The 288,358-nt window shown below is 35.4% G+C and overlaps 2 protein-coding genes across 7 annotated transcripts; one reads left to right on the top strand and one right to left on the bottom strand.

Moving 5' to 3' along the window:
- The first annotated feature begins 166,074 nt into the window (after positions 1-166,074).
- On the top strand, positions 166,075-282,678 carry Mef2 (myocyte enhancer factor 2). Of its 6 annotated transcripts, none has more exons than XM_089650657.1 (9): positions 166,075-166,685; positions 248,329-248,469; positions 253,140-253,277; positions 254,365-254,430; positions 266,266-266,536; positions 270,182-270,432; positions 271,968-272,092; positions 273,481-273,719; positions 276,450-282,678. In XM_089650657.1, the coding sequence occupies exons 2-9, from the start codon at positions 248,416-248,418 to the stop codon at positions 276,563-276,565; spliced, it is 1,260 nt and encodes a 419-aa protein (XP_089506783.1). In that variant the 5' UTR covers positions 166,075-166,685; positions 248,329-248,415; the 3' UTR covers positions 276,566-282,678. The 6 variants fall into 6 exon arrangements, with proteins under 6 accessions (XP_089506783.1, XP_089506780.1, XP_089506784.1 ...); XM_089650654.1 differs by having other exon boundaries at positions 270,164-270,432; XM_089650658.1 differs by having other exon boundaries at positions 266,254-266,536; positions 273,493-273,719.
- Positions 282,679-282,688: 10 nt separating this feature from the next.
- Positions 282,689-287,572, bottom strand: Ir21a (Ionotropic receptor 21a). Its single transcript, XM_089650781.1, has 9 exons — positions 286,868-287,572; positions 286,593-286,792; positions 286,384-286,512; positions 286,137-286,298; positions 285,799-286,040; positions 285,566-285,706; positions 284,847-285,039; positions 283,972-284,173; positions 282,689-283,522 (listed from the first exon to the last, which is right to left on the bottom strand). The coding sequence occupies exons 1-9, from the start codon at positions 287,570-287,572 to the stop codon at positions 282,689-282,691; spliced, it is 2,808 nt and encodes a 935-aa protein (XP_089506907.1).
- Positions 287,573-288,358: the final 786 nt, after the last annotated feature.

The raw sequence follows: 288,358 nt of genomic DNA, 5'->3' as shown, positions 1-288,358 counted from the left end.
GAAGAAGATATTCTGATTGGTCTCTGTTAACAAAATAACGCTTTGTAACATGTAGTTTGTTTAAATCGAATGGTAATGTCTTCATTTTTTCTGTCCCTCCAATTTATTATAAAAAGTGTAATATCTAAATGAAAATATGAAAAAAGACAAACACAGAAAATGAAAAAAGGTAACGGTCGCAATTTTCGTATAATTTTTTTCTGTGTCCGTTTCATATTTTGATTGAGAGTTTTTGATATCATCTTCATAAATGATTACATTTTATTTTCTTTTACAACATTTCATGAGGGGTGCTATAATTGCAACTTGTGAGTAATTAGGGATATTCCTGTTAGGTTAGGTGATAGCTAAATGAGAGTATGATATGGAGGGCCAACTTCGTCAAAATCCTGAAAACTATAAATGTCAAAAACTGAATGTCTCATTTTCCAAATGGCTATCTTCCCGAAAATCGAAACCTTCATCGGATAAAATCGTTTTGGTGCCTATTTTTTAACCACTAACTGAAGTCCCCGGCATTGCCCGGGTTTTACGCAGAGTTTTTAGAAAACATGCACATTATAATTTTCCTTTTGTTTTGAAAATCAATTGTACAAAATGTTTTCAAGAAGTACCTATCAAATTTCTTGTGGTTTTTCGAAATCTTATGTAGACAGTGACCTCTTGTTTTAAAAGTCAAGTGTGCGACATTTCATCTATCTCTTAATAAAACTTTAGATTAGTATATAAAACACCACGCCGCCCGAGATACTCTTCTCTATGTATGTGAAAAATCACGGTATATACTAAATGTAGGATTTGTGAAACTGATAGTATTTATTAAATATTTGCCTCAGGATTATTACATTTCACACACTAATACATAGGTATTATCAATTTTCTTTACATAATTGATTATAATTTTTTGGATGACAAATTAGAGAGACGTAAGAAATTTACATTACGATGAACACCGATAGTAGGTAAACTTGAAAAATCGTCTATCAAAAATTTAAACAAACGAAATAATATTTCTTATAAAGAATTTTCAATGGATTCATTAAAATAATTTTGGTACCTACTCTATCGCTTGTCCGAATTGTTCCCAAAACCAGATAAAATTTGGAAAATTAAAAGCTCATTGAACGTGTATAATTTCACTGAGGAAAATTTCACATCACGAACAAACAAAATTAGTATATTTGATAAATAGAACATAGACAGATAGATCGATAGAAATTAACTGAGTTCATTTTGTTCACATACTGTTTCTTTTTCCTCTTAACCGACTTTTAGAATTTTTCATTTCTACCCAAGTGGAAATTACGGTAATGCGTATTGCCAATGGCGATATTTAAAGTTTTATGTTCGGTCTGTGATCTTTCAGGATGTTCTTTGGCTTCAGAAAGATTCCAAATGGCGTTTATTCAATCTCCCCTAACTCAGGTTTACGAATGAAACAAAGCAGGAACTCTCCTATACCTTGACCTACGAACTGGATCTTTGTGTACACAATATTGTGTTCAGCGTTCACCATTAGCAAGGTCATAAATTTAGTTTGTGACTCCAAAGTTAATGAAAAACTGGGGATTTATGTCTTCCTATTACCTTGTACATGTTGTAGTTTATTACATAAATTATATTAAAGTGTTTGTCACGACCAAAGGGGTAGTTTTGCTCCTTAATAACCCAAGGAACTGTTTTAGAATGCGAATTTCAGTACAATTGCTGTTTCATATTAATATTAAATGGGGTCGCTGGAAGTAAGGTTGCTTACGTCATTATCTTCTGGGCATTACGAGAGTTAATTTAAGTAACAAGAGTAACTCTGAAGGGATCATATAAGTAAAATATATTGTATTTTATAAGAAGGGCCCCTTCTCTTATATCAGTAATTTATAAATCTTAGTAAATCAGGGTTAATGGCTAAGTAGGTTATTTGTTCATGAAAAAACCCGTAGAACACGTATACTGTTACCTCAGTCTAAATAGGTTCGGAGTATTTCACAGCTTTTTCCAAAGTAAAAAGCTTATAACTGGCATTTTTAGAGATAATTTAAAAACATAAAGTTTGAATTGATAAATTTGAACTGAAGAAAGTAGTTTCTTTCATAAATTATTAACTATGAGCTTTTTTTTATCTTCTTCAAGAAAAAAACTTCCTTGCTTATAAAAAATATTAACCGGTATACTCGTATTTTCGTACTGGTAAAAATCGTGGTAACTAAAAAGAGAAGTCATCCCGCGCCACTGCTAAATATCGTGTTTTTAATCTGAGTTGTATAAAATGAAATACATACATCGAGATATTATACTGATAATACACTGGTATACCATAAAATTCTCGAATCTTTGTGATAGAGATTTTATAATTCTTTAGTCTCCCACCTGTTTTAGAGAAACAAAACGATTGTGAATAGAATATAATAGAATTACACAGTCAGACATAGGTTTTTTGGTTAAATCCAAATATTTAACGGTATTTAGAATTTCGCGCGAAGTTAAAAACTCAAGATTAGTTTCTAATTTTCACGTAAATTATTCGATTTGCCTTTGAAAAAGTATAGTTAAACGTATAAAGCAATTTTGTTTAGCTTTAATTAAATAGTATTAAATAAAGTCACCATCCGCGTCTGTATGTTTGTGCGCTTAGTTCTTCTAAACAACGCAACGGATTTTGGTATGGATTTCACTATCATTTAGAGAATTTCTTCCGGAAGGTTTATATATATAATATATGCATGTTATAATTTTAGAATGTAGAGAAAATTTGATGTTTTGTAATCAGTTATAAAAATATTTTTTGGCGCTTATGTTGCTAACGCTGGCTAAACCTAATGAGATACATCAAAATAATGTATTACGGAATTGTATATCTTAAAAACTCCTAAGAATAACCCCCAGCAACGCCAGGAACGCGTCAGCTGGTTAAAAATATTGTTGTGTAAGTTCATACTGAAACAAAAAGTCCTAAATTTTAAAGCATGGGTGCCTTTTTTCGAAATGAATTGTTTTAGGACGGGTTGTTGCGTGACGGAGACAACGTTACGTGTTGTTAGTTTCGACGCTATCGCAAATAGTAAATATTATTGAAGTATATGAATTGTTTATTTCCAGGGCTTTTCAACTATAATATTGTATTCCCATCGTGCGGGTGGAGAAAGGGTGTGAGCGTGTGGGCGGGAGGAAGTGGGTGGGTGGCGGGGGTGGAAGGGGGTAGAGTTGCCTGGCAACCAGCTTCTGTGCTGGACGCATCGCCCGGGGAGAACAGGAAGAAGACGAGGTGGGGGCACCACGTGTGCTGTTATTATATTATTATTTTGAAGATGTTAGCTCAGACTCTTCGCAGAACAGAGACGTGACAGCCCTTGAGGGATGTATCCTAGATAGGCGGGAAGGTGATGTTTACCGACTTTTATGCAAAAATACCGCTGTTATAAAAATGGGTTATGATATCAGAACCAATTTTAGATTCAATCCGGTAATGAGTTATCATTTATTCAGTTTGATTTTTGTTGGAATTATTTATTATATTTTAGAGGTATTGCTGAAAACCTGCTGCATTCCAGATCTGGAATGTACAGCAGAGCAGTGAGTTACCTTTTAATAATTATTATCAAACCAGATGTGTTTTATTATTATCATTATTTCGCGATACTGCCATGACATGGTTCTAATTTAAACAAAGTTGTTCTTAAACCAAAAAACAACTATCATAATAATTTACCTCTAATATTATGTATGGAATGTCATATCAACATGACAAAATAATATGATTCGTTCGTGAAACCTACTCTGCAAAATTCAAATTTTATTTTTCAATTTCAAATAAGGATTTTTAATAGAGCCCACTTTGGTATATCTGAAAAACCGAAACCCCTACCTCTGAATAACAACGAGTAAATCTTCTGCGCATGTCATGGGATGTGAATTTCTTATCTGTTTTCTTCATGGGAAAGATGAACTTGAGACGAAGCAACAAGTTTTAGACGCTTTGCAATCTTATTATCCAGAAGTTTCGTTTAGTTTCCATTGGAAAATAGCATCTATATTCGCAAAACTTAAAATTTTCAACTAGATTTAAATAAAGGTATATTTTCCTATTTAATTTTAACACGAGGCTTTGACCTCTGCCAAGAGAGCGTTCGGGGGGTGAAGGTCGAACAGATAGGTAAGGTCAAAGTTTATAATAATTGACAATACCTGCCAGCTGCCAGCTCTTATTGTTGACGTGGACGGTCTTGATTTGGAAAAAACATTTAATTCAATAAAAGGTATTCAATTCTAAAGTACCTACCCATATAATTTTTAATAATGTTATATCGATTATTAATACTTTATACAGTAACTTTTTGTAAAACTCATATCAAGGGCACTTTGGAATCTCAAGTCGATTAAGTAAGTAATTAAGAACTATTGTTTTTCTACGGTTTTTGTCATAGAACTAACTAACCAATCATCACACCGTGACCCCGTAGGGGTAGGCAGAGAGGATGGATCGCCATACAACACTAACTTAGTACACACTACTTGGTTCATTCTCATTCATAACATTACCCAATTAAAGTGTTTGGTTCATTTGATCGGGACATGGCTTCCCCGGGTGTCCCTGACTTGTTCTACCATTCATAATCGCTTCATATATTTTCCTTACACTCCTTTCTTCGTTCATTCGCTCTACATGTCCAAATCATCTAAGCATCTCTTTCTTAATCTTATTCATTACGCTCACATAATCCTTACATCTTTACGAGTTTAGTTATTAAGAACTTATTTTACTGTATATTGTTGTTGTAGTTTATTTAATTTTTTCACCACTTTTTATTTAATTTTTCTTTTCAATTTAAATTTACACTGTACTTTTTTAGTTGTGTTTAGAATTATTTAAAGCTTTTTTGTCATGTATAATATTATCGAGACTTCTGAATTATAAAATTTTGTCATTTTTGCTTTATCTGTTTTTAAATTACAATATTATTATGTCTAATTTTCTTTAAAAGGTACCTGTTGTCCTTTATGTAAGAATTCACTTTCAAATTTACTATTTAATTCACTTTTCGAATTTACATGACCTAACAAATTTATTTGAAGATTCTTGGTATGGCGTCGAACTCAGTTGAACCTGTAAAATTGTGAACTTTCGATGTGGTCTTCAATATTGTCACTCTCTGTTATGTACGTTTCGGCAATTCTCTTCAGCTTTACAAGTACTTTACGTTGCAGGATAAACAAACTGTGTTTCCTCCATCCTACAACGTGGGTCTCTTTAAGGATCCGTAGTAAGCGTTCAAAAGAAGAAGAAGATGGTTTGAAAGGGAGATATGTAAATACGCATGTTAGAGGGAGCGATTCTATATAAAATACGATAGTAATTAAGCGAAAATAGTGACACGTTTAACACAGAGCAAAAATCTCTCGACAAACGCTTAACTTGCATTTAAAGATACACTATGATTTTTTTCATGCCTATAACATATTAAGTAACAAATCAAAATGTGTGTTTTAATATTTGTCGGAGCTTACTTTGCGATTTTTTTTTGTCCAGGGAATTTCGTAGAATTACCGTTTCGACTTTACAAATGTAAAAATAATTGAAAAACATGTTTTCTTTTATGAACAACCTAATCTGTTGGAAAAACATGCTTTTCTTGAAAAAAAAGCGCCATTTATTGGACATAAGAGCAACTCGCGCTATTGTTTTTCTATCTGCACAGACAGACTGAGCCACAGCAATACTTAGCTTATGCTAGTAAAAAATAAATCTTTATATTTTTTTAAATAAAATAATTATTTTATCATTATTAAAAAAATACACAAATAAATATACATCAAATTAAAAAGTTATTACTTAAAATAAATAGATCCATTGCCAATTTTAGTGAGAATGGAACCAAATATACGGCACAGAGTTTTGGCGGCCGGACAGAAAGAGCCGACCAGTCTGGCCGAATGAAGTTTTGTTTCGTGCCTGAGCGTCGTCCCGTCTTGCCACGCTTGCTATGTAAGAGTCGGATTTACCTCCATATACCATATTTTTTAGGAACTTAAACTTGTGTTTTAGAGAAATATGTTTTAAATCGATAGAAATTCTGAATGCAGGGGCTTAAAATCTTACTCCTTCCTTTCCTCACAAAGACCCTTCACACAGAATCCTCAAACATGACATTGGCCCTGACGGAAATTATTTTATTCAGAGCTTCCTATGTGGAGTTAATGTAATTTTTTTCCAACCTTCCTTCCAGGATCGCAATTAACAGCAAGTGGCATGTCTGATTCCGGCGATAGACGTGTAACAATAATTCAGTAAATGAGAAAGTGCGAATGAACCACCGCACGTGTTTCAGATGAAAACACCTAACGGGGAGGCTGGGAAATGTCTCGGATCTGTTACGTCAATGCTCGTCGCCATAACTTCCTTCTGAATGTAATATTTTAAAATCGAATTTCCAATTCACCGTATTATAATGTAACTGGGTAGTGCGTGCGGATTTGAGGAAGAATCGAATCAATTGAATAAAGTTTCGTGGTATTATGTATTGAGGCTCCGTAGTAAGCATTCAAAGACGGTTTGAAAGGGAGATATGTAAGTACGATTGTTAGAGGGAGCGCGCTAATATTAAAAAAAACGATAATAGTTGTAGTAATAATGCGAAAATGGAGAAAATATTTAATAAAACACGAATCGTTTGAAATAGTGCAAAAATCTTTCGACAAATGCTTTAGTTGCATTTAAAGATACACTCTGAATTCATGCCTGTAACATATTAATTAACAGAACAAAACGTGTTTTAAACCGGTGACCGGATAAATTTTTGTTTTTGGTGACCGGATAAATCATCACAATGATAATTCATCACATCTTTAAAAAGATATATAAAGTCATGGAAAGTGATGAAACAAGACTTTATAAACTGGGTTATGTAGTTTAGGTTAGGTTAGGTTGGATTAAAATTTTATTTTTTTTCATCGTTTCTAATCACTTTTTAAAAGTGTGTTGAATTGTCACTGTGTTGAGTTATCATGGAACCAAAATATTACTTAGAATAGATGCATTGCCAATTTTAGTGAGAATGAAACCGAATATACCGCACATAGTTTTGGCGGCCGGACGGGAAGAGCCGACGAGTCACGAGGCAGGCCGAATGAAGTTTCGTTTCGTGCCTGAGCGTCGGATTAGAGAGAGGATTAGGAAGAGCCGATTTGCCTCCCTCGGTGTGCCAAAAGATGTTTCACATAAAAAATTCCATCGTCCGGTAAAACATAATATACATGTATGTCACAAGTGTTTATATTATTTAAACTTATGTACAAACACATTTGGCAGTAATTCAAATAATTTAGTACTCTTTTTTTGAAATTTCTATTTTTTTGGCTTTTATAACTGGTCTTTCCATTATTTGTTCCCTAAACGTGAACTCATTTTTACCAACATAACTTTACATTGTTAACTTTTAACTAGAACTTTACATTGAATTTGTTTTGAATGTATATTTAATAAACATACCTTCTTTCAAAATCGAATTTTCACCACTCTCAAACAACAAATGTGAACCAGATAAGACAGAAAAAGATTCCGTCACATTAGGAATTTGCTTGCCGGGGTGGTAATCTGACCAATGAGCTACTTCAACCATATCAACTTCCGTCATTTTTAACTGTATATTAAATGTATATAACTGTACGCTTATTTTTTGGCAATTTGTATTGCGCACTAAAATAAATTGTCTGATTGTAACTAAATTGTTGTTTTTTTTTTTTCAGGTAAGTCGTAATCTAAAATCAAGAAGCTGCCCATTCTCAGTAAGTGGTATTTTGATTTCAAAAGGTTCTTCATAATCAGTATGTACGTACGTATCTCTCGTGAATTGAACGGAATAAATTGATAAAAGTTGCTACGCACCCAATATCTGTGGGCATTTGCAGGGTAAGAGGAGACTGCGGTCCGGTATTCCAAACGAGTTAAAAAACCTTTTTTGAAATTTGTAATACTATCGTTATGTCAAAAATACATTCAAACGTGTCCTCTTTAAAATAATTTGACTGTACCTGTGTATTTCTGAATCAGTCTGCTTTAATGGTCAATCTAGAACCAGAATATAATTGGGGTTCTAATGAAGTCACATAATTACCAACTAATCGAAACATCTAATAATAACCAGAGACTAGTTTCGATTCCAATAACATTCCGCAAAGATGATGGATGTTTATTACATAATGTCTTATATTATATATTTTTTGTTGTTTTTATACTGGGTTCTTACAAAAGTTCTCATTTACCTGAAAACAACCCAGTTTTAAAAGCTCTTTCTAATACACAAATAAGGTACATAAAATGACATAAATACACTCAGTCAAAGGATACATAATATCTATCTATTTTCATAAAATTATAAAATTATATGAAAACTCATCAAAACGACAAACAACACAAATAGAGACAAGAGACACAAAATCCCTTTTCTTCTATCTAAGGATTAAATGAATACACAACGGATGTTTTTTTAACAAAATGTTAGGTGGGTTAGATCCAAAACAAATAACGTGATATTCTAATCAACAATTACGACGCAGTATTATGCTTCACTGAAACTTTATATTGAAAAAAGTTAGGAATAACTTAAAAAAAAACTTTTTTTTAAGGTTATAACCATCAATGTAAGATATAATACTAATAAATCTAAACGAAACATGAAACAGTACAAGTAACAGAAAAATAAAAAGATAACCGGAATCGAACCCAGGATCTATTGTCTTACCGGGACAGGCGTTACACAACACGACCATTGAGACCTTCATACATCCGAATTCATCAATATTCAGTAATGAATTGTTTAAAGTATTACATAAAATTATAGTCCTACATGTTTCATGTTTATACAATGCCATTGAATTTGACTACAGATGCCCCCATGGTCGAGGAGTAAGGGTTCTCGACTAGCAATACGAAGATCGCGGTTCAAATCCTGGTGTGCGCAATTAAATTGTATTCGATGAATTTGTGTTATTTCACAACTTATTAATTCAAAATAATATATAGAATACTTGTGGCACGTTTCAGAGTGGAAGATACTATGAGTATAGCCCTGGTGTAAGGTACCACAATTCGGTATTGAAACGTTGCTTGAAATGGCTTTAGCCGTGTTTGGTGACCAGATCTGAATAGACAGGTACTTTCCCACCTTCCTCTTTCCCAACTCCCCCCCCCCCACCATCCTCAGCCTCCAAACACACCCTAATTAGGGATGCCATAGTCTCACTGGCTCCAGACGGCTGGGAGCGGTCGGTAAGCTTGTTCGGTTTCACATAAACAAGAATTGGTTATTTTAAGTAGTTGTGTTTGTACCAAGTTATTATTGAAGGTTACTAAAACATATTACACGTGGAGAATAGTAGAAATAACGTAGAAATTTTGTAATTTTCTTTATTTTTTTTTCTAATTCTGTATTTTATACTATCAATTAATGTCCCCGGCGTTGCCCGGGTTTTACGCAGACAAATAATTTTAAAAAAATGGATTTTTTACATCTCTTTATTATTTTTAAACATTTAATATATTGCATTACAATTTATTTGTATTCTCTCGATCACCATACTGTACTCTTGCCGTACCATGGTAGTCGTATATAGGTTATATTATAATGTAATGTAATAAAATTTTAAAACATACAAACCAGAAGAAAAATAAAAATTAAACTGAATGTTTAATACAAATAAATATTTTAAAGAAAATTAAAACAATATAAAAAATAATAATACTTATAATGTGTGATTAAAATAATGCAAAAGTATACCTATTATAAGACTTCCCTTTCGAAAGAAATCAAAATTACAGAACTCATTACTGCATATAGCTGTGAAGAGTTTCCAAGAAATTTAAACGAAGAGGAAAAGGTATTAAGGTTAAACGCAACGCTCGTTGTATTCTACGTGTTCACAGATGGCGTTAATTAATTAATTTTGTTTAAATACGCTTTTGCAAGGTATTGCTTTACAATATTAAGACAAATCATTTGTTTGCGCCCGTATATACGCAATATGAATATGAATCAATAGTTTTGTTCGTTTAAAGACTTAATTCTTTCTAGAAAGGCACACAAATACAATATTTTACCGATGATTCAATCCAATATTGTATTTGTATGCCTTTCTCGATAGAATTGAGTTTTTATATGGACAAAACTATTTATTCATATTCATATTGCGTATATGAGGGCGCAAACAAATAATTTGTCTTAATACTGTAAAGCAATACCTTGCAAAAGCGTATTTAAACAAAATTAATTAATTGACGCCATCTGTGAACACGTAGAATACAACGAGCGTTGCGTTTAACCTTAAATATTTAAGGTAGGTAAATTTCTAATGTCGACAGACGGTTAAAATGAACTTTTTATTTTACTGAACGTATTATTTTACTTTATATCGGTGCACTGACTTTGTATATATTTAAAAAATAAATAAAAAAAGCATTTATTGTACAAGTATACTACAGAAAGTACAAATATAACTTATAGGTACATCCGAAATCTTACAGCTAACCCATTTTAGGAGCGATGAACTAGAATTGTCGTTGATCGAATGTGGTTCTGGTTTTAACATCTCTACCTAGTGATAGCTAAACCATAAACTATGCATCATGTGAACATTTTTAACTGAATTGTTAATACCTACGCACTTTGCAATGCTGATTTAATAAATCTAATCATGTTAACTACTTCATCAAATGTGCCAAAATCTAAACTATAAAATAAATGTTAAAAGCTAGAAGTGAGAAGTATTTTTCTAAAATTTGTACTACGCCTATGATGCCTAAAATATGCCATTACCTCTACATTAAAAAACTTTTAAAATTACTTTAATTTCTATTTAACTTCAACTTTAACTGTTTTTAATAAATTCGCAGAAACTCCAGTAAAATCACATTCATCTATCTATAGGTACTATATTTTTTCTTTTATTTAACCACCACTGTTTTGTATACATAATTTATAATGCCCACGCACAGGCTTCGCCATTATCGTATTTTTTTGCTACTGTCTTATATTTTGTAAAATTATATATGTATCAAAAAATTACGCAATAAATTAAAAAAAAAATAATACATTAAGTAAATAAATAAATTAACCAGCAGGGAGGAGTGTTGGGAAGTTTGGTAGAATAGTGTGACGATAAAACAGCAGCTTTGGACACAAGGTACTTGAGGGAAACAGCAGCAGCTTATGCTGTAGGACGTATTCGGTCCCCTGACAACTTTTTTATAATATTAACCCTCATTTTTTCACTAAATCTTAGTTGTAGGCGTATATTTTAACCCTTTAGGCCTTTGGTATATTGGCTGTTATATTTCTTAAAGATGTTGTCAGAAAGTCGGAGAAATTGTGTGTATTTCCGCTTAATAATAAAATCCTAATAAGTGCGATATTTCTGAACTTATTCGAAAACTAACAATTTTTTTTTAATTTTATCGTTAAATTTCTGTATTTGAATATAAAGCTTTTGTGTTTTCTCTTTCTAACACCGTTTAGTTGATATTCCTAACCATGACGGTAAGGGAGGTACAACGAATTCAACATATGCGCTGTTTCGAACAGCGAACAAATTGTTTCTACGGGTAATAGCTGTTTGTTTCCAAAACTGAACAAATTAGCACGAGGAGTTAAACATAACGTTTCTTCAATAGTTTACTCACGCTTTACGCAGACGCAAATTTTTGATATTTATTGTTTTTGTGTTTAATTCGCAGAACTCCATTTTTTTTTTTTTTTTTAAATTTAATTAAAATCAAATTTAATAATATAATTATTAAGTTCTGCAAGTATTTTTTGGTTTTTGTTATTGTTACAGCTGTTTCGGCTTTAAGGGCATTTTCAAACTGTGGTTTAGCCACGTTTAGACGACTTATTAATATGATTCTATTTTACCGGTTAAACCAATTACTATTTTTTTGAGTTAGGTGTTAACCATTTCCTATGACTATAAATAACAAAACATAGGTTAAGGAAATTCAATGCGAAGTAATGAAAAATCATATTGTTTAAAACTCTTTCATTTAGAAATACTATAGACGGTTTAATTAAATACATACTGCAGGTCGAAGACATCTTGGCCTTTGCATTAATCGAGTATTTTGTAAGCCTAAAAATATCGGTCCTATAAAAAATGCCTTGAAGTGCGAAATTTCCTAATTATCAATCCCTTTTAGGAAAATATGGTTTTATTGTATAATGTGGCAAATTAAGTTCTTTAGATTATCAATTTTAACCTTATGTGCACAAGGAGTGTATGATTTCGGCCTATCCCGAATGTTAAGGTGGACCGCCTTTAACACTTTTCTTAATATAACTTCGTATTAAACGAAGCATTCGGATAGAAAGATAAGTAACAACGGAGCTCTCAGCGGCAGTAACATACGTGTTTTGGAATATCATCTTCACACGGTCACACATGTTGTTTATACTACTCCATCATCATGGCACGTGTCATCCTCCGCAGGGTAGGGTCATCCTCTCTGTCAGGCAGTCATCCGTCGGGTTGACGGGGGGCGGTGGGTGAGTGTGGGGGCCATCGCCATGGCATCGCCCCCCTGCCACACAGCCCTCCGCCCGCGGGAAATCGATACTCCGCCCCCGCCCGCCGATGGCCAGGGCAGACTCGTGTGATGAACAATTGTTGGATGTTTTTATTTTCTTCTTGGAAAACCCTGGTCGGATCTAAAATAATACTCGACAGATTTAAAACGTGAGAGCGATAGTATTATTTTTATAATAAAGATCTGAACTTGTTTAGAGTTTGTAAATGGTAAAGCCTTATGCCTTCAATATTATTGGCATGCTATCTACCTAAAATCGGTTTCTTATTCTTGCATAAAAGCAAATAAAAATTTACTTCTTAATAAGTCTATTAAATATTCCCTAATACACCGCTGCAGCGCTGGTAAAGCTATACCGTGAAGAGGGCTGTACACTCTTCGGGTTAAATTATATATTCATAATAATATTCATGCAAGATTAACCTCAAAAACTCGGTCATTTTCCCATATCGCGTTTAGTTGCTAACTTCACGTGTCTGCAGATAACATTTTCGATGAAATTGACATCGAAATTGATGGTAATACAGCTTTTTTATATTTTCATTGCGAGACCGATAGATTTTTGTCAAATCAACCAGAATGTTACTAAAGTCCGCGATATCCGTCTTAATACGACAGTGATACGTTCCTGATCCTGGGGTCACCCACTAATACTGCGGTATATCGGCTGGTATACGCAGTACGCCTGCGCGTGATTATGAGTAACGTTTTCTACTAACCTGTTCTTATCCCTCCGTATTATCTATTATGAGTAAGAGGGCTAGAGTACTATACTTTCCTTAATATTATATCGAAAGATAACTTAGTGCATGATTTTAAATGGATATTAATTATTTCGAGGTATTTAATGTTTCTGTTTACAATATGATGTATAATATTTTATAGCTAATTGCCATCATTATTTATAATTTTCCCGTGCCCCCCATTTTACAATTTGATGTGGCAAATTATGTTTGTAAATAAAATGGACTTTATTTAAATTACGTTAATTAAAGTAATTTAAATGAAATAATGTAAGGTAATACAAATAAAATAATTAAGCCAGTTATAAACACTAAGCAATATTTATGTAATTATTGTATCGGTTGTGTGTAATATGTAGGTATATTGTTTATTCTTTTAAGACAACTTTATTTAGTAATATAGACTTTTCTTGATCTTTGATCTATATCTAAATTTTTTATTTTGTAATTTTTTTGTGTCGAGTGTAAGGTTATTGAATGCTTTTATTGCCTGGTATTTGTGGTGTCTTTGTCCAAAGCTTTCAAAGTTTATCGACGGAGTTTTACTCGTCTAACTAATCTATTAATCTTAGTTTGTGTTTGTTGAAATATTAACAAAGATAAAATCGTCTTCTCATTTTTTATGTGTTTAATTGAATCATTTATTGAAATATACAGGGTGTTAAGGGACGTACTTGACTTATTTCAGCCAGTAATTCCTGACATTATTAAGTAAAAAATATAATGAAATTTTGGCCTCCAGTGACTTCTCCAGTTCCCCAATTTCTAATGATTTTCTATGTTTTTTTAGAAAAAAACATCAAAAAAGCCACCGGAGACCAAAATTTCAGTTACGTTTTTTACTCCAAATCATGTAAGGAATCAGTTAAGTACGTCCACCATGTATAACTCCTTTCATCTATAATGTTGTTTAGTATTTTACAATGGCTAGGCGGACTCTTCCTCGTCGTTGTTTATAATCACTGAAAGGTCTTCGTTACACCCGCCCATGGCTTCCCCGTACTTCGCCGGTTCCCTTTCCTGTCGAGTGGGTGGATGGGCTCAACTTTACTTCGCAGATGCTCAAAATCAATTTGATTGAGCACCTACCTACCCCTACCGCTTCCCGGTCGGGCATGCAGAGCGGCGGGGAGGGAATGGGGGGAGGGGGAGGCCCAACGGGAAAAGAGTTAGGCCTTCAAAATTCGTTTACCCACCCAACCACTTACCGTGTACCTAGCTGGCTACTAGCTACTCGTACTGGTGCGTCTAGCTACGCGTTGTCGCGTTCAACTTCCGAATTTCCATGCCGCGCCGTCTGAAAACAGCTCGATTGACAATTATTATGTCGTCACTAGAGTGGACCCGTGAAAAATCACGGGATGTTATGATTGTAGGATTTGTGAAGCTGAAATATTTATAAAATGTTTGCCTCAGAATCATTGCCATAAAAAAAATGTATTGTCCATTTTCTGTCCAACATAATAATATTTTTTGTTGACAAATATTTCGAATGAAAACACCGTTAGTAAACTTTACAAGTCATCAGTGATTCAGATTTACATGTGTCAATTTTTCGCACTGTGAAACATTTAAACAAAACAAAAACATTATTAATTAATAAAATAAGCATGGTACCTACTTTACTGCTTGTCTGATATGAATTCAATTTTGAAAATTAAACGTTCATTGAAATTGAATAATGTTACGCATTACCTAGGAATACAATTTGAAATCACGCATGCACCCATGCACCGACAGTCGAAATATGTTTAGTGATTATTTCTCACAACTTACTTAATTCTTATTATTATTTTCGTTTGTACTATTAATATGTCTCGAATTCTTGCGATATGATTTTTTTCCGACCGTTTTGTTGTCAATTTATAGGATAATGCAAAGCCACTTATCATGTCCATCCTCGGGAGTAAATTTAATATTTTAATTAATTATTTAACGTCGTAGGTTCAATTATATAATATTGAATGTTATATACAATTTGAAAAATTTTGTAAGTTAAGACGTTCGGTGAAATTTTGATATGATTTATAAATGTGTAGATTATGACGGGATGTAAAGTCATACGACAATAAATAAGTATATGGTGTAATTATTGCTTTCCGGATGAGATGATATATTTTAATGCAGACCTGCGTTCACCCATATACCGGTTGCGTTTAAATAACACGGCATGTTACATCTGGGATATCCAACTCTGAAATATTTCCAATTGCCAAGAATATTTAATGTAATGCTCGCTTTAATTGGTTCACACAACATGATTGAAATAGCCATCTAATTTTACTCGGTACATCGCGCATCGCTGCGGTTCTTATCACCGTTGGTATGTTTTCAAATTTAGGATATTAAATGTTTTGGTCAGGTTTGTGAACATTGTACATTGAGTAGTTTGGTTTGTTGGGTGGCAATGACCGCTCCTTTCTGTGTTGCCAAGGGCGAGCTGCATCCCTTCGCCTTCTCCCCGCCTCACCCGCTGCGCGCGTACAATACTCTATACTTAGAGTATTATTCTCGTCTTCTGTTTATGTCTAAACTTAACATTTAAAAAATCTTTGGGCACCGTTCGACTCCGGCTAGATTTAGACGGTCAGAAATACTTAAAAAGCACCGGCGTTCGTTCTGTGGGGCGTTCGGTCTCAGTCCGATGTCTGGCCCGTGTTGGGCTGGTGTCTGGTGGCTGGTGGCTGGTGCCTGATGCCCGGTGCTAGGTGTGGGTTCACAGGCTATTCACAGCCCCCGGGGCACAAGTTCGCGCTCAGAACAAGACCCGTCCGCGCCCTCGGAAACAGTACACAGGAATGTGACATGTATCAACCCTTTGACCTGGGATGATCTGAACGCTTTAGTTTCTTCAAATTCCATAATCAAATCAAAGGACATGAGTTCATATGAAGAATATCAAGATTAAGGGTGTGTTCCAGCACTGGTGTGCCGCAGCATTGTTTTGATTGGTCGCTTGACCTACCGCAACAAACAACATTTCTCGAGATACTCCATTCAGTCTCTCGTTCGTTCGTAAGTGACTCACGTAATCCCAGTGATTGTTATAGTTGTATAAAGTTCAAAGCTTTTCGTGTTTTTTTAATAAACACCAAACTTCTGATTGGAGCTGGTCAGTGACAAGTTTGAAAGTTAACTCTGTGCTTGGAGACATGGCGCGTATTATATGCTGTTACGACGCAGATGCTGGGATGCTGCGATGCACCGAGGCGGGGGTTCCTGACTACGGGGGGAGGGAAGGGAGGGTGGAGTACTCGTGACGCCAGAAGGAGAGGCGTCACCTGCCTCAACCCCCTCCCTCCCCTTAGTATAAACTTACTGTGAGTGCTTAAAGTTTTGCTGTTTAGTTTGTCTCATATAATGTTCCCACCCTCGAACAATGACGTCGGATAGTGCGAATTCTGTAGACGCTTCTCCATTTAGTAAGTTATTGAGGAATAATGTGGTTTAATTAAGGTGAGAAAATTTCAATTTCAAATGTATTTTCTTGGAGAATGAGAAACGTCAAAGATTATTATTTATTTTCAAATCTTGCGTCAAACACTTTTTTTGAAGACAATATCAATGACTATTTTTATTTATTTTTGAAATAACTTAACAGTAAAACCTCAAATTGTAATATTTAATATTAACTACTCCCAAACGCAAAATTTAAAACATAAAAACTGAAAAAGTTTCGCATCAAGGTTCGCAAAAGTCGCATCAAAGAATTGAACACAGGACCTCTTCCTATTATTTTTTTTTGTTGTTTATATAAAATATGTAAACAAAACAATGAAAGTGTAAACGATATTTTTCGTATTCGTATAAAGGTATTAATAAAACTAGAAGTTTATCTAATCTACCAAAAATTATAAATTTATTTGGTTCATTCCGTTCTATTTATTCTATTAGTGTTCAATTGGATTGATGAATTTTTACATAAATATTAACGGTTAGCCTGCCCTAAAATATCAGTACCAATGTAAAAATTAGAGACATATTTTAAAATAAATTAACATTTTACTACAAAAATATACCGTTCATAAAATGGATGCTGGTTGCTACCTTAAATAAAATTTACAATATATTTTTTTAATAAAAATATAATTTTTTTTCCACCAGCGAAACGTTTCGTTTCTGCCCATTTTATTTTTTTCCTTTCCTAATCTCTTTCCCACGTTTATTCATTACATACTGATTATTACAAGTGATTTGATTTATTTTATTATTTTATTTTTTTAGAGTTGGTACCTAACCTATTTTAACAGATTTATTTATTGACATTTTTAACATTAGATCCACGCAGGAGGTGTCTTGAGAAAAATAATTTCTTTCACCGTCTGTTATCTTTGGGGATGCTGTGTGGAGGGTCTTTTTTAAGGAGATGAAGTCCTATGAAGGAAAACGGTATGAGAGGGGTGGGTAGGAATCTGGGGGTCTGTGTGTCCAGGAGTATGAATACATCCCTTCAACTGCGGTGTTATGCAATAGGTTGAAAGAGTCCAGCTGGAGAGGTCAAAGGTTTCCCTCAACCAGCCTCTCCTGATGAGAACCGCCATTCAGATGGTGGGCAGACATATCTTAGCTCAAACCTCACCGCCATGAACCTGGGCATTCCTGCTAATTCACTAAATGCAGCGAACCACATAGGGTTATGTATGGCTGAGTTTTTGGTTACCCAGTGAATGGTTCCAGAGACACTTACCGCACCGTACCCATACTCAAATCCCTAAATGGCATGCTGAAAATGTCACGTAATTTTTTGAGAATTTTGTTTGTTGAAAGAAATTGCTGGCAATAAGCTCATCTTTTCTGCTGAGTAATAAAAAGGAAATTGGAAATTCATGATAAATGACACTAGACTTAACATTCAAGTGATCTGTCCATGATCTAAAAAAGATCACATCTAGTGTTGCAAAAATTATATCATACAACGTTGCGTTCTGTCGATTGTGCATCTGTGATCAATAGTTGGCAGCATCTATTGGTCCACTGGGATCTTTACGATCTCACTGATGAGTTCCCTACCTTTACTAACAGCTTCACCTACAAGGGTACAAGTAATGCTATACATTGAATAATGGTAATTGTGAAAAGTGCGATAGGTAATATGGGTTATATTTAAACTTTTTCAATTTGGGAGGTGGGTATGGATACCGCCGTCCCGGGAACCATTGGATAACAAACATCTCTGCTATAGGTCACCCCAAGTGGTTTTCTACGTTTGGTGACATAGCAGGGGTGCTCGGGTTTATGGGTTGACGTTTGTCTGGGTCCTGGCGATGGTTGCGCCTGCCCATCTACTGCGTGGCGAGCCGGATCGGGAGAGATTAGTTGACGAAGACCCTTTGTTCTCTCCAGCAGGACTCTCTCGGAACATCGCCTTGCACTGCAGTGGAAGGGATGGATATATACATTCGTAACTCCTAGATAAATTGACCCCCAAATTCCTACCCACCCCTCATACCTTTTTCCTTCCCGGAACCTCCTCTTCTTCCTTTCCTAAAAATACCTACTTCACAGCATCCCCAAAGATGACATAGGCCCTGTGGGGATTTATTTTCCCCAGGGCCTACTGTGTGGGGCTAATGTAAAAGAATCTTTTCTATTAAATGCTTACACACAAAGATGGCCGCCGATGATTAAGCCAAGATCTTTTTTAAAAATGATTAATTTCGAGGTGCAGCAAACAAGTTTCAAATTAGTCGATACAGACCCACCGCTGAAAGCTCCTTTATAACCTCTTACATTTTCTCATAAACTTCCCACGTAACAGAAAGAGAGATTACATCGGAGCTCTCAGATCATAATATTTATATTAAATTGATCTATACAACTTTTACACAATAAAATATTTATTAACATCAGGTTTCATCTCTGTTCGTGGAAATGTTTTTCGTATCTACCATCTAAAAGCGGTGAATTAAATCAAAAATTGCTGCTGGAATGAAAATACAAATGAAATGAAGGAATTTTTTCGTATTTCTTCTTTATGCTCTGGCAGGTTTTTCTATAAGGACATCTGCCTTTAAAGTCCTGCCAATCGACTAATCGTGTTGTGGTTAACTGTTGGTGAAGTTTCGGTAAAAGCTTTCCTTTGACTCGTCAGAATTCGTGCTCTTTGAATAACAAGGTCAATCTGACTCGGAAATGTTATGCGATGATGGACTCTAAAGTAGTGCTCTCTAGAGCTCATTATATATCAGATGGAACCTTGTTGTCCTTTAGACTCGTCAGATGTCAGCCGTCATATTCGTGGTTCGTGAGCTTATTCCGCAGATTCGTCAAAACGGAAATCACTGAATGTAAACTCGACATTTAGGTTTTTTTTCACAACCACAATCGGAATTTCTGTTGGGTTTATTTTTGGGGTGTTTTATGACAATGAATTATCCCTTATGCCATTTGAAAGAATTATTTTCAGATTTTTTTTCTTTTTTAATGGACACCTCACAAGAGCGCCCCTGTACGTACAGTGTAAATGTCGCCACCCGGTTGGGCAGCGTTGTAATGGTAATTATTTAAGAGTAAGCTACAAGCCAAAAATGTGTATATTCTTCGTATACCATATATTGTAGGTAATAGGCCGAAACGTTCGATTTCAAGCACAAAACTGGTTTTTATTTATTTTGTAAATAATTTTATAGGAAAGCAAAAAAGTTAATCAAGTGCAACTGTCACAAATAATCTAAGTTATAATACTGTAATTTTTAAAAGTTGTTTCCTTTACGCGTTCATACATTTCTATTGAAAAAAAAATTGTTTTAGTATTTTACATTTATATTTTTTATTGTGTAATTTATTATTTTATATGTATTCTACTAAGCGAAATGATAGAAAAGCCTCAAATTTATCTAAAGCATATTTTTTGGTATTCATAATGTACACCAATTCGTTATAAAGATTAATCAAAATAGTGATTTAGCATTAATCTTCGCCTTAACTACGGAATTTATTCATGTAGTTCTCGATGTGCCTGGATTATAAGGACGTAAACCAGATGCCCGTAGCTCGTTCCACACTCGAGTCGACTTAAACAAAAACGAGTTAAAGAAAAGACCCGTTCTCATGAAGTCAACTTCAACTGTGCTTCACGCGCGTGCACCGGTGCACTGGGGATCAATCCTTAGAGCAGACTCTGTTAAAATACCCGCATAACACACTCAGCATGCCTACATTGCGTCTGTGCATGAGAAATGGCTATCGGTCTGTTAACAACGGATTGTCAATCAGACGGATTGCCCTATAAGCAAAGGTGAGCCTTTGAAATAATAAATTAAACGATATTATACAGTTTTTACAGGGGTTAAAAAACTTTTGGAGATGGGCTACGGTTAGAAATATGTATTTTAAAAGACATTAAACAACTGGTATTAACAACCAGAGACGTGCATTCTATACAGGCACAAAGGCACTATCCACAGTGCCTACCCCAACCATACTCACATAAAACATTTTTGCAAGAAATCAATCTGCACTATCAAAAATACGCGCGATGTTCCAGCCACGAATCGCCGCGCTGTGCGCGCCTCGTTTACCGCCCTACTATAACGTGTCAAAAGCAGAAACTAAGCCCGCAAAATGACGCATATATGTCCTATTAAAATTTGGACTGTATTGTATAAATAAAATATGAATGTGTGCGTAATCCGCATTCAAGGGATGGCTCGTTTGTGTCAGCATCGAAAAATACCGTGGTTTTTTTATTGGTAGTTTTTTTTAAAGTCAATTAATTCTCTGTCTTTCCTACTGCCTACCCCGATTAAAAACTCTGTGCACGCCACTGTTAACAACCCCATAGCGACAGATTTTTTAAATCATATTTGACCTAAAATGTTCCAACTTCGGACTCGATTTCATACGCTACTTCGGCGGCCTCCGTCTGTGGTAGGCCTGACTCCTCGTACAGTTTGTGAAGTTGCTTCTCTGAACATCGTCTGGGTCGGCCCATTGAACCCAGCCCCCCTGGAATCACTATTTTCTGTGAAAGGCATTATTAGTACATAACCAGTCCAACCGTCTCAATTAGGAACTTGAGTGAAGAATATTATGGCTTGAAAAAATATATTCTTAGAAACACTAGAAGTGCCTACCAAACAAATTTTTGCTTATATGAAAACCAATTTTACACTTAGCCCAACAATTAGCCCCTAAATACCTGAAAAAAACCCTTGACTCTGTGCAAAAACGGTCCGTCAAAAAATGTCCGTTTGATAGATTCCCCAATCTTAACAGACGGACTGCAATCTTTCGAGCACAGGCGTCAGGTAGGTATGCTGTCCTTGTTCTATCGGTATTACAATGGAAGATGCTCTGAGGAACTAGCGTCATTGATCCCTTCGGCACCGGTGCGTAGTCGGGATACACGCCAAACGCGCGCCCAACATTTGTACACGGTTGACATTTGTCACATGAGAACGGGTCGCTTCTACGATTCGTTCTTAAGTTCAACAGCTCTGCAACGAACTGCCGGCCTCTGTGTTTCCTCCCTCCTACAACATGGGACTCTTCAAGACCCATGTTCACTCCTTCCTCTCCACAAAAAGACCCTCCACACAGCATCCCCAAAGATGACATAGGCCCTGAGGGAAATTATTTTCTTCAGGGGCTCCTGTGTGGAGTTAATATAAAAAATAAAATTAAAAAAAAACAGTCCAGCGCTCACTTACGCTCGTCTGACATCACATTTGAATTTCGTAAATACAGTTTTGTATTGAAAATTTAACCCTCGATTAAGTTAATATTTGGGTTATGAAACACGCCCACAATGCACTTCTTGTATTTTTCTTTATTCTGTGATATAGATCAACAAACGCTATACTGAATGCATAAGTTTTAATATTAAAAATTGGTAAATTGTCATTTAGCGCCATGCAGTTGGTTACGGGTTCTAACAGAAGACCGCTCCCTCACGGATCGGTTGGCCGCGTGCATTGGGACCCTCACATAAATATAAATAACTTACGTACGTATCCCTTGTACGTGATCCCTCTAAAAACATTTGAGATTTTAGTAATATGTTCATCAGAAATAATTCAAATAAACCCTACGGAAAGATCGATTTTCTAGGTTTGCTAGGGCAAAGTCGACCTTAGGTTCGTTCGTTACGCCGGGCTGCGCGCTGTAATGTTTTTACACAACTTAATTTTACTTTAAAGATTTGATAGGGAAAATTCAACCGCAGATCCGTTCAATACACCCGTGTCGCGCGTCGCGTATTTTTGTGCACGGCTGCTTCACTTACGTCGTTAAGATTCTGGCTTTATTTTAGGGTATTATTTTGTCTTAAAAAGGCGATAAATTTATCACGCTGAGTGAACTCGCATTGTTTCACCACTGCGGTAGACAAATTATTGCTTATTATTTATTTTGGAATTTGTTCATTTCATACCGACCGTGTGAGAATGACCTTAATTTTAACCGACAAAACCGAGGCTCGTCTGACGTCACGCGTATCCCACCAGATTTCGATCGTTTTCACGGGTTTTGAAAAATTCCAAATTGAAAAATATTTTAAATACGACGTTTATAACAAAATTCTGGTATTTGTTGGAATAAAATAAAAAAATAAATTTAAAAGGTGGAATATTCATAAAAAATAAATAAAAATTTCACGGAATTCTTAATTGGTCCATTCTATAAAGCGTAGCTAAGCTTATCTCCGATCTTTGAGTAATGTATAATAAAATTAAATATTTTTTCTAGTTAAGTTAGTTCGTTAATTCAGTTTATAAGAGCTTAATTTGTAATCTAAAAGGTTTTGCTGCTCTATTATTCGAGGAACCATGCTTCCCTTAATTATTGTAATCTCTCTCAGGTTGTTGCTTTCTCAGAAACCATCACGAGGATTAATAAATAACCGAATAAATCTTTTATAAGTAGGTCTGCTAATTATTAAGTAAACAAGTTCTACTTTATACAGGGTGTTTTATGAACTGCTTTGACCAGCGTATTGGGAGTAAAAAAGAAGAAAATAAACTTATTAATAACACAAACAAACAAAACGATATTTCAAAAAGGACCTTACTACATAACTATTAAAATAGATATATAACAAGATAAGATAACATCTATGTAACATCAAACAAGCGCAATATATGGTACAGACACAATATATAGACCGGTCAGTGGTTGAGTGGGCATAGCGCTTGGGTCTCACCCGAGCGTCGCGTGTTCGATTCCTCGGCTGGCTAAGTCCTCCATCACAACACAAGCAACATTTTCGGCTTTCTGTGGTGGCAGTAGGAGATTTTCAAACATTGTTGGGTTATTCGTAACCCGGGAATGTTTGTCTTTCTTTTAAGAAAAAATAAAAAAAAATAAAAAAATATATCTAATACCTATTTTTGTTATTTGTTTTTGGGGTATTATGCCATAATAACACATCTGCCCTGAAGATGGACACTGCAATGCTGTCCGAAACGTTGGCTAAAGAAGGAGTTAGCGCAACACGGCATAATACCCCAAAAACAAATAACAAAAATACTTTTGGCCGTGAAAATCTTAAATCATATCTAATACCTACTCCAATTTAAATGGTCAGCAAAAATATTCCCTTTGCAGGTAGAAAAATGATCCTGTTAAAAAAATGAGAGCGTGCCAATTTCTTGATAAAATATTAGTCATTCAGAATATATCGAGAACACGTGTTCTTTTCCTAGTAAATATCATAATGGAATGGTACAATATCGTTATGTCAATATCAATATTGGTATGAACACGTGTTCCGCCGTCCTCATAAAACATTCGCTTTGTTAGGAACTCTGTAAATTCATTCGTTAAAGACCTGCAGTCCCGAAAACTTATAATTTGACCAGATTTTCAATAAATGAATAGTATTTTATGTGAGTATGTTTTCTCCGTGTGTAACGCCCATTTATTTATGTGTGGCCAGCTATGGGGCGCAATTAGTAGCCTAACATGGCAATGGCAACAATACTTCCCACTATCCATCGAGGAAGAAAACATGTACCCGAACTGCTAGTTACGTCAACTTGTGTTTGAAACATCAATGAGCAGTTTTTTTTACAGATGTACAAACTATTATTTGACATTCTCCTGCATACCCAAGATGACTATAGTTACACTTTTAAACACATACCTTAAACGAATACTTCCATCAATTAAATACCTTTGTTTATATTATTTTCCCAATGAATTCTTGTGAATAGGGTTAGATGTAAGAAATAGGATGTGCCTCTAAGCTATACCCTTTGTACTTTATGAATACTTGTACTTGTACTCGAACAAAAATGTTTTTTGAATATGAATTTCAAAAAAAATGTAGACGTCATTTTACGGTCGGCAATTTATTCAATTAAAAACAAAAAATACATTTTTCTACTAAACGTCGCCACTGGTCACCGTGCCACACGTCGCAACGGACCTCGTGATACGCGCTCTGTCTCATCTACGGTGTTATCTACGATATAGAGTGCGTCTAGGTTGTGCCAAGTGCCAACTTGAGTTGAATTTTTTTGTATTAAAAAAAAATGCGATCACACAGAAAAATTACATCTACATTTTTTACCAATAATATGCTCAGAAATCACTGTTTAAAGTCTTTTAGATACGTGCTGAAACACCCTGTATATAGTATTATCTTTGAGTTCATATTTAAATCTCGAAATATAGCTTAAATTTAATTATTAGTAGAGTTTGTTTAAAAATCAAACACTTTCATTCAAGAATGTGTACGATTTTATTATTAAAAAAGAGATATTGTTTGGAAATTACACTGAGAAGGTAAAACTGATCGCCAATTTTTTCTTAGTCCCTACACAAACCAATGAAATTAATTATGTTTCAAATAAATAATAAAGATTTTGAAAATATTTAGTAAATTCCACTAGCGGAAAGAATTTATATTTCTTTCTTCGGGAATTTGAACACACCATTCTTTTTGACATTCATTCTTTTTGAAAACCACCAGTTATTATATTTTACAATGTAAAGAAAATATGTTTAATTATTCAACCCAAAGAAGGTTTCACTGATATATCTTTATTTTGTGAATATAAAATAGAAAAGAGTTACATTAGTCTATCGGAATGGTGGGAGTAATACTGTGTTGAGTAATGTGCATTGTTTTCAGCGTTGTATATTGATTTTAGGTTTGAAAATGTAAGGTGCTGTGTTAAATAAGTCGAATTCACTGTACGCAGTGTTAAAAAAGTATGAAGCCCGGTTAATGAATATGTAGAGACACCCATTCATAGCTTTAATTTTTAAGAAATGTAGCATTAATTATTGAAAAAATAGCTTTTATAGCTTTAATTTTGCGTTTTCATAGCGTTTATAGCTAAACAGGATAACGTCAAGGAATGGGAGTCAGCAAGAGGGGAAAAACAATTAAAATAGCAAAATAACTTGAAACATGTTTATTGAATTATTGATTGAAACTCAACATAGCACATGTTTCTACAGTAGAGTGTGTCATGTTCATTCTACGTCTGTCAATACAAAATTATGGCGACTATAAATTCTTTGTATTTATCAAAGATATTAGAAGAACGAGATATGCTATGTTGGCCGCCGGACCGTAGGCGGAGTACTACCTAATTAGGGTACTTTGGATACTATCGGGACGTGTACGCACAGAAATCTGTTCTATGTATTAGTGCGGATACCTTAGCGTAAGCGAAGGTGTGCAGTAGTATTGGTGAACAAAACCGGCGACACTGGGAAAAACAATTCCACACAGTATGAACTGCTCATAGCACATCTCGTTCTTCTAATATCTTTGGTATTTATCGCTAAATAAAAACACCATTTATCGCTTTAATTCGCGAAAATATCGTTAGTGCTACGAATGGATATGAATATTTTTTGTTTAAAGGGATGTTTAGTGTGCGGTTGATCTAAAACACACGCATTGTTATAAATTGTCGGGTCTGAACTACCTCGCCCGAAGTTCGCGGGAGAAAGGCGTCGCCGACGAGTTTACAAAATGTCGGCAACGTGTCTCTCAGTACGAACCTCCGTGCAAATATGATTTATTAATTTTTATGCGTCTACCGCAAAAGACTTCCAACTGCTCCAACCATCTGGAGCCAATGAGACTATGGCATCTCTAATCAGGGCATGTTGTGAAGCTGAAAGTAGTGGGGACAGGGGGAGGAGTACCTGGCTATTCAGATCTGGTCACCAAACACGGCTTAAGACATTTCAAGCAAAGTTCCAATTCTGAATGGTGGTCGTACACCGGGGCGATACTCGAAATATCTTCCTCCCTGGAACGTGTCGCAAATATACAATACATTATTTTAGTAAATGGTGAAATAACACAAATTAATCAAATAAAATATACTTCCGCACGCCGGAATCTGAACCCGCGACCTCCAGTTTGCTAGACGAGAGCCTTATCCCTCGACCACGTTGGCATTCTATTGCTGTAGTCGCCAATAGTCGTCGAGTATCGGATTTGAGCGTATCCTTGTGGAAGAAAGGCCTACTACACAAGAATCCACTTTTTCGGAAACTAAACACACGAGCACACAACGCGCCGGTACACTACATTTCTCCTCGGAACTTAATAAAGGCATCAGGGAGCATTCTCATGTGAGAGATTGACAAATAATAATTTAATAAAGAGCTTTCAATCAAAAGTGTTTGAAAAAAGTGAAATTAATACGGGAAAATTCATTTACTATATTGTCTAACATGAGAATCCTTCTGGAAGGTAGGCTTCTTTTTGCCGCTCGAAGCTTTTTTGCAGAGCTTTGAGTTTCCGCTGAAAACAAGGTAGCTTAATTTCTTTATGAAACCTTAAAGGTTGAGTTCACGTGTGTGTATCTTCACATCAAACAGGTCGATGAAAGCTTTCCGAGAAGCACGTATTGCGGGTGCTTTGAGGTTTGCAATAAATTATTTATACACGTATGTCTCTCCGTATAAGAGCGATAAAAAATTACGAAAGAGCCATCGAGAAAAAAACCGAAAATATAAATAATATTTTTTATCGACGGAGGTTTTAAATCCCAGTGTTTTTACACCATTTACTCATTAAAAATAATGTTTAGTATATAAACATACTCATTTGCGGCACCTTGCAGAGTGGAAGATACTTCGAGTATCGCCCTGGTGTACGACCACCATTCAGAATTGAAACGTTGCTTAAAATGGCTTTGGCAGTGTTTGGTGACCAGATCTAAATAGCCAGGAACTTCCCCACCTTCCTCTTTCCCATCTCCTTCCTTCCCTGCTGCCTTCAGCCTCACAACATACTCCGATAAAGGATGCCATAGTCTCACTGGCTCCAGACGGCTGGTAGCAGTTGGGACTCTGGTGCGATTAAACATAAAAAATAACATTCTCCACCAATTTCGCCCGAGTTGCAACATTCTTTTTCGTATGAATTTGTGATTTTAAAAGCATTAATATAAATTCATATGGTTGACATAATTTTTTTTATTTTTTTTTATTTTTTTATTTATTGTTTTGGTGTTTAATTCGTAGAACTCCATTTAATTTTTTTAAATAAATTTAAAATAATTCAAATTTAATAATGTTATAATAATTATTAAGTTCTGCAAGTATTTCTGTTATTTTTACAGTTTTTAATGTGACAGCTGTTTCGGCTTTTGAGGCCGTTTGATAATGGCCTTTTGAGACAGTTTGATAATGGCCTCAAAAGCCGAAAGAGCTGTCACATTAAAAACTGTAAAAATAACAGAAATACTTGGCTGACATAAAATTATTCGTAAACATGTGTATTCTTTTAATAATTAAATAATTATATTCGTTGACACTGACCAGAAAAGAGTTGATTACTTCACCAAGATGGTTTAATTTTAAATACATCTGTTTGAATTTCACTTTTATTTTCGATAACGAATGAATGCAAATCTTGGAAATAGAAATTGACCCACTTGTCGAAATCTGATCGAGCCGAAACTCAGCAGATGGACTCGTTGCAGCCTACAATACATTCTCTGAAATCAAAATATTTCTCTGAAATCGGATGACATTACAGCAGTTAAAATACGAAATAAATGACGGTCTTATCCGCTTGGCATCTGGCAAGGTCGGTAGCGCGGTTGACTTAAGGAAGGTTCAATCTTAAGCCAAACCGATTTTTTTGTATTGTTTTAGTAATACATTTTAAAATACAAGGTGTCCCATAAAAATGTTTACACACTTTTCGTGATTATAAAGCAGTATATGTTTAAATATATTACAGATTTAAAGGTAAAATTAAAGAAGACAGATGTAGAATTTTTTTAGTCTGCGCAAATGTTCAAATTAATGCCAATTTTTATCCAAACATTTCTGATAACGCGAAACAATGGAATTGCAAAAGTGGGGAATTATTTCATTTTGAACTTTGTTATATTCTCTATTAATTTTCAATTGATCAGACTGATGCCAGTTTTCGACAGATAAACCTTATCTTTGATGAGTCCAAACAAAAAAAATCCAGAAGCGTGTGGTCTGGGGAGCCTGCGATTCGATGGCACCTCTTCGCCCAATCCATCTGTTAGGCAGATTTTCATGGAGATAAGCTTTCACACGGCGGCAGGTGCTCCATCTTGCTGAAAATTAAATGGGTTGTACCTGAAAAAATGAGGTTTTAAAGTTTATATGTATTTTTTGGGACATGCGATACAAGTTGATTTTTTTTTTTTTGTTATTTGTTTTTGGGGTATTATGCCGTGTTGCGCTAACTCCTTCTTTAGCCAACGTTTCGGACAGCATTGCAGTGTCCATCATCAGGGCAGATGTCTTATTTGAGGTTGTGTTAAAATGTGAGCTTAAGTATGAGGTTGTGATACCGTGTTGCCAGCTCCAACCCTCTGAGCTAACATTAACGTATCATTTTTTTATTTAAAGTGGTTTTCTTCGTTTAGCTCTGGTGTATCCGTCAATTACCGGATACCAAGAACTATTAAGCTTAGCTCCATCGTCTCTATTAATGTTTACGGGATTTTTATGAATTTCAATGGCCTCCGTAATCAGCCGTGCTCTATAAGTTTTCGGTCTCCCCAGGATTTCAGGAACAAATCCAAAGTAATGCCCGGTGTCAATCAAATGCTCGGCAATTGCCGATTTGTCAGGGTGGCCGAGTTTACAAGCTCTGAAGTGTTCCGAAATTCTTTTGGAGATAGTCCGCTCTGTCTGGCCTACATAGACCTTGTCACATCCGGAACAGCTGAGTTTATACACTCCATCTGTTTCCAGAGGAAACTTAGTCTTTGCAGACCTCAGTAAGTCCTGTATCTTTGTTGTTGTTCCGAAGACAGTCTTGATATTTTCCTTTCTCAAAAGCCTGGCAATTTTGTCTGTCACATTGTGCACATAAGGCAGGAAGGCACAGCCTTTCGACTCTTGTTCAACTCTGTCTTCGTTTGGTGCAGATTTGGCTCTTATGATTTGCCTTGTCTGATTTGCTGGGTAGCCGTTACGCTCCAGTGCATCGGTCAGCTTCGTAAGTTCCGCTCCGATTTTATGTTCTTCGCATATTCTGGTCGCTCGGGTCACCAATGTATGGATAAGTCCTCTCTTCTGCGCTGGGTGGTGGTGCGAATCAGCGTGTAAGTACCGATTTGTATGGGTTGGTTTCCTATATACAGTATGCCCTAGGCTACCATCGTGTTTCCGCATCACCTCCACATCTAGAAAGGGCAGGATTTTATCTTCGTTTTCCAGTTCCATTGTGAATTTAATTTTGCTGTGGAGAGAATTAAGATGGTCCAGGAATTCGTTTAGTTTCTCCGTTCCATGAGGCCAAATGGCGAAGACATCGTCGACGTAGCGCCACCATACTTTAGGGACAGCCGAAGCTGTGTCGAGTGCCACTTCTTCAAACTTCTCCATAAAAAAGTTGGCTAGTACTGGCGATAACGGACTGCCCATCGCAACTCCCTCCAATTGCTCAAATAGTTCACCCTGAAATGCAAAGTATCCCGTTTTGAGGCAGTGTTCAAAAAGTTTGCAAATGTCTTCCTCATATATCTCCCTGAGCATTGTCATGGAGTCTTCTAGAGGCACATTTGTGAAAAGTGACACGACGTCAAAGCTGACCAAAATATCTCCTTCCTCAGTCTTAACTTTCTTGAGCTTACTTATCAGATCTGTTGAATCCTTAATCCACGATTCAGTTTTACCAGTTTGCATCTGCAGTAATCTTGAGAGGTATTGGGAAAGTTTGTATGTAGGAGCGCCAATAGCGCTGACAATCGGTCTCATTGGGATTTCCTTTTTATGTATTGATATAAGTTGATTTTTTATTCTTTTTCGTGACTTTCTAGTATTATTTTTACCTAGTGTGGTATTTCTGAGAAATTACTGTACAAAGAATTTTCCAATAGAAATGAAATATTTTTCCAGGACGAAAAGTAGCCACTTAGTATGTCCTTCCCAGTCCTCCAACTATCCCTATGCAAAGGATCACGTCGATCTATTTCCCGTTGCGACGTGAAAAAGCATAAACAAACAAACAAGTAATTACACTTTCGCATATATAATATTAGTTATGATGTGGAACAACACCTACTGCTCCTACATTATATATTTCGCAATAATACATTGAGCTTAAATACAAGTTTTCAATACAAAAATTCATCTAAGAAAATTTTGCCAAATCTGTGAACAAGATTTCATTACAAATTTGTAAAGGTTGCCGACATGTTTAATTAAAACACTCTCGTAACATTCGCAATTCTAGCGAATACAAATATTTCAGTTGAAAGACTAACTTGAGAATTGTATTACAGCTTTGTTTGCCGAAATTTAACGATTAAACTTATTATTTCACTGGGAACATCGGCATAAAAGCCGATGATTGTTTCTTTCCTTCTGGAATACTAAAGAATATTCTAAAGAACATTCTGAAGTGATGTACAGATATAATAAAGATCAATGATCCTTTCTGAGGATTCTGAAAGGTTTCGAGAGCTTTTCGCCTATTTTCGTAAGGAATAAAGTGAAATACTAAACACGTGTTATAACACGCTTGGCTTCACGGAAATTGGGAGATCCTGAAGGTGAGATAAGGGTAGGAGAAGAAATGGCCTGAGGAGCTTTTACCAAGAAGTCCTTTATATTTGATAAGTCTTCCTGCAAGCATCAACACAAAGAAACGATGTGGGAGCTTTAGAAATGTGGCTGTTCCTGACATTGCCTTGCCATTGCTACATTGCCACAAGAAACCTTGAATTTTGGAACTTGGAAATAGAGAATGATTAAGTGAATTCAATAAGAAGAGCAAACTTGATACGTGATACGGAGCAAAAGTATAGCAGAAAATACATTTCCATCGTCCCTGACGAAACGCACTCTCAAACAACCTAAAAACTGTGACGATTTGTTTAAAACTGTTTGAAATTTTTAACGTGCAATGAACTGAAATTTGCTTTGAATTTAAGTGTGTTTTCAAAATTAGAACTGACTGTTTAAAGAATAATTCAGACAAGCCACAAAGTAGGTAACTATCTTTATCCAGAAAATTATTTTATTAAAATAATTCTTTATTTGAAATTTCCCTTTCATTTGTTTAAATTTTTAACAGATTTAATAACTAAGTTACTAACGGTGTTCAGCGAAAGATAAATTTCTGATAGTCTCTTAAATTGAAAATACACATTATTTGTTTTTGTAAGGCCAGTATCCTGGGGAAAATATTTTATAAATCGTATAATTATAATATCCCGTGATTTTACACTAGTCTGAGCTAGTATTATTATAACTAAGAATATGCGCCATTTTCCAAGATATTTTCTACCTATTTTCAATCCGTACGTTTCCCAAATTAAAATTATGCAATAATACGAAAATAATTGGTCAGGAAAGGAGGGAGTGAAAGGACGAATTTGTGTAGGGCGTTGAACATAACACTCCACTCTGCACTTGATGAGTAAATTGTTATATTTCGTCACTTTCTAAAATAACAATACAAAATTACAATTATTATTGTAATTTTGTCCATCTAATAATAATTATCCAATAGAAACTAGAAACACGTGAATTCCCATAGAAGTCCCAAAATAACTCTGTTGGCAGGTGTATTTATAAATACTCGTCTATTTCCTTCGACCTGTAAATATTTGACAGCTTTTTTAGCCGTTCCAAAAGAAGCTGACTGAATGGGTTGAGTAAGGTCGTAACGCGTGTTACCATTATATATATGCAAATTTGTGTTGTTTAATGAAACCCATTTACGCTAAGTGGAGGTCCCTCGGTGGCTAGTCATAACCAAATAACTCAAAACCTGTTTCCTGGTACCGATGTGATCAGCGATAGCAGATTTCCTGATGTTCGCCGACGGTCCACAGTAAACGAAGAGACAGAGATTATAACGGGACGTTTGAATATTGGATGAGTGAGTTTTTTTCCAATCTCTCAGTAATCAAATTATTAGATTATATTGGACTCTTTCTTGATTCTTAGCACACCTGCCAATGGACTGGAATGCAGCAACAGTTGGATGGAGGGTGTGTGAGTGTTTTTTTAGCAACGCCACATTCAATGATCATTGCAGATTGATGTCTCTATATCTATAACGTCAGTTGTCTGGACGATTATAAAGATCTCCGTATTTATATTACTATATACACAGAGATAACCCTAGAGGTTTAGTAGTTAGCTCCACAACAAGATCCTTGAGTTTCACCTCCGAGGGTTTTCACTGAATTCATCTCGACTCAAAACAGATTTTCGTCTTCTAGAAGCGTTTCTTAAAAAATCAATATCACTCTCCATATACCAATAAAAAACCCTTAACCTTTTAACGTCTTATGTCGAGGTTTTGTCTGTATTATAACATCCACTGTAGTGGCAACATTGTGGAAATAATTTGCGGTAGCCTTTACTTTACGAAATTTCTCGAAATTTTTGTATTCACTTAACTTCACTTGAACCAAACAATATTGTTTTTGTTGTTGTTGTTGCTGCTTTACGGTAAGTATTATTGTTTTGTTCTTAGCATAATTGGACGGTTGTTATTGATTATTTTTTAAATTATTTATGGTTAACCCTCTAATAATGGCCCATCTGCCTTGTTTCTGATATCCATGAGGGAAATCTTAACTTATATTCTTATGAACTAGTATTTGGAAGGTTCACTGTAATACCGTAGAATGGCAAATACATTAAAATACCTTTCGATAACTAAGTTTGCAGAGTAACTTTGTACATTTGTAAAATATTCAATATAGCTCACAGTGCCGAGATAAATGATCTTAACAAAAAGCTATACACGGCTGGAATGATGAGTGTCACAGATGAATGAGTGACAATTATCGTGTTTGAATAGTAACAAGGACAATCACCGTTCTTGAATGTTCGTCAATGTGGACAATGATCTTTCTTGAATAGTAAAATGGACGAACATAGTATTGCAATTGAAACTTTGGAGTTGCATGACAATATTTTTTTTCATTCTAACATTTATATGTTTTTTATTGGTAACAGTACTTATTTATAAAAAAATAATATTTCATTTATTCTCAACACCCGTGTGTTTGACCTGAAAGATCTTTTGGCGCGCCTAGGGGGGTAAAACCGACTATTGCGTAGCAAACGTGTCAAGACGGGAAAACAGTCTCGTGACTTCGGCTCCTTCCGCCCGGCCTCCAAAACTCTGTGCGGTATATTTTCTTCTATTCGCACTAAAAATGGCAATGGATCTATTTGATGATGAATTTTTAATTTGTAATACGTTTCTTTGTGCTTATTTTAAACATATCAAAAAATAGTTTTCTATAAAACAAATAAAGACTTATGAGTTTATTTATTACAATGTTATACGTAGTGGAATTATATAGTATTAAAATAGAAAATAAAACATTTTAAACTTATTTCCACTTGTTTATTTTACCAGTACCAGTACCGGTTTCGTCCTATTATGGACATATGTAACTACCTTGACATTGTGTACCTAATTTTGTATAAATTCTGTAACAAAAGAATTTCAATTGCCAGCCTGAAGATGTCCATAATAGGACGAAACCGGTACTGGTACTGGTAAAATAAACAAGTGGAAATAAGTTAAAAAATGTTTTATTTTCTATTTTAAATAAAGACTTGTTTACTTGCATTTTAACTTCCTTCAATAAAAATAAATTTCGATGTTTCACTTGTCCCAGGCGTTCTACAATTTAAAAACTTAAAATACAGAAATCTCGAAATTACTTTCCACGGACATTCAACGTTCTTGCAGTTCTTATATTTGTTCAGTTATTCAGTTATTTATATCAGTTCTTATATATGTGCCAAATGAACTTTTAATAGTCCTAGTAACATTCTATTTGGGCACTGAATTTGTACAGAATTAATAAAATGTAAAAAAGTCTGTTTTTTCTTCTAATGTACCCGGCACGTGACGCTGAGCCGAGAGGTGGAAATATAAAAGTTCCCTGGAATTACACTCAGTATTCCGAATCCAGACATACATATTATACCCCGAGGCAGTTCAAGTAAATAACATAGTGGCTTTGCTCAGAAAACAATATACTCACCCTCTTACTAATAAACGTGTTTTTAATTTACAAAACTGATAAATAACCATTTTTCCCACATTAATGGTTCTTTATCATTTGCGTAAAATTTAAAACACTTTTATTAGTAAGGTTTTTAGTAGGTACTTGGTTCTAATGCCAGATTATTTGAACAGTGGTCCCATCTCTCGATTCGTGGTATTCCAGATTCCAGAGGATTGCTAAATATGTGTTTTCGCAATATTGTAACACAGATAGAATGTACATTATTATATTGAGCAATGTACCTCAATTCAAATGCGTAGTCATTATTATATATATAACACGTTTGTAAAATCCCAAATGGGGAGGGTAGAAACTGGGTATTCAGATCTGATAACTAAACACGTCCAAAGCACCTTTGGGATGCACACAATAAATCTGCAAATAATTTTACTATATGGCTTTTGTCACGACCCACTTTGCTCCCGTAATACATTGTACTGAGAAAGTTAAAGTAATTTTGAAAGGAATTAGTGTAATTCCAAAATTTATTAATATTTGTTAAAATAGAATTTTAAATTTTAAAATACAATATAATCATCGTACGTTCTATTTATTTTATAACGTTTATTGACATATTTTTTTACCATAAGTTAGATTAATTATTTATTGTTTTTGTGTTTAATTCGTAGAAGTCCATTTAATTTTTTTTAAATTTAATTATATAATTATTAAGATCTGCAAGTATTTTTGGGTTTTTGTTATTGTTACAGCTGTTTCGGCTTACAAGGCCATTTTCAAACTAGTTTTAGCCACGTTTAGGCGACTTATTTATATTATTCTATTTTACCCCCTCCCAATTTAAAATGATTTATTACCGGTTAAACCGATTTACTGATGAAATAATTGTGATAATAGATTTCACATTCTGTGGGGGTATTTTGAAGTCTGTTTTCCCCACATTCATGTTATCTTAATTTTATAATAATGATGTAGCAGTTATTAATTATATTGTTTAGGTTTTGTGAACATGCTTAGAAACGGGGAATAAATACTTTTTCTTACTTCATTAATTATTATAAGATAATTAGAATTAAGATTTTTGTAGGGTACAAAGCTACCGATTGCTTGCTAAATTATATTGTAAAAGTATTCGTGGCCTCATTTAAACTCATGATTTTACAAGTGAGATCATAAGCCCATTTTATGTTAACAGATAAAAATATCAAATCTTTGTGTAATCTGCTTTGTCAAAATTAAGCAGCACAATTGTAGGGTCAATTCCCTTAACACCTAAAGCATTGATGTTATTGATTATTGGGGGGCGGAGGCGAAAATAAAATATATATTAACTCTAGAAGAATTTGAAAAAAAAACAATCTTCTTCCCCTCCCACTCCCTCCAGGCCACACAAAACACCCCAATAGGAGATGCCCTATGGCACTGGCTGCGGGTCAATCTTGTGCGGTATTCACGTTATAAAATACATTATTCATGTCATATGTCATGGTCCATATAAATCAATTAACAATATTTAAAGTTCACTGGTTATAATTGTATTTTTTCTCGAGGTCCTCTGTTACGTTTCCTTGAGCGTCTCGACGCTATTGTTAATATAACCGACGGTGTTCGGAAACTAGTGAAACAAGCGGGAAGCTGGTGAATCCCACTCTCATAGAAATCACAAAAAAAATGTTTTTTCGATCTCAGTATTTCCATTTTACTTTATTTTCCTTTTTTTCCGGTTACTAAAGGCTTTTTATAAAGCTTGATGTAGTCTTCGACACATTTTAAGAGACTAAACAGGCCTTTTCTAAAGCTTGATGTAGTCTTCGACACATTTTAAGACACTAAACAGGCCTTTTCAAAGCTTGATGTAGTCTTCAACACATTTTAAGACACTAAACAGGCCTTTTCTAAAGCTTGATGTAGTCTTCGACACATTTTAAGACAGTAAACAGGCTTTTTATAAAGCTTGATGCAGTCTTCGACACATTTTAAGACAGTAAACAGGCTTTTTCTATAGCTTGATGTAGTCTTCGACACATTTTAAGACAGTAAACAGGCTTTTTATAAAGCTTGATGCAGTCTTCGACACATTTTAAGACAGTAAACAGGCTTTTTCTATAGCTTGATGTAGTCTTCGACACATTTTAAGACAGCTGACAGAAAAGCTACCGTTTTTTCTAATTTGATATAAATAACTCGAATAAGATTTACTCAAATGAGATATCAAATCGAAAGTAGTAAAACCATAAAACTAGATTCATTAGTTTCCCGCTTGTACCACTATTTTCCGAACACAGTGTTCAATATATGCAATAGAAACTACCGTAAAGGAGACATTGCATTTTACGAATATAACCCGTCGACCTCCACGGCAAAGCTCTTAGCTTCTTGGTTCTGGTCCCAGAGGTCGCGGGTTCAAATTACTTTCAATGTTATTATTTTCACTTAGCTCCTGTGAGAACCATACGTTCAGAATAATTATCATGCAGAATCTACAGAGAGAAAAATGATCCTGTTAAAAAAGTGATGAAAGCATGCCAACTTCCTTATAAAATATTAGTCATTTAGAATATATCGAGAACACGTGCTCTTTTCATAGTAAATATCTTGACGGAATTCGACAATATCGATATGTCTATATCAATATCAGTATTTATATGAACCCGTGTTCCGCCTTCCGCATAAAACATTCACTTTTGACTGATACTTGTTAGGAAATCTTTCAATATATTCTTTATAGGCCTGCAGTTTTTCAATTTTTAACAGGAAAACGAATAAATTGACCAGATCTGTCTTCAACATCACAATATATCCCAAAAGGTGATGCCATAGTCTAACTGACTCCAGACAGAAAAATCAAACAAATTAATTTAGGTTTTCTGTGCTGTGCTTGCTGCCTTAGAAATCCAGTTCATTGATCTCCAATTTTCTTTAAATGTAAGTGTCATTTTCAAAATTTAACCGTTTGTGTGAAGAATTCAGACACAGTACCTACCTATAATAATATAATATTTTCTTCAAAAAATGGAACTGATTTGACAAGAATTCCCGTGATATTTCAAACGTCTGTGCTAGTGAATACAATAAAAGCATCGCATGTAAAAATCATTACACGACATTTGCAAACCAGTTCAAATATTCTGCTTTCAAGTGTTGGGAACGAGTTATTGCATATGCCAACAGCTTCTGAAGATCTCAGCAGTTGAGCCAGTGTCACGGTCAGAGGTTGCTAAATGTCAACACTGCTTCTTCTTCTTGTTAAAGACACACTCTAACACTATCAACAACGTATAAAACGAACACCGACCAATGACGCATGACCGGGCGGTTCCATGATAACTCAACACAGTGACAATTCAACACACTTTTAAAAAGTATATAAAGTCATTAGAAACGATGATTTTTTTTTATTAACCTAACCTAACCTACTTAACCTAGTCAATAAAGTTTTTGTTTCATCAGTTACCATGACTTTATACAACTTTTTAAAGTCGTGATGAATTATCATTGTGATGATTTATCCGGTCACCTGATCGGGCATGTCGGATGTCGGATCGGTTTTGTTATGTCGTTCAAGTCTATTCCTTAAGGCCGATTTACACTTTGATTAGTAGCAAGTGATTAGTGTTAAAAAAACTAGGAGAGACGGGACCTAGTAATCGAAGAGTGTGAAAAATAAAAGGAATGTGTGGCGGCTCTCCTACTTTTACTCCAATACTACTAATCTTATTTTGTTTTACACCCAGCCGGGCTTTTACTTGGATTTTAAGAACAGAATATACCTAGTGAGCTATCGAAAATTATACAATAAATTTAAAGCATGATATAACGGTAAACTGAAATTGAAACAATATTAGTAAAACATGTAAAAGTAACTTAAAATAATAAAGAAACTAGAACAATACTACATATAAGACAAATCACTTGCTACTAACCAAACTATAATATCGACCTTTAGCTATTTTACTTATCTACGTTACCACACATACAACAGAATGATAATGTACGTTACACTGCATACCGAAGAATTCTTTTTAATAATTGTCGTTATCAAATTAAATACTGGTTTTACAGAGTAATTCTTAATTAAATTGGAATTGTTCTCTTCAGTAAGCAATGATGTGGGCTATTCTACGCAAGTAGTCAATTTTCTCATCGTCTTGAAGATCTTGACGAAATTAACGATCAAATATCGGAAATAAAAAAAATGAACTAGAACAAAAAAACATAGAATTCAAAAGTATTGTACTAAAAACATCAGAGATGGAACAGGCAACACTGGAAAATTATCTAGAATTATCAGGTATCCAAGATCATAATCCTAAAATGACAACAAAAATTATACAAGAAATAACTGCTGAGTGCGGAGTTCAAACTGAAGACACAGAAATTTCGCATGTAAATGGCATTCGAGATCGCCGACCAAACAACCCACCAAAAATAACATTTAAAATAAATGACAAAAAACCAACCCGGAAAATACACGCCAATTATACGTTAAAACACTACTAAACTACATTTTAGACAAAAAAAAACGAATTTCAACATACACAAAATATCACTAACAGACCAGTTAGACAAGCGTACAAAAAACATAAAAACTCTGACAGGAAATACAAGCTTTGGACAAAGACACTACCAATACCATGCCATAAAAGCATTCAATAGTGTAACACTTGAAATTAAAATTGAGGTAAACAAAAATAAATTCAGACACAAAATTACAAATTGGATTAAAGAACAAAAAATACAATATTACCAAAATTTCACAGCATAAAATGAAAAAAACCTACACGTAACACACAAAACAAATATAAAACACACATCACTCACAAACACACAAGATTATATTTTAAATGTATTATTTTCTCTTTAAATGTATTGTGTAGATTATATTTTTATATCACAAAATGAAGGCCTCAGCACGGGTAAGCCACCCAGTGAGGCCAATATTACTGGAAAACTCTGAAATGTATAAAATATTGTACCAAAATAAAAAATTACGATTTTTTACATACGATTTTTTTTGCTTACGAACTTTTTGCTTACGATCTTTTGATTACGATCAAAACGCCGGTTACCGTAATTTCGTTATGTAACCGTTTTACCGTGCATTCGTCGCAGGAACATTATTTCTACAGCATTCTGTATACTAACTTTCTAACTATACTGTATACTAACCTTTCACTGCCAATCGGGTAAATACATTTTCATATCTTATTTTTTTTTATTTTTCACATCCTAGCTACACCAAAACATCCCCCTGTTACAACAAATACTGAATTACCTTTTTTACTAATAAATGATTTCAATTCGTTTCAATTACGCGTTTTTAACAATCTCTTTTTTGCTACAGAGGTAACTAATAACCTTTTAGTTGTTAGTCTTTTTAGAGATCTACACAAATAATAACCAAAAGAAACACTCAAGCAGAACACTTGCTCCCTCAAGTGGTCTTGTACTTGAAACGTCTTGAGCTTATTAAATTAAGGCAGGCACTACAATTTAATAAACAGAATTATTTCTCCACAAGGTACGGAACTTTTGAAGTTGCTGTTTCAAATGGCCCTCGTAGTTATCGATGCACTTTACCAAGTCGGGAGGTCGCAGGCTCGATTTCCGGGGCAGCGCAAGTATTTGTTACATAAAACTTAAGTTTATACGGAATTCAATACTTCGTTTGTGTGATTTGGATGTTTTGATTATTTCTTTACCAAAACGTATTTAAATTGTTCTTCTTATTTCGTATGGTCGGGAGGTCAAAGGGGAACATCAGGGAGCCAGTCTAGGGCCTCAGGACATCTTCAATCCCGCCTCGAAATGCAGCTGGCATTCTTTAACTAAATGTTCGGTTGTCTGCACCGCACCGCATTCACACATCTCCGACTCTTTAAAGTATGTGCATCATGTGGGCACAGCGGCTGTAAGAGCACCTTATCCTATTATTGATGGCGGACTAGAGTTGAGGAGGCAGTGAGCATCCAGGATGTCTTTCAGTGGGGTCGTGCAGGCATTTCAAGTTTACTCTGGAGTGAGATGTAATCGGAGTGTAATGTAACCCCTATCTGTACAGTGTAAAGGCAGGGGAGCTATGGCGCCACCCGGTTGGGCAGCGTTTTGAGAAGGGTTAAGGTAGGGGCTGTAGGAAGGGCTTTACTAACGCGGGTCTTGAAAAGGCCTGGATTATATGAAGGAGGAAAAATAGATACCGGTAGCTCGTTCTAAATACGAGCCGTCTTACACAAAAATGAGTCGAAGAAGCGGCCCGTTCTCTCGTCGAGTTTCACGCACGTGCACCGGTGCAACAGGGATCAATCCTGCCAGCTCCTTAGAGCAGGCTCCATTAAAATACCCGTAAAACAGATTCAGCATGCCCACACCGCGTATGTGCATTAGATATGGAAGTCGGTCTGTTAACAATGGATTGTCAATCAGACGGACCGCCCTCCTTTGCACAGGATCAAGTAGGTATATCAAGTATTGTGAAGATCCAGCCCAGAGGTGGCTCCCATATTCAATTTTTGGGCGTACTTGAGATTTGTATAGGGTTAGCAGCTGGTTAATATTGAAGAATCTGTTAGACCTATATAAGACGCCCAGTTTCTTGGAAGCCAGATTTTCTCCGGTCGGATATACTTACTCCAGGCATTTCAATGGAGTCTATTGGGGAGGGTGCTTCCATCAAATTGCACCAGGCAGTCGAAGTATATGTATGCAAATATGCACTATCATTAGAAACATATTCATTGCTCAGTACAGGGGATTTTAAAATATTTTTATATCTTACCACTGACACCCCGTGGAGAAACCATAAAAAATTGTATTTGTAAACGAAAATAATATTTTTTATAAGCAATTATTATTAGCCTGAAACACTCATCCACATTGAAAAATATCCTGATAAAAGATACATGACGCCAACGGGACTTTGGCGACTTTTTTAGATTTTTCAATCTTTTATCTTTTATCAGGAGATTTTTCAATGTCGATGAGTGTTTCAGGCTAATAATTATTGCTTATAAAAATAATTGTTACCCTTTGTGCTATGCATAAAAAAATCTTGTCTTAAACATTAGTTTACCAAAAAAATAATGAAAATAATAATAATATTTGGATAATTTATGTAGCGCCGTTTTCGTGAAAAATCACCTCAAGGGCGCTGAATCACCCCAAGTGCAAATATTAGTGTTAAATCTCTAGTTTAAGCCGTAGTTTTAAGTTATATTTTAGTGGTATTGTGTAAATACCCACTCGCTCATAGAAAAAGTGTGTATAGTTTGAAGTCACTAGTTAAAAGTCTTAGTTGTAAATCACTTGACATTAATCTTAGTTATAAGCCACTAGTTATAAGTCACTACCTAACAAAATTAGTTATAAGCTACTAGTAATAAGTTATAAGTTTAGTCTAAGTGATAGGCATATATTAAATGCATAAATTAAGTTGCTAAGCGCCCTGAAGGTGATTTTCTCACGTAAACAAAAAATATTTGACAAGTTCAAGTATTTCACCTAAAAATGTAGACAATTTGTCTCAACGCCATCTAGTGAGAGAGTTAGCACTTACAATGCCTTTCTCATATAAAATAAAGTTGGTTGTTCTCAGGTGAAAAAAATGTAACAAGCAGTAATTGTTGAATGAAACACTAGCATATATTGAATAATTTCGCGGGTAAGAGATAAGCCTCCATAGCTCAGTGTTCAGAGCTTTCGACCGGAAATCGAATGGACACGGGTTCGAGTCCCGTTGGCGTCGTGTGTTTTTTATCAGGAGATTTTTTCAATGTGGATTAGTGTTTCAGTCGAACAATTATTGCTTATAAAAATAATATTTTTTTTACTTTGTTAAAATTACATTTTATATCTAGTATTAACCTATTCTTGTAATGATAAACTAATGTTTATAAGAAAAGTTTTTTATGCATAGCACAAAGGATAATAAGTTATTATAAGCAATAATTAGTATCTGACCGGACATCAGAAAGCGTGGGTTCAATTCCCGTTGGGGGCATTTCTTTTTACTCGGGAGATATTTTCAATTTGTTTTGATAATACAGGCGACTAATTATTGCTTATAATAATTTAGTATAAACCTTTTAACAACTTATTTATATGACATTGAGGTCACTATACAATACATTTATAGTATTTAGGTATAACCGACGAAAAGCAGCAAGGCTTTTAGCTTCATTAACATTTGTCAGTAGTTCATTGAAATCTTAAATCATTTAAAATAGAGATTATTTTGGGTCCTTCACAAATTTGTTTTAGGAATTTTACCTCCACAGTTTCTCGTGGGGTAGGGTTTTGGTTGGGGTTTTGAAAAATTAAAATTTACATTATTAAACATGTATTTTGGGAGCATCTTATTTTGTATCTTAAATATCAATATTAAGGTATTGTAAATTATTCGCTTTCTCACATTTAACATTCCTAGTTTTTTATGCATAATAATTATCTTAGAATAGCTACTACAATTCAATACTGCTCGCATGCCTCTATTGTTAATTATTTTCAATTTATTCATCTGTGTATGATTGCACAAGAAATGGAAACCTAATTTAAGCTAATTTACTTGTATTTACATGTAATTTATTCCTTATTCTTTAAAAAAATACCCTTTTGTCATTTTCTTTGCTAATATTTCAAAGTTAGTGTTAAATTTGAGTCTATTGTCTATTATAATGACCAAGTATTTGATTTCATCTACTTCCTCTATTTCTTCGTTGTTTGGGTGACCGAGTTTTATTTCAGATTTTTGATATGAATAATAAATAACCTTATGAGCATTGCTCATTGCTCCTTGGATCCTTGCATCATTATAACCAACTGTCTCCTGTTTATCTGCCAATCTCCTTCTTAGTAGCTTACACACTGAGCGCACGTTCCACAATTGGAGTGCTCTATGTGCATTTTTATACTTATCTTATTTTGGCAAACTTAGAACGATTTTCTTAATTTTTTCATACCACGCAAGAGTTCGACCTGTCCGAAGCCAGTGTATCTACGGCATCCACAATCGGGGTATGTTTCGAAGCTGATGACAGTGGAAAAAGGAAAAGGTGTGGTTGAGGAAAGTTTGGAAGTATCTGTCTAGTTAGATCTGGTCACCAAACTCGGCTAAAGCCATTCCAAATCGCCGTTCCTATAACGAATGGTGGTTTTTCACCAAGAGATACTGAGGGTATTTAGCGCACCGAACCATAAACATAGTACAAATTATTTAAATGTGAAATAACACGGTCATATTTTGAAAACTTGTACAATTTTCGCGGTTGAACTTCTTTACACAAATTAATATTCAATACGCCACTTGTATACAGCATAATGTATAGCAATATGCCAACCGGTTACGGTACAACTGTGTCGTAAAAAATGTTGCATGTATAAAAAAATGTTACTTGTTAATTTCATGCCTTATAAATTCGAACTCCTTGTTAAAATGTAAAATATGTATATGGTAGAATAGTTGATGGTTGAATTGATTTCAATAAATTTAATAGGCAACTTTACATTAAATTTATTTACTTTACAATTTTATGAATAAAAGCTTTACTAACCTAATTTACTTTATAGTAGCTGTACCCCGCAACGCGCTGCTGCGGTTCAGTCTGTCAATGCAGTTAAATTATTAATAGCGCCTGTTGCTTTACGTCCAACAGATGGCGCTGTTTGTCCACCAGATTTTGCTGATGTGATGTGTGTTAATAAAAACACACGCGTATTCGAATGCAAAGTTGTGTCAAATTTTCAAAGCAATCGGTGAAGTACTTTCGGAGATTTAAGATTTTGAACAAACACTACATTTTTATTTATATAAAGATAGATTGTTCATGAAATTTCATGAACAGTTAGTATGTATCTACCTACATGAAGTCAAAAATTTCATGAACAGTTAGTATGTATCTACCTACATGAAGTCAAAAATTTCATGAACAGTTAGTATGTATCTACCTACATGAAGTCAAAAATTTCATGAACAGTTAGTATGTATCTACCTACATGAAGTCGTTTAGGTAGATAGGTCCCGTTTAGAATCGAAGCTTTGGTCGTATTTTGTTATCAGATCTGAATAGAAAGGTTTTTCTCACTTCCTTCCTCTCAAAACTTTTCCCGGCTTGTGGATGTCATAGTCCCAGATGATCCGAGCGGTTCGGTTTAACCAAAGATATTAGAAGAACGAGATGTGCTATGAGCAGTTCATACTGTGTGGAATTGTTTTGCCCAGTGTCGCCGGTTTTGTTCACCAATACTACTGCACACCTTCGCTTACGCTAAGGTATCCGCACTAATACATAGAACAGATTTCTGTGCGTACACGTCCCGATACCGTTCAAAGTACCCTAATTAGGTAGTACTCCGGCTACGGTCCGGCGGCCAACATAGCATATCTCGTTCTTCTAATATCTTTGGGTTTAACTTACGCTTATCAAATAAAAAATGAAGAAACACAAAATCTATTTAGTCTAAACCAAAAGTCACCCTTTTGTTCTGGTGTTGTTTGGAGGAGTAATGAATGTTTACGTGCATTACACGTGGTTTCTCGTTGGCAGATGCCGAGATGATGGGAGGTACCCTGACCCCTGCTGTAGATGAGTCCCGCGACACATTCCACATCCGCTTCCGGTTTCGCAACCCTCCCCCTTCCCGAGAGATTGCAACATGAGGAGACGACAGTCGGGTTATCTCACATCTTCACCAATTAAAACATTCAATGTACTCTTAGGTATAATACACATTTCACAAAAACGGCGCTATACAAGTTATCAATTTATTATTATTATTAATACTACCCATTGACCCGTGAAAAATCACAGGATATTTTGAATTATTGACAAATCAATTTTGAAATAATTTATCGCTTGTCTGAATTCTTTACGCATCAGTTCTTATTTTGAAAATGACACTAAAATTCAAAACAAATTTGAAATCATTGAACCGGAGCACAGAAAACTGAAATTAAGAGTTTTTATAATATTCTTATGAAAATTCTTATATCTATATATTATAGAAGATCGCTTCTTCAAACAAAGCAAACTTGTGGCATTGTTTTCACTGAATATAAACAAATTAAAAAAATATATATACACCTAGTTTTATATATCTAGATTTGTAAATCATGTATTAAAGTAATTTTGACAAGCCGTAATTTTGATTTTAATGATCGTATAGAGATTTTACACTGTAATAATATTTATCAGATAAAAACCTGTTGCCGCGGTTTGAAAACTTCCGCGGTTCTCTTTAAATAAAACAGAGGGCGCCACCTCCGTTTGCAACAATCCTAAACCATACAGTCGTTAAATAACAATATTATCCGATGGTATCCATTTAGACAAACAGGAAATTTTAGATATTAGAAACAGTGTAAAGAAGAATTTAAATAAAATCCTTCCGCCTTCCCCTTATCCTGCTCCCACTACAACTTTTTAAGTCTATATTTAAAATTTAGTTTTAAGTAAACTCTGAAGAAGTGAGAATCTGTTGAGTGTTTATTTTTTATTAAATATTGTTCAAAAACGAGAGAAATATCGAATTATGATTATGCTAAACAATTTATAATATGTAATAAAATCACCGGTTTCACTGCGCATAACACGCCGATTTTATAATTTTACACACAGAAAAATGAGTATTGCTAATATCTTCAAATTATTGATAATCCGGTTAAAAACGGGACTGCTGGCCGTTTCCTGATAAACTTTTAGTAAATTCATAATATATCGGAACACGTGTTCATGCAGATGCATTTACCTTGATAATATATAATTGACGAAATGCTTAAATATTAAGATTTTTATGAACACGTGTTCCAACATCGTGGTAATATATTCGTATTTTTCCAAAAGTTTAACAGAAACAATTAATTTATTCATTAATTTTTCGAGATTCTAAATAAAATAGCAATACTTATTTTTCTCCATGTATTATGTACTCGGCTACTTTTGATTTGGAACATTGGACAGTGTTAAATACTCTCAGTATCGCCCTTGTGATAGACCAATATTCAGAATGGATTCGTTTCTCGAAATGTCTTTAGCCGTCTTTGGTGACCAAATCTGAACCACCAGGTATTTCCCATTCTTCTTCTTACCAATCTCCCGCTCTTCCCCACTCTAGTCTTACAATATACTCCGATTGGTCACCTCATAGTCCCACTGGCTTCAGACAGTTGTGAGCAGTTGAGGTTGGTATTCACATAACAGCGCCCTGTATATAGTGTATATTTATTTTTTAATGATGCTTGATTTTTAAAAGTGGACACCAGAACCATCCAAGGTCAAACTATGTACTCGTATTCTCTATGAATCTCATTATGACGTAATCATATGCCTCTTATAACGCATCGAAAAAATAAATTCTCGCTTACGGTAATTTCATTTGTTGGTTGCAATTTTGGCAGCGGGATTCCAAAAACCCATGGCCATAACCTGCCGACTATTTTATTTTGGTTTTCTGTTTACGATTGTGTAATAATCGCTTATTTACTATCACAGTCGCACAAATGGGATCTAAATGACTCTAAGAACGGGTTGTGTCATAGAAATTCAAATGTAACATTGCAATCAAATGACTATTCAGCGCCATTTAGTTGTTTTAGTCCCCGTTAAACGCCGATTCTTCAGCATTATATCCAATAGTAATAAGCTGACAAGCTTAACAACATGATAGTCATCCTCTTATACTGATCACAATTTGTTAAAAAGCTGCAATTAACTTAGAATCGGCATTTAACTGATACCTTTAAAGTGTAAAAAACCGAATTGACGCTGAATGGCTATTGTCACACGTTGATTTTTGCGAAACAACTGGGCCTGTATTGTGTGAATGTGGACAATTGAAATACAAACAATGAAACACATTGTAGATCAATGCACCACTTTCTTGGAGACATATGTGCTGCATCAGATGACTCCCTATGTCATCGGCTGGCTGAAGAACTCCATCCCACCATGACCTTAACTAACGCTCCCCCACCATACGAAGTTGAAATTATTAAAAATAATTTTTATTCATTTATTTCCCATCACCTTTCTTCGGAAAACCCTGACACCTTTTGCTGAATGCATTCATAATAAAGTGCAAAAAGAGTTGTGCTTTTCACGTCCGATGATTTCGTTGAAGAAGTCCAACGTCATTTTGTTAGCCAAATGCTACACATTTTAACTGGCGATACAACCACTGTGAAAGTAATTAATAATTTATTAATGACAAATGACATTACGAATGCGTGTCGGAAGTTTTAGTTGGAAGAGCCAAAACTAGTTTGTTCATCGTAATATTTCTTCCCGCATTCAAATCATAGAAATCCAATGAATTGTTTATTATTATTTTTTAACGATAAACTAATGTTTATAAGACAAGATTGTATGCATAGCATAAAGGATAACAAATAATTATGAGCAATAATTAGTCGCCCGAAATATTAATACAAATTGAAAATATCTCCCGATTAAATATTTTTATTATTTTTTATTATTATTTATTATTTTATTAAGAATTGTTTATTATTTTCGAATCGTAAGTTTACCCCGATGTTGATTCTGGCAACGAACTCTGGGCTGGAGCTCCCATTAGGTAGCTAAAAAATACCAAACTATTTGTTTTTAACTTTAAGGTCATTAAAATTTTTACATGCCAATACCATATTTTTCACTATAATTCCGATTAAACGATGAGAACGTCCTCTAATCGCATCAAAGTTCTAACTGCCCAGAGCCAGTAGGACTATGAAATATATAATAATTTTGCTGGTTGAGTGGTTACCATCCTTGGGTCGGAATCCGGAGGTCACAGGTTCAAATCCTGGCATGCACGTAGTAAAATGAGTATTGCTGATTTATTATAATCCTGTTTAAAACGGGATAGCATGACGTGTCCTAATAAACTTTTAGTACATTCATGATGTATCGGAACACGTGTTCTAGCATCTGGGTGTCCTGATACGAGTAGTACACAATGACGAAATGCGAAAATATTATAATATTTATGAACAGGTGTTCTGATATCGCCATAATACATTCGTGTTATACTGACAGGAAACTTATTAATTCATTCGTTAAAGGCCTGCAGTCCCGTTTTTCACAGGAATACGAATAATTTTAAGAGATTTTTAATAAATTAACAATATTCTATATCCGTAAATTTCCTCCGTGCGCGCTTGTAAATTAATTAAAAATAATGCATAGTATATTTGCGGCCCATTCCAGAGTGGTAAATACTTTCTTTCACCAGAAAAGAAAAACTAATAAGCAGAATCTAAACGTGCTCGAAATAGCTTTGGTCGTTTTTGGTGAAAATATCTACTCCAAACAAGAAAAGTAACTACACATAAGTAGTCACTTAACGTGTGAAGTGATCTAGTGCTGATGAAGGCTTGTATGAATGCTGATCTGAATTGGGTCTTACCAGAGTGATGCTGAGAGTACCTTACGCTTTGAAACGAGGTGCAAATATTCTTCCAGTAGAAATAACATCAAATTTCGTTTGCTACCATCGGGTTTCGAACCTGCAACTAAGTGGCACTTGCCAATGTACCACGAATGCCGCCCGGAAAGGCTGTTAGTGTTGTACCAGTAGAGAGAGAGGTAGTGTCGTATTTCCCCCATATAAAGAAGTGGGCGCACCGCGAGCTGAAGGTTGGGTTACACGGAGCCATGCGATACTACTGCAGTGCTGCCAGGCAGCTTTATTATTAATCAATTAGATTTTTTTTAAAAATATTACTGTCTATTGATTCTATTATACAATTTACTGCTCATTTATAGGAAGCGGGTGTTTGATGTTACGTGCATTAAAAAAATAATGTTTTGTTGTTTAATGCTCCAGGTTCAGATTCATCAGTCTCAACAATTCTTGCACAGTCTGTTTTTCAAATACCATGACTGGACTTACCTAAATTCATCATCAAATCATTCTGCCAACATCTTCATTCGTCATAGACATGAAATGAAGTAGATCTTCGATACTGTTATACCATCAACTTAATACAATAGGAAACGTTCTCAGCGATTGTTCATTTCCGCGCCTAGGTACATCCTTCAATTCTTGCATAAAATTATCAAAATTCATTACACAGCAGAACTTTTTTTACAAATAAACTTTTTTTTTTGTAAATTGAATATTCATATTATTGAGTAAATAAAACAAAAACTTAATATGAAAATTGAGTTCTACAAGTTAAACTTGATAACAATAAATAAAGTTGGTACAAATTATATAACCACGAACAATACACAGTCTAAAAAGTAGTATATTATAAAATTCTCATTATACCAAGAGTTATGTGAATAGTATTATACTTGGCTTCCTAAAAGCATGATTCTAATTTTCTCTTATTTAATTAACCGAAAATAAAATTTCCTGAGAAATCATAAGATTTGTATCTAGGTGCCTTAATACCTATCTATTTAATAATAAACCATATATTTCATGTAACATTTAAAAAAAATTCAAACAAGGAGTTATACAATTTGTCCAAAGAAACATCATTACCTCAACGACAATTCTTTTTTCAAACATTCGTTAGGCAGTAAGATACCATAATTTGCGAATAAAAAAATCCAAATATTAAATATTATTATAAATCCACACTCGAAAAAATATTTTTTACTGATCCTTTAAAATGTCCACCATCTCGAATCGGTAATGGAATGTACAAATAAATTCACCATAATATATACATCCAAAATAATTAATCAAAAACATATTTTATTTTGATCCCTGGCATCACTGTCGCGCAGTTGGCCGACTCTCGCGCGCAGTCCATTTATGGAGCGATCTGTTTCCCCTCCCGACGCTCCTCCGCCGCTCGCCGAAAGCTCCCCGGCTTACGGCGTCCCGGCGCGGCGTGTCGACCGTCGGCGTCGCGCCCGCTTGCTTCTCCTACTTCTCTCTTCTCTCTCTCCCCCTCCCGCTTCTCTCCGTTCTCCCGCCTCACGCTTCTCCCGCGTGGAAAACATGCCGGCGCGGCGAACTGCTTCAGATTTGATTATGTTGTTTTCCATTTTGATTATATTATTTTGCCAATTATATGTAGCATATTTTTCAGTTGTTGAAAGTGTGTTTGTATTTTTATGTCATCTGGATAGCTTTTGACTTATAGGGTAAATAAAACAGAGAAACGAACTTCCAAAATATTGCAAAAATTCATTCACTGCTGTAGCCATACATTTGTATTGAGCATTTTAAAAATAATCCAAAACATGAATACTTACTAAATAACTTGGAGCCAGTTGTTTCACAGAATTTCAACAATTCATCAACTTCAATTTTTAAGTTCTGTTATTATTTCATTGTGAGCCAGTTATTTTACAGTACTGAAATAATAACAGAACATGAATATAAATTTGACAGAACTTGAAAATTTTAGGAATTGCTCAAATTCTGTGGTACAATTGGCTCTTGGACTTCATCTTCCAGCTGTTTAAATTAATCAAATTGGAATACTTTTATTTGAGCTCTATCTGTGTAAAAGCAGAAGTTGAAACGTGTCAAAACATTTGATCGAACATGGTCCATCTTGTATTTTTCTTAGATGTTTGTTTCCAGCTATTTCCGGCGCAGCAGTTATATCCTACACTTTAATTTCATTCATAATTGAGACAAGGAAATTCCATATGGGTCATGTTTTTTTTTCTTAACGTTTCCAGCATACTTCATTGACCTCGTGTATGTTATTCTCTGGTTTATAACCCATCTAGGTTACGGTAGACAAAAATGTGACAGGCCAATGTCCTGGACGCCAGAAAGCTGATGAAAGGGAAGACAAACAGTAGTTACTAGTTATTACCTGGCTTTGCACGAGTATAACAATAGTTGTTATTTTCTTCGATTTTTAGAAATTCTCATCTCGGAAGGCACGAGTTTACCCTCAGAGCCTTTTGTATGGATGTCATAAATCAACTCAGTTTTGTGATAATAAAGTCATTAAATGTGGTGAAAAAATAGCGTTTAAACCTAACTTAACTTAACCTTTTTTTTCATAAATTTAATGACTTTATACCACTTTTAAAAAGTTAATTGATTTGTCACTGTCCTGAGTTGTCCGGTTAACTTTGGTCGTGCTGTGTCTAATTTTGTATGAAGGAAGGATTCATAAAAGCAGGAAAATTATTCCACAGTCGAGCTTTTGGGCACAAAAAAGAGTAAGCTTAGTAAAAATCGAAAAAAAAAGTACTAAACAATGTGGCGTTTAGTCTTTTTTTACAGTTAAACTGACATTTAAAAACTTGATCAATGTTGTTGTTCGCAAAAAAATTTGCATTGCCCTAGAAATTCTGGCGAGTTTTTGCCGTTTCATACATTCAAGATTCAGTCAATATTTTCGACGCATCATCTTTTTTAATCTTCCGTATTTATCACCCCTGACTTAAATAATAAAGTAATTGCTGTTATTCTCTGCGTCTTTAAATGAGATAAAACATTTTATTTAATTGCTTGGTCCACAACAAATATTTGTGTAATAATAGTGTGTTTAATTTTCTAACAATAACATCTGCTTTGTACGTGCGCCTTTCCACACATTCTCCCTTATTTTCATAATTTTCAGTGTTGTTTACACCAACCAATTCGCTTTCTAAACTCGTTGCTAATGTGCTGCTTAGCCGGGCGTTTAATTTCCAACGATCACACCTCGTGGAAATAAACGTTTCTGCTTCTACGACGGATTAATTTTGGATGACTCGATCCTTGTACAAAACAAATGTTATTTGGCGATAACCTTCTGTTGTTAGGGTTTACACAACTTGATAGTGCTATAATGTAGGCGTACATCATTTTCGTTTCATCACTGGCGTCTTCGAAGAGAGATCAAAAAATTCGGTGTCTTTGACGGTTTTCCGAATATTTGGACAAACTATTTTTTATAATATTTTAGCCTTGCCTATTATTGCCTCCTCCAAGTGTTTCGAATATGTCAGATTGTCTGTAACCGACATGATTCTAGTCATAAAGTTTAGAATGACCCAAGACCGACAGAACTTTAGTCAGAAACCTAGAATGTCTGAAAACCGAAATGCAGCACAGGCCCAACTGTCCACCATAGCCCACTGGATAAACGCCGATCCGGGATGCAGGATAAACAGGGATTGTGACTCCAACCAAAAAATTCAGACTGCTAGAAAACCGACAAGATTCTTTTCATGAAAAATGCCCAATGCAATAGAGTGCCATGTTTTAACCCTCTTCCGCTGGATAAATGCCGACCCACTTGCTCTCTCAAACAGCTCGGAACTTCGAAACCTAAGACTGCTCAAAGACCGGCTTTCAGCAAAAGGCAAGGTTTCAACCCTTTTCCGAAGAATAACTTCTGACCCATTTTTTCTCACCCTCCTTCGACTGCAGATCTACAAACCTAGATGTCAAATGGCTAATTACCGGCATGCCGCAGGGTCCGAGTTTCAGTCCTCCTTTAATTGACAAGACTTGGTTGAGGCGAGTGCTGGACACGCGTCTCCTGCTGATTCGCAGCTTAGACTACCTGTAGACCGGTACGATTCTAGTCACAAATCTTAGACTGCCTAAAAACCGGCATTCAGCCTACTAGACAAGTGCACGCTAGGGGCACAGAGCGGCGTGCACTTAGCGCGGGCAGCTCCGCGCACGTCCCCTGCCTGGCTGGCTTGCTTGCGGGCGGACGCTGATGGCTGGCTGCGGGCTGACGCACGCGCACCCTGGCGCCGTGCCAGCCGCCGCCTTGGCCCGCTGCCAGCTCGAAGCGCTGCGGCCGACATGGCGGTGCGCGCGCATGACTAACAGCACTATTTATAGCCGCAACAAGCACCAAGCTGGAACTGCAAGAGAAAACTCCGACACACACACGTGTTTTGGAAACATGGCTCTATCATTATTATACTCCAAATTATTGCATATTAATTTAATTTTTACAGAAAGCAAACACACGGTGTGACGTTATTAAAGCGGAAACATTGTTTAACCCAATGATTTTTTTATGCCATCTTACAAAAGCTTCTCTGTATGGTACACAGTTCTCTGGGAACTATTCGTGATTTTGTAAGGGGAATGCGAAATCTGTTTGACCGTCCGTAACCTAACGACTGATTGGCTTCGTACATACGTAGGTACCTATGTGCAGATGCGAAATGCGTGTGCGCACGCTGATATTGTAAAGCTACGAGCACAATACAAGATTACGACAAAATGTTTGAATTTATTTTAGAAAGTAGAATAATAATTATTGCTTGGTTTGATAAATTCATTAGGATTTTTTTTAGAATATTGTGCTTATCTCTTGATCATATAGCTAGGTGTAATATTGGATTCAAAACAAACTTTCACGGCAAATTTTGAATATATGCTAAAGAAGGTATATAAAAAAAAGGAAAAACTATAGTTGCTCCACATTTAGATTACTGCTAACGATATTATATTAGCCGATGGAAGAAACTTGAACTAAGTAGAAATTATTCAAAACAGTGCTGAGGGAAACCCGAATTAGATTACAATAAAAAAAAGAAACTGCTGTATAAAATGTGTTAATTTTTGTATATATAACTATGAAAAACCAAATTTCAAAATTCTATTCTTATATATAATTAAATGTAACCTTGTATATATTAGTTTATAGACGTTTATAATATAAACTAAATCAATTAATAATAAAAATTACAAAAAAAAACATTTCACGGTATCCGTCCTAAAACACGGTATTTACACAAATTATTATTTTTTTATTTAGCAGTATGTTTATGAAATAGTTGATTTATTCAAAGGCCTTCGTGATATGGGGCTTTTTCAAACTTTTCTGACCTGCTGTAATAATTGATTAATAATGATTCCTAATAATACTTATTTTTATTTATTATTTATTACCCATCGCTTAGAGGGTTCCCATTGCTTATATTTTTCTTATTTTGTGCGTAAAAAAACGAACGGAAGTCGATTTTCTGTTCGGGCGAATCAAAGTGGTGTTGACAACTGAAATTTACTTAATTAGGTATTTTATTTTTAAATTTCATTTCTTGATTTAATGAATGATTCCATAAATGTGTATTATGTTATGGAAGATTACATTTACTAGAAAGAATTCTATTTTTAAATTTTATTTCTCGATTTAGTTAATGATTCCATAGATGTAGATGATGTTGTGCCAGATTAAATTTACTACAAAGAATTCTATTTTTAAACTGAATATCTAGACGTATTGAAGGATTCCATAGATGTAGATGATGTTGTGCAAGATTAAATTTCCTGAAAAGAATTCTATTTTTTAATCCTGGTTTTACCCTTAGCATAAATAAATTAATTTTATTTTGATTTTGAACTGTGAACTTTCTAAATTATATTTAACTACGCCGAAATTCTTGAACCATAACTTGTGGCGGCATAAATTGTGTACGTCTTCACTATCTTGCATTTTTAGGTTAATGCTTATTTATATAATGCTATACATCAGTTCTCAGCGTCGTTTTCTTCATGTTTTCAAATTTTCAAACAGGCGAAACCGGGCCGTAAAATTAGTAAAATATTAATATTTTTTTAAATGTGGAGATTTCAGTTTGCGTATAGTGATTGACCCAAACAACAAACATAGTAGGAATTTAAGTACAAGGCTAGAAACGCGGAAGACACCTATACAGAGGCCACCATCAAGCTGTGAATCGAGTTTGGCTTATCGTAAATCTAAATCATTCGGTGCGACTATAAAGGTTACATAAAACTGATATTCATGCAATATAGGCAATGATTGCCCGCTTAAGGAAACTTTGATTTTGAATGGGTGTAGGTTTGGTCCTACCCACCATATTACAAAACAATAAATAGTTCCATAATATTTTATTAATTACCTCTCAAATCTTTCTTACTATATTACACTATAAATAAAATACAATTTTTTTAAGCGTACAGAAAAATATAGCTATATTTACAGTAATTGCCCACTTCTTCATAGTGATTCCCACAATAATGGCAGTAAGTGGTCACTTGTTCATAGTGTGATTCCCACAATATTGACAGTGATTGCCCACTTCTTCATATTTATTCATACAATAATGGCAGTAATTGCCCACTTCTTCATAGTGATTCCCACAATAATGGCAGTAATCGCCCACTTGTTCATTATGTGATTCCCACAATGATGGCAGTGGTTGCCCACTTGTTCATAGTGATTCCCACAGTAATGGCAGTAATTGCCCACTTGTTCACAGTGATTCCCACAACAATTGCAGTAATTGCCCACTTGTCAGTAGTAATTCCCACAATAATGGCAGTAATTGCCCACTTCTTCATAGTGATTCCCAGAATAATGGAAGTAATCGCCCACTTGTTCATTATGTGATTCCGAAAATGATGGCAGTGGTTGCCCACTGATTCCCACAATAATAGCAGTAACTGCCCACTTGTTCTTAATGTGATTCCCACAATAATGGATTGCCCACAACAGACCAGAAAATTTGTCAAATAAGCAGTAACAACAATTCCTCGTTCTTCAGGCACGTGTATCGCTCCATTGCTTGTTGTCAACTAATTCTTTATCTGTCTACAACATAAATATCAAAGCACAATGACATTTGACACCATTCTTGCCCACCGTGTATTAAGATTTCGATGAAATATTTACATGCGTGATGAAAGGACAATCAAAGTGAGAATGGGTAATCACTAGTTGCGGGCAATCATAGTCTAGTTTACCCTACATTATTAAACTCTTCTTCCTATTACCTCGCTTTTACGATTTATCTATTTTTAATAATAATTTTATTAGTAAAGCGTTACCCCGCTACGCATTGCTGTGGCTCAGAATGTCAGTGCAGATAAAGAAACAATAGCATGGTTGCTTTTACGTACAAAGTTTTTCAAAAAAGCATGTATGTCCAACAGATCACGCTGTTTTTCAATAAAAGCCTTTTTTACCTGTGGCATCTTTATAAAATAATATATAAAAACACACGCGTATTCGAATGCAATGTTGTGTCAAAATTTCAAAGCAATCGGTGAAAAAATTTCGGAGATTTGAGATTTTGAACAAATGAACATTTACAATTATATTTATATATAAGATGTTGTACGTTGTCTTCTTCATTCGACCCTGGTAGTCATTGCGTGTAGCTAATTTTCTTTCTTGTCTTGAAGTGTTATTCGGGAAGCATTTGCTAGTTCCAGCCTTTCCTAGCGAGACGCCCTCTTGAGATTGGATCTGGAACCCGAGGAGCATTCCAGACGGGGCGGAAGGGAAATGCGTGCACCCAACACAACACGACACCAATACACACAACACTCCAATACAATATCCGCATAACGCCGACACAATACCGATACAACGTCAACACAATACCTACAGAACACACCCATACCTTCGTGGACGAGAATTGCCGAGTTCGAATCCCGGCATGCGCAAGTAAATTTAATTTATTGAAAATGCATGTTATTTCACACACAAAACAATATTCGTATAGTATCGGTATACGGAGAAAAATATTTTTGCCCTGCCAATTCATTAACAGGCCTTATTAATAAAACATCGTTTTATTAACAGGCCTTATTATTAAAACATCATTTTATTAACAGGCCTTATTATTAAAACATCATTTTATTAACAGGCCTTATTATTAAAACATCAATTAAAGATTTTTTATCGATTTGCTTTGATAATGAATATATAATGACGATACAAAGAATTTTCGTTGTAATGCATAAAATATTCGGATTTATTGATATTCTGACATCATGATAATATATTCGTAATTTACTAAAAGTTTATCAGGAAACCTGTTCATTCATTCGTAAGGCCTGCAATCCCGTTTGTAACCGGAATTAGCAACAATTTTAAGAGATTCTTAATATATTAGCAATACTGTGCAGAAAAATTTCTGATGCATTATTCTTACACAAAATTGTGAACTGCCTTGTTGATTCATCATATCTGTTAGAAAGGATTGCATTTCGTTGCCCCAAGCAAAACACCAGATCGAACGATTTATTTAGAATACCACATTGTAAATCCAAATACGCGCAAAACTCTGTAATAGTACGTATCTGTGAAACTCTCAATGCCTTACGAGATGTAGACATTATCAACCATAACTTGATATCATATAAAATTCAGCTTAATAAATTAATAAATTAAAATACTTTTAATTTATTCGATTTTTTTTATTTTTGTGAAAATTACTTTATTATCACCCGTAGTGAATAGTATAGCTATGCGAAAAGTTGTATTTTTTCTATTTGTTTTTAATTTTATGTATTTCTTTATTATGTTTATTTTTTTGCCATTTAATATGTTGTGTAGGTAAAAAATACTAAATCAACATTTAACTCAATGGAACTCAATTGGTCTAGAACATATTAATGTTTATTGTTATAATTTTTTACTGTACGACTGTTTGCTTCCTAAATAAAAAGAAATAAAATAAAATACTAATTTTTAATTCGTGTAGGTACTTGTAGCACGTCCCATAATGGTAGATACTCCCAGTATCGCCCTGGTGAAAGATCGTCATTTAACCGTGTTTGGTCAACAGATGCGTCTCCATTTTCCTCTTCCTTATCTCCTTCCCAACCGCTTTCCTTGAGCTTTCAACATACCCCAATTTCGGGATCCCACAGTCCCACTAGTTACGGTTTCAGTTTTCCGGGAGCAGTTGAGATCCTTGTGTAGTATTTACACAAAAGACACACACAAGATGTACAGTTTGACATTATCGCTACATCCCACATTTCGCGTTGGAATTTGTCTTCCTCGTTCAGAATCGAAACATTTGAAATGACTTCCGCAATTTTAGGTGATCTAAATAGCCAACCTAACCCAACCTTCCCCCCCCCCCCCTCCTCATTACAGCCACATAACATACCACAATATTGGGGATGCCGTTTTCAAATAAAAAAATATGTCTGTACCTTAAAGTAACGTATGAATTTACAAAAAACGATTTACCTGGATAAATAATTAACTTACTTATTGACAGCTTACATTTTTTTTGCAGTGAGAATGAATTATTTTCACCAGTAAATTGATTCGTAATATACATGATTTCTTTCATAAAAAAATTACATATTTATTTAAAATTTTGTCTTCTAAGCCATCATTCAAATTTTGATTCGAAATTGTTTTGTTATTTGGCATTTATTAGTCACAAAGCAACGAAATCAAATACAAAAAATATGATAACTCATGAGTCATGAGTCATCAGTTATCATATTTTTTCTCTTTCAGGAGTCATGCTCATCGCGATTTGACTCCGTTTTCGAGTTTATGACGTCTGATTTAAAAAGCGAGCTCCGAGTGTTAGCAACACGTTCCGGAAATTCCTAGTGGATTGATTGCAATATGGGCATACTGTTTTACTGTGGCTATTTCTAGTATATACTCATAATTTATATTTTAAATTTTATTTTTATCGAGTACCGACAAGAGTACCAACTGCTCCCGACCAGTGAGACTATGGCATCCACAAATCGGGGTATGTTATAAGGTTGAATGTATTGGGTATGGAAAGGAGATGGGGAGATGTAGGTGGGGGCTATTGCCATTTAGAAAAAACTTTCGATTCTGACTGGTAATCTTTTGCCAGGGTGATTCCGAAAATATCCACTACTCCTCTAGAACGTGCCGCAAATGTACAATTCATTTGTTATTTTTAATAAATCAAATAAAATTTACTTGCGCACGCAGGATCAGAACCCGCGACCTCTGGATTCGTAGCCGGGGATCGTAACCATTCAACCGTGGAGATCATTTTGCTTAAGGCGATGCACTACGTCGTGTAATATTTTGAATCGAGCCGCCATCAATAACACTCCTTAAGTAGATGGCGATAAGGCTTAAATTCCCGCTTAACACCATCCAGCTGTTTTGATTTAGGCAAGAAAAAAACATGGCCAAAAAGTGCCTTTTATTTTATTTTGTGGATGTTCAGGCATAAATATTTAAATGTTTTCCGATTATTTTATAAATAACTTAATTTGCCACATTATACAATAAAACCATAACCGAAAATGGGTTCGTAAGTAGGAAATTTTGAACTTTATAACAGTTTTCATAGGCCTTATAAATCATTATTTTCTGGGCTTATAAAAAGACTTATGTAAAAAATACTCGATCGTTTTAAAGGCCAAGATGTATTATACTCGCGGTATTTATTTAAAGCATCTAAAACATTTTTAGGCGACCAAATTTTCAAACCAAAAACACATGATTTTGCCTTACTACGTAGTGCATCGCCTTAATGAACAAAGATATATTTTTTAACACATTAATATGTACATATCAAAACTTGACAAGTTGAAATTACGATTACGATTCTAACAATGGGAGATAATCACAAAATACAGACTGAGACCGAAACCAATCAAATGCACTAAAACACCATGTAATATATTTATAATTACTTAATATATCCATAAAACATTTTTTTTAATGTAAATTATCTCTATTTGTTACAACAAAGGAAGATACTAAAACACATATATACAGGATGTATCGGCACGTACCCGACAAACTTTAACCAGCTATTCCTTGGCATATTTGGAGTAAAAAATCTTATGTGCACTTTGCTGTCCGGTAACGTTTTTTTTTAATAAAAAATTTATTATTCATATTTTCACCACATGTCACCACTGTTTTGTCCTTTGTCAAAGTTTGAAAACCCATCTGGCAATATTTTATTCGAATTCCGTTGAATAATGCACGTGTGTACCTATATTGGCGCGCTTTTACAATCACAACGAAATGGCACGGCACCATTCGTCTCATTTTTAACTATTATTATTTAGTGTGTGCGAAAGAGCGAAGACGCTCTTCGACATACTTGCTTATAACAGCTGTTGAACACGAAAAGCAATGCCAATGACAGTGATGTAGTGTGGAAATTTAAAATTTTTTTGTTTTTAATTGAAAAAAAAAATGCTACCGGACAGCAAAGTGCCCATAACATTTTTTACTCCAAATGTGCTAAGGAATAGCTGGTTAAAGTTTGTCGGGTACGTGCCGATACACCCTGTATATAAATATAATATTAATTTATAAATGAATGTTTCTTTGTTTGTCCCCTGTAGACTCAAAACTACTGGACCGATTTCGCTGAAAGTTTGTTCTTATTAGCGTCAGGAGTGTTTAGAGATGTTGTTTAGAATGATATGAATGGAAGAAGAAGTCGGGGATACCCGAGGGAGACGTAACGCATTATTAATGTGATATGGATTCGAATAGAAGCCGATATTATGTTTTTTTTAATGGTAAAAATTTGGTATATAGTAGTGAATGGTGGAAGTTAGGGACGCCAGAGGAAGCATGGCACAATCAAGTGAAACTAAAAATTATTTAGAAAAATATTATTTCCACCTTGATAAATAGACTCAAGTACACTAGAATTCCAAACCTCAAAACTTCACTCCAAACCGCTCATAACCCCGAGCTACGTCGGGTACATATAGGGTTGCCAGACGTCCTTTATTTTAAAGGACGTCCTCTATTTCAGACCCAAAAATTGATTTTGTCCTCTAATTTAAAATCTTCAATAGAGGACAATACTTTGTCGTTTAATTTAGAAAAAAATAAATGAATCAGCGTGATTTTGCGCGATGTGATTTCACATAAAATAGTAATTTCCATTGTTTGCAGCCGCTGACACTGACGAAAGAAATTAAGTTCCAGGATTTGTGAATCATGGTATCAAAACTACAGATACCTAATATTAACCTTGATGCATTGTATGAAGAGTTCTGTATATTAAAGTCTCTCCTGACGAAAATTATAGACGATAAGAAGTGTGAAAATGTTCTTAAAATTTGGATTCAGATTCTCAAATCTACGGATGAAAACAAGAATCTGCTAAAAATAATACAGTACGTATTTTCCATCCCCGTTTCTAATGCCCAAGCCGAAAGGATTATTTCCTTGTGTACGAATACGTGGACCAAATACCGAAAAAAGTTAAATATTGATTCTGTAAAAGCAGAACTACAAATAAAGTCGAACTTCAACATGAAATGCAAACAATTTTACAATTTCATTATAGAAAACGAAGAAGCTCTTAGAGCAGCCAAAAGTAATACCAAGTATTAACTTTATTTATTACTTTAAATGCAAAATGACTAATTAAGGTCGTACTACTTACTTGGCTTCGATTAACATTGTTTTTTTATTAATAAATGTAACTACTGATACCATAACAGCATTTTATAAAAAAAATATTGATGTCCTTTATTTTCATCATAGGTCCTTTATTTAATCGTATCAAATCCTCTAATTCATAAAACGGGAGCTGGCAACCCTAGGTACACATGAGCTAGTTTGTAATAAGAATAAGAATAAAAGTGCACGAAGTTGAGGTAGTGACCAATGTGACTATTTTGAGACTTCTCCTACGCATTTGTCCAACTGCCTTGCTTGTATGCTCTCGCCTGTCAGTGTAATGAACATGGAATGGGATTATAAATTGCTGCTAACATGCCGCGGATAACTCTGTAAGATTTAGTAAGCAAACAGTGGTTAATTCTAACAAGCTCACTATCTGAGGCAGCTTCTCTATGTAATAAACACAGCTAAAGCCATTTCAATCTACGTTTGCATGTCTGTTTGTATCTCACTAGGACGGGGTTGTACATATCTCCCACATTGAAAAATATGCATATTAGTTTATATATAAAAAGGCCAATGTTAGTTTTTCACATTTTTATTCAAAAGTTAAAATTTTAAGAAAGCAATTTTTAGTGGAACGTTTGCCCCCCGAAAATGGAAAAATCCGTTCTCAAATTTTAAAGATTATTTTAGAATTCGGAATATAACCCAATTTTGAGGCGAAATAATGAGTACAAAAAGTATCTAAAAACTGACAATAGCCCTTTTAGAAGCAAGCCATATTATTTTATCTACATATCGTGTTAAGTGGTTTGAATCGTAGAAGACTTTACACGTTATCTCTGCAAGGGAATGATATACGGAGTCGAATTAACGTGGATATAATGTAGTTTTTCAATAGTAACAATGTGGTACATGGTAGAAAAAGTCGGGGACGCCTGAAGAAGACACGGATCAAATAATTATTTTGTGGTAAAATGCGATAAAACTTTTTTATATACTTTTTAAATGAATTGCGGTGTTCACGCTTGTAACTCAGCTCGCCGTAAATGTTACAAATTTAATTCTGTTCTTTTGATCCGTAGGCTTCTTCTGGCCCTTCGGCCAACAGGCAGAGGTGTGATCTTGACAGGGCCGAACCTGAAAGTTTTGCGCTCGGAATATAAGATTTATATGGCGCCTTCATAAATATTGAAACCCTATTTTTTGTAATTAAAACAGTCTATACCTAATCAACTCACTGAATATGAGATCAATCCTACCCCCTACACATCATCTCCAAAGATGACAGATGCCATGACGGATATTATATTCCTTAGGTTGTGGAGTAAATATTAAAAAAAACATATTTTAATTTAAATTGGGATAATCAAAAGTTAAGCGTTCTCGCATAAGATATTTAATTGTACTGCTGCAATCTTTGTACTATACGACCCTTCTTTACCAAAGATTCACAGATGAGTTAAATTCATTAAAATAAAATAAAATAAAATTTCCTTTGATACAAATTGAAGTATTGTTTAAAAATTACCCCTGTTAATTATCGTTAACTTGTTCCTCTCCTCAAAAAGACCCCTCACGCTGAATCCCCAAAGAAGACTCGGTCCCTGATGGAAATTATTTTCCTTAGGGCCCCTTGTGTGGAATGTAATGTAAAAAAAATGTACTTAATTTATCATACATGCATTAGCACGCTTCCTCGTCCAGTAAAGGGTTTATTTGTAAAGTAAAAAACAGGTGATTCATGTTTTGACTATTTTTAATCATGATGTGCTAAGGATCCTGGTGGTAACACGTTTAATTGCACTTATATTAAGTCCTGCGCTGACTCCAGAAGCAGATAAATATTATGCGGAATTGGTCGGAGGTTGGCGACATCCTCATTGTAACGCGTTCCATTGCACCTATGTTGAATCCGGCGCTAGTTTCAGAAGTAAATACATACTATAGTGGAGTTGGTCGGAGGTTTGCGATGTCCTCATGGTAACATATTCCATTGCACCTATGTTGAATCCGGCGCTAGTTTCTGTAGCAGATACATACTATAGCGGAGTTGGTCGGAGGTTGACGATGCTATCTTGGTAACACATCCATTGCACCTATGTTGAATCCGGTGCTGGTTTCAGAAGCAGATAAATACTATAGCGGAGTTAGTCGGAGGTTGACGATGTTCTCTTGGTAACACATCCATTGCACCTATGTTGAATCCGGCGCTGGTTTCAGAAGCAGATAAATACTATAGCGGAGTTGGTCGGAGGTTGGCGCTGTTAAAAGCTTCTCATTAGGATGAAAATTCATTTGAGAATTTCCCAGAATTCGATTCAGCACTCTCGCGTAAGCGGCTTAAATGTAAGCAGTCTGTTTTCTTTGTGGAATTCGCGACTAAGCGAGCAAATGTTTTTTCACCGAGCGTTTTGTAATCCATTATTTGGGCGGAATTATTTCGGTATTTTATTTTGTAATAAGGGACTAAATCGTTGGCGGTAAGACGTCAGACTAAAAGCAAAATGAAAAATGTACGAAGTCGTTTTTATTATGCTTTGTTTGATAATCGTTTCCGCAAGTATTTTTAATGTAGGTTTTTTGTTTTTCGTGGTCGGTTTATCTGCGGTAACGAATGAGAGAAACGGCATCCATACCTGTCCGAGTTCCCCAAATCTCCTTGAATAACTTTGGCCGTCTCTCGGCGCACATTTACCTACAATCTTTTCTTTCATAATAAATTGAGAAAGACCATATTTTTACTTTCTGTAATCTCAGAAGGATGTGGTCAAGATAAGGGTACAATTTTTTTCTTTTCGATTCTGTGGTGAAGTTCCCGCTCACGCTGCGTAAGCACTAAGATACTAAAAAGCTAGGCTAAAAAGTTGACAATTATTTTCAAATTTTGTCAATAATTTTTCTAAGCTTCATTTTAATCCTAAAATAGTGATTTCAGGAAAATGCAAAAAGGGAAACGCTCTCTCCGCTCTGCCTGAAATTTAATAAGTTCGTGGAATTCAATCCTGGTGCCTGTTTTGTGTACGTGTTAAAACAAACATTGGCCACGTGTTTCTGGACTAGTTGGTTGGTAGGGCGAGTCCACGTGTCCGATTGCAGCCGCCTCGGCGCGTGCGCAGCTGCCCTGTTTATTTGCTATAAGTGCTAAACCGCTAACGAAGAAATCGGATTTGAATCCGACGCGGAACGGCTTTTATGGGAGCTATTGTAATCGTTCACCGCTGTAAAAGGCAATCAATAATATATTATAAGATATAAACTGGCCACATTAAAAAATACCCCTTTTATCCCTTTAGATTACAAAGAATCTCTCCACGGTTTCCCTGTTGGCCCTTGTTACGTGAACACATTCTTATATTTCCCGGTCTCGACACGCAAGGAAAATTGTGTTTTTTTCTGTTTAGCCAAAAAAACTGTGAAATATAGAACAGTGTATAAAAAACGTAAGCCAAATCCATTTTCAATATTAGGAAAACACAGCTATTCTTCATAAATTGACCACTAATTGGTTTCATCAATTAGGTATAAAGGAGAGTGAACTTTTACTACACAAAAAATGAAATCAAACACAAACCAAAAACAACAACAAAAACTCAACCCAAGCAGCAGTTAATCTTAAGTTTAATTGGATATTTTATTTCATTATATTTCTTCTCTTTGTTATTCATATTTATAAAAAAAATGTTAGTAGGCTAAGGCACCAGTTAAAAGTACATATACCTATTATTTCATTATTATTTTAATATTATACTTATCAAACAACTTATCAAAATGTTAATACTCACCCTAATTTGACTGTCCTTAAACGGGAATCCTCCTAGTTGGGCAGTCAAAACATTTCTTAAACAATGTATATAAATGTATAATCTTTTACTAAATAAAAAAAAAAAAAAAATATATATATATTTATTTATTTAAACGCCCTGATGGGCTTTTACATTATACGTATTTTACATAATTTACTGTATAATACAGTGACAATAGAAGGTTTTTATTTTTAAAACATCAACACAAAAATAACATTTTTTTTAAGTTCACATCATATCTACAAGAAAACAACAAATGTACATATATTAAATATGAAATGTCATTCAGGTATCTCTTGAACACAGGCAAATTTATATTAAATATGTCGATATTTGAGGTGAATTTGTTTCTAAGTGTGTGAAAGCGAGAAATAGGTGCATGTATGTGATAGTTGGTACTAAAGTTGTTATTGCAGAATAATACATTTTGCCTAGTTGCTCGAATAGGTACTCTGAAATCTATGAATTTGCAGTAGTTCACAACAGTCTAGTTTGGAGTTAATAATCTTAAATAAAAAAAGTTAAGTCATTTATTTTTCTTCTGTTTTCTAGGGAACGTATTTTAAGTGTATTTAGTAAGAATGTATGGTTTATGTGTTGAATAGGTACGTGTAATTTGATTAATAAATCGTAAAAATTTCAGCTGCACTCGTTCAATATTTTTTATATGAATATGGTAGTATGGGGACCACACTATCGAATTGTATTCTAACAAGAATATGCTATAATAATATGCCTTTAGCCTGGTCTAGTCCAAGCAACCTTCTGACCCTCGTCGACTCGAAGAAAACCCAAACCTTTTCGAAATTGAGCAGTTTTTATTTTGTTTTCGTAGATCATAAATTCCGGTACAAAAGCGATAACGGAACCCTATTGTGTATTCAATATGAATCAATCCTAGTTATTGTTGTTGATTTCAGCAAACAGTTCTGGGTTGTTCGAAGCGTGGGCGATGCGAGAGATAAATAACATCGATAGAATTAATAAATGTATCATTGTCAAGTATATGTTTACTTGCGGCTTCAGAATTGTTTTTGTTCGCGTTTCTCGGAGGGTACCTCGGGGTGAGTGATGGAAATTCATTTGCCAAAAGTTTCGCCAGTTTACGTGTAAAAGCTCACGATGGTCGATGGTTAGACAAATAGAAATTTTATCTCGTATTTATTTTTTTACTGAATTATAGTCAAACAACTTTGTTTACATCACTTTGTACGAAAACGAAATAAACCTGTTTCGAAAACAATGTTCTTTTCATCAGACCCAAATAGGCAAAATTTGCATAATTGATGAAGGAGTGGAAGACGTAAAAATATATGTAAAGATTTGTGAAAAATGGTTCAGACTACATTGCTTATTATTTTTCAAAATTAAGGAATAATTCCCGGTACAATATTATCTTTAAAATTTCACAGAATTCATTATGCATGAAGCCCCAAAGTATATAGCAAACGTAGATATGAATTTCAATAACCAAAGATTATGTAAATGTAAGATTAGTTTAAAATAAATAAGTTGAAGCCTTTTTATGTAACGTTTGATATCGTCAAACTGAAAGCTTCGTGATGTTATTATTCCTGGTATTAACTACAGTATAAATCTGGAGAAACTGTTACAGAAAATTTTACGTTTGAGGTAAATTGTTCGCAAAGCCGCTTTGTGAAAATAAATATTTTAGATTAAACTTTCAAAAGATTTCAAAAAATTCTTTTCTGCTATCCACTTATTGATTTTCCTTACACGTTTTAATATATACATAAAGAAAGACAAAAATTCCCGGGTTACGAATAAATTTGCTTGTGTTGTGATGGAGGACTTAACCAGCCGAGGAATTGAACATACTACGCCTGGGTGTGACCCAAACGCGATGTCAACTCAGCCACCGACCGTTAACAAATCAAAAACAAAAATGTTTAACAAATGTTACTGAATTATATTGAAACTGCTACTCTTAGGTTACTTATTCTTACTCTTTTACACATTACGCAATACGCATCATGGCTTAGAATATTACAGCATATCGCTCGCCAAATGCTGAAATAGGCCAAGCCACGAGAATATAGCGTGGTCTGTCACAGGCTTCAATCAAACTTTGCAGAACTGTTCCAAAATCGTAGTATTTTCAAATGGAAACTACAAGAAGGAAAAAAGTATTGTTTTGTTCAATAAAAATAAATTATTAAGCATTTTTTTAGTAGATGCCATGTTATCTTTCTGTTACAATCTAATCGCATAGTTATTGTCACATTGAAACAAAAACATGGAATCACAAATCGTTCGGTCTCTCTCTTTTTTCGCGTCACACCTGTGCCACCAAAAACGTTAAGAATTTTTTATAGATTAAACTACTATGAAATATTATTATTATACCATGTGAAATTGCGGATTCACTAAGATGAAGTTTATTGAAAAAAGGAAAAAAAAAACTTATTTCCAGATTGTGTTGGGTGTATTATGGACTAGATGGCAACCGTATTACGTGAGCTAAAGCTTACGGCTTAATAGTATAAATCCCCCATCTCACTTTAGTGCTGACGAGTTTTGTCCTCCGTTGAATTTCAATATTGTGTCATAGAATCTTGTCTAAACTCCATCGCCCTCTGTCGAACTCGATCGCTTCGTCAGCGATCTTGAGAAATTCCTCCATCTAGGTGAGATAGGCAGCCGCCGGTTGACACCAAGTAAATTTTATAAGTCAGCAATTTGGTGGCACTGAATTCATGAGTCTGATGAATTCGGTACATCTCCTTATAAATATAGCCATAATGCCTGCGCACCGATACTCTGTTATTGACCTACTCACATATATACCTACTCGTACATGCATCTTTTTAATATAGTAAGTTCGGCGCTCGACTATCTTGAGTCTATTCAATATAAGAGTACCAACTCAAGACACTTGACATAAGATCCTCTTTCAATGGCACCGTTCACAAACAAACAAAAATATGTAGTAAACCCGTCAATTTTTACTACATATTTTTATTAATAATTTTTTACACAATATTTTATCAATAAAAATATGTAGTAAACCCGTCAATTTTTACTACATATTTTTATTGATAAATTTTTACACAATATTTTGTCTCATGCATATGTAGTAAACCCGTCAATTTTTCGCCTACATAGTTTAGCAATCGAATATACAAATTATATCGACATTTTTAACATAACAAATTCGATGATTAAGACACACCCAAACGATTTTTTTCATGTGAAAATATTATTTCTGATAAATATTATTTTTTTAAATTTATCTAATTGTAAACCATTGTTTATTGATAAAATGTTGTGTAAAAATTGTAACCATTTAATTTACCCAACATTAAAGCCTCGATGGGCGTATAAAATAGTAAATAAATTAAAATGAAAATAAAAAATTCTCAAATATTTTTCTGAAAGCTCTGAAAACTGCAAGCAAACGAAATCAAGTCTCACATTTTTGAGTCATCAAGAAGTATAGTTCATCACTCTAGCGGCCACCTCCGAGCAGCTGCACCCTCCCCCCCACTTTCTCCTCCTGGCTCCTCCCAATACTGTACCCCCCGGTACAAGCCGAGCGACTAACCGAAGCCAAGACACGTGCTCCGTCTATTTCGGGCGTACCTCCTCCGTTCCTTGCTTCCCTGGCTGCTGGCTGTTGGTTGATGGCTGCTCCTTACAGCTAGCTTCTGGAGAGTAAACATGCACTCAGACTCATTACGTTCATCTGTATGTTAAGAGGTGTGATATATCAACTGTTTGGCCCCTGTGGAATGTGGGTAATGGAATATGACTTAGCGTTGGAAAAACAAAAGTATTTCTTAACAAGGAGAAAAATAAGCGGTATAAATATTATTCTGTGTGTTAAATTGATTCTAAGGAAGTACTGTTGAAGTAATTTCGAACATGACCCCCGAAAATGGTTACAAAATCATAATTATTTTAGGTTAGGTCATTTAGCGTAAAGCACGCTTCGTTTGAACTCAAAACTAAATTCTAATTTATTAAATTCAAATTAATTAGTTAAATCGTTTTAAATAGATTTGTGTAATGGTGTACTGGATGGATAAAACATAACTTAAATTAATAACTTTTTTTTCGTTAAGTTGGGTCTCCAATGTTTTCAAAACATCGGAAAAAAAAACCTGCCCCAATGCTTCATAATATTCTCGTTGGAAGCCCGGGTTTAGGAAGCTGAAGAAAGAAACAACAAAATATAAAAGAATATTTTATAATTGAATCGCGAGTCTAAATTTAATCGGAAATAATTACTTTTTGCATTTGCGTGGTAAGAGGGGACTACGGGAGGGTGTTTCAAACGAGTTCGAAAAACTTTTTAGAAAATTTGAGGAAGATTTGGCACGATCATAAGAATCAAGTACCTGGAGTCGGGTCATGTTTAGCGTTTGGAAAACAGAAGAGAATGTATGAATGTAAATGAAGCAGTGCGCGTTAATACGAAGTAAGTGTGTGGCGGTTCGTCTTCTCTGCATATCTTTGCGGAGAAATGCTTGGTATATCACGAGGGACGAGTGAATAGCTGAGAGCGCGGTGGACTCCCGTTGGCAATCCGTGGGGTAAACGTTAAACAACGCGGCGGGAGTAACCCGCTTGCGCTGGTCGCCCGCGACTATTTGTTTCACCTCACATACGAGATACATCTTGAACCAAGTAACTATCAAATATTTAATATTTTAACAGGAACTTTCAACTATCTGCGTTAAGCATTTATTATTTATTTTTTACACGTGTTTTATAGAGGTACGTGTATACACGTCGGTTGTGAAGTTTTAATACGACAGTACGTCTATACACGTTTAATTATTAAATTTATATTTTGAAAAACGTCTATGCCCGCATTTTTAAATATAGCTGTATGTACGTCGCACTGAACATACATTATACGCGGAGAAAAATGAGTATTGCTGATTTATTAAAATCCCAATAAAAAAGGGATAGTAGGGTGTTTCCTAGTAAAATTTTAGTACGTTCCGAACATATCCTGCGTTTGCCCTATTAATAATATATATAATGACAAAATGGGAAAATATATTGATTTTTATGTGTTCCTACGTCGCGTTAATACATTCCTTTTTTACTAAAAGTTGAAACATGAAACCTATCAATTCACTCGTTTAGGATCTGCAGTCCCGTTTTTGACAGGATTACGAATATTTTTTAATAAATTTGCAATATTTTATATTGTTAGTTTGCTCTGTGTACACCTTGACTCAAATTGAAGATTTGAATTCATGTTATTTCTGCGGTAAAAATCATTTTCAATGTACATTATTTGATATACGTCTATACATGTAAGATTTAAAAAAAAATCTTCAAATACATATTCGCAGTACGTTGTGCGAAGTTTATGAGTAAAAGCAGTTTGGAGAGGTTTTCATCCAATAACTAGTTGTTACCCGTTAAAACCCGTGTAACCTGACTTGCCAAGATGAAAATTGACAAATTTGTATCTACGGTGAATAATAAATAAAAAATTAAAAAAATAAAAAAATATGACACATTTTAAATATAGAATAAAAATAATCATCTTGTAAAATTTATTGAAATTTATTACACTTTATCGAATGTCTGGATTTAAAAGTTTTTTTTTAAATTCGATTATTTTTAACTAACAACACATACATCTATTTCACTCTTACGGACGAGGAAATAGGGAAGTTGAGTTCATTTTTTTATTATCTTTTAACAATGTTTATATTCATAATTAAATACCAGTTGTTTTTTTAGAGTTCGTCATCATATTTAATTCTCCAAATTTGAATTTTTTAAAACCCGCCATAAGGACCGGAATAAGAGCGGTAAGAGGTGGGGGTGTGCGTGACGTTCGATAAGGAATTTCAGAACACCTTTTTAACAATGTAAATTTTTTTTTTTTTTAACCGTCTTACTAAATCAAGGGTATTTTTAGAAATTAACGTTAAGTCCCCGAGAAACGCCGGGTACACGTCAGCTAATGTTATATAAACACCGATAATTCATCAAGTCAGTAAAATTGGTTTTCAATAAAACTATACGCCTACAAATGCTTTTTAAATTTCCTGTTGTTGCCTAAACTGTTGTTTTAACGTCGATAAATATACTAAATTTAATTGTAAAATAATGGCTTCTGTGTTCGATTGAACGTTTTTTGATGGAGAAAATCGTAAAGCTTTTCCCCAAAGTATGGTTCTAACTTTTAAGTCTTCGTAACAATTTAAACTTTTCCTGTATATTCAAGACAGTGAAATTTAGAAATTATACAGGGTGTCTGGGGGTAATGTGCGCTAACTTCGGGGGTCATTAAATTATACATGTAGCGTAGGGAGTGTGGCGAACCCATCGCTCAGGGAGTGGAAACACGACCTGCAATAGCCATCCCAAGCTAAGGTGTGGGATACCGTGCCCAGAGCTGAATGATACTGGGGAACAGTGTCACGAACGGTTCCTCCGAGACACAAGGTCGCATCTCGGAGTATACAGACCTTACCCCGGCATTCGGGGCTCTGCTGGGGTGGACCTTTTATTTCCCTAGATACTCGTGGGACCAAATATGGACTGCAAAAACAAAGACAACACTGACGAGGGACCTTTAAGGAACCTAGGGGGAGTGGAAGGAGGAGTTGAGGCCGCCTCGGTGGACTCATCCCTCTTGGGGCCTTTGAGGAACCAAGAGGAAGTGGAGAGGAGAGATGGGACCACCCTGGTGGACTCTTCCCTTGAGGGGCCCTCTGGGAACCGTAAAGAAGGACCTCCGACGGACGCAACGCGGCGGGATCCCCCAGGGGATCCAGACGTGGAAATGCAGGGACCATCAGGGGACCTGGAAAATAGCGCATGTCGGGATAAGGAAGGCCACTTTCACGGTGCGCCCTCCTAACACCGAGGAGCGTAAATAGGAGGAATGACCTAAGGATTAGGCAGTAATGGCTAAAAACTTACAGTTCATTCAAATAAACTTGCACCGCAGTCCGGCAGCGACTGCAGTGCTTAGCAGTAGAGTCACCCGGGACAGTGTGGACGTCGCGCTGATCCAAGAACCCTGGACTTATAGGGGGAAGGTCAGAGGACTAAACATGAACCAAGGTCTACTCTATTATAACGAGTCGGGGGACAGACCCAGGGCCTGTATTCTCATCAGAGGGATACCTGGCACACTGCTACCCGAACACTGCAGTAGGGACTTAGTGGCTGTGAAGCTACAGGTCACGCTGGACCAAAGAAGCAGGGAAGTAGTTGTGGCATCAGCATACATGCCCTATGACTCTGTGGAACCACCACCCTCAAGGGAAATAACGAGACTCGTCCAGGACTGCAGGGAGAAGGGTAGGGAACTGATACTCGGAGCAGATGCTAACTCGCACCACACTGTGTGGGGGAGTACGGACATCAACAAACGAGGACAGGACCTCCTGGAATACCTGATGACAGTGAACCTTGAGATTCTTAATAGAGGTAGGGAACCCACCTTCGTTATAAGTAACAGACAGGAGGTGATAGACCTGACCCTAGGAACATTGAGAGTCTCAGGATGGAGAGTATCGGACGAACCATCCCTGTCGGACCACCGACACATAGAATTTAAACTAGAGGGAGAAACAAGCAAAACGGGGACCGATACATATAGGAACCCAAAAGCAACTGACTGGACTAGATACTCGGAGGAACTAAATATAGGAATGACAAGATTCCCAGCTAAATACGGCTGCCCCGAAGAAATTGAGGACGCAGTAGAAGTACTGAGGGACTCAATGATAAGTGCATACGAAAATAGCTGCCCTCTGAAGACAAGTACCAGGGACAAAACACCGTGGTGGAGCAGAAGACTGCAGGAGCTACGGAAAATAGTAAGGCAAGCTTTCAACAAGGCCAAAAAGTCAGGAAACTGGGATGCCCACAAGCAATACCAGAAAGAGTACAAGGTGGCAATCCAGAAAGCCAAAACATGCTCCTGGGAGAAATACTGTGGGGAGGTGGAAACCATCCCACAGACTGCAAGAATCCAAAAAATTCTTGCAAAAGACCCAGGGGCAGCAAAAGGCCCATTCAAAAAATCTGATGGAGGATTTACCAACAGTTGGGAGGAGGAGTTGGAGGTACTGCTGGGGAAACATTTTCCCGGCTACAAAAAGTTAGAAGCAGATGACACCGGTCCACCACCAGCCCGAGTTACACGGGAAGGTAAGGACTGGGACACTGCGGCTAAAATAGTTACTCCCTCCAGAGTTAAATGGGCAATCAGAGGGTTTGACCCTTTTAAAAGCGCAGGAGAGGATGGAATCTTTCCGGCACTTCTACAGAGGGGCCTAGATACAATCCTACTTCCGGTGACGAAGATCCTGAGGGCATGCTGTGCCCTCGGATACATCCCCATACCATGGCGGAAGACAAGGGTAGTGTTCATACCCAAACCGGGGAGAGCTGACTACGACCAACCAGGTGCATTCCGCCCAATTAGCCTCACCTCATTTCTTTTGAAGACAATGGAGAGGCTAATGGACAGGCACATAAGGGACGGGGCACTGAAAGAAAAGCCCCTCCACGAGTTACAATTTGCTTACCAAGCAGGTAAGTCAGTCGACGCGGCACTGCACAGGTTGGTGTACAAACTGGAGCAGGCACAAGCGACTGGGGAACTGGCGGTAGGGCTATTCCTGGATATAGAGGGAGCATTTAACTGCACCACTATTAAATCCATTGATGAAGCGGCAGAAAGACATGGACTCGACAAAACCACCAGAAGGTGGCTGAGGAACATGCTCTCAGGCCGGATACTTACGGTGACAAGGGGTGAGGTAAGCATCAAAGTGCTGGTGACACGAGGGTGTCCACAGGGAGGGGTCTTATCACCCTTGCTGTGGAGCCTGGTGGTGGACAACCTCATCCGGAAACTCAACAACAGGGGCCTATATACGCAAGGGTATGCGGATGACATTGCAACCATAATAAGGTGTTGGGATGCAGACACAACCCGAGGCCTTATACAGTCAACACTGGCAACAGTGGAAGAATGGTGTGAAGAAACAGGACTGTCAGTCAACCCAGACAAGACAGAACTAGTAATCTTTACGCGTAAAAGGAAACTAGAAGGATGGAGCAATCCAACCTTCTATGGAAAGGAATTAGAACCCTCTGACACGGTTAAGTACCTCGGAGTCATCATAGATGCCAAACTGAGCTGGAAAAACCAGGTGGAAACTGTAGGCAGAAAGGCCTGTGCTCTGATGTGGGCAACTAGGCGAATCTGCGGCAGAACGTGGGGTCTCAAACCTAAAATGATGCAATGGCTTTACACAGCCGTTGTAAAACCAAGGATCATGCACGCAGCCCTGGTCTGGTGGAGGAGAACAACACTGAAAACAGTGATGGTCACACTCAATCACATACAGGGACTTGCATGCAGAAGCATCACAGGAGCCATGAGAACCACTCCAATACTAGCCATGGGAGTGCTGCTGAACCTACCCCCACTAAACATAGAAATAGAGGGGGCGGCGATGGCGGCAGCCTACAGGTTACATTGCAATGGCCAATGGAGAGGAGAGTTGCCCAGAAACAGTCACACGGAGATAGGAATAAGACTGAGGGCAATTAGTCCGACGGCTGGGATGAAGCAGGACGGCAAGCAAGCCGAATACTTCTTCGGACAGCTGTTTAAAGTGACGTACCCCACAAGGGAGGAATGGGACACGGTCCCAGGTCCAAACTCCAAACAGGAACTAATCTGGTTCACAGACGGGTCCAAGATGGAGGAAGGAACAGGGGCCGGGGTCTGTCTACAGGGATCTAAGAGGGAACTCAGTATACCTCTAGGAATGCACTGCACTGTGTTTCAAGCTGAGATGAAAGCCATCTTAGCCTGCGCACAGGAGAATATGAGTATCGGGTACAGAAATAAGAACATAAATATATGTTCAGATAGCCAGGCGGCCTTAATGGCACTGGAAAGTAACCGATGCGACTCCAGACTGGTGATGGAATGCAGGACTATCCTTATAGAACTGGCGACCATCAATAAAGTAACCCTGCTCTGGGTACCAGGACATAAAGGTATTGAGGGCAACGAGCGGGCTGACGAACTAGCAAGGAAAGGGGCGAAAGCACCACTTGCGGGATCCGAGCCGGCCGTAGGAGTAGCAGCTTGCCACACCAAACTACATATCAAGAGGTGGGTCAAATCCCAACACTGGAAGGAATGGAAGAAGGCACCCGGAATGAGGCAATCTAAAGTACTCATAAACGGACCGGACCCTAACCGAACCAGGCAACTACTCGATATGGACAGAAACTCACTGAGGGAACTGGTAGGACTATTAACGGGACACTGCCATCTCAGGAGACACATGCAACTGTTGGGAGTGGAAAACACCAACATCTGTAGGAAATGTGAAGAGGAGGAAGAGACTCCAATTCACCTATGGTGCCAATGTCCCGCTCTGCTGGGAATAAGGCTCAGATACCTGGGAAGACACAGTGTGGAACCAGAAGACATCGCCACATATCCAATGACAGCCCTGGTGAACTTCATTAAAGGGACCGGGTTACTGGCAAGGGAATGAGGTAAAATGGGAGATAGTACAATGGGCCTATGGCCTAAGTGCTCGCGGGGAACGTAAGTAAACCGCCTCCGACTTAAAAAAAAAAAAAAAAAAAAAAAAAAAAAAATTATACATGATTTTAGAAGTAAAAAAAGTAACATCATTTTTTTCAAAATTCCAATGTTTTAAGGTAGTTTTTATCTAAAAAAGTTTGGAGATCTGGTGAGGAGGCACGGAATGAAAGATGTTGTTGTGAAGGTCAGGTAGCCGTGATGAAATGACGTTGGACAGATGTAGTATTCTCCGGATGCAGGCGGTGATGGCAGGTCAAGCGCGGGTCTGTGAGTCGACGCCGGGCGCTGGTGACCGGACTCGTTGTATGTCAGGCACTGGCGATCTTGGCAATCAGTACTCCAGTGCTGACGAGAAGGCTGAAGGTGCAGTGGACCTTGTAGGCGGTTGAAGGGGGAGCTGGTAGACCAGTGAGGATGCAGCGTGTCCTCGTGGTGGTCATGGAGCGTGGATGAAGCGCTGGTCAGAGACGCTGGAACCAGGGCGCTGTAATCCATGTAGCGTTGGCCAGGGACGGCGATCTGGGCCAAAACGCTATGATGATATCCCTATGGAGTCCATGATGAGAGCCGGGAAGAATGTCCTTCGCGCAAGTGAGGTGCGCGGATTATCACTCGTTGAGCACCTTGTTAACTGATGGCAGATTGATGACTGACTGACTTCTTCATGCTGTCGATTTTAAAAGGTGAAGAAGCACTACAAAGTTAAATTGTTTGTATGAAAAAAACAAAATTCTTCTATGAAAAAAATAGAATTTCGAAAAAATTTATTTATCTTGTATAAACACCTCCCGAAGTTAGCGCACTTTACCCCAGGAAAACCTGCATCTTACGGGTTTTTTAAATATATTTAAAACTACATAAAAGTTTTGATGACAAATCAGTTATTAAGTCAGGCCATAACAATTGAGTAATAGGCGTTTTACACGCTTTTTTTATACCGATCCCCATACGGACACTACATTTGACCTACATGCTTTTTTTATATCGATCCCCATACGGACACTATATTTGACCTACATGCTTTTTTTTATACCGATCCCCATATGGACACTGTATTTGACCTACATGCTTTTTTTTTACCGATCCCCATACGGACACTATATTTGACCTACATGCTTTTTTTATACCGATCCCCATACGGACACTATATTTGACCTACATGCTTTTTTTATACCGATCCCCATACGGACACTATATTTTACCTACATGCTTTTTTTATACCGATCCCAATACGGACACTATATTTGACCTACATGCTTTTTCTATACCGATCCCCATACGGACACTATATTTGACCTACATGCCTTTTTTATACCGATCCCCATACGGACACTATATTTGACCTACATGCTTTTTTTTACCGATCCCCATACGGACACTATATTTGACCTACATGCTTTTTTCATACCGATCCCCATACGGACACTATATTTGACCTATATGCTTTTTTTATACCGATCCCCATACGGACACTATATCTGACCTATATGCTTTTTTTATACCGATCCCCATACGGACACTATATCTGACCTATATGCTTTTTTTATACCGATTCCCACACGGAAACTATATCTTAACCTGCATGAAAAAGTTTCTTTACACGATCTGTTTTTTCATACACATAGTTGCCATTAGAAAAGAAATATTAACGGTAATGAATCTTTACAAAATGTCAACACATTTAACATAATCGTAGATACATGAAAGCATCTTTCATTTAGCTTTGCCATTGCCGACAAATATACGTGAAATTCACAATACCGAACAGTTATTACGAGTTCACCATCAGTAATAAACACAATATTGTGTTACATTTTTATTTGTATCAAAATTTAACTAATAAATAATATAGTTAACGTAAAACAATGACAGACAATAGATGTCAAAGAATGTGCGCCATCTTACTGTACAAACATCGGTACCAAAACAAAATATTTTTATCAAGAATCCACATGAAAAGATGACCCATGTGGAAACGGGACTAAAAATTGTATCCCTCTACTACAATTTTATGTCCGCACATAATTTGCCTATTCCTCTTAATATGAGCTCATTTTCGAAAAGTCTTTTTTTTATAGTTAAATGACAAAACATACTTTGTAATACACCACTTTTTTATGAATTAATAAATGACAGCCAACCAGGTTTCGCATATCTCAAGCTTCATCAGGGCTTATTACACTAACTAATTTTAATTACATACACATATTATATACTTACGAAAATACAAATGATACAAATAGAGAAGAAGACATCTTATTGGTGACAGAAAAAGATACAAATAGAAAAGAGGGAGACAAAATATTATAGGAGGGGTAGGTAAGGGGAGGGAAAACTGTTTCAGTTTCAGCGGAGGTTAACGAAACAAATAAATGGGACTATCAGTTAAATTTATTTGATTGCTAACTGAAGTGTAACCGGCGTTGCTGGGGTTTATCCTCAGGAGATATTATTAATTCATTAATCATCTCTCGATAGCGCAATCCATTCACCGTAACTGTTGCTCCAGCCTCATTTTCGAAAAAGTAAGGTCCAATGACTCCGCCGGACCATAAACAGCACCAAACAGTCACACGTTGAGGATAGAGATGCTTTTCAACAATAACTCTTGGGTTTTCCGCGCCCCAGATGCGACAATTTTACTTGTTGATGAAGCCACCGAGGTGGAAATGGGCCTCATCACTCAAGATGATTTGCATTTGATTCACTCAAGTGAATTTTAATAATTTCAATGCGTTGTTGAAGCGTGTATCGTTCCATTTTTATTAATGGCGTAGTTTCTACTTGTCAAATGTCAAAAAATGACAGCTTCAAAAGTAACATTTACCGAAATAGCGGGCTTTTCAAAATAACACCTCTTATTGGAAAACCCTATACCATAGACGAATTTTTCTGTAGGCCTTTTTAAGATATACAATTCCGTAGTACATTATTTTGATGTATCTCATAAGGTTTAGCCAGCGTTAACAATGTAAGCGCCCGAAAATATATTTTTACGACTTGATTACGAAACATTGACTTTTCTCTACTTGTCTAAATGTAATATGCATGTATTGTATATATAAACCTTCATCATACAAAAAAAAGGCTGTGTGTATTTCACCATGCCAGAGCTCACCGTTTGCTTTATCGTTAAGCTGCATAATGTATACCTACTACATATTAAAGGACGCGAAGATTCGAAAAATTAAGTTGTTCACCAATATTTCTATTTAGATATTTAAAATCATTTTGTGAGTATTCTAGAAATAACATTAATTCTTACGTAAACACTTTTTCTAGTTTCAAATAAATATCATTGATAATTTATACGATTCATATCAATTACATTTTTCCAACTTAATACATTTTATCTCTGCATACTTTTGGCTTCGAATCAAAAAAAGATTGTACGAAAAGAGACTATCAAATTTAATATAAATTAGACGAAAAAATTATAATTACGCGATTTGCTTTAAATTTTAACAGAAACATCAAAACTGGGGTGTTGAAGCCCTAAAAGTCGTACGTTCGAAAACGATATTATTTTCCCTCATAAAGATATGTATGTATTTAAACGGTGTCGGGAAACTAGTGGTACAAATCGATTATTTATGCAGTGTTGCGCTTCCCCTTTATTTAGCCAAATTATCGGACAGCGTTACAGTATCCATCATCAGGGCAGGTGTGTATATTGTGCTTAAGTGTTTGTTTATGTATACACGAATGATGTAGTTTTGCAGGCGTTAATCGTCTTATGGCCGGTATTTCAGTAAAATAATTGCTGAAATTAATGTAGTTTTCGGCGTTTAGTTTTGGTGTAACCGTCAATTGCCGATTCAAATTTTATTTTTATTTATTTGTGATAAAATATTTACAAAATAATAACAAAAATATTTACAACACATTATTCCCAATGAGTTTAATAAAACTCATTTCGTGAAAGATAACATTTTACAATTAAAATTAACTTAATATTATTATTATTTAGCCCCCGTCGTCTCAATTAATATTAACGGGGGTTTTGTGGATTCCAATTGCCTTCGTAATGAGGTGTGCTCGATGCGTTTTGGGCCTTCCCAGCACTTTAGGCATAAATTCAAAGTAATTTTTCAATTAAGTGCTCGGCAAATGCTGATTTGTCAGGATGGCCGAGTTTCTAAACGACGCGAAAATTTTCTGAGATCCTTTTGGAGGTGGTTCGTTCGTTTGAATTCCACTTTTGTTTTCGGTAATGAATGAATGCAAATCTTGGAAACGGATTTTAACCCACTTCCCGATATCCGAACGAGCTGAAACTCGAAAGATAGACTCGTTGTTAATGACAATGCATTTGGTGGCAATCACGTATACATGCACGGACATATATGCATTTGCATTGCAGCTGTTAATGTACGAAATAAATGTCGCTCCTACCCGATCGGAATTTGGCGAGGTTAGTAGAGTTGTTGACTCCAGCACCTGGATGGAAAGGTTCGACCCTCACTCAAACATTTAAGAATATCTATATTTCAAATGAATTACAGTAATTTTATAACGTAAAAGAATAAAACATAAATATGATGTCATTACAACACACATCATTATGAAAAACTGTATCTCATAGAAGGTACTATAATTACCATTTTTTAATTAAAAATTAATAAAATACTTCGTTTTAACCACTTTTATTGTTTATTACCAACATGTTTCATGAGCAACGCTCACTTCTTCAGGGTTTTTAATAAAACCATTACCATTTTTTGTTCATTATCGCCCTTATTTTTGTATTTTATTTCGTATTATCTTTTTATTGAATACATTGTAAACTGAGGGCCTCAGCACAGGTAAAACACCCAGTGAGGCCCACATTATCAAAAAAAAATTTAAAATATGTAATTTTATTTATATCAATTTTTTTTAAATATTTAAAAAAGCTTTGTAGCTGATTAACCGGTAGATTTTTTTAATAATTAGAAAGTGATTTTACTATGTAAGGTAAGCATAAGTGCGAGGGAAACAGGAGGTAAGGGCAAATGAAGATTTTCCGAAGGGTTTTAAAGATTACCATATAAAACTACGAAGCAATTATTGGATATCAATGATTTCACCTTTATTATTACAGCCCTAGCCTGTGATTTTATTGTAAAAGATCGATGTGGCGGCTCGTTACTTTTGGGTGTACTAGAGTGCTAATATTACAAAAATGGCATTATTGATGTTGTTGTAGCCGAAATATTTTTATTTTTTATGAAAATTTTCAGGAAATCTGTGCCGCGCACGGCCAAACTGTAATTTCCTGAAAATCTTCATACAAAAAATGGACTAAACAACATCAATAATATCGAATAATTTTTCAAACTTTGCACTCTATCACACTCAAGAGTCACGAGCCGCCACTGAAAGATCGTCTGGATGTTTGGTGGTTTCGTTTCAGGAAAACATATTTTTTATATATGTACATTTTTATTTCATAAAAAATAGATTACCTTCTTCTTCCAAGCATATTTGAATAAAGCCCAGCCTCATTTTGGTCTCAATCTGCTGCCTTATTTCAGTAGCATTTTTCAATTTTCCCAGTTTCCCTGGCACACATCTGCTCGCTGCCAATTGCAACAAGCGCTTTGCCATTATCTCCTTTTCTCCAAGTCAATCATTATAATGTGATCCGACCCTTTTTCCATGAGCATTTTTTTCAGTTTGTTTACTCCATATAATATTTGAATTGCTACTTTCCCACTTATTTATGTTAATATTATTGCATTTAAGTCATTCACACTTAATTATCAAGAAAAAAACATAGTTTAAAGAGATTTTTTGCTACCTCAAAAATAGAATATTTTTTTAAACAATAATCGCGTTTATTACACATCTGCCCTGATGATGGATAATGTAATGCTGTCCGAAACGCTGGCTAAAGAAGGAGGTAGTGCAACACGGCATAGTACTTCAAAAAGTAACTGCGTTTTTCAGATGTAAAATATAATCGTGAGGTTTTTTACAAAGAAGAAAAGTTGTTTGTACGAAGCGACAAAAATGCATTTTCAAATTTTCCGAGGATTTAAAAAAAAAAAATCGCAAGTTGCGCCACAATACGAAGTATGTCAAAAAAGTACAAATAAATAGTAGTATATCTGTTTGTCATTATATCTCGTATAATGGAAAACCTTATGATTCCAGAGATAGCCTCATTTTTAATGTCGGTGCCATATAAATTTTCCTTAAAAAAATGATATACGAAATTTTATAGCATAGTAATGATCAGCAGAATCCATTTCTAGCCAAATAAAAGACCCTTGAAAATTCAAGTCTCTATGTCTATGAAAGGCGATTTTCAACCCACTGTGCGCCTGTACAGCTAACCACTTTACAGAGCAATGGTTTGTTGCAGAAGTTCGCGCCACTCCGTCTGCCGCCCTTGCTTGCTGCTAATCTGGTAGCACTATTGGCGGGCGGGCAGCGCCGTCAAAACGTCTCAAATATACCCATCCACCCTATTAATATACCTGTTTAAATAATACAGGCGCTGTTCGGAATCTACCGCTGTATAGCCGCCGCTTTCCGCTATCTGTGGATCTTTCCAACGAAGAAGACTTGCTTGGAACCGTGAAAATCTCATGTGTCCGAAAACTAGGGTAGGTAAAATAAGCTGAACTTACATCACATTTAGATTCGATTTTGTGGTAGGTTTAACTTTTCTTCGATTTGAGCTTTCATCGATATAAAGCGAGTCAGAAGTCGCTACAGGGTTACTATGAGCTGGTTATTGACTTTTAAAATGCTTTCCATCCTAGACCTGGCTACAAAAGTTTTTTTTAACCCTCTAGTTCGTGAAGGAAAATAGGTTTAAAAATAATCGCAATGTTCAGAAGGAATTTTTTTTGTAACGTAGATTCGTCACAGTTTCCCGCTTGAATCGCCGGTTTTTGGACACCGTGTTTTGAATAGTTTAACATGTTTAACTAACAGAAAACTAAAAATTTAAAAATACGTAATACGTAATTCAACATTGGTATGGGAAATATACAAGGAGAAGAAATGTTTTGTAACGTAGATTCATAACTTTCCCCCTCGAATCACCAGTTTCTGGACACCGTGCGTTGAATAGTTTAGCATATTAAAGTTAACATGTTTAACTAACAGAAAACGAAAAATTTAAAAATACGTAATACGCAATTCATACTTGGTATGGGAAATATACAAGGAAAAGGAATATGAATGTATGGCGAATGCTGTAACAGTGGTTTACCGATGTATTTTTTTATGGACTGCTTAAGAGCCATTGTGGCATATCACAATTATTGTCCAATAATGTCCTGTCAGGTGTCTGCAACGAAACTATCTTTTTTAAAATAGGACAAATAACTAGTTAGTGAATCACGTGATAAATATAATTAGCAACTAACTATGGCTTAAACAGTTTGAGTTCACATTTAGGATCAGGGTTCATTATTTAGTTTTTTTATAGCGTAGTGTTTTTTTGCCTCTGTATTCATATTGACCTAACACTTCAGTCAATTTGATTTTCGCTTGGCCGTAAGCAAAAAAAATATTTATTTGATTGATTTCTGAATTTCATCAACACTTCAATCAATCCATCAATAATATACCTATTAGCAATTTATTTATTTGTGTCGTTAACTTTTAACCTTTTGACTTTTACATAATATAACTTATAGTATAAGACACGAATTATAATGTGAGAAATTAGAATTGCGTAAGCAACAATGAGCCCTTATGAGCTTGGAAAACAGCAAAGGATAGTAAACAGAAATTAAGAACATGTGTAAATAACAAAGCCAAATGGGATCATATTTAAGTAATACAATATTGGAATATGGTACTAAAAAATACATGTACGTAACTTAAGACGAATATGAGGTACACAGTCAATGTCTATGGGTAGGTATACAATTAGTAAAGTATATTTCAAGTTTCAAACGAAGTCTAAATGAGAATTGTGTAAGTAATTAGGATTTTACAATATGTGGGAATTCATCAATATTTCCGACATTCCATCAATATTAAAGAGCGATCACGCTAATTGGTTAATTAACAATAATAAAAAAATTATTGATAGTGTGCGAGCGGCAATAGTTTTGTTGGACTGCCTCAACATCTGACAGAGAAATTCCGACAGAATATATACCGTCAGTTAATGTTTGAACCACACCAATGCGTGTTTTTCCTAATATTAGTCCGTCCCGCACCAAGATAGAAGTTGTTCCCACCGGATCGGCGTGAATCCATCGGATTTAGACAATTATTTTAGGTTTTACGCGCGCATATTTATAGAGAGTTGTTGCAGATATCGCGGTAATTTGGGAAGATGGCGGTCGACGGCGCCGGTGCCCGACTTTCCCGCGCTATTTGCACGCCACTTCCGGCATCCGCGCGCCAAAATCTGCCTCTGCGTTTTTGATTCAATAAACTCTTGCCAAACAAATACTTAACTGTTAAGTATGCGGGAATATGTACTTTCTATAAATACAAGGTCTGGTGATAAGGTGCACTATCTACGGGAGATGATTCTACATGATTGTACAAGTAAAAAAGATAAAAAAAAAATTCCCAGATTCCAACATTTTAAGGAATTTTAATTATATCATATCGAAAAAAATATTTATGTACGGAAAAAAAGCAATGGAATTTCGAAAAAGTCACACTTCTTTTTCTTTCTATCTTCATGTAGAATCTCCTCTCGAAGTTAGTGGACTCTATTCGGATAGTTTAAAATTTATTTTACGTATGTAATTTTTAAAATTTTAAAATGTTTTTAAAGGTTGGAATTCGGTACTTTTCTAGAACAAACCATTTTCGATCAGTAGGTACTTATATAGCCGAAAAGATTTATTTTCAATCTCTAACTTTTCACTATAGTAAGTAGCTCTTTCAGTAATTATTATCATTATTTAATGATCTGGCATTATTAACTAATTGAGTTATTTAAAATTTCAGATATTTTTTTGACACAAAGTTGGATCGAGTTCTTTTCGGATGTAAACGTATAGATTTTACAAATATATAATATTTGTAATACCAAATATAGATAGAGAAAAGTCGCTGCTCATAACTGGCACTGGATTGAGAGGCAAGGTTAAAGAGTACCTACTATAATCTGTACTTTTGTAGATTATTGGTAGAGACTCTGTCAAATCGTCTCTTTTCTACACAAATTGAAAACAAGTTTGTCGTAAACAAGTCTATTAAATAATACGATTTCTTGCCAAAAAATTTTAAGATTTCATAACCTCTTCTTCTTATCTTATTTCTAGTTACATTTTTCTCGGGGTTGCGTATATTTCTTTCGAAGTGATTTCATGTATGTATGCTATTTGTGTTTTTTTTTTTTTTTTTTTTTTTTTTTTTTTTTTTTTTTTTTTTTTTTTTTTTTTTTTTTTTAATAAATTTAATTTAGATTAAATTTGATAATATTATTATTAAGTTCTGCAAGTGTTAATACTAATAATACTTAATAATAATATTATCAAATTTAATCTAAATTAAATTTATAAAAAAATTAAATGGAGTTCTACGAATTAAACACAAAAACAATAAATATGCTATTTGTGTTTTGATTTATTGTTATCTTAGTGGGAGATGCTGCGCAGAACTAGATTCATTGATCCCTTCGGCGCAGGTGCAGAGTAAACGCGTAATAAATCTGATTTTTCACAAAACGTTAAGAGAGTTCCACTACACGGAGAAAAATGAGTGTTGGTAATTTTTTAAGAATCTCTTCAAAGTATTTGAAATCACGTTAAAAACACCCGATTTTAGGCCTTTACGAGTGAATTAATAGGTTTCCTGTTAAACCTTAAGTAAAATACAAATATATATTATCACGATGTAAATCCTATTATTACATATTATTATTGTTCTATAGTATTGTATTATATATATTAGGTATTTCCTAAAAGTTTATCAGATAATAGCCTACAATCCCGTTTTTAACCGGTTATCATTAACTTCTAACTACGAGAGCGGACGTGTTTTAACCGCTCCGGTTTGTTTAATCCTTTCAGAAGGTTTCCCTTGTTAAGAGATCGCTGAAAAATGTTCAGCATCCGTGTTTTATATAGTGCTTACCTTCTTATTTCACGAAATGCGCGTAACTTCTACCGTTTAGCCGGAATTTGCAATTATTATAGCATTTTAAACCGATTAAATTTTGAAAGTGAACCTAGAACAAAGATTCTCAATGCAGTCGAAGATTTTATACCTGACTCAAGTGTCAAGTGGTGTCGGGATTTACGGGACCTTTTCAACCGAGGATGTCTGCCTGGAGGACAGATAAGCCATATTTTGTTTAAAGTTTTTGTCTTTGTTTTTTTTTTCTGTTTTTGTTTATGTATTTTGTTACAGATGACACACATAAACTTCACTTTGACTTTGGTTCAAGATTTTGCTTATGATAGCCTGCGATAAGCGAGCCCTAAGGGTCTGAGACAGAGGTGTGAAATCGTCGGATCACGACAATAGAAAGAATTTTTTTTTTTTTTCTTTTGCTGGATTTTATTTAGGTATTGGAGCCAGGAAGGAGTCTGAAAGGGTCGAGAGGATGCACTAGGTGGCATGAAAGGCTGGGAGGTGACTGGAGAGACTAAGGTAGACTAGGATGAGGTGATTTTGCACAGCGGTGCTGCCAAGGTCTGTTATCTATGTGAGGATGTTGTGTCGGCGCTCTTTATTGGCAGCAGACACATGTCAGCGCTATATTAGCGGCGGACACATGCCTGAACGGATGACGAGCCTCGTGCTGGCACAGTTGGTGGACGGGGTAGTTTCTCTCCCTGCAGCAGCTGGTACAGTTCCTTCGCTACCTAGGACTCTTGCAGCAGAGTCTCCATCTTCTGTCTTTGTCGAGCGTCACAGCGGTGCTGCCAAGGTTTGTTGTCTATGTGAGGATGTTGTGTCGGCGCTCTTTATTAGCAGCAGACACATGTCAGCGCTATATTGGCGGCAGACACATGCCTGAACGAATGACGAACCTCGTGCTGGCACAGTTGGTCTAAATAACAAATGTAGATCCTAAGAAATAAATTGTACAGCGCCCTTGAGGTGATTTTTCACAAAAACGGCGCTCTACAAATTATCCAATTATTATTATTATTATTGAAGACATTCTTAATAAATAAGTAATACTCATTTTCCTCGGTGTACGGCATCCCTAATTATTGAGGTATGTCGTGAGGCTGAAGGGAGAAGGCATGGGAAGGAGATTGGAAAAGAATAAGGTTGTTACCAAACACAGCTACAGCCATTTCAAGCAATTTTGCGGTTCTTTGCTGAGCGTATCTTCCACTGTGGACCGTGCCTCAAAAGAAGGTACTAGTAATATTTTATTTTATATAAAACTTGCTGAAGTCCTTATCGTTGTCCGGGTTTACGCAGAGTTTTTCGAAATCTAATTTAGACAGTAACCTTCCTCTTGTTTCGAAGGTCAAGTGTGCAAAATTTCATCAACCTCGGAATAGAACTATAGATTTGTATATAAATCAAATCATGATAAATGTAAGTTAACACTTTTTTTGTTTATTGCGCACTCCGGGATTTGAAACCTCTGGCTTCGTAGTCGAGGATTTTACCCGCTCAACATGTCGTCAAATTATAAAAATCAATTAAAGCAAATTAATATGCTATGTATTTCAACAAAAAATCAGGTTAATTATAGATTGCCTGAAACTCCTTCAAAACTTTCTATTACAAGTTTACAAGGGACAAACGAGGTCAAACTAAACTTTAAGCCTCCCTCGATGCAACACGATTTCTAAACAAAATTCCTTCATCTCTCGCGCATCACACGTGTTTAACACATGCTACTGTCTGTTTGACCTATTCAACTCTGTACCTCGCTCTTTTAAATATTATCGGCAAACTCTCGATTCTCCGTAATTTTATTTTTCTTGTTTCACCCGAATTAACTTTTTACAGTACCTATTCAGTTTTATCAAAATTAAAACATTTCACATATTCCCTATAAATACATACCGTCTCATCGTCTGTCAGATTTATTCCCTTCCCTATATCCCATTCTCCCTTCAACTATTAATCATATCCCAACATCTTTCCTTGTACAGTATTTTATTTAAAAAATAGTTAAGAGGAAGCTACAAGCCAAAAATGTTCTTGGTATACCTTTATATTGTAGGTAATAGGCATTAAAATCGCTTGACAAACGGAGTCTAAAAACGTTCGACTTCAAGCACAAAACTGGTTTTTATTTATTTTGTAAATAATTTTATAAGAAAGCAAAAAAGTTAATCAAGTGAAACTGTCACAGATAATCTTAGCTATAATACTATATATTTTTTAAAGTTGTTACCTTTACGTGTTCATACATTTCTATTGAAAAAAAAATTGTTCGTAGTTTACATTTATATTTTTTATTGAGTAATTTATTATTTTATTTGTATTCTACTGAAACGAAACGATAGGAAATCCTTCAATTTATCTAAAGCATATTTTTTGGTATTCATAATATACACCAATTCGTTATAAAGATTAATCAAAATAGTGATTTAGAATTAAGCTTCGCCTTAAGTAGTCCTCTATTGTTATGAGGAAATCCAATAAAAGGTATTATGATTTTTTTAAATGCTGTTATGTATCGTTTCTCAATACATAAATGTTATCGAATATTTTAGCTATTTTTAGTTTATTAATCGATAAAAAAGGAAATCTGAACGCTCCGGCTCGGTTTTTATCCGGGAACGCCATTGCGGTCAAGATTGATAAAGTACGTGACGTCATCTGATCAAATTTCTCGCTTTGAAAAATACCTACCTTAAAAATCTCTTTATTATGAAAACGCGCATTACAAAAAATTGCATGGTTGTCCTCATTTTTTTGTTACTGTTTATCGCGAAAATCAAGGGGTGATATTTATGAAAAAATTCTACTTAGTGCCCTAATACAAAAAAAATTATTACGAATTACTTGTTTTTGTGCGGTTTGCAAAGTGTTAGTATAAATACACCTTTATAATTATTATTTCTCTGCGCTCGGTCAGTTGTTCTATTGTTTTTTTGAAAATAAATTATATTGATTTTGAATTTACACTATTTTTATTTGTTTATCTTTTCAACGATAAATTGGAACATGTTATCAAATAAATAACGACTGTTGCTAGGCGCTAATACTACCTAACGAGCCGAACTGCCGAGTTGAACCTCAAATTATGAGAAAGGAATGAAGCAACTGCAAATGGTGCGAAGTGCCGCTTGCAGTTGCTTCGTTTCTTTCCCGTATTTCTTGGCTCAGCTCGCGTTGCGGTTCGTAAATGTTTACGTACCATTAGATGTTATCCGAACACGTGCATTACGACTCGCAAAAGTAAAGCTAAACGATTACACTAGACAATATCTACCGTATTATTGTGACAACTCCAACACGGAATCACAATTGTATACTCCCGTTCAGCGCATACAGAATATGAGTAGGGTAGGGCGGGGCTAGTTGAACACGATTTTGCTAATTTGACCCCAGACTCGAAACTCTTATAGATATGTTTGTTTATTCAATTTATTAAGATAGCTTCATTATCTGGCTTTATAATTTTATTCATGAAATGATATAATACGTTGACCTTATGCAAGATATTTTAATTTTCACGCAGAAGGAGAAATGGTTCAACTTGCCTCATAGGTGGGGTTAGTTGAACCACCCCACGGGGCTTGTTGAACAATATTGTGTCATTTATGTATTATCATTCACAGTCATGGTTTAATAAAACAAATTAAGTTATTTAAGTAAATTTATTGAAATAATGAAAAATTACAGTAGAACGGTAATGGAACGATTATTTTATCTAAAAAAAACGAGTATACTAAAACAGGTTAGTTTTTTTAGAATTATTTAATCGATAAAATCGGCAAATAAACGTTGGAATAGTTCCGGATGTGCACTTTTGGTGTGCCCACTTTAGACAGGCGTGACAACGAACCCACTCTTTTCCTGGAAAGCTCTCTGAATAAATGTTATCACAAATTAGTCAAGCATATTTTTCACAATTGTCGGATGATGAGTCTGACAATGTGAAGACTTTTTTCTTAATTGCTTTATTTTTTGCCTTATGTGTTCCTGTTTTTTGCTTCTTAGATTGCTCTTGTGCAAGAGAATCCTTTCAGGGGTGTCTGTTAAAATAGCTGCTCTTCTTTTCTTCCTCGCTGTTTGCAGCTGTTTTCTATGCCCTACCTTTGGAAATAGTCTAACGGTCTCGGGTGAAAAGTAAACGCCACTTCTAGATGTAGATGCTACACTTTTGTTGTTGATATCGGGAGAAACATTATTTTTTCCTGTTGTCGGTATACCGTGTACGCATCTAGAAAGTTTATAAAAAACGGTGTTATTGATGTGTTGATGAGTGAAATAAATGCACTACGTATAAAATTACAGTAAGGAATCTGAATGGGGCAAGTTAAACCAAGTGGTTCAATTAGCCCCACCCATGTTTTATTACACATTTCATCGGAGAACTCATATACCACTAAATGTATTACAATTTACAAGATAAAGTTAAGTAAACACCAATTTCAAATTGACTCAAATTCAAAAAAACAGTCGATCGTCTTTTTTTACTTTTGGAGCAAAAATCAAACAAAATCCCCGTACACACGCTACGGATGCCATGTGTCTACTGAACGCTTGGTGGCGCGGTCCCCACACTTCTAGCTTGCTAGAACATGTTCAGCATTCTTCGTAAGTCTTTCGGCTCAGAAGATATTAGCGTGGTCCAACAAGCCCCTTGGTTCAACTAGCCCCGCCCAACCCTAATAATTATAAAGATGTTGCTGACATATTGAAATCATCAATCACTAAATATAAACAAGTTTTATTAGATCGGTAAGCAGATCGACATGCAAACTATCTAGCTCTGCTTCGACTCATTTAATTAATTTATTGTACTATTCCTAATGTACTATTTTTCCTTCTTGCATTGTAGAGTATTTTGTTTTGGTGATGTCACTCTCATTTACAAATAAACATGTACAAGCTCACATGAAATTCAAAATAAATAAATAAATTTTATTAAGTTTCGCGGTATGAGCGTGGAGAACGGCGTATTATATAATTTAATCAGAAATATTAGACTGTGGCATTATTTGACTTCAATTTATTTAGTGGGTTGGTCTGGTATGACGCCAGCCATCGCCGGGTAGCAGAAGCCGGAGGAGGTCTGTGAGTAGAATCTATAAAGTGTATAGAGGTGTCCTATATTACACTGGAGCCATTTGGGTAATCTATTTGATCCACTTTGAACTTTGACACGTATACCTTTTCCAATATTCAGTACAATAGATCGAAGTTGCTCGGTGATATTATACTCCGTTCCAACAATCGTTGCTTGCCTCTTTTTATTGCTTTTTTTTTAGATAAAAATATTTGATGTTTAATTTGTTTGCATTTATAATATGGCACTCCTTTCCAACATTTGGCCATAGCTTTTTACTGTTCCAATTACTTTTAAGTTGCTACCCTATTTCGACAATGTTTGAAGAATATTTTTTTTTGCTGAATAATTGCACAAACAAGGAATAGACAACGCATTCACTGCATTTTTTTACCTTTAAATGCTACACAGTAAAGTTGTGTATATTTTATAACACCAACGTTCTCCATTCGAGGATTTTCTGCTTTATATTAAGGTTAAGAGTTTTTTTAAATAGCAATTTTATCACGATAAATTGGTATTAATTAACTGGTTGTAGCAAAGTAATGTTTTAACTTGACCGTTTATTATTTCGGTCTGTCTCTGAATTTGTTTACGTGTTCCGTTTCAAGTTCAACTTGAATACAAAATGTTTATCCCGTTCGCATTATTAGCATGATCGTGATCCTACTCGAGCTGTCAAATTGGAATAATCAATATTATGTCTGAAAAAAGATTGAAAAAAGAATTATTATTGAGAAAGAAAATATAATTTTCAAAGGAAAATTGATGTATTAAAGAAGAAAATTAGAAACATATTTTTTGTACGCAAGGTCTACTGTTCACAGAACTACTAGTTGATATCAGATTAGTCTAATTTGTTTAAATTTTTACTCGAATGCTCGCCGTCCGATAGTTTTTTTTCAAAATTATGTTAAGTTTTTTTTTTTAAATTAATGATATATGTTCTCCTTGTACAGCGAACCGACTGTAAAAAGTCGGTCCGGTCGATCTTCTGAATAATTTCTGTGCAGCCTTACACTATCATCGGTTGGTTGCGGGAGGGAGGTAACAACCGGGCGCGGGCGGTGGGAGGCGGTCGAAGGGGGAGGGGGCGGCCGACGGAAGGGTAGAGCTCCAATTGTGTCAATTTTAATTATTTTATCGTCTGCCGGCTGGAAATAAGGGCAGATATATCACTTACCGTTCGTATTATCCGGGAAAGAGATGTACATTTTTGAACCGTGTTCGGGTTACGTGAAATAGTTATGAACGGAGTAGACAGCCGACCGGCGGCGGCTCATAATCATTTGTGGACCGTGATATTTAATCTACCAGGAAAAGCTTTTATCTTGTTCTATAATTTGTACCTGCCATTTTATGGGTTTGTGTTTGAGCTCGCTGCAGTGTCAATTATTAATTGAAACATCTCAGTTGAAACACGCTTATATTCGAAAAGAATGCAAGAAATGTCATAAGTACGAAAAATGGATCAACTTAGGCCCAACAAAAGCACATAACAGATTTACGGATAGAACTTGCAAATCAAACATATTGTTGAAGTACGTAAATTCGTCAACAAAAATAATCAAAATCCATCCAAAAAACGGTATAGGTAGATATGTATATTTCTGAGAACGTTTTCAAACTATTGGTAAACGGACTAAATTCGGGATTGCAGGCCTTAATGAACAAATCAACAGGTTTCCTGATAATCGTTCAGTAAATTAAGTAATATATTATCACGATGTCGGATTATGTATGTTCATGAATCAAATAATTATTTGTGGTAAAATTAAGTGTAAGTGACGAACGATGAATGAGTGTATGGAGAATGTACGTCTTGGAATGCGGGTACGGGTACCGTTTCCCCGGGAACCATTTATTGGATAACCAACACCTCTGCCATAGGTCACCCCAAGTGGTTCACTACGTTCGGTGACTTAGCAGGGATGCCCAGGGTCACGGGGTGAGGTTTGTCCAGGTCTTGGCAACAAATGCGTCTGCCCACCAACTGCGTGGAAAGCTGGATCGGGAAGTTGGATGGTTGAGGAAGACCTTATGACCTTTCCAGCAAGACTCTCAGAACATCACCGCAGTGGGAGGGATGGATGAATTCATACACCCGTCACTGCTGGACACACTTACCCCCAGATTCTTACCAAACCTCATACTTTGTTCTTTTCCAGAACTTCATCCTCTTCCTTTCCTAAAAAGACCTTCCACACAGCATCCCCAAAGATGACATAGGCCCTCAGCGAAAATATTTTCCTCAGAGCTTCCTGTGTGCAGCTTATGTAGAAACATTAGAAGAATATTATTACCACTTTCAAAATGCACCCAGTTGTCAGGTACTGAAGAATTCACAACCTCAAAACTTTACCCCGAACCGTTTATAAGTCCACGAGAAACTCCGGGTACACGTCAGCTGGTGTTAAATTAATTATATGAAAATAAAATAAAATTATATATTTTTTTAAGTAGCTTGTGAATGTGAATGAAACGCTGTGTGCCTGCCGGAAAAAGGCGTGTTGGTACCTAGTTCGGTTAAGAATTTGAATAATTTCAGGAATTTAAAAAAATTTAAATTAATCTTTTTCCATACAGGAAAAACTTGAAAAGGAAAATGGTTTTATTGATTGAATAACTTTGATCCAAAACTAACCACATTTTCCTCATTAGTCCTACTAGAATTTAAGGCGTAAAATTACTAATCTACAGGAATATAGTTCTACTTATTAATTTTCAGATATGACCACAATGAAATAATGAAATAATATATATGCGCATTTAATTACCGATTCACTACATTCATCAATAAAAACTGAGCGAACGCTTTAAAGAAAAATTATCCGTTTTGTTCGGACGCACAAATTATTGCATAATCCACCCCATTAATTTTCCAATAAGACTTGAAGAAACCTTCCTACAAAGGCAGCAAAACTACTTACGTAGTCTCACGTCTCGATTACTGCAACGGAATTTATGCTAGCCTTCCAAAATACCAAACCGACAAACTTCAATCAGTGTTTAATTCAGCAGCACGGCTCATAACCGGGGTCTATAAATATTCGCATATTTCAGAACACCTTCGTAACCTGCACTGGCTCAAGTGCCCTGAATGAATCCTGTACAAATTGTGCTGGATGGTGTTTAAATCCATCAATGAAATAGCCCCATCTACATCTCTGAACTATGCGTCCCGGAAAACACTGGTCTGAGGCAGTCAACTCTTAGATCAGCAATATCATCAGTTATCGGCAGACTGATGGAACCTAAACGCAAGCCAAATACTAAGTTTGGTGATCGCGCTTTCGTAGCATCTGGTCCGAAGGCTTGGAATAAACTCCCTGTGGAACTAGATGCATAACAAGTCCACAGAATTCAGGTTTAAACTAACAACTCAACTTTTTAATCTCTCATACCCTTAAATAAAATATAACTGCCTGCGAGTAGCATTCTTGTACTGCCTACAATACATCCTAATAACAATTTTCTTATTAGATTTATATTATTCGAAATCTGTCTTATACGAAACAATGGATCACATTTAGGAAGATGAATTCTGATCAAAACCGTGTACTTTGGTACCGCCAAGCATACCTTTTATTTAATTTTTCATACCGCCTAGCTTTTCCTTTCGTGACACGCTCATTAAAGAACATAAATGTATATATTATTAAAATAAATTCCAAAAAGTCCAATTATGTCCAATTTTCTAATTATGTCCTCTGCCTTCGAACCGTATCTAAATTTCTCTAATAAACAATAAACAGTGTTTATCTCAAGTGAGCTACCAGGTAAATATGGTACTGTATATTATCTGCCCGTATAAAACGTTAACACATAATAATAACATATTAGGTACATTCTAGCATCACTCAAATCATCAATCAAATGCATTGTACATATGACTTTGTATTGGTGGTCGACAAACCGGTGGATGCAATCTGTTAGCCATAAATTGATAATAGTAATCTATAGTTAGTAATAAGATAGATAATTGTAAAAATGTATCATATATTTGTAAAGCGCCCTTGAGGTGATTTTGCACAAAAACGGCACTATGCAAATCATCCAATTATTATAATATACCTATATTATTTTTTATTATAGCGACTATTTAAACATTGTACATACAAAATACGAGTATTATGTTATATATATGTATAGTAAATTGTATTTCTTAGTCCTCTTCACTAGGGTGACCTGTGCTGAGGGGGACTAAAGTAATTCTTTTCTGTTTTATTAGTTTTATATATTATATATGTAACCACAACGAGCATTTCGAACAGTTAAAACACCCTTAAAATATGATTTGAAAGCTGAGGTTTGAAATACATTTTATTTCGTCCCGCTGTTCGCTTTCTTTCATCTCGAGAAAGCACACAAAAAAAAGTTTTGTAAATCTCATTTGAATATTGTTTTAATATACTATAATATATATTTGTGTACATATTGTACAATGTTCGTCCCTAATGGACCAATTGAAAGATCACGGTCTCTTGAACATTCGCGCTCCTTTGTAAAAGATACGCGACACGCCTAATTATCTGTAACGCGTATTGTGAATTGTGACCGAGCTGTACCAACCACTGAAGAATAAACCGGTGGAAGTGCGTCACGGACATAGATAATAGATACAATGGAGATATGGCATGGATGCTTGCCGACTGTTGCCGAACAGCGACCAAACTGCACAAAGCGGCAGAGCCAATGAAAGCTATGCGTTTGGTGTGTAGGTAAAAATACGCGATTTGAAGTAGTATTTACAATAGTAGTACACACTTTTGTGTGGGCGGTTTCATAACATTAATTGCTCACGTTTCATGGCCCATCTCCCCTATTTCTATTATCCTATGATTGTGGCGTTTAGTATACAGTGCCAGAACGCAGAGGTGCGTACTAATCGCTTCTACATTCAAATCTAAATTCCTCGTCGCAGTATATTAAAGTATACTTCGTTATTACGTAGTAATCGTGTATATTTTCTACAGTGAGCGGATAAATCATCAAAATGATAATTCATCACATCTTTAAAAAGTTATATAAAGTCATGGAAAGTGATAAAACAAAAACTTTATTAACTGGGTTAAGTAGGTTAGGTTAGGTTAGGTTTAATTTTTTTTTCATAGATTTTATATCACTTTTTAAAGGTGTGTTAAATAGTCACTGTGTTGAGTTATCATGGAACCATTTTCTACAAACATACGCCTAGAGGTTTTCCCGGAGAAAAATGAGTACGGCTGATTTATTGAAATCCTGTTAAAAATGTGATGGCGATTTATCTCTAAATAGTATAAAATAGAGTCACTATCCGCGTTTGTCTGTTTGTGTGCTTAGTTCTTCTAAACTTCTCAACGTATTTTGATAGGGTTTTTACTATCATTAGAGAATTTCTTCCGGAAGGTTTACATAAATAATACATGGGTATAATATTCATAGAAATTATAGAAAACTCGAGCAACGCGCGCCGGGTAGACTTCGGCATACCCCAGATCATACTTCTAGGGATTTTATTCAGTATTAGATATCAAACAACGAAATTTATTATAATATGCCGACTCTGTAGATTTCTCCAGAGTACCTACTCCAGACGCAAATTCTTGAAATTCATATTAAGCAAAGGTTCTCAAAATGGGTGCTCCTACCCCGACATCTCCTCAGGGGGGCAATATGTAAGGGCAGGAAGGGGGCGGTGAGGGCAATAATAAGACACTGGAATAGATTGATCACACGACAAAAATTGTTCATTTGACTTATTACAGTATTTTAGTGCCCATTGCATCGTCGCAAAAATCGTGCACACGTACCGTTCACGTACACTCTACAACACGCTTTTCGCGCGTTTTCTATGGAGTAAAATATAACAAAGCTTACCTATTACAACCGATCAATTTTCAAGATAACAGGTCGTTATGAAAAATATTGTTTTTATTACAAAAAATATATAAAAATGAAAAGATAATTTAAGAAAAAACATTTTCTTTCAAAAATTATTTTCCTTGAGAACTTAACGGTATATTTTTTATTTATTTATTTCACGCCTATTAAGGTTTTTACATATATAAAAAATATTTACGAAATTATACACGAAAATAGTGCAGGAAACGACCATTTAAAACAATTGCAGAAAAATAAATATAAAGTTAAATATCGCTGAACTTGATCTACACAGCATGCAAGCACAAAACATAAAAAAATCCAAAATATATATTTCTGTTTCAGTTGACAAAATTATTATGTGTTAGTCAAATTAAATACCTTTATTAAAATATTAGACTACTGGATGATAAAAACTTCAATAGGGTATGCAAAGTTGGTGTGCAAAACTCATGTGTTTTTTTTTTTTAAATTGATCGCTTAGAAATTTTATAGACGCTTTGAGGTTACATACCACCTAGGTGCTCCGAAAAGTAGTTTAATATAAAAAAATTATTTTGATAAATTTTTATTTTACACAAATACATTGTAGTTTTATGAGTAATTTGAAATAAAAACCAATAAAAAAAATAATAACGGAGATATTAGCCATCAAGTAGGACCGTCTTTTGAAAAACCTTGCTGTTGGTGTTCTTATTTTCTCTGTCAAGCATCGTCAGAAAAATTTAGTTTCAAATAAAATTCAAAAGAAAAAAACAGTACGTCGTCAGCGTCTTAAAACCAATTTTTTTTTCTAAATTATCTTCTGCGACTCCTGGACCGTACGCGAGGTCTTCCATTGTTGCCACTATATCCTCAGACTTCTTCTGAGCAGCTCTTTTCAATTTTCCTCATTAGTCTCCTGTTGGACTCTCATGTTGGCTATACAGGATGGAGCAAAAGTAATCACCCTATTGGAAAACGCTATAACTTTTGCAAATGGCGCCAAATATCAATTCGGTTTTGACATTTGTGAAGTAAAGGAAGACATGAATGGGTTTACTCCGCAAGAACGCGAAATAACAAGCAGTACCAAAGTTTATCATAAAAAAAATTACAGCAAAAGAACATCGGGTGATTACTTTTGCCCCACATGTAGATATTCGTCCGATCGCTACATGAATTTTGGGCCGACTCTGCCACGCTCACTTCTATTTCCTATAACTTTAGAAATAGTCTTAATTTTGAAATATTCAAAATATTTCAAAATATTCTTAATATACTTTTTATCAATTTATATAGCAAAAAAAAGTTTTTTTGTTAAATCTCGAAGTAGTGTAATTAAATACTGTGAGTAGAACATAACTTGACCTAATAGGGTATAACATCAAAATTGAATCAATACGTATCAGCCCTATAAAAAATGCTTCGAAATGTCTCTCAAAAAATGTCTTATTCACAAGACTTTTTTCGGATATAATTTTGATGTATAATGTGACAAATTAAGTTCTTTACATTATGATCGGATTAAATATGTGTGCCTGAGCTTCACACAATAAAACAAAACATGTATTTCGGACATATTTTTTTTACTTAAATCAAAACATGCACGGAGAAAAATGAGTATTGCAAATTTAGAATCTCTTCAAATTATTGGTAATCCTGTTAAAACGGGATTGCAGGCCTTACGAATGAATCAAAAGCTTTCCTGATAAATTTTAATAAATTACAAATATGTTGTCCGTATTGTCAGAGATTCTTAATAAATTAACAATGCTAATTTTTCTCCGTATGATGATCGAGGTGGATCAACGATGAAAGATAACGATTTGAAGCAGTGCAAAAGCAATACGTTCCTACTTAACTTTACTATTAGTAAGAATAAAAGATTTTGGATATCTAATGAAGTTAGGGAAACTCTGATACAATGTATAAGAAAATGCTTAACCAAGATATCGATGACGAAAGTAATGATTGTGCAAAGTAATAAATGTAATGTACCGTATATTTTTCAAAGCTTTTTGCTTTGTATCATGTCTATTTGTATCTTATGTGATCACCCTTCTGTAAACGAAATTATTACCAATTCCAACACTTTGTTTTGTAAATGATGTCTTCAATAACTAAATGTAAATAGTAATATATCATATTAAACTTAAAAGGAAGCAGAAGTACAATGGAGAAATGTGTGATTATAAATAATTGGTGAATTCATACTGATAACAAAATGAGTTCGACCTTTGATTTTTCCCGTTCGTTAGAATAATGATTATCATAAATAACTTTAGATTCACTAACCCTTTGGAAGGCTGGGAAGAATAGCCACCACATATTTTCATCATTTGCATATGTGCTGAAGCAGTAATCCTTACCGCATAATATCACAATGTGGACCATGGATGTTATCAACAGTCAAAAAGTGTAGGTTTTGTTAAAAAAAATTAGACTGACAACTGTCAATATTACACTGTATCAGTTGCACCCTTAGAGTTTTGCAAGTTTGTCAAGTTTTGACCAAAGTTTATAAAAAAATATTTGGTATTAAACGTGCATGTTAAAACATAATATATCTAGTAAGCTCTCGAAAATTAAAAAAAAACTGATGAATATGAAATAATATTAGTAAAACATGTAACAGTAACATAAAATATTATAGAAACTAGAACAATACTACATATAAGACAAATCACTAAACCTACATTACCAACGCTACTCTAATTTGTAGTATTCAGCAAAGTGCTGGTATAGATTAAGCTTAATTCTATAAATTAATTCAATAAATAAATCCATAATACCCCTATACTTGTTGCCCAGATCATGCATCCTGTTGGTCAGTGAGTGTGTCTGATAGTTGGTTGTGTATGTATTGAAGAAGAATGTTATATTTTGTCTTGTATTCCTAGTCGGCACATGGAATTTAATAGTGGCAACGATGGCAGGACTGTCAATTGAGTTGTCAATGACTCTGTGTAACACAACCAGGTCTGACACAGTTTTGTCTAGATTGTCTACAAAAATCCGGTAAATACTTTTTATTCAGTAATTTGAATAGTTTTAAGTTTATCTACTAATGTATGTTTTGTTTTATAGTAAATCTTAAAAGCACCTTATCTTTTTTTCAATAATTTAATCTTCTTATGATATGTAAAAACGTACAGGACCTATCTGGAGATTATTAACCACATTATTTTCCGAAAAGTGTATTCAAAATATGTAGATAATAATTACAGCCTCTATTAAGCCTTGCAAAGGGTTAATAATAAGAAAAAATTACGAAGCATATAAAACAGGGGCGTCAAAGTCAGGGGCGCTCTTGTGAGGTATCACATAATTTTTTTTTTAAACATGTCATGCGATGTCATTTGGGATTTCTTAGTGTGAAAAAAGAATTGTCACTGACATAGTGAAGTTTTTTTGGACAAATTGTGTGATTCCTTATTTGAAATATATATTTTTTTTTACTTAGGCAGGTATTTAATTATTACAAATCTATCAAATTAATGTCTATCCTACAAGAAGCTGCAGAGATTTTAGGCTTCCTAAAACAAATTTATCGGGAACACAAAACAAAATGTATTAGTCCATTTGTATCCGTAAAAAATAATGTTAATATTAAAAAAAATTCTTATGGTAGAAAAGTTAATAAAAAATGTGAAATCAACAATTTTGTATTTTATCACCATGTAACCTTTATGATAATTTTTCAAATTTACTTGGTTTTCAGTGCGCGCAGGAGTATGTGAACTCGTAAAACTTAAAAGTCAGTTTTTCTTGGGTTATGTCTCAATGTTGTGGAGTAGAAATTTTAGTACGGAGGTAATAGAATATTATTATATTAGTTTTGGAATAGATGCATATTAGATATAAAATATCTAAAAATTATAGCTAAATTAAAAAAATACTAATTTAGAGAAGAAATTTAGGTTTTGATCAAATAAGAGAAAATTAGAAATATATTCTTTTGACCCGATGTCTTCTGTTCAGAGAACTACTTGTATCAGTCATTGTTTGTTTTGATCTTTATTAGCTACCTATATTAGAACACATAATGGAGTTACTTTAATTATGATTCATAAAAATATTGATTTTTAAGATATTCTTCACCTGAAGCAACACCGGACGCATTCATAACCGCCATTCAAGTTTTGAAGCCATAAACTGAGGCATCTCTTGCCTCATATTAAAACAATCTTCCCCTCAAATATCAGTCGGGTCACCTTGTATCTGCTGCCCCCCAAGAAGTAGAGTCACGTGGGGTAACCGTGCGCAATTTTTACATTAGGATTTTTGTATTAAAAAGCTTTAGGTATTTTACTCAATTTTTTTGTTTATTAAAATGATCGATTATTAAGGCACCTCAAACAACCATAAAAACCTCATATGGTCCATAAATGAAACTATTATATAAAAAAGTTTACATGCATGTCGATTGCGTACACTTACCCCGTGTGCGGGGTAAGTATACGCATACCATAGGGTAAGTGTTCGCACCGCGAAGAGTTACCCTCTATTGCAATTATCACACTTAAATTGCCCCTTATCGTAGTCTGTGCAGTTCTCATGCCACCATGCTTTACACACAATACATTGTATCCAATCTTCTGTTGGTGGATCTCGATATTACTCCTTGCATTGTGAGCAAAAATAGTCCTTAGAAGCCTGTTTTTGTGCTCTCTTTAAACAGTTATGCACGCTGGAATCTCCCGCCTTACGCTTTGTGGTGCGACTTTCTTGAAAAGAGGTGATCGTCCGATTTCCATGGTTTTAATTATTGTTTTTCGGACCATTTTTGCATCTGCATCTCTCTGCTTCTGATGAAGTTTCTTTTTATAGAGACTTGAGGTAATTATTTCAGACTTGCAAGCATTTTTTCGTCGTTTTTGTTTATGTGTTGCTTTTGGTAGAGGTCTTACAACAAATATTGGGACGTTAAGGACTGATGTTGCATCTTGTGGTAGAGAGCTGGCCTGAACTTTAATTGCATTTTCAATCGGATCGTAAGAAGCTGACGAATAATATTTTTATTAGGTCTGAGAGACGTTTGTGGGTTGCTTGGTGCCGCATGTATTTTGGCATAGCAAGAGATCTGATTGTTCAGAATATCTGTGCTAATTATTGATCATATGTCACTTTGCTCTTGATTAGCTAACGGAGAGATAATGGATACGTCAGGTTGGGGCTCGAACATATCAGTAACAGAAACAGCTGCAAAATCAGCTTCGGTGAAGAGTTCACTGTCTAAAGGATGTATTCCGCTTACTTTAAAACCTGATACCGCATTCCCCACAGTTGCAACTTTCTTGAAGGCTTTATCGAAAATCGAGACAACTTGGTATTGGTTGATCTTGTTGATTTCAGCATACTCGTAAACAAAATTTTCTCATTGTCTGCATAGTCAGGCCATGGAACATTTCGTCAGTTTTTTTAATCATCGATTTCGGCCTGAAAATAAATGAATAATTATTATTTAGTGCGGCGTTTACGCAGAGTGGCTTCACTGATCCCAACAATATCTGAAGCAGCCCGCTGACTCTTCCCCTCTTTCATAAGCCTTTTTGCAGTTTCAATCTGCTCTTGAGTGCAAACTGATCTCTCCGGGTGCTTTCTCACGTACACACGCGGCATATTTCACTGTAAAAAAATAACTAGAGTTGAAATATTATGCTTTAAAGTCAATTTTATCTATCGGGGTAAGTGTTCGCAATCGTCCAACTGCGAACGCTTACCCCAGCACACTTACTCCATCACACCAAAATTCAATAAAATTTAAAAATCAGATTAGTGGTTATCTTTATTAGAATTATCACTTTGCACCCGTCTAACTAACAATATTTCACCAAAAATTATCATAGACTACGTCGCTCTCACACAGCTGGTTACACAATAGCAAACATCCGTAACGAAGATGAAAAATTTAAGAAAAGCATGAAAAAAAATAATTTACCTACCATTTTTTTATTGACAAATCAGCATGAACTGTACACATGTCCCGCTTCGGCGCGATCCAGAACGCTACTGAATTAAGGAACGCGCGGGCGCTTAACAGGCACAATCTTGTCGGAAACATCACTGCGAACACTTACACTCCGCGTACGGTTACCCCACGTGACTCTATATATCAACTTTCCTGAAAGCAATGAACAACTTAAGTGTTTTAAACATTCCAGAACAAGCAAGCGCCAGAACATCTGAAGAAAACAGAGATAAAACAATAAAAAACTTTCGTTATTGCTTTATGGAGAAGTTGGGCGATGTGATCCCTTTGAATTTCCAATAAGCACCTTGAATATTGATTGAGAATTACGGGCACGCGTGACAAGAACACGTGTTACATTATTTGTGCTGAACTTTTCCGTTGATTCGCTTCCAGACTCGTTGGAACATAGTCCTATTGATCTTCCGGAGGCTCGCGCGGTAAGAGCTGCCTTTTAGGTCGTGTTAATTGAGGGGTGTATTCGCCTCCTCCACCACCTCCCTCCATCAGAAAGCGTTTGATTTTGACCCTCCCGTCCGTCCCCCAAAGCGACGCCGTTCAAGCATACAGTTCTTCGGAGTGGATTCATCTACGTTTAATTGTTCATACGAAAGGTGGATACTCGGGTGTCCGACTTATTCAACCCTGTCTTTAGGGATGATTAATCTTAAGGACCGGTGTTCATCGGCTCATCGTCAATTATTATAAGATGTTATGATTTTTTCAACTCAATTTTTTTTTGTCCAACATTTTCGTATTTACACAGTGAAAATAAAAATGAAATTTTATACAACGCACATTTTTTTCAGTTGGCTAGGATGTTTCAGTAACAACTTACCTACTGAAATTAAAATATTTACAACTTTTTTTGTTTGTACGCCACGTAGTTTTCTTATAGAAATTGATTAAAAAATTACGTAGAAAAAATTGACTAAACGTTGGTGATGCTTATTCTTCTAAGAAAAGCCTGAATTCATCCATATTCACACATAGTAATGATATAAAATTTGTTGTTCTTCAGACTCGTCCCTAAAAATCCTGTGCAAACCTACCGACAAGAACAAAATACCAGAAGCACAGAAATATAATTGGGTTCCCGTTTGGTTAGTATTAGAAACATTTATTGCTCAGTGACAATAGTTGTTAAAATCACAGAACTAGGAAACCAGTCATATTTAAGTGTAATTTTCAAAATTGGAACTTAATGTGTGAAAAATTCAGACAAGCGGTAAAGTAGGTAAACCAGTTATATATATTTTTTTAATTTTCCATGTTTTTTGACGGATATTAATGAAAATAAAAATAATATTTGATTCACTACTCATGTACTGACCGTGCCGTGTTTTCCAACGTAGTTTTTATTCCTTCCATTTGCCGTCACATATTCTCGATACACTTATTTGTCAGTCTACCCGCTTCGCATAGAGATATCTAGAAACAAACTATCATCATTACAAGATCATTACGAGTCATTTTTAAATCGAGACCCTATGCTTAATGCTAGAATATAATGTTACGGACCCCACGAGGCATATTATGTTCTTTCAGGAAAGTGAGTTAATTTGCATCCAAAAAGCCCTCCCGCATTGTTTGCTCATCCACATTTTCACCTAATACCTAATACCCACCTGCCCGATTAATTCTACCCCGCGTGTGTAGGTTGTGTTGGTTGGTTGGTTGGTTGGCTGGCAAAGGGTTGAGGACTTGGAGTCCACCCCGCCTGCGAGGGATGCTGCCCAGCGGGCGGAAGTAATCCCATTAACACTGGCGGCCAATGGAAGAAAACGAGGTAATTCTGTGGAAAACTGCGAATAAAGAAAGGCGTTCATCTGCGGTGAAACGGGGAACAGGTGAACAAATTTCAGGTTTAATCACGTTAAACTTTCATTCGGGGCACACGCACGAGTGTCATAATATAACCCCACCTACTCGTTCCACCCACTGGGGCTTATCATAAAGGGATTGATATTTATCAGTTTAATTTCATGCGTAGGCTGAACACTGAATTCTTCGCCTACTACCTACTGCCGAAGTATGCAGCCTATTCCTTACATACATACATTACCTAGCCCCTAGTTCGTTTCTACATTGCACCAAATATTACTTGACAGAAAATCTAAAATAAACAGTCCTCATCGGAATTCGAACTTCATAATATTTCAACTTTAAAGCTGAGTTCTTTCTTATATCTATCAATATCTATATATAAATAAAAATGTAAATGTTCGTTGGTTCAAAATCTTAAATCTTCTTCATAGTTCTTCACCGATTGCTTTGAAATTATGACACAACGTTTCATTCGAATATGCGTATGTTTTTATATACCTATATTATATTGATGTCACCTGCGCCATATGTTGGACAAACATGCTTTTTTTATAAACAACACTAACTATTGGACGTAAAACAACACGCTCTATTGTTTCTCTATCTACACAGACAGACTGAGCCATAGCAAATAGCATAGCCTTGAGTGACGGGGTACAGCTAGTATGAATATATAAAATGAGTCTTTATTTGTTTGTGCCCTATCGACTAAAAAACAATTGCACCGAATTCGCTGAAAATTTCAAAGTTTGTTCTTGTTAGTGACAGGCGCATTTAGATAGTGCTTTGAATGGTAGAATAAGTCTGGGACGTCTGAGGGAAGACTTAACGTATTAATTCGACGTAAGTTTTTTTAACAATAACTATGTCTATTCCATGATACTGCCAATGGTAATTATATATAAAATTCAAAATTCAAAAAATATTTATTGAACAAAAAGAGTACAAAGGGTATAGCTTATAGGTTACATCCTATATCTTCCAGCTAACCCAACAAATACACAAAATATTACATAACCCAACAATTACATGTTAACAAATGCATGTAAATAAAAAATAAAAAAACAGAGGTATTTAATTTATGTAACATTTGTTTAAAAGAAATTTTTCTAGTGTTGATTTAAATTTAGGTATGTCAGTTATTTGTTTGATTCTACGTGGAAGGTTGTTATATACTTTAATGGCCATGTAGTGTGGTCCATTTTGAAAAATAGTTTTGTTTGCTTTAGGGATTAATAAATTTTCTGTGAACCTTGTGGCGTGTTTATGTGTTGAGTTTTTTTGTGGGAACTTTTCTGGAGATGATCGTACTAACAGGCATAACTCCATTATATATATATATATATATATATATATATATATATATATATATATACTAATGTTAATTATACTAATGTTAATTATATTTATGTTAATTATACTAAAGTTAATTAATGTTGTCTTTCCCGAAATGGTTTTTTTATTATTGTTATTATTTTGTAATATGTTATCACTAAATAAATTAAAAATACATTAATTGAAAGGTATAAAAAGTCTCTGACGCCCGAAGAAAACATGAATCACATATTTATATCTATCATTGTATATTATATAAAAGCTGTTTGTTTCTTACAAAATAAACAAATAAATAATTTTTTGTTGCAAATGAGACGTAGGTAATGAAAGAAGAAAGGTGTGTAGGGAGAATGTATAACATGGAAGCGTATGTTTGAAGAAGTGGAGGAATTGGCTCAATCAAGAGAAACAAATATTTACTATATTTATAAGTCCCCGAGTAACAACGGGTACAAGTCAGCTAGTTCACTAATAATTTTTGATCTTTAATTTGCTGTCTGTGCAGGGTTTCTGTGTTATTATTTGTTTGATGTGTTATTACTGTGTTGATTTTTTTTGCTTCATGGGAGTCGAACCCCCCAACCTTACAAAAACAAGTGCGTAGTCCAGGAGATTTCTTTTAAATACTGAAGAACACGATTCTAAGGAACATTTTATTTCGCCATAGCTTTCGTTAGAATAAAAGTAACTTTTCTCTCATTAATTATTCTGTGTAGTTATTGGCCCGTCTTCTCTTGTTAGTTCTACTGAATTAGTAAACAATTCTGCTCACTTCATAATTTATAAAAAGCAAACGAATATAAACACAAAAATTGCCTTCTTGCATTTTTAATAATGTAATTCTCCCTTGTACATTTATTTTTAATAATGAAACTCTCCATTAGTGCATATATTTTCAAAAATATAACTTTTCAATAGTATTTATTTTTGTAATTTAACTCTCCATTAGTAAATATATTTTTAATAATGTAATTCTCCATTAGTAAATATATTTAAATAATTTAATTCTCCATTAGTACATATTATATATTTTTCGTAATGTAACTCTCCATTAGTACATATATTTTTCGTAATGTAACTCGCCATTAGTACATATATTTTTCAATTTTGGCTGCTGAAATCCGTGAATATATTATGTAAGTAGAATAAAACTTGTACAATAAATAGTTGTTAATAAGGGATGGACGGTAAAATGAATTTTAGCCAATAATGAGCACTTGAAAATACAAATCATTATTTTATTGTTTACTAGATGTACCCTGCCACGCGTTGCTATGGCTAGTCTGTCTGTGCAGATAGAGAAACAATAGTGCGTTTTTCTTTTACCTCCAACAAATGGCTTTGTTTAAAAAAAAAACATGTTTTTACCTGTCACAGATGACATCTATAAAATACATAAACACACGCCTATTCGAATGCAAAGTTGTGTCAAAATTTCAACGCAATCAGTGAAGATCTTTCGGAGATTTAAGATTTTGAACAAACGAACATTAATATTTTAATTTATATAGATAGATTGACTAGAAAACTAGAAAACTTCAGATAGAAAACTTTCTCCGGAATATTTTTATCACTATCTATCTATGTCACAATCGAGTGAACAACTCGAACTTGTGAACTAAAATCGTCTACGGGTACATAAAATAGATTATGTTTTCACAAATATATCTCAAAGTTTTATTTAAAATAGGTATTAAAAATAATACCGTTAAAAAGAACATTTTTTTTACTAATAGTCAACAAAGAAAGTTTATTTAAAAATTAATATACGTAAATAAAATAGTTCTTTTACCAATGTATAGCGAAGGTTTATTTCAAAATTAAGTAGCAAAAAATATAAAGCTACATAAAAAGGCATACATAGCTTTTAGCTTCCGGATTCCACAAAGTAATACTAAAAGTCATGATTTATTTTAGTGGAGAAATTCTGGGACTAACTACCGTATGTATTCCTCTTTGCCCAGAATACTAATGTAGGGAAACAATTATACCAATTCAGTGGACATCTTCAATTTATCTTTAAACAAATATAAAATGTTCTTAATTAAGAAATTCAATTATGTTCAATAAATAATGTATATTTCTTAATTTTTATATGTAAAAGCCTCGAAAAAGGTAATTAATTAATAAATCAATAAATAAGTATATAATTTTCTATAACATCCACAACAAAATCACGTCCTCTTGAAGACGTCATACCTCGAAGGAATCTTTCCTCCGTGCGCCATACTGTCAGACTCGATGTCTGAATTCATACGGATTTTGATTCGGGTATTGCATTCACGCGGCAGAGCCGGCAAGCCATTGGCTCGGGGATTTGCCACGTACGGCCGAGCCGAGCTACGGCCTTTTGGCTCAGCTCGGTGGTTTTTGGACCCACACACGATGCATTTTTGGCTCGGCGCGGGGCTTTTGGCTCTGCCGTGTGTGTCCAGCTTTATATTGGTAAGTAGACCCAAGTATTGACACCGATTTTATTGTTTTGTAAACAAGTTTGTTTTGCCAAACACACGGTTAATTGAATTTGGACAGTAAATATCATTAAATTCTTTCGAAGTAAAATTTTACCATGCGTATTTTTTTTCCTTTGAGTGTTTTCTCTTCTGAAAATTTGAACCTTTATAATTACAGGATGTCAATGTTTATTTGTTCTGGAATGTTCATTGAGACAAAGGACACAGTAGTTAACTTTCAGGCGTTAATTAAGTCAGCCCTAATGTGATATCGCCTTTGTCGAGGGTAAAGCCAGAGAGTGTCGCAGGGCGTAAAGAATTACAGGGAAGCCGAGTGTAAGGGACCTGAGAAGGGATAAGAGGAAGCGGGAAGGTGTGCGAGAAGCGGGTTGGGGATGTAAGATGGAGGGAGGTTGGACAGACCAAGGTGACAAGGGAAGGTAACACGCCTTGTTTGTTCAATGTTCAATGCTTTGGCTATAATTAACAGGACACCCCAATCTATCATGCGTGCGTTTTGTTTTGACACTTTTCTTAAATTCTTCTTCATTGATACACACATTTAATTTTCAAAGGAAACAATTAAAACAGGTACTTTTGGTCGATAACCTACCCTACCTTTAAAAAATCTCGTTTATCATTCAATTTATGTATTCGGTAGCCACATGTGTTTGTTTTTTTACATCAACTCCACACAGGAGTCGTAAGTCGTCTCTGGGGATGCGGTGTGGAGGGTCTTTTCTCAGGCGTCATGAACACACTCACAATGCATTCGTTTCACTGTTCGGCCTCCTTTGGCGATGCAGCGCCTCGCAGAGTGAAGGGTGCATGGATTCCCTGCTTTGATGCACCACAGACTAGCCGAAACGAATCAGCGCTGTCAGAAATCGGAAAACACTCTCGCTCAGACCAGCCGTCGACTAGTGGCCGGGTGCGCCTATACACCATAGATGGAGAATTTCCAATTAATTATTATGGATTAAAAAATTCAACTAGTAGGTAAATCACGTTCATAAAAAACATATATAAAATAAAACAAAAATCCGATCCGATCTTACCTGTAAAAACTAAATATCTGTCTTCCTCCAACAAGCGTTACAGGGATCAAGAAACATTCGTAGCGCCGACCATTTGGTTCCAACTGTTGGTTAAAAAACAAAAAAAAGTTACAATAAGGAAATGGCAGATGAGTGGAGATGAAGGCAATGACCTGACTTGTCCCATTCTCATCAACATTCTCGTATTTAGCGAGACTGACGAATACCATTCTTGCAAAAACACTTATTTCTTGCTGCAGATTTGTTATCGTTTTTAGGTCCCAATAAAAAAGTGCCAACTTCAACCTTCTATTACCGTAGTTTCAATCGTTCTCTATCAAGTTGCATTATGCAGTTTGACCCATACATTCGTGCCCCATTTATTTTGTAGGTAAGTTTTCGAAGCGAGGCCACAGAATTAGATGGGGAGTTCTGTTATGAAATTACTCATTGGTGGGCTGAATTATTCGGATAAATTTGTATAACACGCCATATCTAGTACGTATTATATCGATGTTACTTATGGCCTCTTTAGTTGAAGGGTAAATCTCATGACCACGAATCCTAAAAGTTGCGTGTTCAAATCTGGGCACGCGAAAGTAAATTTAATTTAATTAATTTGCGTTGTTTCACGTATTCATCGATTAAGAATAATAAATTGTATATTTGAGACCCTTCCCGCCGTGGAATATAGTCTCAGTGTCTCCATGGTGAAAATACCATTATTCTGTAGGGAAACGTTGCTTGAAATAGCTTTAGCCATATTTGATGACCAAATCTAAATAGCTAGGTACTTTCCACATCTTTTTTACCTCCCCGGTGTCTTCAGCCTTACAACATACTCCGATTGAGGATGCCAAACACTCCAAATGGCTCCAAACGGTTGAGAGCAGTTGGGACTGTGCGGTATTCACATGAAAAATCTTACAATTAAATGAAAATTTACGTTCTGTAAAAATGTGTATTTATTAAACTGTTTGATTTCGCCTCTAAACCGAGTTATGGTGATAAAACTGTGTAATGTGGTTTCTATTTTAGTATTAGCTTAGTTCTAAATAAGCACTGAAGTTAACGTAAATCACTTTACTTAAGTACTTAAATGAACTTAATCACTTAAATTTAAGCACTTGTGAGAAGTTGATCATTTAACTTAAGTTAACTTAATCTATTAACTTAATGATAATAATGCTTGGTTAATTTTTGTAGCGCCATTATTGTGGTAAGTCATCTCAAGGTGCTCTGTAGAAAATAATAAAAATATATTTTTTTAAATATAACCCAATAGAATACTGAAATCTAGATATTTACAGGTGTAAGCTGTAAGGGTTCAGATTTATGAAAACCAAGTGCCACGAGGAACAAATATGAATGATTATATGGAATTTCGCTTTAACATTTTATCTCTAAAAAAAACATTGCTACTTTATACTTTATTAATGGATATGATTTTCTGAAGGGAGGAGCTTAACTTTATTGAATAATTTAACTTATTTTTATTTCGTTTGTTTACAGACTTATCCAATAAAAACAATCCATAGCATTATAACACGCCCAGAGAAATAGTAGAAATGAAAGACGAGAATGGTAGGTACCTACAAACTAACAACACCTGAATACAGAAATGATAAATTGAGGGGCGTTTTCACAAAGAGAAATATCTACCCAAAACTTTTTTTTTAAATTTTTATTCTCTCCATGAAAGAGTAGGTGCATAGAAATGGCTAATTCCGATTTTCACAAATCAATATATTTACCTACTTCATGTGTAATGGAAAATTATACATTTTCACAAAGTGAAACATTTACATTCCTATTACTGAATGAAAGTGAAATAACTAGGTATGTATTTAATATAAAAGAGTAATTATTATCTTATTTCAATGAATCTGAGTAGGGCCTGTATTATATAAAAAAATATTTTTTATTTATGATTACCTTTAATTTATTTCCCATGTATTACTACACTACTTATTCATTTTTGTATGGACGTATCACCGGTAGGCATCATTATATTTAAGAATGTTTACAATAATTTTTTGGTTGAATTAGGTAGGTACCTTAATGAAAGATCCGTGTGGCGCACGGCCATGCTGAAATTACCTGAAAATCTTCATACAAAAAATCGTTTTCAGCCACAATAACATCAATAATGCCATTTTTTGTAATATTAGCATTCCTGTACACCCAAAAGTCACGAGCCGCCACTGGACTAGACCTGATAAGGCTTTATACAAAAGTAGTCAGAAATTTATGAATATTTTTAGCTTCGATTGTTGCTTTTGATTAAAATCAACAATTTTTCAATATCGTGCACAATGCGTTTGATTTTATTGTAATGAATAGTGTAGGTACAATAATATAATAACATAGTATTTATATAGGGAAGTTTTGTGTTGTTTCACTTCAAGTGCGCTTAGCTATAATAAACTTAAAAATAAAATTTCCTATTGTGTTCCTTTAAAAAAAAATTAATAACATAATATGAAATAAAGAATAAACGGTTTACACAAAAGCAGAGAATAAAATTTAACAATAACAGTGCTATTTTAGTAGAGGACAACAATAAAAGACAATAACAGTGCACGAAAAATAAGAACTTTAAAATTAAAATATTTAATAAAACAGGAAAGAATTAAAATATTATATAATAGGTGGACATTAAACATAAAAGTACAATAAGAAGGAAACCGAAACCAAACAATTTCCGGAAACTTCAAAACCTGGCTTATTATAGTATATTGAAAAGAAGCTTAGATTCATGAGAATATAAATGATTTTTATATTATTAAATATGATTTTTTGAATAATTATTTTTTTAAAACCCGTTTAAATTCAGCCAAATTTTGTATATTGGTAAGGGCTGGGGGAAGTTTATTCCAAATGAGTGGGCCAACTGCACGAAAAGAGTGATCATAGTAAACAGCTCGATTTGACCGAGAAAGTTCGATTAAACTTTATGTCTTGTCAGGTCGATATTAATAATACCTAGCTAGTTGCTTTACTTTATTGAAATTTTCGAAAATTAATTATATAATAATTGTCAATAGAAAAAATTATATGGGAAAATTTAATTACCATAATATATAATATTGATGCTGATGATGTTGGTAACATTGAGTTTATGACCGAAACATCTGGCAAGATCTGCTTTATGTTGTTTTATCTTCCTGTCCCCATCTCCCCTCTGTCTTCCTGTCCTGTGAGCTTCCGAAGCTCGCAATTAAGGTGATATGAAATAACAGCAGCTGTCGAGATGAGATGTTTTAGATGTGAACTTTCTTTAAGTCTCCGTATAGTATCGCCTAGTAGTTACATAAGTCACTAGCTATCAATTTTATCACGAAAACGGCGCTACACAAATAATCCAATCATTATTATTATTTTTAGTTACGCTTCCTGACTCGAATTACTGATACTGACTAGATGAATTGAATAATATTTAAATTTATAAGCAATAATTAGTCGCCTGAAATATCCATACAAATTGAAAATACATATTTATTTATTTATTATATAAGTACATTTTTGTTTATTTGTTACAATATATGATCAAATATTTAAAGACTCCTCTTCCATAGAAGCATTAGCTTGGGGCTGGAAGAGGAGTGTACATTGTTTTATTACAATAAGTAAGTAATTAAAAATAAAATTATTTTAAATTTATTTGAAGTGAGTTATTCTTAAGATTAATTCAATTGGAAACATTTTCATTTTTTGTAAGTTTGTCTTTAAAATATTTTTTCACAGTGTTTATTATTTGGATGTTATCATTAATGTTTCTCATTTCTTCAGGTAGTCGATTGAAAAAAATTCTTGCTCGGTAAGTAATCTCGTTATTTATTTTAATCTCCCGAGTAAAAATAAATAACGCCGACGGAAATTGAATCGCGCCTTCTCATGTCCGGTCAGGTGCTCTGGACCACTGAGCTACGCTGGCTTATTCCCAATACGCCAAATAATTTAATATGTACTCACACTTCAATTAACAATTACTGCTGATTATATTTTTTTCACCTGTAAACCAGCTTTAATTTTGTAGGAAAGGCTTTGTTAGTGCTAAATTTCCCACTAGATGGCGTCGAGACATATTATATCTACATTTGTTGGTGTAATATTTTGACTTGTCAAATATATATATTTTTTTTAATGTTAAATTAATGTTTATAAAAATAGGTAAACATGCTAAAATAGGACAGAAAGAAAAGGTTTTTTGTGCAAAGCACAAAGGATAACAAATTATAATAAGGAATATCTTCAGGCGACTAATTATTGCTTATAATAATTTGTTATTCTTTATGCTATGCATAAAAACCTTGTCTTATAAACATTAGTTTATCATAAAAAAATAATGAATAATATTTACTCGATTTAAAAATAATCAACAACAGCATTTTGTATATGAAACTACAGCAGAGAAGTAAAAAGAATAGATGGTTTTTTGTTTGTTGTAAAATAACACTTTTTGTTTTTTTTTTCAGGATTCTGTGGATGACACAGCAGGAGGACTTTTAAATTGTGAAGGTAGGACTTAGAAGTATTTTTTACAATCTTTATTGCCCGTTGAGCTTTTTTGCAACAAACATGTTGATGAATTACAAATTTACGCAAAAATCTTCACGTTATCGAACTAATTTTGATTGTGTGCGTTCTGTGTGACTCGGTTTCAATGAACTCTAAAAAATTGCTTTGAATTTAAGTATCATTTTAAGATTTGGAATTTTTATTCTGTGAAGAATTCACACCAGTGATAAAAACAGTGGAAAAATATTTTAATTGTCAATTTCAAAAATTTTAACTGTGTCAAGAATTCAGACTAATGCTTGATCACCGGTCTGTACTAGTAAATTATAGGATGATTTCAATAGTACCGTGTTTTCGAAAAATTTCCTGAAATAGACGCTGTACAAATATGACTGAAAGCTGTATCTAATTATGTGCAAACATATACAGTAAACATACTTACCTGACTGATTACTTCTGAAAATCACAGTTTTATTAGATAGCTTGGAGAAGATATGATTTTGCACGCATAGGATATAATATTAAAAACACTGGACATTGCATGATTTTACAGTTGCTGTATTATCCTTCTTTACTACCCGCTGAAAAAAGATCGTGTCAAAAAATAATAGTTTGTCAATTTCCTGATAAAATATTAGTCATTCAGAATATATCGAGAACACGTGTTCTTTTCGTAATACATACCTTGACGGAACGCGACAATATCAGTATGTCAATATCAAAATTTGTCCTCATAAAACATTCGCTTTTAACAGTATCGGCTGCTAACTAAGAACTCTGCCTAGTCATTAGTAACAATGTGACCAGATTTATAATAAATTAACAGTATTTATTATTAGTAAGTTTTCTCCGTGTACAGATATTAAATTTATTAGATTACTAGCTTTTTCCCGCCGCTTCGTTCGCGTGGTAGTAGGGATACATGACAGACTGTACACAGAATTTTCCAAGGAGAATTAAATGTTTTTCCGATATAAAAAGTAGCCTATGTCACTTCCTAGTCTTCCAACCATCCCTATGCAAAAATCACGTTGATCGGTTGCTCCGTGACTACGTGTAAGAAGGACAAACAAACATATTGTTGGTAAAAAAAAAACACTTTTTTCTCTATAATGTATCTATCTATTTTAAAATGTGTTTTAAAACTTTATAAATATATTTTTTATTTTGGTTTAACTAAGTATTGAACCTTCCTACCAACTGGAGTCGACAATTCAACCAACCTCGCTAATTGCCAATCGGGTAGGACCGACATTTATTTCGTATATTAACTGTTGTGATGATATCAGATTTATGCGAAATGCACATATGTTCGCGTGTGTGTAAGTGATTTCCACCAAAAGTTTCATTGTCATCGTCATAACGAGTCTGTCTGCTGAGTTTCAGCTCAATCGGATGTCGGGGAGCGGGTTAATTTCCGCGTCCAAGATTTGCATTAATGAATTCCTGAAAACAAAGGTGATCTTCAAAAAAAATGTATTTAAAGAGGAGAATTGTCTTCACGCTAAATATTTTATTTCTTTTTTTTTGTTGGGACGGGCAATGCACCGAGAAGAGTTACAAATCAGTACAGTTCGACTTGGTTAACAATCCTCTGACACTAGGCCGCCTGCATACATTACCCAGTCCTGTCAGAGCCGAAGTGCACCGGTGACGTCCTGCTGCAGCTAATGGAGCTCGAACCCCCGCCGCCTGCATAATGCAGCGATGCCTAACATGACAGGTGACGACGACAGTCACAGGTACAGTCACAGTTCCAGTGACTGCCACCAGAGAAGCAGCTTCACCCGCTGAATTATTCAGCTGGTGAATGTTTCATGTGCCCGAGTGCCGGGTAATTGTGCAACTTTGATTCGCAACTTCAAATGAGTGACAAATTATATATTTACAATAATCAAACAAAAAGTTGAAGAGGAAAATCTGCGAGTTTCAAAGTCGAATTTTCTTTATCGAAATCGAAAATATAAACAAAATCCTTTACGGATTTACGAAAACGTACGCCAATTTTGGAATATTGCGACTATCAATTTTGCGACTTGATTTTAAACTGATAAAATAAACATAATAGCAGGTGACGAAAGGATAAGCTAGAAAAATATACAGCTACATTATTTTCTTACCAAGCGAATAAAATTTATTTTAGTACGCTAGAAGTATCTTTAAAGGATCAAAATACCATAAAATCGAGGCAAGTGCGGTGAGTTACTAGTATATCCACGTAGGATTTCTTGGCAGGGGTTAATCAATATTTTACCAAAACAGTTTTTTTCTCTATCAGCACTACGCTAAAACGATTTGTATTATTACCACGTAAATTGAATTGAAAATATTTTCGGCTTCTTTCGAGTATTTCGAAATGATTATGTTTTCATTGTTGACAACGAAGAATATTTAGTTATTACTTTTTCAAAAGGCTGGGTGTTTTACGGTACAAAAGCTTTGAGCTCCATGTTGCCACTTGATATTAGATTGTTTGCTTCTCTTTTCGATAGAAGGCTTCAAATGAAAATGACATCCTACCACCTACACGATACACGAAATCTAATAGCAGTAATAACCGTTCTCTGCGAAGCTCACAATGTTAAATATTTGATGGAGACAAAGTTTTAATGAAAATAAATTATAAACCCACTTGGGCTCGTAATTATAATTACGTATTTAATAATGTTTAAACAATTCAAACCTTTAATGGAAGACGAATAAACAGCTTCAGCGAAGAAAAATGATTGTTAATTTATTTGAAGAGATTTTTGCTCTTCAAATTATTGGTAATCCGGTTAAAAACGGAATTTGCAGGCCGTTGTCGGAATACCTGATGATATCTTTTTATTTATTTATTTATGTCTATTCTTGAATATACATTTTACAAATGATTACAGTGGTTTATATTGTTGTACAGAGAAAAAATTACAGAAAAAAGGTATAAAAAAATAAAGAACATAGGTTGATATAGGTAAAACTGTATGTGGGTGATATTGTATGTTACGTGAACACCTCACTAGGAGAACCTGTGCTGAGGTGTTAACGTGTTTATGATTAAGGGTGACAGGTATTTATGTGTTGTGGTAGAAAGTTATTATTATTTTTTTTCACAGACATATTGAAGCATAAAAACACACATTTATATGTGAGTGTATGTATTTTTGGATAATTTTTGAAGAACGTGTTTAATATTTAATTTTACTTATTATAATTTGGTTATGTTTGGTTTGGAATTATAATCTTTTGAATAAAGTGAATATTTTGATTTTTATCCAGGCTACGATATGTTTTTTGAGAAAGTTTGTAGATGTGTTTGTAGTCAATAATTGTTTCAAAGTAATGGGCATACTGTTAAAAAGTTTGGTTGCGTAGTATTGAAAGTGTCTTTGTCCGTGTGTGGTGTGTGTTATCGTAATTTTCAGTGTTTTATTTGTTGAGGACCTGGTTTTTATTATGGCTTTTGCTTGATTTGTAATATGAAGATTATTATGGATGAGGTGTAGGAGAGCAGTTTTGGCGTAAAGTTGTCTTATTCACAACTTTACGTGATAATACATTCGTATTTTACTAAAAGTTTATTAGGAAGATATCAATTCACACATCAATTTTACCGCCGCCCCGGAAACCATTTATTGGGTAACCAGCACTTTGGCCATAGGTTACCCCAAGTGGTTCGTTACGTTTGGTGATTTAGCAGAGATGCCCGGGTTCATCGGTTGTTCAGGATGCGCCTGCCCACCTGCTGCGTGGCGTGCCAGATCGGGGGAGGCTGGTCTGGGGAAACCCTTTGACCTCTCCAACTGGTCTCCAGACCCGTCGCCTTGCGCCGCAGTAGGAGGAATATATTCATGTGTCCGTCACTCCTGGACACTATGATCCCTATATTCCTACCCAACAGTCAGAGAGGTGTAGGTTATCCAATAAATGGTTCCCGGGGCGGCGGTACCCACACACGACTCGCTAATTCTTCTCCCACTTCAGCCTTACAACATCACCCAAATAGATATAGGTACCATAGTTCCATTAGCTTTTAGACTACATATACAAAATATATAAAATATTTTGTCTAAAAGTTGTCTTCAACCATTGGAATACGTAGTTGGTAGTTTCCATTAGAATTTAGTTCATAATTTATATTTGTCTTGGGGCCTCTAAGAGTGATTGATATGCGCAGATCTGCCCCCAGGGCCCTACAACCTCGGGGCTTCGAGATCCCACCGACCGGCTATCTTAATAAGTACTACTCTAGAATTGATATCCCCTGCGATATCAATTCTAGTATAAGTTGTTACAAGTTTGTGACCATTGATGTATTATATTTAGATAGAGATGAAGCGAAAAAATTGATTCCACTTTTTTTACCTCCAATTGACCTCCAACGCTCTAACTAAAACTACCTAATCTAGTCTACGCGCACCGCTATTCGCGTTCTAAAAGTGGAACACTTTTCGACGAGATATTAGAACACACTAGCGCCTCTATTTATATAGCTCTATGGTTTGTGGCGATCTGCGAAATATTTACTCACAATATTATATACAGATTTGTATAATTTATTAAAGAGTTTTTGAACGTTTGTTAGCTATGTAAAGATTAGTGCAATCGTATCACCACCGTTTAAGTATAAATTTTATGTTAATTATATCCAGGGCCGCATTTATTTTAGGCACATAAGGAAGTGTAAACAGGGCGCAGAATCTTAAAAGGCGCTAGGAATCGTTCATAATTTTTTACAAAATATCTTTGAAAATGCAATCGGTTGAACCTAAATTTGCGATATATGAACATAAAGCAAACTACAGGGTTTTCCATTAAGAGGTGTTATTTTGAATAGCTCGCTATTTCGGTAGATATTACTTTTGAAGCTGTCATTTTTTAACATTTGAAAAGTAGAAACTACGCCATTAATAAAAATGGAACGATACACGCTTCAACAACGCATTGAAATTATTAAAATTCACTTGAGTGAATCAAATGCAAATCATCTTGAGTGATGAGGCCCATTTCCACCTCGGTGGCTTCGTCAACAAGCAAAATTGTCGCATCTGGGGCTCGGAAAACCCAAGAGTTATTGTTGAAAAGCCTCTCTATCCTCAATGTGTGACTGTTTCGTGCGGTTTATGGTCCGGCGGAGTCATTGGACCTTACTTTTTCGAAAATGAGGCTGGAGCAACAGTTACGGTGAATGGATCGCTATCGAGAGATGATTAATGATTTTTTATGGCCGGAATTGGATGTATTGATCTGGACAACGTTTACTTTCAACAAGACGGTGCTACGTGCCACACAAGCAACGAAACCATTGATCTTTTACGATTGAATATCAAAATAACACCTCTTATTGGAAAACCCTGTACTTTTAATTTTTTAATGTCATTTAAAAACTACCAATGTAGCACGACCGCAGACAAATGTTACATATAATCTGACTGAACTTTAATACACATCTTCTAAAGACAATATTAGCATAAAATTAAGTATCAATATCACTTATAATTTGTAGCAGTTCTCGCTTATACTTGGTACCCGCATACCCAATTTCTAACGATTTATAGCAAGGTAATCTTTAAGTTCCAAAAAAAGTTATTTTTTTAAATAGTATCAATACATTGATTATTCCGAAAAATGAAATTCCCTCGATAAAAAAAATAGCACAGTAAGCAAAGTAATTATTAAAAACACGTTTGGTTCTGTTATTTAATATGTTATAGGCATGAACAAATTCACAGTGTATCTTCAAATGCAACTAAAACATTTGTCTAGGGATTTTTGCTCTGTTTGTTTCCATGATATTTTATCAAAATGACAGTTAAACACGCCTTTAAAAAGTGGTAAAGAGTCATTAAAAGTGATAAAACAAAACTAGGTTAAATAGGATACATAGGTAACTATTTAACCTAGTTTTTGTTTCATCACTTTTCATGGCTTTATATCCCTTTTTGTAGGTGTGTTGAACTGTCATTTCGATGAGATATCTGGTCACCCTCCCTTTCAAACCATCTTTAAACGCTTACTACGGGGCCTTAAGATTCTTCAGGGTAGCATATAATGAAGTTCACAACAATTAAAAATGCACTCTATAAAAATAAAACTTTTGGAAAACACAGTTTCAAATTGTTACCTGTAAACTGTGTATTTTTGTCTGTTTTACTCACAGACATAGGAATTAATAGACGAGAAGATAATGGCGAGGGGTAAAATCAACTGTTGAAGAACGAAGGGGGTGAAGCTGACTGTGATTCGTCAATAAATCAATCTGACAGTAAATAGGCATCTCGCATTATAATATCACCATTTACTTCTTAAAAGTAAAATCTGCTTTTGAATGAATAGACATTTTCACATGGGAGCGCAAATTACTCGCCACGTTATGAACAAATTTGCGAAGTCCAAATTCGGCAAAAAAATTCGGTTCTATTTTCAGAGTCGAATATTTCGTTTAAGTTTTTAGTTAAGACACTTTTATAAATGTTCATAATTTACTTCCCAGCAACCAACCAGCTTTGTGTTTCGCGTCCAGACGTTTCTCGATGTGATAGTATATTATGTTTCTACAACTGATCCATATTATACGATGTAAATATGCTTAAAATAAAGTAAAATAATGCTTATATATGGAATGTAATACGACAATTGGGTTTATTCTCCTTTTCACATCTATTTTTACAAGTTTTCATTGCACAAGTCAATATTTTGCCGTGTTATTTCGTAAAATGAACCGATGATGCCTCGACCATAGTTCGCACAAGAATGATGACGTCACCTTTTCAAATTTCACTTGAGGCCATACGCGAGCACAGCCGGCTCCAATGGAACCGGTATGGGGAGTGGGGATAATACGCTTTTAATCACTTAGGGCAGGTCTACTAATATTCATATGTCTATGGTTTTACTACAAATAAACCTATTACCTGATAATTGTATCCTTCTCATTAATTCTGTACTTCGGTTTATAAAATCTTTTGACTGTACTGAAATAAGTAAAATGATCTGATATTAATTTGAAATTTTCACGGCCAAAAGTATTATCGTGATTAATTTTTGGGATATTATGCCGAACTGTGCTTCCTCCTTATTTAGCCAACGCTTCGAGCAGGCATTACAGAGACCAAAATCTGTCCAGATGATGGACAGTATAACGCTGTCCGAAACTTTGTCTAAAGAAGGAGGAAACTCAACCACAACACGTCATAAAAACAAAAATTTAAAACGATAATAAATGCAGCATTCATATTTTCTTAGCCGGGCACAATTTGTTGTTGGTTCGGGTCTGCTTATATCATTTCAACACAACAAATTCAACTTTCTGCTCAACTTAATAAGATACATTAGTGAATTAACTAATTAATTCTAGTTTATTAAACAGCAGTCATAAGTAGGCTTTCATTTCTCTTCCTATAATTTACTGCCACCTTCTCGAGTTGTAAACAAATCGTTTAAGTCGTTATCGCCAATATTTTCACCACAAATATTATCTTTCCGCGTGTAAATATTACTCATAAACGAGTTCTTATATCATTGTAATGATTATTCAATAACTATTCATTCATACGGTAAGCGCCGATAAAAGGTTTCAAATTCAATAATAATAAAATTATTGTGGACATAATTTTTTTTCAATCATAATCATTTTTTATACTTATTAACCAGACAGTAGTTTATTTTACTTAGTACTGGTGGCCTATGTTATCTTTGGGGATGCCGCGTGGAGTTTCAACTATCGTTAATACCAGTCAAAGCGAAACCCGGTTGGCATCAAACCAGTGGCTGCTGGTGACTTTTCAGTGGGATAGTTTAAAAAATTCGACATTATTGATGTTGTTTTTTGAGAACTTTTTTCGGGAAATTTCAGTTTTTCCTGAAAATCTTCATACAAAAAAATAAAATTTCTAAATAAATTAAAAATTGGTTTTTATACAGCTACAGCAACATTAATAATGCAATTTTTTTGTAATATTACCATTCTAGGACACCCAAAAGTCACGAGCCGCCACTGCATCAAACAATGTACTCTAATTTAATATCTATCTATACACGGTGTCCGGAAACTCGTAGTACAAGCGGGAAACTGGAGAATCTACACCACATGGGGAACCCAAAAAAACATAAAGTTTTTTGATTTGAGCATTTTCAAAAAAAAAATATTTTTCGGCTATTTTAGGGTTAAAGTTTTTTCTGGTGTTTAGGGTTGAATAACAGATGTTTTAACCCTGCAGAGCAGAAATATTTTATGATTACACCGGGTTAAATGAAGGATGATTTCAAAATAATGCTTCAAATCCGAGTTTCTTCATTTGTTTTACTTTCAAATAGTTTTAATTAGTTGGGTACTTTGATCTTCAGTAATAATTTATAAAAATTTGATTAAAAAAAAAAAAAAAAAAAATCAACTTCAAACTCGATTTACTCGATAACGAAAGCTCAAATAAAAAAAAAATATACTACAAAATCGACTCCAAATGTGATGTAGATTCACCAGTTTCCCGCTTGTACTACGAGTTTCCGGACACCCTGTATAATTATTAGTCCTGTTGTGTATGATATGTGTATTATGTAGGTATTTTTTTAAAGATAATTTTTTTGTAATACATGTTTTTTTGTTATTTAATCTTTATCTTAATTTTGTTTGCGAAATGTTTATTGTTTTCATTATTTTTTGTGTTGAGTGTAAGATTGTTAAATGTTATTATTGCCTGGTATTTGTGGTGTCTTTATCCAAAGCTTGTGCTTATCGACGGAGTTTTTATGTTTTAAATGTACGCTTGTCTAACTGGTCTATAAGTGTTAGTTTGTGTTTGTTGAAATGACTTTTTTTGCTCAAAATGTATTTTACGTAAATTTGGCGTCTAGTATGTTAGACAAAATATCATCATAACAATTGAAAAACTTAACTTTTTAAAGTATTTGTTTCACTTTATCGTGTCATTTCAGCCTCGGGCGTCCTTGACTTCTTTCAGTTACCTTTCAGTTTCACGTCATACATTCTCCTTATACCCCTTTATATCTTCATAGTACTATCCAAGGTGGATATTTTCAGTTGCGAACTTACCAAACACAAGATGTCCATAAAATAATATTTCTCAGGTGGTTTTTGAATAATGTTGTCTCTATTGTTTACGTTTCTATTATGATTTGATGTATATCTACAACCTCTCTCCATGGCTTCGAATGTTTAATTTTGTAAATTTTTGCGTTTTATACAATCTTTTGTTTTATATATATGTTTTTATTCATATTCTCTCTCAGTGGAGGTAAAGTCACAAGGAGGAAATCCATAATTGGTTTTATTTTGGCTATATAACACTTATGTACAAACTGAAATAAATGTAAACTGCACGAATAAGAACAAACCTTGAAATTTTCAGCGAAATAGGTCACAAACGGCTTCCGTGGTCGAGGGATAAGGCTCTCGAATAGCAAGCCAAAGGTTCAAATCCGTGTGTATGGCGTGCGCAAGTAAATTTTCTGTGATTAATTTGTGTTATTTCACATTTTATTCACCATTCAGAATTGAAACTTTGCTTGAAATGGCTTTAGCCGTGTTTGGTGATCAGATCAGAATTGCCAGGTACTCCCCCAACTTCCTCTTCTCCGTCTCCTTCCCCCCCTCACAAACTTCAGACTCACAACATACCCCGATTGCCATGACTTAGTATCACTGGCTCCACACGGTTGGGAACAGTTGGAACTCATGTGCGGTATTCATATAAAAAAAACATTTATTTTTATGTATTTAATAAAAAATCAACTATTTAATTTTTTCTGATCAACTAATTATAGTATGATTCCGACAAAATTCGGTAGTTGGATAAATATATAAAAATTGCAGGAACATAAGTAAGAAAAACTGTTTGTGAAATGGAATTGAGTAAGTCTTCCACTAGAGGTAATCATTGTTAGCTCTTGACAGGCCAAGATGCCACACAAAACGTCAGTAACGAAGGGGGTCTTTCAACGACCCCATGATTTTTATTATGGGCTTTTAAACTATAGAAATCCCAATTATTCAGTCAATTATTAATGGTAACTTATGTATTTGAGCAAAGATACGTAAAATACTAAAATGTACGAGTATTTAAGCTAATATAAGGAGGATAGTAATTTTCGGTGCTACTTACTCCCCCACTTGGCTGCGGGATAGTCAAGTAAAAATGTACGAAAAATAACCTTTTAACAGACATCGAAGGCGTCACGTGGTTTATGACACGTGTTTAAGAATTTATTATTTATTATTATTATTATTATTATAGGAACTTGCATTATATGTGGTTCGCATATCCGTCGCTTCTAAGGCCTCGAGCTTTTAATAATTTAAGGGAGATTTGACTTGCCAATTTCTCTTCTGCTGCTTGTTATGAGTCACGCTTTTAACTGATTCATCTGCTCTTGCTAGATTATTAATTGCTTTAATCAGGTATTAACGTATCATGTCTGGCCATTTGCATTCGCAGTGGCAAGTCATAAAGCAGACATTAGCCCGATTCTCGTTACTGGCCGTTCGTGTCCGTCGCAGCAATCTCTAGGCATCAATTATCGTCACTTAAATTGTTGCATTTCACCATCAACTAGGCCAATTTCAATTATCTTACCTACTTACTTGTTTGTTGATTAATAAAGGACATGATAGGTGGGCCCTCCGTCTCTGAACAGCCAATTTAAATAATAATAACTGTGGTCGCAAATATTGTATGCGTATCAGTTTGTGGTTTTATTGTGGACTGTATGTAATCAATACTTGACACAACTATTAGGGTAGATGTGGTTAATAGTCAGAATTGGATTGGGAATCTGACTTACCCTTGGTCTTTTCGATCGATGTTAACTCTTTTACTGACTACAACCATCTGGAGTCAGTGAGACCATGGCATCCGCAATTGGGGTATGTTGCGAAGCTCAAGCTAGTGGGGAGTACATTGCTATTCGGATCTGGTATAAACTGATATAAACTGCTTTCTTATAACAAATTCTAAAATAACTAAATTATCTATGAAAGAGCAGATTATGATTTCTTTCAATTGTAATGTGTAATTAGGGAGAGAGGCGAAGATAATTTTTGGCCTCAAGAATTACATGCTCACGAATTGTCTTTGACTATGAATAAAAGTTTTAATGTTTAATAAATAACTAGACTCATAAGCTTAGTTATATAAGACTAGCTGATGGTACCCGACGTTCCTGGGTGTTATACTTAAAAGATAGACATATACCATCACTGGTTTTTACTGTAGGCCTTTTTAAGAAGTACAATTCCGTAGTACATTATTTTGAAATATATCTCAAATATATATCTCATAAGGTTCAGCCAGCGTTAGCAATGTAAGCGGCCGAAAATATATTTTTTCGACTTGATTACAAAACAGACTTTTCTCTAGATCTATAAATATAAAATGCATGTTTTATATAATTATATACAAACCTTCCGAAAGAAATTCTCTAAATGATTATGAAAACCCCATCAAAATCCGATGCATAGTTTAGAAGAACTAAGCGCAAACAGACAGACGCGAATACCGACTTTACTGTATACTATTTAGAGATATCACGAAATTTGATACTACCGAAATTTTGTACTGTAAATACAATCTAGGATATTCAATGTCAATGCGTTCTTTCGAGTAAGTAGATTACTTCAATTGTTGTAATAATAAGTGATATATTATATATAGACATTCGTTAGGACGATATTAGGATTATTAAATTCCTCGAACGGCAATGACTACTATATAATATTATACTCCATCTTATCTGAATTAATTTGAAAACGATTCTTTAATCATATTTTGTACTGAACCCATTGAAAAAATAATTTATAAAAAAATTATATAATAAAAAAATACTATAAAAACATAAATTATGATAAAAAAATAAATTTTGCAAATAAAATAAAATATATACGAGTATAATGATAACTTTTTTCCTTCCATTAGAAATATTCCGAGAAGTAAATAATTACGGTAATCACATGAAAATAAGTACGTTTTTGGAGGATAATCATTTTTTTACTCGTGTAATATTATCATTCAATTAGTTAAAAAACGGACCAAAACAAATAATGTTATCAAAAAAGTTTCTTACATTTTTTTTCGTAGGTTTTTGCTCTTTTGTGGGTACTGGAAAAAGTAATGAACTGTAGACATCATTTTTCATAACATCTTGTCATCTTTGGGGATGCTGTGTGGAGGGAGGGCGGTTTAATGGAAAGCGAGGTGAGGAAGATTTGGGAAGGAAAAATATATAAGGGGTGGGTAGGATCTGGGGGTCAGTATGTCCAGGAGTGGTGCTTATTTAAATTCATACCTCCCACTGCAGTGCAAGGCGATGGGTCAAGGGAGTCCTGCTGGAAAGGTAAAAAGATCTCCCTCAACCAGTAGGTGGGCAGACGCAACCGCCGCTAAGACCTAGAGAATCCTCGCCCCATGAACTAGGGCACCTCTGCTAAGTCACCAAACTTAGCGAACCACTCGGGGTGACCTATAGCAGAGGTTGGTTATCCAATAAAAGTTTCCAGGGGCGGCGGTACCCATACCCTCCTCCCAAATTGAACGTTTATGTTAGAATCTAAGTATTAGGTTAAATAAATTAGGCTGTAAAACGTCCTTGATGTGATTTTCCCACGAAAACGGCGCTATTGAAATAATCCATTAATTATAATTATTGCTACAATTTGTATTAAAACTCGCGATTCAAGTCGATTGGAGGAGAAATGAACAAACCTTAGGATTGATTCGAGTATTGTTTACTCATATGTTTATTATCTACAAAATTAAACCGCACATTAGCCTTGTATTTCAAGGAACAATTATGATAGATTTTCCTTTTAGATTAAGATTTTTCTCTTATTACGTACTGGGCAGATAAAATAAACCTGTTTATTAAATAGATACTATCAACTTTTAAAATAGTAACAACATGCTAAATTCCTGATAAAATATTCTTCATTCAAAATATATTCTATTCTATATTCTTCATTCATTCATTCAAAATATATAGAGACCTCGTGTCAGATATCTTGACGGAATGCTTCAATATAAGTATGTCAGTATCAATATCAATTTAGACTGGCACCACTTTGTTCCGAACCTCAAAAACACGGTCATTTTCGTATTCGGCGTTTTGTTGCTAACTTAATGTTTCAGCAGATGACATTTCTAATGTCATTGATACAGTCTGTTTTGAATTGCTTCGAAATTGGCCAATTCGATTATACGTTCCATAATTGCTTTGGTAAATCGAAATTTCTATTTAAAATATTCCGATGATAGTGCTGAAAATGGGTATTACTGCTTTTTTACATTTTCGATCGATATTTGTCAAATCAACCAGATTTATAATAAAGTACGCGATTTCTGTTTTACTACGATCGTAATACGCCCTAATACCTTGGTATCCCCTCGTATTATCTATTATCAGTAAGATGGTTAATATTTTTTTTATGCAATAAATTAACATATAAATTTAAATTAAACTTACTTTCTGAAATTGCCAATCTTTGAACTCTCAAGCCCTAACCCTCTTTCAATGTTTTATGATGATCTAGGAAAACCAAAATACATATTGATGTATACATATAGTTGCAAAAATTTTCCAATCTTGTACTTCATAAAACCATTATTATTATTCATCTATATCCCATCCTATTACTATCCTTAAAACTTCTTAGAACACCCTCACGTACTGCCAAGGAGTTGTAAAACTAAACTCTAAAACTTAATAAAATATCCCTTTCGCCCAATACTCTTGCTAATATTTGTAATGGCAAATACATACTCGTAGTTATGAATAATAAACTAGGTCTATCCACTGAAAGCGGTGAAAAGGAAGATAAGCCCTCCCAAACCTGAAAGTCATCACCTGTCATGATTAGGGAAAAAAGCCTTGGCTTATTGGAATTAATCGACACCTGATTTGTATCAATACACATAACCTTAACTAAAGCAGAAATAAGTTTATTTAAATTATATAAAAGTTTCTTATGTGTACCCCTTGTACCTGATGATCATAATATATGTATACAATAATAACCCTTCTACACGGTAATCATAATATATTTATATATATAGGAAGCATATATCAAAGATACAAATCAAATTGATGATTCATGTAGAAAATGTTTGGCTTTTCCGGAAACTATAGAACATATTATATCGGGATGTTCTATATTAGCACCGTCTGAGTATAAATTTAGACATAATCAAGTTTTAAAAATAATTCACCAAAGTTTGGTAATTAAACATTGACTGCTGCCGTAATATAGTACCATATTATGAATACGAACCAAATTCATTTTTAGAAAACGAATTTTATAAAATATATTATGATAAAAATATACTAACAGACCGAACGATTGGTCATAATAGACCCGATATAGTTTTACAATTTACATGGCAAAATTAAAAAAAAAACTTATATCATTGATGTCGCTATTCCAAATTCCTGTTATATTCAAAAATCTGTTAATGAAAATACACAGATTTAGGAAATGAGATCAAAAGAATTTGGCATTCTCAGATTATAAAAATATTACCATTTATTATTTCGGCTACTGGCATTATACCTAGCTCTCTCATTAAAAATTAAGGCGTATTAGATATATCAAAAAAATTCTATATAAAGATGCAAAAGTCGGTCATTTTGAATACATGTAGGACAACGAAATATTTTTTAAATATTTATGTTGAGGGATCAGTAGGATTTATAGGCACTGTTAGGAGTTCTACCGAGCCGAACCCTCTGATATGAAAATATCTGGAGTCAGTGAATTATTTTCCCGTTTGATCTCTGGTGAGTTGACGTGTTGTTCTTGTATTGTTTTGTATTTATTTTTCTTATATAATGAACTAGCATAATGTTGATTGACTAGATGATCATTTGTGGAAAAGTGTGTGGAAGGGTTTAGTTTTTCCTGGGGAAGATTTAACCCGCACATAAAATCGAAAAACCATTTATATAATAATAACCCTTGTACACGGTAATCACAATATATTTATATAATAATAATCCTTGTACACTGTAATAATAATATATTTTTATAATAATACCCATTATACAAGATAATCATAATATATTTATATAATAATACCCCTTGTACACGATAATCATAATATATTTATACAATAATACCCCTTGTACATGGTAGTAATAATAATAATAATGTAATATTCATTTTGACCGGTCAGTGGCTGAATTGGCATCGCGTCTGGGTCGCACCTAGGCGCAGCCGTCGTGTATTCAATTCCTCAGCTAGCTTCTTACTTCATCACGACACCATATTTTCCGCTTACTACAGTGGTAGTAGGAGATTTACAAATGTTGTCAGGTTATTCGTAACCCGGGAATGTTTGACTTAACAATATATATTATCTTATATAATCAATAGTGATTATTAATAATATAACCTTTACGCAACATAAAGACTCTGCATTCCTTTTACACAGCGTATGTAAAAATATTATACGATATATAAGTCTTGTCTGAATTCTCCACGCAATCAGTTCTAATTTTGAAATTTACTTTTATGTTGATACTCAAATTTAAATCATAACCAGGATTGCGCGGAACGCTCTTGCATAGACAACCGAAATTAGTATTTTGATGATTGTTATTAGTTTACAAAAGGCGAGCGCGTATTTTCAAAAAATTTCACAGAAACCTTAAATGTATTCACCGTAATTGTCTCCTGCTACCTTCAAATGCCGCGGGCTAGAACTAAGAAAAATATTATTTTTATATAAAAACTGTACCTTCATATCATTATCTACGTCACTTATGTTAAGTCATGCCACGACGTAAAAGAAAAATTACATGGAACTAATTCAATTTCTCGAAATCTTTTATTTTCATCCCCTCTTGGGGAAATTAGCTCTGACGTCACAGCGCAGATAAAATTTTAATTGAGGTTGAATTTTTTTGGAGTTAACCGACGGCATCCGTGGTCGATGGGTAAGGCTCTCGACTAGCAATCCGAAGGTCACGGGTTCAAACCCCGACGTGTGACAGTAAATTTTATTTGTATAATTTGTGTTATTTTTCAACTCCGGAGTGGAATATAACTCTCAGTATCGCCCTGGTGTAAGACCACTATTCAGAAATAAAGTGTTGCTTGAAATGGCTTTAGCCGTGTTTGATTTCCCCCCTCCCTGTTTCTCACCTCCTTCCTCTCCCTATTACCTTTAGCAGTTGGGATTCTTATGCGCTATATTCACATTAAAAAAGTAGGAAATGCCGTGAATCCACCATCGTTATGTTATAAAATTCAATAAGGAGATATACTCAAAACTTATGTCTTTTCTAATTTTTCAAACGTCCTTATTTCAGAGCTAACCCATAGTTCCTTAAATCTATATCTAATATTTTGAGTTTTGCAAATTTGTTATAATCCGAATATTTTTTTTCATTTGTTTATCTCATAAATTTGAACCTACTTAACCTTTGTGCGGGGTTGGAAAAAGATATTCGCCCAGTGGGTTTTTTTTGGTCTTTCGAACTAAATTAAAAAAATTGTTGTGAGTTTCCGATTTTTAATTAAATGGTCCTTTCGGACTAAATTAGATTTTTTTTGTAGTGTACAATTTCAATTAAAAATAATTGTAATTATTTTAAAGACAGATAGATTTAGTTTACTGTAAACCTAGATTGTCCCATTTTCAACGTTGTTTTACCTTCTCATGTCGTGAATATTTCCAGGTATGTTTACATGTTCTTATTCTACTACAGGGATTTATGTTATAACCTAAAATCTCCCATAACTCCTACTACGGTGCTTTTATAAAATCATCTCACATTGTTAATTATTATCTACGTATCTATATTTGTTGAAAAATCCCACTTTTGTTAAAAAACACAAGGGTTGTCTTCAAGTGGATTTTATCCTTAAAAACTCACAAGGTTTTTGGGGTTGGGGAAAGTCAAACCAAAACTGCCTATATACAACAACAATTGATCTATAAAATAATACTAGTGTTTGAAAAGTTGTTGTTGGTAGAACTACTAATGGTACATTGCTATTACAGAAGACATATGGAGTAACTGACTCTGTGTAGAAACAGGCGGTCCGTTTGATAGATTCCACTAACTTAACAGGCAGATTGTAATATTTAGAGCACAATTGTTAGATACAATGGAAGATAATCCGTGGAACTAGCGTCATTGATCCCCTCGGCACCGATGCATAATCAGGAAATAAGCGAAACGCGCTCCCAACATTTATACACGGTTGACATTTGTCATATGAGAACGGGTCGCTTCTACGACTCGTTCTTGAGTTGAACTCTGTGTTTCCTCCATTCTCTTTCTATATATAGTTCTTCCTTTCCTTAAAAAACCCTCCACACAGCTGTCCGACTCTCTTGGGAATAATGCTCAGATACCTGGAGGTCTAGCACAGTGAAATCGATAACTTTACAATGTCGGATCGATAGGCGTAACTACCGATGATTTCATACCGATCCATAAAGCCCGATGAATATTGACAGCTTATCCGACACCTTGGAGGCCTCGCTAAAAGCAGCAGCTTTTGTCTACCGACTATCGGAATCATATTTTGACCGTGCTCGCGAACTTCGCGAACCTCGCTAACTGACCATAGATGACGAATTTCATCAATATCGTATTGACATAGGGCTTTATCGGTCGTCCGTGCTTCCTCCTGGGAAGACACATTGTAGAACCAGAAGACATATCCAATGACAACACCGATCAAACTTTATCAAAGGGACCAGGTTACTGGTAAAGGAATTAGGTAAAACGGAAGACGGCACTAAGTGATCACGGGAACTATACGTAAACCGTTTCCTTTCTATTGTAAAATCAGATACGTGATACTACACTAGTTAAGTTCTTTCAGGAATCTTTCAGGCTGTGTGGGTTTCACTTTAATCGTAAACACAGTAATCTCCGAGGATATGGCTGGACCGGCCCTACGTGCCGCCAGCGCCCTTCGCGGGAGTTAGGCAAGCTCCAGCCGTGACAATTCCGTGGAGCCCCGTCTCAGTTGGGACAATAAAACTAGTCTAGTGACAGCAACATTGAAAATATGTAGTATTTCTTGTTTGGTTTTGGTAAACCCCTGTTTTGATATTTTTGTATACGCTTCGTAACGATTTCTCTAGGTGACCTTTGTACCCATCTACTTCTTATTATCTTAACGTATTTCATAATACATCTATTTGAATTTCAATTTCATTTTCGACACTGAAAGAATGCAAATCTCGGAAGCGGAAATTAACCCACGAGCTGCATCTTCGCAGATAGATGACATCATTGTCGATGACAATGCATTCATTGGTGGCAATCACATACACACAAGCGAACAAATACGTTTTCTCTGAAATTATAATAATAGATAACTACAATGCTTAGTCAAAAAAATTTTTTATATTTTGAAATACATTTAAAAAAAGATGTTTTTAGTAAAAAAAATGTTTTAATATAAAAAAAATTGTTCAAAATGAAAAAGTTTTTTTGTATAATGTCAAGCCACAAAGTGTTTGCTTTCTTCGATAATAAACAAATTGTTCTTTATTTTCACCTACTGCGTGTCAGGCCGGATCAGGAAATATTGTTTAAGAGAGACCTTTTGACTTCTCCAGCCGGACGATTTTTGATAGATGGACGTCCAAATCGTCCGGGATTTCAGAAAAATTTTAATACGTAATCAAAATTAATCTATGTATTTATTTATGAATTATTGTACATTTCAATCATATTACATCTTTTGATAATAAAGTACAATAAGTTAAGAAGAAAGAAACAATTCAAGAGTAAGGCGAAATAATGCTTAAGGTTAATGAAATAAAAGTTACCGAAAAAATACAAACAAATTATAAGTGATAAGGTCAGTTCGTATTTTTACTATTTATTTTCTAGATTCTTATTTTCCATTAAGTTGTGAATCATTTAAATTTACTGAATTTAAATTTACTGAATTTAAAGTTACTGAATTTAAAGTTATACAAATAGAACGACGTCATTGCGCCTCACAATATTTACATAAATTTAAAATAGTATAAAGTATATTTGCGGCACGTTCCAGAGAAGTAGATACTTTCAGTATCGCATTCGGGAACACTGAGAAAAATAAGTGATCAAATTATTAGTAATCCCGTTAAAAACGGGACTGCAAGCCGCTTCCCGACAGTGTTAGTAAATTCGTAATAATATCGGAACACGTGTTCATACACCTGCGTTTGTCTTAAAAATATATTATGACGAAATGCAAAAATGTTTTTGAACACGTATTCTGATATCGTGACAAAACATTAGTATTTTACTTAAAGTTTATCAGGATTCATAAGTTAATGGCCTACAATCCCGTTTTAACAGGAATACGAATAATTTGAAAATATTCTTAATAAATCAGCAATATTTTTTTATAAGGAAGTTTTCTGCGTGAATGTTTGGAATGGCTTTGGCTGTGTTTGGTGACCACATTTGAATAGAAATGTACTTCTCCACTTTCCTCTTCCCCATCTCCTGCCTTTCCCCACTCCCTTCACAATCCTTGGCTACGAATCCGGGGGTCACGGGTTCAAATGAAATAAATTTTATTTGAATAATTTTTTATTTTAAAAGTAATATTCCTACCTGTAGTATATTTCTGGCATGTTTCAGTGAGGTAGATACTTTCAGTATCACCCTAATGAAATATAGTAATTAAGAATATAAGAGTTGCTTGATATGGCTTTGGCCGTGTTTCGTGACCAGATCTGAATAGCCACGTAGTTCCCCACCTTCCTCTTCCCCTACTACCTTCAGCCGCACGACATACTCCGATTTTTTTATGATTTCACTAATTGGTTTATTTGGTAGAATAGCCCATCTTCTACCAATACAAGTAAAGAGGGGATTATACTTCAGTTTAATTCAATCCCATCTAAATTATCTCATAGAAATATGGGGAAACACAAACATCACATATCTAAACGAAATTCAAATAATAAAAAAATAAAGTTATAAAAAAACTTTTAAACTATAGACCAGATACCCCCACCAAAAGAGTATACCAAGAAACTAACTTACTTAAAATTAGAAAACTGTACGAATACAACATATGCCTATTAATTCACAAAATCCAAAATGGCCTCATACACACAAATACTTCATTTATGAAAACATCACAAGTACATGACCACCACACAAGACAACATAATAAATTATACACAAATTCAGCAAAAACAGAGTGTGGTAAAAGAAACATAGGCCATGAGGGTGTACACATATATAATCTCCTTCCTGATAGCCTGACAACCGTAAATAGAATAAATAAATTTAAGAAAAAACTGTTTGCCCTCAAGATCAATGAGCAAAACCAAAATGCTCTTACTTAAGAAAAATATGTTACTTAGGTAGTAAACCATAATTATTATATATATATATATATATATATATATATATATATATATTATTTTTGTTTTAATCAATGTACACTTAAGTTAACAAAGCGAAATATGTATTTCTTTTAACTTAATAAATGACAAAAAAAAGATTGGGGATGCCATAGACTTACTGGCTCCAGACGGAAGCAGTTACAACTCTTGTCTTGTACTCACATAATTTTATTTATTTGGATTTTTGTTATGAAAACTTAAAACGAAATTTGTCACCTGTACAGTGTACTATGCATTCCTACGTCGTATTAAGTACCTCCGAGGTTTTAAAATAATCTCCCACACACCACGTGTAAGTGCTCGCAATATGCAATGGATGTTGGAAATTTTAAGCTGTAAGCGCGCCCTCTCAGTTGTTAAGTATCGGCCTGCATCTCGCAGCTGTACGCATGCGCATGTGCGACCAGCTGCCCCGTCACAACACAGCATCCCAGAGGAGCGTGCGGCTCTGAAACAGGAGATGAAAACATTAAACATAATTTTACTGTTGCAACACCGGACCGCTGGCAAATTGAACTCGGTCTATGTCCACCTGCAGTGGGGCTCCACGCTTCTTTGTTTGTTTATTTTCACTGACCGCTATGTAAGTTTTATGATTTGGAAATTAAATATTGAATACTAATAATAATAAAAGGATATCTTTAGATTTACTATCAAACTGTCTGTCTACTTTGGTGAAAATTGTCCAGAAACAGCCATCTGAGGAAGAAATTCATATTTTTGAATAATAATTTATTTACTTAGAAATTTTTAACTTCCCCCAAGCATTATTAAATGATGCATAGTAAAGTAATACTTTCTTATCGTGATTCATTTTTGGGTCAAATTAATGTTGATAATTTACCGGTAAGTGTATGTTTGTATCGAGTTTAGTTCCCACCCAGGTATATTGAGCTCGATTCCTCGGCTGTCTTCCATCACGACACAAGCAACATTTTCCGCTTACTATGATGGTAGTAGGAGATTTTCAAATATTGTCAAGTTTTTCTCGAATGTTAGTCCTGTGGAGGAAGTGCATCACGGTATAACGAATCACTATAGTATTTTTTTCCGTGATAATTTATAATGATATCTTATGAAACGTTCTTCTATTACCAATCGTACATTATTCGTGGAGGATTTGCCATCATTGGAAAGGAATCATTTATTAATTTGCATTTCTCTGTTGTTATACCAATAGCAATAATTATTGTAATCGGCAAGTATACGAATGATTAATAATAGTTGTTCTGTAAATTGTGTAAATTATGTTATCGAAGGACCATTGCTGAAAGAAGTAAATATATTGCATAGGAAAAAAGGACAAGCCAAGTATTTTGAAGCAAATTGTCTGCAGGTAAATGACGCGCACTCCGCTCACAAAAAGCGGGCGTCGAACTTATTTGGCGATATTCTATTTTGCGTAAATGTCATAGTCGAATTTGCGTGCATTTTGTACGTGTCTTGAAGAAAGCTGCGAGCGAACTGAACTCTTTCGAGCGGTGAGTGGTGAAGTGAGAGGGAAGACGGAAGACAAGGTATTTTGGAAATTACGGAAAATACTACAATTTCAACTTGGGAGGCGGGTTTTGGTACTGCCGTCCCGGGAACCATTTATTGGAAAACCAACACCTCTGTACCAGTCACCCCGAGTGGTTAGCTACGTTTGGTGATTTAGCAGTGGTGCCCGGGTTCGTCGGGTGAGATGTGTTCAGGATGCGTCTGCCCACCACTTGCGTGACGAGCCAGATCGGAATATGCTAGTTTGGGGAACCTTGAACCTTTTTGACCTCTCCAACTGGTCCCTCAACCCTTCATCTTGCGATACACTGATCAGAACTTCCTCTCCTTAACAAGACCTTCCACATAGCATCCCCAAATATGAAGTAGGCCCCGAAGTAAATTATAAAAATACCATCTTAAAACTACAACGGTCTTGTCTGTATCTGTGCTGTGTAAATGTAATGTTTATTTAGTAATTTGCGTAACCAATGATAATAATGTAAGATATGCAACAAGTGCGCTGTACTACAGGGTTTTCCAATAAGAGGTGTTATTTTGAATAGACGGCTATTTCGGTAGATGTTACTTTTGAAGCTGTCATTTTTTGACAATTGACAAGTAAAAACTACGCCATTGATAAAAACGGAACGATACACACTTCAACAACGCATTGAAATTATTAAAATTCACTTGAGTGAATCAAATGCAAATCATTTTGATTGATGAGGCCCATTTCCACCTCGGTGGCTTCGTCAACAAGCAAAATTAACGCATTTGGGGCTCGGAAAACCCAAGAGTTATTGTTGAAAAGCCTCTCTATCCTCAACGTGTGACTGTTTGGTGCGGTTTATGGTCCGGTGGAGTCATTGGACCTTACTTTTTCGAAAATGAGGCTGGAGCAACAGTTACGGTGAATGGATTGCGCTATCGAGAGATGATTAATGATTTTTTATGGCCGGAATTGGATGGTATTGATCTGGACAACGTTTACTTTCAACAAGACGGCGCTACGTGCCACACAAGCAACGAAACCATTGGTATTTTACGATTGAATATCTATGATATTCAATCATAACAAATCTTATTGGAAAACCCTGTATAATAAGCTTACAAATGATGATTTGCATTACTACTGATTAGAATCTTACAGAAGAAAACAATCTACCTTTGGCCGTTGTATATCCAATCAATCTCAATAAGCAGTTGTATTTTTCATTCAACGAGCTTTACGGAGACACATTTTAATGAACCCCGTCTTTATGAGCTTTCCCTAATGTCCCCCACGCGCGAGCCGTCGGGATATTGAGAATACCATAAATCTGTCAGTGGGTTCCTTTAATTAATGGCCCCGAATACTCATACTCATCCCTCCCTTTAACTTTTTAGGTGCACGACTGCACTGCTCGTGCGACGAGCTCTTTACCGCTTCAAACTGTGCGCCAGTGACACTATCACATCCTCAATTGGGGAAGGTTGTGAGACTGAAGGTGATGTGGAGGGGAAGGAGACGAAGAAGATAGAGGCTGGAAAAACTTGCAGTGCCCATATTAATTCATTTTTTAAATATAAATTAACGTATCTTGTCCCTTTCACAAGAAAAATTCGTACCTCAAGATGGAATCATTCAATCATCATCCAATCACCATTCGTTTTCCTTCAGCTCAAATGATATATTATCGTTATTGTAGCTGAAAAAATTTAAGGTTAATATTTTCAACATACCAAATAAATCATGGGTTTTATAAAAACAAACAAAAATTCAACAATATTTTTTTTGTATTTATATGTAATATAAATAGTTATTTAATTTATTTCTCAAGCATAGAAAAATTTATTCTGGAATCAGGGAAAGTAGTTAAAAGAGATTAATCATAATTTGTCATTTTCCCAAAAGAAGCATTTTTATTTAATTATAAAGCAAGTTATAATAATTAAACTGTTTTTAATAATTATGGTAGTAATGTTTGTTTATTTCAGCTTAACAGAGCAACGAGTGCAATAATCTGTTTGCCATATACGAGTAAAAGTATTCATCTAAATAAATTACATGACATTAAGTTGAAAATAAAATAAAATAAAATAAATCATTTTTAGTACTTGTACTACGGTGGCTTGAAAGAAATTCTCCATCTATGGTGTAAGGGCGCGCTCTGCCACTGGACGACGGCCTGGACAAGAGCGTTTTCCGACCTTCCGTAGCACTGACACGTCACGGCACACACCCTTTCCTGCATTATATTTTGTTCACATACATCAAAAAGATTATTAAAATTAATCTGTTGTGTTATTTATAAAAGTTTTTGTCATATAATAACTATTTTAATGTAATTATTTTTATAAAAATAAGTAATAACATATCATGACTAAGACTAATTTTTTGTCTAAAATTTTATTTGTCCGTTCTTAAATTTATTAATTTTTCTATACGTTTATACTGACGAAGAAACCGTTGGTTTGGAAACATGTCAATTATTTTAATTAAGTAATGATGTATACAAAGTGATTTATTTTCGTAAACAAAATTATGTAATAATAATATTTTAAATCTTGCTCGGGTAAACAATACCTTGGCGTAAGCTGATAATAATTCACAATTAGAGAAAAAGTCTTATAATAATTTCACTTTTAATGACGTACTGTGAAGTATAATTCCGCTTTAATGGGTATTTTGTTGCTCGCTCGAGTAACGGAGACTAAGCTCGATTGACGAAACATGTTTCACATCGAAGTTCAGTTCAGCAGCTTTAATTTTATGATTTCTCTTTTTCATTTATTTTAATGTCTCCTTAAAAGACTCCCGTGAGGTTTCATTGAGAGCTTTCAGTCGCTGAAGGAACATAAGCAATTAACTAGGTTACATTATTACTGTCTTTTACAAGAAATAATGTCTGCTTCTTGACAAAACTTTACGTGTATTTATATTATAAATACTCTGCATTATTATTATTTTACATTATTAATTCCTCAGTCTAAGCTCATATCCGTAGAGTCAATTTGTTAGATCATATGATCTCATAGAAGTCGTCCTGTTTCCCTTACCTTTATAGTTAGACATATGAACTGAACGGTGCTACAAAGAGAAAACACCAAGCTTTATATCCAAATGTAGAATTTAACCACTAAATATTCATATGTACCTCTTTATTAAACCAAAAGTTCGAATCGCAATTTGAGAAAAATTTATGAAACTTTGTGAATTTTTTTACTAAATATTTTTATATGAAACTACAAAAAAGTGAGGTAGCAGTTTATAAAACTATTTTCCAATAAAATGTGTATTTTTAAAGTTATCGGTAATTTTATTTCAGCGTTTAGACAAAAAACGTAACGTGAACCATTTGAAATTTATTTTTTTAATAATAAAATTTGAAAGTGTTTTTCGTCACCTTTCGAAAAAAGTTTTTAGTTTTCAGATACGTTCAGAAATATCCCATGTATTTGTATTTTATTGAGAAGCGGAAATACAGACAAATTCTTTTGCTTTTTGACATCATCTTTAAGAAATATAATTCTTCAATGAGCCAGAGGTCTGAAGGGTTAATTTAATTCGAGGTTTAATTATAAAATTTGCTTTGATTCAGAAAAATTCTTTTGCTTTTTGACATCATCTTTAAGAAATATAATTCTTCAATGAGCCAGAGGTCTGAAGGGTTAATTTAATTCGAGGTTTAATTATAAAATTTGCTTTGATTCGTTAATAGATGAGTTATTGCAATGGATATTTAATTTCAATGAATTGTAAACTGCCATGATGTTTCCACGTTTTTAGATTCTTTTAATTTATCAATGCACTTTTTAACGCAATGATATTGCTTTTGAAGAGTTTCATTCAGGACAAATGATTCACTCATTTCAAATAATAAAATCACAATAATTCCTGGCGGTAAGGTTGAAATTCCCCCTATGATTCCGGCCACCTGTTTTAATTTACGCTAAAAAACATCGCCAAAAAGAAACTTATTAAACTTTTTGGTTGTGAACTTCAGACAAAAATTAATATTAACATATATTTGTATATCTTAAATTGCCATATTATACAATAAAACCATGTCAGAAAAGAGGTTAGTAAATTGGAGACTTCACACTTCAAAGCTTATTTTATAGGTTCGTTACTTATGTCTAATTAAAAATATGAAATCGGCAAAAATGACTTCAAATAATTCGGTCCCAAAGACCGAGTTGGTTGATTCGTTGTCCTGGTAAGAGAGAGATTCTGGTTTCGATTTACAGTTTATTTCCTGATTTATTAATATTAACTTCTTCTTCTTCAATTATAAAAAGCTCGAATATACCAAAGGTCAATTGTTCTACTCGCAATATCTATTTATTTAAAGCTTTACAATATTTCCAAGCGATCAAGTTTTCAAACCAAAATCACATAAGTTTACTACTTCGCATTGCAGGATACAAAACATAAGTTTTCCTGAAAGATGTGACTTTGTACAATAGAGCAAAAATAAAATACAAAATTGCTATATTTAAAAATAAATCACAGGTAAGAAATGAAGATAATATTGTAAATAGGACGACACAACACTAAACAATACTGTTCAATTTACTTTATAATCGTTATGTGAAAGCCCAATAGGTAATACCTCAAGTAATTGTAATACTGTACTGTTAATAAATAATATTAGACTGGACAGTTTTACTACTAAACAGGGTATCAAGTAATTGTATTGTAACGATTCATAGATTCTGCGAAAGCAATACTGATCCTTACATTGAATATGCGAGCATTATGAATAATGAATACACGCAACAAGTTACGCACTGAATTTCAGCATAATTATATATTCTGTAGTGTCCGTATGGAGCGCAGTTTCAGCGTACCCCACGTACATTATTTAGGGAGGCACGTGCTACGTGGGTTGGGGGAGGGGGGAGGGGGGAGGGTGGAGGGATGTGGGGACGGGTTGGGGGGCTATCTCCTGTCGCCCCAACCCCATCGGCGGACGTAATGATCGCAGCTCGCAGCAGTCTCTGCTCCACAGCTCCTGGTAAAAGCTCCAGATACGAACATATGCAACAGGGCGGTTAGGAACTTTTCTACATTGAAGAGAAAAGAGCTTTTCTCTTTAATGTAGCAAATTTTTATGCTCTAAAAATTCCACCAAAAACGTTTTCATATTTATTGATTATTTTAAAGGCCTTGGAATTTAGTTCTCAGTAATAAATCATGTAATATTACTATCATCTTGCTGAATAGGTATGTACCTACCCACATCTTACATATAAAACTGCTAATATGTTTGTGTAAAGCCACATAAACGGCATTATAAAAATTGCGTAGCTTTTTTGATTAAAATTTCTATGTCATCGGAGATTTGAATTATCAATACATATTTTTTACTGAACCTCAATTCTTGATAGTTATTTTATTGAAGGTATTGGGTAGAAGAAGAGGAAAGGGATCTAAGGAGACTGATAATGACTAGCTTTTCAGGTCAAATCATACATTAATAATATTTTTTTTTAATTTATGGAGAAAGGATACGAAAAATTTAGGAAAATATACGAATATTAACTACAATTTGACAAAGGAAAAGTGATCTTCAACTTTACTGTATTACTTTTGATACTAACTTTGTAATAAATTTAATAAAGAGTGAAACAAATATATCTTTCCTCGATAAAAAGGCAATATCCTTTAAATATACGAGTGGGCCGAAAGGTAGTTAATTAAGGGTGTTTTTCTCCCTCTGGAAATTTAGTGTTTAGCTAACGTGACAATTTTGCCACATAAAAAGCTTCTGCCGTTTGGGTTTTATTTGGCTTTCCCAGAAGAAAGCAGTGCTCGAATTTACCAAATTAACCAACCGGAACGTTCACTCACTTACGAATTGTTTTAAAAAAGAAACCTAACTTGCCAGTTTACAAATAACTGTGGTGTGGTATGGATCTCGTGGTCCATGATATTTCATCAAAAATCATATTCAACACACCTTTACAAAGTGATGAAACAAAAACTAGGTTTAATAGTTACCTATGTAACCTAGATTTTGTTTCATCACTTTTCATGACTTTACATCACTTTTTGTAGGTGTGTTGAATTGTCATTTTGATGAGATAACCGGTCACCGGATCTCGTATATTTAATCTTGTATGACAAATAATATAAATATTGACGTTTAAAGTTAGCAAGCAAAATTAATAAAATGATCTTCAAGGGTTAATTGGTAATAGATATTCAAAAAGATTCCCAATATTATAATTTCTTCTGATTTGTTTTAAACAAAGGATTTCCTAATACTCCGTACCGAAGCGATATGTACAAAAAGTTTATAAAAGCACTCCGGTTTTTTCCCTTTGAATCCTGAGTAAGACTGTAAGACTGAGAAGAACCAGTTTTAATGGACTTTGGATAGAATCACCACTCTATGGCCATACTTAAAGACAGTGAATTGATAAGTTGATAAGTCCGAGAATGATTTTCTCGGCCTTTTTACGTCTAATGTGGGACATACGTTTTCTGCAAACAAATCTGATTCCATGGTGATCTTGCGAAGCCCACTTGAAAACTTCGGTATTTGTGAGATGTTTTTTCGTCAGAAAGTACTTTTTTGCAAGGGTATGCAAACAGGATGGAACGTCTCCATTTTTCAGAGTTTTATGATTAGGTTTTATGTGTTTTAGGTTACGTCATGGGTGTCATCAAACTATGACCAAAATGCATGGACTATCAAAACGGATATGCAATGAAAGTTGTGCGTTTGGTTTGTGGGTAAAAACAAAAGTGGGGCGTCGCTCTGCATAGATGCGATTTGCAATATTATGTTTGAGCGATGTGTGCACTTTTGGCTAACGGACAATCTCCCTCGGCGTCCTACGTGGTTGAGTGCTTTCGATCGATTATATTATAGATTTGTAAAAATTTTATTCCATTAATTTGTCTTATTTCAGAATGAATAATTTTCAATAGTAAATAATATATTTGCGGCACGTTCCAGAGTGGTAGATACTTTCAGTATCGCCCTGATGAAAGACCAAAAGAATCAAAACATTGCTTGAAATGACTTTGGCCGTGTTTGGTGACCAAATATGATTAGCCATTAATAATGTTGTCTGTACAATAACTCGATTCTCTCAAGAAAGTCATACAAATTCCTCCATCACAACACAAGTAACATTTTCCGCTTACTGTGGAGGTAGTAGAAGATTTTCAAATATTTTCAGGTTATTTATTGTTATTAAGTTTAATTTGTAGAACTCCATTATATTTTTTTATTTTTTATATATTCAATAATATTGTTATTGGGTTTATAAAAACAGTTTATTTTTAAACAAGTTCTGCTGTGTAATTATTATTACGCGTGACAGCTGTTTCGCCCTCTGAAGGCATTATCAAACTGTGGTTATCCCACTTACAGACGATACATTTATATTATTTCTAGGTAGGTATTTTAATTTCAATTACTGATTCAGTTAATTATTCAAATATTAAAATATTATTCAGTTAATATAAATGTATCGTCTGTAAGTGGGCTACCCACAGTTTGATAATGCCTTCAGAGGGCGAAACAGCTGTCACGCGTAGTAATAATTACACAGCAGAACTTGTTTAAAAATAAACTGTTTTTATAAACCCAATAACAATATTGTCAGGTTATTCGTAATCCGGGGAATGTCTCTTTAAAATAAAAAATAAAACAATATTGTAATCCAAAATTGTATTTGCATGCTTCATTTGAAAGAATTGAGCTTTTGTAGAGACAAAACTACGTATTTATATTCATATTACGTGTGTACGGGCGCAAACAAATTATATGTCTAATAATTTTAAAGCATAACTTGCAAAAATGTACATTAATAAAGTAATCAAATTAACCCCACCCGCCACCCAGTAACGCGTAGATTATAACGTATCCTTCGTTTAACCTTAATCCTAGCTTTTTAAATATTAGGTAAATCTTCTGAACTCCCTTGTAGTAGGTACATGCGTGTAAATTACCATACCGTCATGCAGGACTGTAGGACTGTATGACTGTAGAGTGTAGCGCCTTGCAGCCGCGCACTATCGGAACAGAAACCAGATCAAGTGTTTTTTGGGTTACATAAAAACCATTCCCGGGGAAGAGCGGGATCGGCCAGCCAGGTACATCCTGCCTGGGAGATGGGGACAGGATCTACGTACGCGTCTGCCGTTACTCATGAGATTAATGCTGATACTGCCTATAAGAGGTATTGGAGAAATTAGTCACTTGGGAATAAAGAATGACGGAAGCGTCGGATAAGTGATGTCGGATGAAATTATGAATTATTATTATTTCGGTGTTGTATCTCTCTGTCTAATATCTATGTGTAACTCGGGTTCAATGAACTCTAGAACTGGAATTTGCTTTTGATCTTCAAATATTGAAATTGATTGTGGGAAATGTTCAGACAAGTGACAAAGTAGGTTCTAACATTATTTAATTAATTTATTAATGAAGGCGGTATTTTCACTGTTTTTTTTTTTTTTTTTTTTTTTTTTAATGTATATTTTATTTAGTTATAAGAGTTTACATCTTATACCTAATATATTATTTTCTCTTCTTACATACTAAAATTTAGATTTAACAACATTGAGACATAATCCACGAAAAACTGCAAGACTTTTAGCTTCCTTAACAATTACCGGGAGTTCATTGAACATTTTAAAACCTTTATAATAAATATTGTTTTGTGTTTCTGATAAGTGTGTTTTAGGAAGCCTAAAATCGTTGCAGTTTCTCGTAGGATATAAATGAACTGCACTATTAATTCTAACATTCTTTGACATATAGTCAGGTAACATTTTATTTTTTAGCTTATAAATAAACACTAAGGTATTATAAACTAATCGTTGCCACACACTTAAAATATTGAGTTGACGTTGCATGGTTTTTATTCTGGTGTACCTGCTACAACACAGTATTGACCTCATACCTCTGTTCTGGATTACTTCCATTCTCCTAATTTGGGTTTTGTTACTTAGAAATATTACACTTGTACAATGTATTACTTTTGTTTTTTTTGTTTTGTTTTCATCTCTGTCATTAAGGCGATGCACTACTTCGTGTAATATTTTAAATTGAGCCTCTATCAATAACAACCCTTACGTAGATGGCGATAAGGTTTAAATTCCCGCTTAACACCATCCGCCTGTTTTGATTTATGTAAGAAAAAAACATGGCCAAAGAGTGCCTTTTATTTTATTTTGTGGATGTTCAGTCATAAATATTTGATTTTTTTCGATCATTTTATAAATAACTTAATTTGCCACATTATACAATAAAATCATAACCGAAAATGGGTTCGTAAGTAGGAGATTTTGAACTTAAAAGCAGTTTTCATAGGCCTTACACATTATTTTTTTCTTGGCTTATAAAAAGATTTATCTTAATAATACTCGATTATTTCAAAGGCGAAGATGTATTCTACTCGCATTATTTAATTAAACCATCTGAAACATTTCTAGGCGACCAAATTTTCAAACCAAAAACACACGATTTTGCATTACTACGTATGGCATCGCCTTAAGCTTGATGGGGTTAAAAAAATATGTGTATACCGCACAAGAATCCCAACTGCCTCCAACCGTCAGTGGTACTAAGGCGTCATCAAAAGGAATATGTTAAAGAAAGAGGATGTTTGGAAGTAGGTACGTGCATGTTTAGATCTGGTTATCAAACACGGCTTAACACGGCTTTTCAAGCATCATTTCGATTCTGACAATTTCGCTTGTTGCCGAAACCACCGAGGTGGAAATGGGCCTCATCACTCAAGATGATTTGCATTTGATTCACTCAAGTGAATTTAAACAATTTCAATGCGTTGTTGAAGCGTGTATCGTTCCATTTTTATTAATGGCGTAGTTTCTACTTGTTAAATGTCAAAAAATGACAGCTTCAAAAGTAACATCTACCGAAATAGCGGGCTATTCAAAATAACACCTCTTATTGGAAAACCCTGTACTAACTGAAGTCCCAAACGTTGTCCGCTTTTTCGAAATCAGAATGTAAACCGTAATAATTTTCCTCCTGTTTTGAAGGTCAAGTATATTTCATCTTCCTTGCAATAAAACCGTAAATTTGTTTAAAAAACAAACACACATCGGGACACTTGTCTTTATATAATATTTTTTTTTTTAATTTGAGAGGCGGGTAAGTGTATCGCCGCTCCGAGAACCATTTATTGCATAACCAACACCTCTGCCATAGATCCATGAGGGTTGCAACGTTTGGTGATTTATCAGGGGTGCCCGGGTTCATGGGTTTAGGTATCTTCAGATCTTGGCGGCCCACCAGCAGCGTGGCGGGCCGGATCGGGAGAGGCCAGTTTGAGGAGACCCTTTGACATCGTGTTGCACCGCAAGAGGGAGGGATGAATTCATACATCCGTCACTCCTGGACACACTGAACCAAAGATTATTACCCACCCCTCATACCTTTTTCCTTTACAGAACTTAATATCCTTCCTTTCCTTAAAAAGACCCTCCCCACGCAGCATCCCAAAAGATGACATAGGCCATGAGGGAAATTATTTATAGAAAAAGTCAGGAATGTCCAAAGTAGATATAGCGCTATATGAAATACTTGCGTCGGTTCTTATCAAATGGCAAATTAATAGATGAATAGGCATGTCCTGTATGTATATACAAATCTTCATAAAATGCCTATATTATATCGGCCACACAGCTTTTATAATGTACATACCAAGCATAAAGTCATATTTTGCCAACTGTTTTTAACGAAGATACATTTTTTGTTGTAATCATGTCACACCATGTGCTGTACATGTGTTCCTCGCTCTTAGCAAATTAATAATTGTTGATGACGAAATGTGTCTCATCGTGACCATTGAATTGTGTAAAAAAAACTAACAGGTTTTTATCTTTTTTTTATACACACATCCTTTAGGTACCTACTTATTTGGAATCTAAATCGTTACTATTCATCTGTGTATTATGAATATACGAGTATGTACAAAAAACACGTAGCTACGACGATTTTCCCTTTTGAAAGGTTGCAAGGCTATCATGTTCGAGTAGGTTCGCAAAATTCGAAAAGTAGTCGACCGATATCGCTGAAATTTTGTTCTTATTTGTTCCAGGAGTGTTTGGAGAGTGGTTTAAATTGTAGAAGAAGTCGGGGACGCCCGAGGAATACTTAAAGCAATATCTCTGCACCCGAATGAAATACCGAGTCGAATTAAAGTAGATTCGATGTAGTGTATGGTATACATAAGTTAATGGCTGAATAAGTTGAAATCGCCCGAGAAAGACATTATCAATAGCGAAACATTGCGAGGTACACTAGTTTTATACATAAAACATGCGCTGTTACGTATTATTATTTAGTCCAAAAACATAATAAAAAAAATAAAAAAGTAACAAATAAATAATCAAATAACACTAACAGACCAGTTAGACAAGCGTACAAAGAAAACATAAAAAACTTCGACAGTAAATTCAAGCTTTGGACAAAGACACTACACAATACCATGCTATAAAAGCTTTCAACAGTGTAAAACTTGAAATTAAAATTGAGAAAAATTAAAATAGATTCACACACAAAATTACAAAATGGATTAAAGAACAAAAAAGACAATATTACCAAAATGTCATAGCATAAAATAAAAATAAAACCTACACGTAACACACAAAACCAATATAAACACATATCACTCACAAACACACAAGATCATATTTTAAATGAATTATTTTATCTTTAAATGTATTATGTAGATTATATTTTCATATTATAAAATGAAGGCCTCAGTACGGGCAAGCCACCCAGTGAGGCCAACATTACTGGAAAACTTTGAAATGTAAAAAATATTGTACCAAATAAATAAATAATAATATGTACTAAAATTTTGGTCATGACACGCTCAGTTAACAAAACATTTATGATGATTTATTGCATTAGCATGTTATTTGTCGCCTATTGAAAACCTGAAAGTTCTCAATTAACAGACACATCATAAATAAAATTTTGAAAATGTCTACCGTAATAATAGCTACCACTGGTCACGATTCTTTGACAAACTCCACCAAGTCGTTAAAGCTTAATCCTTTATTTGCCCATTTTTTCGATTTGCTGATTTGCTTTGCAAAAATCTCATTCACATCTGCTCGGAGCTTTCAAGCTCGGCTGTCAAATGTTCTGTTTTATAAATCCCTAGCAAAAAGGTAAAACTACTCTCAATACAAATCAACGCGTTTGTATCGGACGTTGTGTCTTTTTCGTATGGTGGCGTTATTCAGCCTGTTAGTATTTGTTTCATGCAACCGGGTTCAAAAGGCATATTATGCAGAGCCTAATTCCGTCTTGGTCCTGAGGTGTTATTTTGCTATTCGCATCTGCTGTGCCACGTGTCCCTAAGCTTTGCAACCATTTGCGGGCTAAATGAATACAATGTACTCCTACGGTGTTCTGCACCCCGGTTATTTGATATAATATCCTGTTATATAGACGCCCGTTTTTCCATCAGCCGGTGACGGTGTATGATAAAATCATTTGTCGCATTTTTTTCCAGAATCCGTTTCAGTTTTTTTCGCTTTTCGAAACCTCACATTTGTTGAATTTAAAAAATAAAAGCTTTCGTGTAGCACATCCTACCTATCTGATTCATTAAATATACTTTCAGTGTAGTCTCAAACATTCACATATTTTCACACAAATTCATTTTCGTTTAGTTCTGCGTCACACGAATGAAATTAATTTTATTTTGACCAATATACTATGTTAGAGATTTTATTTTTGTCACCGATTGCTAAGGTGAGAAAATTTAATATTATTTATGGCATTAAGTTTTTTTTCCAATGAATATTTTCAGTTATTTATTTCAGAATTATTTCAGATGTTATTGGTTTCAGAATTATTATAGGTGTTATAGGTTATAGCTTATTAGTATCAGGATTATTTCAGGTGTTATAGGCTATAGATTATTGGTGTCAGGATTATTTCAGGTGTTGTAGGTTGGTTTCAGAATTATTTTCAGTATTATAGGCTATAGATTATTGGTGTCAGGATTACTTCAGATGTTATAGGTAATAGATTATTAGTTTCAGGATTTTTATTTAAGGTGTTATGGGTTACAGATTAGTGGTGTCAGGATTATTTCAGGTGTTATAGCTTGGTTTCAGAATTATTTTCAGTATTAAAGGCTATAGATTATTGGTTTCAGGATTACTTCAGATGTTATAGGTAATAGATTATTGGTTTCAGGATAATTTTAGGTGTTATGGGTTACAGATTAGTTGTGTCAGGATTATTTCAGGTGTTATTGGTTTCAGTGATATTTCAGGTGTTTAGTGTTGCACCATATTGGAAATAGCCTTAGTACTATTTTTGATTACTTAATTAAATTGGTAATAAAGTTGAATAAGCAACAGCAAAGCCACCCAGCCCGCACTGTTAACTAATTATTCGTACTCGTATAATATACAAAAAATAATTTTGATTTGGTTTATGCATGATATTTGTAGATTTAAAAAAAAATTAAGTCTACTGCAACTTACTATTTTAAACTCGTTAATATGTCGATTCCATCATGAGCTATGCATTTTAAAAATAATTTTATTGTTTCTTACAAAAATCACAATCTCGGGTAGTAACTAACTGACTAACCAATGCGCCGTTTCGGTGTAGGGGTAGGCAGAGAAGACGAACGGCCAAACATCTCGGTCTTCGCACATACTCACATTGCTTACATACTTTCCTGTAATTCTGACTATTGATAAGTACTTGGTTCACTTCGACGTGCCATTTACATTCGCGTCGTATATTCTCCTTACACTCCTACATATGCAAATCATCAAGCGTCCCTTTTTATTCTTATTCATTAAGCTTACATATTTCTCACACGATCATACATCATGGTTTGACCACACATACGCGTCAGAGATCTCATTTCTACAGCAGACAATCTATTTTTATCCCTCCTCTGCCAGTTCCATGCCTCACTGCCATACAGGGTAGGCACCAGCATTCCTGTTCATGAGTGTTTATATAAACTACCGTTCCATAAATTAACCGTAAAGAAAATTACACCTCACGCATAGCATAAAAAAGAAAACTAGAAGTTTCCACGTAAATTTGTTGGAAACAAATTTGCCACACTGACTTAGTACCTTTTGGTTTTAAACCATTTTGCGAGCGGTTTGTCTCTCTTCCACTTGCCTGAAATTGTATATCGCCATCCCATTTGAATTTCGTAATGATGGTGAAACACAGTTTTGTATGGGAATATAGGCCCAAATTGGGCTTATAATTAGACCACGAACCACGTTTTTTTTAAATATTTTTTTATATGTGTTTATTCAGTTTTTTTTTGTACATTTTTTTCTCTTACTTAGATCTTACGAAACTGATCAATCAGTTTACGTTGACAAGGCAGTTCTTGTGTTATTCTTTATTCGATGCCTGACTGTTTGCGTGACTGAAAAGGTACCCGGATGCCCTGTTTTATAAGGATTTTGATGCTTTTGCGTATCTTTAAATAGTATAAAACAAAGTCGCTATCCGCGTCTGTCTGTTTGTGCGCTTAGTTCTTCTGAACTACGCAATGGATTTTGATAAGGTTTTCACTATCATTTAGAAAATTTATTCCGGAAGGTTTATATGTATATATAAAACACGCATATTATATTTATAGAAAGTAGGGAAAAGTCAATATTTTATAATCAACTTGTAAAAAATAAATTCGAGGGCTTACATTCCTAACGCTGGCTAAACCTTATAAGATCAGAGACCTTCAGAGTGGAAGATACTACCAGTATCGCCCTGGTGTAAGACCACCATTCAGAATTGAAACGTTGCTCCAAATGGCTTTAGCCGTGTTTAGTGACTAGATCTGAATAGCCAGGTACTTCCCCACCTTCCTCTTTCCCTTCCCCACTTACCTTCAGCCTCACAACATCCCCCAATTGGGGATGCCATAGTCTCACTGGCTCCAGACGAGAGCAGTTGGGACTCTTGTGAGGTATTCACTATAAAAAAAAAAAAAAAAGATACATCAAAATAATGTACTACGGAATTTAAATCAGGATGAAAACATTCAGGATGGTATATGTTGTTGCTTTGAATCCTTTCCAGTTACTTACCTTCCAATTTATACTCATGTGTTCAATTTAGTTGTAGGTATACATTTATTATATTGTTATTATTGCTATTGTGTAGTGATTTTATTGATTGCTGCTGTGTTGAAATTTTACAATACATTATGTTTTGAATTTTAGCTGGTTATTAGTATATCAGTTAACTTTAAATTTTTGAAATTATTAGTTATTAGTATATCAGTTAACTTAAAATTTTTGAAATTATTAGTTATTAGTATATCAGTTAACTTAAAATTTTTGAAATTATTAGTTATTAGTATATCAGTTAACTCAAAATTTTTGAAATTTAGCTGGTTATTAGTATATCAGTTAACTTTGAACTTTTATTTATTTGTGTTCTTAAATCTTCAATTATTTTTTTATTTATTATTTACAATATTGTATTTTTTGTAAATCTCTCAGGCCACGGGTACAGAACCCTTAGTTTTTTAAAATATTTTTTATTATTATTATAATTTTAAGTGAAAATCTGTTATTGGATTTTATCTTTATAATTTAGTTTATTCTTTTATATGTAAATAATCTGTTGATTTTCTCAAATAAATAAAATAAAATAAAATAAATAAAATGTCTATCTCCTAAGAATAACCCCCAGCAACAACGGGTACATGTCAGCGAGTATAGTTTTCAATATACTTTATAATCGTTATGTGAAAGCCTAATAGGTAATACCTCAAGTAATTGTAATACTATACTGTTAATCTCTAAATAATATATCAATAATAATGTATCTGTTTGTGCGCTTAAGGTTTTCATCTTCATTTAGAATTTCTTCCGGAATGTTTATGTAATTTTATACATACGTATAATATTTATAGAAAGTAGAGAAAAGTCTCCGAACAAAGCCGGGAACATGTCAGCTTTCGTATATTACAAAAAATTATATTATAATGTACTGTTACAGGCGATGTCACGAAGTTTCAGCCGATTAGACTTACTGGAATGTAAAAAAAATCTATGTTGAAAAACGAAAATGCACCCGGGTACCTCTTCAGACATACATAGATTAAGTAAAAAAAATCATATATTAAATAAAAAAACCGATAAAATTTCAATTTCTTCATTATATTTCTCAACATTTTTATAGCTAGAGATTCAGAATCCTTCAAAGACGCGAGAAACACTTCTTTCGATCCAACGTTGGCCCCGCGTTCCGCGCTTGTAAATAAACACCGGTGTTATTGTAGACAAGAGACAAGATGTCCAAAAGGTGGCAACAGTTGTTCCCGTTTGTCCCCTTTTCGTGGTTCAACGTCCTCCCCTGTTTCTGCTTACGCTTTACTTCCGCTGCCGATCCTCAAACGGAGGGGCCAACGATTCGTTTACGTGTTTTTTCTTGCCGGTACCGCTGGTTTTTTTCCGCCATAAAGTCCTGAATTCCAGACATTTGCACGGAGCTGGGTCTGGTAGCTGGTAGGTGACAGCGTGGTACCGCGGGTTCTTTCTACCTCACTGAAGAATCGGGTCATTACACCCCGGGAGATGGAAGGATAATACATAATGGAGGACTTTGAGGGTCTGTTTGGGTAGCCTTCCACATTGTGGCTCCTGTGATGCTTGGGGGTGGTGAACTGTGTTGAAAAGATATCTAAACTTTCAGACAGATGCTTGCTCATCTCGTATTTGTTCTTACCTAGACACAAGGTACATTTAATATCTACACAATACACATACTCGCACGTAAGCTGAAAACTAAGTGCTGTTTTTCTACATAAAAATACTTCATTTATTTATTAGTTTACGGACAAATTGTCCATTCATATAACTACGGGATTGTAATAAATTTATTAAGCTACTTAGGGCCAGTTGTTTCACAGAATTTGACTGTCCCTTAGTGAAAAAATAACAGAACTTGAATTTGAACTTTGAAATTTGATGAATTGTTCATAATCTGTGAAACACCCGTCATTAGAGTAAATAACATTTTGGTGTTATGTACTAAATAACGCAATATTAATTTATTGTTATAACTAGCGCAGACCCACAGACATAGCATATGTCTATGCGCAGACCCGTCAAATATCATGGGACATTGTAATTGTCGGACTTGTGCAGCGGAAAGTGGATCATTACCTTTCAAATGAAGAAATTTACGTTTCGAATGTTTGATTATATCTAGATAATCTGTCAAACATTTAAACAAAACAAATACACATTTCAAATAAAACATTAATCACCAGCGGACCCCGTAATGCTTCGCCATTACTAAAGTCTTTCTCGGGCGTCTCCGACTTCTCCCATCATTCACTACTGTAAACCACAATGTTAATGTTACTACAATACGTCGACTTCAATTCTACTCGGTATCTCATTCCAGTGCAGAGATATTGCATTAAGTATTCCTCGGGCGTCCCCGACTTTTTCTACCATTCAAACCACTCTATCAACACTCCTGGCACTAATAAGGAAAAGCTTTTAAATTTTCAGCGATATCGATAAATAACCTTTGGAGATTTAACATTTTGAACGAACAAACATTTTCATTTTTGTTTATATATACATTTTTCTGATATGATTTAATACTTATCAGTTCCCATGTTGAATAATAAAAGATCATTGAACTTGAATAATTTTACGCATTACGCAGGAAAACGTAGGAATATTTCACATCACGCATGCACCAAAATCCGAAATTATTTCGATGTTACGGTGGGAAGACCGTTTTTTCAGGAATAATATCAGTTTGCCTCGGACCCGTCCGCTGAAAAAACTGGCGACGTGCATTTGATGATTGATTGCATTTTCACGTTTTTCCTGCCAATATCAATCATCTGTTTTATCATCATTCATTTTAAATTTTATTTTACTAGGATTTATTTAACAGTAGTGCATCCACCAATCTCTAGTACGTCAATATTTACGGTTGAATCAACCCATATATTATCATAGAACAAAGGCGTATAAGCGTGTCGGCTATCAAAGCGGCTATGCAATGAAAATAAGTTTGGTGTGTAGGTAGAAACAAAGGCGGGTCATCGTTGTATGTAGGTGAATTTTGCAGTCGTACGGGTGATATACTATAGTATATAAATCATTTACATTACATTTGTTTTTTTACTTGATACTACATAACATTATACACATTTTATGTAATATTATTATTTCAACTTATATTAAAAATGAATTATTCCTGTTTTAACTCGACCGTTTTGCATTTCACATGTAAATTTGTTTGTACGTTTCGTTCCCGGTTTTGAATATGTGCAGCATCCAATTTATTGTTTTAGTGCTTTGACTAGTTGGCTAACTTTGACTAGGTGACTAACTTTGACTAGGTGGATAACCTTGACTAGGAGGCTAACTTTGACTAGGAGGGGCTAACTTTGACTAGGAGGGGCTAACTTTGACTAGATGGCTAACTTTGACTAGGTGGCTAACTTTGACTAGGAGGCTAACTTTGACTAGGAGGGGCTAACTTTGACTAGGTGGCTAACTTTGACTAGGTGGCTAACTTTGACTAGGCTAGATTTGCTTTTCGAAAATCTGCCTAATCCACTTCTTTATTAATTTAGCAAGCCTTACATTGACTAGGTGGCTAATTTTACTGAGATTTCAATATTATGGTTCCTATGTGCCTGCCCGAAGAAAGTTAAGAAAAACGAATTGTCATTTGGATATTAAATTAAATTAATAATTCACCGACTCCAGATATTTTCATATCAGAGGGTTTGGCTCGGTAAAGTAAAGTACGTACATATATATCTTATGATTTCAGAGGAAATTTTAATTTAGATTTATCAAATTAAAATTATATACTTTTTAGACACTAGTTCTACTGTTACACAGAGCTACTTGTTTAATAGTAAAAATAAATAGAAAAATTCGAAATAAAAATAAAAAATAACGAAAACAAATCTTGTTGACGACACGCGTTGTGCGCTGTTGTTTTAAACTAATAATGGTTCGTGGTCATTCTCCCTTGTTTCTATTATTAAATGAATCATCCCTCCGCGGAATACGAGCACTTCAGCTGCAAACCGACCGCACTCGGCCCCCGTCACCTATTTGCGCACTTGCATCGGGAAAAGTATTCCATTTCCCCGGCGATATTTGGTTCAAGGCCGTTGCCGAATTTCCCTGAAAATCTTTGTTCCATTTGGCCAGTGTTTGGCCGGCAACTAGTTGTAGTCTGGCCGACCCACTGAACATACAATCGCTAGAAGTGTAATCTGCCCCAGCCACTAGATCAGAGAAACGTGGTTGCCTCCCACAACGAAATTTCTTGTTATTTATAAATGTATTTATCGAACTCCTTTGTTCATTAGAACTCTCTACGACAACTTGTATTGTACCTGCTAATATCGTTCATACTCAGTTTATTATTGTACTCCTGAATAAAATATCTATAACAATGTATTCTTGTAAAAGCTTTCAAGGCGTGAATGAGGACATAACTTTTTGATTTTTTGGAAAATACCGAATATATATTATATGTTGTCACATGAGAACGGGTCGCTTCTACGATTCGTTCTTAAGTTCAACAGCTCGGCTGTGGAACGAACTGCCGGCCTCTGTGTTCCTCCATCCTACAACATGGGACTCTTCAAGACCCATGTTCACTCCTTCCTCTCCACAAAAAGAACCTCCACACAGCATCCCCAAAGATGACATAGGCCCTGAGGGAAATTATTTTCTTCAGGGCCTCCTGTGTGGAGTTAATATAAAAAAAATCAGCATCTGAAATCACGCTACTTGCACGACAGTCCTGCAGCACTGACATTCAATTTATGAATTTTACTGCGTATGACGTGTGTTTACTTTGAAAGCTCATAACTTCGCCACTTTTGAATATACCGAAAAACTAATTTTACTGACGTTATTAACTTTTTAAACATATTTTACATACTTCTTATTTACCCCACACTTACTTTTTCTACACTTTTAGGATATTATGAATGTGTATTAACTTTTTCTATTGTTATTTCTTCCGATTCGAGATTTTTATTTTTTATCTGAAATCCGCACAATATTACCAACTGCTCCTAACTATCCAGAGTCAGTGGCTATGTGACTTGTACCCCCGGAAATATTGGAAGGCTGAACGGAGTGGGGAAAGGATGGAGATGGGAAGTACCTGGTTGTTCATATCTGGTCACCAAACATGGCTAACCTTTCCAGCAACGTTTCAGCACTGAGTGGTGGTCTTTAATATCTACCACTGCGGAGGGAAAAACTGATTTACTCAATATTTTACGTTAGACTTTTCGACTTTTGAAAATGATTATCTGTTTGTATTTGAACATTTTTGATCAATTTCTGCAGATTTAAGGAAAATCTGAGCTTATTTCAGGCACAGGGACCCGCCCACGTCACACTTCTATCGGTTTTGTGTGTTCAGTGGATTGGACTATCCACCAGCGCTGTCGGCCGCTTGGCTAGCTGCCAATAGCGGCGCGTAAAGCCGACACTGTTGCCGCCGAGTTATCGCTTCGTATACACTATTTTCTAGGCGATTCTGGGGTTGTTTGGTGATCCGTTGAGGCCGTTGAAAATTGGTTAAGATACTCAACTTACTGGCATTGCTCATTGCTTCCGGGAAAAGATTCGCTGTACCTGCTGCAAAATCGTCCAGCGTGCATGTTGGAGATTCGCTGTACCTGACGCAAAACCGTCCAGTGTGCATGTTGGAGATTCGCTGTACCTGCCGCAAAACCGCCCAGCGTGCATGTTGGAGATTCGCTGTAACTGACGCAAAAGCCTCCAGCGTGCATGTTGGGGATTCGCTGTATCTGACGCAAAACCATCCAGTGTGTATGTCGGAGATTCGCTGTACCTGCCCCAAAACCGTTCGGCGTGTATGTTAGAGATTCGCTCTATCTGCCCCAAAACCGCCCAGCGTGCATGTTGGGGATTCGCTGCACCTGCCGCAAAATCGTCCAGCGTGCATGTTACAGATTCGCTGTACCTGTTGCAAAACCGTCCAGCATGCATATTGGAGATTCGCTGTACCTGCCGCAAAAGCGTCCAGCGTGCATGTTGGAGATTATTTCGATACCTGCCCCTATACTTGATAAAACTATTCCCTAATTCACTCCCCCACACCTACCCCTTTCACTCATTCATAAATTCTTCTGCCGATTTGGGTTTCCCCCCCCCCCGCCCTCTATCTATCTATCTATCGACTAATGTTAATGTTATTTTAGTTTAGTTTACGACTCATCCCGATGAAGAGAACATTATTCTCCAAACACGTAGATTTTATACGTGATAAAACTATTCCCTAATTCACTCCCCCCCACCTACCCCTTTCACTCATTCATAAATTCTTCTGCCGATTTGGGTTTCCCCCCCCGCCCTCTATCTATCTATCTATCGACTAATGTTAATGTTATTTTAGTTTAGTTTACGACTCATCCCGATGAAGAGAACATTATTCTCCAAACACGTAGATTTTATACGTGATAAAACTATTCCCTAATTCACTCCCCCCCACCTACCCCTTTCACTCATTCATAAATTCTTCTGCCGATTTGGGTTTCCCCCCCCCGCCCTCTATCTATCTATCTATCGACTAATGTTAATGTTATTTTAGTTTAGTTTACGACTCATCCCGATGAAGAGAACATTATTCTCCAAACACGTAGATTTTATACGTGATAAAACTATTCCCTAATTCACTCCCCCACACCTACCCCTTTCACTCATTCATAAATTCTTCTGCCGATTTGGGTTTCCCCCCCCCGCCCTCTATCTATCTATCTATCGACTAATGTTAATGTTATTTTAGTTTAGTTTACGACTCATCCCGATGAAGAGAACATTATTTCCAAAAACGTAGATTTAACATCTTTTAAAGTGTAAACATAGTTATTTAATATTAACTCTTAGAGTCTTTTTGGGAGATATTTCTCCCAGCCTGACACGGACTCATTTAGTGTACTATCTAAAAATCATAATATATGATTTAAATACCGTTAGAAAGAGAGAACACACCCAAGAGTGGTAATTGTAGTTTAAATGAAAAAAAAACATTGATTACGACTTGAAAAACATTATCCATTTTCTAAAATTATATATTTTCAATTGTGTATGTCGATTTGTAATACTGAAATCTGAAAAGTCTTAATATTACAATGTTTTATGAGATGGTATTATTTTATTGATGCCATTTATTTCACGTGTTACTTTGTTACATTGGTGAAGTTTCGTAAATAAAAAGCGTGTCTTGTAACTGGCAGAAGAACTAAAGTGGAGTGAATGCTGTATACATGAGATCCCCGAGGCGTGTCAGTGGCAAAACCACGTATGGTCGTGTTACAAATGAGGTGACCCTGAAAGAAAACATGGTTGATCTATGCGTTGTGAATAAAATTAAAGGGACGTGGGGATCTAATAGACAACGACAGGAGTGCTAGGTGGCTGAGTTGACATCGCGTTTGAGTCCCACCCAGGCGTGGTATGTTCAATTGTTCTTCTAATATCTTTGGTTCAATTCCTCGGCTGGCTAAGTCCTCCATGATAATATTTCCCGCTTACTGTGGTGGAAGTAGGAGATTTTCAAATATTGTCAGGTTATCCGTAACCCGGTATGTTTTTCTTTTTTTTTAAGTATATATGAATGTGAATGAAGCAACAAATGTGTGCCGAGTTTTGTGGCGGGTCATCATCTCTTCCTACCCCAATTGTGTGTTCTGTACACTTCCAAAACAGTGTGTTCTGTAAATATAAATAATTGTAAAATATTCCAACAAGTCATCTAACCTAAAGACTGCGAAAGTATTTTTTTAAATTAATTATTTGTAAATGAAACCAAAAAAAGTGAAAGGACCAAATCTTTATAATTCATTTGTATAATAAAATATGTTTTTTAAGTTTCGTATAGAGTGGTATTTCTACACTTCAAATAAAAAAAACAATCGGTAAGCGAAAAAACAATCGTAAAAAAACCTTCAATTTTTAAATCAGAAATTTAATACTTATTGCGTATTGTATCCATTCATATTCAAATCTAAAAGAGTCTTTCATTTGCTTTCTAAAACGGTATTTCATTTTGATAAACATTCAAAAACAGCGAATCTATTTGAAAATCCTAAAATCTCAAAGTACCCAATCTCCCGAAGAGCGTGTTTTTGAGGTTATATACAAATTTCCAATAAAAAATGAACTTTACCTTACTTAATTGAAATATCTTAAATACTTAATACATAAGTGCTCAATATGACGAAATTATTAAAAAATTGGATACAAATAATAACCAAAATAAATCAATCCAAAACGAACTTGAAAATATAAAAAAAGAGCAAGTGGGAAAAAACGCTACAATAAAAAAAATGGAACTAAGACTAGATGAAATTGAATATACATCAAATCTGCACTACCTAGAAATTGCAGGAATTCCACAAAAAAATGGTGAGCAACTGGAGGAAATTATAAAAAAAGTCGCATCTGCAGCTGGATTTCAAATCAAACACGCTGATATAAACAATGTGACCAGAACTACAGACCGAAGACTTAATGCTCCGCCAAAAATCCTAGTAAAATTTACAGAAATTAAACTAAAAGAAATCCTTCTATCTAAAAAAAGAGAAATGGACCTTAATTTACTAAAGGATTTGACAAACGAAAAAGTGTACATAGGTGAAGTAATAAGTCCCTACAAAAAAGAGTTGCTTTGGAAAGCAAAGCAACTAGCCAAAGAAAAAAATTATGAATTTGTTTGGATCAAAAATGGGAAAATAATGGTTCGTAAAGGTCATGATCAAAAAATTTTGTACGTAAATCATCTGGACGACCTCGATAAATTAATATAACAAATCACTTACTTGAACACACCAAACTGAAATACCTACTGAGAACATGGATAAGGAAACAATAACTACAATCAAACCAGATGAACTGCTAACTCTTAAAAACAATTTTAATATATTAAATAAAAATATACGAAGTATCAACAAAAATTTCGATGAACTTCAAATACTAATTAAGAATCTAAAAATTAATCTTGATATAATTATCCTCACTGAGTGCTGGATAAAGGATAAATATTCACCCTTACATATTAATAATTACATCTCATATGCAACCAATTTGAATTACACAAAAAATGATGGTGTGATAGTGTACATTAAAGATGACACTAAAACTGAAGTCAATGAAATAAAATTCCCAAATGCAAACTGTTTGAAAATCAAAGTGGGTGATGAAACCACTATATTAGCTCTGTATCGATCACCAGCTATAACTAATATTAATCAGTTTCTTGAAACGCTTTCTAATGAACTCAATCTTCTAAAAAACAAAAAAAATGTCTTCCTCATCGGAGATATAAATATTGACATACTAGAAAACGGTCATCCAAATAGAACTGATTATCTGCAAACACTGGCCGCCCACGGACTTGAAAGTTTGATAAATAAACCTACGCGTGTTACAAATGACAGCAAATCTTGCATCGACCACATTTTCAGTAAGACTGTTAAACCAACCAACTCTATCATATTCACCTCTACTATAACCGACCACTATACAACAATTTTATCTATTACAAAAAAGAAAATACAAAGATCGCAGCCCTACCCAATTATCGTACAGAAGACAGAAACCATATGGAATGAAGTAAAACAACAATTACTAAATACAAACTGGATAAACCTACTGGAGAACCTTGATACAAATAGTGCCTGGAGTAAATTCATTGAATATATAACTCATACCATCATGTCAAATACCAAATCAATAGAAAAAAAGATTTCACATAAAAATCAACATCTTAAACCATGGATAACCCAAAGCGTTATAAATTGCATTAGAAAAAGAGATGAACTACACAGGAAAGTTAGTTTAAATCCTTGTGATATTTTTATACAACGATATTATAAAAGATACAGAAATATTTGCAAAAATGTTGTACGCAATGTCAAAGAAAATTATTATAAGAAAAAAATAGACGAATGTAACAATGACCCACGCAAATTATGGAAGATCATTAATGAAATTACAAGTGCAAAATCATCCCATAACAAAAGCATAGATGAACTAACAATTGAAAATACCCAAATCTCTTTCGAAAAGCATCCGGACAAAATTCTCGAATACGTAAACGAATTTTTTACAAATATAGGGTCAAAATTGGCAAAGCAAATCAGATATCCAAAAACTAGCATTTTACCAGAAGAAAAGGAAAGTATGAACCAGATAGATAAATTAAAGTTAACTAATGTAACCAATACTGAAATCAGAAACGCAATTGTATCCCTCAATGTTAATAAATCATCGGGAAATGATATAATCTCAAATAAAACAATAAAACAACTCCAAAATGAACTGACCTTCCCTTTGACATACTTGGTCAATCTGTCTATATCTACAAATGTATTCCCCTCATGCCTTAAAAAAGCAACAGTTATACCTATACATAAAAGTGGTAACAAAAAGGATATATATAACTACCGACCCATAAGTCTCTTAAGCTCCTTTTCAAAAATCTTGGAAACTGTAATGAAGAAGCAAATTGTTCATTTTCTTGAACAAAACAAATTATTATCACCATCCCAATATGGCTTTAGGGAAAATCTAAGCACCAATGATGCCATAGAAAATCTAACAAGCATAGCCATAAAAAACATAGATGAAGGGAAAAAGTGTTTGGCTTTATTCATAGATCTTCAAAAAGCTTTTGACACAATAGACCATAAAATATTACTAACTAAGCTAAAAAAAATAGGAATGGCCGAAACAACAATGAACTTATTAGAGTCATATATAACAGGGCGAGAACAACAAGTACAAATTGGCAAACAAAAGAGCAAACTACTATCTTTAAACTATGGCGTCCCTCAAGGAAGTGTACTGGGACCGATCCTATTCATTATCTATATCAACGATTTAACTAACCTTACCATTAAAGGAAACATAATCAGTTTTGCTGATGATACTGTTTTATTATTTCAAGAAGAAAATTGGACGGATACATTTAATGAGGCTGAAAAGGGGCTTAGTGCACTTCAAATTTGGCTTAAAATCAACTCGCTTACCCTTAATATAAGCAAAACAAAATATATAACATTTTCAATAAACGCAAGGAGCCAACCAATAAAATCACTAGAACTAAAACTACACGAATGCCATGGAAATAATATACAATGTTACTGCCCCGTCATCGAAAAAACACAAAACATAAAATATCTCGGAGTAATAATCGACGAAAATCTTAGATGGGACCTACACATCAAAGGTATTACGGAAAAACTCACAAGCCTTATATGTATATTTCTTTAAAAATCTAAGAACGTATTAAATAAAAAGGATATGAAAAAGGTCTACTACGCATTATGTCATTCTCGAATTGAATATGGAATCATAGGATGGGGATCTGCTACACATACGTACCTACACAACCTGAATACGATTCAAAAAGGAATCATAAAGACCATATTGAAAGTACCAATTAGAACGCCTTCAATTGAAATATTCAATTTCTTTGACGTACCAAATGTACAGCAAATATATGCCAAAAATATATTATTGAAGCTCTTCAAAAATAACAAATCCTCTACTAGACTGTGTATGCATAACACTAGATCGAACAAAAATGATATAAAAAATATTCCAAGTTATAAAACCACATTCGGACAAAGAAACTATACATACTTTGCAACAAAACTCCATAACATCCTTCCCCAAGACATAAAACTAATAAAAAATCCTAATGAATACAAATCATTAATAAAAATATGGCTGAAAGAGGTCAATGAAAAAACCCTAATGAAAACACTAAAAACGATATAGAAGATGAAAACCCTAATGAAAACACTAAAAACGATATAGAAGACACTAAAAACGACATAGAAGACACTAAAAACGACATAGAAGACAAATAAACCATATTTAAATAACTTTAGTCCGCCTCGGCACAGGACCCCCTAGTGAGGAGGACTAAGAAATACAATATTATATACTTAATTTCACCATTATATTTTGTATGTAACAATTATTTTATATAGTCGCTAAAATAAAAAAATAAAAAAAATAAATAAAAAACTTAAAATTTTTTAAATTATATATAGTAAACCTTCAGTAATAAAATTACGAACTTTTTTGTAAAATTTAACTCCAAGAATAATAATACACATATGTAATACATTATTATCAGAAGTAAAGTAGATGACGAGCGATATGCTGAAATAGGCTAAGCCATGATGCGTATAGCGTAGTGTGCCGCCTATATAATTCATTTTTAAATAAAAATTTATAAATTCTGCGTAAATATAACCATAATATTGTAATATTTAGGTATTATATATAGGGAGGTCTTTAAAACCTATATATCTATGTCTATAAAACTTAATATTGTAATATCTAGTGAGGTCTTTAAAACCGATATATCTATGTCTATAAAACTTAATATTGCAATATCTAGTGAGGTCTTTAAAACCGATATATCTATGTTTATAAAACTTAATATTGTAATATCTAGTGAGGTCTTTAAAACCGATATATCTATGTCTATAAAACATAATATTGTAATATCTAGTAAGGTCTTTAAAATCTATATATCTATGTCTATAAAACTTAATATTGTAATATCTAGTGAGGTCTTAAAAACCGATATATCTATGTCTATAAATCAAAATATTGTAATATCTAGTGAGGTCTTTAAAACCGATATATCTATGTCTATAAAACTTAATATTGCAATATCTAGTGAGGTCTTTAAAACCGATATATCTATGTTTATAAAACTTAATATTGTAATATCTAGTGAGGTCTTTAAAACCGATAAATCTATGTCTATAAAACATAATATTGTAATATCTAGTAAGGTCTTTAAAACCTATATATCTATGTCTATAAAACTTAATATTGCAATATCTAGTGAGGTCTTTAAAACCGATATATCTATGTCTATAAAACTTAATATTGCAATATCTAGTGAGGTCTTTAAAACCGATATATCTATGTTTATAAAACTTAATATTGTAATATCTAGTGAGGTCTTTAAAACCGATAAATCTATGTCTATAAAACATAATATTCTAATATCTAGTAAGGTCTTTAAAACCTATATATCTATGTCTATAAAACTTAATATTGTAATATCTAGTAAGGTCTTTAAAACCTATATATCTATGTCTATAAAACATGATATTGTAATATTTAGTGAGGTCTTTAAAAACCGATATACCTATGTCTATAAAACATAATATTGGAATATCTAGAAAATTATATTTAGGAAGATCTTTAAATCCTATAAAGCTATGTCTATAAAACATACATAATATTGTAATATCTAGGCATTATATCGTTATATCGAGTGAGGTCTCTAAAACCTATATATTTATGTCCATAAAACAAAAATAAGTAAATAGTAACCATAGAATAAAAAAAAATTTTAATGGAAACAAATGTGTGACTGACTTTGTACCTTTTGGTTCTAGAACGTTTAGCATGCGGTCTGTTTTGTATGGAAATAAAAGGCCTATATTTTGATCTAGAAACACGCCCACAAGGTACTTGTTGTGTTTTTCTTTATTCTTTGTTTGTAACTCTTTATTAGAGCATTAAATTAAAAAAATAAATGTATGGTTTATTGAAATTGGGAAAATGTAAAGCTTTGAAAATTGAGTGAGAATACGCAAAGGTTTTCACTTCCCGGAGCTTTGTGTTTGTGTAAAAAAACAGTATTGATTTTCACTTCTAAAAGAAAATTTCAAATGATAAATTGAACTTTCAAGGTGAATAATATTCACTTCGTTCAAACCTACGTAATTTCTTTTATAATTTGTTTTGTTGCCAAAAAAAGTTTTAAAATCTACTTCCAAAACTACATTTATGGACGGAGAAAAATAAGGACAGCTTTTAAAAATTCAAAATACTGTTAAAAATGTGACTGCATGACCATTTCCTAATAAAATTTTAGTCATTCAGAATATATCTGAACACGTGTTCAGATATACCTATATAATAAATATAACGGACGCTTTGCGATTATTTTTAAGATCGTGCTTTACTGATAGTTTGTCATGAAATTTGTGAAATCTTTTGTTATAGGCCTCCAGTCTCGTTTTTAACGGGAAAACGAATAATTTGACCAGGTTTTTAATAATTAACAATATTTCATATCAGTTAACTTTCTCCGTGCTTATAAATACTGTAGTTCTTGTAGTTTCGTTTTCCAACTATCAGTAAAGCACGTAACTATCGCGGGGGTAGGCACACACTCCTTGCTTCATTAACATTCATACATCGTCTCTTATTCACTCTTCTATTTTTCTGATTCTTGAAATGGCCATTCACTGGCTCACTTGATCGTGCCATGTCTTTCGACTTCTTTTGCCATTCACATTCGCATCGTATATTCTCCTTACACTCTTTTCTTCGTTCATTCGATCTATATTACCAAACCATCTAAGCGTCTCTTTCTCAATCTTACTCATTATGCTTACATCAATCGGCCTTGCATTATTTGCGAATCTCCACATTTCTCACACGATCAATGATTATGTTATTTATAACCAAATAAATAAGATATTATTAAATATAGGCCGGTTACTAAAATTTTCTTTAAAAAACTAAACTTTATAAATTGGACAATAATGAGATGAAAAACATTTGTCCGTTTGTAATAGAATGTAATTATTCACATTAAAATCCTTCTTTATCGCGTTAGTAATCCCTCACCCGAGAGGAGACCGGAGAACATGTTTCTTCAGTTCTTTCAGATTGTTCAGTTCCCTCCCGCCAGGTTTTCCCTCTGTCGCGCGCTTTCCTCTAAAAGCTGGCTGCTGGCGGCACTGAGTACTGGCGAGCAGCTGACGCGCGAGACGGCGCTAGCTGCCTCTCGCCCGCACCCCCCTCCCCGGCCGCCTACGTCACGCGCTATCGACCAATGGGCTGGCGGCTGCGGCGCTGTATCGCCTCCTCTCGCGCCGTAAACAGTAGCGACCGGCCGTCCCGCGTGAACGCATTCGTTTCAACATCTCCTGCGACTTGAAGCACTGCGTCTCCTCTCAGTACCATTAGTCGTAACTCGCGAGCAACTAACTCGTCTCTAGCTCGGTTCGTGGAGTCAAAGTGTGTGCCGCGCCGTTCTCGTGTCTCGCGCTCGGTCCAAAACTGCTACCGTTCTCATCGACATCTTATCTCCATCTTGTCACTTATCAGACATTCTCGGGTCGTCGTGGGCCAGTGATCCTCACTCTCTCTCGCCGATCCTCTCTGAGTTCCTTCCGAAGTTCGATCGAGGGTCTAGTCTCCGACGCCGGCGAACCTTCCACTGAGAAGTTCTCCCGCGCGATCTACCATCGTCCATTTTCCATCCGGTCCAGTTTTCCCGCGTTCTGTTGTTGTGTAGTGTACCTTCGTGAGTGTCCGAAGCCTCTAATTGTGTTAAAACTGAACTGTTGAAGAACTCTCGTGTTTATATTGGCCTGTGTTGAGATTGCCCGCCAACCGAGGAAGATCTTCGCCTGTATGTGGTGTGGGGTTCTGGTGTTGAGCTGAAACTTCCTCCAGCGACCTGCGGCCTAGGATGTTAGCTGTTCTCGGTGAGTTTCCTTACTCTGAGCTGTTTGTTTATCCTGTCACATAGTGGTGTGCGATGTGCGGTGTGCTACATAGAGTGAGCTGATATCTACGTGCTATACTGGTGTTGGAGTTATAGAGAGAGAACTTGCCATCTTATCAACTCGAGTGGTTTACCTGCGTGTAAGGTCCCCTATCGCATGCGGTGAAATGGCTCCTTATCATATCGGGCAATGTTTGCTAATAGATGCCGCAATTCGCAAAAAATATATCTCACTTTTACATGTATGTAAGTACCCGAAACTACCTCCACAACTGAAACACTTTAGCGTTGTTATACGCCGAACGGGATAAGGATAAATTGATGCGTTATTTTACGCTCCGGCGTAGCTTCAAGACCGGTGTAAACACCAAACAAGTCACAGCTACTCGGAACCAGTAGATGTAGTTACCCACCTAATTATGCAATTAAGTATTTTATGATAGTAAACATAAGACGTCTCTTGGGTTTCTAAGTAGCACTAGTTCCGTAACTAAATGCACGCTTAAATAAAATACATTTTATACGCCTATGAATATTTAATGTTTTCACTAAATCTTTTGTCACGGTGCCTCATTAAATCACTTTGCCCAATTTTATTTCCTCGTGGTTTCTGTGGTTCCAATGTCAACGATATTCCATTTGAATATTCATCTATAACCTCTTCGAAATGATAATAAATGGCCATGTGTGGGTTAGTTGAACTAACCTAGCTAGACTGAACAGAATTATATTAATTATTTATCTCGATCATATTATACTGATATTACGTAATTTAGATGTAAAAGAGACCTCCGTAATATGAAACAAACCTTGATTATACGTACAATCAATTGTGCGTCGAGTAAGAATGCTTAAAAGCCCTAATGAAATATGTAATAACACCGAGCCAAGAATCTGAGAAACCTTAAATATTTCATCAAAGGAGTCTGTTTGAATGGAAGCAATTTCAGCCTCTTTGAAGTTCAGAACAATCCGGAAAACACTGTTGAGTGTCTGTATTGAAGTATGCATATTGACTCACAGTGGCCAGTAAGCCAGCACCCATCAGCAATGACTAGTCATCGTCCCCTCTGGGAGACTTGCCAATATTCTACATGACGACAGTTCCTCCGCTTGAGATACATACCAGCTTCCCTGGACACGAGAGTAATCTAGAATCACGCGCAACCAACAAATTACTTGCAACAATTATTGCAAGTCTCCTCTCCAAATGTATCTCCGAACTTCTAAACTTAAAACAAATGGAGTTTTGTGCAAAATATATCTGATTTGCTGTAGTATTATTCATACGTGGAAGCCGATAAACTAACTGTGTCTGATAAAATATATCTGTTTTTATGTAATATGTAACTAATTATTCATGCGTGGAAACCGATAAACTAACTGTGTCTGATAAAATATGGTGACCGGATAAATCATCACAATGATAATTCATCACATCTTTAAAAAGTCTTGGGAAGTGATGAAACACAAACTTTATTAACTGGGTTAAGTAGGTTAGGTTAGGTTAGGTTAGATTGATTTTTTTTCATCGTTTCTAATGACTTTATATCACATTTTAAAAGTGTGTTGAATTGTCACTGTGTTGAGTTATCATGGAACCATAAAATATATCTGATTTGATCCTGTTTTTGAATAACTATACCTGATAAAGTGTGTCTGATTAGTCTCCAGTATTTATATAAATACACTTGTATTGAAACCGTCAAACTGACTATTGCTGCAAGTTGTCGTGACTAAAAACGGGCCATTTATATGCAAACTATAAACGAAAACAACATCAAACTATCGACACCTTGAAACACGCCGAATCTCGATGCGATTTTCTCAAACCCACGGATCAAAAATAATGAACTTTGTCAGTAGTAAGCGTTCAAAGATGATTTGAAAGGGAGATATGTAAATACGAATGTTAGAGGGAGCGCGCTATTATTAAAAAAAAAACTATAATAATTAAGCGAAAATGATGAAAATATTTAATAAAACACGACTCGTTTGATAGAGCAAAAATCTTTCTACAAATGCTTTGGTTGCATTTAAAGATACACTGAATTTTTAAATAACAGAACAAAACGTGTTTTTAATAATTTTTTCGGTGCTTACTGTGAGATTTTTTTCTATCGAGGGAATTTTATATAATTAACGTTAATATAGATATTATCTTACAAAATAATATACATATATTTGGAACTTAAAAACTTAAAGATTTAACGAGAAACTTGTAGCAATTGGGTATGCTGGATACGATAAAGTCTGTCGTGCATATTCATTAATGCACAGAAAAAAGATACTTTAGTTCAGTAGGATTACGTATAATTGTAGGTTAGCTCGAGTCCCCTATTAGCAGGCCGCATCGCCTCGGCAGAGGGCGGCAAGCTAAGCTCGGGCGGCGCACGGAACCCGCTATTTCCCACCCCCTTACTTAAAGTTCAAGGGCAGGAAAATACTGCAACGCAATTTTATGTTACGCAGTCACAGCGGTTCTTCCCAACACATTATTATTAATAATATTCAATAAGTTTGCTCTATTTTAAACTTGTGCATAATAACAAATATTGCAGTGATTATACTTTCCACGGAATACTATTTTTGTGGGGATTAAAGTAAATTATTTTTGTTTTATACCACTTATTTTTATTATCCTTAATGCCGCCAGAGTTTTGCTTGAGTCCTAGCTTCATCAAAATAATTTTTTTTTAACCTAAATAAAATTTTTGTTATTTAGGTTAGAATCCTGGAATATTCAAGTTATGCATTTTGTTGTTTGTATCCGACGGGAAATGAAGGATTTGGTCCTGTTTACATGTAAAATTTTACTTGAATTTATTGTAATAATAGGAATAATAGAATCTTAACTGGTTATTAACGATAATTCATTACACGTGCCATATTTAATTATTTTATAAAATAAGATTTAAATATGCTGAAATCTGCAGAATACCTGTTTGTTGTCTATGAAACGTTTTATTTATTTTTATTAATTTAATTAACAATCCGCTATCTTATCGTACAGCATTCAAAATAATAAACATTTGTGACGTAAGACAGTAAATTTGCATACTCGTGTGTACCTACTTAATTTCAATTTCGTTGGCTATTTCACAGTGCGCCCACAAAGTATAAGCAAATAAAATATTACTTTCCTTTAAATTTGTCAAATTTATTATATTATTTGCAGAAAAAAACACGTCTGAGCAAGGAATTGAGCCAGTTATATCATTTACTTATTAGTTATCTCATCAGTTTAATATTTTCCAGGTAATTTGACGCGATTCCAGATAGGCAGACGAGAACCATTTATTGTTAGTCCAGTTTGGATAGTAAAATATACGAGGAAAACCTTTTCCAATGTTTTATGTGAAACATGATAGGTCACCAATTAATTATTGTAGAAATGAGATCACTGAGGCGTATGTGTATTAAAACCATGTACGATTGTGTGAGAAATATGGAGATCCGCAAAGAATGCAAAAGGCTGATGTAAGCATGATGAATAAGATTAAAAAAGGGACGCTCAGATATTATGGGCATGTAGAGCGAAAGAACAAAGAAAGGAGAGTATATGACGCAAATGTGAATGATAGAAGAAGTCGAGGATGACCGTGGAAGATATGGCACGATCAAGTGAACCAGATACTTGAGTCGGACTTTATCGAGAGTCAGAATAATAGAAACATTTACACAGCATCTGCTTTAAATTTTCAGATCGCTTAGTCATTCATCATGAGCTATGAAGCTTTGAATAACCTAGTTGCGTGCTCCATTGTATTTAATGGAACTTAAAAATCGTTAAAATTGTTAAGTGTAATGTGTGGAGGATGCAATTTGTGGACAACCCGGTATCGGAGTAGTTGTTTCGGTGACTTTTCATCCGGCCAGTAGCTCACACTGTGCGGTGACCTTGCTCGAGCACACACCCTCCCCCTCCCGCCGCCTCCCCCCTCCCCAAACAACGAAACAATATAATAAACTCCACAGTCAATATTGGACAAGGCAACATCCAACATTCATCGGTAAGACAGAGCCAACGAGCCAACACAACACTCGACAACCAACATCGCTCCGGCGGACCATGGCCGTCACAGCTTTATCTGCGAATTACAATATTATTATGTTCATCTCTTATCTTGTCTTATCGCAATATATATCATCTCTGCAACGACGTGATTTGATAAGTCATGCGCGTCCAAGTACCCAGTTATTGTATTATTTATGTACTTGGGCGCATTTGAATATGGAACTCAATTCTGTATAATATGAATAATATTTTAGTGGAGAAACCTCATGTTTGATGTTCAAGTCGATATTAGTATTGTTCGTCTCTTTTATCCCGTATCATCTCTGTAGCGACGTGATGTGATAAGTTACACAGTATTGTATCACATGTGCGTTAAAGTACCTACTTACTTATTATTTGTATACTTGCATTTGAATACGATATTATTTACTCAATTCTGTAATATGAGTAATTATTGTACATAATTTTGTTTGATGTTTTAGTTGCTCTTTGTAGAGTATGTAACTGTTATTAAAAAAAGGAATGCCGCACAAGAGTCCCAATTGACTGAAACCAGTGGGATTATGGCATCCAGAATTTGCATGTGTTGTAAGGGCGGATGGAGTCGAAGGGAAAGGAGAAGGGGAAAATAAAATTTGGGAAATACCTGTGTATCTTTATTCATAGATTCGAAATTCAAAAAAAATGTATTGAAGGCCGTGCTTATGAAAAGTCACGAATATTCGAGATAAATCCACAACATTTCAGAACATCCTGGAATGTTGTAGGATGTTCGGAAATATCCCGGAACATCCCAGATCATAATGAACTAAAAACGGGATTACAGGCCTTTCCCTGATAAACTTTTAGTAAATTCGTAATCGTGACAATATATTGGTATCTTTAAATAGTATAAAACAAAGTCACTATCCGCGTCTATCTGTTTGTGCGCTTAGTTCTTCTAAAATATGCAACGGAATTTGATAGGTTTTCACTATCATTTAGAGAATTTCTTCCGTAAGGTTTATATATATAATAAATGGATAATATATATTGAAAGTAGAGAAAAGTCGAGCAACGTAAGCTAGTAATATATATTTTCTTCTCCTTTCATTTCAATTTGTGTTTGAAATAACTAAATCAGATTGAATTACATAAAAATAATATTGTTTTAATTGATAAACATAATGATACTCTAATCATTTTCTCTGATTGCATCATTGAATGTCGTAATCTTTTGCACGATAAAATTAATGATTATTGTATGCGAAACCAGTTAGAAATCATTTTTATTGCAAATTATTACCAAACAGATTCGACTGTTCTTACATCTATGCAAACACACTGATAAGGCCAGATTGACTTTTTTAAATGATAAATTTTATCATTTAAAAAAAATTGAGTTGGTTAATTGTTATTGTAGACTATTTCTTGTTTTTTTTTTAAACATGCTTAACAGTTTGGTCTTTTTATTACCATTACTTTATTTATGCCATTTTTTTATAAACTTCCGGAAGAATCATTTCTGTCGGAACAAAGGAAACTTACAACTTGTAATTTATTCATCACAGAATTTGAACAATTAATCAAATTTCAAAGTTGTAATTCATGTTCTGCATGGAGAAAAATGAGTACGACTTTTTTAATCAAGATACTGTTAAAAATGTGACTGCACTATCATTTCACACTAAACTGTTAGTCATTCAGAATATATCTGAACACGTGGTCATGCAGGTGCCCTTGTCCTAATAAATGTATTGGACAAGATGTGAAACGATTATTATTTTTAAGAACACGTGTTCCGGCTTGCTTTACTGATAATTTGTTATGAAATTTATCAAATCATTCGTTTTAGGCCTCCAGTCCCATTTTTAACAGTAAAACGAATAATTTTACCAGATTTTTAATAACTTAACAATATTTCACATCAGTAAATTTTCTCCGTGTGGGAAAGATAGTTCTATTTGAGTTTTGTTATTATTACATCATGGGCCGGTTGTTTCACAGTACACAGTACTTGGACAATAACAGAACTTGAATAGGACTTTCATATTTGATGAATTATTCAAATTTTGTGAAACAACTTGTCCTAATAATAATAATAATATTTGGATGACTTTTATAGCGCCGTTTTTGTGCAAAATCACATCAAGGGCGCTGTGTACAACTTCGAAATAACACAGGGCAAAGGGTATTTAAGGGGTGCAAGAAACCGTTTGTGGGAATCATATTCGGAATCGGACTGTACCGCTTTTCGTACCGTTACTCTCGTTTAAATCAAAGAGTAGTTCCAATAGATCTTTTAGTGGTAGAATCTTATAACTACGATAATAGTTAATAGTTGTTCAGTATCTATAAATATTACCGATTATCAATAACTATATTATTATCGTTGCCAATCCTCTACGCAGAGTTTTTAGAAATCAGACGTGTACAGTAATTTTCTTGTTTTGAAGGTCGAGTGTGCAAAATTTCGTCATAAAACTATAAATTTGTATTAAAAAATCCACCCCGGGACACTCTTTTTACATATAGAGAAGATCATAAAAACCGCAATTGGTGCAATGGTGAACTGAGTAAATAATAATATTTATTAAAAAAAACTAACGCTGCCTACACAATCTAAAAACATCCTGTTTCCATAAGTCTCTACAGTCCGAATCGGAAGAAGAATGCCTAGTGAGGAGGGCTGCGAATAAACTACTATATCTACTTAATGTATTTTACTACTGCTTAATGTATTACAACTGCTTAATGTATTTTAATAGTCATCGATAAAAAATAAAAACTTCGACGCTTCATAAAATGCTAAAGATCTGACATCTTCCTACTTCGATAGTTTCACAAAAAATACGTTTTTTTGTGTTAAGTAGTTGTTTTTGGCAAATAATATTTAATACACAACACAAAAAAATCATAAACGGTTCAGTATTTTATTTTTTTAATGTCTTAATATCGACCTCCATCACATAATAAATGTGTGTATACCTACCTACTACTTTTATCTACACGTCATATTAAATCCACACACGTGTATGTTACAGTATTAATACCATCTATTCTATTCTAGTAAAAATGTTAAAATAATCTATTGACCGGTTTTTATTACTCAAATGTAATAATAATAAATGTTTTATCCATATATTTTATTATTTTGGTGAAACGGTAAATAATTTATTAGGGTTTGAAAATATCATGATATTATATAAATAACATCATGTCGGATAAATAATATCTGTCTAGTGATATTAAACTTCTAGTAGGAAATAGACTTTATACAAAATCAAAGTAACCCTTTTGAGTTGTTATTGATAATTGCTCACAACTTGAACCGAAGTTGGTTTTTTAATGGCCTACAGGCTGTCATCAATGGTCAGGGATTTCCACCATATCAAGGGGAATGTATTTCGATGATGAATTCCAAACATACAACAAGGTGTTTTAACGGTCCCGGGGGAGTCTCGGCGAAGTTAAACACGGATAAACGCTGAAGTATCCCGTAAAAACAAAGATACCTACTAAATTATAAATATCATTCCTAGTACAAGCGAGAAACTAGTGAATCTACATCACATAGAGTATTTAAAAAAACTTGTTTTTTTCGATCCGAGCATTTTGATTAATTTTATTTTTACTTTATCCCCGATTTTTTGGAAACTAACTAACTAACTAACTAACCATCACGCCGTTTCCCCGCAGGGGTAGGCAGAGAGGACGGACCGCCAAACAACTCGGTCTTGGCACACACTTCTTGCCTCATTCACATTCATACATCGTCTCATACATACTCTTCTATTATTCTGACTCTTGACATGGCCCGACTCTAGTATCTGATTCACTTGATCGTGCCATGTCTTCCTCGGGCGTCCCCGACTTCTGCTACCATTCGCATTTGCATCATATATCCTCCTTACACTCCTATCTTCGCTCATTCGCTCTACATGCCCAAACCATCTAAGCGTCCCTTTCTTAATCTTACTCATTACGCTTACATCAGCCTTGCACTCTTTGCGGATCTCCACATTCCTCACACGATCAAACATGGTTTTACCACACATACGCCTCAGGGATCTCATTTCAACAGCATTCAATCTACTTTCATCCTTTCTTTGCCAGTTCCATGCCTCACTTCCATACATCAAGGTAGGTACCAGCACTCCGTTGTGGACTGCTAACTTCGCTTCTTTGGACAGTTTTTTGTTAGCGCCAACGGCGTTCAGTCCTCCATTAACGGAATTACCTGCATTTACCCTTCTTTCAATATCTCTGTCAGCCTTCCCATCTCTCGTAAACATACTTCCTAAATACACAAACTCATCCACCTGCTCCAAGTATTCCTCATTCACAATTATATTGCACACTGTTTTCGTACTCTCTCTTTCAAACACCATTACTTTAGACTTACTTACATTCATCATTAACTCATTCTTCATGCATACTTCGTTCATCCTAGACACGAGAGACTGTAGATCTTCTATACTATTAGCAATCAGCACCGCATCATCAGCATACAACAGGCAACATACTTTCAAATTATTCAAATTCGCGCCCAATCCCACCTCTTTCAATTCTTGCATACAATTATCCATGTATAGATTGAATAACCACGGTGACATTACGCAGCCTTGTTTAACACCTTTTGTGATATCAAACCACCCCGTAAAACCACCGTTTACCCTAACACATGCAACGCTTCCCTCATACAGAGACGCGATTGCCTGAGTCAGATATGTATTCACTCCATACTTGGACAACACCTTCCATAGCTTTTTCCTGTCGACTCGGTCGTATGCTTTTTGTAGATCTACAAAGGCACAGAAAAGTTTCTGGTTTTTTGCCAGAAACTTCTCAGTGAGCATACGCAATGTGGAAACTAAAGGGTTGAAAATCTTTCGGAGTCGTGTCTAAGCTTCGACACACTTTTTTGATCCCAAAAAATTCCAACTCGAAAACGAAAGGTGAGATTAAAAAAACATATATTTATTTATTTACATATATATATACGCCTAAAAAGGCTTTTACATAAAAGTGATACATGATTCAGTATACATAGGAGAATATCTGCATTATACAGGAGATACTGACTTATTTTCAGATTTTTAAGATTCACCAGTTTCCCGCTTGTACTACGAGTTTCCAGACACCGTATATAATATCGTGATAAATATATAATATCCGCGATTAACATGTATATTGTGATATATATCCGTGAAAAAATCGGGCGCATTTTGCACCCGTGTTCTAAAATTAATTATAAAAACACCCCAATATAATAGTACTTCCTTCTTCTTCTGGCGCTAGTATATTTAACAAGTTAGTTAATGTGAATGTTAGTTGTAAGTTTCTACATATGTAAATATATTTGTATATATAGTAGTCATAGGCCTTAGTCGTAAGTCACTAGTTTTGAGTCAGTAGTTCTAGTATTAACTATTTAACCCTTAAATGCACACTGTTGTAAAACTGCAACATACCGTTCAAACCACCTTTAACTCTTTGGTGTATACTTAATGCATGCCGTTTTAGAATTATCAAGTTCACGGTAATATATTTTATCGAGTGGCATCACCTTTTTTTTCTTTCGCGAATGTCAAATGTCACTTTTTCTTCAACAAAGTGAAGATTCTCGAAAATTGGTTGGAGGTTAGAATTACAGATTGGTTTTGCTGTTATTATTTTGATTTTCTTAGGTAAGTAGATACAATAATACAATACTTATATGTAATAACTCGTATTTTTCCGGTACACTTATTAGTTTGGAGAATTTTTTTTAGGTTTTTTTTTTTTTTCATACGTAAATTGTTCATATTATTTTTTATTAAATTCACGGTGTTGTAAATTTGCACCAATTTTTTTTAATCAAATATCATTAAAAAATTACAAATAAAATAAATTCTTTATATTTCCTTGCATATAATAATAATAATACCCGGATGACTTTTATAGCGCCGTTTTTGTGCAAAAACACCTCAAGGGCGCTGTACAAACTTATAATACATTTCTACAGTGTTATTACTTAACTATTTATGGAGAAAATATACAGTACAATACTTACCTGGTAGGTCACTTGAGATTAACACTTAATTAACATTATCTAATTGTTTATTGGCATTGGTTTATTGTTTATATGCATGTAAATATCTAAAAAATATATTTTTTTCAAGAAAATTTAATAAATCATGCATTTAAGGGTTAAGAAATATATCTGTACAGCGCCCTTGATGTGAGTTTTCACGAAAACTGCGATATATAAACTAGCCAAATATTATTATGATGTGATATGCGTGATATTATAATATATCGTTCGAACCCAGGTTTATTAGCATCGAGTCCAACATATATGAATCAGCTTACCGTTTTTTTAACGCAGGGTGGAGCAGATGTAGATATGAGCCATTCTCTTATAAGCAGGGCTTTAGAGCAAACCTGGGTCTAGAGCAGGGAGAAGTGGATCAATGGGCTTTTGCCCAGAACTAGGGCACATACCCATTCCCTGCTCCAGTTTTTTAAATCATAATTTTTTTTCAGCAAATGACTAAGGACGGGTTGTTTCACAGAATTTTAACAATTCATCAAATTTCAAAGTTGATGTTCAAGTTCTGGGAAGGTTCTATTCAAGCTCTGTTATTATATAATTATTGGCCAGTTGTTTTTAAAAAAATGAAATAATAACGGATTTTGAATAGAACCTTCACAGAACTTGAAAATCAAATTTGAAATTTGATGAATTGTTCAAATTCTTTGAAACAACCCGTAATAATAAATAATAACATATTTAAGACAAGACTTCGATGTTGCAATATTCTATTTTACATTATTAATAATCACGATGTTTAATAGATAATCGATAACTTCTAAATTAATTTTGATTGAGTGGTTAGAGGCGTTGTCCCGGTAAGACAAGGATCCTGGGTTCGATTCCCAGTTGAGATCGTTACTTTATTTTTATTTTTATATATCTTGTTCTGTTTATTGTTTAGATTTATTAGTATTATCTTCAATGTTATATTACCACGGAGAAAACTGATAAAAATATTGCTGATTTATGAAGAATATCTTCAAATTATTCGTAAACCGGTTAAAAACGGGATTTCAGACCATTAGCGAATGAATCAATGGGTATTTTTTAGTAAAATACCAATGTTTTGATATGATGTCAGAACACGTGTTCATAAAAATCTTGACATATTATTAAGACAAACGCAGGAGCACGAATACGCGCACCATATTATTACTAATTTACAAAAAAAAAATATCAGGAAGCGGCCTGCAGTCCCGTTTTTCACCGGATTATCAAAAATTTTAAGAGACTTTTAATAAATTAGTAATGCACATTTTCTACGCTCATTTGTGGTTATATATAACCTTCAAAATTTATTCTAATAAAAACGAATTAGTTTATTTATTTAAAAAATTGTATATTTTATTAAGTTTTATCAAAGCAAAAATTTGAAGCCATCATTATTTTGGTTCACTTCAAATCCCTGTTTCGAAGCATAGTCATGTCAAATTAGCCAGCACAATAAGCCATGCAAATAAGGATATATCCAACTGCATTATTGGTAACATACATACCACAAAACCACGTTATAAATTATTACAACCAATTGTCAGGAAGTATAAACAGAAATAGTTTGCAAAAAACAAATTTGTTGTTTTCCCAACAAAAAATATACAAGACCTACCTACTTCGCAGCGAAATCGATTGATCATTTAGTTTAAATTGTAGGCACTATGCATTTAAAAAAAATCAAGGCCATTTCTCCCTGCACAATCACATAGACTCCCGTACGTTCAGTTGTGAGATCTTATCAGTGTCTTGATAATAAGCCACAGACAATAATAATTATTTACATGGCATGTCCATTTAATAAACGCTGCGAGAAAACGTACGACGTTTAAATGTCGCTGAGTCGATTATTTTAACGACTTGAATTATGCGGAATGTGAACGTACACTTAAATTGTAAATATCTTAGTATCTACTTATAAGTTATACGTAATAATAAACAACAAAAAAACACTAAAATGTAGGTGAACCAATTTAAATATATTATGGATTGATTCTTTAAATTTGTATATAGATTTTATCTTCCTGGGTATTGCATATTTTTGGCTGTGCTTTGTTGTTCCTTGACCTTTGGACTGTACCTAGTATCTACATAGACAAGTTGGAACTTACATACTTATTGGGTCTTGTATTAGTATGAGACAAGTTTTTGTTGATTGTGGTTTTAGTATGTTTTGATCTTGCTGTTATTATGATGTAAACACCTAGAAATTGGCATGACTTTGGATTTACTGTGCCTTGATAGATAAAACATAAGAGTGACCACTTCAGCCTTGGTACACGTAATACGCTGTTGATATTTCGATACTAAGAAACTCATAGACCACTATAACATAATATCACATGATAAAGGCACGCAGTTATTTGCGGTCAGTAGTTGAGTGGACGAATGCAGCGGGTTCCCATCCAGGCTTTAATGCGAAGTTTAATGCTAAATCACTATTTTGATCAATCTTTATATATAACGAATTGGTGTATATTATGAATACCAAAAAATATGCTTTAGATAAATTGAAGGTTTTCCTATCGTTTTGCTTGGTAGAATACAAATAAAAAAATAAATTATTCAATAAAAAATATAAATGTAAACTACTAAAAAAAATATATTTTCAATAGAAATGTATGAAAGCGTAAAGGAAACAACTTTTAAAAAATACAGTATTATAGCTAAGATTATATCTGTGATGTATTGAAGTTTTTCCTATCGCTTCGCTTGAGTGGAATACAAATAAAATAAAAAATATAAATAACTACTAAAAAACATATTTTTTCAATAGAAATTTATGAACGCATAAAAGTAACATCTTTTAAAAAATACAGTATTATAGCTAAGATTATCTGTGACAGTTTCACTTGATTAACTTTTTTGCTTTTTTTAAAATTATTTACAAAACAAATAAAAACCAGTTTTGTGCTTGAAATCGAACGTTTCTAGACTCCGTTTGTCAAGCGATTTTACTGCCTATTACCTACATTATAAGGTATACCAAGAATATACACATTTTTGGCTTGTAGCTTTCTCTTAATTCCATTTTTATCTCTGCGAGTCCTCATTCACAACATCCATCCACAGTCCATCATTGCATTCACAACATTTTCCGCTTACGATGATGTTAGTTGGGTGGATTCAAATAATTTTAACCACGAAATGTAAAAAAAACTATTATTTAAAAATATTAATTATTTTGGCCGGTAATTATATATTTTTTACATTTAAATTGATGTTTAAAAGCATTGTAACTCACGATGGAAATGACGTAGAGAGCTTAAATAAAGTGGGGTAGTCTCGATACTTATATAGTTCATCGTTCGATAGTACTTTAGTACTTTATTGTACTAAGTAGAGTGTGATAAAGACCATTAAATCAGCATCATATGTATATGGTTAATTATTTCAAAAGAAAGAAACTTAACAGTATGCACGTAAACTGTAAAATACAGGTTTTCCAATAAGAGGTGTTATTTTGATATTAAAAAAAATGCCATTTTTTAATATAAATGATCGAATGTTTATTTCATTATAAAGATGAAGGTATCCCTTTAATAGTGAAAAATAACATCAGTCAAATGACCACCACGACCACGCCTACAGGACCATATCCTTTTCATGAAATTTTCCATAACCAAATCGCAAAGTGGCTGCCTTATGTCCTCGATAGCCTCACGAATTCCATCTTTGAGGTCTTGAATCGACGCTGGGCTGTTGGCGTAAACCTTCTCTTTCACGTGGCCCTAAAGGAAGAAGTCGCAAGGTGTTAAATCACAAGATCTTGGTGGCCAATTGTGATCACCTCTTCGAGAGATAACACGGTCTGGAAACTTTTCCCGTAAAAGATCAATGGTTTCGTTGCTTTTGTGGCACGTAGCGCCGTTTCGTTGAAATTAAACGTTGTCCAGATCAATACCATCCAATTCCGGCCATAAAAAATCATTAATCATCTCTCAATAAAAAATAACACCTCTTATTGGAAAACCCTATATATGATTTTTAAGTTGTACCCACGAGTCTTTGGCTACTGTGTTTGTCTTGTGAGATTGAGCTTTAAAAAAATCAGTTAACTCGCCGCGGACGGACTTCGAAGAATGCGCCAATAAGTCGAAAGTAACGGGCTTTTAAAAACTAAGTTCGCTTCGAATGTCGCTTATTTATTTATTTCGCGGAAATGAGTCGGCGATGTGCGATGTATACATTTTGTATGCGAGCCACAACATGACGTAATCACGCAGCCTGTTATGTAGGCACTAGGCTCACCATGGATTAATTCCTTAGTTATTATGGCTTTTAGTGTTTAGTTGTTGCATTGTTGGGTGTCTAGGGCTGCCATGTTTCCATAAAGAGAAATTTATAACCTACTCGAAAAATGGGACTCGTTAATTTTCAACCGAACAAATAAATAAAAAAATACCTGGCTTTCTTTTCCTGGTCCCTACTTCGAAAATTATAAAATTTGAAATTGTGGTTTTTATGGTTTTAAAAGGTTGCAGTCCAGTGAAATAAAACTCCGGTTGATAGTGTTTCAAATGAATATCTCGAACCTCATCATTTCCCAAATTTTATGTTCTCATCTCCTTCCCTTACCCCGTAACATACCCCAAATGTGCGTGCCATAGTCGCACTGGACAATGCGCATCTTTCGGCATCATAACCCATGGAGATGCCTCTAGAAAACCCATCAATTCTTGCCTGTTTTTTTTAATGTTAAATTGAATTGTTAGAGTCAAAATTGCTCCCGACCGTCTGGAGCCAGTAAGAATATAGAATCCACAATTGGGTATGTTGTGAGACTGACGGTAGTGGGGACGGGAAAGAGGAAGGTGGGGAAGTCTCGGGCTATTCAAATCTGGTCACAAAACACGGCCATTTCAAGCAACGTTTCAATTCTAAATGCTGGTTTTACACCAGGGCGATACTGAGTGTATCTTCCTTTGGAACTGGCCACAAAAATACAATATATTATAATATTAAATGAGTAAATTTGCCAAATAACACAAATTAATTAAATAAAATTTACTTGCGCACGCCGGGATTTGAACACGTGACCTCTGGCTTGCTAATCGAGAGCCTTGCCACTCAACCACGGAGGCCGTCAATTTCTCTTGCTGTCTCCCTATAGTCTCTAATGCCTAAGTATGCGGGATTTTACCTCACACAGTTGTCCCCTAAATTAATCTAAGCTTTTAACACACCTTAGTTCTGTAGGCTTATTACTATATTCTGTGTCCAGCACGTCCTTCTCAGCCATCCCATCTCAGTTGAATGATTCCTATTGTTAATGGCTCTTAAATGACACATTTCGTGGCTATAATTTGGGCCACAGATGTTAAAAACTAGGACGCATGGCAACTTTGCTTGTAGATGGTAACCCTGTTACATGCGGACCTAACAGGCAATAACATTTAACCCGCTTTTGTTAACTCGCTTGTCGTTAAAAACTCAGTTGAGGTGGTTGAAATATTGTCCAATAAATTATGTTTCATCAACGTTTTCTATTGTTTGGTTATGTTCGTTGACGCTTTAATATCGCGGAACATTATACTAGTGGATAATCGCAATCACTAGTTCATTACGAAATGTTTTATCAATATCATTATATTGTGGAAATACACCTAATTAAAATTATTATTCTTTATTTAATTATATTGACGATATGAATGGATTTTTTGAGATTAATACAGATAGGCCTTCAGATCTAAGTAAAAATAAATTGAACGATATAATTTATTTTGCAATTTTTTTTATTAATAATATTAGATCTTATAAATATGACTATGTGAGCGCACGCACTGCGGTTTTGGAATAGCTGTAAACGCCAAACCGCGTCCAAATACTCAGTTGTATTTCATGAAATAGAATGGCGTAAAATCGCCAACCGCAGTGCGTGTTTGTTCGCGGTTTGGCGTTCAAAACCGCTGCGTTTAATCGCAGTGCGTGCGCCCACTTAGGCGGATTTGTTTTTCACCGGTATACGCTTTTGTACTATAAGATAGATTATGTATCTTGTTCCTTACAGCATCACAAAATCCAGATTTGTTCTATAATATTATTTAGCTCAATGAGGTCAATGTGAAATCTCGCGAGAAAACCCTGTGTTACAAAATGATTATTTTTCCCTCCCTTAGTTTTTAAGTCGAGTCCTCTGGTCCTAGGGTAAAAATGATTTTTGATTGACTGTGTTTTAATTACCTATGCCTACACAGCTGCTTATATTAGTAAATATTAATTCCTGGTTTAAACAATGTAATTGGAATAATTTGCACCAGTCCAGACATATCTCTCCAGCTATCGCAGTACTCAGTTCATTGGTCGGTGTGACGAGCCTTGACCTAGCTGCCGATAAACCGACAACTACCGACAACTTGATTCTGTCACTCTCCTATTTATCCAGATAACACCCGTATAACAACACAAACACAACACCCAGCAATACGTCGCCTGTTGTTGTTATTATCCTTAGAGCCGACAAAATTCGCAATACGCGCATTTGAAAAGGATCGACTACCCGGACAAATGGTTTAAGGCGATACACTACGTCGTGTAATATTTTGAATCGAGCCGCTATCAATAACACACCTTACATAGATGGCGGTAAGGCTTAAATTCCCTCTTCACACTATCCACCCGTTTTGATTTATGCAAGAAAAAAACATGGCCAAAAAGTGCCTTTTATTTTATTTTGTGGATGTTGAGGCATAAATATTTAAATGTTTTTCGATCATTTTATAAATAACTTAATTTTCCACATTATACAATAAAATCATAACCGAAAATGGGTTCGTAAGAAGGAGATTTTGAACTTTAAAGCAGTTTTCATATGCCTATGCATTATTTTTTTCTGGGCTTATAAAAAGATTTATCTAAAAAATACTCGATTATTTCACAGGCTAGGATGTATTCTATTAACTATTTAACTAAAGCATTTGAAACATTTCTAGGCAACCAAATTTTCAAACCAAAAACACATGATTTTAAATTACTACGTAGTGCATCGCCTTAATTCGAAATCGACCTTCGAGTAAAACTTCCTCACAGAAAAGGATTTTTAGTATTATATTATAATTAAAAAACCTGTAAATGATCACTTATACAAAAAAAGATGTTTTGTCGCACTTTAGATGATTTTTCAATAACCGGAAAACCTGATAAAATTAATTTATCATATATGCGTCGCCACTCAAAATATTTAGCAACTAAGTGTGGCTGGATTGGGCTTTATATGGAACAATGAATTATTCACCTTGTAAAATACCACTTTCTGTTTTATTAAAACTACCGTAAACTCGTGATACACCGCGGGATATTAAGTATGATTGTAGGATTTCTGGAGCTGAAAGTATTTATATAATATTTGACTCAAGATCTCGTTTTTCAAAACTAATCTTGAATTCAATTTTATTTACAATATTATTTTTTTGTTGAAAATATAGAAAACCAATAGTAAACCTGAAAAATACTTAAAAAATTTAAACAAAAGATATACACATTTCGAGTATGGAGGTAGATACCCACTATCGCTTCTTTGAATGATTCTTCAGGCAAGCAGTTCCAATTTTGAAAATGTGACATTTAAATTTGAATTTATTTAATGTAAACATTTTCACGCAGGAATAATTAACATTTCACGCACAGACAAGCGAAATCAGTATTTTGTATGATAAAATAGAGTTATACTGATTGAATTTATTTTATTTTTATAATGAACAGCTACAAATTATTAGCTGCACACAGCACAAGTGATGATTATTTTTCATGAAATTATTATAATAATAAATGGTGGCTTTACAGGCCAATACAGTCGTTATGCCACTGCACATACCCCTAAAAATCCATAAAATTAGAGTAAACTGATATTTTCCCACACCGCCAGGGTTGGCGGGCCATGTGACTCTCATCCCCCATACAGGGGCGCCCCCGGAGCGCCTCCCCCACCGCGACCCGCTCCCCGCAGCCTCCCGCAGCGCTGGGTACCCCAAGGTCGCCCGGGCCCCAAGTCGGAGACAACACAACACACGTGTGGGCCATCTGCCTCCTGCGCGTTGGTTCGTCTTGGGGATGCTTACAGGTCACCGAACTGACTGAACTGATCTCGACAGATCACGAAACAAAGCAACAGTTTGTAACTTTGATGATTGCCAAATTCGATTCAAAGTCAAATATTAAAGGTATGGACGAAAGGATCGTAATCAAATGCCTGTAAGCTAAAAGATCGTGTACAAAAGATCGTATCTAAAATGATCGTAAATTATCATAACACAGACATTATTATTTGCAATCATTTACTTATTATTTGCCTACGATTATTTTGCTTACGATCATTTTGTTTACGATCATTTGATTACCATAATTTTGTTTACGATCATTTTACCTATGGCCAGACGAAAGGAGGTCTTAGTTTTTAGGAGGAACGGCTGCGCGGCCTCTTTTCATACAAAACTATATTTTGGATTTGAGGTTAAAATACCAAACCAATCTGAATAACTTAATTTAAAATAAAGGTGTAGAAAATATATAGTGCGGTTGTGAGCGACTTTAATTTTTGTTATTATGTTTATACTCTGAGTTTAGATTACTTTATTTTATCTTTTAACCGAGTGCAGAGATTACGTATGCGTGGTATCTAGTTGCGAGCTGGGATGTGAGAGAGGGATGAAGCTAATACATGGGCTTTTATACTGCTATAATATATATGTCTCGCTCTACACTAACGAAGTGAAACACCTGACTTTATTGTCTCACATTTGGGTTTCGAAGATCGAACCCCAATCAACTGCTTGGTAGGCAACTATTCTGACTATTACACCACCAACTATTTTAATAACGGCGGCATAAAATAGCTTTAAATAACCGACGGCTGTTAAAATATTACATTATAAGTAGGTACCTACTTTAGGCCTGTCTGAATCCTTCACACAACTGATTCCAATTTTGAAAATTTGAACGTGAATAATTTCACGTTTCAGGAATATTTCACTTCACAACTAGTATGTTTGATTGATATGCCATTAAAGAGTTTGATTTTTCATAACTTTTAGAGGCAATATTGGCAATTTAAAAAAAGTTTTTGGTAATTTTTATATAAATAAATCGGTCGTTTTATATTTAAATTTGCAAATCAAAATTTAAAAAAATATGTATTTGTTTTATTTATCATCATATTTATATCGTTACATACAATAATGATTGCAATACAACGCAAAGCAATTGAAAAACTTCATCAATTTAACGCGTGTTATTATTTGATGTATTTAGTTTGAAATTGTGAAAGTATGAACAAGGACATATTTTTTTGTACCAGTTAAATTAGCTAAATAGATCTGTTGTACTTTTGACTTCCTTGAAACGCTGTGAGCCCAGTGGCATTACCGCAACGATAAGGTTATCTTGTGGTTTTGCCATCAAATACATAATTTGTGCAAATTAGCGATGGGCATATTCGAAGCTTCCTACAACAATCTCTCCCCCTCTCCACCCACTCCCTCTAGCCTAATAATTTTGTCTTACCCCTCCAAATATCCCTTTTATTTTAAAATATCTTATACTTCCCCTGTGTGGAGTTAAGCATCTATGTGTTTGGATGTTAATAAATGTGTTTATTAGGTACTATGTAACTTTTCATGTGTTCTTATGCATAGGCATCAGGTTAACAATGATAATTAGGGAAACGCAACTTCTATCAGATAGAATAACTCCTACAAGTACTAAGTACCTATTCGACCTATACCGTCCGATAGAACAATTCGACACAGTAGGCATAAGAATCTTTTTCAATGTCAAAACTCGCCAATTCGTCGCCTACATAGTTTTAGCAAACAAATATGCAAATTAATGATATCGACATTTTTAACATGACAACTTTTATGTTTAAAACGCACCTAAACAATTTACACTTTACAATATTACTTCTGATAATTTTTGATTATTGTTATCATTAAAAAATAAATCGAATTGTAAAACATTGAAGTAGTAATATTGTATGCAAACATTGTAATGTAGTAATTATTTTATGCAAACATTGTAATGTAGTAATATTGTATGCAAAAATTGTAATGTAGTAATCATTTTATGCAAACATTGTAATGTAGTACCTAATATTGTATGCAAACATTTTAATGTAGTGATTATTTTGTGCAAACATTGTTTATTTATTTATTAAATTATTAACCCTCTTTTTAGGGGCTTTTAGGAGTACATAGTATAAAAAAATATTCAGTATCTCTAAATGGTATAAAATAAAGTCGCTATCGGCGTCTGTCTGTTTGTGTGCCCAGTCGCCCAGTCGCCCAGTGTGCCCGCACGCATCTCATGCTTACAGATAGTAGAGAAAAGTCAATGTTTATCTTAGAATTCACAACCTAAATCCTTTGCAACGCCGGGTACATGTCAGCTAGTTATACAAAACTGAACTGCCGCAGTAACAAACTTTTGTATTTTTTATATTTATTACTTCCCTCTTTAGTATTCTGCACAATAAAGAATAAATATTATTGAAGTTGTCCTAGAATTTCTGCACTGAAATAAATCCTGACTTCTAGTATTACGTAGTGGAATCCGAAAGCTTATCAATGCAAGCAATTCTGGACTATCAATCATCATTTAGAATTATATATAAATACCAAGTCAATGATAATCCTTCTATCCGACAATTTAAGCGTATATAAATATATATGTTTTTAAATGTTGAAGTTCGAAGTAGTAACAAAGGAAAATTATGGCAGTTTAATCACTTAATTAATAATGGTATAACTTATTAAGTAAATCCTCAACATTGTAATATTTGGTTCTATGATAACTCAACACAGTGACAATTCAAAACACTTTTAAAAAGTGATATGATCTTTAGAAACGATGAAATTTTTTTTTTTTTAACCTAACCTAACCTACTTAACCCAGTTAATAAAGTTTTTGTTTCATCACTTTCCATGACTTTATATATCTTTTTAAAGATGTGATGAATTATCATTGTGATGATTTATCCGGTCACCGTAATATTTAATCATTGAAATGATATTAGCAACAACTTTCAAACGAAATATTTCAAACATAAAAAGATTCGATAGCATCCAGGAATTGAAGGCAGGAACGAATCCGACCCCTATCCCCTTTGGTCATTGTTAATTGTATCTACTTCGACTAAGAACTACTAACATTATCTTCACTTTCTCTTCAACACTTAATATTATTGAAATTTCCATTTAACCTAGTTATAACTGACAACTTGTATGAAAACTGTGACCTTTTTTATGTACGAAATTAATGTAAAAGCCCCATGAGCGTATAAAACAGAAAAAATCACAATTATTTTTTTTTTTTTTTTTAAAAAGAAAGACAAACATTCCCAGGTTACGAATAACCCAACAATGTTTGAAAATCTCCTACTACCACCACAGAAAGCCGAAAATGTTGCTTGTGTTGTGATGGAGGACTTAGCCAGCCGAGTATTGAATAAGTAAGTAATAAAGAGTATTGAATTGTAACTTGAAGTTACAATGGAGCAAGATCAGTTGTTTGTTGTTTGCTAAAATCGCGAGATGCACCATTTTACCATCGGACATCGGGCATCGCCCATTAGCTGCGAAATGATCTTCCAATTACAGACGCGTCGCGAGGCGTCAGCTAGAGCGTTTGTTTCGCAGCTCGAGGCCAAGTGTTCAGCGTTGGCTGGTAATGGTACTTACTGGGTACTGGTAATGCCTGTTGGCTGTTGGCTGGCTAGCCGCTACCAAGTAATTATGCACCGTGATGTGTTTATGACGATTTGGACGACGCACACGCGCGCGGAATTAAACTAATTCGCATTCATTTAGCATAGCGCTTCTCTGGCCGCTCTCTTCTGACCGCTACTAACTCCGCTGGACACTGGCGATTCCAAATTCCAACAGAGCTGGTACAGGCGTACCGCTGATAGATCACTTGTAACATCTTTGATAAAATAGACGATACAACAGAGCTAATCTAACACTCTTTTCTGATTTTATAACCTATCTACCACCATAACCACCGGTGGGTGGCAATGGTTGGCTATGAAAACAATTAGGCGGGTAGGGCACCACGGATTTCTTTTTCTAATGTGCATTAGATATTAGATTATGTAGTTTTTTTAGTACATCATTTTAATTAAGTTTTTTCGAAAATAATTATAAATATATCACATGGTGTTTTTTAGTGTAGTTGAGTGGTTTCGGTTTCAGTCTGTATTTGGTTTCAGTATATTGTCTATTTCTGATCTCCCTATGTTGTGTATCCAGCTTTTTTATTTGAGATTTAAATGTTATAATATTGTTGTGAGTTTTGAATAAGAGTTCGATTTTTCGTAGAGATCACATTTCTAGAGATTTTTCGTTCAGTGGTAACCGCCTTTCAACTTTCATAATAATCGATACATGTAATGAGTCCACGAGTGATTAGCTATCTTCCATTTCATCATCGTCCATTTTTAAGTAATGTTCGAGTAAAATAGTATTTTAACCGGCGCTAGGCGTGTTAATACATAATAGTGATTACTGATTATGTATTACAGTCATGTGTATATTGTATATCCCTCGCCTCAGCTCTGCGGTGTCCCAACTCCCGAATGATGAATGCGCTTGGCTTATCAACTTGGGTCGCCTGATAACCACGTCGCGTGACTCTTCATACCGAATCTTGTGTGCCAGTGCTTGTCAAGAAACAATACACCACTGATCAATTATCATGCACGCAACTATGCGCCTTACGAACATAATGAATAGAGTCGAAATTCGCGTGAAATCAGTTTGTAGCTTAGCATATTTTTATCTTAATTTGAGTGGGTAACAAATTATGGCTTACTTTGTTGCATTTTTGTTTAGCAATGTGATCGGTCAAATTTTATCAACACTAGAAACGTTTATTATTTTCGATGAAATTAGTAGAAATGAGGACATTGTTTGTTGCAGGTAGTTGGGAAATGCAAGCGTCAGTTCTGCCTTTTTTATGATGACATCATTTGATGTGCGATAGGGTTACGTAGTGTGTAGCTGTTTGTTAGTGTCGGTGTCATTGTGATGTGTGTGTATTTATTATGTTGCCATATATTATTATATTAATCAATTCTTAAGTAGGTACCATCATAGATGCGTTCATTCTCGTGAACTGGTGATCTATTCATTGTGATATTTTTCCTCTCGCATTAAATAACTGTTTATGTTTCCTAGAATGTTTCGACCTTTGTTGTTTTGTTTTTGTATTTGCCTTTGACTGAGTAAAGAGGTTGCAGGTTCGATGTTAGTTCTTAACGTGAAAATCAAAATATACTTATCTACATTATTTATTAACTAGTGCAGACTGCAGACCCGTGAAAAACCACTGGGTATTCAAATTTCGAAAACGATTTTTCAAAATCATTTTTTCTAAAAATATTATTTTATAGATTCTTTATCGCTTGTCTGAAATCTTGACACTTTTAGTTTAAATTTGGAAAATGACATTTAAATTCAAAGCAAATTTTAGTTTATTGAACCAGATTTCACGCACTAGTACTAAAGTAGGTACCTACTGCACAGAAAACCGAAATTAATATACATTTTCATGATTTTCTTTTTCGATTTTACTAACAAACTATAAATATGTTTACAATTACCTGTACTAAAATGGTTTGGTTTCCACACAGCACACCCAAAGATGCCTACTGTGTGGAGTTAACGTAAAAAAATGTTAGGTTAGGTTAGCACGAAGCACATAACTTAACCGACTTGGGTATTATTTTTTTACTGTTTGATTGGTAAACAATATGTTTGTTTTCGGCTGCAGCATAACATGTGCTTCATCGGCTTTGCCACACCTCCCACCTGTCAAACAATCCTATCTACAATACATCTGAAACAATATTACACATAAACACGTATGACGCAATGCAACATCCATAAACAATATTAATTTTAATGGACAAGTTTTTACGACACTACTTGTTAATTTATATATTTATTATGCAATAAATTATTGACGATCTCAATCTCTTGTATTAATAAGTTATGCTTGTTATACATTGACGATCTCAATCTTCTCTAATAATCATCAATAAGTTATGCTTGTTATACAATGACGATCTCAATCTCCTCTAATAATCATCAATACAATGACGATCTCAATCTCCTATAATAATCATCACTAAGTTATGCTTGTTATACAATGACGATCTCAATGTCCTGTAATAATCGTCATTACGTTATGCTTGTTATACATATTTATGCCATTGGTTGTAAGTCAGTAGGTTTGAAGTTGGGTTTTTTGGACATTTGACGATTTTTATTTATTTATTTTAACTATCCAGTTATTATAATCATTCATTGTTGAGCTTATGGAAAACACAGTATTAGTATTTCCACACTATACAGCAAAACTAATAACTCCAAGTTTTTGTTAGAAAATAAAACCTATTGTTTTGTTTGGCTTTTTAACAATTTCAAAGCATTATTTTCATTATGTTATCGATTAAACTTTTCGGTGTGATCCATTTTATACCAGTACTAGCTGAAGTCACTGGCTTTGCCCTTTGAATTTACTTAGAGCTTTTTATAAATCAGATGTCGACAGTAATTTTCCTCATATTTTGAATTTTAAGTGTGCAAAATTACATCATCAAGTAGTAATATCAAAATTCTGGGTGCGAAAAATGGTTGGGGTGTTTTTTTAAATCTTACGTAGACAGCGATCTTTCTATTGTTTTGAAGATCAATGGTGCAAAAATTCATTAATTTTGGAATAAAACTGTTGATTTTTATAAAAAAGAACTAACATAGATGCATTATTCGTTATGTATCTCCTTTTTTGATAACCGGACAACTCAACACAGTGAAAAATCAACACATTTTTAAAAAGTGATACAAAGTCACGAAAAGTGATAAAAAAAATAGTTATCACTTTTAATGACTTCGTATCACTTTTCGAAGGTGTGTTGATTTGCCAGTGTTGAGATGTCAAGGAATCCTCTTTTTTATTCCTCACCAAATCACTAGTACGCTAATTTGTGTTTGTAATAACAACGAAGTAAATATAATAAGATTAATCTGGGAAGCGTCGTCTGCTATGAGCTCAGAGGTGTGAAGATTAACTACTTGTTAAGTCATCATGGCGGTCGACCGGGGCCGACCACATTCATCATCCACTTCCATACGGCCGCTACTGCCTATCATATGCAGGCAAAATGATCTGGAGTGACGTCAGCATAAGCGATAATGCAGTCACGTCTTGTCGGGATTTTATATACAGCGTACCGTTGAGTTGCATCGCGAATTCTTTAGGTGTACCGTGGGTGCATCCATTTTTTGCAATATCAGCTTATTCTAAATAAGTTGCTGCCAGTTGTGCATCTTAACACTGATAAATCCCTGTGGGCAAAGTAAAAAACGTTTTTTTTTTTTTTTTTTTTTTTTTTTTTTTATTTTATTTATTATAAATTTTTAAAGATACAGGTATATGCAGTCCCACAAAGCTGTCACACATGACGGCTTGTCTGTAGGTTCTACAAATAATATATATAAAACATTTTTAATTTTTAATACATGTATGACACAAAATTATACAATAAACAATATCACAAAATAATATATATCAAAGTACCTACCTATATACAAATTATTTAGGCAGGTACGTTGAGATGTTCAGGAATACATCAATAATAATGTTCAGAGAAACATTGATTCATCGCTTATTAGCCAACGCTTAGTGTTTTTGGGGCAGGGTCTCTCATTATTCTGAGGTTTAAAATAATTATTAAATTTATTGAAAATCTCTGGTATTAAATATTTAAGCGTTCGGCTTCCATACTTATTTGTTACTCTTGGAATAATGAGGCCCTTATTTTCAGTGAATCTTGTTGTGTGATTATGCACCGGTTGCTTTTTATATTTGCTATCTCCCTCATTATCCATTATAATAATGTACCAAAGAAGACCCTTTATTGGAAGTAGGCCCTCAGAACCATACAGTAGTTTTAGATTACTTCTTTGTCTGTAGATATTCGGTGGTACAATTTTTTTTATTATAGCAATTTGTAAGTTTTGTATATATTTAATATAAATATTGCTTGAGTGCCCCCAAGTTCGTATGCCATATCTGAGTATGGATTCGACCATAGAAAAATAAATTATTTTAAGAGTACAATGAGGCAAAACAAATTTCAGTTTATAAAAATTACTTGCAAAAGATCGGAGCTGGTTACAGATTTTAGCCACTTGTTTATCCCATTTAAATTTATTGTCTACTATTAGTCCTAAAAGTTAGTTCTAAAAGATTCCTTAGTTCTAAAAGAAAATATTGAAACTTCACATCGAGATGATTTGATGTTCGTTGCGTTTATTTGCGAAGGGTTTGAGGGCTATTGAAAACTAAATAAAACAATTTACACTGCAAGATCTCGGTAACCGAAAAAAAATCTTTAATATATAATAATTCAGCCTATGTATGTTTGCACTTGCAAAACTCGAAAAGTTGTCGACCGATATAGCTGAAAATTTTAAAGATTGTTCTTATTAGTGTCAGGAATGTTTAGAGAGTGGTTTGAATGTTGGAAGAAGTCGGGGACGCCCGGGGAATACTTAACACAATATATGTGCACCGGATTGAGATACGGAATCGAATAAGAGTGGTGTAATGTAGTTTTTTTAACAGTAAATTGTGGTATAGAATAGTAGTGAATGGTGAAATAAGTCCGAGATGTCCGACAAAGACAATAGTCTTGCGAGGTTCACTAGTGTTTAATAATAACAATACGAGAATAATTTAATGTCAAATCTTATTTATTAGAAGACATTTTGTTTATTATCTTTTTTTATCAACAAGATGAACGATTTTTGCTATCGCGTCACATGTCGATTATATTTTATTATTGGCCATTTGATTTTGAATGAAATACTCATTTTAATTGATATATATTACGTGGTGTAAAATAATATGTAATCGGATTAAGTTGAATGATGCAAATTAGTCGTGACACGGTAGAATATTGTATTGAGAAGTACTGTGGTATCAGATATCTTATCATAAATTAGATAAATATACGTCTCATATATATAAACCTACCGTTCAGATATGTTTCCCAAATTAAAAAAAAAATAGTGTCCAAGAGTCCTAACTGCTCTAAAATGTCTGGAGCTAGTAAGACATCCCCAATTTGGGTATGTTATGAAGGGTTCCATGATAAATCAACACACCCACAATTCAACACACTTTTAAAAAGTGATATAAAGTCATTAGAAACGATTAAAAAAAAAATTAAACCTAACCTAACCTAACCTACTTAACCCAACCTAACCTACTTAACCCAACCTAACCTACTTAACCCAACCTACTTAACCCATTTAATAAAGTTTTTGTTTCATCACTTTCCATGACTTTACGTAACTTTTTAAAGATGTGATGAATTATCATTTTGATGATTTAACCGGTCACCGTTATGAGGATTAAGGTAGTGCGGTGGAGAAGGAAATGGGGAAGAGAAGGTGGGGAAGTACCTGGCTATCAGCGCCCTTGAGGTGATTCTCACGAAAATGGCGCTATATAAATTAGCCAAATATTATCAGATCAGGCCACCAAGCACGTTACAATTCTGGAAGGCGCTCATATACCAGGGCGATACTGTAAGTATCTTCCACTCTGGAACGTGCCGCAAATAAACTATATGTTATTTTTAATGAGTAAAATGTGAAATATCACACATTAATCAATACCGGCTTCAAATTTTGCGAATTTACTTCTGTGTGTTTTTTTGTTAGACTAGATTAGGTTACATTAGATTAGGTTAGTAAAAAAAACATACTTGCATTTTTGATTTTAAAACCCATGAGTTTTCCATCCACAAATTTTACTGTAACATTTACAATATACATTGCACTGTGTAAGTGTATACTGTTCGCTGTGCGGTAGTTAGTTGGTTGCCGGCTCGCTAGGGGGATCGATGGCGCAGAATGCGGGAACCGGGTCACGTGCCTACCCTACCTACCCTTCCAGCTCCCTACCCCACAACATCCCCCAGCCCCGCCCGCACCGCCCAGTCACCACACTGCCCGACTTTTTCTATGTACGCCATCCGCGAGCCGCAGGGCTGGCCTATCACAACATTATTATTTATCTGATCTGATCACATCATTTGAAGAGGTTGTGTATTTTTATAACTTCAATCAAGCCAGAACCTAAACGAAGTAAGTAAAGCAGCTGTGCACAAAAATTGCGATGCGCGGCCCTTGTGTATTGGACAGACCTGCGGTTGAATTTTCCAAAATCAAATCTCTAAAATAAAGTGGGAATCTTAAGGCGATTAACCACGTCGTGTAATATTTCAAATTGAGCCGCTATCGATAATAACCCTTACGTAGATGGCGATAAGGTTTAAATTCCCGCTTAACACCATCCGCCTGTTTTGATTTATGCAAGAAAAAAACATGGCCAAAAAGTGTCTTTTATTTTATTTTGTGGATGTTCAGGCATAATTTTTTTTTCGATCATTATATAAAAAACTTAATTTGCCACATTATACAATAAAATCATCACAGAAATGGGTTCGTAAGTAGGAGATTTTGAAGTTTAAAGCAGTTTTAATAGGCCTTATACATTATTTTTTCTGGGCTTATAAAAGACTTATCTAAAAAATACTCGATTATTTCAAAGGCCAAGATGTATTCTACTCGCAGTATTTAATTAAAGCACCTGAAACATTTCTAGGCGACCAAATTTTCAAACCAAAAACACATGATTTTGCATTACTACGTATGGCATCGCCTTAACGACATAACTGAAGTCGAATAAAAACACTATTCGGCGCGCGGCCCTGCATAATGGATTGACCTACGGTCGACTTTGCTCTATAAGACCTTGAAAATCGATGTTTCCGAAGGGTTTATTTTAATTATTTCTAATGAACGTATTACTAAAATCTCAGATGTTTCTAGAGGGATCCCTCGGGAAGTTACTAATTCATTGTGTAGAAAAATAAAATTTCGTGCTTACCGCTAATTTTATAGTTGGAAAACGTTTTATAAACATATCAAACCGTTTGCATAAATATTTTTATCACACAAATGAAAGAATATATTTGTTTTAAACCACTTTATTACATTTATATACGTTTATAGACATATGTACATTTATGGACTATATAAATGTAATAAAGTGGTTTAAACAAAGATAGTTCTTCTAATATCTTTGGGTTTAAAACAAAGATATTCTTTCATTTGTGTAATAATGTCAAGCCACAAAGTGTTTGCTTCCTTCGATAATATTTTTATCATTTAATTTACATCCTTAGGCATTTCTAAAAACATGATGGATGTTAGTAATACGTTCATCGGAAATAATTAAAATGTGCGCGTCGAGTATAACCTAATTTTACTATAATATTTTATTTTTAACAATGCATTTTGTGCATTCTTCTTTTACAATCATTAATATTTGACAGAATTAAATCATCTCGTCTTAATGAAACAAATTGTATTTTGTTTTACCTCACTCTATATGTTTATATAAGCACACACTATGTATTTTTTATTAGTTTAATTTTGTACCCCGTCGATGCTTGTGTTAAGCGAAACCGGTCAGTTGCAAAACATTAAATAAATTCGTTGTTATGTACGAAGTTATTATTGTTTGATTTTAATGAAATATTTGTAAACTACCCTTTTTCGACACAAGATATCCCTGGCCAGAGACGGCCACACTAAAAAGATTATTGAGATGAGCCTAATAAATAATAAAAAAATACATACCTAAATGCTTTTTAGAGAATAATTTTATGTCACAGTGTTACAAGCCATTCATCTAAAACAAGCACGTGTACTGAAATATGATAATAATTGAGCGTATATAAATCTATGGCGTATCGAATACGATATTATAATACAAGCGTGTCATTTTTAAAAACCATTTTTTATTCCATTTATTTATGAATTATTTATTGTGTGCCCGGGCCTACGCAACGAGTCGGCCCTGCCTCTCCCTCCCACGACCTTGCCCTCCCTTCTCCCCCTTGCCACCGGTACAACACTACCTCAGCTCCCCCTCCCCTTCCGCCTCCTAGCCGAGTTCCTGCCTTTACACGAACGGTATGCGTTAACGGCTGACATTGAAAATCCATGTAAATAATAGAAAGAAAAAGCGAGTATCGATTGTGCAGCAAGGCCCGTCTTGAGAAATAACGGGACACGGTGTTTTACATTATTGTTTTTTTTTTAATTTGTTTAAAAAAAAAATCATCTTGGATGATAGTCTGCTTTGTTTATTGATTTTTATTTTAAATAGAAAATGTAGGATTATTACTGTTGAAATATGAAAATAATTCAACGTTGTATTGCACCTTGACGGAGAAAGGATTATCGGTAGAGATGTGGATGTAAGAAAAGTCTAGGAAGGCATAACATAATCAAATGAATATACTTAGCCCTTGAAACACCAGACCCTTTTAATCAAAAAATAATTCTGAAGTGTTTCTAGTGCAAGCGATTCTGTTAAAACATTTTATGCACTTTCTCATGACATACAGGTTTAAATCGCATATCAAAAAAATCCAGCTAGGGCGAAATTCAATTGCCAGCAGCGCATGAACGATTTGTCGGCGGGAAAAAAAATCTTGTCACTGGCATGTCGAATTCTCAAAAGAGTACCCAAAGAAAAATGAGAGTATTGCTGATTTATTAAAAACCTTTTCGCGGATTTGTTGAAAACAGAACAGTAAGCTGTTTCCTAATAAAATATTAAATTTCCGAATGTGTCGGGATACGTGTTCATTAACCTCTGTTTTTTGCCCTGTTGATATATAATGACGAAATGCGATAATATAATGATTTTTATGAACACGTGTTCCGACGTCGCGTTAATACATTCCTTTTTTATTAAAAGTTTAACATGAAACGTTTAACATTCATTCATTCATTCGTTAAGGGCTTGCAGTCCCTTTTTAACATGATTACGAATAATTTGAAGAGATTTTTAATACATTAGCAATATTTTATAACAGTAAGTTTTCTCTGCCCACTCCGTGGAAATATTTTGCCTGTGTTAACTTGCAAAACTTCAAACAATTAATTAGTATCAACTAATTTAATTTATTTCGTAGCATTTAGTTTTAGAAAATTTCACAAGCTACATTTTGATCAAACACCGTCCAGTATGATTTTAGATTATACAGTACACTAGATTGTGTAATGTTTGTTGACTGTTGGGGTGTTTTTCTTTCTCCTTATCTTGGCGCCAACGCTTCTGACGGCCTTACGGTGTTTATCATCTAAGCAAATCATTACATTTATGTAGGGGGGTAAACATCAAAGTTCATTATTCAAATTTTATTAAACGTTCTCTTTTCGAATCGACTACGGATTTTTCAAACGTTGTCACTGTATCGACTACGGATACCGCAAGCAATCAGCGCGGGAAATGCGGGAAAGGCTTATTAGTTTCCCGCGGGGTGGCCGCTCCCGCGGAGATTGCCGAACACCTTCGGGTTCGCCGAAACGCGGTTCATTCAAGTTGACCCGTGGGGGTTGGGCCGCGGCAGACAGCCGGGTGCCCCGCCAGTGGTGGCTAAAAATGGAATCGACCATGTGGAAGTTTCACCTTGACTCGCCGAAGTTTGCGATACAAACTGTGCACCCACCCGGTCGATATCTCTCGCCGGCGATCGCGGCCTAAGAAGGGCAGGATTGTTCCATTTTTGAAAACCAGCTGATCCATAGATAATAGTCTTTCTCCACTTAAGAAATCTTAATGGTGCCAACTTAACAACAAACATGCATAGTCGATAACATTTCCTCGTTTCTATGGCAATGCGCGATGCTTTGGCTCTTCATGCGCTTTCTTACAAAACTTTTGTGATTAAAACTTCCGAACTTTAAATAAGTAGGTACTAAACTAATCTGCTTTATATTCCAGTCGAGAAGTTGGAATTTTTCACTGTTAAAGAATTTATGATTAAAACAATAAACACTGAGGTAAAAAGCAATTATGAAATGAAATCCTTAGCGTGGGTTTTGTGAAATTCTACACCATTTTTCACATTTTTGCTCATCAAAACGAAAGCCTCGAGATAAGAATGCCATCGAGATTTTAATAAGTCGAAAAATTAAATAAAACCATAGTTAATTTTTTTTTCTTCCAAACATAACATATTTGGCAAACATAACATGACTGCCTCCGTCGTTGAGTGGTTACGATATTTGGCTACATCAGAGTTCTCGGGTTCAAATCCAAATTAATTTGTTTTATTTCACAGTTTATTAATTTAAAATAGTATATAGTATATTTCAGTGTCGCCCTGCTGGAAGATCACCATTCAAAATCTAAACGTTACTTTAAATGGCTTTAACAATGTTTGATGACAATATGTAAATAGTCAGGTATTTCCCCACCTTTGTCTTCCCCATCTCCTTCTCCTCCAGACTACCTTCATCCTCAAAACATACCCCAATGATGGAGATGAATTGGGGATGATGTATTCACATAAAAATTCAAAACGTCGGCAAAAACATGGCGATACTGAGAGTAGTATGTGCTCTAGAAGGAAGATCTAATATCTTTTTCACGAACTTTTCACGTCCTTTTTGGAAATCTGAAATCTCTCATGATTGTCTGAATTTACGACGAATTTACAGTGAAATATTTTTATTAACCTTATTTTTCAAAATTTTATTTTGAAAAAAAAAACTGTAATTAATAATGCTCTTAACCAATCTTCAACAGAGTTTTTTTTGTTAAATAAAACATTCATAAGCTTTTTTATAAAACGTCATTTTTCTAAGCACATGCTCATTAACGCCTTGTCGTTATCCTCAATATTTCTATTTTACATAAATTACAGATAAATTTTTTCAATGCTATCCTCCTAATAATAATTTTTTTATTCAAGTATGCGGATATATTTTATTACCCCTGAACTTTGAGCAAACGCCATACGTACACTTGATTGTTGAGCCATTGCTGTTGCCTCCCCGGAATGTCTTGCACTGAATTACGACGAAAGTATAATTTACCGTATAAATAACTCACGTTTCTCCGCGTAAACGGCCGCTTAAGGCGAAGCTTAATGCGAAATCGTTGTATTTTAATTAATCTCTATAAAAAATTGGTGTACATTATGAATACCAAAAATATGCTTTAGATAAATTATAGGTTTTCCTATCGTTTCGCTTGAGTTGAATACAAATAAAATAATAAATTTCTCAATAAAAATTTTAAATGTAAACTACTAAATTTTTTTAATTTTTTAAATAGAAATGTATGAACGCGTAAAGAAACAACTTTAAACGCAGTATTATAGCTAAGATTATCTGTGTCAGTTTCACTTGATTAACTTTTTGGCTTTCTTATGAAATTATTTACAAAATAAATAAAAACCATGACGTCCTAGATGTGACCGTATCCTTTTCTGATTTTTATGTTTCAGATTTTCGTTTAGAAATCGCCAATATTGTCAATAATTAAATAAAAACCAGTTTTGTGCTTGAAATCGAACGTTTCTAGACTCCGTTTGTTAAGCGATTTTAATGCCTATTACCTACAATATAAGGTATACCAAGAATATACACATTTTTGGCTTGTAGCCTCCTCTTAATGCTGTACCTGCTGTAACAGCCTGCATTTACCTAATATGGCTAAAGGCATAATTCAACTGATAGCTCCATTAAAATCTATCCCTCCCTTTTCATCAGCTACAAATTTAATAATAATGACAGAAAGAAAGTTTGAAAAGGAGCTTTCAATAGCAGAACCATACACGAAGTTCGCTGTTGTGATCCTGAAGCCGATAGTTAATATTAAATATTTTAAATAGCGCCGTTTTCGTGTGAAAATCACCTTACCCGCGCTTTAAAACTTTATTTATTTAGGAACAACTTTTTCTTTTAACTTATTTTGAAGGTCAAACCCATCAATGTAATATATCATTGAAGAAGAAGATAATACTAGAAGAATATAATATAACGAAACATGAAATAGTACAGACAAATAAAAGATAACGGTTACAACCAGGAATTTATTATTAAACGGACATATTTATTAAACGTCATATTTGTCGATATCATATTTAAAATTCATAATCAACAACATCATCTTGAAATACGATGTCGACAAATGTGACGTTTAATAAATAGGTCCCAATGGTCGAGTGGATTAAGAAGGTAACGGAAAGACAAGAGATCCTTGGTTCGAGACCTTGTAATGACCGTTATATTTTTATTTTCTTTGTCTTGTTCTATTTCATATTTCGTTTAGATTTATTAGTATTATCTTCTTTTTCAATGATTAATTTATTTATCTTATGCATTATCACTTAGGACGGGTTGTTTCGGAGAATTTGAACAATTCTTCAATTTTCAACGTTTATTTTCGGGTTCTGTGAAAGTCCCATTCAAGTTCTGTTATTATGTCATTATAGGCTAGCTGCTTGACATAACTGAAATAATAACAGAACTTTAAAAAAAAACTTTCACAAAACTTGAATGTTAACTTTGAAATTTGAAGAATTGTTCAAATTCTCTGAAACAACCCGTCCTTGGACTTATATATTTTATAATTAATAACTTGACTCAATGACTCACAACTAAGATTTATAACTAGTGACTTATAACTAGCAATACTCGTAAATACTGAGACTTATAACTATTGACTTAAGTCTAATACTTATTGCTAGTGACTTACTACTAAAACTATAACTAAAGTGACTTAAAATATCATATTTATGACTAAGTGGGTCTTCGAGTTAATATGTGACTTTTCTGAAATATGTGTCGTTTGTGAGAAAGGAGATGTGACAATAGATCTACCATATGCTTTTATATCACACTTAGATAAAAGCCTTATTTTGATATACTACATGATATAACGTAGGTCATAGGGGGACCACTCGTGTGTGTATGTGAACCTTTTCCATAACATAACGTACTTGCGTGGGCATTTGGTTCCTAGCAGAGTTTACATTACATTATAAATAAATATGATTATGTGTTACATTGAGTATACATTGATGAAGAAATAACTAGAGAATACTGTTTTTGTAACGTCATATTTAATTTAAAAACTAGGTTCCAATAGCAGAGTGGTTAGAGACGTTGTCCCGGTAAGACAAGGATCCTGGGTTCGATTCCCAGTTGAGACCGTTACTTTTTATTTTTCTATATCGTGTTCTCACGCACGCCATTAACGAATGAATTAATATGTATTTTTTGGAATAAGTTAGTGAGTAAAACCTCAAATTGTAATATTTAATTATTGAAGACAATATTGGCGATTTTAAACACAATCTGAAACAGAAAAATCAGAAAAAGATACGGTCACATCTAGAACTTGAACCCAGGAACCTTGCCTTGCCCCAGGGCACTGCTCTACCAACTGAGCTCATGAGACCCTATCTCCTTCGGTCATATTTAACTGTATCATACTTCGAATAAGAACTACCGAAATTGCCTTCATTTTTGTCACCGCACATTTTATTGGCAACTATCTTTATGTATGATCGCAAGATTCAACCCGAACTAAATGCAATCTAGATAGCGTCTTTAGATAAACATATCTTATTTTAATTTTAATGTGCGACATCTATTGACTTTTCTGCAAGTCTAGGATGAATATTTATTTTTTGGAATAAGTTTGTGAGTAAAACTAAAAAAAACTTAAATTGTAATATTAAATTATTGAGGAGAATATTAGCGATTTCTAAACGAAAATCTGAAACAGAAAAATCAGAAAAAGATCTGAAAAAATCAGCAAACGTGAATTATTTTCTAGATGGTGTCAAAATTGTAAAATTATTTGATTAATTTATGACTACTATTTCAGTGAAATCAACAACCTTTTTTAATGTCCACCGTTACCGTGAGAAATACAGGAAATAATATGATGTTTAGTAAAACAGTAATTATTATGTTAAAAAACAGAAGCGCCCTTGAGGCGTTTTTTTTACTTAACGCCACAAGGTTCTAAGTTCAGAATGGGCTCCGAGACTCTTTGATCTTTTGTCAAAAAAATGTTGTGTTTTTGTTTCTTCGAGCACGGTAATATTTAGAGTTAAAAATATTATTGTTGAGTGTGAGGTTAGCGTGCGGATGAAATTACGGTGAATATGCGGAGAATCTGTACCGAGGTGTTCAAAGTTTTATGTTGAGATGATGCGTGTTAATTTATTATTGTTAGGAGTTTAACGTCCTGGAGAAAAAAAAATAGTAAAAAAACTATTACTAGAATATGATAGAATATTATAGTGTTTTTATAGACTAGCGCAGACCCGTGATTCCGACCCGTGACAAATCACGGATTATGATAATTGGAGGATTTGTGAAGCTGAAAGTATTCATAAAAACACGTTTCCTCGGGTCTTTCCTGCCTTTCAAAAACATTGTCAATTTTAGAGAGGATCAGAAATTTAGCTTTCGAATGAACACTGTTAGTTAACTTGAAAATTACGACTCTGCCAAAATATTAAACAAAAAAATGTACATATCTCAAATATAGAATTATTATTAATTTATTAATTATAATAAAATAATTTTGGTACCTTTTTTTTCATTAGCTCCACACAGGAGGCCCTGAGGAAAAAAAATCCAATCTGTCCTATGTCATCTTTAGGGATGCTGTGTGGAGGGTCGTTTTAGGTAAAGGAAGTAGAGAAAGTTCTGGGAAGGAAAAACGGTATTAGGGCTGGGTAGGAAACCGGGTTGTCAATCTGTCCAGGAGTAACAGAAGTATGAATCCATCCCTCCCATTGCGATTCCGACAAGAGAGTCCGACTGGAGAGATCAAAAAGCCTCATCCCATGATCCCGGGCACCCCTGCTAAGTCACCAAACGTAGCTCACCACTTGGGGTGACCTATGGCAGGGTGTTGGTTTTCCAATAAATGGTTCTCGGGGTGGCCGTACCCATATCCGCCTCCCGAATAGAGTCTACCGACTTTATCTCTTGTCTGAATTATTCCCACAATCAGTTTGAATTTTGAAAACGACACTTAAATTCAATGCTAATCTAAGTTCTAGAGTTCATTGAACCCGGATTACAGACATAATAACAACTGTAATTAGTGTTTTTGTAATAATTATATTAGAGATATGATCAAAAGTTCTTACGGCCAAAAGCATCCGTTTGCTATCCTAATTTTATTACACATCACGAGGAACGATGTGTGATAAAAAGTGTGTTGTTTAAAAGTGATACCGTGTTGTCACCGTTAAGTGTAAAGTGTACATCCCCTGCTACAGTTCTATGATCTGTATATTATACTCAGAGACACGTGTATGCTTATTCACCACGTTACACCACTGGCCGTCTGGGGGTGGTAGGTGGCTTGCTGTAATACCGGGTGACCGACAGCGAGCAAAGGAGGGGGGGGGGGGGCAGGGGCGGGCGCGAAGTAACGTGCCCTTATATCCCCGGATGGTGATACCACCCTGTAATTACATGGGTGTAATTAATACCTAATTACGCAACAAACACTATTTGTATTAAGGGAGATAAGCATTATTTATGAATAATGTTTTTTTATCAGAATAAATACTCGAAGTAGAGTAAGGTATTTATTTATTTCAATACTCGTACATATAGTTTGGTGACCGGATAAATCATCAAAATGATAATTCATCACATATTTAAAAAGTTATGTAAAGTCATGGAAAGTGATGAATCAAAAACTTTATTTACTGAGTTAAGTAGATTAGGTTAGGTTAGGTTTAAATTTTATTTTTCATCCTTTTTAATGACTTTATATCACTTTTTAAAAGTGTGTTGAACAGTCACCGTGTTAAGTTAGCATGGAACCATATGGTTTATAGATAAATAGATAAGTGCAAGTGATACCAAAAATATTCCTAATTTTAAAATGTAAGTTCTTGACAGAACGTTGCATTCGAATACGCGTTTGTTTTTTATATACCCATATTATATTGCTGTCACGTGTGACAGCTGGTGCACCATCTGTTGGATGTAAAAGCAAAACGCGTTATTGTTTATCTATCTTCACAGTCAGACTGAGCCACAGCAAACGCGTGGCGGGGTACAACTAGAATAAAATATGTTAGTATAATATAACTTCGACAGTAACTGTATGTAAATGGTTTAGCGCTAATTGTTGACAAAGCAACATATTTTAGAGGGGTTAAAAATCTCACTTACACTCTGAAGAAGACAAAACATCGAAACATTTTGATAATCGAATACTATTTCGAATTAGTAGTTCAAAATTCATGTTCACACTCTGCACTACCTCAACTGTTTTTTTGCTAGTAACGTACGTCGGATTTTTCTCTACTATTTTTTCTATCAAGCTGCAGTAATCTTATAATATAGGTAAGTAGGTACCTATTCTTTATAATGATGTCTCCAAGATATTGGATTTATAAATAGGAAATTATCAATTCATTCGAATAAATTTAATCTGTTTTTTTTTTTTGTATTTCGAAATGATTTATCAAAGATGCCCATCACTATTACCTACGACTAGCCAAAGAAGCAATGTGTCAGTTTCTTCGTGTCAATTTATTATTTTTTTCCGAATTCGTCCACAGTCAGAAGGTTCGTATTATTTTTTATATAACTATGTTAATATCCGAACACGTCACTAGGCCAAACTGTTGTTATTATTGATAAAAACATATTTTTATCGAATCATCCGTGAACTCAAGGTTTGTGTACAAATTATACACGTATATTTTTACAGGAAAATAAGTTTAGTCCCAAAATAGATGCCATTAGTAAAATGACAGTTCTATGAAATTTTGACGACTCGTCGTGAATATTTCGTTCCGTTGTTCGAATGAGCAGAGGATTCTATACCCTTGGGTATCGAAAAATCTTGGGAATTTAGACTTTATGATCTATTAGGATAAGGTAGTTATTGCCTTATCTATTTACGTGATTTCTCTTTTTTATTTTTTTTCCCTTAACACGATTACGAATTGTGAGAGTGTTAGAAAACCACAAAGGCAATGGAAATGGTTTTTATGGAAAAGTACGAATTTTGAGAAAATTAATATCGTATATAATAGGTAGATTTATATAGGTTTTATATATATATACCTTATTTTTGGGATATTATGCCGTGTTGCAATACCTCTTCATTTAGTAAACGTTCTAAGAAAATTCTTTTTAATTATACTACATATCCTATTACAGACCACGCTTTAAGCGCGCTATATATTCGTGGCTTGGCCTATTTCAGCATATCGCTCGCCATACATTCCCACTGGTAGTGTATGGCGAGCGGTATGATCAAATAGGCTAATCCATGATGCGAATAGCGTAATGTATCGCCTACCTTATACCCGCTCTTAGAAGATTGAAGTTGACAACATGGTATAACATCTACGTTGATAAGTACACACTTCACCACAATCTTCGATCAAACATCTACCCTGATGATGGGCACTGTAATGTTGTCCGAAACGTTGGCTGATGAAGGAGGTAGCACAACACAACATAATAATATATATATTATATAGCCGTGAAAATATCAAATCATTGTGAAAAGGTTGTTCATATAAACCATCGTTGAATAAAACTTTTAAAAAAGAAAGACAAACATTCCCACATTACGAATAACCTGACAATATTTGGAAATCTCCTACTACCATCACAGTAAGCGGAAATTTTTGTTTGTGACGTGATGGAGAACTTAGCCAGCCGAGTAATTGAACCCACAATGGGTGGAAACTCGACGCGATGCCAAATAAGCTACTGAACAGCTTGAGGCAGTCAACAACTAGGAACGTGCCTCTTTTATGCTACTTTAGCAAATGAAAGTAATTATTTAGAATTGATCGATAAGCAAGTACGGTTGATATTGAACTTGTGTGTCTACTTTATGAAAAGTTCAGAGAATTTATGAATTCATGACATCATCGTATCGACTTTGAAAAGGCAAAAGGGATTAACCGTGAAAATATATTGTTTCTTTGTTGTTTTCCTTATCATAGAAAAATATACGTGTGAGCATAAGGAGGTAAGCCTCACAATACAAGTTACTGGCATCATTTTGCACGAAATTTTTCTCTGCAATGTTTTATTCTAAGAGAGTGATACCTACTGAAAGAACATGATTAAGCTCATAAATATTTACTATTGAAAATAAACCAAAAAAATCCTTACGCATTCTTATATCTTATATGTAATTATACTTGTATATGTGGTGTTACAATCATGTTAACTTGATATATGAAAACCTCTCAAAAGTAACTATACTTGTATATGTGATGTTACAATAATATTAACTAGATATATGAAAAACCTCTCAAAAGTAATTATACTTGTATATGTGGTATTACAATGATGTTAACTAGATATATGAAAAAAATCTCAAAAGTAATTATACTTGTATATGTGGTGTTACAATCATATTAACTAGATATATGAAAAACCTCTCAAAAGTATTTTTTTTTTTAAAGAAAGACACACATTCCCGGGTTACGAATAACCTGACAATATTTGAAAATCTCCTACTACCACCACAGAAAGCTGAAAATGTTGCTTGTGTTGTGATGGAGGACTTAGCCGGCCGAGGAATTGAACACACTACGCCTGAGTGGGACCCAAGCGCGATGTCAACTCGGCCACCGACTGGTCTATACTTGTATATGTAGTATTACAATCATGTTAAATAGATATATGAAAAACCTCTCAAAGGTATTCATACTTGTATATGTGGTGTTACAATTATATTAACTAGATATATGAAAAACCTCTCAAAAGTAATTATACTATATGTGGTGTTACAATCATATTTTTATTTCTAAACGACGAATATGGTTACAGTTTTTACATTTCCCATAGTTTATATTATATTCTGTTAATTTCCTCCTTGACTTTCAGAGCCAGTTATTCTGAACAGAAAAATGCGCCTGCGTGTATAATTGTTAGGTTAGGTTGTGATATTTTATTCACGTGAACCTTTTAGAAGGGTTTAGTCATTTGGTGAAGCGCTTACGCCACCAACTGCGACAAAAGATTTTTTGTTTTCCAGCGAACAGTGGAAATTCATTCGCTCGCCGTTGTATCGACCGCTCGCCGCGGTGACGTCACCATTACACCCCTAAACCTACCTAGTTCCTACCAACACCCTTAAACACCATTCATTGCCAGCCGGAATGATATTACTATTATATTATCAAGTTGTTGTTGTTATCCTAGAATTTCCGACAAAAGGCGCTTCAACAATGGGAGAAAGAACGAAATTGTTGTAGGTAATGTTTAACACTGTTACAACAATTCTAGTTAATGTGAGTCACTGTCAAAGAAAATAATCGCAACGCCTAATAAGAAGAGTAAAAAACAATGTTTATATCTTGTACTTTGGAAGGTGCTCCATTGTCTTATGAGTTAATTTTACTGATTTCAATCTGGGTAAAAGTATAGATAAGTTAACCAACCACCATTATGTTATTAGTTATCTTTTCGAAACGGATTTAGTTTTCTTTTCTTACTAGATATGATTAGTCCGACGCTTTCCAACTTCCTTTTCCTCTTCCCTTCCTTTGTCTCACTTATTTCAAACCAAAATGAGGATGGCAGTGGTTGGCATTGGCTCCGGGCTTTGTGTAATAGCATTTCAGCGTCCCTTTCTTGATCTGATGCATTTCGCTGACCACGCATGCCTTTTTACTGCATTCGTTGATATTTAATTCCATTTCTAGTTATTCCATACCAGATACCAAGTACTGCTATAATATAATAAAAATTCGTTGAAATGACCTTATAACTTTCACCCAACACATTTCAAGCACAAACCACTGTTTTTTTTTCAATAGTTCCAAGAGTTACTTCCATAATGTTGGTTAACTGATCGCAGAGTCGTAAGTTTTGATTGAAATGACCTTAGGTTTGTCGACTACCTCCCACCGCCCCCGCATTCCTAGTAGGCTGACGTCACTGCCCCCTTCCCCTAACACCGCCCTCACCTACTGCCAGAAGCCACCCACCCTTCCAAGCTTCTAGGAAAACACAGATAAAATGCGCACTTGGAATATTCAAGACGGGGTTAATCGAAAGAGAAGCAAAACGATAAATTGAGAAAACTTCCACAGATTTATAAATGTCGAACCTCGATTCGCTTTTTCCGAGAAAACTATTTATCACTCACTACTTCGATTAGATCTTTTGAATCTAGAATTTACATACGTTTAGGCATAAGCTTTAGAAAGGTGAAAATTCAATAAATTAACGAGATTTGATACGCTTATCTCTACCCGCTTTTGATCATTTATTTTTTGACATTCGAGACTTTCAACCATTCTTCTGTGAGTAATTCTGGCCTGGTTAGGTGAAATTCTAACTAAAGAATATTACTAAAGTGGTTGACAGTTTATATAGAAAGTTCCCTACGAATAAAATCTGTAAGTTTTATGACTTCTGACACGATTTCTGGTGAACACTAATTTATTGCACCTAATGCTATTTTTTTCAAATTATACTATGTGTATTAATGATTATTGCAGCCAGTTTTAGCATTTCTTCAGTATAATTGATTTAGTTCGAGGTTTCACCAAAATTGAAATCACATTCAATATGCTGGTTTTCATGAATAATTAGTCTAATGCTTCAATGCCATGCACAAGATTACCCCAACAAAGTTTCTATCAATCTCAGCGAATCCAACTTCCTCAGAGTTCCTAGGCAGTGTTATAGTTTGATAGGTAATAAATATGTACTATGTCCTATTGTGTGGAAGTAGATCAAAGATGGATAGAGTGAGAACTACAGACTACAGCATTGCTATCGGAGGCCATCGGAGCCACTTGGCTTTGTGACCATCAGGAATTGTAATGTAAATGCGGGCTAAATCCTTTCTTCCGACTAACAACAGTTTCTTCTAACTGAGCGTATCTGATCCATAAAGAATAGCTTACAGCAGGCGAAGCACCGCACAATATAATTATTTACAAGTAACTAAGATTATTATTTTACTCAGATAATGATCCGAGTCTCTAAGAAAGTACAGCATGTGAGATGGAAAGAAATCTATAGCTTGACAGAAGTAGTTGAAAAGCTATAAAAATGCGTCAAAAGGCTGTTAAAATGGCGTCATCATATTTTAACGCGTTTTACGCCTGTGTTTTTGACAAGCTTCAGATTTAATCGTAAACAACCCTCAAAGACAAAGTAATTTGCTTTTATTATTTTGTTTACTATTATGCAAAGAAATATTTATCACTAAGCATTAACTATAATAGTTATAACTATTTCAAAATACTTTTAAATTTCCTTTATGGATATACCTGTGAGTAAGTATAAAATTGTTTCAATGTACTCGGATTTCTTTTGAATTTAACTATAAATGAGTTGGGAAAGTGTATTAGAATTAGGAATTACAATGTCATTAGAAGGAAAATACCAGTTAAGTGGAAAAAAATTAAAATATCACAAAGTGATAACTGATTATAAGAAAATTTCTTCGAAAAATTAATACGTATCTGATCAAGAAAAAATATTCACGAATAGTGTTTTATTATGCGTGAGTATTATAAAACACTATTGGTTCTGCGGTAACAGTACTTGTTCTAATGAGATCTTTAGATAAAATTTCAGTTTCATATATCCCACAATGTCATGTGGGCATGTCCTGGTATGGTTAAATATCAAAGGACGCCGTAATCAAAGAATGATAGATTAAGTGTAATTTTGGTCCACGACAAGACTTCACTGCATCAATAATATGACACGTTCCAAAATTGTCCTAGTGTTTTGTGTCGACAATCTGGCTTCCTGCTTTCTCTCCGATGGTCCGGGCTTCTGATGCCGATTCCACTTGTAAAGTATTTAGTGTTCATCTGATGTAGGTACATCTCCACGACGCAGCGCGGGCTGCAACACGCCGTGAGACGAATCTTGGCAAGCTGCCCTGCTGTCTGCTAACTGCTAGCCTCTCTTTGTGAACTGTTGCATTGGGCCTCTCAAACTGTTGCCTTATATTTTAAAATTAATTGATATTGTTGTGTCTCCGCGTTTTTCTCTTTGATTCAATAAAACTCCGTCTTCAACAAAACACTTGGACTTTTATTGTGAAAGATTGACAATGGCTCTGATATCTTATTAAGCAGGCGGTTGGAATAATCTGGACCCCAACTTGATGTTCTCAGTTTATTTATTATCCTATTATTCTCGACAGCTAACGCCATCTATGGGTAGCCTAATATACTCATCTGGTGCCATCTATAGGTGAGCTGATACACTAATATACAGGATACTACAGATACTAATCTATTAAATACTCTCTTTCCCACCCTCATTATATTTTATCTCTTTCTAATTAGCATATTGAAAGGGGTTTATATCTTTTAATGTGATGTTCCTTGAATTCGTCGTGCGTCATCAAATCAGTAAATAATTCTACGCTCCCTTAATGATTGATATGTTTCTGATTGCGTAACACCAAATAATCTCATCAGCAAATCATTTAGTCAAAGCATTGACATTCATTTGATCAATCAACAATCTCAGAAGACGTACTGTATGTTCTTTGTTCACCCCTACACAGCATAAGGAATATTTCCTTCAAGGGTTTACGCAACATACTCTCAATTTGGCCCGGTGATAGACCCAAATGTAGGTTGTACAAGATCTCAATAACTCTCTGTTCCTTTCCTCCACTTCCACAATCTCAACATTCCTCAAATGTGGATTTCACAATTCCTCTAACCCGGGGCGGTCAATGATTAATAAAAAAAAATGAAAACTGAAAGGCGATCGTTTTTCTTTATGTTTTTGAGATAGTAATAGAAGAATATCCTCTGGAGATGAATGAATTTAAAATAAAATATCAATTTGGGTTTATCGTCGGAAAGTTTACGAACGATTGTTCGGGAGCAGACGGAGGAATGCGTCCGGGGAATGTTGTTGCCGACGCTGTTGGCACAGCGCCCGCGGAGCTCGCGACGCCCCGCCTGCCGTCGGCGTCGCCCGGACAAAAAAATAATATACAAAATACAACGACAGAAAACACACTGCTGCGAATCAACGGCACACAAGATGCCCTTCTATCACGCTGGGGACTTCATGAATATTATCGCTGCCTAGCAAATTGCTTGGAAAAAATACAAAATACACAGTTCTGTATACATTTAGGATTTTGACTCGCTGCGGGGTGTTCGTCTCTGGAAAGCGTTGTTCAGCAACTTATATCGTCAAAATAAACAATGATATAAATTGGTGAATCTCGCAAATGTGTTTATTCTGTATTTCGTTGTGTTGGTTTATCTTATCTCTCTTTTATTTCAAAGATAAAATCTGATGATTCTAGAGATCTATAAAATAATGATTTACATTTCATTACCAGATTTCTCGCGTATTGTGGGGCGGAGTAAAGGTCGCTGGGGCAATTTGGCAATCAATATTTACTGCCAGAATTACTGTTACTAAGTTTCATGGCTGATATTAAAGCTGGTCCCAATCAAGGGCACGCTTCGTTTCATATCATTTTCTAAGAACCTTTTTCTACGTTTTCAATACTTGATCCACGTATCCCATTGTAGACAGACTAAAATGGAAATATGTTTAATTTCGTGATCAAAGATTGTTTAAATATGGAAATGTTTTATTATTTTTGAACAAACAACACGCCCACCGGTTTCAGCAAACATACCTTCTTCCAGGCAGTTTTTAATTAAATTAAAGTACGTCATGTCATCTACAAATTATTTCGAAGCTTTGTTTTTTTCATAATTTTGACGTTCATATTTTTGAGAAGCTGAAAACAATTTACTCCCTGATAAAAACAGACGCTATTCTTGGAATGTGTTAAGCAGGGAATTTCAGGCGTCAAATTCCTCGTAACTCTCTGCAAATCACAGGCCTACCCCAGGCCAATTAGGGGAATAGAGCCGCTCGGGAGGTTTAGCTAGCAACCCCTTCCCTCTCCTGGCCTCCTGGCCCTAACGATGACTGAACTAAGCCTTCCTCCCCTCCCCACCCCTGGCACGTGCGGCCTTGCCCTCCTGCCTGCCACAACCCCCACTCCCACCCCCCATCCCATCCCTCCACTCGGCTCCGATCACGGACCTGGCAACGTGCAATGCCGGAGCATAATCGAAATGCAATTTGATTACGAAACCTCAAACAAACAATCATATCGTAATAAGAATTTTACTGAAAGCAATAATTATTACTTTTTGGAAGTCTTAATTCCTTTAATCAGGAGAGAGACCAACTATTTGATTTGATTGTGATTGGGTGAATGGAACTGGTATTCCCTTTTCATTTCTTTGACCGACTGCCCTCGTGCGGTTGGGACTCCTGTACGACCATTTGCCCGACTGCCCTCGTGCGGTTGGGACTCCTGTACGACCATTGCATAAAGAAAATTGAGAATTTTACGCTTTTCATTGTTTTGACGATTGTATTTGCACTTTCTTTTGTTCAAATTTGATTAAGGCAGTTAAAAAGTTATTGTTATTCAATTAAACTTATTAAAAAACACGCGGCCGTGTAAGCTTGTGTACAGTGTACGTCAGTAATTCTCAAAGTGGTATATACATTTGTTACCAGTAGCAACGCGTTGCGCCCATACGCTCAAATGCAACGTTTTACCAAACTTGTGCGACATGTTTTTTTAAAATTCTTTATTAATAACTTCGAATTATAGAGACAAGCACTATTTCGGTGATGTGATGTATAGGGAATTTTTTAAATAGACGATACTAAAATATTATGGAGAATTACTCTTCTCCGAAATTCTCCAGCCACCTCCCCACCGCTACCCATGGATTTTCATGGAAAATATTGTGGGGAATTTTTCAAAAAACGTTTGGGGACCTCTGGTGTACATCATGACTTTTTTTACCTACTAAAATACGGTGTTAGACGAAATTACACAGGCGTGAAATCGTATACCAATATTATACTGCCAAAATTACACACGGGCAGTACTTCACTTGGACGACATTACAAATTACAAATGAAGATTATTAGGTTACTATTATATAAAAACGTCAAAAATTCTGTTTTTAAAAGGTAAATAATTTATAGGGTTTTAAGCGAGTGCGAGTGCGTCTTTTGGATTAAAAATAAAAAAAAACTACATTCAGATTATTTTTTTTAACCTGTGTACTTCCAGAGTGTGTATTTATCTCATTTAGTCCATGTGTAATACTGAAAGTTGTTTGGTTCTGGTACCTACTTCGTCTGTGAAATGTCGTCTTGAAAATACCATTAAATAAATCCATTTTTTATTCACGTCACAATAGGAAAACAAATATACTAAACTAACAATTTTATTAGTTTTTTTAAAATCAATTGTATATTGTGAAGATTCACGAGCATCACGTCATGTCCTGGTCGTAGTAGGCAGATCTGAAATACCGTCACACCTTTTTGTCATGTCATGCATAATTTACTATTTATTCATGGACGCATCCTCTCACGTTTCTGGTTTCGTTTTTTCATTACAACTCTCACCTTTTAACCTATACCATCTGCAATGATAATTATATTTATAATTTTGCATACATTCGAATGCACGAAGATTTTACCAACAATCTCTTGATATTGAAAATATTGTCTGATCGATGAAATCGCAAACCATCAATTAGTTTTATCGATTACTTCTAAATGATTAATGGGACAGCTTGTAGTTAAATGCCAGCAAGGATTGAATCCTTCCTTATGCAATATTTTTTCTATGTGTTGCATTCCTAGTTTGATGCAGTACTTAATTGTCAGTGCATTAATACCGAATTAAACAGGTTTTTAAAATACTCTTGCAATCACGACTTTATCGTGGTTCATCAACTATTTTTTTGCAACGAGATGTTCGATTATTGATTGCAAGATAGGAGGAATACAGCTATGTTTGCTTGAAGGCTGATGTTTTTTTTGTATATCACCCAAATTGCAAGGTTAAATAAAACATTTCATTGAATTAAATAATACTGTTACTTTGAACTGTGTTATCTTTCATGTGTAAATCAAGTAGCCTATCCGTTTGAGCAAATAGCAAGGTTTGTACGACTAGCCAAATAAACATGTTTGAGGAAAAGAGTGTTTAGTCCGAAAAGTTTTCTTAAATTTTGTATGATTTAAATACATTTTTATATACATTAACACTAGCATATGAGAATATACGCATTAGCTAACCGAATTTTCCAATTATATTTTGCACAAAATTTTGTGAAAAATATGATCGAACTGAAAAGATTTTTTTCTTTGTAAACACACAGAACAAAATGCGAGAAAAAATAGTTAACCTGACATTAAACACACTGAACGAAATGCGGGAAAAAAACAGTCAACCTGACATTAAACGCACTAAAAGAAATGCGTGAAAAAAATAGTTTACCTGGCATTAAATGCACTGAACGAAATGCGTCAAAAAATAGTTACCTACAAAATCCAGATGAAAAATTTAAAATATGTGTTCAATAAAATAATGATTCAAGATTGGTCGTTTATAGGTATCTCAGGTATCTGCCATTATTTATCACCAACAGACATAGTATCGCTGCTCCTGTAATTTTATTTCCACTTGAATCTTGAATGCAGTTTTTTGTTGTTTTTTCCTTTTCATTCGTTATTCAGAGTTTAAAAAAATTAATTTCGAACAATCGATTAAGCCCATGCTTCTGAAACTGGTTTGAAGCTTACTGCGGTGTATAGCTTCGCTTTAAGGCGAAGATTAATGCCAAATCACTATTTTGATTAATCTTTATAAAGAATAGGTGTATATTATGAATACCGAAAAATATGCTTTAGATGAATTGAAGTTTTTCCTATCGCTTCGCTTGAGTAGAATACGAATAAAATAAAAAATATTAACAACTACTAAAAAACATATTTTTTCAATAGAAATTTATGAACGCATAAAAGAAACATCTTTTAAAAAATACAGTATTATAGCTAAGATTATCTGTGACAGTTTCACTTATAAAATTATTTACAAAATAAATAAAAACCAGTTTTGTGCTTGAAATCGAACGTTTCTATACTCCTTTTGCCATGCGATTTTAATGTCTATTACCTACAATATAAGGTGTACCAAGAATATACACATTTTTGGCCTGTAGCTTCTTCTTAATAGTTGGCTGGTTTGAAGTGGAAAAATACGTAAAAAATTGACCTAGCTCGTATTCCGACATTTTAGGTTATTTTTTTAAGTAAGTAGCGTGAAAATGAAAATAAATTAATATAATTGGTAATATTACAATACTTCCTACTTTTTAAGTCCAATAAATTGGTGTAATTTCGTTTTAATCCAGCATTGTAAGGAATGCATTGCGCAACACATCGATTGATTGTGAATCTAGCTAATAAATTTAATTAGGTACTGTAACAAATACAATTTAATAATCGATCGTTTTTGTTGAATTTTATGCAAATTATTTTATAGCTATAATGACAATAATTATGCTCGGAATTATAATAACCTTTATTATTATTATTTTAAAGTCATAAGTGTGGAAAATAAATCTAAGTACAGATTAAATTCCTGAGTGGTTCTGAATGCAAGAAATAAGATTAGTTACACGTAAAATAATATGCTGAACATGTTTTTTTCTCTTAAAGATCTTCGTAATCTACTAATAATATTAATAATTTGGATGATTTGTATAGCGCCGTTTTTGTACAAAATCACTTCAAAATTTAAACTATTATGCTGAAGTAGAGAAAGCTCTCGAACGTTGAGCTTTGGTATCGTGTAATTTTTGTACTTAGAAGAATGGGATATTTTAACAATCTATGAATACCATTAAAAATGTGTGGAAGATTCAAAGTTTATTCTTCTCATTATGATTATCGCACTACAAATATGTCATTTTCATCCATGATTATTGATTTCAAAAACGGTCTAAAACCGCACATTCGGAAACGGTTCCAACTCACTACAAAGTCATTATGACATAAACAACGCCAATGTCTGGTAAGATGGTTGTCACCAACGACGTCCGGCGCACAGTGGGCTGAAAATCGTCTTTCATAGACATAGAGACTTGAATTTTCAAGGGTATTTTTTTGGCTAGAAATGGATTCTGCTGATCTATATCTATGCTATAAAGTTTTGTATGAAGCAATTGCGTGTATACATTGCACATTGCGTGACCGGTCAGTGGTTGAGTGGGCATAGCGCTTGGGTCTCACCCGAGCGTCGCGTGTTCGATTCCTCGGCTGGCTAAGTCCTCCATCACAACACAAGCAACATTTTCGGCTTTCTGTGGTGGTAGTAGGAGATTTTCAAACATTGTTGGGTTATTCGTAACCTGGGAATGTTTGTATTTCTTTTAAAAAAAAAAATGAAGGAGTTATCATTTTTTTAAGAAAAAATTGTATGGCACTGACATTAAAAATAAAAAAAACAACAAAAATCGCAAGTTGCGCCACAATACTAAGTATGTCAAAAAATACAAATAAAATAGTAGTATAGGTATACACAGGTGTGTGTAAGGATAATGGCCAACTTTATGATTCCAGAGATAGCCTCATTTTTAATGTCAGTGCCATCCAAATTTTTCTTAAAAAAATGATAACTCCTTCATTTGTACACGCAATTGCTTCATACGAAATTTTATAGCATAGTGATGATCAGCAGAATCCATTTCTAGCCAAAAAAAGAACCTTGAAAATTCAAGTCTCTATGTCTATGAAAGGCGATTTTCAGCCCACTGTACGGCGTGACGTCAACGCCGCCGAATTCAATAAATAAAACATGTCGTTTAGACGGCAAATTGAAAATGGCACATTTTAAATCGTCATTGAAAATTTCGTCAACATGAAAATAAAATATAAATACCTTAATTTTTAAAGAGTTTAATAAAAAAACATTGAAAACACCATATTAATAAAATTCTTATTGAATGTGACGTTATTGTTGCGTTATGTTTGGAATCGTGTTATTAAATTTTGTTTTAATCAACTTTTTCTTTTGTTTTATTTTATGTGTTGGTGTTCTCTGTGGATTGTTTCAATGGGGTAGACGTGTTTGATATAAAGTTTTGATGGCTTACAGGTACAAGCCAAAAATGTGTATATTCTTGGTATACCTTATATCGTAGGTAATAGGTATTAAAATTGCTTGACAAACGGAGTCTAGAAACGTTCGATTTCAAGCAAAAAACTGGTTTTTATTTATTTTGTAAATAATTTTATAGGAAAGTAAAAAAGTTAATCAAGTGAAACTGTCACAGATAATCTTGGCTATAATACTGTATTTTTTAAAAGTTGTTTTCATATGCGTTCATACATTTCTATTGAAAAAATATTTTTTTTAGTAGTTTGCATTTATATTTTTTATTGAGTAATTTATTTTTTTATTTGTATTCTAATCAAGCGAAGCGATAGGAAAACCTTCAATTTTTCTAAAACATATTTTTTGGTATTCATAATGTACACCGATTCGTTATAAAGATTAATCACAATAGTGATTTGGCATTAAGCTTCGCCTTAAAGTGTATTAGTCCGTTGGTGGTAGGTATATTCTAAGGGTACTTTCGCTCCCTAAATTCATGATAACAGTTGGAAGATGATGCAATTATTGATAGGTTTTCGGCTGTCGTGCCGTAGAACCAATCGCTGATGGTATCTATTGGAAAGCGCCACGAAACGCGGATTGAATTCGCTTTGTAGGTTTAGTTTTTGAAATCTTTTTACCGAAACACTTCCTATCAGAGTAGAACATATACATTTATTGGATTCGGCATATTGGGGTTTTGTCAATGGTTAGTTTTTTTTGGTGATATCCCTGAGGCGTATGGGTGGTAAAACCATGTATGATCGTGTGAGAAATGTGCAGATCCGCAAAGAGTGCAAGGCTGATGTAAGCGTAATGAGTAAGATTAAGAAAGGGACGCCTAGATGGTTTGGGCATGTAGAGCGAATGAGCGAAGAAAGGAGTGTAAGGAGAATATATGATGCACAGGTGAATTGTAGCAGAAGTAGGTGACGCCCCAGGAAGACATGGCACGACCAAGGGAATCAGATGCTTGAGTCGGGCCATGTCAAGAGTCAGAATAATAGAACAATATGTATGAGACGATATATGAATGTCACTGAGGCAAGGAGTGTGTGCCAATACCGAATTGTTTGGCGGTCCGTCCTCTCTGCCTACCCCTGCCGAAGACGGCGTGATGGTTAGTTAGTTAAGTTTTTGTTCAGGTTCACTACCGAAACATGATCAAACTGCCAGTAAGTTACAGCGGTATATACTAAGGGCCTTACTTATAAACGTGTTTTAAATTTTACACAATTAATACACAATAGTTTATCAGTTGCGTAAAATTAAAACACGTTTATTAGTAAGGCCCTAACTATATTTATGCAGGTAAGATGTGTTCATTTGTACTAAATGTGCTCTTCTAACAAACTTTTTACGGTAGGTACTTGCCCAAAAGTGGGTAAATGTGGTGTAGGTCAATCATGAAAAAGAATTGTGTTATTAAATCACCTTTTTGGATTACTAAGCTTTTCTGATACTAATCTTTTTTGGAATTAGTCTCATGCAAATGTCATAAAAATATATTTTACTGCACTTGCATCTGTTATTATTTAATTTTAGGATCTTTACTTGGAATCTCAAAATCAAATTCAGTCAAAATAAATGCATTATTTGTTTCTCCATCATGGTTTTGTTTTAACAATTTGTCAAAATATAATGATAGTAATTTCCTGTCGAAAACACACTCATAAAAATATGTTATTTTTATGAAAAAATGAAAGAATATGGTTTGCGGTGAAACTGACATCCTTTTATTTAGTTGCAAGTCTAAAAGTTATCTAATCTAATGATTAAAAAAAATTGTAACGAGGAGGTAGGAGAAAGGAAAATTACCACACAACTCTATCCTGGCAACACTCTTTGATTCATTCACATTCATACATCATCCGACTAAAGTATTTTCTTCCCTTGATCGTGCCATGTATTCCTCGGGCCTCCCTGACTTCTTCCTTGCTCGTCATATTTTTTTCCGCGAATGCCAAAAGCGAATATCTAAATTTGTTGAAAAAATCTATATTATTTATAATTACTGGCTTAACAGAATGGAGTGTCAGGTACAAAAATTTTCGAAAGTTTTCACTCCTTCACTTCTTCACTTCTTCACCTTCCTCTTCTTTATCTCTTTTTCCACCCTATTCACTTCAACCTCATAACATACCCCAATCGTAGACGCCATGTCCCACTTGCTCTGGAAAGTTGGCGGCGATTGGAACCAACGCATTTATTAACTATCCCGCAGCCAAGTGGGGGAGTAGGTAGTAACCAAGATTACTATCCTCATTATATTAGCTTAAATACTTGACATATCATTGTAGTATTTTACGTATTTCTGCGCAAATAGGTACATAAGTTACCATTAATAATTGACTGAATACTTCGGATTTCTATAGTTTAAAAGCCCATAAGACAGAAAAATGCATGGGGTCGCAGAAGACCCTCTTGGTTTCAGACGTTTTTTTTGGCATCTTGGCCTGTCAAGAGTTAGAGCGTCGAAACGAAAAACTTTCAAATTTTTGAGTAATGAACGTAGGATAATTGAAAATATTGTTTTCGGTTATGACTTCGTCTGTCTGTCTGCAACTCCGTTTCATTGAACTCTAGAACTTTTTAGTGTAGGTTTGGAGAATTTAGGCAAGCGATATATTCCTTATAAAAAATTGCACCAACTTCGGGAGGTCATTCTACATGATGTACAAGTAATCCTTTTTCGAAATTCCAACGTTTTAAGCTAGTTTTCAGGTTGAAAAGTTCCATTGTTTGGAAGAAAAAAAATCCTGTGGTAAAATATTTTCAGTGGAAAAAAACAATGGAATTTTGATAAAAAATCGCTATTATAATTTTTTTAATATTTTAATTGTCATTTTAAAAATTGTAACTGATTTGTCGAGAATTCAGATGAGTATGTAAACGCTTCCATAAATCAAAAATTTCGTAGTGATTCAATCTATTTTGATTTCAAAGGAAAATTGTCAACGAGATTTAAAATGTGCCTTTAGAAATATCTGAAATAGATATTATTTTCTAGCGAGCTTCATTAATTTCTGTACGGTTTAATTTTTCCAATACGGCCGCCAGCCTAACCTTTCGGTGAGAAGCCCGTGTGTGTTCACGAATTAATATTAATTTACAATGAGTCGTGGAAATATTCCATTGTCACGGTTGTTTTGAAGTACCTCCGCGTCATTATGTGCTCCTGATAAGATAAAGAAAATACCTACCAAATATTTGGCTAAAACGTTCATTACAAGTTTTAGCGCACAATAAGGCTTTGTGAGTAATTATTTATTATGAAGCGCCAATTTAAATATTTACGATTGTGGCTAAAATTGTGTGTTCCCTCAGGGGTCTGTGTCGTATTTGGGGATGCTGTGTGGAGCGTCTTTAAAGAATTGAAAATAAGTAAACATGTTTTTTTTTTAAATACATCTATTTGAATTTTGAATAAATTAATGCAAATTTTGGAAGTGGACATTATTACACTCCCGACACTCGTTAATGACAATGCATTCTATATGACATTACTATAGTTAATATACGAAATAAATGTCGGACCTATCCAATCGGGATTAGGCGCAGTTGTTAGCGCGGTTGACACCAGTCCCCTGGGGAGGAAAGTTCAATCCTCAGTCAAACCATTTATTTTTTAAAGTTTTATAATTTTAAAAGTTGACAGCAGCTAAGAGTCAGTCCCCCTGGAAAGGAAGTTTCAATCCTCAGTTAAACCAAAAAAATAGACGTCCGAGAGATTTCATTTGAGAGAGTTGATTATTTATGGAAACACAAAAAAAATGTTCCAACTTATCCGATGCCGGTGGTACCATGGCATCCACGATAATCGTATGTTTTAAGGCTAAATGGAGTGGGGAGGGGAAGGAGATGGGAAGAGGGATTTTAAAAAGTACCTGGCTATTGAGATCTAGTCACCAAACTTGAGAAAAGCCATAACAAGCAATTTTTCGATTCTGAATATTGTCTTTCACCAGGGTGATACTAAGAGTATCTATAATTTTGACATCTATTTTCTAAAGATACGTTCGCTAAGAAAAACAGCTATTCGTAGCAAAGCTAATAAATTTTAATTAATTATTATTTTTTGGTAAACTAATGTTTAAGACAAGATTTTTTTATGCATAGCACAAAGGGTAAAAATTATTTTATAAGCAATAATTATTAGCCTGAAACACTCATTCACATTGAAAAATCTCCTGATAAAAGATACATGACGCCAACTGGACATGAACCCGTGTCCTCAGGACAGTCCTTCAGGACACGGGTTCAAGTCCCGTTGGCGTCATGTATATTTTATCAGGAGATTTTTCAATGTGAATGAGTGTTTCAGGCTAATAATTATTGCTTATAAAATAATTGTTAAATTTTAAATACCTATTTTTCATCAAAAGTCCATAGCTAGTTTTTAATATGTGAATATTCTTACTTTTCAAGGAATGTTTTTCTAAATATAACGTGGTTATTTTTCCCGTCCAAGTTTTACCTCGAGATGAATAACTTGGTAGGCATGTACTTTTGTACATCTATGCATAATTGAGTAGTTTATCGATAATGGCCTACCATCAAAAACGAATGACGTCAATGGATATGTCTTCCATAGACTTCTAGTTAAATTAGTAGCAGGTAATAATGTTACTTACTGCCCATGGATTTATAGATATAGATATCACACATACAAATATAAAAGTATACAAAACTATTTAAATATTTGCTTTTTATTCATAATAATTTAAACTACATATCTATCTATATTATAATACACCATTATCTGTCATTGAATGTCAATAACGGCCGCGCGGTAAGCGTTTGTTTGATTTTTATACAAATCTACAATTTTAATCCAAGATTGCTGAAAGTTTGCATAATTGGTCTTTAAAACAAGAGGAAGGTCACTGTCTATCAGATTTATAATAATAATATTTTATTCCAGAATGTGGGGAGGTTAGTGCAATCCCACAAGTCCCATATAGATTTACTTTTTTTTTGTATAGTAGATATAATAAATTAACAAATAAGGACAACTATGCAGGGTGTGGTCTTGAGTGCGGTTGGGCCCAGCGCTCACTCAGGAGTGGCGCTTGGTGCTGGTAGGCTGCGGTCACCAACGTGTTGGCGGAGGCCATTAGCCGCATCCTGGCTCTAGTGACCCGGTGTCTCATCAGGCCGGCAAATCCATTCAGTCCTAATTCCGTGAACATTGTCGATGCTCTGCTGTATCTTCGGTATCCAAATATTATTCTACAGGCGTCATTATATTGAATTCGGAGTCGTTCCATCGAGCAAATTCGGTAGTGACACCATGTCTCACACGTATACAGGCCAGTACAGAATGCGTTGAATAGTATTTTTTTAAAGGTATTGCTGCATTTGCAAAATCTGCGGGCAATCATATTAGACACTATGCTTAGGCTTCTCCTTTGTCGTTCGATATCGCCATCGTCCGATAGGTCTAAAATCTCTGTGTATAGTCCGGGCAACGCCGAGGACTAGTTTTAGTATATTATAATCAAAAGCTATAATCAAAATCTAAAGTTTTATCAGGAAAGTGATTGTCGATATGAAATTTCGAAAAACCACCCTCAACCCCCTTTTCCATCCCGTAAAGCGGAATTTCGATACTTCTTGATGAAATTTTGCACCCTTGAATTTCAAAATAAGAGGAATTCGAAAAACTCGGTGTAATGCAGCGATCACACGAGGACAGTACATTACTGTTTTGTCCCATTCTAGTGTGAACAGTAGTTTGGAAGACAGAATAATGAACCAAGACACTTTCCCAGAGGTAAACGGACAAGCTATCTCCACAGGATAGTGTCCTACGCTCACCACCGCGCCCGGCCGCGTTGTCCACGTGCAAACGTGTTTTGACAAGACAGTAGGACAATACGTCCCTGCGCGTACATATCTCGGCTCTCGGCGCTCGGATCTCGTATTTCGGCTTTAAAATATTGCGTAAATGTAACATTACAATTTATCTTCGTAAAAAAGACCGATAGAATGATAATATTTTTCAAGAATTCGCTCGTAACGCGCGTCGTGTTGTATTCATTTTGACAGCGTTCCTCGTTTGAACTACGGTAGAATTGTTGTATTGCCAAATTGTCCTGCCCTGCGCCATTAGACTGTTCACGGAGTACGGACAGGACACTATTTTATTGTCTTCTGTATTGTCCTAGTGTGATCCCGGCTTCAGCTAGTTTTCTATAAAATTAAGCTCGCACGTAATGAATCGCAATAAATAAGTAATTTTTCTAAATATATAACGATCTTAATTTTACACATTACGAAAATCTGTTGCTTTTTCTATATCTTCGTGTGTATTTCTGCTATGGTGGTCTAGAGTGGAGGATTCTCAAAATATCGCCCCGGTGAAAAACGAACAACCAACTTTCATCAGTTGCAACTCTTGTTTCTTATACAAACGAAAGTAGGCACCGAGTTTCAAAATAACATTAATATTTTTATCGATTTGATTAGAATAATCGAGATATGTACAAAAGCGACGCCCCGACTGGGTTTGGTATGTCGATATGGTATACTTACGCTAAGTCGATATGTTTAGATTGTTCATCTTCTAAAAATATATTATTCTCAGAGCGTGCTTTCATTATTCACGAATACAGACAACCCTAGCAACAAGAACGTGGAACACGTTTTAATTAATAAAATTATTGCAATCAGTTGAAATTGTGAGATTTCGGTGAAATAGCTGTACCCCGCCACCCTTTGCTGTAGCTCAGTCTGTCTGCGGGTAATGTTTGGGGCTAAAGGATTATATTATGTATGATAATATTTATTTTAATCAATGGTTGGAATTATTGCTAATCTATATGTTCGTTTGTTCAAATTCATAATTATGTTAAAGTTCTTCAACGATTGCTTTGAAATTTTGACACAAAGTTGCATTCGAATAAGCATGTGTTTTTATATACCCATTTGACTGAGCAACAGCAATGCGTGGCGGGGTACAGCTAGTATTGAAAGAAAAAATCCTTTACATCAACAATTGAAATTACATCGCTTATGACTTAAAATAATAATTATATTTATCGATTGTGTCAAGGTCACAGAAGAAGTAAGTCTTATCGCCGCAATTTAATTTTATCTCTTATTTTGTCCAATTTTCAGCACAATTTAAATACAATGTATTGATTACAATATTTTTCTCTGTAAATTTACATGGCACACTACTGAAAAAGTTATTTGCCGAAATAATAATAGTACCATGTTTTATATATATATTTATGTCCTGACGGACTGACTGCTATTTACGTATTTAGTTTTATGATTAATTATTTGTACAATAATAGTGATATCGTTTTAGGTGAAATATTATCGGAGTGACCGTTTGACCCCGTCTGTACTTTCTTGTTGTGTTATTATTACGAATTCAAAGTTAAATGAAATCTCTTTTATTAACTGCATACCTTAAAATATCATTACGTCGTTCGTTTGATTTTTTAAATCTTGGAGTTATGTAAGCATCTTTATCGATTAATAATAATAATATTTGGATGATCTTTATAGCGCCGTGTTTGTGCAAAATCACCTCAAGGGCGCTGTAAAAATATATAATACATTTATATAATGATCTATGTTATTACTGACTGTACTAGACCAGTCAAACTATTATCAATTTATGACTAACAGATTGCATTCACCGGTTCGTCGATCACTAATACGCTATATGTACAATGCATTTGATTGATGAACGTGATGCTAGAATGTACATATGTTATTATTATTTTTTATTTACATTTTGTACAGGCAGACAATATACAGTAACATATTTACCTGGTAGGTCACTTGAGCCAGTGAAGTGAACATAATATAATCGATTAACGATTAACTGTAACCAATGTTTCAATCAACCTAACAGTGTAAACCATCATATGACGTCTGCCCTGATGTTGGACACTGTAACGACGCTGTAAGGCTGTTTGAAGCTTTGGTGAAATGAGAAAGAAGCGAAGCACCACTTATACGCTTTATCCTACTTTAGTCAACGTTTCAAACATCCTAACAGTGTCAACCATCATCTGACATCTGCCCTGATGATGAACACTGTATTAATACTACAAAGCTGTCTGAAATGTTGGTTGGAGGAAGATGAAACGAAGCCTGCATATACTGCAAAAATCAATGACAATGATACCATATTCAGGGTGAAAAAACATCCAGCGCATTTTTCTATCCAATTATTACAATTGGTGACGATGTGGATAAAATTATGACCATTATGCACTTTTTTCTTTTGCCTCTGGCTATAAAAAGACGCCGACAGCTTTTTGACTCCTAATATAGAAAGTTCCTCTAAATTGAATCAATCGGGGGATCTTTTACCGCCCCTCAATTTCGCCCCTCAATTTCGCCCTTCATTGACATGCGGATCACTTCATATTTGAGTCCTTTCATCATGGCACTCCATCTTTCTACACTTGATTTGAAGATGTTCAAGGGCACACGGCTTTTCCGAGTACCCCATCAACGTCGGTTATCCGTCTTGACCAGAAAATCTCCAGTACCTGACACATGTAGTTACTTCGAAATTACAAATGCTTTTAATCGATTCATTATACACCTAGATTTTAAAAATCTATTGAATAGTTAACTAACTATAATGAACGTACGTCTCTGATTTAATGTACAGAGGTGAAAAAAGGTATTCAAGGCCCATTAGCTTGTTTAAGTGCTTTCTTCCAATTTTAATTTCATTCAATTTTTAGGTAAGTGCAGTCGCAATATTGTATGCGAATCAGTTTGCGGTTTTATTGTGGACTGTAATCAATATTTGACACAACTCATGGGTAGCTGTGGTTAACAGATAGAATTGGAATAAGATTATGACTTACCCTTGGTCTTTTCGACCGATATTATGGACATCACTGCACAAGTTTCCGTAAAGACTCGAATTAAACGCACCGAGGGAAAGCTTCACAGTACACTGCACAGCTGTGGTTAACAGATAGAATTGAAATAAGATTATGACTTACCCTTGGTCTTTTCGACCGATATTATGAACATCATTGCACAAGTTTCCGTAAAGATTCGAATTAAACGCACCGAGGGAAAGCTTCACAGTACTCTGCACAGGTTTTCTTGACAGACTGATCATGTATAAATAAACTGTAGCAAATGTCACTGTAGATACTTCACACTGTCAGACAAGGACAGGTAATTGGGTAACAAGTTGGGTAGAAGAGTTACGGAAGAAGACGGTGGGGAAGAACCGTGCTATTCATATCTGGTCTCAAAACACAACTAGGGCCACTGTGGAACGTGCCGCAAATATACTATATGTTATTTTAAATGAGTAATTTGTGAAATAACACAAATTAATCAAATAAAATTTACTTGCGCACGCCGGGATTTGAACGTGAGACCTACAGCTTGCTAGTCGAGAGACTTACACCTCGACCACGGAGGACGTCAAATCATGCTACGTGACTAAAATGCCATATGCTGTATGATCTGAAGGAATACATATTACGTATTATATATGTATGCATCCAACAGGTGCATTTTCTGCTCTCAGCCTAAATGTGAAGTGTGAACGAATACATGATATTTTGATGTTTGTTTTCATTGTGATTTCGCCCTATTAACCTCGCGTTGCTTATCGAGGCGATGTCACGTCTGTAATACTAATTATTGGCAATGATTTCACAATCGCAGTTACCAGACTGTTTTCAGATATGATTACGTTTTGTTATGTCAACCATTTAAGTGATAATTGATAATTAATGTACCTACTGACAGCAACTTATCTTTGGGATACTTACGAAAAAAAAGAAATAAAAGAAACATCTCAGGTTTGGAGAGGCATTACTATTGACTGTTGGGGACGGAATCGCACAGCGGACAGAAGAGGATTGGAAATCTGGAATGTCGACTTATCTTGGTTTTTTTTAGCTTTTCTTAATTGCGCTGGTTCAAATACAGTTCACTTTCACAGCCACAAACTCGCGAGCTCAATGGCTTTTAATGTCGATACGGTCGACAAGGGGATCCGCAATAAAACACAGGTTAAGAGGATGACTTTCGAATTTCAACTCAAACACACACACGTTGTAGTCGGCGTAGGGTGTTAGGAATTAGGTAGGTGGAAAGCAATAATATTGTAGGTAGGAATGAAAATGAAAGGTATAACAATGCTGGGGTATCAACAAAGAGAATTTTACAAGATAAAATAAAACATATTTTTGTCGATTTCTTTTTTGCTTCATAATTTTAACCTTATCATATTATTTATTTCCTTAAAAAAAAGGTTTTTTTTTACGAATTGCTTTCCCGTAAATTCGCACAATGGATAAAGATAAATAAATACATACTTCTGAATACAGTTAATTACAGAATTCTATCTTAACCTCTCAGATCAATTTGTTCGCTATTGGTAATAGCTCAAATGGGTCACATATAAATAGTTTTCTCCCTTACCGCGTGAGAAATATGGTCTAAAAGGTGTTAGAAAGAGACAACACCACGCTTTATATTTAAATCTAGAAGTTAACCACAGAATAATTAAAATGTACACCTCTATGAAACCAAAGTTTCGGACCGCAATTGAGAAAAAAATATGAATTTTTGTTATTTTTTTATTAATTATTTTAATATGAAATGACAAAAAAGTCAGGTGACAGGTGGTCAGGAGGAGATTAATGTTTACAATACATTTGTGTAGTAAAATGTGTGGGTGTTTTAATTTTTTTTTTCGATATCAGTTATTTTAGTAAGAAAAAAAGTATAGTGAGCCATTTTCATACCTTTTTACGTTTAATTTTATGTTTAACCTTCAGAAATATTCCATGTGTTTGGATTTTATTGCAAAGCGGAAATATTCTGACTTCTGATAGAAAATGCCCGAGGGGTTAAATCGCATTAAAACCTCCGTTAAAATTACGATATATGTATTTTTGAGTAATAACTCACTTTATTTCACGAATTTTAGGCTTAAATAAAGCAGGAAGCGTGATACAACAGAGCGTTTTATTTTTATTATACCAATTGCCCGCAGAAGCACGATTCTGTTCTGACTTATAAATAATTTGTAAACAAGTTATAATTAAAGCTACAAACTTGTCGAGGAATAGCCCCGTATTTCGGTACCTAAATATCTCCCTCCATTGCATTCGTATCTTATTATAGGTGTAGTAATCTATATCGGAACAATAAAGTATATTTAGTGGTAGCTTTTCTCAGCGAGCTCCCCAAGACTTGTGGGCGCGCGTTTTATTTGCAGAACGGACGCTGAACTCAGAAGATAACTGACTGACTGTACCGAAATGTTTCGTCGGTAAACAGCTACGAAACTGGGCCGGAATTTTGCATCGGTACGCAACTACGGGACACTTACGGATTGGTTGGAGATGCACCGTCTTACAGGGTGGTACCGCGAAACTTCACTAACAAGTGATTTATGAACTTATTGGAGTTAAAAATGGAGATGTCAGTTTGGTCTACATGAAATTTGTTTTTCAATTAAAAACATAATAATATATTTATGTAGATGTCGCCACTAGCTTAGAACAGGAGAACATCAACACATTTTATTAGGGATAACTTATAGAAACCAAATAAACGGACAGAGACATAGAATCGAACCCAAAACTTCTAGTCTTACGGGGACTAGCGTCTCTTCTAATTGAGCTATTGAAGTAATGTAAATATGTGACAATAGCTCAATTGGAAGAGACGTCAGTCTCAGTAAGAATAGAGGTTCTGGGTTAGAGTCACAGTTATCTTTTTTCATTTTATGTGTCTTTATCTGTGACATATTTTCGTTGAGAGTTGTTAATATTACCTTCTTTAATGATTGAATAATTGTTAACCGGGCAACATATGACAGTGACGATTCAACACACTTCAACATAATCTTGAAAAGTATTGGGAAGTAAGAGCTTCATAGATGCACGCACAGATGGCAGTGCATAGAGCTTGCGTGGAAGTCCGCAAGATGGAGCCAGTGGCCAGTAGTCGCCAGGGCCAGTGGGAAGGCTCTCAGAGAAACTTACTGTTTCAGATTCCAATTAGCCAGCTACTAGTTAGGTCGATTATCGAGTCACCTTTATAATATGCGGAGTATTAATAAATCCCTGATTAATCTAAAAGAACCACTTATTTATTAACTCCTTCCAAGACGAGTTGGAGACCTGTTTGTACTAACCCAACAAAAAGTGATACAGTCATGAAACGTGAAGACGAAAATGAGGTCAAATAGGTTATGTTAGGTTTATAAGTTAGAGTTCCCGGATATGCAGCCCTTATTAGAATCCAGGGTGGCAGGAATGAGGGAAAGGATAAGAAGCTCTGGAAATATCCTCACTATGGAAGCCCGCCTCACTCCATCCTCCAGCGTTGACGCACACTGGAGAAAAATACTAGCGCCTAATATAGTCACGGCTCCCTAAAGGCTTCAACTTTCTATTATTTTATCATTTTATTTTATTTTATTTTCAATTTATTCTGTTTTCTTTTCTTTGTCTTTCTGTTTTATCTTTTTGTTTTTGATTATATATTTTATTGTATCTCTATAATATATGGAATGTGTGGGACTGCACTAACCTCCCCACATACCGGAATAAACACATTATTATTATTATTATTATTATAAGAAAGTTTTTTCATCACTTTAACCACTTTTTATCAATTTTAATAAGTGTGTTCAATTGTCACTGTCCTGAGTTGCTATGGATTCGAATATTTCCCACTTTGCAATAAAAAAAACCAAACCGTAAAGTAAATGAACATATTGCTAAAACCCCAACATTTTGACAATAGTAGCTATCTCCAATATCTTCCATATTACATTACATATTATTATAATAATCTATTGTACGGTTCTCACAGCCAAACCAGATATTTAGCGTGTTTACTCAGACAGATAGTGGAGTTGCCTGACTGTGTCGTCTCCTGATAATGCTGCATGCATGGCTTCGTTTGCACAAGTGCAGATTACTTGGTGTAAGTGCCCACGGTAAACATTTACAACAACACCCAAAAGGATATATTACCAATATCGAATATTTTTTTCTATCAATTTAACAGTAACGGCAGATATGTCCCAAAAAATAAGATAAGTAGTTGCACGTTTAAACAAGTATACAAATAACATTGATAAACTTGTTATGAAACATTTTGAACACGCCGTTTAATTTTAGCTTAGTAGCTTCCCATTCAGGCGTTTGCGAGTACAATCATCTACTAGCTAAGTCCTCCATCATTGCACAAGAAAAATTCTCGGCTTATTCTGATGGAAGTAGGATGCATTAAAATAGAGAATGTTTGATTTCTTTTAAAAATATATATTTACAAAGACTCCCTGCTTCATTAATTATTATATATGCTATTGAATAACCTCATAACTTACAAACACAATTAATTATATTATTAACTAGCGAAAACCCTTCAAAGATCATGGGATATTTTAATTGTAGGTTTTATGAAGCTGAAAGTATTTATGATGAGCAGAAATTTACCATTCGAATGAACACCGTTAGTAATCATTATTCCGATTAATATCTGTGAAATATGTGAACAAAAATATACACTTTTCAAATACAGAATTATTATTATTAAAATAAAATAATTTTGATATCTTTCTAATTTATCGCTTGTCTGATATGATTTAAACTTATCAATTTCAATTTTGAAAATTAAAAGTTCATTGAACTTGAATAACTTTACGCCTTACGCAGGAATACGTAGGCATATTTAACATCACGCATGCCTGCACCAATAACCGAAAACAGTATGTTTAATTACAATAATATACAGGTACACTATAATAATAATAACAACATCTCCCTAACGATTATAATTTCTCAACTAACAATATTATCGATGAATTAAACACGATGTAAATTAATAGCTCTGGTATATTTAAGGTCTTTGAAGGCCACGTGACCCCAATTAAACTATTCTACAAGTCCTTGAAATGACTTGAAAGGTCACAAACAGAATTTTAGAGCAAACACCTGACCGTAACGAAATCTTTACGTTCTTACACTGCCACGTACACGTACACTCAGATCAGCGTTTAATTATTTGAAATCACCAAAAACATGATATATTTTTAACAAGAACCGCATGAAACTGGTTTCAACATTTGTCCCTAAGCTCTTGTTAATTTTATCTCAATTTTAATTTCATTTTATCCTTAGCAAGCAATTACATACTAATAGAGGCACAGTTTTTCAATCCACTTTTCCGTATTTATCATAGTGGCGTCGTTTAGAAACGAAACGTTTGCGTTGTTTAAAATGGCATCGGTCGTATTTATCGACCAGATTTGAATAGCCGGGTATTTCCTAATATTCCCCTTTCCCATCTTCCCCTATCAACTTTCATACGCCTCGCAACATACATAAAATGGTGTATTTTCACAAATTATGAATACCGTTAAAAATATGGAGGAAATTAAGGATGTGTTGTTTCGCAGGATTTGAACAATTCATCAAATTTCAACGTTCATTTTCGGGTTCTGTGTAAGTCCAAAATAAGTAAGAAAATAGAAAAATGTGACCTTTCCTAAAATGTTACACAATTACAAATAATTAACTTGGATTTATACGATTTTTTTTTCGATTAAAAAAATCTCACATTAAATAAAATAAACCGACCTAATTCGCACTTTTTCAGATTTGTTCCGTATTTGTTCTCGCACCTTAAGTGCTAACTGAATAAAACGTTCACAAAATTTCTGCGCAAAATATTGACGTAGCGCGAACAAGTAAAAAAAATCTTATCACTGACTGATGGATTTCAGCCTGTAGCCAAACGATTGGCACATTTTTGCTCGGGATCCTCTGGATCGTGAGCGTGACTTACCTTTGTGAGTCACGTGTATAGCTACTAAATGCACGGAGCAAACGTTTGACGTTGTTCACATTGGTAGTGTTTGCGCGGTAAACATTGCGTGCTCTAACGAACTGCAGTTGTGCTCAAATACTCTCGGGGACGACTAGGACTGCTCGATTTTCCTTTCGTTCAGAGGCCGTTTACAGATATAACGCCGGACTTAAAGCGCATGCACATTTCGCCCATATTTTTCCTACCGCTGAGAGCTGCTTTGTGATTTTTCTTTATGTTGGGTGATCCCGCCTGATTTTCTATGATCTATTTCGTAGAACGAATCGTTTGAATGGAAAAGAATTGTTGCTCGCTCAAATTTGCTCTATTCTATTTCGTTCTAACTTGCTCTATTTTATGTAGAATACCATGAATGTTGAAATTGATGTGTCAAAAAGTACTGGATTTTCCTTTGGTTCGGAGGCCGTTTACAGACATAACAGCTAAACCTTCCGAAGAACTTAAGCTTTTGAAATTATGAATAAGACTAGCGGTCCACAATGGAGCTCTGATTTGTATAACAACAAGTATGATGGAATTTGTAGGTTAAGGACGAAAATCGACAAAAACGAGATGGACAGACAGGGAAAACGTTGTATAATATCCGGGGGGCGACATACCTCCCCAGCCTTTATACTGTACAGACAGGGGTGCCGTTGTGAGGTGTCTCATAAAAATAAAAATAAAATGTTAAAAGACAGTTAATTTTATTTTAAGTCAATCTGACTAATTCGTATATCGGTGACAGTCCGTCTGGTTTGTATACATTGTATAGATATTTATCCAATTTTGCAACATAATGCTCGATAATAATTATTTTTCGTTTTTTTATAAAAACGGTGTATCTGTACCGCAATTCGGATAAAAGTTGTTTGATTTTTAACTTAACATTCCTTTCGTTGAATAAATATCAGTTTTGCTAAGCAAATACAGTCGAATGGACTCGGACTGTTACCATATTAAAATTACACCACCAAAATTACTCTCTACTCCTGATCGCCGTACTTTAAAACATATTTTTTGCGGCAATGAAACACAATAAAACTTGTCCAAATATTTTCTCGAGATTAATAACGTTTCGATGCACTTGTTTAAATGTATAAACAAAGAAATGTTGACGTTATTTCAATATATTTTATTATTTGTCCAAAAAATAGAATAAACAAAGCTGACTAAAAATCCTTAGATTTCAGCAAAACATATTATTTTTTATCATAAAGCAATATACCGGGAAGGCATAAGATTATGGATTATTTTGTCTCCCTTTTTCTGCGTATGTTTTTGGAAGTTTGGATAAGTAGGAACTTATGAATTTTGAAATTGTAAAATCTTTTGCGTAAAGAAAATAAGGTACCTAACCACCAGGGGCTCGCCGTTAGTAGTTCATTCAGACTTTATCAATTTACGATTTTTAATGGGAAACAAACTGAAGGGAGTAATTTATGATACTGAAAGATTTTGTATATTGGTTAGTTATATTTTTTACTCTATATAGCTTTTTGCACAAATTATAAAAAGCAGCATTTAGTTTATAAGTAGGTAATGAAAAATGATTGATTAATTGATATTTGGCGGGGTTTTATTTGGAAATACGGGGAACAATTAAATCATTTGAATACTTATTTATTTGCGCCCTTACGGCTTTTAAATAAAACGAGTCTTAATTACATTAGTTTATTGAAAATTACATAATAATAATAACACCTCAATAATTGTTTTATAACATGGGTAAATAAACAGGTAGGAACAAAATAAAACAATATAATATAATCTTACAACAAATACAAATAAAAGATAAAAAGTTTAGATAAAAATCTATCTAGAGTAAATAGCCAAATTGTTCTACATATAGGCAATAACTTCGCAAATAAGCTCTCGAGAGAGATAGAAAATGGAATTTCTGTGTCAAATTATGCCGAATGTTCCGTATTTTAGTAAATCCACTATTTGTTATATCTTTAAACAGAAAAAATGAGAACATCAAGAGCCACGGCGCGCCCCTGCTCACTATCCTTGTTTCCCTTGAGTAGGGCTTATGTATTTCCCCTTTATTCGTAAATAATTTCCCACGCAGTATCGCCCACGCAGTAGGCACAGGCAGTACAGTGCTGCCAACCTAAAGACGTCCCACACTCTGTCAGGCTTTCCTTCAATCCTCGTGGAAAAGTACAAATCCCACCATTATCGGAGAGGACCCTTCTAGAGCCTACAAAGATCATATTTTCTCTGTGTATTCCGAGAAACATCCAGCGTTTTATCATTTTATCGAGAAGTGTTTTCAATTTTTTTTCTTGCTAACGTATTTTTCATAAAAGTATTGAGTATTCTCGTTTGTTTGTTTAAACGCTCGCTCGATCCCAACAGGACCTTTTTCTTACGATTTTGTAGGTAAATCAAATCATGAGAAGCTTAAGCGAAATAACAAGACTTTTTTAGGTACGAATATTAAAACACCTTTATTATTTTCTTCCAAATTGAGGTATAATGTTATTTTAATCTGCGAAAAGTCACGGAAATGGAATTCTGTGGCTTGCTTTTAAAAAGACTAATGTCAGTTTTTTAAATTTCACGAGGTCTATGTAGAATTTGCTCCTTTTAGCAAGTTATAGATAAAAAGGCAAACATATTATTAAACTGACACGCTCTTGCGGCTAAAAGCACCCATTGTGAATGACTGACAATTTTACTCGCGTCTGAATTAGGATAATTTTAGGATCGAATCTTATTCCTTCTTGATTGAATCCAAAATGAATACCTAAGTGTTTATTTTTTCCACGCAAAACTTGAATTTGGATTTGAGGCTAAAACACTAAAGCAAACCGAATAATATTTTTTCTATCAATAGGTATAGCAAATATCTATGACCTATATGATATATAAACCAATACAATTTTAATTTTATGTGATTTTCAACGCAAAAATGTAATTTTTTTAATTAGGTATCGTAATTATTAAAATATATATTCTCGTGTTTAAAGTAATGAATGAATTATAGAATTTTTTTTCTATAATTCGCATAATTTTATTTTATGTTTTGACTGCGTCTGGTTTGGGACGAAAGTCGTGTCAGATTTATATTGTTAATGCTCAGTAACTCCGGATTCCTCCTGAATTCGTAATGGGGAACCATTTTTATTTCGTTTAGAATGCTGTTCGTGCCAGATGGAAACATAAAGAAATCGTTCTGCGGATTGTGATTTTAGCGCCCAACAAAAATAATAATACTCTTTTATTTATACATCACGATCAAATCAAAGCCACGTTCGCTTTTATAGAAACAGCCTGAAACTTATTGTACAAGGTGACTGGTACTTGATACTACTTAATAGAAGAAATGAGAGAATGATAAGACAGATTCAAGCAAAAATGTTCACATGAACATTGTGTCTGGTAAGCTATCAGTGAACCACTGTTTTAGATTAATCTTTATTCCGAAACGGTTTATATTTTGATTACCGAAAAATTGAAACTTTTCCTGTAGTTTAAAATTTTTATTAAAATTAAGATATATTTTTTAAAATACGTTGTAAAACACATAAATAAGCGTAAACTACAAAATAATTACATTTTTAGTAAAAAAATTATAAACACATGAAAGAAAAAATATACTTATTTTTTTTAAACTTCCGATTTAGTTGTCCGGGTTAAATCTTCCCCAAAGGAAAAACTTAACCCTTCCACTCACTTTTCCACAAATGATCATCTAGTCAATGAACATTATGTAAGTGCATTATATAAGCAAAATAAATACAAAACAATACAAGAACAACACGTCAACTCACCAGAGATCAAATGGGAAAATAATTCACCGACTCCAGATATTTTCATATCAGAGGGTTCGGCTCGGTAGAACTTCTAACAGGGCCTATAAATCCTACTGATCCCTCAACATAAATATTTAAAAAATCTTTTGTTATCCTACATGTATTCAAAATGACCGACTTTTGCATCTTTATATATAATTTTTTTGATAGATCTAATACGCCTAAATTTTTAATTAGAGAGCTAGGTATAATGCCAGTAGCCGAAATAACGAATGGTAATATTTTTATAGTCTGAGAATGCCAAATTCTTTTTATTTCATTTCCTAAATCTGTGTATTTTCTTATTTTTTCAGATTTTTGAATATTACAGGACTATTATTATATATTATTATATTAGAATTATTACTAAGGACGGGTTGTTTCGGAGAATTCGAACCATTCATCAAATTTTAACGTTCGTTTTCAATTTCTGGGAAAGATTGTTTCAAGTTCTGTTTTTATTTCAGTTTTGTCTAGCAACTAGCCTATAATGATATAATAACAGAACTTGAATGGGACTTTCACAGAACCCGAAAATGAACGTTGAAATTTGATGAATTGTTCAAATTCTCCGAAACAACCTGTCCTAAGAATATTATTTGAATAACTTTTTTTTCTTTCTCATGATTCTTCCCAAAATAAACAAAACACTTGTGATTGTGACACCAAGCGATTTATATGCCTATTATATTCGTGGTGATATAAGGCATATTAAGAATATACACATTTTTGGCTTGCATAACCCTGAACTTGAGTCAGTCGATTAAAAAGTGATAATCCGCTAAATCACCTGTAATTCACCCATGTCGCTTCGAATGAACCATTTATTTTTAATTAATACCTTTTCTCTAATAATGACTATACATATAAATAACAAGCACACATACCTAATCAAATGTACTGCAAGTGCAGTTTGCAGAAATTTGTTGGCGAAAACATCGATAATGAATATTTTGTTTTCTATAATGTTAGTATTGACATTTTCAGGTTAAGGCTTTAGTGAATTGACGCAACTATCGAATGATATATATTTTTGCTTTGTACGTTACTTTAATTACCTCTATTATTTCGCACCAAATGCAATCTATTTAATGAGGATTATTTTGTTTTAAATTGATGATATATAAAAATGATTTGTTAACGATTAAAGTACCCTGCGTTTGAACGAGCGTTTATTTTTACTGTTAATATTATATGTGTAGTATTTGACATTCATCTGTTTTTCTAAGTCTATGTCGTTTGTTGCCAATATTAATGTTGCTAGTACAATGCGGCGTTATTATCAGGAATGGTAATGGCGTCCCGGTATCTTCCGGTGTGGCGTCGCCATTGTACTTCCTGTGCCCTGCACTTCCGGTAGCAGGACTGCAGCGCCATTGGACCGTGAACACCCTAATCCCAGTGCAGGCTGTGGGACGTAACTAGGAATGGACAGTTAATAATATTATTACGAAATCAACCTACTACAAGAACTATGAAAAACCTTGCAATAAACTTAATCATCCCTTAATGTGGTTTTTCATGAAAAACGTCTCATTATTGATGATGCCTTACCATTAAAAATTAGTAAGGTTACCTCGTTTATGTCTACATAAATTTGGAGAGAGTGAAAAATCTTCTACGATGTCAAAGAAATTGTTTTGAATCAAAGTAATCTATTATGAAATTGATTATTATGAAATTAATTGTGAAATTATTCTATTAATTTATTTCATTTCAGTAAAAAATAAATAAATACTTTTCGTAGTGATTTATTTTTGAGGTATTATGCCGTGTAGCGCTACCTCCTCCTTTAGCCAACGTTATAATACCCCAAAAATAAATCATTTTAATAATTTGGGCCGTGAAAATCTCAAATCATGACTAAGGATGGGTTGCTTCGGAGAATTTGAACAATTCATCAAATTTCAACGTTCTTTTTCAGGTTCTGTGAAAGTTCTATTCAAGTTCTGTTATTATATCATTATAGGTTAGTTGCTTGACAGAACTGAAATAAATTTTAGAACTTTAAAAAATCTTTCACAGAACTTAACAAAACAACAAAAATAAACGCTAAAATTTGATGAATTGTTCAAATTCTCCGAAACAACCCGTCCTAATCGTTTTTAGTTCATTTTTCTAGGGTGATACAAACTTAAAGTCCTCCAGATTTTACAAAGCTTTAGAAATGCCCCCTTTCAAATTTTTTTAAATATACTTATTTTTGCCAGTTTGTTGATCTAAAAATGATATTTTTAATTTAAAAAGTTATTCGTATATAATTTCTCTACAGAAAAAATGAGCTATTAATTATAAAATGCTAAAAAAAATACACTCAGCGCCAAATTAACTCTGATAATAACAATGAATAATTGTAAGTTTTTCATGTTCACAGGCAGAACGATTTAATAATAATAATTGGCGAAATATTAATCTTAATCTCGTTTCGCACCTGTCCAGCCATTATTATGCGAAGCTTTGCGAATACTAATGACACCTGACAGGTCGTGTCGCCATCTTCTTGCGCAGATAATTGTTTTAGGATTCGTTACGCATATTCCTTTTGTCGGTCGATGTGTGCATGTCGCTGGAGAATCAAATGTTTATCTTTCCTGCACAACATGTCAACGTGGAGGCGCTTTATGAATAGTTAAAAACATATTATTAATCGCCTACTTAAATTTTTTGGTTTTAGTATGATTTTAGTGATGAGATTGCTCAATCAGTGTATAGTACTGCCTCATTAATTCTCATAAACACATGTAAAAGAAAAATCAGTGTATGGTACTGCCTCATTCATTCTCATGAACACCTAAAAGAAAAATCAGTGTATGGTACTCCCTCATTCATTCTCATGAACACATCTAAAAGAAAAATCATTATATGGTACTGCCTCATTCATTCTCATGAACACGTGTAAAAGAAAATCAGTGTATGGTACTCACTCAGTCATTCTCATAAACAAATATAAAAAAAAAATCAGCGTATGGTACCTCATTCATTCTTATGAACACGTGTAAAAGAAAAATCAGGGTGGTACTACCTCATTGATTCTCATAAACACATGTAAAAGAAAATTAGATTTCAACGGAACTCTCGGTGGCAGGAACGTATTACTGTCATGGAATGCCACAAAACTCTATTCTTTTTTCTCCTTGCTTTATCCACATTACCCCGGATCCATTATAACTCAACACAAAGACAATTCAACACATATTCTTTATATCACCAAAGTGAAATAAAGTCATTAAAAGCCATGTAAAAAATTAACCCTCAAACATATCCTAAGTAACCTACACGGAGAAAACTTACTGATATAAAATATATCTCTTCAATGCCAATTTATTATGAATTTCTTCAAATTATTCGGTTTAAAACGGGATTGCAGACCTTTAACGACTTAATAAACTTTCAGTAAAACACGAATGTGTTATCGCAATGTCGGAACACGTGTTCATAAAAAATCTATTTCTTTCGCATTTCGCCATTGTATATTATCACAACAAACGCGGGTTCATGAATACGTGTTCCGATATATTATGAATGTACAAAAAGTTTATTAAGAAACGACCTGCAATCGATTTTTAATAAATCAGCAAAACTAATTTAACTCCGTGTATTTAACCTAGTTTTTGTTTCATCACTTTTCATGATTTTATATTATCTTTTAAAGGTGAGTTAAATTGTCATTTTGATGAGTTATCCGGTCACCTAAAAAATATATATAATGCCCTTCCAAATGAAGTTAGAAATACCATAGAGATAAATAAGTTTAAAAAGATGAAGATGAGAAAAAATATAAGTACGAAGACAGGATAAGTACCAAAATTCTACGTAGATAAACAATAAAAAAACAACACCAAAACATGACAAGGTAAAAATAAAGATGGGGAAATTATTAAAATTATCATTAACACAACAACCTACAGTTGTCTCGGAACAGGAATCCTCAGTGATGAGGACTTCGAATACGAAGAACTTATATTATACTACTCTGTTTCAATAATTTAACACATGATAAATGGATGAATAGTCATCGGTTATAGTCTATTTATTAAAAAGTATATTTTTAGTTAATATTAGATCCGCACATGATGTGTATTATCCTTAGGGTACCACGAATTACGGGAAATGAACGAATCAACAGCAAGCGACGCGCGACGTTTCGCGCCATTTGCGGTTGCTTTGTTTCTTTCCCATAAGTTGAGGTTCATTTCGGCAGTTAGGCTCGCAGATGTATACGTAGCATTAGAGATGAGGTGCGGAATTGTAATAATACTGTATTAAGTCTTTGAATTATTACAAAAAAGTACATTCTTTATGATATATTATTCCAAACGAGGTAGAAAAAACTCATTCCGGGAACGTAAAAATAAGAAAAAACCATATTAATACAGGAGTAATTGAGCATACATAATTGAAACAGAAAATTCAGAAGAAAAGTATACATTTGATGAAAATGGTTACCCGACAGTTGATCCGCTAAAAGTCTATTTCCCTGACAGTTGACCCTCCGGAGAGTTGACCCCTCTGCCAGTTGATCCCCCAAAGGATTCTGCTGTGCGTCCGCATTAGTAAAGTAAGTATGCCGAAAGGATATAAGGCCGTGCGTCAAAAGCTCTGCATAATTTACGAATGAAGACCTACAGCATAAATAATCCTTGAGGGGATCGAGTGTCCGAGGGATCAAGCGGTAAAGGGATCAACTGTCAACAGGCTATCTGAAGAGGGGGCCAACTGTCGGGGGGGGGGGGGGGGGCAACTGTCGGGGGGCCAACTGTCGGGGGCCAACTGTCGGGGGGGCAACTGTCGAGGGGGAAACTGTCGGGAGGCCAACTGTCGGGGGATCAACTGTCATGGAGACGGTGAAAAGGCTTACAGATTTAAAAATATATATTCTAACGCAATTTGATTAATTTGATCGGGCCATGTTCTGGAATTTTCCCGATTTTTTCTTCTTTCCACGTTTTTTTTAAATAATTACATAATCAACATCACAAAATATATTATATACGGAAGTATAGGTGCGTAAAATAATCGAAATGTTTGCAATATCTGATTTCAACAAGATTCTGGCACGTGTTTTGTAAATCGATAGGACAGACCGACAAGTCAAATTTTGGATAATTGGCTATTATGGCTACCTTAAAGATTCTAATAACCCGCTGTTACGATTCATTATAATCGTAATCACATCAATAATACTAATTAAACTATGGACTCGTGATGCCCAAACGTCATGATTATTACAATATATTTCCCGTGGGGGACTGACCAACTTGTTGGAAGGCCTGTTTTTATAGAAAAATACATCAAAGCAGTTATCATTACTTAAAAAAAAATGTTTTAAGTAATTTATTTTGGTTAAAGCTTACAATAAAGTCCTGTCGTGATTTTTTATCCCCTGAACACAAAAGTTTACAATCTAAATATTATTGTTGCGAATTTCTTTCACCCTAAATACCTACGGCGTTGATTAAAATTTGCCATTGTGTGCCTCACGTGATTAATGGTCGTTTTACACGATGCTCTTTTTCGTCCAGTATATGGGTCGTATTTTCGGATGGATTTCGGGTTGAAAAGAAGGGTGTACGTATTCTATTTTGGCACCGATTTTCGTACAGTTTAAGATGACGGACATTATTTGAAATCATTTGTCGTCTGTCATTGTTTTATGTTACTATATTATGTGGAGGTGTTACATGTATATTTCATTTTATATATAAAATATTGATTTAAAAAAGTTTTAAAAAAAAGAGTTACTAATTGTAAGCGTGTATTATTGTTCGGTGTTATGAATTTCGCGTGTATTTTTGATGATTTGTTGACGACAACGACGAAGGTATATGACATAAGTTTTCATGTGATCTATGTTATGTTGAAGGTGTTGCCATTTTTTGGCGATTAAGTACCGTCCCAATATATCAATTTTCTCCTGATAGCAGCTATCTGTATGAAATCGTAAGAATGAAAATAATTATCGTGTTAAGCAAAGATTTTTACCTGTATAGTTTCCATATGGGGATCGGTATGAAAAAATACATTGTGTAAACGCCTTTTAGAGCCCCCACACACCTCTCATATTATCAAATTTTCGGGCTTTTTCTGTGCAAGTACTGCGGCACATTATATAGCGTCGCGCACCGCTCTTATTCTCATTGTCTTTGAATTATTCGGATTCAAGGGCTTCCTCCAATCAGACGGACGGATGGCTTCACGTGGCCTGACCACGACTCGTAAGTTACATAAGGCCACCCCAGTTGTTTACCGAAATATTTTCCCGCTGCTAGGTTGCTTGGTATTTATCATTTACTCATTATCTATGGAATTGTTTCATAGAGTTAATAAAAAATATCCAATTATTTTATCTATGGAATTGTTCTAAATGTTTGAATGAGTTTTTGCAGTGCAATTCTCATAGTATGAATTCATTTCTGAATAACCCAGCTTAAAGTACGTTTCTGGGAGTGTTTGTCTAAAATATACTATAGGTACCTACAAATTGTATTACAACATTATGTGGTTTGAGAGGGCTACAGTTCATCGTGAGTTGTCTTCATAGTGTTTGCAAGTTGATTATCACGCTGTTCTCTCACCATGTTTTTACTTTAGTTAATATATTTATTGTTTTTTTTTGTTATATTCTAAATACTAAAGCTTAAAGTGTTGAAAACGAAATATTTCGTCTGTCGAACAAAACTCTAACCGGAACTTTTAGAATTGTCTTAAGTACTCGTTTTAATTGTTTTGTCATTTTAATGGCTATGCGGATTTGATGTAAACTTTATTGACAAATATTAAAGTTTTTTTTTAATTAAAAAAATATGTTTGATTCAGTAAATTCTTGCATATTTTACTTGATTAGCGAAATATTTTATTTTACCTTGAAAATAATTCATTTTCCGTTAAGATAGTCATTGCAATACTGTTGCAATATCTTATCTAAGATGATGCCTATCTCTATATAATAATCGTTTTTGGAAGATGATATTGTACATATAAATTTGGACGTTACTTGTTCTCACTTGCATAACAGCAATAATGTCTTATTTTATTGATCTGAGATAAAAATTACACAATAGAATCCAGATTTTGAATGCCTCTGTTGTCCATAGATATTGCAATAGTATGTGACTTGCCTAGATTAGCGATCACACAATATATATGCCTTGCCGATATCTTAAACTGAATGATCGATCGAAAAAGCTTCTTACTTAGACAACAATTCGAAAGATAACTCCAGTACAGGGGGGTATAACTCCGATCGAAAATTGGAACCGAAATGTTGTGACGTCATATGATTGCTTAACTATATCCACCAATGAAAAACTTTGATAGTCTATGGAATAAACTTTCAGAGTTTTTCATTGGTGTATAGTATAATGAGTAGGCTCGAATGAGAATTTTATTGTCTATATATTGACATATCTATGGTTTTTTTGGTCCAATTTGTTTCATACGAAAAGTCTATTATTTATGCTTCAGTAGTTATTATCAAGGAAGACATTATGTTTTTAACTATAACGGCAGTATTACAGAGCTTTGAGAGATCCATTTAGCTATCATTAAAGCATGACGCCATATTGTTTATTCCATATTTAGAAAAAAATATTGTACACTGAGAAAACTTACTGATTAAAATACTGTTAATTTATTAAAAATCTGGTCAAATTATTCGTTTTACTGTTAAAAACGGGACTGCAGGCCTTTAATGAATGAATTGACGGAGTTTGTAACAAAGTATCAGTTGAAAGCAATTTTTTATGAGGACGGCAGAACACGTGTTCATAAAAATACTGATGATATTGACATACCTACTGATATTGTCGCTTTCCGTCATGATATTTATTAGGAAAAGAACACATGTTCTCGATATATTCTGAATGACTAATATTTTATCAGGAAATTGGCATGCTATCATTTTTCCGTGTACCTATATAAAAAAAGGAAAATCTGTATGGAAAGAAGCACATGAAAGTATTATATCTTCTTCTTCTTCGATGGCGCTACAGCCCATATCGAGCTTTGGCCTCCTGCAACAGTCGCCTCCAACTCCTCCTGTCCTCAGCGGCTGACTTCCAGTTTGTCACCTGGAGAAGCTGTGCTGCATCCCCTCTTACCTCATCTTCCCACCTCAGTCTGGGTCTTCCCACTTTTCTCTTTCCACCTGGGTGACCAGTCAGAATTCTTTTTGGGACGCGTGTATCCGGCATTCTCTGTACATGACCAGCCCATCTCAGCCTGAGGAGTCTCATGTGTGCAGAGATGCTAGGGGCCTTATATATATCGTACAATTCTCTATTGTGCCGGATACGCCACTGTTCGTCCTCTTTCACCGGTCCACATATTCTTCTCAGCACCTTTCTTTCAAAAGTATCCAGCATTTCAGCCATCTTTACTGTCAGTGTCAGCGCCTCACATCCATATGCCAATACAGTTCTTACAATGGTCTTATATATGGTTATTTTGGTTTTTCTGTGGACACTACGTGACTTAAACACTGGCACCAAAGAGAAGTATGTTTTGTTGGCTGCTGTGATTCTTCTTCTGATTTCTGCTGGATCCTCATTGTTCTCTGTCAGGCTGGAGCCCAGGTAGGTGAATTGATCGACCACTTCGTATGAGTAGTTGTCTTTAAATAGTGCACTACTTCTTCTTCTGTGCGAAGGGTTCCTGCTCTGTACCATCATTTTTGTTTTGTCAACATTAACTCGCAGTCCTACTTCCCGCGCCGCTATTTCTAAAGGGTCGAAGACCTCCTTAATGGCTGAAATTGATCTTCCGACAATGTTGATGTCATCCGCATATCCGACAACTTGACTGCTCTTGAAACAAATATTGGAGCCAGTGTCTATTAGTGTTTTTCGTATTACATGTTCGAGCACAATGTTGAAGAGAGTGGGAGCCAGACTGTCCCCCTGTTTAAGTCCCTGTGATACTGTAAATTCTTCCGACAATTCTCCGTCTATTTTGACCTGACATCTTGAGTCTGACATTGTGGCTTTTATGAGCCTAACCAATTTAGGTGGAATCTGGAATTGTAGTAGTATGTCATATAGACACTCCCGATCTATGCTATCATATGCTTGCTTGAAATCAATGAATAGTTGGTGTATGTCTATGTCAAATTCCCAGCACTTTGCCAAGATCTGTCTGACGGTGAACAGTTGGTCTGTTGTGGATCTACCGGTGCGGAAGCCTGCCTGATACTCTCCCAGTAGGTTTTCTGCATATTTATCAATTCTTTGTTTCAGTATCATGAAAGTATTATATATTAATTATATTTTAAAGATTTTACTTATCGTTTTAAATTCCTATTTTGAATGCCTCTCTGGATTAGGAGCCCATATTATGCGTGGACTTCAATTTAGTTTATTGGTAGATCCGGCCCTGGACTAAGCAAGTGGCGAAGGACTCAACTGGAAGTATATTGTGACACCCTCACGCCCGCCAGTTCACCACTTGACCCTTGCTTTCTCGGTCTGTGAACAAAGGCCTCTAATGGCACGAGCGACTACAGCCACCGACCACAACTGTATAGGTACCTACTGTTTCCCGATCTTTAGGGACGGATGAAAAACTTAAGACAAGATAAATACCCTTAAATAACGTAGAAATTTTAATGACGTAAGTAAAAAAGCCATGCACAGGAATATGCGATGCGCGGTCCTGGTGTATTGGACAGACCTACGGTTGGATTTGCCCTAACAAATCTCTATAATAAAGTGGGAATCTTAACGACATAAGTCATGAAGTCGTGTAAAAATAATATTCATCGCGCGGCCCGGCGTAATGAACGGACCTACAGTCGAATTCGCCCTAGCAGGCCTAGAAAATTAATCGTTCCGTAGGGGTTTATTTTAATTATTTCTGATGAACGTATTACTAAAATCTCAGATGTTTCTAAAGGGATCCCTCGGGAAGTTACTAATTCATTGTATGGAAAAATAAAATCTGGTGATTACTGCTAATTTTATAGTACAAAAACGTTTTATAAAATTTTCTCTAACAGTTTTATATAAATATTTTAATGTTTATTTAGGTCCTGTTTTTTATTAAATTTATTGATAAAATATGTCATAACAGATTCGTCGAAATTAATTAAAATGTGAACCCCCGTTATTAGAGTCTTGTGTCGCCGTAACATTATTAGTTTTATGAAGATCTAAGTGTATTTACGCACCATTTATACGAAAATTTCCATAATGAATGTTCCGGGAATTTACCAATCATAACTTCAACACAGGTTCAGGAACAAACAACTACTAAAACAAAATAATTAAAGGTACGACTTCTTTCCAGAATATAAGACTTTTTAAGTAAATTGAGAAAAATGAGTATTGCTAATTTATTAAGAATCTTTTAAAATTATTATTGATAATCCGGTTAAAAGCGGGAATGCAGGGCTCACGAATGAATGAACAGGTTTCCTGGTAATTTTTTTGAGTTTGGAATTGGATGTCGGAACACGTGGAAAAAATATGTTTCTAATTTTCTCTTATTTAATAAATCAAAACCTAAATTTCCTCTCAAATCCTATGATTTGTAAGTAGGTACTTAAATACCTACCCACTTCATTATAAACCGTGTATTTTATGTATCATATCTTTAATTTAAAATATGGATTTATTTTAACGTCACTATCTCTATGATAATCCTTTTTCAAACTTTTTCATACAGGCAGCATCTTGAAACGGAAACGGAACGTACAAATAAATTTACAGACAGACGAATAAAACGCTCAGTTAATTTTATTTGAAAATATTTATGATGTTTTGCAGACAAAATAATAACCTGTGACATTCCGACGTTGACGGTTGTTGGTATGCGATATTTACTCTCGCAAGTATGGTGTGTGTTTGCCCACTCGCCGGAGCAGATGTCGTGTCGTCACCGACTTGTTGTGTCATTGCATTGTTGTTATGTTGCAAATATATTATTCAATATCCAATTGGTTGTTTAACACGGGCCACTTGCACGCGCTAATATTTAAAAGAGGATCAGAAGACGGCAATCTCTGGCTTCATTTACATGAAACGATTTTTAGCGCGATGCGATTTACAAGAGAGATGGATGCCTGAAATCTGACAGGAGTACAATATATATGTACCTACATTCATACGTTCTAAAAAGAACACAAAAATCTTTGAAGCTTCGTTCACACGAAACGATTTTTAGCGTAATATAATTTTTTAGGGAGATGGATGCCTGGACTATGACAGGAGTAACTCTAGCAGAATAACAGTATTTATATTATTAACATTAGCTTCAAAGACTATAATTTTTTTTAAATTCTATGAAACATAAATCTCTTTGTTAGTTTAATATCCGCATTATATCTATCTTGTAATTTTCATTATTATCGACCAATTTTTATAGCGCTACTTTGTAATACGTCCTAGTGATCAATAATGTTTTTATAAAAGCTAATTAAATATTATTTTGCCTTTTTACTATCTGTAAATTTTTTTGTACGTTCAGGTTCCGTTTCAAGATGGTGGCCGTTTTAATGGGTTAAAGATTATTTTTCAAATGTTAAATCTTCTAGTTTATTTTGACTTCCGTATTTGCATTTTTCAATATTATGGTAGGTACCTACCTGCCTGAAGAAAGTTGATTGAGATAGTTACGTTTCTTTGGATAAATTGTATAATTCCTTATTTGAAAAAAAAGTAGGTTGATGGTAGAAATTTTTCGTTTTTGATTTTTGTTAAATACAAGAAAATTAAGACCATATTTTTTTGGACGCGAGATGTTCTGTTCACGAAAGTTGGCTTACCACTGATAGTTTAATTGTATTTACGTACGGATCAGACATGAAGGTTACAGTGGAGTTTGATATTTTAAACCCTAAACTGCGCTATTTAAAATTAACATGTGTTAAATAATAAAAGTAATAAACTGATGTACTTTTTTTGCAAAATATTTAGAAACTATAGGTACACTTTTGTGTTTTTTTTTTTGTTTATATTGTTTAAAATGTCAGTATTTTTTCATATAAAATCTAACAATTTGTTTTCTATTGTTGCAGTGGTGTGTTAGCAGCAGTCAGGCCCGCCCGCCCGCTCCCGCGGCTTCACCCCGCCTCAGGCCCCCTCCCCCTACCAAGATTGCTGCCATGGGTCGGAAGAAAATACAAATCTCTCGGATTACGGACGAGCGGAACCGGCAGGTCAGTTCACTAAATATCTGGACATCAGATTACACGTACTAATAAACAACTGGACATCAGATTATATGATTAGTTTCCCAGAACAGGCACTGCCTACACAAATAAACCTTTCTGATGGGTTCGTTATGATTTTAAATTTAAAATTAATTATACCTATTTTGTAAGATTCATCATCATCACTTTTGGCTCTACAACCCCTGGTGGGTCTTGGCCTCCTCAAGAGTCTTCCTCCACTCATCTCGGTCCCGCGCCAGCTCTCTCCAGTTTCGAAGCTCCAAGGCAGACAAATCTTTGAGGACGTTGTCGCTCCATCTTTCCGAGGCTTGTCTTGAGGTGTCGTAACAATATGTTTTTTTATGGGGTGGAATTGTTAGCCCTACGCCCAACCCCCAACCTGGAGGACCAGGGTTTTCTGTTGGGGTTTTCCTTCCCTTAGCTGGCTGGTTCCCGTTTTATGGCGCCGGAATTTCGCCATTCGCCCTCTCTCTATCTGCTGTGATGTTATAACGGTGGTCATCACATTGCCCAGGGTTCGCGGGGTTTTTCTGGTGACCACTTGTGGACGCTAGAGAGTCGGACTTATTGGTAGTGTTGCTGATGGTATGCAACGTGGCGTTACGCAGTATTTTATAAGCACCTTCCTTCCAGCAGAGAGTGTGCCACTGCGACCCCACCAATCATTCGAATTTTGTAAGATTACAATAAAACTATGTTCTCATTGTAACCAGTTTGAACGAGATACAGATCACACTTAGATGAACTTCCGATGAATGACATTAATTTATTTGCTTTTGCTGCCTTTCATGATGTCCAGAATACATAGTTATTCCAAAATACATAGTCATTCAAAAATACATAGTTATTCCAAAATACATAGTTATTCCAAAATACATAGTTATTCTAAAATTCATAGTTATTCCAAAAAACATAGTTATTCCAAAATACGTAGTTATTAAAAAATACGTAGTTATTAAAAAATACATAGTTATTCCAAAATACATAGTTATATCTATCTACGTAGTTATTCCAAAAAAATAAATGTTATTCAAAAATACATAGTTATTCCAAAAATACATAGTTATTAAAAAATACATAGTTATTAAAAATACATAGTTATTCCAAAATATATAGTTATTCCAAAATACATAGTTATTCCAAAATATATAGTTATTCCAAAATACATAGTTATTCCAAAATGGATAAATTTATATCCTATGAGAGTAGAAAGTACTAAGATATTTCTAATAAGCACACGGAGAAAACTAACTGATGTGAAATATTTGTAAATTCATTAAAAATTTGGTCAATTTATTCGTTTTCATGTTAAAAACGGGACTGGGGGTTTACAACGAATGTTTTGACAAATTTCACCACAAACTATGTTATGAGGAACTACAGCATGAATATGTTATGAGGAAGTCGCAACACATGTTCATAAAAAATACAATATTTTCGCATGTCGTCCATTATATTTATTCGGACAAGGCTACCTGCGTGAACTCGTATTCAGATATATTCTGAACGACTGATATTTTATTAGAAATGGTCGCATTTTTAACAGTATTTTGATTTTAAAAAGTTGTACTCTTTTTTCTCCGTGCGAGTTACGAATAACCTTACAATATTTGAAAATTTTCTACGAAAAATACGCGGAAAATGTTTCTTGTGTCGTGATGGAGGACTTCGCCAGTCGAGGAATTGAACTCACGACCTGGGTGGTACCTAGATCAGTTTTTCTAATGCTACAGTTACAAAATAATAGTCAAATTTTTATAATGCAATCCTGAATAACCCTGTTATTGATCACAGTACAAAATAAAACAGTGTCTATACCTTTGGGGCAAAAGATAATTTGCGCGATTCATGAGTTATTCTTTAAAACTAGTTATCTTCGGCTCCGCATACTGCTAAAATGTACCACGCTAATCTTGTAGGATATTTCACTAATATGCAATAATTTCACATAAATATGTTAATGTAATAGCTAGGTAGGTACCCACAAACCCAACTCAGTTGCTTTTGAACTCGTTTGCCTGTGGGTAAACTTGATTTTGAAAATGGAACACAGAAAGTGACCTCCGAATACTTTTTAGTGATGGACCACTGACGGCCATATTCGAATAGTATTTAAAAAAAATCTGATCCTCTTCCAGGGATCTCTCGAAGGCTAAAATCGATAGGGTATCAAGTATTGCAACCAGAGTTGACCCGAATACAGTACTCAAACATCACACAGATGCATTGCGTGCATGCAGCATATTTCAAACTTGTTATTCAACCTTGGAAGAGAAAATTCCAATCAAATTGAAAACAATTAATTCATTTTTAATATTGTAATAAAGAGCGTACTGCAAATTTTTTCGAATATTGAAATTCGAACAACATGTACACTTGTTGTTCCCAACACAATAAGCAGAAGTAAACAAGACAAACGGCTGTTTCTCGGTTATGTTCGGAAAGGACATCAAACAATTCATAAGGATTTAATAATAGATTATTTTGAAACATTATCTCGACCATAATCCCATCACTAACTCTTCACCTTTCTCTTGTCATTGATTGCCAATATCTATGGAATACAAATAGAGCGCGAAACATGTAATTATTACGTTTCGGTGTTTAGTAAACTTTTTCGCGTTTATTTGATTATTTTGTTCATTATTTCCTGTCACGAAATACATTCACTTTTCTACTACACGTAAAATTTTACTTACGACTACCATACAATACGTACACATTTGAAATAACACTATGATTTAACTTAATTACAATAAGAAACTGCAACTATTTCAGTTATCAAGGATGGAAAATGGTGCAATTAAATAGACAAAATGAATATGTTTTTGTTTTAAAAACGCACGCGCCAAACTACTGAATGTCACGTACGAATAACGGTGAATTATAATAGTTGTAGAAAAGGTTACGACATACATTGTGCTGTTTTTTTTAAGGGCTATTTACCTATTTATGAAAAGTGTAAACTGGGTAGAATAGTCTCTCCAGCTGAAATAAATGTAAATATTATTATTTTCCGCAAATAACTGCGTGATGTTACGCAATGAGAGCGTACGAAAGTTCATTACACCTCAGGGATCTATTTTTGGCTGTATTGTACAAAGTTCAAGGGATGACTGGCGAAAGAACAATGAGTTTTGACAAGATTTGGGGTTTATTGAGAATTGTAATGTGAATATAATAATTAAAATTTTATTTACTGCGACGATTTATGCTTCTGGCAAATATGAATTTCTTTAATAAATACAACAGTAAAGTTGGCATTTTTTGAGTGAAGATAGGATTGGAATCACGAGTTTTAGTTATTTATTTGTAAAGATGTTATAATTTGTGACGGCTCGTGACAATATAAATTACAATAATAAAAACAATTCATTATTGATGTTTATGCAGTCGAAATATATATATATTTTTTTGAAAATTTGATTTTTTTGTATGACGATTTTCACGAAATCGGTGTAGTGCACTCCGAAACTGAAATTCCCTGAAAATCTTTATAAAAAACGGGTTTAAAAAAAAAACGGATAAAAAAAATAAATTGTTTTTTACCAACGAAATATGTCAATAATGTCGAATTTTTCAAACTTAGCACTCAAAAGTCACGAGCCGCCACTATAACATGAGTTATGTATCAGGACGTACCGGACAGACTTTAACCAACGATTCGTATGCTTATTTGGAGTAAAAAATGTAGATATCACAATATGTCGGCACTGATTACGACTTGACGCACCACGTGACACGTGCTCCATCCCTCTTTCGCAGCATTGAATAGTAAGGGATGAGGCGTGTGGCAGAAATAATTTGTTTATTTGTTTTTAATTGAAAAAAGTGTCACCAAACAGCAAACTGACTATATTTTTTACTTCAAATAAGCTCAGTCATTGTTGGTTACAGTTATCGGGTACATCTGTATAGCCTGATTTTCATGAGACCAGTCTCAAGTGAACAGAGAAAAATGGACATACTTAAAAGGACTTTTATGTGTGAAAATTTATGATTTTTTTGTTTGTTAGAAATTTCTTAGATGCAATACATAATATAATGAATTTGAACTTTTAAAATTAAGATCACAAAGTTGAAAATAATCTACCCGTAATATTTCACATATTTTTTGAAACTGTAGTAAATACATTTTAAAGGTATTTTAAATTGTGGCAAGTCAATAAATTTAGTACTTAAATCAAAAATTACAATAATTTTTTTTATTGAATAAATAGTTAATACATATCAACAAACAAGTCCTGCTAAGCCAATTGAATTGGCTTGTCAACAGGTGCTTAAAGTTTAGTTACATATACATTTTTATAAGTTATACACTTGGTTTGGTTGTGAAATATAAGGAAAAGTCGTTCCTCTGTGTTTCCTCCCTCCTAAAACATGGGTGTCTTCAAGACCCACCCACCCCTTCCTCTCCTCAAAAAGACCCTCCACACAGCATCCTCAAAGATGACATGGGCCCCGAGGGAAATTATTTTCCTCAAGGATTCCTTCCTGTTTTAATGTTAAAAAAATATATAGATTAGATTGACTGACGATTATTTGGTTTCGGAGCGAGAGACCTATGTCCAAAAATGGACGCCAGAAGGCTCACGGAATATAATATTATATACATAGTGTATTATTGGCTGATGTGCTGTCTGATATGATTACAGGTGACGTTCAATAAGCGTAAGTTCGGCGTGATGAAGAAGGCGTACGAGCTGAGCGTGCTGTGCGACTGTGAGATCGCACTCATCATCTTCAGCTCCAACAACAAGCTGTACCAGTATGCCAGCACGGACATGGACAAGGTGAGCCAACGTCACACCTGCGTTAATTAGACATAACCTCAACTAAATATACGTACACGGTATCCAGAAACTCGTTGTACAAGCGGGTTACTGGTGAATCTACATCACTTAAGGAACCCAAAAATAACTTTTCTTTTTCAATGTGAGTATTTCGTTTTTTTTACATTATTTTGGGCTACTATAAAATACATCGAACAGCTGATATTATGAGAAACGGCTGCGTGGCCTTCTTAATACTAAATTTAAATTTGGATTTCAGGCCAAAATGCTTGACCAAACTGAATATTTTTTTAATAAAAGGTGTAGCAAAAATCTAGTACGAATATGTACTGCTTTATTTTTTTTTGTTTTAAATTAGAAAATATAAGCTATTAAAGAATTCAGTTTTTCACGGTTTTAGATGAATTATATTATTATAACGATGCACTGTGTATTCACGATAATGATGTTTTACACGAGCTTTATGTAAAAAAATAATGTGTTTTTTTAATGGTTAATTTCATTATATGATGGTAATCACTTAAGCGTCACCTATTTCCGAAGGAGACACTTATTGTATTTAACAGCAGTAGATTCTTTCAAGTAGTAATTGACAATTCGTGGCAGTATTGAAATTAAGGTAAAAACACTAAAAATAAGTCACTTTGGAGATAAAAAATCTTTGGTTTGACGCGCGGTCTCCAATTTAGAAAAATTGTCCACTTTAAACTCAGTTCATAGTTGTTTTGTTTGGTGATTTTTATTAATTTAATGTGGACATAGAAATACGTCAACACTAGACTTGGTAGGGTAGGTCTACCCTGTACTTGTAAACCATTTAAATTGAACCATTAAATTGACCATTTAAATTGAAAGATGACATTGGCCCTGAGGGATTTTTTTCCTAGGGGCATCCTGTGTGGAGCTAACTTAAAAAGAGTGATTTTTTTTAGCAAAATTGTTACTTATATTTTCAATGTTTTAACTAGCGTGTTTTCTAATACTTAAAGATGTGCTGTTAATTTTTTTGTTTTTATTTATTCAATGTAACGCTTTCTTGTATTAGTGCGAGTGATATAATATAAAGTTGTACAATTGCATTGTGCAGGTCCTGCTGAAGTACACGGAGTACAATGAGCCCCACGAGTCGCTGACCAATCGCAACATCATTGAGGTACAAAACGTACGGCGCCATCTGTGTGCGTCGTAATGCATCGCCAATGCAATATTGCCCAAATAACACTTAATACAACATAATACCTCCGCTGCCTTAGGACAACGCTGTTACGCAACAAAGAGATACAGACAAAGCGTTCAATCGTTTAAAACCAACCAACGTACAATTTGGAAATAATGCTGGCCTTTTCTTCGCAATCTATTCCATCACACGTCACGTCTGACACAACGCACGTGTTATAGCGATATTCATGGATCGGACATCGGGAACAATCTTAAAAATCTTTTCCTTTGCATTTCTCATCCTTGTCTAAGAATCTGCTTGTTTTCAATACTACTTAAAATAGTGTTTTTGTTATGATATTTTGTCTACTGTTTTTAAATTTGCGTGCTTCATTAGTAATTCGGTTTGGTACATCATTTCCATGTTTTTTGATCTGTTGGTTTTACAACGTATAGTGTTACCGACACTAGATTGCAGAGTGCAAGCAACAAACTGATGAAAGCTAATTTTGAGTCATGCGTTTCGATGTATCAGAGAATTGTTATAATTTGGTTTTTCGATTGAATGTCTTGTTCTCAATGTTGTTCGGATTTTGCATTAAAATTTAAAAAAAAGAATTTATTTAACAATTTTGATAGTCATGTGTTCTTTTTGCTCATAGTTTTCAACTAACCATTAGATATTGTGTTTTATATTGTTCGTGGAGCATGGCTTGATTATTTATTTAAAACTTTGGCATTCCTCGTACTTTACTTGAGACGGGGAAATTGTGTATTTCCGAGAGTGTTAATTATGAATAGAGTGTTATTTGTCAACGTTGCATCTTTGCCTCTTACAATAAAACCACACATATGTGCGCTAAACCGTGTTGATATTCTATTAATTCTAGATTTAAGGAGAATGGATGGCTAAAACATAATTATCATTTGGATACTGAAAAGATAAATTGTGGCAACACACACATTAAAGTTATCAATATAAATTATTATTATCAAAGGGACAACCATTTTTGTTTACATTAAATATTTAAAAGTACACATTTGAAATTTCTATTTCTTTGAAAATACATTTTCGTATTATAGAACAACTTTTGTTGCCTCAATAAATGAAAAGTTTGTAAAATAGTGTCTTATATAGAGTATGGGAAAAAATATTTTTCTATGCTTTTATAAATTAAATTTGTCAAAGGCAGAATGATGTAAAAAATTGTAAGCAATCATAACACACAATTTAATTTTTATAATAAATTCTTGATAAGATGATATTATCAAGCTCTTTGAAGAAACTACATAATAATAAATCCTTTGAAAAGAATTTTCTCAAGTGTTGTTTATTTTATCCTGCTTTTGTAAACAAACCTACACGATTCTGTTTGTATGTCCCTTGAAAAAATATTTAATTGAAAGTATTCCTATGAATTTAGTCGTTTTATCTCCTCAAAGGTAACCAAATGATAATAGAACATGTTTTCTCCATCCAAAAAGCATTATATCTGATATCTGAGAGATTTTACCCAAGTTTTATTCTATGAAACATCTTTTATGAATACTCACATTCTTCCCTTTCTCTACGTGAATGTATTATTTATATCCGTCAGATTTAATATTGTGATCTCATATTAAATAGAACATATATGATATTAGAATTATGTGCCAGACGTAATGTGTGACACACAAGACTGTAAACAGGGCGGTGATCCCAATCCGTGGAGGCGTGAGATGTCTTCCTTCAGTGGCGTGAAGGGGTAGATCGGGGCCGTCTCTGAAGCCGTTGTAGCTGGTCCGATGCTGATTCTGGTCCTTGTCGTAGAGTCCGGGTCTTTGTTGTAGAGGCAGAGAGGTCCGGGGTGAGGCGAGGGTCAGAAGAAGAAGAGAAGGCGAGTAGAGTCAGAAGTCGGAGCGAGGTAGAAGGCTGAGCAGAGAGAAGTGTAGAGCTGGTGGTGGTTGCTGGATATCTAAAGTTTCAAGGGACTGTTCCCGTTTTATAAGACCCCGGCGGCCTTCGCTGGCCGAGCGACGCTCACACGGGCCTGCTTTCTCTTTGATTCCTGGAATCGAGGCCCGTGTTTTGTGGCGCGCCCGCGGCCCGCCGCCGGGTTAGCTACCGCCTCTCGGCCGGTAATTTCGGGCCCTGTGGTCGAACGTGACCACGGCCTCTCTTTGTTCGGGCACGGTTCTCAGAATCGCGCTGGTGGAACGTTCGGGCGGCAAACCACCTCGTACGCTATGACGGCGCACGGCCCTTTGCTTCGGGTCGCGGCCGAACGTTCCCTCTCGTATAAGCACGATTCTCATAACCGTGCCCGAATTAAATGCTATACTAATTAAATGCTACTAATCCACCAGCTCTCTCGGTATACTTCTCTGCCCGTGTCTCCTAGCCAAGCTCCGACGTTTCATTTATTGTTTATATATTCATTTACATTACATTTTTACAAACAGAGGGTTATACAAGTTATCTTTTCATACATTGACATTTTCATTTTTACATAATTTACTCCAGTTTATTAATTTTAAAGACAGGCAAAGTTAAGGAAAATAAAGGATTTTAATATGGGGCGACCGCGTCCGATCACGGAGCAGTACGTCCGTTACACTCCCCCCGTGGAGCTCGGCTACACCCTTTTTAGCAAGAGGCGTGCTGCGACTGCGACGCGGCGTGGTCCCTGGCGTCCGGTCCCTCTGGCGAGTGTGTCTCGGTGGCGAGTTCAGTGGGGCGGCGTCGGGACAGGCCCCCGGCGGCACGGCCCCCGGCGGCACGGTCCCCGGTGGCATGGTCGGTCTCCAGCAGCGTGGTCCCGGGCGTCGGCAGCGAGGCCGGTGGGGCGGCGTTCGGACAAGCCATCCTCAGCGTTGTCCCGGCGTCGGCGTCGGCGTCGCGCCGGGTGCTTCCATGCGTGATCCAACCGAGGGCTGTCCGGGACGTCATCTGGCCGCTCACTTCCTTCCGCACCTCCCGCGACACGATAAGCAGCCCGTTATCTTGTCCGATCAGCAGCCGTGGTTTCACTTGCCGGCGGCCGGCCACTGTTTGCCGCGGGAGGTCTAGGTCCGTTACGGTGTGGGCCGTCACCGTGAACGCGTCTCCGTCGCCGCGCACCGACAGTCTCACCCGCCGGGACGTAGCATCGGATGAGCACATCCCATTAGCGCCCCGAATTCGCAGGCCACGTACCGGACCCGCGGCTCCAACGATGTCTGCAACATCTGCCTCGACTAGGGTTATTGCAGAGCCCTCGTCAAGCAGCGCGTGCACGGTCGCTCGGCCCCCGGGGCCGCACAATGTCACGGGAATCACTTTCATTAGCACTTGTCCCTCACTTTCCCACGTGTTCGTGACTGTGTGCGTCTCGGGGTCACGAGTGTATGCGTCATCGTGCAGCAAGCGGTGATGCGGGGCCCTGCACGTCCCCACCCCGCAGTTGGTCCGGTACTCGCACCGTTTTGTCTGGTGCACACCGTCCAGACACTTAAAGCACAACCGTGCGCTTTTCACAAGTTCCCAACGCGCACTGATTGTTTCTTCGGCGAATCGGGGACACTTGTAGAGTTTGTGCGAGTCGTCTTTGCACAGTGTGCACCAAACTTCACTGCGGGGTTCCGGCCGCTCGTCGATCACGTGCACATTTTCACGATACGGGCGGGCGGCCCGCTGATGTTCGACCGAGCTGCTCGGCCGCGCTGCTCGGCCATTGTCGGTGAGGCCCGACCGCGGCACCGCGTTGGTCAGCCGCTTCAGGAACGCGGCAAGCTGCACCACGGTGGCCGCGTGCGTCTGGTCGGCCACCTTACCCAACCACAAGAGGCGTAGGGCTAACGGCATCTTCGAGGCGATTTCGCTGAGGAGGGCCGGGTTGGAGAGGTAATCGCCCCGCAGATTCCCCAGCGAAGCCACGATGTTCTGCACCGTGCCCGAGAACTCCACCAGAGCCTCGGTCGATGCGTCCTCTTGCAGTCGGGTTAGCCGCTTTATCCGGTCGAACATGACCGCGGCGACCGAGTGCGCGCCCCCAAAGCGGTGCTCCAGGACATCCATGATTTCCGGCACCTGCGCCGGGTCCAGGAGGAGAGGGCTGACGGCTTCGCGCGCCTTTCCCTTCAGGGCACGCTGTAGCCGCATCAAATTCTCGGCCGCCGTCATCCCGCAGGTGGCCGTCGACTGCAGGAATTGTGCCTTCCAGGCCTGCCACTCTATGGCGTCACCAGCGTAAGGCGGCAGGTCCTTGGCGCTGGACTGCCGGGCGATGAGCGACGCCATCCGCTCATCCTCGGGGTGGGAGCGGGGTGTACCGCCGGCCTGGGACTGCCGGAGGGCGTCGGCAAACATGGCCGTCACCTGGGCGAGAGGGACACTCCCCTGGTTCACCCAGTCCCGCGTCTGCCTCGCTGCCTCGTCTGCGCGGTTGAAAGCCCCGTATCCATCCATAGGGGGCTGCGATGGCGAGTCTGCACTCGGGGGAAATGCTGGGAACTGGGCGGGCCCGCGGGTCACACCGGGATAGCCGTACTGCGGCTCTGGTCCACCTCGCAGCGTCGCGGCGCCTGGGGGAGCGCCGTCTGTGAGTGGATCCGCAGCGTGGTCTTTCTCCGTCCCGGTTTGAGCCCTCACGGCGCGGCGCGAGCTCTCAATGACATCGTCAGTCTGGGCTGTGGCTTGTGGCACAGTGGGTTCTCCCCCCACTGTGTAGGTGAGGCTGTGACCGGGGCCGCTAGGGGGCGCCGCAGTCTGTGGAAGGCCAGTGGTTTGCGCCTCCGCTGCGTAGCTCTGAGTAGGTACGCCCGGGGGCGCCGGCGTCGGCGTCGGTCCGTAACCCAGCCGCGGCGCAGTGGTGTGCGTCTCCGCTGAGTAGCCAGGACGCGGCGCAGTGGCGTGCGTCTCCGCTGAGTACCCCAGGCGCGGCGCAGTGGCGTGCGTCTCCGCTGAGTAGCCCAGGTTCCGCCCGAAGCCGCTAGATGGCGCCGCTGTCGGTTGGTACTCCACCGCGTAGCCCAGGCGCGGCGCAGTGGCGTGCGTCTCCGCTGAGTAGCCCAGGCGCGGCGCAGTGGCGTGCGTCTCCGCTGAGTAGCCCAGGTTCCGCCCGAAGCCGCTAGATGGCGCCGCTGTCGGTTGGTACTCCGCCGCGTAGCCCAGGCGCCGCGCAGTGGCGTGCGTCTCCGCTGAGTAGCCCAGGCGCGGCGCAGTGGCGTGCGTCTCCGCTGAGTAGCCAGGGCGCGGCGCAGTGGTGTGTGTCTCCGCTGAGTAGCCAGGGCGCGGCGCAGTGGTGTGTGTCTCCGGTTGCCAGGCTGCAGGTGAAGCTGTCCGCGGGAGGCCCTTCAGCGTGGCGATCAGTTCTGCCATCTGTCGGGTGTGGTCCTCCTGTAGCTTCCGGTTGTGCCGCCTCTCAGCTCTCAGCTCGAGCTGCACCTGCCGGAGCGTGTCCTCGCTGGAAGCCTCGCTTCTTGACGAGACGTCGGCCGCGGCAGGGGGCGTCTGTGGTGGTGATGCGCCGGAGGGACCAGGCAGTAGGTCCGCTCGGGGATCAGAGGGGGCCAGGGGGGCGGTTGGCCGGAGTCCGGGGGGCGCGGCTGTGGCCGCCCCGGTTGGTGTGGGATCATCGCTTCCTTGCGATGAGTCCCCGTCAGCGTTATTCTTCCCAGAGCGCAGTGAAGGTGACATCTTTCCACGGAGAGATCCGGCGTCGAAGGACCACTTATGTGCCAGACGTAATGTGTGACACACAAGACTGTAAACAGGGCGGTGATCCCAATCCGTGGAGGCGTGAGATGTCTTCCTTCAGTGGCGTGAAGGGGTAGATCGGGGCCGTCTCTGAAGCCGTTGTAGCTGGTCCGATGCTGATTCTGGTCCTTGTCGTAGAGTCCGGGTCTTTGTTGTAGAGGCAGAGAGGTCCGGGGTGAGGCGAGGGTCAGAAGAAGAAGAGAAGGCGAGTAGAGTCAGAAGTCGGAGCGAGGTAGAAGGCTGAGCAGAGAGAAGTGTAGAGCTGGTGGTGGTTGCTGGATATCTAAAGTTTCAAGGGACTGTTCCCGTTTTATAAGACCCCGGCGGCCTTCGCTGGCCGAGCGACGCTCACACGGGCCTGCTTTCTCTTTGATTCCTGGAATCGAGGCCCGTGTTTTGTGGCGCGCCCGCGGCCCGCCGCCGGGTTAGCTACCGCCTCTCGGCCGGTAATTTCGGGCCCTGTGGTCGAACGTGACCACGGCCTCTCTTTGTTCGGGCACGGTTCTCAGAATCGCGCTGGTGGAACGTTCGGGCGGCAAACCACCTCGTACGCTATGACGGCGCACGGCCCTTTGCTTCGGGTCGCGGCCGAACGTTCCCTCTCGTATAAGCACGATTCTCATAACCGTGCCCGAATTAAATGCTATACTAATTAAATGCTACTAATCCACCAGCTCTCTCGGTATACTTCTCTGCCCGTGTCTCCTAGCCAAGCTCCGACGTTTCATTTATTGTTTATATATTCATTTACATTACATTTTTACAAACAGAGGGTTATACAAGTTATCTTTTCATACATTGACATTTTCATTTTTACATAATTTACTCCAGTTTATTAATTTTAAAGACAGGCAAAGTTAAGGAAAATAAAGGATTTTAATATGGGGCGACCGCGTCCGATCACGGAGCAGTACGTCCGTTACACTCCCCCCGTGGAGCTCGGCTACACCCTTTTTAGCAAGAGGCGTGCTGCGACTGCGACGCGGCGTGGTCCCTGGCGTCCGGTCCCTCTGGCGAGTGTGTCTCGGTGGCGAGTTCAGTGGGGCGGCGTCGGGACAGGCCCCCGGCGGCACGGCCCCCGGCGGCACGGTCCCCGGTGGCATGGTCGGTCTCCAGCAGCGTGGTCCCGGGCGTCGGCAGCGAGGCCGGTGGGGCGGCGTTCGGACAAGCCATCCTCAGCGTTGTCCCGGCGTCGGCGTCGGCGTCGCGCCGGGTGCTTCCATGCGTGATCCAACCGAGGGCTGTCCGGGACGTCATCTGGCCGCTCACTTCCTTCCGCACCTCCCGCGACACGATAAGCAGCCCGTTATCTTGTCCGATCAGCAGCCGTGGTTTCACTTGCCGGCGGCCGGCCACTGTTTGCCGCGGGAGGTCTAGGTCCGTTACGGTGTGGGCCGTCACCGTGAACGCGTCTCCGTCGCCGCGCACCGACAGTCTCACCCGCCGGGACGTAGCATCGGATGAGCACATCCCATTAGCGCCCCGAATTCGCAGGCCACGTACCGGACCCGCGGCTCCAACGATGTCTGCAACATCTGCCTCGACTAGGGTTATTGCAGAGCCCTCGTCAAGCAGCGCGTGCACGGTCGCTCGGCCCCCGGGGCCGCACAATGTCACGGGAATCACTTTCATTAGCACTTGTCCCTCACTTTCCCACGTGTTCGTGACTGTGTGCGTCTCGGGGTCACGAGTGTATGCGTCATCGTGCAGCAAGCGGTGATGCGGGGCCCTGCACGTCCCCACCCCGCAGTTGGTCCGGTACTCGCACCGTTTTGTCTGGTGCACACCGTCCAGACACTTAAAGCACAACCGTGCGCTTTTCACAAGTTCCCAACGCGCACTGATTGTTTCTTCGGCGAATCGGGGACACTTGTAGAGTTTGTGCGAGTCGTCTTTGCACAGTGTGCACCAAACTTCACTGCGGGGTTCCGGCCGCTCGTCGATCACGTGCACATTTTCACGATACGGGCGGGCGGCCCGCTGATGTTCGACCGAGCTGCTCGGCCGCGCTGCTCGGCCATTGTCGGTGAGGCCCGACCGCGGCACCGCGTTGGTCAGCCGCTTCAGGAACGCGGCAAGCTGCACCACGGTGGCCGCGTGCGTCTGGTCGGCCACCTTACCCAACCACAAGAGGCGTAGGGCTAACGGCATCTTCGAGGCGATTTCGCTGAGGAGGGCCGGGTTGGAGAGGTAATCGCCCCGCAGATTCCCCAGCGAAGCCACGATGTTCTGCACCGTGCCCGAGAACTCCACCAGAGCCTCGGTCGATGCGTCCTCTTGCAGTCGGGTTAGCCGCTTTATCCGGTCGAACATGACCGCGGCGACCGAGTGCGCGCCCCCAAAGCGGTGCTCCAGGACATCCATGATTTCCGGCACCTGCGCCGGGTCCAGGAGGAGAGGGCTGACGGCTTCGCGCGCCTTTCCCTTCAGGGCACGCTGTAGCCGCATCAAATTCTCGGCCGCCGTCATCCCGCAGGTGGCCGTCGACTGCAGGAATTGTGCCTTCCAGGCCTGCCACTCTATGGCGTCACCAGCGTAAGGCGGCAGGTCCTTGGCGCTGGACTGCCGGGCGATGAGCGACGCCATCCGCTCATCCTCGGGGTGGGAGCGGGGTGTACCGCCGGCCTGGGACTGCCGGAGGGCGTCGGCAAACATGGCCGTCACCTGGGCGAGAGGGACACTCCCCTGGTTCACCCAGTCCCGCGTCTGCCTCGCTGCCTCGTCTGCGCGGTTGAAAGCCCCGTATCCATCCATAGGGGGCTGCGATGGCGAGTCTGCACTCGGGGGAAATGCTGGGAACTGGGCGGGCCCGCGGGTCACACCGGGATAGCCGTACTGCGGCTCTGGTCCACCTCGCAGCGTCGCGGCGCCTGGGGGAGCGCCGTCTGTGAGTGGATCCGCAGCGTGGTCTTTCTCCGTCCCGGTTTGAGCCCTCACGGCGCGGCGCGAGCTCTCAATGACATCGTCAGTCTGGGCTGTGGCTTGTGGCACAGTGGGTTCTCCCCCCACTGTGTAGGTGAGGCTGTGACCGGGGCCGCTAGGGGGCGCCGCAGTCTGTGGAAGGCCAGTGGTTTGCGCCTCCGCTGCGTAGCTCTGAGTAGGTACGCCCGGGGGCGCCGGCGTCGGCGTCGGTCCGTAACCCAGCCGCGGCGCAGTGGTGTGCGTCTCCGCTGAGTAGCCAGGACGCGGCGCAGTGGCGTGCGTCTCCGCTGAGTACCCCAGGCGCGGCGCAGTGGCGTGCGTCTCCGCTGAGTAGCCCAGGTTCCGCCCGAAGCCGCTAGATGGCGCCGCTGTCGGTTGGTACTCCACCGCGTAGCCCAGGCGCGGCGCAGTGGCGTGCGTCTCCGCTGAGTAGCCCAGGCGCGGCGCAGTGGCGTGCGTCTCCGCTGAGTAGCCCAGGTTCCGCCCGAAGCCGCTAGATGGCGCCGCTGTCGGTTGGTACTCCGCCGCGTAGCCCAGGCGCCGCGCAGTGGCGTGCGTCTCCGCTGAGTAGCCCAGGCGCGGCGCAGTGGCGTGCGTCTCCGCTGAGTAGCCAGGGCGCGGCGCAGTGGTGTGTGTCTCCGCTGAGTAGCCAGGGCGCGGCGCAGTGGTGTGTGTCTCCGGTTGCCAGGCTGCAGGTGAAGCTGTCCGCGGGAGGCCCTTCAGCGTGGCGATCAGTTCTGCCATCTGTCGGGTGTGGTCCTCCTGTAGCTTCCGGTTGTGCCGCCTCTCAGCTCTCAGCTCGAGCTGCACCTGCCGGAGCGTGTCCTCGCTGGAAGCCTCGCTTCTTGACGAGACGTCGGCCGCGGCAGGGGGCGTCTGTGGTGGTGATGCGCCGGAGGGACCAGGCAGTAGGTCCGCTCGGGGATCAGAGGGGGCCAGGGGGGCGGTTGGCCGGAGTCCGGGGGGCGCGGCTGTGGCCGCCCCGGTTGGTGTGGGATCATCGCTTCCTTGCGATGAGTCCCCGTCAGCGTTATTCTTCCCAGAGCGCAGTGAAGGTGACATCTTTCCACGGAGAGATCCGGCGTCGAAGGACCACTTATGTGCCAGACGTAATGTGTGACACACAAGACTGTAAACAGGGCGGTGATCCCAATCCGTGGAGGCGTGAGATGTCTTCCTTCAGTGGCGTGAAGGGGTAGATCGGGGCCGTCTCTGAAGCCGTTGTAGCTGGTCCGATGCTGATTCTGGTCCTTGTCGTAGAGTCCGGGTCTTTGTTGTAGAGGCAGAGAGGTCCGGGGTGAGGCGAGGGTCAGAAGAAGAAGAGAAGGCGAGTAGAGTCAGAAGTCGGAGCGAGGTAGAAGGCTGAGCAGAGAGAAGTGTAGAGCTGGTGGTGGTTGCTGGATATCTAAAGTTTCAAGGGACTGTTCCCGTTTTATAAGACCCCGGCGGCCTTCGCTGGCCGAGCGACGCTCACACGGGCCTGCTTTCTCTTTGATTCCTGGAATCGAGGCCCGTGTTTTGTGGCGCGCCCGCGGCCCGCCGCCGGGTTAGCTACCGCCTCTCGGCCGGTAATTTCGGGCCCTGTGGTCGAACGTGACCACGGCCTCTCTTTGTTCGGGCACGGTTCTCAGAATCGCGCTGGTGGAACGTTCGGGCGGCAAACCACCTCGTACGCTATGACGGCGCACGGCCCTTTGCTTCGGGTCGCGGCCGAACGTTCCCTCTCGTATAAGCACGATTCTCATAACCGTGCCCGAATTAAATGCTATACTAATTAAATGCTACTAATCCACCAGCTCTCTCGGTATACTTCTCTGCCCGTGTCTCCTAGCCAAGCTCCGACGTTTCATTTATTGTTTATATATTCATTTACATTACATTTTTACAAACAGAGGGTTATACAAGTTATCTTTTCATACATTGACATTTTCATTTTTACATAATTTACTCCAGTTTATTAATTTTAAAGACAGGCAAAGTTAAGGAAAATAAAGGATTTTAATATGGGGCGACCGCGTCCGATCACGGAGCAGTACGTCCGTTACAAATTAAATAATCCTAATTCAATTTATAAACCAGTCTGAGTAGGTTTATACAAACATAAATAACATTCATCTGTCCTACCTATTTTTGGCATCAAAGTTCAATCATTTTCTCAAATATTCTCATATCTCATTTTTATTATAAAATTGATTGATCAATCTGTTAAATCATGGAATTGATCTTCTTTTTTTAGTTGTGTTTTAGGTTAGCTACTTTGGTTATGGATGTATCAATGGTTTTTGGTTTGATTATAATCCATTCCATCAAAAGAGGTTGTAAGTTAGGATCTGCTAGATTTTGACATAAAAATCAAATATATGGCATCATCATTACCTGTGTAATTTTATTTCAAGTGTACTCTATTGATAAAATAAAATTTTCAAATCAGTTAGGTTAGGTTAGGTATGTCTACATGTATTCTGTAAAGAAAAAAGGATATCCATTAGTTTAGGTAATGTCATTCGAATATCGCTTAATTTAGCAGTTCAATATTTGTTATTTTGAGGAATGTCAGTTGAATATGCATTACTTATATGTGGGAAATTTCAGTTGATTATCCGTTACTTTAGAGAAAGCTAGTTTAATATCCGTTATTTTAGGTAATATCGTTTGAATATCCCTTACTTTAGCAGATAACAATCTGTTAATTAGGAAATTTCAGTTAAATATCCGTTTCTTTAGGGAAAGTTACTTTAATGTGTGTAACTTTAGGTAGCATGGTTTGAATATCACCTTCTTTAGCAGATGAAAATCCGTTACCTTAGGGCATATCAGTTGAATATACATTACTTTTGGGAAATTTCAGTTGATTATCCGTTACTTTAGGGAAAGCTAGTTTAATATCCGTTACTTTAGGTAATATCGTTTGAATATCCCTTACTTTGGCAGGAAACAATCTGTTACATTAGGAAATTTCAGTTTAATATCCATTTCTTTAGGGAAAGTTACTTTAATGTGTGTAACTTTAGGTAGCATGGTTTGAATATCGCCTTCTTTAGCAGATGAACATCCGTTACCTTAGGGAATATCAGTTGAATATCCATCCAAATCTCTCAGACATCAGAGTAGTGTGCCCGTGGGCCAGTGCCCATGCCCCTCCGGCTGCCAAGCCCCTGAGTTGTGTTCACTAACCCGCAGGCACTTACGAAGAAGGAGCACAAGAACGGAGTGATGTCGCCCGACAGTCCCGACCCGGAGCCCGAATACAGCCTGACCCCGCGCACCGAGGCCAAGTACTCCAAGATCGACGAGGAGTTCCAGATGATGATGCAGAGGAGCCAGGTCAATGGTGGCCGGGGCTCCGGCTACCCGCTGCCCGGGGGCGTCGTGGGCGGCTACAGCGACTCGGGCCTACTGCAGCCCAGTCCGCAGATGCATCCATCCATCAGCCCCAGACCCTCATCTTCGGAGACCGATTCAGGTAACTAATAATCCTGATTAAATTGTCATTATATTTTTCTTTTACTTTTGCATAGATAATTATTTATCTGTAATTTTATATTTATTTTAAACAGATTATGTATGATGTATGTATTATTATTTGTCACCCGTGCCCATGGTGAAATCAGGAACTATAGTTTATTTATTTTAACCATTTTACCATAGAATAAAGAAGAACATTAGAAATGCCTTCCAAGTAGGTTTGAATGAAAACCAATGTCGCCACTGACTTAGCCCATTTAGCACGCGCTCTGTCTCTCTTATACTTGCCTGACTTTGTATATCACCATCCTATTTGAATTTCATAAAGATGATCAAACCCAGTTTTGTTTAAGAAATTTAAGCAAAGAATAGACAGAATTTTGGGTCACGAAAAACGCCCACATTGTATTTGAGTCTTTATTGATTTATCTAGAGATTTAGCATAAAAGGTATATCCTTTTTATTTTACTGTTCCTAACAGTTTTTCGTCTCATGTACACATTTCCGAAAAATTCCAGTGCGGGTTTTGCAAGTCGACAACTCATTTCTTGTGTTCTTCTGTATTCTATTTTTTAATTTAATTAAGATCAAATTTAATAATATGTTTTTGTTGTTGTTACAGCTGTTTGAAAATGGAATGAAAGCCTAAACAGCTATAACAATAACAAAAACCAAAAAATACTTGCAGAACTTAATAATTATATTATTGAATTTGATTTAAATTAAATTTAATGGAGTTCTACGAATTAAACACAAAAACAATAAATAAAAAAAAAACTTTTACTGTAGGTATATATATAAACACGAGGCTTGAGATATTGATGATATCGTGTCTCTCTTTGCATGCAAGAATTCTTACAACTCTTTAATTAGAGGTACATGTTAATGTTACCACATTTCTTACAAAGATACTAAGGACGGGTTGTTTCGGAGAATTTGAACAATTCATCACGTTTCAACGTTCATTTTCGGGATCTGTGAAAGTCCTATTCAAGTTCTGATAGTATATCATTATAGACTAGTTGCTTGACAGAACTGAAATAAAAACAGAACTGAAATAAAAACAGAACTGAAATAAAAACAGAACTTGAAAAAATCCTTCACAGAACTTGAAAATCAACATTGAAATTTGATGAATTGTTCAAATTATCCGAAACAACCCGTCCTTAGAGATGCGTATTTCACATAATAAATAAGACTTGTCTAATAATTGTAAAGTCATGATTTTCCATAAATAACTACTTTAAAAAAAGAACCAAGCCAAGAATAGGACTAGAACTATTTTTAGTACCCATTCAAGGCATATTTTAAAAACAAATTCTTAATTAGTATCATGCTACAAATAATTATTCAATAATAATAATAACATTTTTTTAATTTTATCAGTCATGGCCAGTCAAATTGTTAGATAAGACACAGTCTGTGAAGCTGTTTTAATAATTAAAAATTAGCATTTCATTGTGCAGAGCCAAAGTTTGTTTACATTTTTATTTTTATTTTCAAACATTGCCATTTAAAATTATATTATGTATTTATCATAAAAATAATTGCATGTTATCTATCAAACGAATAGTCTGTATGTTGGACTTATCAGAGAAAAGACTGTGGTGACCCCGGTTGGAAGCTACATTGACACTTTGCTGATATAATAGATTGTTTTTCTTCCCGACTGAATCATCATACCATGCGATTGCATTCCCAGGATTTCAATAAAACATTTTTAAAATTTATTTTGTCAATTGCTACAAACAAAGAATCAATTTATGCAATATAATTATTTGCAGGCGCCACTTGCGATAAAAAAAAAAATATTAGTCAACCACAAACATGGGAAAATCTTTATTAGTATTATTTGCTGCAATGTTTTGCAATACAACAAAAGAACTGTCTTAGAAATAGTTATCATCTTTTTAAATATTACTGTGGGATTTGAAAAATTTGATTGCTTATGAATGTTTAGAACGATGAGGAATAACTTTGAACTGAATGTCATTGAAAACAATATTTATTATTTATTTATTTATTTTCGGGAAATCAACTGTTTCAATCAAAATTAATGAACCGAAATTATTTAAATATTTTTTCTTACAAATCATTGATCATATGTGTTAACATTTAAAAAAAATGCATGTTAAAATTTAAATTTATAGCAGTCCTTATCCACTAGGCCAGAGATGGGCAAACTTTTTAAGGAAAGGGCCAGATAAAATAATAAAAAATTATCTAGGCGGGCCGGAAAAAAAATTTAATAAAATAATTTTTTATAAGTGATATAAGTACTTTATTTTTTAATTTTTACATCATGCATAATATTGAGTACATTATATGCTAAAATGGTAAAAAAGTAACAAAAAATGATTATTCTTTAGAAGAGTATGAAGGCGTATGTGACAGATAAAACTGTGGCTGAGCTTCTAAAAGTTTATCATAATCTGGTAAAAACTGGGATGAGCTGATTCGCAGTAGTGAAGCATTTAGCTTCACTACTGCGTGGTGGTGGTGGTGGTCAGTCAATCGGTTTCTAACACTGTTTTTGCGAAGCTTCATAGTAGAAAACACCTGTTCACAGATGTAGGAAGATGCAAACATCGCAATTATCTTCTGAGCGTGAGATTTCAGGTTTGGGAAACTTGATTTTGACAGGGCTTTGTAGAACTCAATTTTGAAAACGTGAGAAACAGTTGCTTCAATTCAGTGTTACATTGCAACTCAATCAATTCGAGCTGCAATTCTGGTTTGACTGATTCACAATCCATATTAAATGGCATGCTAAAAATGTCCAGGTCCTGTTCTATAACTTTGAAGTCTTGGAATCTTCGTTCAAATTCTTCATAAAGATATTTAACGCTTTTCTCATAGTTCTTAGTTCTCGCTTATCCTATGCCGATCCTCAAGTCTATGTATTTTTAAGGCATTTAAACAAAAAAGTAAAGTTATATACTTTTGTCTTAAGAAAGTTACATAAAAATTAAAATACAACTTTGAATGTGTCAGTTTTTTAAACAACCCTTTTCAGGGTATCAAATACATGGGTAATCATGTACATATACCCACATACATAGGCTCTGTTGTGCTGTTGACTTTTTACATAAAATAAATCGATTTTTCAGTAAAACTGATTTACACACCTGAATCACATCATAAGGAGTGAACAAGTATAAATTTTATCACTTAAAAATTTAACACTTATAAATTTAATCATTTATTATTAACGGTAACCGGATAAATCATCACAATGATAATTCATCACATCTTTAAAAAGTTATATAAAGTCATGGAAAGTGATGAAGCATAAACTTTATTAACTGGGTTATGTAGGTTAGGCTAGGTTAAAAAATTTTTTTTTTTCATCGTTTCTAATGATTTTATATCACTTTTTAAAAGTGTGTTGAATTGTCACTGTGTTGAGTTATCATGGAACCATTATTAACTCCTCCCTGTGTGAAAGGTATAGCGAAAAGCATTGTTACGAAAAATGTTAAGAAGATAATACTTATAAAGAACTTTTATTTTATTTTTAAACTTTTAGTTTAATAAAGTTGTAATAAAACGTTATTGAGTATTAATACGTATAATCTTCCATGTGCCGTCCCGTTTTAACACAACCCAAAGCATAATATCACAGCCTACGCTACCTTTCCAGTATACCCGAGCGGCGGCATGCTGGAGATGTCCAATGGGTACCCGGGCTCAGCCAGCCCGCTGGGAGGCGCCGGCACGCCATCACCCTCACCTGGCCCCGCGCCCTCGCCCCACCCCGCTCTGGGTGCGCCCCCGCCCCGCCACCACAAAGGAGCGCACCACTCTCCGCCCCCCCGCTCACACAGCAACCTGCGTGTGCTCATCCCTCAGTCCATGCCGCCCCCACCACCAGATGATCTCTCTTACTCTGAGGTAAGTCAAACAAACTTATACTTCCACATCTCCTCCCCCTCCCAATTGGTGATGTCAGTTTGAACTCTTGTGCAGTATTCACATTTGCAAATCCAAAATGTTTATTTATTTATTTAACGCCCATAGGGCTTTTACATGGTTGGTAGTATAATTTTAATTTGACAGATACTTTGAAACATAAAAAATAAGAATAAAATTACATTTGATAAAAGCTATGCAACAAGTCATACAAACACAAGAAACAAAAACAGAAAATTACAGCTATTTGTAGGTTTACATGATGTGTTTCGGAGTATTGTTGAAATAAATGTTTTAAATGATCCACAAAACTTGCCAAGTTGGTATTGAATATGTCAACATCACCCAAGTAATGATTTTCCATGGTGTGAAGTCGTTGTATCGGAGAGTGGGCAATGTAGTTACGCTTATGTGTGCTGCTGTAGAATATTGTATATTGTCGTGTTGTTACTGTGGGTGTATGTATGTTTATAAGTTGCAGTAGTTCACAACAGTCGAATAGTTTATATATAAGTTCTGCACAGCCAGACCCGGAGAGTTTCTCTTAGAGATGAAAAATTCAGAAAAAGTAGAGGAGAAAAATCGGAGTCGAATCTCTCTATTTTACTAAGCCTTTCCATCAAACCAGACACTATGCAAATCTTGCAACACTTAGGACGGGTTTTTTCGGAGATTTGAACAATTCTTCAAATTTCAAAGTTAATTTTCAAGTTCTGTGAAAGATTTTTTCAAGTTCTGTTATTATTTCAGTTCTGTCAAGCAACTAAACTAAAATGATACAATAACATAACTTGAATAGGACTTTCACAAAACCCAAAAATGAATGTTGAAATTTGATGAATTCTTCAAATTCTCCAAAACAACCCGTCCTTAGTTTTAATATAGTGTATATTTCTATTGATAGCCCATTCCTCTTGGAATACTATCGCTTATACATACTTGAAAACTTCAGCTGCACTGTTGCAGTAACTAAAAACACAGTGTCTTCAGTGACTCTCAAGGAAGGAACTGTGTTTTTATTTACCACGGCAGTGTAGTCCTCACCACACTTGTTCAAGGGACAAGCACAAGGCAGAACAAGTGTTCTAGCTCAGTGTAAGATGATACCTAGCAAGAATTTGTATACCTGTCTTCCTAAATGTTAAAATAAGAAATTTATATAAAATATTTAAATAAATAATATAAAACCTATGCATAACTTTCATTAGCTGGTAGTCATGACATATCAAGTTTAAAACTCACTTAATCTGCTTAGCCAATGAATACAGGATGCACCCATTTTCACATCAAATTCATATTTTCTTTTAAAGCGAGTGCGAATGCGTATAGTGCTGAAAACACATTTTGCATAGTATAATAGTGCTGGCGCACGACACCCTAATACTCCGATTTTTAGCGGTTTGTTGGCTGAAAATCCGACTTTCAATAGATTAATTAGTAAATATTTAACGATTCCAATATGAAATACTAAGCTTGCTTGGTAAAATATTAATCTAGAATTTGTATTTAATTTCCAGAATCCTTCACTGGGTTACGCTAGCTTAGGCGGCTTCGTACCACAAGACTTCAGCATGGCATCGGATATGGGACTTGGACTTACCTGGGGAACACATCAACTACAGGCAACATTACAGCACGGCGGGTAATTATCTACTTCATAGTAAATCCTCTACTAACCCTTGACTCTGCTGGAATGGGCTGTCTTTTTTATGTATTCATGGAGAAAAGGCATCAGGTGAGAATGCTGTCCTTGTTCTACCGGTATTTTAGTTAAAGATGCTCTGAGGCGCTAGCAATATAGTCATAGATCCTTCGGCACCGGTGTCCAGTTATGAAATTCACCAAACAATATTTCTACACAGTTGATATTTGTCATATGAAAATAGGTTGTTTCTATGAGTTTTTTATAACTATAATTAAACTATAATATTTTGTCAGTATTTGACATAATAAGATATGAATTAAATACTGTCACATTTAATGCTAAGGTAAAATAATAGCAAAGATTTCATTCTTGAGAAGTTTTTGAATCATAAATTGTACTGGTTTTGATTATTAGTTTTGTGCTGCGATTAGAGTACCTTTTGACTTAGTAGGGATTGCATAATTTTATCGCTATTTATGAGTTGATTTGCAATTTTTTAGGGTTCAATCTTAGGTGTGTTTGTGGAACGTAACACTTCCCCGCTCGCCCAAAAAAAGCGACAAAGCAATGGAGCTGTAGGGCTTAAGAAAATCCTCTTTGCTTTTCGATCAGTTTCGATTAGATTATTTTCCATTTGTGCAATATACGTAAATCATTTTTTTATAACAACACTTTTGTTCAGTTTTTTTTTGTTTTGTTTGTCTTTGTGAACAATTTTCCCAGTCATTTTGATTGTAAAGCCTACACCAAGTAATATTATACCTAATTCAAGTGCTTTGCCTACAGTTGACAAATTTATTTTTTTATTTATTTTATTTTAATATTACATTTAGTTACAATAGTGACGTATTGCCTATCTCACTAGGTGTGGAACGCCTGTGTTGAGATGGCAATTTACATAGTGGTTGTTAACTAGGTTTTAGCTAATACAATATTGTGAAAATGCCAGATAAAATAAAATGAAATCAGTATTATTTTGTTTTTTTTTTTTAAATTATACAATTCAAGAATGAATGTAGAAGGTGGAGGCCAAGCAATAATATTTTTAAGTAATTAATTAATAAAGTTTCAGTTTGACCAAAAGGCGTATTATACATATATATACACAGTAGGCACTATTTTTAGTATGTTATGAAATAGTTCAATGTATATTTTTATTGGAGGTAATCAATGATTTTAATTACACCTAATAGTTCCAATATAATTATCATACCTTCCATTTGCAAATTTTTCTGTAACCATGCATATTTTTTATTGTAAAGCTAACAAGTTTTTTTCTAAACATAATATTTCTAATATATATCACACCTACCGAGTAATCTTTATCCGTGTATGAATATAAAACAAAATTTAAACAATTCCTTACATCTACGCTTGAACGCAAGTTTTCTCCGCAGCCTGCCGCAGCTTTCAGTGTCTGGGGGCACCCCGCCTCCTGGGGGCCACGAGGGTGGGGGCGGCGGGGGCAGCCCGCCCCCCTCCGTGCGCATCAAGGCCGAGCCCGTGTCGCCCCCGAGAGCTGAGCCCCAGCGCCATGGCCAGCAACACCACACAGGTCATTCGAGCCACCACGGTCACCACTTAGCGCCGCACCATGCGCACATGCAGCAACAACAAAATGATGGTGAGACAATTCATTATCTTATTTATCCACTTGAGCGATAGCTACCTAAATTTGGGTAGTAACAATAATCCCCTTGAGCAATTGCTGTCCAAATTTGGGTAGCAACAATAATGCTCTTGAGTGGTAGCTAAATTTCTATTTAATTCCAAAAGATGTCACTAATGTAATGTATCATGGAATATTCCCAGATAATGTTTTGTACTCTGTACACGTTGTTTTGAATTATTTTTTCGAACATTTAACACCTGTTTATATGTTAATAATTGCATTTTTAAAGATCTGTAACTGTAATTCTAAATATAACTATAGACATTTGCAGTAGACCGTAGGCAAAATAGTAATATTTTAGATATGTACAAAAAAAAACCAAAACCTGTATTACTCTATTGGATTCACATTTGGAGAGAAGAAAGGACTTAGTTCAGACTTAAAACAACTCAATTACTGTCAAACTTGTTGTGAAATCAGATATGAGCGCATCAGCAGAATGCTGCCTGCTCATTACATAATAATAATAATATTTTACTATTCCTATCAAATCCCCTAAAAAGGGTGTTGATATTGATGAAATAATTTTTTATTGATATTATATATATATTGATTTGTTTTGATTAAGGCCATGCCATGCGTAGTTATGCAAAATCATGTGTTTTTGGTTTGAAAATTTGGTCGCCTAGAAATGTTTCAGATGCTTTAATTAAATACTGCGATAAGAATACATCTTGGCCTTTGAAATAATCGAGTATTTTTTGGATAAGTCTTTTTATAAGCCCAGAAAAAAATAATGTATAAGGCCTATGAAAACTGCTTTAAAGTTCAAAATCTCCTACTTACGAACCTATTTTCGGTTATGATTTTATTGTATAATGTGGAAAATTAAGTTATTTATAAAATGATTGAAAAAAAATTAAATATTTATGCCTGAACATCCACAAAATAAAATAAAAGGCAGTTTTTGGCCATGTTTTTTTCTTGCATAAATCAAAACAGGCGGATGGTGTTAAGCGGGAATTTAAACCTTATCGCCATCTACGTAAGGGTTGTTATTGATAGCGGCTCAATTTAAAATATTACACGACGTAGTGCATCGCCTTAATACAGGTGTTGAAACTGGTCTCCAGGACCGATGTTCCCTGTTGACCCTTTGGAGACGTTAAATATTCTACATTTTTTGTTAGTTTGGTCACAATATTTTTTCCACAACCTGAAACTTTAAATTACAGCAATTATTATAATTTTCTCGCACATTTGCACACCGCTTTTTTTTGCATTTTGTTGCTCGCAAAACTTTTAAAGTGTTATTATTATAAACTTAGGTTTTCAATTGTATTAAAGAGTCATTATTTATTAGGTGTTCAATTGTATTAAAGAGTCATTATTTATTAGGTTTTCAATTGTATTAAAGAGTCGTTATTTATTAGGTTTTCAATTGTATTAAAGAATCATTATTTCGTAACTATTGGATATTCCAGAAAACAACTTTATGTTGACATAAAACAAACAATAATTAACACTATTGGGGTCCTAATTGATCATGAAATAACGGTAAAACCCTATACAATAAATCTTGAACACAATATGTAATTACTATTTAATTTGTTTGTAACCACTATTTAAAGCTGTCAGTTTAATTTTTAGATTATCAACAAGCATTCGAAGCAATAGTTAGAAAAAACGGCAATAAATAAATTACAACTATGTAATTAAACAGAGACTAGCAATAGATATAAAGCAATATATGAAGCAAAACTATTTCCGATCTCGGATAATCATATTATTATTGAATTTATTCTAGGCATACAGACAAGGATATTTGTGTTATAATTATACATTCCCGAAATAATTTTTTTTCTTATAGATAAATGGTATGTTGTAAAAAATAAGATAACATATAGCATCTTCACTGTCACTCGAGTATATAAAATCACTGTACTCTGATTGATCACTGTCCTGTAATTGAAAATTTTCATCGTCGTATATTCTAGAGAATCGTGTCATAATTTTTATTTCAAAACTGAAAAAAATACTAAAATACACAAAACAAACTTATGTAGTAGCACTGCGATTTATGATAACAATGTTATAATCTAACAATATCACATTTTTTTTTAATTAACCCAGAAAATAACATTTTTCTTAATATTTATTGCACTGTATACTATACTAATCCTATACTAATCCCTCGAGCAGGTGGATAAACACAACGGGTCAAACGCTAAGTACAGACGGGTTAATAACTCTTTTACAAGTGAGCAATAGACAAAATAGGATATTGAAATAATTTTAGGAAAATATGTATTTCCGAATAAGGCTGACATTAATATTGAGTAATTTGCATTAGGTAACGAGTATTTTGCACACCTGATTTAATCATAATTAAGGGAGGATTTACTTCCAATTTCTCAGAAAATGTATTCAATCAGGATGAACACTGTCCCGCGCAGTGCGTGGGGATGTAACTATTCTGAACAAATATGCTTGCTGAATTCGTCTGGAAAGGGTTAACATTTAACATAACTCAATTATTTTTTTGCTGATTATATATTTGAAAAGTTTAACCTCATTCAATGGAAATAGTATATAATAGTCAGTCAGTCAATTTTTCTCTAAAAGTACATAGTCCTGACTGTATATATTTCCTCCAAGTTTCTGACATTAAAATCTTGATAAATTCAATTTAACACATGCAAGTAATGAGAAATACCCTGTTTAACCTTGTCATTGTTTCAGGCTCTGTTTCGTCGTCCAGTTTAGCCTCTCCCATGGGCAGTGGGGGCGGAGGCGTCGAATACGAACAGCCCCCGCACGCCAAGCGCCCCCGCATCTCCGAGGGCTGGGCCGCATAGCCCCACGCTCCCCTCTACTATTGCTGAGTCCCTGCACACATACATCAGCCCGGCTACTAGACACATCTAACGGGAAAATACATCGGACCACTCTAGACCCGCCATCATACATCAATTAATCCGTCTATAGAGCTAGCCAAACCTACCCTCAGTGTAAATAAATACTTCGTACATGCTAAAATCCCTTTCTACAATTGAATGCACATTGTCCATCTTTGGACGTATTGACATTTTAAGCTTCTCTATTGACGGAAAGTCTCCGATCCCGGTCTACGCCGCGTGGAAATCATCGCGTCTCCGTTTCAGTGATAGAATTTTAAAGTGAAGTGATTATTTTGTTTGTTTGAACAATTTCAATTGATTGATTGATATTGGCCCTGCGTGAGTTCTGCGTGATGGAGTTAATCCGCTTCTAGTGAATGAAGAAGTGAAAGTGGAAAATCGGATGGACAGATATTAACAGGTGTGTGCGTTGGATACGAACTACCGTAATACAGTGAGGTTTGGTGCCGGCTGCTGTTGTTATTGTTCTTGTTGTTCTGTACAAACGGACTACCAGCTTTTGTGATGAGAAAGTATATTATTTTGAAAAGTCCCCTACACGAGCTTGCATAGCTCCGGTGGAAGCATTTGAAGAAGAGTACCTCACGGACGCACGTGGAAGCGTAGAACCCGAGTCATGTAATATTCCGTAGCACGCACCCATACATATCTAAAGTTTCATATTTGTGTTCAGCTATTCGGTAGCGAATGTATGTTTTTTCTTTATAATTTTTTGTTATTTATAGTGTGTGAACATAACTTTATGTAAAAAAATTAGGATAATACGGACTCGCTGCGGGAGGATTGTTGTTTTACAAAGTAAACATTCACATATTTGTGTTGCCAAGTTGTTTTAGGATGTATGGATTATATAAATGTATATTTCTTATCACAGAGAAACTGTGAACTGTGCTGCACAGTAGATAAGGTATATATGTCCACACAGCCATTACCCGTAGGAACCCCTCACGACCACGGTCAGTGAACCGCTTGTGTGAAGTGTGCGATGCGATTCCCCCAACGAGATTGTGTGGGACTTGTAAACAAACAAATGTGAGATGAATTATGTCCTTTTGTTAATATTAAGTAGTCTACCACTAAATGTGCCATTTTAATGATAATATTGTATCCCGGGTTGGGTTGGTGGGGTATGAATCCCGCGGGGTAAAGGGTTGCTCTGGCTCTGGCTCTGGCTCTGGAGCGGATGGATAACACAAGCTTTAACGTTCTTATGACATTATGTAACCGCACCAAGGCACTTTAGGATACAAACATTTTGTGAAAATTGTATTTATTTATGACTTTCATACATTCTCCAATAAACATAATTTATTATCTTGTTAATTCTGAGGAACTCGGACTGCACAGTACATTCTCCAAGTCACGAGACTTGTACACATCTGATTGCAAAACATTCTTCCATTTTCCTCTCTCTCTGTTTTTTTATTACAAATGTTAAGAATTCTATTAAATATTAAACATATTTTACCAGTTTTTAACATGAAAAATCACAAAGTTAAATATTATTATTACATAATAATATCTTTCATATAAATTTCTATAAATATATTAAAAAAAACTTACATGTGTTTATTAAATGTTGACGATAAAAAATATAATATGGTATACTGTGTTGTTATAATGGATATATTAAATGGAATCAAATTTCCCTTGTATATTTTTCCAAGTAAGAATACGAAAGACTATAAATATTTTACGATAAAAATAAGTAGGTACTTGAATGCAGGGCAGCCTGCGAGTGTTTATCAGTATGTAAATGTCCGCCCTCATAGTTGCAATACGCAATGTTCACTGTTTCACTAATCCTAGAACGTTCAAAGGCGATGAAAGAAGGCTCCTCCGACAGGGGGCAGGACTTGGGTGATTAATAGTACAATATTAAACAAATCTAAGATCCTGCATTAATCACTGTGACTGTCAGGAAAACTTGTGCCATTTCTGAATTTCAAATATATTTTTAGAATATATCTGAGTTGTGGACATGTTGCAATTGAATTAAATGGTTATATAATAAAATAGAAATAGTTGACACACAAATCTAGTATCCTATTGATAAGGAGATTGTGCAAATATAGGTACATAGTACAATATGTATATTTTCTGATATAATATTCACCAAAGTTAGACGTGTATTTAGGATGGGCGGCGGGAATGTGGCTGAAATGTCAGAAATTGCCCGGTACAACAAACAAACAAACAAACAAACTATGGATAGAAGTACTTCTTTCAACATTTTTCTTATTGCTTTCAATCTCATATACACAGTTCAACATCCAAACGGCCTCAAAATATGTATTTGGCTAAAATGTCAGTGAGCATGTCATCGATGCAAATTCATCTCCGCGTCATGGTCATTTCCCAAGAGAGAAGGGTTTTTAAATTACATCACTTCAAGACCTCAGCGACTGAGTTGGCATCGCGTTTGGGTCCCACCCAGGCATCATGAGTTCAATTCCTCGGCTGGCTAAGTCCTCCATCATGATACAAGCAATATTTTCCATTCAGTGTGTTTCAAATATTGTCAGGTTAGTCGTAACCCGGGAATGTTTGTCTTTCTTTCAAAAAAAATTATGGCATTAACATTTTCCACCAACCCATTTACAAATAAATATATATGGGTTTAACTGCCCATTTAATAATCAGTTGAAAAACGATTGAGCGTCGACAAATTAGCCGACGATTTCATTTATGAATTCTGAGCATTATTTTCATTGTGAAACTGTTTTTTATTTATTGGGGAAATCTTAATTTAACTCTGCCTATGCAAAATTGTTGCCACCTTCAAATGGCATTTAATGATGACCTGACGTTAGCGGTGATGTATTTGAAACGATGATAGTAAATCTAGGAATACTTGTTTGTGTTGAGGCCGGGGCAATTATCCCACTGGAATGATGTTGGTTTGGCGTAGAATTGACTGCGGTTGAATACTGTAGGTTGGTTGGTTGGTTGTATTCGGAAACAGTTCTGGTTGTGCCGAAAAGCCATTTGTTGATTTTTTATAATGTGTAAATTAAGTATTTGTGTAAGAAATAACTTTCTCACTTTCCACGTCGGTCAGACGTGTCCCGTAAAAGTAATAGAGTTTAAACACTTGTAATGTATTGCACCATCGCAGGCTCAGAGCTCTGCGGGGAAATATTCGGAAACACTCGATGCATTTTCTTCAGTTGTTCTTTAAAATCATATTACATTATGACAATACTACTTATGTTCGAAATGCGACGAGTGTTTCTTAATCTTGGTTGGACATAATTCCAATGAACATTTGTACAGTAATATATGGGTAAGTCAATGTGACTGTGAAGCTTTTGATGTTCAATGTGTTCACCCGCATGTGTATGTTATCACGTCCCGTCACATCTATTCCACCCAAACCACCATCACCACTCCACCACTCCACTTCTTGTCTCCTCTCGCAACCTCCCCGCAATTCCCACCTTTCTTGTTTACAACTTGTGATTTGTTGACACATTTATTTCATCATTTGGTGCTCGGATTTAACCGGAGCAAACTTTAACACTGCTCCAATTCATGGATTCAATATAGATATCTTGAAAAATGAATTTTTGAAAAACTCTAAAACCTGAGACAACATTAGCATTCCGGTTCACAAAGTGTTTGAATTTGAGTGCTGTCATATAATGCTACAATATTGTACAGAATATCATTAGAAAAAATTACATGTTTTTTTAAATACCTAAATACATTTACAATGTATCTATTTAGTTTTGTAACTTGAAGTCATGTCAATGAATCACACAGCTAAACATTTTTCTGCCTTTCCAGTCCTTGAATTTTATTAAATTCAAATTTCAACAGAAGTATTTTTATTTCCTCAACATCACTCACAGGTACAGAGGTATCCACTCTTTATTTTTAATGTTTCGTTAAATGGCTGCAAAATACAAATGATTGCAACTTATTCGTTTTCTGGAAACCGTTCCTGCTATTATTTGAAGAATACAAGGGTTTCTATGAGGAATCAGGGTTTTGTACGTAACTCCTAATACTTCTTTGCTGCCTTCAACCATAGGTGATAGTATTTAATACTGTACACAAGAATTCAGGGTTTCCATCTTTATGAAAACAGTCTGTTTGGTTTGCAGCAAATGAATGGCTAAAATTCAAATCTATCATGTTGTCCTTTTTTCCGTTAGAACCAGGGTTCGTAAGCTTTGCATTCTTTGCAAGCGTTGTTTGACTGTCATCCCGAATGAAATTAATTGACTAAAATCAGCCATCAATCATGTATCTCTGTGTTATATTCCATTATTCTCTCCTGTCATATCTTCACCACTGTAGTTGCCTTACATGCAGTGCCTAATGTAACGTATTGTACCATTTTATGTACCATTTGTGTACCATGTGATCTTATCTGCCCTGTTATTGTAGCGTGTATATTCCATTATGAATGTATCTTTGTATAAAATATGAACAAACATTACATTTATTATAAACGACAATTCAACAATATTAAAGTTTTTTATGAACAGGTTTCATTAAATTTATTGGTATGTTTTAAAATCAGTCCAGATGTAAGATTAGCTTATCTGTTATATATGTAGATACATCGTCATTGTAAATTAGATGGACCCGTTTGATGAGATGTTTTAAATCTTAATTTGTAATGTTGGATGTGTGATATAAAAATTTGTATATTTATGAATCGTCAATTTGTTGTCAAGCCCAAAAATTAAATGAATATTTTGACACACTTTTGTAATATTTATTGTAAGAGGCATTTTATTTACAAGAACGATAATGTGTAGACAGTAATACGTAGCCACTGTGGAAAGAAAGAAAGGCTTCCTGCTTCCTTCTGAAGAAACTCGCTTGTGCCTTCACAGACTTGATACTTACTACTGCTTCACGTCTCTCAGAACTCGCCTTGTTACTTTGCCCCTAGTTGTCAGTTGTCCCCTGAACCCACCCATTACTTTCTGTTTCCCCGTTACTCTGCTTGACTAAATGTATAGAATAGTTCACCCCATATTTAGTGGCATTGCAGAAATGGTTGAACTCTGTTAATTATATATTGTAGCAATTATTGATATGAACTATCAAAGATAAATATATACGTACTTGATTAAGAGGCAATCACAAAATCGACCACCTAGAGTTGTTGAGCACTTTAGAGAAATTTATGTGAAAGAAATATTATAAGCGTACGTTTATGTGCTCAGTTTGTTTAACATGACAAAGATACGGCTTGGTGGTCAGAGGTCATCCCCTGTGCTATACTTGACCTTTGGGAGCATCAGGTGTTCTTTTCTTGTAATATAACTGAAGAGCGTATTATGGTTTTGTAACTTTAGAATAAAACATGTAAATTACAATGTTGTAAATAATATGCACTTGTGGTAAAATTGTACCTTGGAGAAACTGAGAGATATTTATGATGGAAGAGAGGAATTGGAAATATAAAATGGTTTGTTTAGTATTATTTTTGTACGATATTTTATTGCTTTGTCTTTTCGATATTAATTTAATTTGATTGATTTACATTAAAATACATGTATTGTTTTAGTAAGTGGGAAGCTCCCAACGCTGAGGCGAGTCAGGTGCCGGCTTCATTGTAATGTCAATAATACTCATTGATTCTGTCGTCAACCAAATCCTAACATTTAACACAACGTGAGTGCAATATTAATACAATGCTTACATAATATGATGATTTACTCTTAAGTTCATAAATATATATTTTAGTTCTAAATCAACGTTGAGTAGAAACTTCTCATTTCTATTTGAGACATTATTTCTTTTTGTGTTGACTCATACTTATCGTATAAACTTAAGATTTTCATAGTTATTTACGTTAGTAAGTTCGTTCTCTCGCGCATTGGATGTCTCTAGCATCGCAATCAAAGTCAAACATTGTCCCAACAACATGTGACATATCGCTGTGTGTCCTTTGTTCTTTTGTAATAATTATTTGGTTTATAATTATGGGCTTAGTCGACAGACGGGCTCGTGCGATGGATACGATAGAATCGTTATAAATTATTTTGATGACTGTTTGAAAGATTATAATAAAGAGTTGAATGTCACTTTCTTGTTTTATTTCAAATTGAATCCTTCTTTTTTCTCCCGACTGGGTTCCACTTCCGCATCTACCAAATAGCCCCTTTCATCTACTTCTATAGGAGATACCTTTTCACCAAACACAGAAGCGACTGCCTCAATATCAGTGTCCTTAATTTCTTTCAGCGGCTTTTCTTTCTCCCCTTCATTCTCCTTATTCTGTTCCTCGTCAGATCCGAGCTCGCTCTTTGTGTAATTGAAGAGCTGATTGATTTCCTGGTCCCAGTCCACGTAGCTGGACTTTCGAGAATGCCCACTGCCACGAGTTAGTTCATCTCCAACATGCGTAATATCAGCACAGACTTGCAAATTTTGACTGTGAATAATCACATCTGTTTCACTTTTAGTTTCCAGATATGGTTCTTTATATTCATCAACGTGGATTTTGAAGGTTTTCCTGTGTCCTTTGTGAGTGTTATCATCTGTTTCAGAATCGCTGGTCAAGTAAACGTCACTATCTTGACTAATGCTGTCCTTTTTCTTTTTGATGTCTTCTTCTGTTACATCTGAGCTAGCGCGGCTTCTATCGTACATGTCTGCGAATTCACTTTTGTCTTTGCTCTTGGGAGTGGGGACTATTTTGGATCTAGAGGTATCTGAAGATGCGGTTGAAGCTGTTGGTGAAGGGGGCCTATTTCTGTTTTTGAATCTGAGGCACATACGGCCGCAGCCCCCGGCCCACTCGGAGACGAGGGCGGCCCCAGCAGCTAGGAAGCCCGCCCCCAGCAGGAGGAACATGCCCTGGGTGTCGCTGAGGGAAAGTCCACGTTCGTCTATTGTTACCATGCGAAGTGCTTCTCCTGTACTAACCTGTTATAGAAAAATATCAACCAGAACCATTTTTAGTCATTGTAAGGATTTCTAGAGAGTCATGTACATACATATAATGTCATCACCTCCATTCTAAGTTACTTTTTGATGAAAAAAACTCTCTATTGATGATACATACTGTGGCAAATCAACAAAATTCTATCTCCAGCAGTTACGGAGTTATTAAACTTATCAAATTTGCGAAACTTAATTATATTACGTGACATTTGAATCAACCCAGGTTAAATTTAAAAAAAGAGATAGAAACATTTACCATGGTGTAAAATATGAATTATCAACAAAATAGACCACAAACGACTTGCGAATCTGACATAAATAAAAAAACAATAGTTTTTTTAGCTCTCCTGAAAAGTTGACTTTTTGCAGATTCGCAACTTTAGTATGTACGTGACGTTTTATAGTGGGATTCGTGCATCCATTTCATTTACCTGCAATAATTTTCCAGTAGAGCTGCGTTGCATATCCCACTTCACATCACTTTCTATTTTGGCTATAATACCACTTTGCAGCATCGTGAGTATGCCCTTATTCAACTTATCCAAGTAGACAGACTCCTTAGGAAATGCAATGGACACCCCAAATGGAGCAAAGCATTCATTACTGATATGTAGCACGGCACGCTTTGTAGTCCTACGTGGTTCAAAAACAAAATAAATTTTAACTAGCAGTTCTATGAACAGTAGACCTCACGTGCAAAAAAGTATGTTTCTAATTTTCTCGTACTTAATAAATCATAACCAAAATTTCCCCTTCATAAGGTTAACAAATAGGTCCTAAAAAATCACAGATATGCCAATATATAGACAGTACAATTCTCATTCGGAGCCTACTTATTATACTGTACACCAATGAAAAAACTCTGAAAGTTTATTCCATAGACTTTCAGACGCCATATGATGTCACAATATTTCGGTTCCAATTTTGGACCGGATTTATACCCCCCTGCTAATCCTAAATCATGATATATTTTAGGTTACATTTTTAAAATTTCAAATAAGGAAACTCAATTTGTCCAAAGAAACTCCATCACTACCTTAATGACAATTCTTTTTTCAAACTTTCTCAAGGTAAGTACCATAATATTGAAAAACCGCGAATAAGAAAGTCCAAATGAAAATCCACATTACACCTTTAAAAAATAATCTTTACTGAACAATTAAAACGGCCTCCGCCTTAAACGGAATGTACAAACAAATTTTCAGACAGATGACATGCAAAGTGATTGAGTTAAAACAGGACTTTGCTACGCTCAGTTACAGTTTTTTGGGATATCAAAATAATGGGTCCTTGTGTAGATACTTACTCAAATGTAAAATTGGACTGAACCACATATTCTAACTGGTATTTGGATCCTAGAAATGCGTAGGGCCAGAAGAAAGCCCTGGTTGTATTGAGTAGACCAGCCTCAATGTTTGGTACCAGCTCCAAATGTTTCATTAATTTGGTAGTGTACTTATCTGAAGAGTTGGCAAACCACTTTTCCCACCCACCTCGATCTAAAAATATTATTGATTCATTTTAGAATGTTACATTTGTGTTTCTTTTTCATAAAATTTTCTACTTGTTACTTTTACATATCTATTCCTTTTTATTATCTATGTAGCAATATGTTTATATCACGGACCTAATAAGCCCTGGATGGAACTATTCAAGATAAATTTGAAGCTGCAGGGTAAGGGGGAAGATGTATTAAAAACACCTCCATCTACTTAATTTTTTAAATAACATATCCCATTCTTTCATATGCCATAATAATTGCTTTAAAAACATGAAAATAAAATTAAAGTAGTTACAATAATACCATTTTTCATACAAATCATTTCAAAAGTTGATCATTCAAGATGGCTGCCACGCAATGTCGCTTCCCCCTAGATTTGGCTTCAATGCCATTCTTAAAAAATCATATGAATGCTCTATCCAGGGACTTTTAGGTTCATTGCTTATATACATAATAAGTATATGGTGGATATGCATTGTTATAACTATGTATAGTATGGAAATGTGCACAGTTGTAGGTTGTACCTAAAGTTCCTACTCTGTAGTTTCCCGAGAGAAGTTGTTTGACTGTATCCACAGTGGCCGGATATACAGGAAGAGTGACAAAGGCAATGATGGATCCCGTATAACAAGCTGTTATAATTATTGTGAAGATCCAGTACCAGCCTTTAGAAAGAGAAAACAGAGCATCAACTATCTAAATATAAATAAAAATGTGTGTTCATTAATGAAGTTCTCAATGATTGTTTTCTATTTACCAATGAGTAGCCTCGTGGTTATCTTTGTGGTCCTGCTCCAAGAATTCTTTCCGACAAATGTAAAGCAGTTGGTGAACGTTCCAAACACGTACCAGAACATGTTCTCTATTTCCCCGGAGTTGTGTATCAAGTGCCTCAGCGTGTGCTTGTCGGAGAATGCCAGGGGAAATATTCCAAAAAGATATGTGAAGGTCAAAGCCACCCATACTGTCCAGTGGAATGGTCCCATTATCGCTCGATATCTATATAATTTTACAATGAATTAATGCACAAAAGCAAACTTTATCCGTGTCATTGTAATAGATTTGAAGTTTATGTATATGAAGTTATGATCATACCTCGGCAGAGCTGTTGATGTCAGTGATATAAAAACAGCACAGTCCTGAGAATGGCTGGAGGACATATCCATCGTGAATAGCCTCTCAGTTGTCATATACATTCCTGCTATTCCGATGTCGCCTTGTCCGTCTATCACCGCGTTTGTAACGGCATCTCCCGACCTTCAAGATATAAACAATTATCACATCTTCAATATTATTATTTTATTACATATCATATTTCAGTTAAACTCATAAATTTTCTCACCCGTCTCCTAAATCCTTCGGTTCTTTTACTTCAATAGAGAAATTATTTTTTTGCCCAAGTAAATTTAGTATGCGATACTCGATTCCTTCCCAAATGGTATGTTTATTCCCCAAATTATCTGTTGTAACTCTGTAAAAACCATAGATTCTATTACTTTGTAGTAAAAAAAATGGCTTTAGTAATGCAATCAATTTAAAATTTATTTGCACCTTTTGAAGACGAATGGAGGCTGATTTGCCGCGATGACAGAGAACCTGTGGCCAGCGTAGCCCTTTTTCATCTTCGGGGGAAATAAATTAACTTCCGGTCGAGCTAACTTCCCTTTCACCCAAGAAGTCAACACTTCAGGATTGCTGGAACCCAGTCCATCAATAAAAAGGTTGTGGGTGTACAAAATATAGGGAGTTTCCTGAAATATTAAAAAGTTTTAATAGATTAAACTGATTAGATAGAGGTGAAGGGTTGTTAATGGAATATTTCTTACCAATGTATTATCTTCCCTAAATGATTGTGCGATAATCAACAGATTAACTATATTTCTCGAAGCTTTATTATATAAAAATTCCTGAACACGCCATTGAGAGGAGCGTGCAACTACAATCACTTTACTGGTGGCCTGAAGACCAAGAACATCAGCAGACTTCATCACATCAGCCACAAACAGAATATAGTTGACACACTGTTCCTCCAAAGTCTTCAGCACCCTCGATTCAGAGATGGAATTATTACTGTTGATTCTACCATGGACGTAAGCTTGTGGAAATGTTTTCATCAGCTGCTGAAGGAGCAACTCTTCACTGTTCTCCACAAACTTGTCATATAATATAATCGGTGCGCATCCATTCAAGTGTTTGGTGACCAGCATGTGAAGTAGGCTAATCAGGGAAGGGACCTGGTCAAAAGTTTCCTTTTGTCCGATGAACGATTGACTCCACATTTCTTCACGAGTTTTTGGATGGCCGTAGAAAGTGGCGTCGACTTGCCTTTTAGAAAACTTACGAGAATCAGTTTGATTTTTAAAATCAGCAAAATCCTCCGTTTCATTTCCGAATGTCTGCACCCGCTTAATGCGAGCACCGTCAAACTGCATCTTGCCGTTTTCAACTTCTTTGGACGGGTAGTAGATGACTTCTTGTCCCAACGTTTCACAGTAAGTTAAAATGAAAAACAAAATTATTCTTCTGACCATTATTTAATTTCAAATAAATGTTTTCCTGTTACCGTACTTCAATAGAATGTTTGGAAAGGAGCGGATGCATTTTGTTTTATACCCTGAGTTTTTTCACTAGACTACATCATAACAGAATTGCAGATTGATCGCTTGATAATAAAGTTCACTTGACCAGGTGGTAATATGATTGAAACATGCAACATTAATGAGTCCAGGTTGGGAACGGTCTAGAGGTAATAAGGAAATTATTTATTAATGACAGATCTGAAATATGAACCAATGCTTCCATGAAAAAAATGATAGGTAAGAATCAAAATCAATTTGGAATTAATATGCAGGTAGGTAATACTCATTACATTTGAAAACAAGTTATAATATGTAGAGTATAAATAAACCACTCACTAGCTCGATATCTTCGGGTGTTTTGTATGAAACAAATTGGTCCTAAAAAACCACAGATATGCCAATATATAGACAGTACAATTCTCATTCGGAGCCTATTTATTATACTGTACACCAATGAAAAACTCCATAGACTTTCCGAGTTTTTCATTGGTATGAAAAACTCCATAGACTTTCAGAGTTTTTCATTGGTGAATATAGTTAGGCAACAATATGACGTCACAATATTCACGGTTCCAATTTTCGATCGAAGTTATACCCCCCTGATGTAGGGTATATTGTAGGTATATAGTTTCTTTACATTAATTATATTATCTTCAAAATATTTTTTTATGCAATTATTTAACTGTTTGTTGTCTTAATTTCATCATTCAGTATGCTGACTCGACATATGCACCTAAA

Source organism: Hesperophylax consimilis, chromosome 3 (genome assembly GCF_061612785.1).
Source record: "Hesperophylax consimilis isolate HC1 chromosome 3, BYU_Hcon_1.0, whole genome shotgun sequence".
In the NCBI taxonomy this organism is placed as follows: domain Eukaryota; kingdom Metazoa; phylum Arthropoda; class Insecta; order Trichoptera; family Limnephilidae; genus Hesperophylax; species Hesperophylax consimilis.
This window is presented reverse-complemented; position numbering and strand designations above follow the sequence as displayed.

Bases quoted from the DNA above. Each gene is read 5' to 3' on its own strand.
- Mef2 (XM_089650653.1), top strand. From the start codon at position 248,416: ATGGGTCGGAAGAAAATACAAATCTCTCGGATTACGGACGAGCGGAAC. The intron at 253,278-254,364 runs GTGAGCCAACGT...TGCATTGTGCAG, and splicing joins CCAGCACGGACATGGACAAG to GTCCTGCTGAAGTACACGGA. The intron at 266,537-270,163 runs GTAACTAATAAT...ATAATATCACAG, and splicing joins ATCTTCGGAGACCGATTCAG to CCTACGCTACCTTTCCAGTA.
- Ir21a (XM_089650781.1), bottom strand. From the start codon at position 287,572: ATGGTCAGAAGAATAATTTTGTTTTTCATTTTAACTTACTGTGAAACG. The intron at 286,513-286,592 runs GTGCAAATAAAT...TGGTTTTTACAG, and splicing joins CCTCCATTCGTCTTCAAAAG to AGTTACAACAGATAATTTGG. The intron at 286,299-286,383 runs GTGAGAAAATTT...TATATCTTGAAG, and splicing joins CCGAAGGATTTAGGAGACGG to GTCGGGAGATGCCGTTACAA.